We start from the raw sequence: 288,358 nt of genomic DNA, 5'->3' as shown, positions 1-288,358 counted from the left end.
TGATCCTGGTGGCCGGCGGTGAGCTGGTGGTAACACCGCCAACAGGCTGGCGTTGTTACGCCAGCTATTATGACCGTGGCGCAATAGCCACAGCCATACCGCCGGCCCCTTCACGATACCGCCAGGCTTCCGCCTGGCGGTCATAATCCCCAGAGCGCTGGGGATTATGAGTCCCCGACCACCAGCCTGGCCACGGCGGTAAACACCTCCATGGAAAGGCTGGTGGTAAGGGGGGCTTGGGGTGCCCCTTGGCTTGGGCAGTGCAGGGTCCCCCAGGCATAGCCCCGTCGTGCATTTCACTGCCCGAATTTCGGGCAGTGAAATGCACAAAGGGTGCTACTGCACCCGCTGCACAACAGCATTGCCGCCGGCTCTATTACGAGCCGGCAGCAATGTTGATGTGACTTTTCCACTGGGCCAGGGGACGGTAACACTGTTACCGTCCGCTTGCCCCGTGGAAAAGTCATAATAGGGAGCCAGAAAAACGCCACCACTGGCGGTATTCTGGCTCCCGCAGCCTCGGCGGTCTTTTGAAAAGACCGCCGAGGTTGTAATGAGGGCCCAAGTGTGCTGTGATTCACATACAGCTGAGTTACTCTTCCATATGTTTATGTTACCAGGCTAACAATTTCTAGGTCTTCGTCAGCATGAAATGAGTGTAGCATTTTCCATTGAGAAAACCCATACATTTCCCAAAATCCTGGAAAGAACACAAACATAAAATCTACAAATAGCTTGAACCTGGGGTATCATGATTGTATTCTTTGCCAATGACATTGGCAGGACCATGGTCCAGCATAAGGGCCTGATTACAGTCTTGGCTGATGGAATATTCTGTCACATAAGTGGCGGGTATTCCGTCTGCCATATTAGGATTTCCATAGGATATAATGGAATTGTAATACGGTGGACAGGATATCAATTACGTTTTGATGGAGAAACCCCGTCCGCCAAGATCGTAACCAGGCCCACAGTCAGATGGGGGACACTTCCCAGTGTTTGGTTTTATACATTGCACCAACCTAATTGTGCAAGACTTTCTCAAAGATAAAAAAAAAACATTCCATGACAAATTGGTTGACTGTGTAGAATATGCAAGCATTTGCTTAAAGCACCAAAGTATATTAGGGCCATATGTACGAACACATTTTCCCATTGACACAGAATGGGAAAAACCCTTTGCTACATCTGGCCCTTAGTGTCATATTGTCCTTCTACAGTCCTCATACAAGAGCTTCCAAGCCACTGGAAAGCCACCTACATGCTACAATGTCTGTAGTCTTTCGATTACTTCATGTTGTAAAAGAAATATGATGCATCAACCAAAGTCACACCTTTGAATATTGAACAATGGGGGTTAATATAGTGCATCATCAAGATGCCTGCACCGTTAAAGGTTTTGACTCAGGCCCCAGTGACGATTAAACCATGAAACCATGAGCTAAGCCATCCCATTGCAGAACTTACTGCAGACTGAGTTGTGTAAGGTTTTAAGAGTACTTACAAAACTCAGACAATGTGGTTGCTGGTTTTGTTGATATCTCATGCCACCATCAGGATCTAAATAGGCTGCAATATGCAATAACATCGTCCCAAGAGTACATCTGTGCCACTGTTCAGGAACAGTGGTACAAAGGTACACCATCTTAATTTATTACCTTTTCAGGAAAGGATGTCTCTAAGCATAGGTGCTGGATCATCACAGTGATGACACCACCACCTGTGGATCTAACCATCAACAAATCAACTTTCCAAGTTCCGTCTCCTCAGCAAAATCAACAACACCAGAGTGTTGAAACGCCCACTCTTGTGGGTTGGTATTAGGTTGCTACAGGACTGAAATCAAACTCATAGTTGAAGAAAACTCTACACGATAAATGGCCAACTATGACAATAGATAAGATGTACAATACTTGGCTGACCAAAACAAATTCCAATAAATCATGAACCAATAAGGTATTATGATGGGAAAATTGAACCATTGAAGTATTATGATGGGAAAATCGAACAGCGAGCAAACCTCAGTAAGCTGTTAATAAAATGTGTTTCTGCAGCACGAGTAATCTCTGAATGCGTTATTAGTGCAGCAAAGATACAAGTCAGAATGACTAGTCTCTCATCTCAAATTGCGGAAAAACTGTCCAAGATCAGTATGTGCAAAAATCTACGACTAAAGATTATGAGGGTCACCAGAAACATCAGAGCCACAAGAGGGGATTCTTCTTAAGGCACCATCAAGACTGATCCTTCAGAAGCAGCCTCTGACGAAGATGAAACCCATATTGCACACTAACACAAAAGCTCCTGAAAAAATGTAAAACATTGTTTTTTTAAAGAGATCCATTAAACTACAACAAAGTCTTGTATTGAACAGTGTGTAAATATTTCATCCTTGTAAATATAAAAAAAGGTCCTGTATGCTCCTTGTTTAACACATACAGGCAGTTAAATAAGGATGTAGTTGTTTCAGCTTGGGGACAAAGAGCTAATACAGGCGAACCACATACTATTCCATGAACAATGACCTCTGCAATGGATGCTTACACTCCCTGAGGGGAACAGAGGGCAGATGGCTATGGATTCCTTTTACAAAAATAGTTGCAAATTGTTCACTGACTTTTGGGGATGGAATCTGATTTCTAGACCCCATCGCTGTACTAATCGGTCTCTTCTCAAAAAAGGAATGGCTTGAGGGTCGCAGAGAACTGCCTGTAACTGGCTGCAAAGACAGGGATGCTGGCTTGCAAAGGACAGCTCGCCACCATACCTATCTTTGCATTCCAAATGAAAGGAAGGATGCTGATTGACAAAAAAGATTTGTCTTTTAAAAAACTCTGAGGGGAACGGTGCAGTGGAAACCCCTTCCCCTTTGGGAATCAGTTCCCCCCCAACCTGAGAGCGAATAACTGATCAATGGTCTGTGACCAGAACTGCTGTTGCAATTCATTGACACATTCCATACCAATTCACAATTTAGAAGGAAGACTCTTTCAGGCCCCTTGCAAATCGTGAATTGGTATGGGCTTACCTCCATTTTGCAATTCAGAAGGCTTCACTAAATTGTATGATGAGATGAGTATATATGAAATACGAGTTTTGTGGTTGTAAACCCTGTAATTTTTGTGAAAGTCAGGGTTTGCACCACACAATCCTTTCATTAACCTGGACCTAGATTCATGTTCAGCTGTAATCACTGAATATTGCCATGACTACAATGCTTGCGTGGCTACAACGCAGAGGAACCTGACTCTGGATTGCAAACGAGATTTGAAATATGACTGTTGGCTCGAGCGGCAATGCAAAGTAATTAGCATTTGTGACATCAGGGGTTTTCCCAGTTTTGTAGTCAAGCTTCCCTTTTCAATGTTTCAGTCATCAGTGCATATCACATACTGGGAGTGGTAAGGATTAGCCATAATTAAAAACCAGTGTTTGATGAATCTCTCCTTAGTTTTGATTTATCTGAAACCTCCCTGTGGATCTCAACTTTTTATTCTTCTTGTCCAACACGCCTGTTACAAGTAAATGGGCTCCATAATTCTGCTCTGTGGTTCGGTTCTGCTCCCATTATGATGGGCATTTAAAGAATGCACAATTTGTGTATTATCCTGAACTGTTACCTCTCTGTTTTACACTTTGTATATTAGGAACCTCTTTGCTGTTAAAAACAGAAAGAGTTGTGGATGACTATGAGAGACTAAGATGTCCCAATTGTCTTACCTTTTATCTTCCTTCCATGACAGTGGTGCTGACGACTGAGCCCTTGTGGGTAATATCCATGTCTGTAACTCAACCTTTTCTCTAATTTACCTTTCCCATCCATGTAATCTGCCTACCCATCTTCCTTCAAATGTGAGATATATTGTGTTGTAATCCATTTCTATGATTAATAGGTCTCCCAATTGGGGTGTAAGTATGGGGAAAGCAATAGTAGACACTAAGGGCCAGATGTAGGAAGCGTTTTGCATGGCGCAAACAGCGAAAATTGCAGTTTGTGCCATGCAAAACGCACATCGCGATGCACATTCCCATTTTGCGAGTCGGTACCGACTCGCAAAATGGGAATGCGACTCGCAAATAGGAAGGAGTGTTCCCTTCCTATTTGTGACTCGCACCCCAATGCAGAATTGCTTTGTGACCGCGAACGCGGTCGCAAAGCAATTCGCATTTACCACCAGTGTCACACTGGTGGTAACCCACTCGCAAAAGGGAAGAGGTCCCCAGGGGACCCCTTCCCCTTTGTGAATGTCGCCATTAATGTTTTTTCAGAGCAGGCAGTGGTCCAATGGACCACTGCCTACTCTGAAAAACCGAAAACAAATGGTTTCGTTATTTTTCCTTTAACCCCTTCGCTGCCAGGCCTTTTCCCCCTCCTGTGCTGAGCCTTTTTTTGGCTATTTGGGGCAGTTCACGCTTAGGCCCTCATAACTTTTTGTTCACATAAGCTACCCATGCAAAATTTGCGTCCTTTTTTTCCAACATCCTAGGGATTCTAGAGGTACCCAGACTTTGTGGATTCCCCAGAAGGAGGCCAAGAAATTAGCCAAAATACAGTGAAAATTTCTGTTTTTTCAAAACAATTGGAAAAAGGGGCTGCAGAAGAAGGCTTGTGGTTTTTTCCCTGAAAATGGCATCAACAAAGGGTTTGCGGTGCTAAAATCGCCAGCTTCCCAGCTTCCAGGAACAGGCAGACTTGAATCAGAAAACCCAATTATTCAACACAATTTTGCCATTTTACTGGGACATACCCCATTTTTACGATTTTTTGTGCTTTCAGCCTCCTTCCAGTCAGTGACAGAAATGGGCATGAAACCAATGCTGGATCCCAGAAACCGAAACATTTCTGAAAAGTAGACAAAATTCGGAATTCAGCAAGGGGTAATTTGTGTAGATCCTGCAAGGGTTTCCTACAGAAAATAACAACTGAAAAACAAAATATTGAAATTGAGGTGAAAAAATCTGCAATTTTTCTCTACGTTTTACTCTGTTACTTTTTACTGCAACGTCAGATTGTTTAAAGCAATATACCCGTTACGTCTGCTGGACTCTTCTGGTTGTGGGGATATATAGGGCTTGTAGGTTCATCAAGAACTCTTAAGTACCCAGAGCCAATAAATGACCTGCACCCTGCCATGGGTTTTCATTCTATACCGGGTATACAGCATTTCATTTGCTGAAATATAAAGAGTAAAAAATAGCTATCAAGAAAACCTTTGTATTTCCAAAATGGGCACAAGATAAGGTGTTGAGGAGCAGTGGTTATTTGCACATCTCTGAATTCCGGGTTGCCCATACTAGCATGTGAATTACAGGGCATTTCTCAAATAGACGTCTTTTTTACACACTCTCTTATATTTGGAAGGAAAAAATGTAGAGAAAGACAAGGGGCAATAACACTTGTTTTGCTATTCTATGTTCCCCCAAGTCTCCTGATAAAAATGATACCTCACTTGTGTGGGTAGGCCTAGCGCCCGCAACAGGAAATGCCCCAAAACACAACGTGGACACATTCTATTTTTTGACAGAAAACAGAGGTGTTTTTTGCAAAGTGCCTACCTGTAGATTTTGGCCTCTAGCTCAGCCGGCACCTAGGGAAACCTACCAAACCTGTGCATTTTTTAAAACTAGAGACCTAGGGGAATCCAAGATGGGGTGACTTGTGGGGCTCGGACCAGGTTCTGTTACCCAGAATCCTTTGCAAACCTCAAAATTTGGCTAAAAAAACACATTTTCCTCACATTTCGGTGACAGAAAGTTCTGGAATCTGAGAGGAGCCACAAATTTCCTTCCACCCAGCGTTCCCCCAAGTCTCCCGATAAAAATGGTACCTCACTTGTGTGGGTAGGCCTAGCGCCAACGAAAGGAAATGGCCCAAAACACAACGTGGACACATCCCATTTTTTTTTACAGAAAACAGAGGTGTTTTTTGCAAAGTGCCTACCTGTAGATTTTGGCCCCTAGCTCAGCCGGCACCTAGGGAAACCTACCAAACCAGCACATTTTTGAAAACTAGAGACCTAGGGGAATCCAAGATGGGGTGACATGTGGGGCTCTGACCAGGTTCTGTTACCCAGAATCCTTTGCAAACCTCAAAATGTGGCTAAAAAAACACATTTTCCTCACATTTCGGTGACAGAAAGTTCTTGAATCTGAGAGGAGCCACAAATTTCCTTCCACCCAGCGTTCCCCCAAGTCTCCCGATAAAAATGGTACTTCACTTGTGTGGGTAGGCCTAGCGCCCACGAAAGGAAATGGCCCAAAACACAACATGGACACATCACATTTTTTCACAGAAAACAGTGCCTACCTGTGGATTTTGGCCTCTAGCTCAGCCGGCACCTGGGGAAACCTAGCAAACCAGCACATTTCTGAAAACTAGACACCTAGGGGAAACCAAGATGGGGTGACTTGTGGGGCTCTGACCAGGTTCTGTTACCCAGAATCCTTTGCAAACCTCAAAATTTGTCCAAAAAACACTTTTTCCTCTCATTTCGGTGACAGAAAGTTCTGGAATCTGAGAGGAGCCACAAATGTCCTTCCACCCAGCGTTCCCCCAAGTCTCCCGATAAAAATGGTACCTCACTTGTGTGGGTGGGCCTAGCGCCCACGAAAGGAAATGGCCCAAAACCCAACGTGGACACATCACATTTTTTCACAGAAAACAGAGGTGTTTTTTGCAAAGTGCCTACCTGTGGATTTTGGCCTCTAGCTCAGCCGGCCCCAGGGGGGCAGAAATGGCATAAAATAAATTTGCCCCCCCCCGGGGAGCGACCCTTGCCTACGGGGTCGCTCCCCTTGCGTGACGGTGCAAAAAAAAAGATCCCCAGTGCCTAGTGGTTTCTGCCCCCCTTGGGGGCAGATTCACCTAAAATCGGCCGATTTGCCCCCAAGGGGGGCAGAAATGGTCTAAATACAATTTGCCCCTCCAGGGGAGCGACCCTTGCCTAAGGGGTCGCTCCCCATCTAAAAAAAAAAAAAAAAAAATGCCCTGGCGCCTAGAGGTTTCTGCCCCCCCTGGGGGCAGATCGGCCTAATACCAATAGGCCGATCTGCCCCAAGGGGGGGCTGAAATGGCCTAAAATAAATTTGCCCCCCACCCCCCCCATGGAGCGACCCTTGCCTACAAGGTCGCTCCCCTTGCGTGACGGCGCAAAAAAAAAGATCCCTGGTGCCTTAGTGGTTTCGACCTAAAATCAGCCGATCTGCCCCCAAAGCGGGCAGAAATGGCCTAAATACAATTTGCCCCTCCAGGGGAGCGACCCTTGCCTAAGGGGTCGCTCCCCATCTCTAAAAAAAGAAACAAAAAAAACACAAACAAAAAATTAGTCCTGGCGCCTAGAGGTTTTTGCCCCCCCGGGGGCAGATTGGCCTAATAACAATAGGCCGATCTACCCCGGGGGGGGGCAGAAATGGCCTAAAATATATGTGCCCCCCCCCCAGGGAGCGACCCTTGCCTACGGGGTCGCTCCCCTTGCCTGATGGCGCAAAAAAAAAGATCCCTGGTGCCTAGTGGTTTCTGACCTAAAATCGGCCGATCTGCCACCAAAGCGGGCAGAAATGGCCTAAATACAATTTGCCCCTCCAAGGGAGCGACCCTTGCCTAAGGGGTCGCTCCCCATCTGTAAAACAACAACAAAAAATAAATCCCCGGTGCCTAGTGGTTTTAAAATAGGCTGATCTGCCCCCTGGGGGGCAGAAATGGCCTAAAATAAATTTGCCCCCCAGGGGAACAACCCTTGCCTTAGGGGTCGCTCCCCTTACGTGAAATTCACGAACAAAAAAAAACCTCCCTGGTGTCTAGTGGTTTTTACCCCCCTTGGGGGCAGACTGGCCTCATAAAAATAGGCCAATCTGTCCCCAAGGGGGGCAGAAATGGCCTAAATATAATTTGCTTCCTATGGGAGCGACCCTTGCCTAAGCGGTCGCTCCCCACACCTAAAAAAATAAAATAAACAAAAACAAAACAAAAAAAAAAAAATAGCCCTGGTGCCTAGAGGTTTCTGGGCAGATCGGCCTAATAACAGGCCGATCTGCCACCAGGAGGGGCAGAAAAGGCCTTAAAAAAAAATGCCCCCCCTGGGAGCGACCCTTGCCCAAGGGGTTCGCTCCCTCATGTCAGTTTCAAAAAATAAAAAAGACATCCCTGGTGTCTAGTGGGCGTTTTGACAGCCGGATTGCTTTCAATCCGGCTGCCAAAATGCAGAGAGAGACTTCAAAGGGAAGGAAATACATTTCCTTCCCTTTGAAGCCTCTCTCGGCCTCCCCCACGTGATCGGAAGAGAAATGCAAAGCATTTCTCTTCCGATCGCGCTGGAAGCTTCCAGCGCGATGGGGGAGGCTCTGTGATTGTCAGCGCGCGCTGACGTCACAGGGGGGGTGGGGGAGGGTCAGGGGTGGAAGGGGGAGGGCTTCCCCTTCCATCCCTGACTAGGGGGGTACCCCACAGAGGGAGCGCTAGCGCTCCCTCCGGGCTGTGTGCCCAGGACGTAATGGTTACGTCCTGGGCACAGCAGCACTGTGCCGCAGGACGTAACCATTATGTCCGTGGCACAGAACGGGTTAAGGAAAACGGGGTGCAATACAAAAAAAAAACTGCTTTATTTAAAAAGCAGTCACAGACATGAGGTCTGCTGTCTCCAGCAGGCCACCATCCCTGTGAGTGCAGGGAATCTCAATGAGGTCGCAGATTTTCCTACATCTGGCCCTAGGAGGATGCAAACTTACTCTCATCATCCTGTGCTTTATATCAATTGCCCCATACATGTGTCATTGTGGAGCTATAGATCATCAGTGATAGATAGGATATGTAGTCTGTACTCTTCATGTGCTACATGTAATAGAAAATGTGATGGAGTTTAACATTTTTGCCTGACCGAAGGAGCACTGAAATGTCCTAACTTCACCCACATTGTACATGTGTGTAATAAGTATTTTGACTATTTATTGACCATGACTTGTTTTGTATTTGGAAAACATGGGACGTTTAATAACACTTAAGTCCCCTTTTCCCATGAATATCATTATTTCTTATGTGTGAGGCCTGCATGACTTCCGACCTATGAAGTATAAATTAGTTTCTAAAGCATGGCTTCTTCTCCACTTGATACTGTATTACCAGGCTTATGTTCCGTATTATTATTATTCCTATTTGTGATAGTGTGCCTGTAATCCATGCCTACATAATATTCATTGAAAAAAACAAAGGTTAAACCTTTCTTCTAGTTCAGACAACTTTATTTATTCTTTCTAAACAAACCAAACTTAAAATAAGCTTTATAATTAACATTAGAAATTCTTAAGTTATAGTTAAAACTTCGATCAATAAACTACGCACTACCTTCAACTTTATTTATTCTTTATCTACAAAAAAGTTAAAGTACACAAACATTAAAATTTCTAAACTTTAACCATTTATTTATAATTTACGCAACACCTTCAAATTATTAAGACTCGTGCACAGCAATATACAGTGAGTTGAACTCGTAGCCACACTACATTAACTGTAACTCACACCTTCTCCATGCACTGCTTATACCGTTTTATATTATCTCACTCCTACCATGTAAAATAATTATAATTGTATTTATATAGTGCTTACTACCTCTGATGAGGCGCTGAAGTGACATGCGGATAGTAGCATGCATCTCCGGAACTAAAAGGATTAGTGGTGGATTAGTATAGGGAAATATTAGTTATTGTTTTGAGTGTTGGCCATGTGTGTCGGTTATATTGATTGAATACGATAAAGGAGGTATAGAGGAGGAAAGCGTCTAGATAGTGTTAATTTTGGAGATCATATTAGAGGAGGTTTGGGATGAGTTAAAAGAGGGATGAAGGAGGGAAGAGTCTAGAAAGGGTTTTTAGGGTGATCATAGTAAAACGAGGTTTGGGATGAGTGAGGAGGAATATAGGAGAGAAGAGTCTAGGAAGTGTTATTTTTGAGATTATAGTAGTAAAATGAGGTTTGGGGTGAATCAAGGAGGGGTAGAGGAGGGAAGGGTCTAGAGAGGGTTATATGTGAGATCATAGCAGTAAAGTAAGATGTGGGGTGAGCAATGGAGGAACAGAGGAGAGAAGAGTCAAGAAAGAGTCTTAGGGAGATCATAGTAGTAGAATGAGGTTTGGGATGAGTCAGAGAGTCGAGTTAGAGGATATATTGAGAGAGGCATAGGATGAGACACACAGTAGTACATCAGATGGAGTTGAAAGCTTTTTTTCTTCTGTTCTTTCTTTCTACAGTAGGAGTAATAAATATATTGATATATCACTACATTGAAAGGGTATACATATATAAGGAAAATAATAAAGAGATGTAAAATTGTATTGCATAAACTTTCACATGTGCAAGTATTGATAGTTAGAAATTCAGACTTTCAGGTGTTGATATACGTAAAAGCGAATTTATTTGGTAGATTTTTTTGTAATATTTATTTTAGTTTTATGTTTTCCTCAATATTTCAATAGTGCAACACTTATAGATATGATTGTTATGATCATATTTACCTATTGTGATAGATAAATAAAATACAGAGTCCCATAAGCATCTAATCAAATAACTTGTATGAAACCTATGCAGTGACCTATATGAATGTTATGCATACAATAATGTATAAATACATATATATTACCATATATTACCTACTGGCGATTGCCAGTAGGTAGTTATAGTTAGGACCATGTTGCCATAGAAAAATTTTTTTTTGACTTGCCTATATCTTTGGCACCGTTTGATGAATCTTCACAAAATTTTCCTACAAAATCTGTAGGTGATTTTTGTTGCGCACAGAAAGTTTTGGGGTGATCCGTCAAGCTGGAGCCGACAAAAAGGAGGGGGGGGGGGGGTGTAAAAAAATGTGTGTTACCCATGTTAATTCCCATAGGAGTTTTGAACACGACTACAGCCTGAACCACTGGACGGAATTACACCAAATATGTCAGGAAGGTAGCTTTCAGTAAGCAGATTATGCTTTGTGTCATAGGTTTAAATCTGTTCAGTAATTGTTGACAAATTTAAGGAAATCTACATTTGTATACCTGTGGCCACTATGACTTCGCAAATAATAACAAGCTTGTGCAGAGGCCTGCAGAACTCTGAATGGCTGCTAACACTTAAACCAGAAAGTGTTGGCAGCCATCTTGGGACTCGGCTTCAGCCGAGTCCCAGAAAAAAAGTGAAGGCCGTGCGTGGCGGTTGTTAGATTAATGTATAGTAATTACAATTACTTTACATTAAAAAAACAGAAACATTCACTGAAAAAAGCAAAGGTTACAGGTACATTATAGTTAGGAAATAGAACTTAAAAAAACAGCTACGCTATAGTTATGTTCTGAATTTACTCGCACAAAACCACAGAAATTCAGCAATTATAGTTTGAGGTATTTCAAGTAACTTTAACTCGCGCCCTAAGGTAACTTAACTCGCGCCCTCGCCATGCAGCGCTAATTACCCTACAAATTACAGCACTCATGGCATCTTTGATAACATCATTGATAATGTCACTGTAACATCTGTAGTAAAATTATTGATCAGATAGCTGTGCATGGCTGGGGCTTCATTGAACTCGTTTGGTGAAGAGGTTGAGCGGACCCCTGGGCCACAGGAACCACCACCTCCCCAGGGCTTGTCATTTAGATAAAAGGGGGGGCGCATGGACCCCACTCACTGCCATTTCAGGGCCCCGAGGAACACCACCTCCCTGGGGCCATAAAAATACTAAAAAGGGTGAGGGGCCAAATATGGCCGCAGGGACCACCACCTCCCTGGGCCATGGCTAATTTTTATAAAGGGAGGGGGACCATGCGGCCCCCTTCCTGGAGCCAGTAATGACTCTGGAGACTGCCACCCCCAAGGGCCGGCTCCTGCTATCACCTAAGGTGCTCACCCTCGGGAGCTAGCAGTTTGCTTTAGCTTCTTGGGAGCTTTGACAGCTCCCGCCAAGTGAGAGCAGACAGTAACTCCGCTCACAGCAAGTGGGAGCAGGAAAACTGCTTCCGCTCACTGGGAGCAGAGTTTTCATTTTTTTCCTTGCCCACTGTCAAGGGGTGATACAAAGCAGCTTGAATGTGGATCTTATGGCAACCAGTAACCAATGTTGGGCCCTCAAGGCATGGGAGATGTGGCCTTGTGGCCTGCAAGCAGAGTTCTGAGTAGCCTGGAAGCAGAGATCTGAATTTGTTGTAGTTATTTCATAGTTGATAAAGATGATCCGTGGTAGAGGCCATTGGCATCATCAAGTTTAACAGTACAAGAGAGATAGTAACTTGGACCTTGAGTGAAAATCCTAGGATGGGGAAGATGCGTTGCAGAGTTTTCATAAAATAATAATAGTATTTACAAAAACTCACTAATCAAATCTTTTGTCCGAACCCAGTGCATAATAGAGTGGCAGGTTATAGTTAATGTAGTGGGGCTACCGATTTGTATGCCCTGTGTATGAAGGTGTGCGACTTATAAGAATTTGAAGGTGTTATGTAAAATATAAATTAAAGGTATACGCTTAGAAATCTGAATTTCTGTAGATAAAGAAGAACATTATATGAATGTTAAGTTGGTGCATAGATTATTGATTTAAGGTTTAACTATAATGTAAGGATTTCTAATATTTGTATATTTTAAGTGTGGTATATATAGAAAGAATAAATAACGTTTTCCTAACTATAAGAAAGGTTTAACTTGTGCTTTTTTCATTGAATTCCAAAGGCTTTTTTATTTTCAATATTTTTTCTTGAAATCCTAGCATTTACTGTCATCCAGTGGAGTGTCATTAAGTGGTGAGTGGTACAGTAGGAGAGTATCGAAAAGTATACTGTAGAGGAACATAGTGTTGTAGAGGGGAGTGGAGTGGATTAGAGTGGAATGTGGTGCACTGAAGTGGCGTACACTGGGAGAGTGTACAATGAAGTAGGGTACAGTGGAATGGGTTAGAGTGGAATGTAGTAAGGTGTAGAATCATATAGTGGAGTAGAGTAGAGGGGAGTGGAGTGGAGTGACATAGTGTAGAGTGGAATACATTGTTATTTTGCAGAGTGGCATGTTGTGTAGTATAGTGGCGTGGAGTGCACTAGATAGGACAGGTATAGTGTAGAGGTGACTAAATTCTAAATTGGAGTGGCGTCTTGTAGAGTGGAGTGGTGTGTCGTAGAGTGTCGCAAAGTGTTGTAGAGTGGAAAAGAGTGTTGCATTCTGGGGATTGGGGGAAGTAGAGGGTTGTGCAGTGTAGCCTAGAGGCATAGAATAGACTACAAAGTTGTATAGTGGCACAGAGTGTAGTAGAGTCTTGCAGAGAGCAGCTGCATAGAGTGGCATATGGTGTGGTACAATGAGGTGGTGTAAAAGTGAGTGTTGTACTGTGCCATAGAGTGGGGTAAAGTGTCATGCAGTGGAGTAGAGTGTAGGGTAGTCCAGTGAGTGGCATAGCATTCAGTGGAGTAGCATGTTCCAGAGTACAGTGACATGGAACCGAGTAGCATGAAGTGGATTAGTATACAATGGAGTAAAGTGCTGTAGAGTAGTGTGGTGTGTGGTACAGTGGACTGGGCTGCAGTGTTGTACAATAGAGTGGTGTGGAGTACACTACAGCGCAGCACAGTATGGTAGAGTGGAGTGGGATACACTGTCATACAGTTGAGGGGCATAGGGTAGCTTACAGTATAGAGCCGTAGAGTGCAATATTGGAGTACAGTGGAGTAGTGTTTGAGAGAATAGAGTATATTAATTGGAGGAAATACCATACAGGGAGTTGTGTAGAATGCAGTAGAGTGTCATAAAGTGCTATAGAGTAAAGTACAGTGCTGTACAGTGGCACTGAGAGCAGTACATTGTTGTATAGTGTAGAATTATGCAGTGGAGTATAATGTAGTATAGTGGAGGGGCGTTGTTGAGTGGAAGACAGTGATGTTGATCAGAGCATAGGGGCGTGGCGTGGAGTGGAATTGGGTAGAGTGGAGTAGCAATAGAATAGAGTAGCGTACATTGGAGTAGTGTGGCGTAGAGTACACTGCAGTAGTCTAGGGTGGAGGGTATAGAGTGAAGTGTCATAGAGTGGACTAGCATACAGTGGAATGGGGTAGAATGGAGTTACGTACAGTGGAACAGCATAGAGTACAGTGTCGTAGAGAGGAGTAGCATACAGTGGAGTGTTGTTGACTGCATTGGTGTAGAGCTTAGTGGCACACAGTGGAATAGTCTACATTGGAGTACTGTACTGTGATAGGGCATCAAGTGTAATGCGGTGGAATGGAATGGGGTACACTGTAATAGGATAAAGTCGAGTGGCATTGAGTGGATTGGGGTAAAGTGGAGTGGCACAGTGGAACAGCATAAAGTTGCGTGGTGTAGAGGAGAATGGCGTAGAGCGGAGAGGAATAGCGTAAACTATAGTATCATACACTGAAATAACGTACAGTGCAGTAGCGTAGAGTAGATTGCCGTACACTGGAGTGCCGTAGAGTGGAGTGGCATAGATTGGAATAACATAAAATAGAGTGGTGTACAGTGGAATGGCCTAGGCTGCAGTGGGATACCGTGGAGTAGCGTACTGTGTAATGGCATACAGTGGAGTGGCATAGAGTCCAATAGAGTAGAGATGAGAGGTGTAGAGTGTACTTGCATACAGTGGAATAGCACATAGTTGAGTAGTGTAAAGTGAAGAGGGGTACAGTGGGGGATCCTAGAGTGCAGTGGTATATAGTGGAGTGGAATAGCGTAGAATACCTTACAGTGGTGTGGTGAAGAGTGTACTGGCATAGAGTGTAGTGTAATAGTGTACGCTGGAGTAGCATAGAGTCCAGTGGCATAAAGTGGAGCAGAGTACAGGTCAGTGAGGTACAGTGTAGTGGCCTACAGTACAACAGTGTAGAGTAGACTGTTGTAGAGTGGAGTGGGATAGAGTGGAATAGCGCATACTGGATGGCATAGTGGGGAATAGCGTAGAGAATAGTGATAGGAGTTGAGTTGCGTACAGTGATATAGAGTAGAGTGGAGTGGAGTTGTGTAGTGTAGAGTGGACTACTGTAAGTGCAGTGGTGTAGACTAGAGTGGCTTAGAGTGGGGTGAAGTAGAGTAGAGTGAGGTAGGGTACAGTGGAGAAAAAGGCAGTGGCATAGAGTTGAGTGATGTAAAGTGGAGTGGTGTAGGGTGGAGTGGATTAGACCACAATACCAAAGAGTGGAGTGTCATACAGTGGAGTTGTGTACAGTGTAATAGTGTAGAGTAGATTTACAGTGGCATACTGTGGAGTGTCTTAGAGTGGAGTGGTATATAGTGGAAAAGCATAGAGTGGAGTGGCACACAGTGAAGTGGCATAGAATGGAGTGGCGTACACTGGGGTGTTCTAGAGTGGGCTAGCATGGAGCGGGGTGAGGTACAGTGTAGTGGCGTACAGTGGAGTAGCATAGAGTGGAATGGCTTACACTGGAGTGACATACAGTGAAATACTGTACACTGGAGTGGGTTAAGGTGGAATGGTGTAGAGTGGAATAGCATAGAATGTAGTGGTGTGGAGTGGAATTCCATAGAGTAGAATGTGTAGAGTAGAGTGGGTAGAGTGTAGTGGGGTAGAATGTAGTGGCTTACAGTGTAATAGCGTACTGTGGAGTGGCATAGAGTAAAGTGGCATACAGTGGAATAATGCAGAGTAGAGTGGCGTACAGTGGAGTGACAAACTGGAGTGTTGTAGAGTGGACTAGCATAGAGTGGAGAGAGGTACAGTGTAGTGGGGTACATTGGAAAAGCATAGAGTAGAGTAGAGTAGAGTGGAGTGGTGTATACTGTAGTGGCAAGCAGTGGAGTAGCACACATTGGAATGGGGTAGAGTGGAGAGGCATTGAGTGGAATAGCGTAGAGTGGAGTAGAGTGGAGTGGCATAGAGTGTAGTGGCATAGAGTGTAGTGGCATAGGAGGATGTGTTAAAGAGTGGAATACTGTAGAGTGGAGTGTTGTATAGTAGAGCAGGGTGGAGTGGAGTGGGGTAGACTGTAGTGGCATACAGTGCAATAGCATACTGAGGAGTGACAAATAGTAGAGTGGGGTACAGTGGAATAGCAGAATGGAGTGGCATACAGTGGAGTGGCATACAGTGGAGTGGTATAGAGTGTAATAACATTGAGTGTTACTAAAGTACAGTGTAGTGATGTGGAGTGGCAATAGCATTGAATAGGGTGGCGTGGAGTGGTGTACAGTGGAAAAGTGTAGAATGCAGTACAGAAGAGTGGATTGGTGTAGAGTGGAGTGGCATAGATATTAGGGCCATAGAATGTATTAATGTAGAGTTTATTAGCATACAGTTGATTGTCGTAGAGTGGAGTCGCATATAGTGGTGTGGTGTAAAGTGCAGTGTCGTGCAGAGGTGTAGACTACAGTGCAGTGGTGTACACTGAAGTGGCGTATAGTGGAGTAGCATTAAGTAGAATAGTGTGGAGTGGAGTGGCACACAGTGGAATAGCAAACAGTTGAGTAGTTAAGAATGGAGGGGTGTCATACACACCTGGGTGAGGGGGCAACATGGTGTCGGCGTAGTGAGGCCCATTAGCCACACCCACCGGAACCAAGCGCCACGGCGACGGTAGTCAGCGTGAAGTCAGCGCGAAGAGGAAATCGACCGCGGAGACGCCGCACGGTCACAGTACCGGCCGCTGCACCGGCCGCTCTTGGCCGCGCTCGTATTGAGCCGCTGCCGCCCTTTCGCGCACGGCCGGCAGCCGCCTCAGTAGGCTTTGTGCTTCAGAAGTGGATTTTGTGTTCCTCGCGGGATCGCGAGGCGCGGCAGCCACCGCGGCTGGAGGACAGCGGCCCAACCACAACAAGGACCCCCTCCCCCCTCGCAGCAAAGAGCGGTAACTTTGGGGTAAGGGGGAGGAGGAGGCTTTACAATCAACTATTAATAACTGCAAGGGGGAAAAAAAGAAAAACTTTGTTTGCTTGGCACAAGGACGCTATCCTGATTTAGCGAACTGTAGCCCTTGTGGCTGTACAGGAAGCAAGGAAATAAGATTTACTCTGACTTCTTATCCGGGAATCAAGGAGTTGAGGGACCTGGGGCTAAAAATGCAGGCATCATATCCAGATTAAAACCCCCCGAAATGAAAAGAGGGTCTTATTGGCTTTAAAAAGGCGAGATTGGCAGTAGCAGCAGAGGCGTCTAGCAGATGGTGGCCGCATTATTTTGAAGTGGTTTAATCCGGATGAAGGGCGAGTATCATTGAACTCTATAGCCGGCCAGGACCAATAATGATTAAAATGAAGTAGCAACGTGATATGACTTGCTTACTGCTAATGGGGGAAAGCACAGACCGATAGTTTTTTGCAGTGTGTCTATACATGACTTTTGTACTACGTCTGGATACCTTAGAAGTCTGCGCTAAGCCGCAGTAACTATAAAGTTAGCTAGCTACAGCCGCATGGATTGACGCTCTATACACTATGTTCCGCAGTAATAACTGCGCAATACGGATGTAATCATAAAGAGGATTCCCCTTAGGATATCAATATTTCCTGACAGTTCTCCGCGCATCCTACATGAGTTTGGGCTGTCACTTTTGTTACAACAAAAAAATAGAAGGTGCGGTAGGAAGAGAGAGGAGAAACAATTCGGAACAGGGGGTAGAAAAAGACCCTATCTTCCTAGGAAGGAAGGTGTAGTATCTTAGGAAGCGTCAAATGCTCGTAGCCACATACAGAAATGCACTATGGCATATGCCTACTCCTGCACGGTCATTAAGGAGCGTGATTAAGCAAACAATAATAGAGGTACTTGTGGCAGCAGTGGGCATAACGAGAGCCATTAGATCACTATCTCAGGCCATTATAATAAATATGGCACCTAAAGCTAATCGGCATCTGGGAGATAAAAACGAAGGTGCCAAGACTGTGCGCTCTGGCAGAGGAAAAGGAGAACCACTGGGCTCTAATAAACGTCTAGCGTCTACAACCGGAAAAGCGGTTGGGGAGAATGCCTCTATCTTAGGACAGATGACAGACGCAAAGATGAGTATTTAGGCAAGTGATAGTACAACCCCCCTGCTGGAGGACAAAGTGAAAGGTAAAAACCAATCTACTATAACTGCCTTTCTGGCTGGAGGGATGCAAAGAACCTCTGTTGTCATGGCAACCTCTTCCTCTGAAACTGACTGTCTAGTAAAAGGATCCTCTTCACTAGACTCAAGTACTAGAAACCCAGACCACGGTGATAATCCTACAGCAAACATGTCAGAAAATCAAGATATCAGTCGGGAAGCAACTAGAAAAGTGCTCAGTCTTTGCGAAAATGGGCAGTTACAAACCCAACAGGTGGAGCAATGCGAACAGGCGGACCTCCAAAATAAGGGGAAACCTGGCGGCCTATCAGGATACACAGCAGAGGAGAATGAACCTGCCAATCCTCCCGGCAGTCCTAAGATACGGGACCAAATTATGGGGGAGGGGAAAAATCTCCAACTAATCGACTGGGGCAGAGAAAGTAGTGATAAGTTTTATTCCTTGACAGAGGAGTCCGACCTTGGTAGCGCTGATTGTAGTTTTAGTGAAACTGACGAGAGCGAGATATCTGAAACAGGCAACAAATCTGCAAGTGGGGAGTGCACAGTACGTAAGGCTCGCCAAAGGAAATCTGTTAAATCACGCTCTGGTTTACAAGAGGGCTCTGAAAGTATGGCATCTAGGAATGGTAGGTCCTTAAGGTGGGACTATACAGGGATTAACTTGGCTGACACTTCTACAGGTGGCAACCAAAGCTCCGCTAAAGATAAAAATGGAAGTGATCCGGGACCTGCAGCCGGAGAGATAGGTGCCACTGGTAGAAACTATGAGATAGGCACCGATGTGGGGATCCTGCAATCAATTTATAGCTCAATGAAAGAGCTTCAAATGGAAACGCGGATCGATAGCCATCGGGCAAGGGTTGCCACAAAGAGACTGCAAGGATCAGTCCGCAAGGTAGCTAAATCTTGCAAGGAAATCGAAGCGAAGCTATGCTCCATGGAAGATCGGATAGTGGCAGTCGAGGATGACATGGACGCTCTCAAAGAACAGAATGCCACCCGAGATGGACAGCTAACGGATGTGATGTGGAAGCTAGAAGATTTGGAAAACAGACAAAGAAGGAACAATCTTCGTTTTCTGGGTATACCAGAAGGACTAGAAGGGGACAATATGCAGACATACATGGTTACTCTTCGCGGGGCTTTTCCAGAATTAGGGAATCGGGACTGGGACAATGAGGTACAGAGGGCTCACAGGTTCCCGCTAAATACACGGGAGGGTAGCCAACGGGCAGACGCTAAATACCCAAGAGCGGTCCTGGTATATCTAGGGAGCTATCTGGTACGTCAAGAAATTGCTGATAAAACCCCTCCCAGAAATCCGCGTACTTATAATGGGGTTACATTTTTTACCCGCCCAGATTTCTGCCATGCTACAGTTGAGCGGAGATGGCGGCTGCGGCAGCTTATCAAGCCATTTTTTGAGAAAGGAGGTGAGGCCTATCTGCTGGCTCCCGCTAGGCTAAAAACTATAATGAGTGGGAAAATAAGAGTTTTCATGTCAGAAATCAAAGCAAAAGAATATCTGACGGGGGTAAGTGTATAGAGTATAAAGGGGGGGGGAAATAGGGAAGACATAGGCGCTTGGGGTACCGGTGGGCTGGGACAGGCTGACATACGCACGACATCAACATTCAGGCCATTAGGGGTCTGATTGCTCTACAGAATGGGGAGCCAGTGTCAGTGGGGGGGTGGGGGGCAGGGGTGGGGTAGGGGGCGACTGGCCTGGGGGGAGGGCAAAGGAGAGGGGAAAGGGAAGGGGATGGGGAAAGGGAAAGTAAGAAGGGTGGAGGGAGGATCCATAATGGTAAAACTGGGGAAAAATGTGGAAAGGGAACAGTTAATGGAGACGAGAGATATCGGGGAAAGAAATGGAAAAGGAAGGAAAGGAAACCTAAGGGATGGTGTAGCTAGATATGGAAATTTGAGTGACCCCAAAAAAAAGAGATCCGAAATTATAAAAAAAAAAAAAAAAAAAGGGGCTATGGTTAGATTCAGAATTGCATCAATTAATACATGTGGTCTGAACGATTCTCATAAAAGAAGGAGAGTTGCTGAAGAATTGAAAACCTTTAAGGCAGATATTTTCTGCCTGCAAGAAACGCACATAGAATATAAAAACTCCGGGATTTTTGGCTCACTGGGCCTAAAGGCAATTGTTTGGTCCAAACAAGAAGCTAGAACTAAAGGAGTGGCGATTCTAGACCGGACCAGCAAATTACAATTTACTCGGCAAAAGGCTGATGCTGGTGGAAGATGGGCAATCTTAGAATGTAGATATGGCCATAGCAGCTTCACTTTATGTTCCATATATGGGGCGGTCACGGACGATCCGATAGTAATTGATACCTTAGCCATTGAGCTCACAGGATGGGTACCTCCCTATATCATATGTGGTGATTTTACCTTTAATGGCTCGTGGGAGGGATTACAGGATGTGTTAGCACTCGCAACTAAAAAGTATCAAGGGCGCAAACCTCGGGTGTATAAGGCCATGGGTGCTTTGCAACAAGAATTAGGGCTAGTGGATGCTTGGGTGAAGCTGCGCAAACCTGATCCCGGTTATACCTATTACTCGGCTCCGCATAAGAAATTAGCACGTCTTGACTATTTTTTAATCTCCCCGGTTTTCTTAAAGCAGGCTAGGATCGAATTATATCCCCGGATGGTTTCAGATCATAACCCTATAGTGCTAGATTTGGAGTTGGAGGGGCTAGAACTAAAGAGTAGTAGATGGACCTTTGAAAGAGGTCTATTAAAAAATCCAGAATACCGTGAACATATGACCAAATGGATAACCGAATTTTTGGGGTTCAATAGGGGATCCGCTTCAGTAGAAATGGTTTGGGATACTCTGAAAGCTGGTATTCGTGGAGAAACATTAAGTTTTAGTATTAATAGGCAAAAGGAGGTTCAAGGGAGAATAATAGAGTTTCAATTAAAGTTGCAGTGGGCAGAGAGACAGCTAGCCATGGCTATAGAAGCTGGAGCAGATATAACGAAAGTACAGGAAGAGGTTGCCATAATCAAAGCAGCAGCAAATGAGACTACAGCTCAAAAAATAGCGGAGAAATATTTAGCGCAGCGGGCACAAAGGCTTGAGTTTGGGGAAAAAGCCGGGCGGCTATTAGCGGCTCGGGCAGTACAGAAAACAGCAGCTGGGGTAATCAGGGAGATCATAGATCGACAAGGACAGCTAATATCAGAGGTGGATAAAATAAGAAAGGTGTTTCATGGGTATTATCAGGAACTATATGATGATACAGCGGCTTATTCGGATGAAGAAGCCTTAGAGTTTTTGTATCCTATCACGACAGGAAAACTAGATAAGAGCGACCAGCTACTCCTTGGAGAACAGATAGACATTACAGCAATAGAAATGGCAATGAACAATCTGCTCACAGGGAAGGCTACTGGCCCTGATGCTATCCCCTTAGAATTTTATAAAGTTTTTAAGTCACCCTTGCTTCCGGTAATGTTGGAGTTGTATGTTCAGGTACAAAAAGGAGGGAAAATCCCCCCGTCTTGGGACCTAGCTAACATAGTCATATTCCAGAAGAAGGGCAAATCCCCGTTAAATCCTGCCTCATATCGCTCGATCACATTAATAAATAGTGATGCCAAGATATATTCAAAGATCTTGGCCGCCCGATTGTCATTGGTGATCAAAAAGCTGGTTTCTCCGTGGCAGCACGGGTTTATTCCAGGGAGAGACACGACTAATCATATTCAGAGAGTCCTAGCACTCTTCGACTCCACGGAAGCTGTTAAAGAGCCTATGGCGGCTATCTTTCTGGATGCAGAGAAAGCTTTTGATCGGGTAAAGTGGAAGTACTTGTGGTTTGTAATGGAACAGCTTGGGCTAGGGAGGCAATTCATTATAGCAATTAGGGCCTTATACAGATCCCCAGCGGCGAAAATACAACTAATGGGAGGACAATCTGAGACTATATTGATTAGGAGAGGAACCAGGCAGGGGTGCCCCTGCTCTCCTCTTCTCTTTGCTCTGTATATAGACCCTTTGCTGAGACAATTGGAAGCGAATAATAAGATACCACCAATTCACAGGCAGGGATGGGATACCAAAGTTCTAGCATACGCAGATGATATAGCCATACTAACCCCATCCCCTGATTCAGCACTAAAAGAAATAGAAGTGGTGGCGAAAAAATTTGGTCGGTTTTCTGGATATTTGTTAAATGGAGCCAAGACACAACTGCTGGCTAATCAATATACAAATATTAAAGATACACGGAGGGTGGATCATGCAGTATACCTAGGTATTAATATCACACCGAATGTAGATAAAGTAGTAAATTTAAATATAGATCCTATACTTGCTAAATTTAGAGAAGATGCACGTAGATGGGATAATCTACATTTAACTATTGTAGGACGATGCAATATGATAAAGATGATTTTCCTTCCGAAGCTGTTGTATTTATTTCGCACTATCCCATTGTATTTCTCCAATCTAAAATTTAAAGAGATCGACAGAATGATCATGAGGTTTATATGGGCATATGGAAAGTGCAGGAGAGCGAGTAAATATATGTCTCTTCCACGGGAAAGGGGTGGATGGTCCTTACCGAATATAAAATTATATCAATTGGCAGCAGCCTTTCAATACATGCGTCCACTATTCGGATTTGATATGGAAGGTACTACAATTGTTGACAGCCCCAACATATATGAGCTGCAGATAGGAGAAGCTGCCAATGGGTGTCTAGTAACATACCATGAGCCTGGATATTACAAAAAAACTAGGTATAAAGTGTTAGAAGCCGCTCACAAGTGGTGGCGATTTTGGTGTAAAAAAAAGGACTAGGTAGATATAATTATTATACTATGATCAAGAAGAATCCATTACTCCCAGAAATATTTCACGATAAATATATGGCGAAGTGGTGTACATTAGGTGTAACTCGGTTAGGAAATTTTTTTGATAACTCGGGGGTCAAGACATTTCGAGACCTACAGGAACAGTATGGGCTACAGAAAAGGGATTTTTTCAAATACTTACAGATAAGGGATTTTTTAGGGAAAAAAACAGGGGGGGCTCAGGGATTTAAAAGTATCCAATTGTTGGACGACATGTTGGCAAAACCCAGCTTAGCCATTAGGTCAACCTACCCTATCTTTTTAGTAGAACAAGCTGACGATTTAGAAAAACACAAGGAGAGGTGGAGTAAGAAAATGGCAGAGGGTAGTAGCAATTTCCTGAGTTCATTGGAGTTGGGATGCACTACTTTATTATCATCTTCCCTACAAGCGCAGCATTATAAGACTATATTTGATTTGTATTATTCACCAGCCCATCTTGTCAAATGGGGATGTACGACAGGAACAAGCTGTCCGAGATGTGGGATGTACGGAACAGATATTATCCATATGATGGCTACCTGTGGGGAATTAAAAGCTTTAAGGGAAGGGATCCAATCTGTTTTGAAGGAAGTAGTGGGCTATGATATAGACCTTACACCTGAAATTATGGTCTTTGGGACAGATGGCGAAATCGCTGGACCTTGTAGGGCATTTATATTCATAGCCATGGCGGTGGCTCGAATTTGTATAGCAACGGCATGGCTGGATCCACGACCCCCGTCCTGGCAACAATGGTTGGCTAGGTTGCTTTCCTCTTACTACTTGGAAAAATCATTGTATGAACGGAAGGGGAGACAGGCCAGGAGGAAGGGGAAGACAATATGGGGTCTGTTTCAGGCCTGGGTACAGGCCCATACCGGCTGGGGTCACCCATCTTCGAATTAAGGGGTACCATTCCCAAGTTAGTATTTGTGGGGTGGTTAGGCTTTGTATTTGATATGAATGATTTAATTTGGTGATGTTTTTTTTTTTTTTTTTTTTTTTATTCTGTACTTTATCTTTTATCCCTTTTTCGTTTATCTTTTCTCTTTACCCCCATAGATTATCTTACTGTAAGTTTTCAGTCTATAATGATTTAAAGATGTATATGTAATATGTTTTCTTCCACCAATAAAAAAAAAATACAAAAAAAAAAGAATGGAGGGGTGTACAGTGTAGTGGTGTACAGTGAAGTATTGTAAAATGGAGTAGCGTAGAGTGTAACAGCAAACAGTGTAGTCATGTAGAGTGGAGTGGTGTAGAGTGGGGTAGTGTATAGCAGAGTAGAGTGGAGTGACATACAGTGCAATAGTGTACACTGGATTAGTACAGAGTGGAGTGGCGGATAGTGGAGTGACGTAGAGTGGAGTGGCGCAGAGTGTAATAACATGGTAAAGTGGTAAAAAGTAGGGGAAAATATCAAACCTTATACTTACCTACACCTAGGGGTGAAATGAGGAACACAGGCAAAGTCTACCTAAAAACAACATGGCTGCCTTTAACTCTTGTAAAGGCAGTCATTAGTCAATAACATAATGCCATGTCATCGCTATGTACTGAGGTACTTCTGTGAAATACTGCAAAATTTCACTTAAATGCGACAACAGATATCGCTAAAATGCCTTATAACTTAAAAATACTTACTCTACTAACCTGTAGTACCCAAAAGGATCATCTGCAGCCCATAATGCCAAATCTTGTCAAATTTCATGCATATCCGTACCGCATTTTTGTGCTACATGAGATACAAAAGTCTATGAAAAATGCATTGGTGGAAAAACGCATTTTGGGGCCCTCCTTTTGTCTTTGTACCCTCTTGAACAATCTCCATGAAATTGTCCATCCTACGCTAATGCAGAAAAAGCAATAGCTCTGGAAAGTTTTGTGGAGATTAGTCAAATGGGGGCAAAGTTGTTAGTCACCAAAATTCTAAGGAATTCCTAATCCTGGGAATCTTAACTATAACTACAGAGTGGCTACCGCCACTCTAATAAATTTGGGGTCTGATCAGTTATTAATTGAAGGAATAAAACACTTTAAGATCCTATTTTTCAAAAAAACATTAAACAATCTACAGATAAATGAGCTTTAGGAAACTGCTGTAAGCTTTGTGGTTTAAAAAACAATTATAAACAAAAGCTCTCACTGCCTTTCTCATTTTCAAGATAAAAATGACTTCTGCAAACAATCTCATGGCTGGATGAATATTCAGAGCTGCTGGCAGGGTTATCTCTGCAAACCCTTTGCAAAACACCTAAAATATAAATTGATTAGGTATAGATTTGGGAAATTTCCAAAATACAACTCAGATCTTCTTTGGATAATAACAGCAGCATGCTGTGTAAATATAAGCTTGAACAGTCCTGCACATCCTGTGTGTATCTCCTAGGGTAGCAGAAGATCCGAGATCCCTGCTTCGATGCCTTTTTAATCGGATGGGAATCCGCACCAGTCGACAGGTATTAATACAAAGGTTAAATGGAGAAAACATACAGTAAATATGTTTTTTCTTTACACCTTTATTTTTCAGTTTTGTAAAACAATAAAAATAAAAAGTAGCAGGCAATAGTGTGTATGGGAAACAGAAGGGTACACAGAGCTCCATTATCTCTATACAGTATACATTACCAACATTACTGAGAACATCATATCCTACAGTGTCAACCCAGAGACCTTTCACACCCTAGCTGTAGCTCGACTTAGACATGGTTCTGCCACTAATGTTTCATCTCTCACTTTCGTCATTACTATCGTCAGCCATTGAGGTGGTTTCTGAATCCGGGTTGAAGAGTATGTCACACAGGTCTCTCGATTCTAAGAGATCGTCAGTCAGTTTATCGTCTCCTCTACTGAGTTTCATGTGCTTCCTCTGCAAGAGACCATTCGAGTATATCTTTCTGCGATTGCATTATTACAGGTGCCCGCCGACCCATCTACATAATAGCAACCCTATGCCTGGGCAACACCAGCATTAGGTGTAAAAATTCATAGTGCACCTTCCTACATTTTGTTTTTTGATATTGCCCAAAAGGCAACACTGAGGAGAAAGGACCACGTGTAGGTGTGTGGTTCATGTTATGTCATCAATGACCTGCTTCCGGAAGTCATGAACCTGATGGCAGTGCCATGCCAAGTGCAAAAAATCAGCACCACTGACTCCACAATGGGGTCACTCATCCATTCAATTTCAGGTTATGCGCCTCATGCTCTTGGGAGTGTGGTAAGTCCTATGGAGGAAGTTGTAATGCTTAAAACAGGCATTACATGAGACAGAGGGCCTCATTACGACTTTGGCGGTCCGTTCACAGGACCGCCGAAGCCTCTGCAGGCAAAAGACGGCCAGTAATGGAGGTCTTTTGTCCGCAATATTAGGAGTGTTCTGCTAGGCCAGTAAGCGAAAACAGCGTTTTTGTCTGCTGGCCTACTGGAACACTGACCACAATGTTGACGCCGGCTCGTAATTGAGCTTGGCAAGGATGTGGTGCATCGGGTGTGATAGCACCCATCGTGCATTTCACATAATTCGGGCAGTGAAATGCGCGATTGGGCTGTGCATGGAGGTCCCTGCACTACCCATGCCAAGTGCATGTGCAGTACAAGGGCCCAAGGGCCGCCCCATTGTCCCCATTCCGTCAGCCTTTCCATGGCGGTGTTTATCGCCATGGAAAGGCTAGCGGATGGGGAGCCGTAATCCCCAGGGCAGCGCTGCTTGCCACGTTTCACTGGCGGAATACAACCGCCAGGACCACCAGGCTGCAGGCTGGCTGCAGCCTGGTGGTGTCGGCGGTTTGACAGTGGTGGCTCCACCATGGTCATAATAGGACAGTCAGACCGCCCTGTCTGCGGCGGTCCGACCACCATCGCGAGTGTGGCAGTCTTGAGACCACCACACTCATAATGAGGGCCAGAGTGTGTTAATCCGCTGGCTCGCCTCCAGTCACCGTCCTCTAGGGAAGTGTCTAAGTCCCATGTCATGTGTGCCCGAGGGGGTTATCCAGCTGCTTCATCATGCGTGACACTGAGCCGCAAGTTTGTAAAATCCCAAGCGTCTGTAGGGGTGGGCGCTGCAGGGTATGTTGGCCCAGTAGATTTGGCTATTTCAGCAAATCCAGAGTAATCCAGGAAATGGCCAGGACCGAGAGTGAATTCTTGCCATGCCTCCTCCAAGGAGCTAAAATTCTCCCCTGGGTAAATGTCCCCGAGCTGGGTGCATTCACCCTCCTGCCACGCCTGAAAGGATATATTATCCATGAATTGCCTGACCGATTTCAGTACCCATAGTCCAAGTTCCCTGTGAAATCATTGCGAAATATGGGCCATTTGTTGAACTATATATGGCATGTCTCTTGAGATCCCTATGGCCTCCATTAATAATTCTGGTAGATGTTCCACTACTACCGTACTCGTCAGTAGTCTTTTCTCTCAGTTCTCACCTGGGTTTAGCCATTTAGCTGCATGTTGGAGATGTGTGGGGTAATAGTAAAGGTCAGGACGTGGAACCTCCTGCCCCCCCCGTTCAAGTCTTTTAGTCAATGTAGTTTGGGCCACTCTGCTGTGTTGACCCACCCCTGGAGTGAAATAAGAATGGTATCTAGTTGCTTAAATATTTGGGGTGAAAAGGGACAGAGGGAATTTTTACAGTACATACAGGCATCTTGGAAGCAATACCATTTTAGCTATTGCCATCCTACCCATTAAGGAGAGGGGCAATGTGTTTCATAAAGCCGCAAATGATTCCAAGGCCTTTAAGACCCTGTGCACATTGAGCTGTTGTTGCAGTAATCTGATGTGTGCCACTTGAATCCCTAGATACCACAAGTGTGCTAATCCCTAATGCAGGCCCAGGTCTGCTGGTTTACCCATCAGAGAGGCTAGAGGGAATACTAAGGATTTATTATGATTCATTTGGAGACCCGATATGTTGCCAAACTCATCAAGCAACTGCAATAGTCGTGGCAATGCGATCCTGGGTAAGGAGAGATAAAATAGGGCGCCATCGGCATATAGCAAGATGACATGTCGTGCCTCACCTATTTGTATGCCCCAGTCCCGAATTTCATCACGTACCCATACAGGGAGTGACTCTATTGAAAGTACAAACCAGAGAGGGGACAGCGGGCATCCTTGCCGTGTTCCTTGACTCAGTGTTCACACCTCTGAGTGGCTGCATCACACCTTTACTCTTGTGGTTACTGCCGTGTAGAGGAACTTGGCCCATCCACAGAAGCGAGGGACAAATCTCATAACCTGTAGTACAAGAATTCGGTAGCACCAGTCCATGATGTTGAACGCCTTTTCCAGGTCGATCAAAACGAGTGCCACTTCTTCATTACGGTGTCCAGTTTCATGTAGCACATTTGTCAAATGCCTCAAGTTCATAGTGGTACTTCTCCCCGGGATGAAGCCACATTGGTCTTCATGTACCAGTTGTGACATGTAAGGCAAAAGTCGAATAGCTAAAGATGTGCTGAACACTTTGATGTCTGTATTTATCATTGTAAGGGATCTATATGTTGCAGGACCGTCAGCCTCTCCCCCCCCCCTGGTTTAAGGAGCATGCATATCTCACGTTCATGCATGGTCGGAGGTAATATACCCATTTCTGATGCCTCTAGGAAGACTTTGAGGAGTCTCTGTGTTCTGTGGCTGAAAATGTTTGATAAAATTCAGGTGGGAAACCATCCTTCCCGGGTGTCTTGGCTCACTGAAGTATCCGCAATGCTGTTCTAAGTTCCTCCAAACCTAACAAGTCATCTAGTGCCTCTAAGGCCGTTGGCGCTAGTTTGGGGATGTCCAATCTCTCTAAGAAGGGAGAGTATGTGGATATACTTATGTGTGTATCTGCTGCATATATGTGTTGCAAGTGTATGCAGAATATATCTACGATCTCAGTCCTGGAAGTGACTCTAGTACAGTCTGGGGCAGTCAGGTACATTGTGATAGGGGAGAATGCTCCCTGTGCAAAATCTAAGATAAAAGGCACCCAGATTTATTACCCTCTCGATGCAGAGTGTATTTATCTAGGCGATCCTAAATGTCCGTAATTCGCTCACATATGGTGTGCTCTATCCTAAGTGAGGGTACACAAGCCAGATTTATCTCTTAGACGTTTGTGAGTAACTGATCCTCCCTTTTTAGTCCAGCCTGTGGTTGCCTACGAACCCCGCAAGCCAGTCCCATGCAGGTGGCGCTTAGCACCACTTTGAGTGCCTCCCATTCCGTAAGCCCACTCCCAGTGGAGCCCCAGTTAGTTTCAAAGTAACCCGTGAGGGACAGCGACAGTGCCTACTGTCCTAAACGGTCATCTAGTGTGTCTGCCGGCATTCGCCATGTCTGTGATCTAAGTGCTGCATCACCCAGCGTCACTGTACAACACACAGGTGAATGATTGAATGAGAAACGTGCCATGTGTGATATTTGGATGTCATCCAATCTAGGGAACCCCGCCACCAGAACCCTGTCCAGCCTATTGTTAGTGTTGTGCGTGGTGGAGTGGCAAAAATATATACTCTGCTCTGTTTTTTTTAGCTGCCATACATTTATGCTCCTATGTTAGTCATGAGCTCCAGGAGCGCAGTCGTCATATTGGGTTTTGTGCCCGCCCTAGCTGGGGTCCTGTCCAAGCGTGGGTCCAAGATACTGTTAAAGTCACCCAGCCACTGCAAGGTCAAGTCTATCTCCTAAGTGACCAGATCCTGTGCTTTAAAGAAGAAAGCAGGGTCATCAGTGTGAAGGGCATAGGTGTCGAGTATGATTACACCTTGACTGTCAAGATTGCCCTGCAGGAGGACGTATCTGCCTTCTACATCTGCTTCCATATATGTGAGGGAGAACGCAATTCCTGTTGCCAGCCATATCATTGCGCCCCTCGAGTAGGTAGAATAGAACAAATTATATATCTGCCCCTCAATTTTTTGGTCAGTTTCATCGCATTCATCCAGGTGGGTCTCCTCCAGGCACACAGTGTCAATTTTGTGGCACTTGCGGGAGGTGAGTTCCCTGAGTCTTTTCATATGTACCCAGTCCCCAGACACTCCAAGTTAGAACCCCCATCCCTGATCTGCGCTACTCTTGCCCTCTCCACCTCTCCACCCTATGGAACAGCTGCTGAAAAACTGGAACTTTATACAGACAGTGCAAACTAACCCTCCCCTTCACCCATGGACAAATATAGTACAACCACATCACTTTTAATGTCCACCCATTGCGTGTGCCAGGACTCGCACTTCATCCCTGCCTGTCCAACAGAGACTGGCCAGAGCTCGTTGTCTGAACTGCATCCCGGACAGTCTAATAGTGCTGATCTCCCAGAACTTGTGTCGCTTGTGCCCACTCTCGCTTCCAATGGGACTTAGCACACGAGTCTGCTCCCAAAGGGACAATCAATCTTCGGAGCCGCGACGCCTAGGTTTTTTGATTTTTCTATTCAACCCCCATAGCGTCAAAACAGGTATAAATGTCTTTGCAGTTGCCTCACTAAGTACGTTAACAATCACGTACACACCAGGTGCACATAGTTAATCGACAAGGTCTCCTTTTCTCATTTAGTCACCATCATTCATACCATTCAGTTGCACCAAGCCCCCCCTCCGGGGCAATCACTGTGCCTGGCACAAAGTAAGGCACCAAGCTGGAGTTGTCTTCAGACTGCATTTATGGGTCTGTATTTTGTTTGAGGATTGGTGAGTCAATGGTGCCTAGCTGCGTGGTGCGGTCATCGCTTATTATCACTTTGCCGGGTCACCAGAGGGTGTGAATTCGGGCTCGAGGCTCCTGCTTGGTTCCAGTTAGAAGGTCTACAAGGGGATGTGTCCCCTATGTCTGGGAGCGGCTAGTACCCTGTAGGAAATCTGTAGGTTCACTCCTGATCTCGAGCCATTCCCAGACATCTTCAGGTCGTTCAGTGAAGTAGGCTCTCTCCTGCTGCATTACTTTGAGTTTTGCTGGGTACCAGAGCATGTACCTAAGGTTGAGAGTTCACAATTTCTGTTTAACACTGAGAAAAGATTTACGTTGTTCTTGGACTTGCTTCGTATAGTCTGGGTAAATGGTGATTTTGGTGTTGCCAGATAGAAGGACCGGGCTTTCCACTGCTGCATGGAGAATACAATCTCTATCACGATAATTTAAGATCTTGGCGCTAATGGCCCGTGGGGACACCCCTGGGCATGGAGGAGGCACGAGGGCTCTATGTACTCTCTCCACTACGAACAGTTTGGATAGGCCCTTTGGCTTACGGTCAGTATGTACCCAGTTCTCCAGGAATAGCTCAGTGGATTTTCCTTCCATTCTCTCCAGGAATCCCAGGATTTTAATATTTATGGGATGGGAGCAGCATTCTGCGGCTTAGGCCCATAGCTCCAAATCTGCTGTGATTGTGGACGACAGATAAATCAGATTACCAAGCCCATCATATGAACACACTCTCGCAGCAAACTCAGACTACTCTTCTGTAGGAAAGTACCATCTTGCCTGGCATGTTACCCCCATTTTTCACTGTATATATGTTGTTTTAGTTGTATGTGTCACTGGGACCCTGTTCACCAGGGCCCCAGTGCTCATAAGTGTGCCTGAATGTGTTACCTGTGTAGTGACTAACTGTCTCACGGAGGCTCTGCTAATCAGAACCTCAGTGGTTATGCTCTCTCATTTCTTTCTAAATTGTCACTAACAGGCTAGTGACCAATTTTACCAATTTACATTGGCTTACTGGAACACCCTTATAATTCCCTAGTATATGGTACTGAGGTACCCAGGGTATTGGGGTTCCAGGAGATCCCTATGGGCTGCAGCATTTCTTTTGCCACCCATAGGGAGCTCTGACAATTCTTACACAGGCCTGCCACTGCAGCCTGAGTGAAATAACGTCCACATTATTTCACAGCCATTTTACACTCCACTTAAGTAACTTATAAGTCACCTATATGTCTAACCTTTACCTGGTAAAGGTTAGGTGCAAAGTTACTTAGTGTGAGGGCACCCTGGCACTAGCCAAGGTGCCCCCACATTGTTCAGGGCCAATTCCCCGGACTTTGTGAGTGCGGGGACACCATTACACGTGTGCACTACATATAGGTCACTACCTATATGTAGCTTCACAATGGTAACTCCGAATATGGCCATGTAACATGTCTATGATCATGGAATTGCCCCCTCTATGCCATCCTGGCATAGTTGGCACAATCCCATGATCCCAGTGGTCTGTAGCACAGACCCTGGTACTGCCAAACTGCCTTTCCTGGGGTTTCACTGCAGCTGCTGCTGCTGCCAACCCCTCAGACAGGTTTCTGCCCCCCTGGGGTCAAGCCAGGCTTGTCCCAGGATGGCAGAACAAAGGACTTCCTCTGAGAGAGGGTGTTACAACCTCTCCCTTTGGAAAATGGTGTGAAGGCAGGGGAGGAGTAGCCTCCGCCAGCCTCTGGAAATGCTTTCTTGGGCACAGATGTGCCCAATTCTGCATAAGCCAGTCTACACCGGTTCAGGGGACCCCTTAGCCCTGCTCTGGCGCAAAACTGGACAAAGGAAAGGGGAGTGACCACTCCCCTGACCTGCACCTCCCCTGGGAGGTGTCCAGAGCTCCTCCAGTGTGCTCCAGACCTCTGCCATCTTGGAAACAGAGGTGCTGCTGGCACACTGGACTGCTCTGAGTGGCCAGTGCCACCAGGTGACGTCAGAGACTCCTTCTGATAGGCTCCTTCACGTGTTAGTAGCCTATCCTCTCTCCTAGGTAGCCAAACCCTCTTTTCTGGCTATTTAGGGTCTCTGTCTCTGGGGAAACTATAGATAACGAATGCAAGAGCTCATCCGAGTTCCTCTGCATCTCTCTCTTCACCTTCTGCCAAGGAATCGACTGCTGACCGCGCTGGAAGCCTGCAAAACTGCAACAAAGTAGCTAAGACGACTACTGCAACTCTGTAACGCTGATCCTGCCGCCTTCTCGACTGTTTTCCTGGTGGTGCATGCTGTGGGGGTAGTCTGCCTCCTCTCTGCACTAGAAGCTCTGAAGAAATCTCCAGTGGGTCGACAGAATCTTCCCCCTGCAACCGCAGGCACCAAAAAGCTGCATTACCGGTCCCTTGGGTCTCCTCTCAGCACGACGAGCGAGGTCCCTCGAATCCAGCAACTCTGTCCAAGTGACTCCCACAGTCCAGTGACTCTTCAGTCCAAGTTTGGTGGAGGTAAGTCCTTGCCTCACCTCGCTAGACTGCATTGCTGGGAACCGCGACTTTTGCAGCTACTCCGGCCCCTGTGCACTTCCGGCGGAAATCCTTTGTGCACAGCCAAGCCTGGGTCCACGGCACTCTAACCTGCATTGCACGACTTTCTAAGTTGGTCTCCGGCGACGTGAGACTCCTTTGTGTAACTTCGGGTGAGCACCGTTTCACGCATCCTCGTAGTGCCTGTTTCTGGCACTTCTCCGGGTGCTACCTGCTGCTAAGAGGGCTCCTTGTCTTGCTCGACGTCCCCTCTACCTCCTGGTCCAATTTGCGACCTCCTGGTCCCTCCTGGGCCACAGCAGCGTCCAAAAACGCTAACCGCACGATTTGCAGCTAGCAAGGCTCGTTGGCGTTCTTTCAGCGGGAAAACACTTCTGCACGACTCTCCACGGCGAGAGGGATCCGTCCACCAAAGGGGAAGTCTCTAGCCCTTTTCGTTCCTGCAGAAACCTCGGCTTCTTCTGTCCAGTAGAAGCTTCTTTGCACCCACAGCTGGCATTTCCTGGGCATATTCCCATCTCCGACTTGCTTGTGACTTTTGGACTTGGTCCCCTTGTTCCACAGGTACTCTAGATTGGAAATCCATCGTTGTTGCATTGTTGGTTTGTGTCTTTCCTGCATTATTCCTCTAACACGACTTCTTTGTCCTTAGGGGAACTTTAGTGCACTTTGCACTCACTTTTCAGGGTCTTGGGGAGGGTTATTTTTCTAACTCTCACTATTTTCTAATAGTCCCAGCGACCCTCTACAAGGTCACATAGGTTTGGGGTCCATTCGTGGTTCGCATTCCACTTTTGGAGTATATGGTTTGTGTTGCCCCTATCCCTATGTGTCCCCATTGCATCCTATTGTAACTATACATTGTTTGCACTGTTTTCTAAGACTATACTTCATATTTTGCTATTGTGTATATATATCTTGTGTATATTTCCTATCCTCTCACTGAGGGTACACTCTAAGATACTTTGGCATATTGTCATAAAAATAAAGTACCTTTATTTTAATATAACTGTGTATTGTGTTTTCTTATGATATTGTGCAAGTGACACTTGTGGTACTGTAGTAGCTTCACACGTCTCCTAGTTCAGCCTAAGCTGCTCTGCTAAGCTACCATTATCTATCAGCCTAAGCTGCTAGACACCCTATACACTAATAAGGGATAACTGGGCCTAGTGCAAGGTGCAAGTACCCCTTGGTACTCACTACAAGCCAGTCCAGCCTCCTACATTGGTTGTGCAGCGGTGGGATAAGTGCTTTGAGACTACTTACCACTCTTGTCATTGTACTTTTCATAAGAGAAAAATATACAAAACAAGTTCAGTGTATATACACATAGCCAAAAAGTTTTTCATTTCCTCTTTTCACTCTTTTCTAAGTGCTGAAAAGTACTTCTACACTTTCTAAAAGTTCTAAAAAGTTTCAAAAGTTTTTTCTGTCTTTCCAAAAAGTTCTGAAAACTTTTTTCTCTTTTTCTATCACTTTAACTCTCTCTAAAAATGTCTGGCACAGGCCAAAATGTTGACCTGTCTAAGATTGCATATGATCACCTTAGCTGGAAAGGAGCAAGGAGTCTCTGCATAGAGAGAGGCTTGAGTGTAGGGAAGAATCCTTCCTTGGAATTGTTACTAAATATGCTTAGAGAACAAGATAAGGCTAAAGGTGCCCCATCTGTTGAAAAAGTAGCTAATGGTTCTCAATCTGATCCAGGGACTCCCCCAGGTAAAGGTTCAGGAAATAAACCTCTTAGCCTTCCCATTACAAGACAGTCTAGCACAGTTGGTACTGAGGTGGAGTCACATCATACAGATGATGTGCTCTCACATTACACTATCAGCCAAGCTGTTAGGGTGCCCTCTGTAAGGGACAGGTCTCCTTCTGTTCATTCCCATCATACCTCTGTATCTAGAAATGTCCCTCCCACCAACCCTGATGACAGATTGTTAGAAAGGGAACTCAATAAGTTGAGGGTGGAACAAACCAGACTGAAGCTTAAAAAGCAACAGCTGGATTTGGATAGACAGTCTTTAGAATTAGAGAAGGAAAGACAGAAGTTGGGTTTAGAAACCCGTGGTGGCAGCAGCAGTATTCCCCATAGTCATCCTGCAAAAGAGCATGATTCCAGGAATCTGCACAAGATAGTTCCCCCTTATAAGGAGGGGGATGACATTAACAAGTGGTTTGCTGCACTTGAGAGGGCCTGTGTTGTACAGGATGTCCCTCAAAGGCAGTGGGCTGCTATCCTATGGCTATCATTTAGTGGAAAAGGTAGGGATAGGCTCCTTACTGTGAAAGAAAGTGATGCCAATAATTTTACAGTACTTAAGAATGCACTCCTGGATGGTTATGGCTTAACCACTGAACAGTACAGGATAAAGTTCAGAGAGACCAAAAAGGAGTCTTCACAAGACTGGGTTGATTTCATTGACCATTCAGTGAAGGCCTTGGAGGGGTGGTTACATGGCAGTAAAGTTACTGATTATGACAGGCTGTATAACTTGATCCTGAGAGAGCAGATTCTTAATAATTGTGTGTCTGATTTGTTGCACCAGTACTTGGTGGACTCTGATCTGACCTCTCCCCAAGAATTGGGAAAGAAGGCAGACAAATGGGTCAGAACAAGAGTGAACAGAAAAGTTCATACAGGGGGTGACAAAGATGGCAACAAAAAGAAGGATGGTAAGTCTTCTGACAAGGGTGGGGACAAATCTAAAAATTAGTCTTCATCAGGCCCACAAAAACACTCTGGTGGGGGTGGTGGGTCCAAATCTTCCTTTAATCAAAACAAAGAAAAGAAACCATGGTGCTATTTATGTAAAGTAAAAGGCCATTGGACAACAGATCCCAGTTGTCCAAAGAAAAGCACCAAGCCTCCTACCACTACAACCCCTACTGCTACCCCTAGTGTCCCTACTAATAGCAGTGGTGGTGGGAGCAAACCTACTAATAGCCAATCCAAGGGAGTAGCTGGGCTCACTATTGGTAACTTAGTTGGGGTTGGCCTTGTTAGGGAGGCCACAGAGGCTGTGTTAGTCTCTGAGGGGGCTATTGATTTAGCCACCTTAGTTGCTTGTCCCCTTAATATGGATAAGTACAAGCAGCTACCCCTAATAAATGGTGTTGAGGTTCAGGCCTACAGGGACACTGGTGCCAGTGTGACTATGGTCATAGAGAAACTGGTCCACCCTGAACAACACCTACTTGGTCACCAGTACCAAGTAACCGATGCTCACAACAACACACTTAGCCACCCCATGGCTGTTGTTAATCTCAACTGGGGGGGGTTACTGGTCCAAAGAAAGTTGTGGTAGCCACAGATTTACCTGTAGACTGTCTACTAGGAAATGATTTGGAGACATCAGCTTGGTCAGATGTGGAGTTGGAGGCCCATGCAGCAATGCTGGGCATCCCAGGGCATATTTTTGCTTTAACCAGGGCTCAGGCCAAAAAGCAAAAAGGACAGGGAAGCTTGGATCCCGGAACAATGGACCAAGTGCTCCCTAAAGCTAGGGCTAGTAGAAGCAAACCACTTCCTACTATCCCTCCCTCTACAGTGGATTCTACTTCTGAGGAAGAAGAATTCCCTCCATGTGCAGAACCTACACCAGAGGAGCTGGAAGCAGATACTGCTGAGCTTTTGGGTGAAGGGGGGCTTGCCAGGGAGGAGCTGAGTGTGGCACAGCAAACCTGTCCCACATTAGAGGGTCTAAGACAGCAAGCTGTCAAACAGGATAATGGGGATGTCAGTGACTCTCACAGAGTTTACTGGGAGGGCAACCTCTTGTACACTGAGCATAGGGATCCTAAACCTGGAGCTGCCAGGAGATTAGTGATTCCTCAGGAGTACAGAAAGTTCCTCCTAACTCTTGCCCACAACATTCCCCTAGCTGGGCATCTGGGACAAATGAAAACTTGGGACAGACTTGTTCCCTTGTTTCATTGGCCTAGGATGTCTGAGGACACAAAAGATTTTTGTAAGTCCTGTGAAACCTGTCAAGCCAGTGGCAAGACAGGTGGCACCCCAAAGGCACCCCTTATTCCACTGCCTGTGGTTGGGGTTCCCTTTGAAAGGGTAGGGGTTGACATAGTTGGCCCCCTTGACCCTCCTACTGCTTCAGGCAATAGATTCATCTTGGTGGTAGTGGACCATGCCACAAGATATCCTGAAGCTATTCCTTTAAGGACCACTACAGCTCCTGCAGTGGCAAAGGCCCTCCTAGGAATATTTTCCAGGGTGGGCTTCCCAAAGGAAGTAGTATCAGACAGGGGAAGCAATTTCATGTCTGCATACTTAAAGGCCATGTGGAAGGAGTGTGGTGTAACTTACAAGTTCACTACACCCTATCATCCACAAACAAATGGACTGGTGGAGAGATTTAACAAAACTCTCAAAGGCATGATTATGGGTCTCCCTGAAAAACTCCGCAGGAGATGGGATATCCTACTACCATGCCTCCTTTTTGCCTACAGGGAGGTACCCCAGAAAGGAGTGGGCTTCAGCCCCTTTGAACTTCTTTTTGGACACCCTGTTAGGGGTCCACTCACACTTGTAAAGGAGGGTTGGGAACAACCTTTAAAAGCTCCTAAGCAGGATATTGTGGACTATGTACTTGGCCTCAGATCAAGGATGGCTGAGTATATGAAAAAGGCCAGTAAAAACCTTCAGGCCAGCCAAGAGCTACAGAAGCAATGGCATGATCAGAAGGCTGTTTTGGTTCAATACCAATCAGGGCAGAAAGTGTGGGTCTTGGAGCCTGTGGCCCCAAGAGCACTCCAAGATAAATGGAGTGGTCCCCACTCAATTGTTGAGAAAAAGGGTGAAGTCACCTATTTAGTCGACTTAGGCACTGCAAGGAGTCCCCTTAGGGGACTCCATGTAAACCGCCTGAAACCCTACTATGACAGGGCTGATCTCACCCTGCTCATGGCAACTGATGAGGGACAGGAAGAAGACAGTGATCCTCTACCTGATCTCTTCTCGTCCACAGAACAAGATGCTCTTGTGGAAGGTGTAGTTTTGGCTGATTGTCTTACTGCTGAGCAGAAAGACCATTGCATAAATCTCCTAGATCAATTCTCTGAACTCTTCTCTACTGTGCCAGGTACCACTTCTTGGTGTGAGCACACTATAGATACTGGAGACAGTTTACCTGTCAAAAGTAAGATCTATAGGCAGCCTGACCATGTCAGGGACTGCATAAAGCAAGAGGTGCAGAAAATGTTAGAACTAGGAGTGGTTGAGCACTCTGAAAGTCCATGGGCTTCTCCTGTGGTACTGGTACCAAAACCCCATTCCAAAGATGGAAAGAAGGAAATGCGGTTTTGTGTAGACTATAGAGGTCTCAACCTGGTAACCAAAACTGATGCTCACCCTATACCCAGGGCAGATGAGCTCATAGATACACTGGCATCTGCCAAGTATCTAAGCACTTTTGATTTGACTGCAGGGTATTGGCAGATCAAATTGTCAGAAGATGCTAAACCTAAAACTGCATTTTCAACTATTGGAGGCCATTACCAGTTTACTGTAATGCCTTTTGGTTTGAAAAATGCACCTGCCACTTTTCAGAGGTTGGTGAATACAGTCCTGCAAGGGCTGGAAGCTTTCAGTGCAGCATATTTGGACGATATAGCTGTCTTTAGCTCCAGCTGGGATGATCACCTGGTCCACCTATGGAAAGTTTTGGAGGCCCTGCAAAAGGCAGGCCTCACTATCAAGGCTTCAAAGTGCCAGATAGGGCAGGGTAAGGTGGTTTATCTGGGACACCTTGTTGGTGGGCAACAGATTGCACCACTTCAGGGGAAAATCCAAACAATTATTGATTGGGTTCCCCCTACCACTCAGACTCAGGTGAGAGCCTTCCTAGGCCTCACTGGGTATTACAGGAGGTTCATTAAGAACTATGGCTCCATTGCAGCCCCTCTTAATGACCTCACATCCAATAAAATGCCTAAAAAGGTATTATGGACAGCAAACTGTCAGAAAGCTTTTGAGGAGCTGAAGCAGGCCATGTGCTCTGCACCTGTCCTGAAAAGCCCTTGTTACTCTAAAAAATTCTATGTCCCAACTGATGCATCTGAATTAGGAGTAGGGGCAGTCCTATCACAACTTAATTCTGAGGGCCAGGATCAACCTGTTGCTTTTATTAGTAGGAGGTTGACCCCTAGAGAAAAGCGTTGGTCTGCCATAAAGAGGGAGGCCTTTGCTGTGGTCTGGGCTCTGAAGAAGTTGAGGCCATACCTGTTTGGCACTCACTTCATTGTTCAGACAGACCACAAACCTCTACTTTGGCTAAAACAAATGAAAGGTGAAAATCCTAAATTGTTGAGGTGGTCCATATCCCTACAGGGAATGGACTATACAGTGGAACATAGACCTGGGAGTAGCCACTCCAATGCAGATGGACTCTCCAGATATTTCCACTTAGACAATGAAGACTCATCAGGTCATGGCTAGTCTTATTGTCCTTCGTTTGGGGGGGGGGGTTGTGTAGGAAAGTACCATCTTGCCTGGCATGTTACCCCCATTTTTCACTGTATATATGTTGTTTTAGTTGTATGTGTCACTGGGACCCTGTTCACCAGGGCCCCAGTGCTCATAAGTGTGCCTGAATGTGTTACCTGTGTAGTGACTAACTGTCTCACTGAGGCTCTGCTAATCAGAACCTCAGTGGTTATGCTCTCTCATTTCTTTCTAAATTGTCACTAACAGGCTAGTGACCAATTTTACCAATTTACATTGGCTTACTGGAACACCCTTATAATTCCCTAGTATATGGTACTGAGGTACCCAGGGCATTGGGGTTCCAGGAGATCCCTATGGGCTGCAGCATTTCTTTTGCCACCCATAGGGAGCTCTGACAATTCTTACACAGGCCTGCCACTGCAGCCTGAGTGAAATAATGTCCACGTTATTTCACAGCCATTTTACACTGCACTTAAGTAACTTATAAGTCACCTATATGTCTATCCTTTACCTGGTAAAGGTTAGGTGCAAAGTTACTTAGTGTGAGGGCACCCTGGCACTAGCCAAGGTGCCCCCACATTGTTCAGGGCCAATTCCCCGGACTTTGTGAGTGCGGGGACACCATTACACGCGTGCACTACATTTAGGTCACTACCTATATGTAGCTTCACAATGGTAACTCCGAATATGGCCATGTAACATGTCTATGATCATGGAATTGCCCCCTCTATGCCATCCTGGCATAGTTGGCACAATCCCATGATCCCAGTGGTCTGTAGCACAGACCCTGGTACTGCCAAACTGCCTTTCCTGGGGTTTCACTGCAGCTGCTGCTGCTGCCAACCCCTCAGACAGGTTTCTGCCCCCCTGGGGTCAAGCCAGGCTTGTCCCAGGATGGCAGAACAAAGGACTTCCTCTGAGAGAGGGTGTTACACCCTCTCCCTTTGGAAAATGGTGTGAAGGCAGGGGAGGAGTAGCCTTCCCCAGCCTCTGGAAATGCTTTCTTGGGCACAGATGTGCCCACTTCTGCATAAGCCAGTCTACACCGGTTCAGGGGACCCCTTAGCCCTGCTCTGGCGCGAAACTGGACAAAGGAAAGGGGAGTGATCACTCCCCTGACCTGCACCTCCCCTGGGAGGTGTCCAGAGCTCCTCCAGTGTGCTCCAGACCTCTGCCATCTTGGAAACAGAGGTGCTACTGGCACACTGGACTGCTCTGAGTGGCCAGTGCCACCAGGTGACGTCAGAGACTCCTTCTGATAGGCTCCTTCAGGTGTTAGTAGCCTATCCTCTCTCCTAGGTAGCCAAACCCTCTTTTCTGGCTATTTAGGGTCTCTGTCTCTGGGGAAACTATAGATAACGAATGCAAGAGCTCATCCGAGTTCCTCTGCATCTCTCTCTTCACCTTCTGCCAAGGAATCGACTGCTGACCGCGCTGGAAGCCTGCAAAACTGCAACAAAGTAGCTAAGACGACTACTGCAACTCTGTAACGCTGATCCTGCCGCCTTCTCGACTGTTTTCCTGGTGGTGCATGCTGTGGGGGTAGTCTGCCTCCTCTATGCACTAGAAGCTCCGAAGAAATCTCCCGTGGGTCGACGGAATCTTCCCCCTGCAACCGCAGGCACCAAAAAGCTGCATTACCGGTCCCTTGGGTCTCCTCTCAGCACGACGAGCGAGGTCCCTCGAATCCAGCAACTCTGTCCAAGTGACTCCCACAGTCCAGTGACTCTTCAGTCCAAGTTTGGTGGAGGTAAGTCCTTGCCTCACCTCGCTAGACTGCATTGCTGGGAACCGCGACTTTTGCAGCTACTCCGGCCCCTGTGCACTTCCGGCGGAAATCCTTTGTGCACAGCCAAGCCTGGGTCCACGGCACTCTAACCTGCATTGCACGACTTTCTAAGTTGGTCTCCGGCGACGTGAGACTCCTTTGTGCAACTTCGGGTGAGCACCGTTTCACACATCCTCGTAGTGCCTGTTTCTGGCACTTCTCCGGGTGCTACCTGCTGCTAAGAGGGCTCCTTGTCTTGCTCGACGTCCCCTCTACCTCCTGGTCTAATTTGCGACCTCCTGGGCCACAGCAGCATCCAAAAACGCTAACCGCACGATTTGCAGCTAGCAAGGCTCGTTGGCGTTCTTTCGGCGGGAAAACACTTCTGCACGACTCTCCACGGCGAGAGGGATCCGTCCACCAAAGGGGAAGTCTCTAACCCTTTTCGTTCCTGCAGAAACCTCGGCTTCTTCTGTCCAGTAGAAGCTTCTTTGCACCCACAGCTGGCATTTCCTGGGCATATGCCCATCTCCGACTTGCTTGTGACTTTTGGACCTGGTCCCCTTGTTCCACAGGTACCCTAGATTAGAAATCCATCGTTGTTGCATTGTTGGTTTGTGTCTTTCCTGCATTATTCCTCTAACACGACTTCTTTGTCCTTAGGGGAACTTTAGTGCACTTTGCACTCACTTTTCAGGGTCTTGGGGAGGGTTATTTTTCTAACTCTCACTATTTTCTAATAGTCCCAGCGACCCTCTACAAGGTCACATAGGTTTGGGGTCCATTCGTGGTTCGCATTCCACTTTTGGAGTATATGGTTTGTGTTGCCCCTATCCCTATGTGTCCCCATTGCATCCTATTGTAACTATACATTGTTTGCACTGTTTTCTAAGACTATACTGCATATTTTTGCTATTGTGTATATATATCTTGTGTATATTTCCTATCCTCTCACTGAGGGTACACTCTAAGATACTTTGGCATATTGTCATAAAAATAAAGTACCTTTATTTTTAGTATAACTGTGTATTGTGTTTTCTTATGATATTGTGCAAGTGACACTTGTGGTACTGTAGTAGCTTCACACGTCTCCTAGTTCAGCCTAAGCTGCTCTGCTAAGCTACCATTATCTATCAGCCTAAGCTGCTAGACACCCTATACACTAATAAGGGATAACTGGGCCTGGTGCAAGGTGCAAGTACCCCTTGGTACTCACTACAAGCCAGTCCAGCCTCCTACATCTTCTCACTTCACATTACTACATTCAAGAACACATTCTTACACTTTCCATGAAAAATCATTGTCAATGTCTGGACGCTGGGAAGGTCTCTTTAGTTTCTTTCTTGATTAGGGTGATGCCTTGCAGTAGCCACATTGCCATCCTTCAGGTATATATGCGCATGAAAGGTGTCAAGTACCTCCGTAAGAGGGTCCCTCTTAAAGAAACACCAGGATTAAAACCTTTGTGGCATTTTTATAGTTCTTGACTGAAGTGGATAAGCTAGGCATCAAGCTCATCTGGACATCCAGGTAGAAAAAAGAGCCAAAGCCAAATAAGCAATCCAGAAGTAAATCCGATGGGAAAACCAGCTGGAAAGGAGCAACACTCCGAGGCAAAAATAATATCAGGCGTGAAACAAATGGACTGAAAATCAAGGCAATGAATGCATTGTCTTTTATGTATGTTTCAAACAGAAATGAGAACACTGAAAAAGACTCAAGTTAATTTTGGATTGAGAATCTCAGACGAAATTCTTTGATCACTCGAGGAAAGGGCAATTCATAAAATGCGACCATGCCCCTTTCTATTAATTTATGGTGTTGCCTTACTATGTGAAGAAGTGTAAATTTGACAGCATTTGCCATATGCAAACCTCTGCTGTCTGAGGTCTGTCCTTTCTTTGCAGTCAGTCATGGAGCACCCCTCTGTGCTTGTGGAAACATCAGGGCTGCTGAGGCCACCAGAATAGCGAACTATGGGCCAGATGTAGCAAGGTCAGAATTTGCGATTCTGCAATCCTGATGCAGAACAGTGTCTCAGACACCGTCTGCGACTCGCTATGGGGTTGCAAAGACCCACCTCATAAATATTAATGAGGTGAGTCGCATTTTGCTACCCCATAGCGAGTCCCTGCACTCACAGGGATGGTGGCCTGCTGAAGTCAGCAAACCTCCATGTCTGTGACTGCTTTTTCAATAAAGCAGTTTTTTAAATTTATTTTGCAGCCTGTTTTCCTTAAAGGAAAACGAGTTGCAAAATAAAAAAAATAACGAAACCATTTGGTTTAGTTTTTTCAGAGTAGGCAGTGGTCCATTGGACTACTGCCTGCTCTGAAAAAACCTCTTGGGCAACATTCACAAAGGGTGACACTGGTGGTAACTGCGAATTGCTTTGCGACCACATTCGCAGTCACAAAGCAATTCTGCACTGCGATGCGAGTCGCAAATAGGAAGGGAACACCCCTTCCTATTTGTGAGTCGCATTCACAATTTGCGAGTCGGTACTGACTCGTAAATTGTGAATGTGCATCGAAGAAGGCTGTTTGCAAGGCGCAAACTGTGATTTTCGCAGTTTGCACCATGCAAACGGCTTACTACATCTGGCCCTACATGCCGACTGCGGCATTCTGCTGCACTTTTGTTATTGGATGTGACCTTCTCCTGAAGCTCTAGGTTTATCAGGATGCGACTGAAATAATTGAAGAACTATCAGGGGAGCGTATACAAAAGAAGCATCTTGCCAATAACATTTACTAGGTGTGTAATGTTTCCAGTGATTCAAAAACTGAAAATGACCTGGAAACGTCCAAGAGTCACATAGTTCTTGAACCTCATTTTTTAGTTGTACAGGTACATTGACTGGGAAAGGTTCAGATGGAAGCTGGTGATAAGGATCAGGAACATACGCCTTCAATTGCGAAGCATGAAGATAGGATGAATCTGCCAGAGCAAATTCAGCCAAAAAAACACCATAATTACACTGGGAAGAGATGACAAGTGGACCAAACAATCATGGTCACCATTTGAATAGTAATGTATGATCAAGAAGGAATTAAGAAGACAGCAAAACTTAAACTTCAGGTGAAAAAGAAGAGGAATTTGTTCTTCATTTGTCAGCATGTGCCTTCATCTTGGTTGTGGAGATATGTAAGATTTTGTAAGCAAGTTGTCTATGTTTCTTTTATTAAGTAAAATAACCAGTAAGAGGATTAATACAAGAGGAAGAAGAAACCTAATTTCCTTGTGCTTTGTTAAGGTAGCATCATAGGCATTGCACCAAATGTTTATTTGTTGCTCTGTTTACCTATTAAATGAGTGATTATAATCAGAAGAAAGAGCATTTTCAATTCCCAATCCCAGGGTCCGCTCCAAATACATGATAGGTATTGAGTACCTCTATCATAATTAATGGTATGAGGTAATTCACGAAAACTTAAAAATATCTGTAAAAAACGTTGGGTTACTTTGTCAGCTGTAGACAAAGTAGATAGAGGACAAACATGGGCATCATGAAAAGGTGTCTACCATAAATATTATGAATCGCCATACTTCTGAATGCAGAAGATCTATTCTAAATATCTGTGGAAACCATATGCCAAGGTTTCTGGAGGCACAGGAAAATGCTGTAAATATCCAAAAAGACTTGAAATGTAAATATTTAATTTGGGCACAAATAAGATAATGAAGAACAAATTTATGAATATCAGATTGAACAGCTGGCCACCGAAAATACTGCAAAACTAAATCCAAATTAGTTTTAGCTCCTCTGTGACCAGACATTACTGGGTCATGACACATTTTCATTACATCTAAGTGTAATTCTTTTGTCAGAACCGGAGTGTGGCAAAATTCCCTCTTTTGCATGGTCACACACACTGAATTTATAGCTGAGTTCAGACCCTCCACATTGGAGCACTGATGTTCAGTGCCCAGTGTATGAACTATAACCCCTAAAACATGAAGAAATTGGTGAATCCTTGACTGGCATATTTAACTCTCCTGTAAGGCCATATTACATAGTACATGGTGTAAAAACTACAACCTAGCATTGAAAGCTTAATTACGGTCTGTGGAATAATTGTGCCATTCACTAATGTGTCAAGGAAAACATGGTGTCAGGCTTACCCATGTAGAATGATTGCAGCAGTTTAAATCTGCAATCTTACCTGTAAAAAAATAACCGTTTTCAAAGAGGAAAAACCTTAATTTTCAAATATGAATAAGTCACACCTATGTAGCGATTGCAGGCCACAAAGTAGAGTAGATGGTATTTAAAGATAGGACACATAGAAATGTTATGTTTCCGTGTCCTTACAGTGACACCCCCCAAAAACTATATTCACTGTGGAAGGCTTTGGCTGTCCTATGAGAAGGATTTGAGTACAGATTAAAATATTAATTCTGCTATCTAGAGGCTGGAACAAGCTGGAGAAATAGTTCAACGGCTATTTTTATTTTTTGTTAAAAGTCTAATTCAATGCTGAAATTAAATCTTTAATAAATATTTAGGAAAAGTAACTTTTAGAAAGTTACCGTTACCCTGTCTGAAGCTCCTGGAGCTGAATTAGCCTTACAGCAGCTGCCACTCCAGTGGTTGATCTTAATAACATTTGAAAACCTCTGTCAACATGATGGAGCCTTGCACCAAACTGTTTCTTTTTTATTTTCAAAACAAAAATCCCAAAGCAGAATTTTCTTTTTGAAAATAAAAAAGATAATGTCCCACTTGCCATGGGAGTCATCTCTCGTGGCAAGGGGGCATTCTTTTTACTTCCCGTACTGCCAGGGTTTGCATGGTGGTGAGGGAGAGTAACAGCTATATGCCCACCTATCCTAATTGGGCGGACAGACAAACAGCCAATTCTCAACAGCCCTTATTCCATTGGGCCACCAGAGAGGTTTGGTTATTGGAATAACAGAATAGTCACTGCCGTAGCCAAACCTATTGTCTTCCCATATTTAAAACGGGTGGGTGGACCACTGTGTTGCAGGGAGGGAACTCTGTCACCATTGCAACGGAGTTTCCTCTCCACCAACATCTAAATCAGGCCCGAAGTCAGAAGGTAAACTTTTTGTCTTGAACAAATCTGCTTGCTCTAGCAACGCACACTCCACCATGGTTGGCCTGTGTTGGAAATTTTGCCCTTTCAAGAGAGTCACCCCAATTTTTTTGGCATTTTGCTAAAACCTATTTTTGCTGTCTATAGATAAACTGCTTGTGTTCCTCCTTCCAACATGGTAAAATGTATATACTCCTAATTTGCATATTTAACTAACCTCTGAGTTCCTAGAAAATGGTGCCCAAAGTGTACCCAGGGTCTGTAAGTTAAATGTCACCAGTGGCTGCAGCACTGATTGTGCCTCCCAATGCAGCGACAATGCAAATAAACTGCTGGCCTTCCACCTGGAGCATAGCTGTGCATGTTTAAACCACAAGTTCAGCTTGTCAAAATAAACCGTTTTGACAAGCAGAAAACCCTCCTGTTAAATATTTATGTCACCCCTAAATAAGCCTCACTATCCCTTAGAACAGAGACATGGTATTTAAAAGTAGAACATGTAAAGATTAATGGTAAACATGTCTTTGCAGTGACTAGCACCTCATTTTCACGCTAGAAGGGTTGCCTGTTCTGTACGAGAACATTGGGATACAATATTAACTTTAATGCAGGTTCATTTCCACCTTTGAAACAGCTACAAATTAACTTTTTAGACTTTTTAAATATTCATTACAAGCCTAATTTAGTCATGAAGTTGAATTTGTAATAAATATTTTGGAAAGATGACTGTTAAAAAGTCACCTGTGCCCTGCCTGATGTCTTTGGAAGTTAAAGCTGCAACTTGGTCTCTCCCTTCTGCCAGCCAGTAATTTGCATTTCAATGGATGTGAATGAGGTGTGAACCTGCTTCCCCTACAGGTATAAAGGGCCATATTTATACTTTTAGACACAAAACTGCGCTAACGCAGTTTTGCGTCAAAAAAATTAGCGCCGGCTAACGCCATTCTGAAGCACCATGCGGGCGCCGTATTTAATCAATGACGTTAGCCGGCGCTGCCTGGTGTGCGTGGAAAAAAACGACGTACACCAGGCAGCGCCGGCGTAGGGGGATATGGGGCTTGGGCGTCAAAAAATGGGGCAAGTCAGGTTGAGGCAAATTTTTCGCCTCAACCCGATTTGCGCCATTTGTTTCGACTCCCAACCCCCATGGAAATGACTCCTGTCTTAGCAAAGACAGGAGTCATGCCCCCATGCCCAATGGCCATGCCCAGGGGACTTCTGTCCCCTGGGCATGGTAATTGGGCATAGTGGCATGTAGGGGGGCACAAATCAGGCCCCCCTATGCCACAAAAAAAAAAAAAAAAAAAATTACTTACCTGAACTCACCTTAATGTCCCTGGGATGGGTCCCTCCAGCCTTGGGTGTCCTCCTGGGGTGGGCAAGGGTGACAGGGGGTGTCCCTGGGGGCATGGGAGGGCACCTCTGGGCTCCTTCAGAGCCCACAGGTCCCTTAACGCCTGCCTTTTGCAGGCGTTAAAAATCGGCGCAAAAGCGGGAGTACGTCATTTTTTTTGACCCGCCCACTCCCGGGCGTGAATTTTGCCCGGGAGTATAAATACGACGCACATGCCTCGGAGTCAATTTTTTAGACGGGAACGCCTACCTTGCATCTCATTAACGCAAAGTAGGTGTCCACGCTAAAAAATGACGCAAACTCCATGGACTTTGGCGCTAGACGCGTCTAACGCCAAAGTATAAATATGGAGTTAGTTTTGCGTCGGAATTGCGTCAAAAAAAACGACGCAATTCCGGCGCAAACAGAGTATAATTATGCCCCAAAATGTCTTAGCTGTGGGGAGATGTTGATGTGCCCTTGACAGGATGGGTGGAGCCAAGTAGTTGATTACTTTCAAAGAGGCCTTATGCAGCTTTAACACCCCGGCCTCCACCTGACTATTTTCCCTCCTGATAGGCCGACCTCCATCATAGTGGACCTCTTGTTGACATTGCAGTGTCAGATCTTGCTGGCCTCTCAAGACCTGCTTGACAGGTCTGTTGGAGTTTTTCATATGCAATTGGGGGCACACTTCAAAGGAGGAAAACAGAATGCTGAAACAACTTGGGTATATTCACTGTAAGGTTGCTGAAAGCTCAACTTTGTCCTACTAAACCTCTTTTTTTCAGTTTGTTGAGGGTACAAGACTGCCTAAAACTGGATATTAGTGTTAGATGTGGGCGTACACTGGGACTACCATAGCACACTCCTCACACACTCGTCCCAGCCTCAGTCTCCAGGTTTAGCTTGGCTAAAGACTTCAGGAATGCCCAATGTGGATAGGGTTAGCCCCAGAAACCTTTAATCCATTGCTTAGGACATCGCCAAGGGTTATTCCCATCCACTAGCTCATAGCAGGCATAAATGTGATATCTCGAGGCACCATCCTCAGAACACTACTGGACCTGTGGATGTTCAGAAGAGGTGCTGGCTGAGACATGAGAAGAGCCTAGAAGACTTGAACTGTTCCCCCTTTTGTACCCAGGACAAAGAAGTGGACTCCACGGGTCATACGACTGACCGCCTGTTAAAGCCAGAAGGACTCATCAAGCTACAAGAGGACCCTCTGTTTTGCCTCTGCCGGCCACCCTGTGAGTCTCTAAGGTTCTCCCCGGAGGTCTTCGGGTCGTATCACTCATATGGCGCATTTTCCTTGTTTGCGCCGGGCACACCTTTTAGAAGGAATATGCGCCATACTACCATGAATGCATTGCTCCCAGGGCGGCAGCGATCTTGCGTGCATTCTTGTGAAAAACAAAGCTGCTGCTTTAAAGCCACACTGTTTTCTGCTGCCTGCACTGCAGAGGGCTGCCATCAGGGGGGTAAGGACAGTGCGCCTCCTGACAGCTTCTTTGCCTCTGTGCCTGCTTCTATAATATGGCGTGGGCACAGAGCGAAAGGGATTTCCCTCATTGGCATGGGGCCACATCCCCATGCAAATGAGGGAACGCTCTCTAGTGATGGTGCTGGCACTATATGTGTGCCAGAACTATCGGAATCACGGAAGGGGTCGCACAAGCGTTCCCTTCTGTAATACCAAAGTGCCCTGGGGTGCGCAAAGTGGGTGCGCATGCCCATTGCAGCCCCGGGTACTTCTGTAATACGGTCTTTGGTGGACTTTAGGTGTACTTCTGAGGTGGATTGGGACTTAAGGAACTAAAGTAAGAAGATAAAATCTTTGACTAGGACATAACTGGTCAGTATGTCGCATGGGCTCTCATTATCCTAAATGGGACTACTGGATTTCTAGGTAGCAGGATCGTTCCTGGTGTGGGGGACTGAGTCTGACCCACTTGGAAGGACCTCTGTCACCCTCAATCCGGTTTTGCTCCGGCTATATAGCAGTGCCTCATCTCTCCCAAGGGGGAGAGATGATTGGGCAGCCGAGCGCATGACATCTTTGGAACTTCTCAGGGAAGTCGTGGTCACTCAGATCCAAACCAGCTCTCTCATTTACAGTATGATCTCATATACAAATGACTAAGGCAGTTTGAGTTTTATATATTGCTTTTAATAAAACGACTGCATTTTAGATATTAAGGCATGAGCTGCAATAACCAGAACCATACAACACAGTAGGACTTAAATAGTTACGATGAGAGTGAAACATAAAAACAACGCTATCATGGTGTTAATGGATTCTATTCTCTCTCTCAGTTAGTTATATTTCGAGCACAGCATGTTAAGCTACTAACTTGCCTTTCAGATTCCCCGGGAAGACATCAACCCTCAAACCTGAATTAAAGGCCTGTGATCTGGTTCAGCATCTGCAACGAGGCAGTCAGCGTCTAGTTGTGGTTCCCTAGTCGGAATCTCCCTCTTGCGTGTATTAGGACAAGGAAGTGTTTTTATAACTAACATGTCAGTGTGATCACAAAATGTCCGTACGCAAGAATGTATATCTGCAATCCAAAGACTAAACTCCTACCACGTCTATCGGCAATGTACCAGACTGTTTCCTTGACTAAAGCACAGAGTGAGCAAGAATGTGTTATTGAAACTCCAGTGCTGAAGCAGGCTAAACAGTGTGATATAGAAAATAAAACAAGACAGTAGAACTGGCTATTTGAAAAATAACAGTACGAAGCTGAATAAAATGCATTTAGAGCAAAGTGCACAGAGGCTCTATGCTGCGAGCAAAGGAATAAAATACATCCAGGGGAAAGTGCACAAAGGCCTAACGCCTGAAGCTAACGCATAACTACATAAAATTGACCACACTACACCCTCCCCTTGTCGGTAGTAAGTGGTTCTAACCAAAACGAAAATAAAAATATGCCCCAGATACAAAAAATACATTTCGACAAGTCCAGAGGACACCAAAGCATAAAACTAAATTTAAATTTGTAAGCATGTGACAGAAAAGCCAAATCGTTACAATGTCAATTTAAAAGAAACCCAATTTCAAATGGAAGCCACGGAAAGCAGGAGATCCTCCACTTCGGCAGATGTCAACACTGGAAAATCCACGCCAAATACTATCATGGAGCAGGTGTGTTCCAAAGCCCCAGGACCATCCAAGGCGGCACCCCGTGTAGGGCCTATGAATGAGACAATACCATCTTCCTCCAGGAAGGGAATCTCGTAAACTGCCTCACGAAGCAAACGCAACCGTAGTGCACATGTCTGGGAATGAGCCCTAATCGGGAACATCAATAGATCAGCATCAACCACTGTGGAGCGCTGCAGTAAGAGACAGAGAGCCAGTGCATGTTCAAACAAGCACCAAAGGCACCGAAACACGGGTTGCACACAATCCAAAACTGGTCGGAATGACAGAGACCAGTCACACTCCAAATGTCCCAGGATTGTCGCTCTAAAATGCTGCATCATGTGGTCACGACACAGCTGCGCTGACGGGAGCGCCAACATTGGATCTCGTTGCGGTGGGACAGCCATTGCGGAAGAACAACAGCAGCAGCAAAACACCAGCCAATAAAGCCAAAGTAATCGGAAATCCCCCCAAAATGCTTCCGAAAATAGAATGAATAGCCGAAGGTATCAAACCGAATATGGAAGAGAAGGTATGAGCAAAACCAACACCAACGGCTTTGAAAAAATGTGCAATTCCAGCAGTGCTGGACGCATTAAATATACGTCCCACGAGTTCACCAAAGTGGCTCGGAAAGTTAGTATTTAACAGGGACTGTATTTCTGCTGATGACCTCGCCACCTGAAGTGCATAGGTCTCGTGTGCAGATGTAAGGGCCACATGTTTTTGAAACAATAGAGCCTTTAGTCGACTCAACTTGTCGAAATTCACCTTGGAAGTAGCAATGTGAGGCCAGATGTCCGCTACCTCCCTAAATTGATTGGGGGGAAACAACACATTCCCACAGCACTTAATGGCCTTGGTGACAACAACCACGTAAACTATCCCGGCACGCATGCCACAACAGGCTTCACTGTTAAGAAGGACGTAGCTGCCGTTTGAAAGCACCTGGAATGTGTTTTTAATCACAGGGACTGGAACTCCCTTTAGATGGCAAGCCAAGTTCGCAACCGAGGCATTACACGCCCCATGCAAGGACAGCTGCTTACAAACCATTGAATGGCTGACAGAAGTTTCGCATTCACTACCACTAAGAAAAACCTTCCTCATACCATTAAGATATCTGTATAAAAAGGGAAGCTCCCACACCTCATGTATGTAACTGTCTCCCAATTTCTCATATCTGCCCACCGGAATATGCTTCAAACAAAAAGTGAATTGCAGAGTGGAAATAGGCAAATTTATAACCCCGTGTATCAACCACTCAGCTGACGGAATCTCAGCCACAGTAAAAGGGAACTTCTCCAACTTTTCAATATTTAACATAACATATGTCGCTTCCTTTTTAGCCATCAGCTGTTGTTGACGTGTCAAATTAAAGGAAAAAAATATCTCCCTGGCCCGGATGTGCTGCCACGGAACGCGACCTGCCTTTAATGTCTGTAGAGTCCAACCCAACTGCATAATGGACCGCGTTTGACTCTGCCCATGATATAAAGAAGACATATCTGATTTAATAATGTCTATTGCAGAGGAAACAATGTTATCAATCGTATATACACGGTCGGATAGGGTATGCATTCCATTATCCACAACAGACAATGCGTGTTTCAAATTCTCCTGATCTATCTGCCTCAACCGGGCCGCTGCCTCCTGTTGTGAAAGTTTCCATATCTCATTGTACACTTCATACAAAAAACGTTTCTTCCGGGGCACTCTTGGACCTGACAAACAAATCTTGCAAGTCAGTATAATTAGACAGTAACGTGAGATGTGTCTTAACTGCATCCAGCGTGGACGACTTTAACCACTGTTGACAAAGTTTCCCCACGCTATATGTAGTAATGATATCAGCATGTTCTGGTGATATGTAGCGAGGGTCTGCCCTACTAGTCCTGAACCCCCCGAAGAGGTGACAAAACGCTGATGACACCCATTAGTGTCTATGGGCCACAATAACCACCCGCCTGGACGTGTCAATGAAGTGTTAAGCGTACCATTCTGGACCCAGTCTGTAAGCTCACTAAACGTGGCATTAATATATTGCTGCCAATTTTTCATTTTGGAAGGGACAGGTATTCTAGGCAAATTTAAGTCTCTAATTGTTGCTAAGCCCAAACAGCTAGTCTGTTGTACAGTGTCATTTAAGAAAATCATTTGGACAGGAATAATACATGCCCTAAACAATGTGTCCCTACCCCCGCATTTGCCAATTTTTCGTTCCCCAAACACTTTTCAAATCAACAGTTTTGGACCAGTATTCATACCCCTCAACCGATAGTTTGGAGACAAACAAATTTGAATACAGTAATTTAGTATCAGTCAATAACATTTGCTTATTAGCATGCGGAGTAACCTTAAAATAGTATGACTTAGCACTCTGTTGATGATGCCCAGAAAAATATGCAAATTTATCAGAATAAGTTTTAGAACTCCCCTTTGGAGGAGTCGGGCAATGTTCCCATTGCATATACTCAAATATTGATTTAGGGCTACTAGCTTTATGAATAAAGTGGTGTCCATAATAATTGTAGCAAAACATGTCACCATAATTATCTCTAAATTGGTAAGCATCTTCATTTTCATAGACAGTATAATATTGAAATTCTGTCAACATAGAATCAACTGTCTTTACACCCCAATCATCAGATACAATGCCTGGTATAACAATATCATTCATTGATAATTTGAGAACATACGGTATTTGAATTATTTCAGTGGGACCATATATATCAAACATTACTCTATCCCATACAATCCCATCCGGAATTGGTACAGCAGAAATGTTCACAGAGGATAAGTCTCTTCGAACCATATGTGATGAAAAATGCAGTTTCAACACCTTCTACACCTGCTCAATCTCAGATCGTTCAGGAAGAAAATGACCATGTATCACCAGAAAGAAGGTAACAACAAACCCCAACCATAGGAAAAAAGTCATCACAGTCATGTAAAGCCACAGATAGTTCCAAGGAACAACAAAATATGTGTTTTTGAACCGATACAGCAGCTTACGTGGACCCAGGGCTGGTGTTGAAGAGGACGAGGAGTCCGACACGGTATCATCATTGTTATTAAAGCAGCCGGAGGCAGTTCTCGCAAAAGGTGCAACCGTAAACAAAGGAGCAGATTGTGTCTCTCGCCGTGGTACGCTGTAGATAACACCTTCAGCAACATCAGTAGTCACAGCAACTTGATCAAAAGATTCTAAATAAGTCGCCGTCAGTGGAACAATCGCAAGATCAGCTTCCACCCTCCCCAAGGTCGGAGAGGAAACAGCGTCGGTGCAAACCACCTGCAGCGGAACATCGTCCCCAGTAGTGAGAGGGATTCGGGAACTACTGGGCGTTCCCATGTTGTAACTTGACATTGTCGATTGATACTAAGCGATTTCCTTTGGTCCTTTGCAGCGGTGGCAAAATCACAGTTCTTGTGCCGTGGATCCCTAGTACAGGGACTGGCACTCGATATGAAGGGCCAAATTCTTTTTTCACTGCAACCTTTTCATGTACAAGATCCCTGATTCTGGGAATCCAACCAGTAGGCGTTACTGGCTCATCCTTAATTCCTGTGGCAGCAGGACTGGCAGAAGAGTTATCTTTACGGAATTGTTATAAATCCTGTAAAACAGTGACACGATCATTTATGTCAAAGGGTGTATCTGCCGCCTCTACACCAGGACCATCTAGATCAGGAACATACATTTGTGTTCCAAACAGGCACTCATATGAAGTACGACCCCCCCAGGGACCTTCTAGGGAAGTTATTCAGTGCTCTCTGTACTCCATATTGGTGGGCTAGCCAACTACGACCCGTACCTATAACTCTGGCCGTTAAGGATTGCTTTAAATCACGATTTAAACGCTCCACAACAGAATTTCCCTCGGGATGAAATGGAGACGAGAACTGGAGCTGGACCCCCAACGAAGCCATGGTGTCCCTGAAGGCCTTAGAGGCAAAAGCAGGGCCCTGGTCCGAATGAAAAGCCGCAACTGCATATGTATCAACAAAGATGCGCAAATCTTTAATAACAGTTCGAGCGTCAGCCGAGCGCTGTGGCCAGACCCGCACAAATCTGGGGCACGAATCTACAGCTACCAATATATATTTGTATGCACTATCTGGTGTCAGCGGACCACAATGATCCAAGTACACACACTGTAAAGGTTTATTCGAAATCAGAAGGGGCGTCTGCTGCGGGTGTCTAGCCGTGGAAACTTTAATTTGTTGACAGATGTTACAACAAAGGACATACTGCTTCATCTCCTTATAGAGACCAGGCCACCAGTAACGGGCCTGTAAGAGTGAAATTGTGGCAACCACGCCAGCATGTGCAGATGCCGCCCCCTCGTGTGCTGCAGTAATCAATTGAGGTCGCACTATTCTATTGGGCACTTCGCGTACACCAACACCGGTATTTTAACTACAGCGTTCAGCATACCACCCGTGCAGAAATCATATTTAGAAGGTAATCCTTTAGGATAAGGCGTGCCATCAGCTGTAGCCTTTATGGCAGCCAAGATCTCCGTGTCTGGTTTGGAACTCGAACGAGTTACTGCAGCCACAGTAGCAACTGCCACTGCTGATTTTGCGGCTTCATCAGCCAAAGTGTTTCCAGCAACGTGTATTCCAACGCGCTGGTGTCCAAGTGTATGCACAACATGGACTTTAGGAAGCATCTCCTTCAGATCTGCAACCTTCCCCCACAGCAACCTGTGTTTTATGGTGTTACCCTTGGAATCTCTGAACCCATTCAATCTCCAGTAATGTAAATATTCATTGAAAGACTGAACACAGTAATAGGAATCACAAACCACCAGTGTGAATTGTGTCGGATCCGCATGTTCCAAGGCTAACAACAGAGCTTTCAGCTCAGCCAACTGTGCCGTACAGTCTCCCAATGTTTGTGTATAAGTATGTTGGGGGCAGAACTTCTCCCCCTCCATATAGCCACTCACCACCGCACATGCAGCAGAATACTGTTGTTTAGTCCCAACCGCTGGTTGCGCAGAGCCATCGGTGTACATGACCACTTGATATTGATCAATAGGCAATGTGCCAGCGGGAACTGGGTACTCCATTTCATATTGAAGAAATTCCTGAGTCTGCAGTTTAGGGTCAAATACGTAATCTACATCAGTGGCTGTCAAAGACGTTGCCCATTGTATCCATTGCGGGTGTAAAGCTTTCGAATTTGGAACACTCGCTTTTGTAACAGCCTCTAAAGCTGGAATCGGGGAAACGACACTGATGCGTTGGCCCTGGGCAAGAGGTCGTTCTTTAATCACAGCCATCTGTACAGTAGTGAGAATTTTCTCAGTTTGTGCAAAACATTGTTCTGCAGCAGAATACAAGTGGGACTTATATGCTATCGGGACTGTCTCACCCTCATTAAAGGTGACATATGTAAACCCAACGGCCCCAGCTATAACCCTGATGACCAAATGTGTCTTATTGTCCCATGTGTGTAAATGCTTTACCGCTAAGAGATCAGTTTGCAAATCTCAAAGAATATGTGTATGTTCAATCGTCCAAAATCTACTCGAAAAATTTGGGTGAATCAACTTGTACAATAGCTTTATACGTGTAGCATATTCAGGAATGTAAGTTCTGCCAAAATTTAGAAATCCCAATAACGACTGGAGTTTTCTAATCGTATTAGGAGGTTTCAACTGTGCACATTTTTCCAAAAAGTGTGGCGCCAAGCTCTTGCCCTCATTCGACAGCTCATATCCCAGGAAAATGACACTGAGGAAGGCAATTTTTGATTTTTTAAAGTTAAATTTGTAGCCAATTTCGGCAAATCCCACAACAATGCGGGCTACCTGCCTTAAATGTTGTAGTAACTTGTCATCTGTCAGATATATATCATCGACATATGACAAAGCTTCAGGGTCCAACTCGTGCAAAATCTCAGTTACACGAGCCGAAAACAGTCCTGGGCTATTCTTATACCCCTGAGGCAAACGACAATTTTTTTTCTGAAAGCCAACGCACTAAAGCTAGTCATATCCCTACTTTCGGGCGCTATGTTCTGGCAGAAGAAACCATTCGAGATATCCAAAGTTGTTTTGTATTTCTTACGCACAATATTATTCATAAGCAGCGCTGTGTGAATTTTGTATTGCATATGTGCGTGTATGTCCATTTAAATGTCTGTAATCCACCACTATCCTATAAGAATGGTCCGGTTTAGCTACAGGAAATAAGGGATTATTCATCAGCGAGACACAGGGTACAATAACCCCCTGGTACTCCAACTGTGTAAGTATTTTCCTTACCAATGCCCTTGCTTCAAATTTTATAGGATATTGTGGTTGCTGCTGAGGTTCGCACTCAATCGGAATTACATGATAAGGTGAATCCCTATCCCACCCAACATGATTTCTATATAAGGCGGGTGCCTGTACCAGAGCCCATGTAATGCTATAGGACTCTGCAAGTTCTCCCGGAACAAGTGGTGAGAACGAAGGTGTAATAACCTCCTCCCCAACTGGACAGTCGCGAACAAAGCCTGGGGGCCAATCCTGTTTGGCCAGCAGAATGTCATACAATTTGACTACACGATCCCAAAAGATGGAGTTTATAGTGCGCTCAATGTCCCCTTCCAATTGCAAAGTTACTGTATAAACTCTATTGGGATCAGAGACACGCATATCTGCTGTTTCGACTTGTATGAAGTCATCAGTTGCTTTCACCTCCAGATGCTCTAGAAGACTCCGGCGAACTATTGTGACCTCTGCCGCGCTGTCTAACAGTGCTAACGCCCATGTCTTGTTCTTCAAGAGAACTCTCTTCTTGTGTGGCATGTCTAACTGAGACTGCCACCACTTTCTTCTTTTTAAACTGCTGTTTTTGTTGGGTCGGTTTCTCTTCTTTCTTGACAGAAACCTCAGTTGAGCGTTGTGATTCCTGTCTCGGTTTCACGTACTCTGTTTTCCGCTCTGACCGCCCACCTCTCTCATTTCTCTTTTCCAATGAGTCCTGAAAGGAACGAGATTGGCGTGTATGAGTATATTGATATCTATCAGGCGTCTTCAAATTATCCCTATTTCTGAGATTATACCTAGTCTGCGGGGTCTCCGGTCGCAGAGATTCTCCCCTTTCTTTTTTAGGTGTTTGTTGTTTTTTCTCCCAGCGCTTTTTCGTACCCTCAGGTTGCTGTTGTTTAGTAGCATCTTTACTACCCTTGCCCTGAAACTGTGGTTTCTGTGGTCTAGCCCCTAGGCTATCACGACCAATACTGGAATATGTTTCTGCTATTATTCTCGGCAGCTCCTGCTCCTGATCGAGTTGCGGGACGTCACGAAGACGCATACGCACCACTAGTGCCACTGTCTCCCCTTTTAGATTACTCAGTATGATGGAAGAAACCGTGGCAAAATTGCCAATCAGTTGCATCCCTAGATCTAAGGCTGGGGCAGCCCCATATTCATCTTGAATTTGTTTAAGCACTTCCGGTAAATTAGCCAATTGTTTAAGCACTTCCGGTAAATTAGCCAATGTCGGTGTACCGTGTGCTGTAGTGTAGAGTGCGGCAAACACCGTGCCCCAAGTATTACAATGGTCCACAGTAGGAACCATACCAAACGGCAAACACATTATCAATATTCTATGTTTATCCTGAGGTCCCGTATGGGGAAATACTGCTTCCAGCGTATTAATTTTTTGCCCCAGCCAAAATGGAGTCTCCTCTCGTTTAGCCGGCACCTTACCCATAACTGAGTGCACAGTGGCCGGATTGATACCCGGAACTATTGCATGTGGTGGTGCTGGAGCAGCACGAGCTGCGTTTGTGTTTAGTGTTTGCATCACAAATTGAACTAAGCGTCTATATGTAGCCGTTAATTCCGTATATAAAGGACGAACTTCAGCCACCGTTAAGTTAGCAACCGCTGGATGTGGTGTATATGTAGCCAATAAAGGCCAGGTAGGACCATTGTTACTTAGTGGACCTAACCTTACTGATGCTATCGTGTGGGGTAGGGCGCCATCAAGCCAATTATTATGTTCTTGAAAAGAGAGTAGTATTTCTAAATATGCATATGCCCTGTTTTGTCCAGGGACATTTGCAACCGTGTAATCGTGAAACGTGTGTGAATTCCCATCAACTGCTGGAAATATGACCCAGGAATAAAAAAGTTCTGTTCAATAGGCTGCATGGGCGTCCACCACAAATGTGACCGGACCCCCCTGGTTAGTTAGACCATGTGCTAACAGATGTACCGTGAGCGGGTGTCGCATATTAACGGCTATGTTCATTACGTTGGGATTCGCCATTATGAAAACAGCGCTAGTTCAGAGAAGGCACACAAATATCGGGGTTTTCCTTTCAGAGTTCAATCTTGAACAACCAACCACAAAAAAATAGGATCTACCTATATTGCGGTGGAGGAAATCCTCAGTGCCACGGACATCTCCGTTAACGGAACCGAGGAGTCAATATATATATGAGACCGAGAGAGTCAGTCGGACCCAAAAATTAGAGCCAGACCAATCGTTGGCGGCGCCATGTCACGTGGGCTCTCATTATCCTAAATGAGACTACTGGATTTCTAGGTAGCAGGATCGTTCCTGGTGTGGGGGACTGAGTCTGTCCCACTTGGAAGGACCTCTGTCACCCTCAATCCGGTTTTGCTCCGGCTAACTAGCAGTGCCTCATCTCTCCCAAGGGGGAGAGATGATTGGGCAGCCGAGCGCATGACATCTTTGGAACTTCTCAGGGAAGTCGTGGTCACTCAGATCCAAACCAGCTCTCTCATTTACAGTATGATCTCATATACAAATGACTAAGGCAGTTTGAGTTTTATATATTGCTTTTAATAAACAACTGCATTTTAGATAATAAGGCATGAGCCGCAATAACCAGAACCATACAACACAGTAGGATTGAAATAGTCACGATGAGAGTGAAACATAAAAACAACGCTATCATGGTGTTAATGGATTCTATTCTCTCTCTCTCTCAGTTAGTTATATTTTGAGCACAGCATGTTAAGCTGCTAACTTGCCTTTCAGAAGCCATCAACCCTCATACCTGAGCAAAGGCCTGTGATATGGTTCAGCATCTGCAACGAGGCAGTCAGCGTCCAGTTGTGGTTCCCTGGTCGGAATCTCCCTCTTGCGTGTATTAGGACAAGGAAGTGTTTTTATAACTAACATGTCAGTGTGATCACAAAATGTCCCTATGCAAGAATGTATATCTGCAATCCAAAGACTAAACTCCTACCACGTCTATCGGCAATGTACCAGACTGTATCCTTGACTAAAGCACAGAGTGAGCAAGAATGTGTTATTGAAACTCCAGTGCTGAAGTAGGCTAAACAGTGTGATATAGAAAATAAAACAAGACCGTAGAACTGGCTATTTGAAAAATAACAGTACGAAGCTGAATAAAATGCATTTAGAGCAAAGTGCACAGAGGCTCTATGCTGCGAGCAAAGGAATAAAATACATCCAGGGAAAAGTGCACAAAGGCCTAACGCCTGAAGCTAACGCGCAAAGGATACATAAAATTGACCACACTACAAGTAAATCTGACCCATGTTTCAATTGCAGTAGGTATCAAATTGCACCTAGGTCCTGTTCTACCGAACCATTGAATATCATTGGCACTTTATGCTGCTTGGCACTATTTCTATGTTAAACTTTAAAATTTCTTGTCTGTGATTACCCTGTTTATATTTTTGTCCTTTTTGGTTTCAATTTGTTTATTACAATTTGTTTCTGATTCCTTTTGGGATTTTTATTGTTTTGCATTTTGACTTTATTATTGTTCTGGTACTGCAGAAATACTTTACAAATTGTCTCTAAATGAATCCTTTCTGTTCCTTGCCATAGCTACCAGGGGCTTGAGCTTAGGTTTATTTAGTGATTTAAGTGGTTTACCTTGTTAAGGATTGTAATTATTACTTGAGGTGGGTACTTGCCACCCTCAACTAATAAGCCAATTTCTTACAGCCTGAAATCATGCCTAGGTCTTCACCGGTGTTAACAGGTTAGACCTTCGCTACAGTATGATACAGCAATAATAACGCACATTAAATGCAATGTCCAGTTGCAGCTTATATACATGGCCACCGAAATTGCATGCTTTTGCATCTGTGGCATTTTCTGCATTAGAATGGATTTGTTGCAGTTGCCACATAATCCATTACCCGCCAAATAATATGTAGGGGCCGGTAGAATGTTGAATTCTGCCTGCAGAATTGGCAGAATTTGATGACTTCACATTACTCTTGTAACAAGGATTTCCGGCGAAATTCCGCCAACTGCTGTATGGCACATTTTTTCCTGTGAAGCATCAGAAATGTGAACATGAGCAAGATTTGCTATTCCCTAGCTTCATTTTCTAACATGGGCGTTGTGGGCAGCCGCGAGGAGCCAAGGAAGGAGGGCTGCTTCTTGTGTAGTTGTGCTGTTGCTCGAGTAATTTTCTATTAGAGCAGTATCAAAATCAACTTGAATGGCTGTGCCCTGTTGTGCACCGCGCGGTGCCGTTTGTGCTGATTTTTCAGCACAGCTAGTGCTACTAGCGCTAAATAGTAGCACAACATGCATATTTTCTGCCTGTTGTCAGAATTCTGTGGAATCTCGCAGTGTTTTTATGTAACTCTGCAGAATTCCGCAAGTGACACTCCGCAAATTCCGCCCACCCCTACTACTCTGCAGATTTTAACAAAGAGTTGTTGCTAGCTCAAACCCATGATAAGCTACTACAAATGTAGCAACACGTGCGGATATGCAGTGGAGGGGCTTTCATAAAGGCTGACTAGTCATCTTTCTGTTGTTTATTGTTGTATTTGGGTGTCAGGCTGGTCAGACTAGTAGTAATGAGGTAACACATTTGCTTAGATAGTGTTAATGTCGAAAAATGACAAAATAATGATGTAATATAAACACAAAATGTTCTGTATTGTGGTGCATAATTTGCCTTTTCTTGTCACAAAATTTAGAAAAAGCCTGCTGCATAAGTTAGTCTTCCCTTGCCGCGTATTTCCAGCATCACTTGCTATATCTTTTAGAAGGAATAGATCTTTATTGGCAGAAGCAAAATGCAGGGTAGTTGGAACAACGAAACTAGTAGATACTAGCACCTCTAGCAGTCAAGATATGACCCAGTTCACTTTTTGGCACCTACGTGGCATGACATTACAAATAATATAGTCATGTAAAGACGGTGCAATACTCGTTTCCGACTTCCTCTGCTTTCTTAAAATGGCTTTGGTGCAGTCCCCAGACAATGGGAGAAAAGAGGCCAGGCAGGATGTTACAGTGTATCCAGACAGTTACAAAAAGTCTGCCTTTTGTTCATGTTTTTCAGGAGGCCTCAGCCAGATGAAAGTAAGAATCTGTCAAAAATACTATAAAGAGCAAACAAATGTTAAACACAAAACCCCTCCACCCCCAAAACTGAGTTATTACACTAAGTTGCTGACAAAGTGCAAATTTTTTAAACCAGAAGCATGTGGAGCTGTCGCTGAAAGGAAAGGCACCAGACACCGCTCACGAGGAGACTTCTTGCCACTAACGATTTCAGTTTCAAAGTCCGAAAAGGGGGTCTACTGAGGTTAAGAATGGGCTGGAACTGTAAGTCTCCCGAGGTCCCCAAACATAGCTGTCTGTATCTTGTGAATTTGTGGTCACGGATAAGCTACTTAACTGGTGTGCACCCTCGAAAGATCTGTCACCTGCTGTGAAAGCTGTTTCTCAGCAGGGCCTGACAACCTGGGACTGAAGGCTGAACTTAAGGACCTTCAAATTATGACAAACAATGAGTCATAGGCCATGAGGGACGCTTCACGAGTTTCTGCAATCAGAATAACTAGCCTCAGTCAACCATGCAGTACATTAAGACCCAAGGTAAAATAAAATAAAACTCCTTGTGTGGAATTGGGGTGGTAGGGGCTCTCATTTAGAAGTCAGTGATGCTACGAGGCAGGTCAAAGGGATCAAGCTTGGCTCGGCTGTAGAACTGTGATGGCTTCTGCAGGGCCTCAACTCCCCCTGCAATGCAGATGTTTTAATTTGATTCATGCCAACTGGGCTGCCGGGTCCTCCTGGCTTATAGGCAGCTGCTGCTCCTTGTTTCCTCTCCTCCAGGTCTAGACTCAGCTCCCCTCCACATATCCACATAGCAGATGGTCCATCTTCCTTTTCTACCAGGACAGGCCGCTACAGCAGGGTTTCTACTGAAGTTCTGCCATGTCCCTAGGCTTGGAGAAAACAGCACCTTCTAGAGTCCTGTTCCTGGTCACGAGTCACACCATTTGATGGAAGTTAATATGAAAACTATTAGCTCAAAGGAGTGAGTATTGATCCAATAGTGGAGGACTGGTGTGAGGCTAAACCCGATCAAGTTGTGGTGTCAGACTAAACAATCATAACCACCCTACCAAACTGGGGAACATCTTTGCAGGGCTTCACGTAGGAGGAAAAGGACAGGCACCGGATGGTCAAGGAAATGCGGCCACCCCAGGGAAACAGTCTAGACCCTCTGAGGGGGGTCTCAGCTTCATCTATGCAGTTCTCAGCAGAGCACAAGGGTAGGACACAGATGGTCACAAGGTGGGCAGTGGGCCTGTATGTATGTAAGGTATTGATGTAGGATGAGTCTAGCTTTAGAACTGGATTGGAGGGTACAGGATTCATTCTGTACAGAGTGAGGTTAATGAGAAATGCGGAAGAATAGATGGAACCGTCTTGGAGAGATGTCAACAGATGACATTGGTGATGGGGGGGGATCTGGAACTGCTGTGTCGTTTAGTAATTTAGGGGATCTGGCAGGACTTAACATTCTCTAGATACTCCCAGACGTTCTGTAACATTGGATTGATGATGGCTAGAGGGAAATTGTGAAATTATGGGAAAGTCAATCTATCCCGTCTCCGGATCAATGATGAGACAATATGGATGGGTGCATAAAGGCAGAGGTGGTGATTTACAAGGCAAGGGAGCACCCACACAAACTTCAGATAATATTGACTCCTTGGGAAGAATTCCACAACAAACTGTGTAAGCCAAAGCCTGAGAGGATGTGATTATACTGACTGAACCCCAAATATTACGAAACACTAAATGCATGACAAACCTTCTGTTAATGCAAACTGATAATTATTTTTCCCTTTACTTTCTTCTGGTTCCTTGATGTGATTCCCAATCGCTTTTGATGGTGTAAAAATATAATGCCTTTAAAAAAAATAAAAAAAAAGGACAGTTTGAGGTTCCAGGAGGCAGGTGAGTCACTTCAGTGCAAGTCTGGTCAACAAGATTACAAAAAGTTGAGGTGTTACTTTAAGCAACGGGTCTTCAATATTTCATGAACTTAAGGTGAGATGGAGCTCGAAGGATTTGGGTGGGGCTGGAGTTCCAAATATTACGTTCGTAACAGACACCCCCTTAGTTTGTATTCTCTTTCATTGCTGCATTCTGGTGATGATGCTGCTACCAGGTGTTAAAGGTCCCATAAAATATCTTATTCTCAGTCCTATGTAAGGCAGTCTACATGAAGGAAATGCATTGAAAATGGCACAGCAAATATTGAAAGAGATGTCGGCAGAAAAAGGGGCCTAAAATGGGCTCTTTGTGTGTGAAGAATTCTCTTTAGTGTGACGTCACCTCCAATATTTGCTGCATTTTGCTGCTGTTTTTTACTCTGTGTGCTGGGACACTGCTACCTGGGCCCCAGTGCATGTGCTTCAACTTCTCAAACAGGTTGAATTGGCTAACACGTGATTGTCATATTTAACTTTCCTATAAGTCCATAGTATATAGTGCTCAAAACATACCCATGGCACAGAAAGTTAAATGTCACCTAAGGACTAAAGTAATACTGTACCATCTACTAGTGTGTCCAAGCAAACATGACTTCAGGCCTGCCACTGCAGACTGCCAACTGCAGTTCAAAACTGCAAACCGGCCTGTCAAAATAAACCCTTTTGGCAAAAGAAAAGACCCTGTTTTAAATATTAATGAGTCACCCCTTTTTAGGCCCTGTAGCCTACAAGGCAGGGTCATGGTATTTAAAAGTAGGACCCAAGGAAATGTCAAGTAATGTGTCTATACATTTACTAGCACCCAAAAGCTATTTTCACTGTTGGAAGGCTGTGGTGCCCCATAGAGAAACATTGGGAAGCAATAATAAATATTAATGTTGCTATTTCAGCGTGGGGACCAGCAAGAAATATAACTCTAGGACTGTTTTTACTGGTTATTAAAAGCCTAACTCAACAACTCAATGGTGAAGTTAGAGTTTTAATAAATCATATAAATAATAAGGAAAGGGACTTTTAGAAAATTACATTTTCTCTCACTTAAGCTCAATGAGGATGATTTGTATTACACTCCACCTGTAACTCAGCTGATGAATATCTCTCATAAGTTGTGAAAACTATTCCCAGAGCAGATACAAAGGCCTGCATGTTGGGAGGTGTTACGTTTTCGGACAGGAAGGCCACTTGGGCAGTACCCAGGAGTTTAATGTACTTCAAAACCCCTCCCCTGTTACACACAGATATAGCTCACACCTCCACATAGACCCTCTCTTTTGTCCTTCCAGTCAGGCATACACCAGCTGCCCCAAAACTGGGTTGGAGTGACCAAGAAGGAGGGGGCTGCTCATTGCCATTGCTGCACATGGCACACAGTCTCTGCACAAGGAGAGAAGAGTTCTTCCATTTTGGATTTAGTCAGTGAGGGGCACTGTGAGATTGTCTCCAGTAGGGTGCACAGCAAATGCTGCAAATGTGTCCAGGGTTACCCTTTGAAAACATTTCCCTATTGCTTAGTGGGTACTCACCTCCACCCAAAAGCTAGTGCGAGTCATAAATGTGGCATCCCCTCACACCTTCCTTAGAACACTGCTGGACCTGTAGAAGAGCAGACAATGAACTGCACCTATTGTTTCAGACCTGTGTAGAGACCTGAGGGGTTGGACCTGCTCTCACGTGTCCCAGGACAAAGAAGTGAACTCCAAGGGTAAGTTGGCTGCATAAGGTACAGGGCGACAACAAGCTTCAGTTGGCCAGAACCAACTGGATGTGTCCTTGACCCTGCTGGTGACCTCTGGTGGAGTGACTATTGGCCCCCAAGTGCTGTTCCTGAGACCCTTGACTGTGTCTAACCGGACGTCTCCTAACATCCATGGAAAACTGCACCTTGGGTAATGTTTGGTCTTCAAGACCTCCTTAGAACTGGTACAAACATGACAATCCGATTTCCCAAGTTTCATTGCTGCGGGCTGAAGAAATAGGTTTCTCCTGCTTGAAGCTTCTTCTTCACAGCAAATCTGTTTCAGTTGGACCTCATTGAGAAGGTATCTGTCCTCGCAGAGCAGACTTCAGATATAGGCAGCAGCCTTGCCTCGCTGAAGAATTCAGAGCTCTATAAAAGAGACTAAGGGTCTGAATTAGATCTTGGCAGTAAAACGAGTCAGCCGCCTTGGCAGTCCGGACCCCTGATTTAGATGTGGGTGGGACCATAGGTGAGAGACCACCAGAGTCCTGCCGAATCTCCAGCTTCCTCGACAGCTGCCTTGAGAATTGGGGCTGATGGAGGGACTCTAGCCATCTTTACTGCCAACCAGATTTGAATGTGCCTTACCGCCAAGCCAACTGTGGCAGTCGGACCTCCACACCTGAGTTGGTTGATTGGGGGGGGAATGAGGTACAAACCTACCTTTTTCCCCCAATCCACTTCCATTTTCGACTGGACACAACTGGACAACACCTTCTGTTGCTGCTGCCACTTTACCACAGAGAAAACACAACACCCCCCCATCACCGGACTGATCGTTGGTAGCTCTCATTAGCTCAGCTGTGTACGTTGTGGGGCCACTGCATATGGGCACAGGACCACTGCAGTCATATACGTCACAGTAATTTTTGAACTACTGTGACATGCATGCGTTGGGAACACATTTGTGTGGGACATGGATACGGACACACTGCAACATGACACATATCGCAAACATACTGTCATTGTGGTGTCAGTGTACATACAGTGACATTAGAATCACACTTGTCAACTATGTCCATATTTGCACATTGCAAGGGGACCTGTACCTGTGATATTGTGCTACCAGTGTGTATGTGAGTCAGTACATGTATGTGCGATGCGATTGGCTGGTTGAGGCAGAGAAAGCTGGAGTGGGTGATGTGGTTGTCTCTGTATGTATGCCACTTGCATGTGGGTTTGATGTTGTTGTGTATTTTTCACTGTTGTGATATATGTAGTTGTGCTTGTGTGTGTTTGTGTAGATAAGTGTGTAGTTGTGTTGATTGTCGTGGTTTGTGTCATGTGTGGGTGCTGTGTCAACAATGTGTGTGTGTGTTGTGTCATGAATGTATGGCAATGTGTGTTTCTGCCATGTTCGTGTTGTGTTGCGGTGGGATGGTCATGGATGTAAGTGTGTATTTGGTGTGTTGTGTAGTGTGTATTGCAGGGAGACACATATGGCTAAGTTACAGCGTGTGTGTGTGTGTGTGACTTACCTCTATTCCATTGCCAGTGCCATTGTCCGATGTCCATTCGGTTCAATGACCGTCTCCCTCCGTCAGCAATCCGCCGCCAGTACACCGTCTGCAGGACTATAACATGTAAATATGGTCAGTGGGAGCCTTCCAGCCTGACAGCTAGGAGGAGCACTCCGTTGTGGCTGCCTTCAGCTCAGCTCATCTGCAATAGTTCTGAGTATGGCGGGTGGAACACCGTTGGGTCTGCCGCTGCCGCGGATTGGCAGTAACACGGCCAAGATCTAAATCAGGTCCTAAGTCAGAAGGTAGAAGGTTTGAGCGAATGAACGCACTAACAATATCTGGCCGGCGAGAGAACTTTCTTGGTTGTAAAATTGAAATTTGTTCAGCTCTGAGTTTTTCCTACCAAAACCAACGACTTCACCAGGATCTCGTCTAACACCTATCCAATGTGGTGGCACTTTATTCAAATACAGTCTGCTGCCTTACCAATCTGACTTTGTTGACTTTCACAAAAAAGACTAAGGGAAAGATGTACAAAGCTTTTTTCTGTGCGCAAACGGTCCCATTCGCAGAATGGGGCCGTTTGCGCACAGAAAAAAAGCATTTTGATATGTACAAATGCTATTTTGCGATTCGGTAATCTATTTACCGAATCGCAAAATAGGCTTGAGAGTCACAAATAAGAAGGGGCTTGCCAAGGCCGGCCCGTCCTAATTGCGAGTCACAGTGGTATGTATGATTGTTTTCTGACAATCGCAAAACAATTGCAGTAACACCAATTTTAGATTGGTGTTAACCCATTCGCTAACGGCAAGGGGTCTTCAAGGGACCTCTTCCCCTTTGTAAATGGCAGCTAAAGCATTTTTTAAGAGCAGACAGTGGTCCCACGGACCACTGCCTACTCTTAAAAAATGAAACTGAAACGTTTCATTTTTTTTTGCTTTTTAAACGCAGCCCTTTTTCCTTTAAGGAAAATGGTCCTGCTTTTAGAAAAATGATTGGTTTATTGAAAAGCAATAACAGACATGGAGATCTGCTGACTCCAGCAGGCCACCATCCCGGTGATTTTTGTGATTCCCAGTGGGTCGCAAATTGGGATCTACCTCAATAATTAGGATTATTTGCGACCCACTGGGAATCACAAAAGAAACTCAATGGAGTTTTGCACATTTGGAATTGCAATCTCCTAATTGCGATTCACATGGAATCGCAATTAGGAAATCGCAATTCCAAATGTTCGTACATGTGGCCCCAGGTCCCAAGATAAAACCCCCAGCCAGGTTGAACCTGGTTGGTGTATCCGACCCATGTTTCATTATGAGCTGCCTGAAATCATGTCTAGGTCCTAGTCTAGTGCAACTATAGGCCACCATTGGCGTTTTTTGGTTTCTGGAGCAATATTTATTTTAAACTTTAAAAAATTATATCTCCAGGTGTAATTTTTTGTTTTTTTGTTTTGGTGTCATATTATTTTTTAATTATTCTCTACTTTTAGAAATTGGATGGGGGTCTATTGTGTTATGTTTTCAACTTTTTACCTATTTTGGTATTTCTAAATAGTTTACACAGTTCCTTAAGTTAAGTCTGTCTGCTCTGTGCCATAGCTATCAGGGTTTGAACTCAAGTTCTGAAAGCTTTAATTGCACCTAAAAAGATGGCGACTTTATAACTTGTGGTGGACTAATATCCACCCAAATTATTAATGAACTTTCTCACACAGTCTATGGAGCTTTTCCTTTGAAGAAGGTGCAGCGTGAAGATCTGTAGAAGTAACATGACCAGTGCTTGTATGTCAGTTTTGATGCCTGGCACCAGAAGACAAGCCCTCCCTTTGCAAAGCAGTACAAGTTAGTTTAACAGAGTTTTCTTATTTGTTGTAATGTAAGTTTTGAAGCTGACAGTTGCCTCAATGTAAAATGTAAGTGATTTGTCACTGCTGGTGAGTTGTGGTGACGAGCCACTGAGGTTCATAGCAGTGAGTTGGTCTTGCATTAGGGCTTGCTTGTTGTGTGTGTAAAAAAGCACATACTCTGACTTCAAAAAGATGAGCTTGAAGTAAGCCACTGACATTCAAGTTTGGATTGTAGTGGGGAACTCTTTCAGACAATCAATGTTAAATCCATATGAAATGTTATTAGCATACATAGTTAACCAGTCAACCTGAAGGACTATAAGGGTTTCCATGTACCGTCTCCAAATGTAGCTAAAGGTGTGCAACTGGATTTTAGTTGAAGTTCAGGGTTGAATTTCCTTGAGCAGAAGCAGAATTTTACTGGCTTTGTGACAAACTGCAAACATGTTAGGAAAAGGATGCATTGGTGATGCTCAGTTGCAGTCTGGCAGATTCAGTGTTGTTGCCCGGTTGGTGTGATTCTCTTGGGAAGAGATAGTGAGGAAATTGAGGGGTCCCAAATACACGAGAGTCATTAGTGTCAAAGTGAGTCTACCGAAGCACATTGTAGGTGGTCTTTTGATAGTGGTGTTGGGATTTTTCTGTCAACAAATGTGTTGTAGCATTTTGTCAATCGTGTGCTTAAGAAAGATGCTGATGCCAAAGCATTTTCAAGAGATGAGTAAAGCATGGGCTGACACTCCTAAAAGATTTAGAAGCGTGCTCCAGTTCATTCCAGGCATACCTGGGTGGAAATCTATCCGGGTTGTAAAAGTGGTTTAGGCCAGTCTTTTGTGTCCAAATGGGCTCTTTCTGCATATGTACTGCAGCCAGAAATCCAACAAATGAGGGATTGGTCTGGGGCCTCTGAGACACAACCACAGCACTGTTGTGAAAACAGGTAACTGTGTTTCAGGCAATAAGTCATTGCAGAGTTTCAGTGGGGACCTCCTGTAAACCCAGACATACAACATGCAGCTATGACAAAAGTCCGATGAAATTCTTGCGCTAGAATCTCGTTGAATTTCTCTGAATACCTGTATCATTTTCTAGGATTTCTGATCCTGACTCTGTATTTCCAAAGAATCAGTCAAGGGCCACAATGACGTTACTGGTTAAGGTTTATGGTTTGGTGGTTTTGACTTGTGGGACTCATCTGCCATTTGCTTACCAAGACTGTGATCCTTGTTCACCCTCCTTCGGGTAGGCCTGTCTACTTGCTTTCGTAGGAAATCCATTGTTCCTGTGTGGACATCACCATTTTTTGACGTTTGCTGAACTCTATTTTATTGCTGGTTTTTAGACTCTTCACACTGGGACACTACTACCCAGTATATGTGCTGTAACCCCTAAAATATGAAGAGATTGCCTAACTTTTCTTTACAGCCATAGTATAAGGTGCAGAAATACGCCCATGGCATAAAAGGTTAACTGTCACCTGTGGAGTAAAGCATTTATCTTGCCATCTACTAGTGTGACAAAAGAAAACACAGCTTCAGGTCCACCATTGTAACCTGACTGCTCAGTGTAAAACCTGCAGTATGACATGTTAAAATAACTCTTTTTTAGAAGTAAAAACCTAATTTTTAAATATTAGTAAGTTACCAATATCTAAGTCTTCTAGCCCAAAAGTACAGTATTTAAAAGTGGGAAAGGTAGTAAATTAATGTTACCAGGTCCCTACAAGACAATAAAAGCTATTTTACTGTGGCAGGCTCAAATGTCCTATTTAGAAAACCAGAGTACAGATTAAAATCATATTACTGTATCTCAGAATTAGGACTAGCTAGAAAAATAATTAAACCACAATGTTTGATAATTATTTAAATCTAATTCAATGATGAAGCCAGATTTTTAATATACACTAAGGAAAAGTAACTTTTACACAATTAACCTTTGCCTGCCTGAACTAAAGAAAGCTAATTAGCATAAGCATCTTCCAGCTCTCAGCCTGAGCTCAGCCTTGAATAGGTGTAAACAAGGCATGAAATGCCTTCCAGGAGCTGAAAACAGGCTGACCGGAAAGGGCAGAGATAACTCGACTGAACTCCTCAGAAATCACAGGGTGGAGCTTTGGGCATTTTGTGACTCCACACTGTCGTCCTGCTTGACAGGTCTGTGGAGCCACAAGTAATGTTTGGGGTGCATATGAAAGGGAGAGAACAGGATAATAAAATAATTCTTGTGCATCTCCTTTCTGGTTGCTGAAAGGCCATGAATATCACTTACCAGACTTCTGACTCTGGGTTTGTTGTGTGTATTGTGCCTGCTTCAAACAGGATTTTTGTGTTTGATGTGGGAGGACACTGGTGATTTCTCTATTGTACCCAGGAGTCATCTCCAGTCACTAACTGTTGCAAGGCATAAATGTGGCACACCAAGAAGACAGAACACTTTCTAAACCTCTTTAAGATCAGAAGGGGGCTGGACCTGCTGTCTGTGACCTGAGAGGAGCCCTGAAGGACTAGGCCTTTTCTTGGAAGTACCCAGCTGACTAGTGCAACTGAACATGGAATGGACCCTGCAGTTGGCCACTGCATGGCACCCTATGAGTCTTACAGTGCACCTCTGTATTCCTGGAAGGCTTTACAAGTGTACTTCTGAGGTTGTCTGGGTCTTAAAAGACAAAGGGCCTGATTTAGACTTGGCGGATGGGTTACTCCTTCACAATGGCGACGGATAACCTGTCTGCCGAAATCTAAATCCTATTGTAGTCTATGGGATTCCCGTCCGCCAAGTTCTAAATCAGGCCCTATGTCAGAAGGTAAAATATTTGACGTGGATGAACCTGCTTTGTGTATGTGACGCCCACTCCATGGACTATCATTGGCACCTAGCACTTCTCCTTCTTGAATTTTTGTAATTTGGTGTCATTTTGTTTATTAAATTTCACTCAATTTTTCTAATTTGGCTTGGGATTTTTATTGCTTGGCATTTTTAATTTATTTATTTATTACTGTTTTGGTACTTCATAACCACTTTATACATTGCCTAAGTCAAGACTACCTGCTCTGTGCCATATCTACTGGGGGGGAGCTCATATTAATTTAGTGACCTGGAGGGTTCACCCTGACAAGGGTGGTGATTCTTTCTTGTCAGGGTAGAGAGTCGCCCAGCCCCAAAAAATAATCCAATTTCATACATTCTTCCTGTGATCAAGACTATCCACTTGTTTTGCTATCTACTTGCTACCCATATTGTTAAGTCTGTCTACTTTCTTTTCATGTGGGTGGCTAGTTCCATACAAACATTCATACTCTTCCTCTGTTCTGAGATCAGAGCTGCTGCATGCCAATATGGTGAACTTTGGGAATTTGGTTACTTTTAAAGGGGCTTCTCCCTAGCAAAGACAGCACAGGCACAAGGTCACAGATGTGTTATTGGCTGAAGTTGGAGCTGTGAAAAGGGAAAAGATCCTCGGTAGTCAGCCAGGCTCTCTTATTTTTTGTGGGCAATCTGATTCTGTGTCACTAGAAACAGAACATTCAATTCACACTTTTCTAATTCTGCATCAGAACTGGTGAGGGGTATTTACCTTTGTTGCTCCTATTGTATTGTCACATTCGATTAAGGGCTGCCAGCTTGCCTGGTGTTGGACTGATGTAAGTGCCAAGGAAATGTAATTCTCATGTCTTTGGTATGATAAATCTAGGACAGTCAATAGGTTTGGAGAAGACTGAGCTATACAAATACTGCCTCCCACCATACAATGTGCCAGGAGTGCAGGAGGTAGTCTTTCTTCATCGTGGGTGATTATTACATCCCTTAATCTCAGCAGTGCTGAACATAACAATGTGTCAATGCCTTCTTAGGACATCCCTTGGGCATGCTTTAGTACCTTCTGGGGAGTTGGTTTAGCAGAGCTCTACCACTCTACAGTGAGTCAGGGATAGCAGAGTGTATTTTTGGCATGTGTTCTCCGCAGAAGGTTGGATTTGAGGCCAATGTTGTAGGTTTGAGCAAAGCAGGTACATCTGGAGTATGCAGCTTTAATCTGGGTCCTGGGTACTTGTGAGCAAACTCTAAGCATCATTTTAATACCTGATCTGGTGACTGGAACAAATAATTATTTTCTCTAATCAAAAACAACAACAAATATGTTTATCAAAAATAGCATTTATTGATTCTTCTGTAGGGTGGAACTGGGTTAAATGCCCACGTGGGCAACATTTTTGACACATATACACAATGAACTCTGGGCTATGGCACAACCATACAAACTGTCTCACAGAGGATACTCTGTAACTATTTTTACTAAAGGTGCAGGCATATTATTCTGTTAATTTAAGTTTGGTGCTAGATATGTTACGGCCCTCTATAGTGTGGTTGGGCTTGATAAAGGACCCTGCAGCAGAACAAAGGCTCAAGCTTTGACACAGAAGCCTGTATCCTCAAAGTGCTGTAGGATGACAGCATCATGCCTGATAAATTGGGGTCCTTCTGGACAGTGCAGACTTCCCGCCCAGAGAGTTTCCTGACGGGTTCACCCTGTTCTACTGAAGCAGGTTGATAAGTGTCTGACTACAGTAAAACAAAATCAAAGATAATTTCTACAATAAGGAGTCAACAATGTTGGCGCTTTTCACTAAATATTGTTATAGTGTCAGCTGAAAACAACACACCTTGTGTTGCAATGTCTCTGATGTAATCAGTCCTTGATGCCCTGGGCCCTCTGTGCAGGCTGCAGTTACATTGTCTGTCTCTTAACTAACAGATGGAATACTTCAGTGAGCTAATAATAATCACCTTTGAAAACAGAACCAAAGTTGAGAATTTTGACTAACTGGTCTCTCCTACTTTGTAAGATTTGTAATTTCCAACTTAGAGCAAAGCCAGGGACCTCTGTCATCTGTGAAGGCTCAGGGTGGTATCTGTGACTGGTACCACGCTCTCCCTTACATGTATTCATGCTAAAATATGATCTTACCTCTGAACTGCGGATTGCAGTCAAGGGTCTGCTTTTCATTACAGTGCGATATTTGAATCTGTCTCTAATACAAGTCCTGCACTCCTGTTCTTTCTTGTCCTGTAGATTTCCCCCTCTCGGGTTCTCTCTGTCTTTCTGGCTAAGATACCTTCCCTTATTCACAAATTTCTGGCCTGTCCATGTTGAGAGCCCTTAGACGATCAGGAATGAGTAATGGCTTATGGGCTTTTTGAGGTCCACACTGGGATACACTAGCATACAGCATCACAGCATCATGTGATTTGGGTACCCCAATTCAATTCCCAGCTGTTTGGAGTCCAAGCATCTCTTTCTAAAGTATTTCAATGTATAGAAACTTTCAACAAAGGTACAACCAATTTCTTGTCCCAGGGGTTTGTACCTTGTTTTCTGACATTAGTTGACTTTGTGGATGTTTTCCACAATTGAACTAAATTGTGCATTAATATTAGTTTTTCTGCATTTGAATTTACACATGAGTATTAACATGAGCTATTGCAATGGAAAACAAGGGCCGGATTTAGAACTTGGCAGAGGGGAATACTCCATCACAAACGTAAATGATACCTTGTCCGCTGTATTATGACTGCATTTTATCCTATGGGGATTGTAACACAGCAGACAGGATCTCCGTCTAATTTGTGATGGAGTATTCCATCCACCAAATTCTAAATCAGGCCCTAAATCATTATGTAGGTATTGTAATACGTTGTTTTCTGGCTTACACAACTAGGCCTCAGTTAACCCTCTTCCCCATCGTTGTTAAAATGGCTGCCATGTTCATCCAGTGTTTATATTTCTCACTTGACAACACATGCAAAAAGGTGTGCTCTTTATCTTTAGTATGACATAATATTCTCAAAGCCCTTGCTGGGGGAAGGCGTACGACTTTCCAAGGCTCTTTCTGCTAGCACCCTATTGCATTAATTCACACCTGTTTTCTGTTGTTTATGTAACTACTTTGTTCTGGTCCTTCTAGATGACCTTACATCAGAAGCAGTGAATCAATTTTCATGTAGCGGGTTAGTGCTAAGATGGCAGGGTTATGTGACCTTTAAAAAAAATTGAATATTGTTTGTTGTAAAAATTCTCACACCATAATGGCTTTGCAGTATTCAGTATTTCTATATTGAAAATGACCATAGAAACCCTTGAATTTGGGGTTGAGCCAGTCTCTCTCCCGAGTCTTTACAGATGCTCCCAGATTTTCTATTGATTTGCTGCACATATGAGACTTAGGGCCCAATTAATGTGTTGGTGGAAAGGGAACTCCATCGCAACAGTGATGGTGTTCCCTCCCAACAAACATAAAGGTCCGCATCCTCCATTTAGTGTTGGACGGACCATAGCTTAATGACAGCGGAGGCTACTCCATCTCTGCCATTGTCAAAATTCTCTGATGGTGCAAGGGTTGTCGGAGAATTTGCTCTGTGTCTGCCTCTCCAATTTACATGAGCAGATATATAGTCATTTTTCAATGTCCTTCACCGCCAGGAAAAACATTGTGGTAAGAGGCACCGCAAACTGATCAATGCCACCCTTGTCACTTGAGGAAACTCCCATGGCAATGAGGGCATTCTTTTTTTTTGCAAAAATAAAATGCCTCTTTGGAATTTTCTTTTTGAAAATAAAAAAAAATTGTAACTTTGCTGTACCTCCCTGTTGTGGTTTTGATAGAGCCATGAGGCAAAGTTTCAATGCATTGACAAACACCGTCTTAACAGCAGTTCCTGTCAATGCTTGAAATGCCTCCCAACCCAATGGACGTTTGGCAGTCAAGACCTCAACCAAGGCAATGGAGTAAAATACTCCCCCGTCCTAGCAGAGGACAGCTGACCGTGAAAATCTATTTACCTGATTTTGCTCATTATTGCATTATTCTTGTAACTGAGAGCCTTTATGGCAATATACTTTATGTCCTTTGACTGATTCAACACTAAGGCCCTCATTGCAACATTAGCGGTATTGACCGCCTACCGCCACGGCGACGGCAGCCAACATACCTTCGCCATGGCTACCAGCTCCCCACTCGCATTATGACCGTAGACGGAATTCCGCCAGAAGGCTGGCGGAATACCGTTGACGGTCATGGTGGCGGACGGCGGTAAGGTGGAACTGCAGTCACCAGCAGCACCACACCAGCAAAACACTGCCGACCGTATCATGAGCAATGATATGGCCTGGCGGTGTTTTGCTGACGGACGCTGCTGCTGGTAGCAGCGCCGCGTCCCGTCTCCAGCCCAGCGGCCGTTACCACCCTGGCAGACGGATTAGTACATTGGCGGTTTAGCTCAAGCCAAAACGCCAATGTCATAATTTGGGAAAAGGTACCGCCAGCCTGTTGGCAGTACCTTTCCCCAAATTACCGCCGACCGCCAGGGTCGTAATGAGGGCCTAAATTTGCAGTTTCCCAATTTCTAAATTGCACTTTAAAACTATAATTGACCTTCATGGTTTTCTCTAAAGTTACAATCTCAAGGTCTCTTTTTTAATCAGTCCTTTCTTATTGACTGTATTTTGAAATGGTGTTTGATTCTTGTCTCTAGGGACACATTAACTCATAGACCTGGAGGTTAACACAGTCCCCAACCCCTGCAAACCAGAGGCAACACAGTCATGCAGTTTATCTAAGAGATAGCACACCCACAAAATCACTCGGCTCTGCTGTGAAAATGATTATGTCCTCAGCTCACTCTGCCACATCCTTTCTTTTACTTTGGATTCTGGGGTATAACCCCTCCAGTAAGATGGTCCCTTATTTATGACCATCTCTGCACCCTTGACTAGACAGGATAGGGAGTTCAGCATTTCCCTGCTATATTTGCGACGTAGTTTTAAATACAAGTACTGAAACTGTGATTACCAGTGGCTGAGATTAATTGATGTACTCTGTTGACCGCATTGGATCTGCAGCTTGTTGAGACACGATCAAATATTTACACTTTATACAGAGCTATCGACCACAAAGAACACAAAATAAATTAGATATGATTGCCTTACCAGCCGCCTTAAGAAAACCGCAGTTCCGCAAAATACATGTTGGCTGTTAGCTTTTCATGAGACCTGGTTCAACATTTGAACCACTACCATTGTCTAATCTGAAATAAAAGCAGCACTTTTCAACTAGTATTTGGATCTATGAGTTTCCATACGGAGCAAGACCAAGGATATAAATGAACTAGATTTGTCCTCTAGTCTTCTGCAATTCCTGTGCCCCAGTGGGAAAAGGGTATTCTCACATCTCCCAGGAATATTAGAAATCTTATCCCATAATAAGGATTTTTTGACTCTTGGGGCAAAACCCCTATCTTTTTAAAACTGAGATTAATTGAAGCATTCCACCCAACACTTTTTATATACTTAAGTGAGTTGCCCTAAGTGAGACGCGTATGCCCAGACAGGGGTGGCATGCACACTTTGTCACTGGAGCCAAGCTATACTTGGCTGGTGAGCCCTAACTAGGGTGAAAGCAGTTAAGGGTTGCTTGAGTCCTGGTGCAGGGAGGCAGTTGGAGCTGGAATGTTCCTATTGGAGCAGGGTCAAGACTGATTTCCATGTAGCTGGGTCCAAACTGAGTTGTCATGGTGTGCAAAATAACAATGGATTGGGATGTGGCCCAAGTGATTACCAGTGACTAAGATTAATTCAAGCAACCCATTTATCACTTTTTTCTAGTCTTGGTGTCACTGTGGCACATGATTCCTTTGATGCAAGGGACTTTAAATATCAAGATTCATTTAGTACGTGGCAAACAATATACTCTGTCAAAATGTGACAAATATCCATTCTGCTGTATTACAAATGTCTAGACTATAAAACACTTATAATATGATGGCCAGGGCATCCACCGCCTTTGTGTCAGTGTGGAATACATTCTGCGTATTCTAAATAAGACCCTCTGTTGGATCTGATGGAAGATTCATATTTTGAGCCAACAACATGTGAGCTCTTTGAAGGTGGTAGGCTAGTGGGCCACAAGTAGCTGAATGCACTGCTCCGAACAGCCTGTGGGGCTCACTGACAGAGAATATTATTGTTCCTGTCAAGTAAGTTGTTGATAGATATGACTCTGAATAATCCTTTGATACATTCAGACACAAATAATTCAATTGCAAGACCCTGCTGGACCCCCACAGAAACAGGTCTTTAGATCTATTAAACCCCAGCTTTTTGATTAGGCTTACTGATATTAGCCCTGACTGACTGACAACTGAATAAGTCTTGTGATCAGCTTGAATGCCTGGAAGAGGAGTCCATTGAAAAATACCAAATTCCGAAGACCTTGTTTGAGTCTCTAAAAGTTGAGTTTCACTCAATGATCTTTGAGTCAATCTAGGTATTTACTCCACTTTGTGCCAGGTTCTGAATTAGATTTTCACTCACTGAGTCATTTGGTGACTTCGACCCATTGGCTCTTAGTTCATTTGACCAGCTCTGTCTAAGTCCTATTGTGCTGCATCCTCCAATCCACGTGACAACCGTGGCTCTTCTTCTAGAATCCCCAAAGGCACTGCAGTGAGTTCCTTGGCATGCCACATTTTCTGGGTCTCTTGAGGGAGGCCTCAAAGTAATGCAGTGGATTTCTTGGTGGCCCATTGTTTCTGGGTCCTTTTGCAAAAGTCCTCAGGGTGCTACAGTGGGTTCCTCCGAGTTCATTGTTTGTGGCTCCCCTTCTAGAAGTCATCAAGGTAATGCAGTGGGTTCCTTGGTGTGCACTGTTTCTTGGTCCCTTTGAGAGAGACCTCAATGAGCTGCAGAATCTCTTGTTTCTAGCTCTTCTTCTGGAAGTCCTCAAGGTGATAAAGTGTGTTCTTCATAGCCCATCGTTTTAGGCTTCACTTCTGAAATTCCTCTGGGCCTACAGTGGGTTCCTGAGATCCCATTGTTTCAGGCTTCCTTGGTGAGAGTCCTCAAGGGGCTGCATCAGGTTCCTCAGAGCTCCACTAGTCCTATATGCTGGCCCGTGAGCAGTTCAGGGTGCGGAAGCCATGGAGAGTCACCTTGCCATGTAGGATGATGTCCAGGTCGGAGCCCTGGTTCATACGTTTCACCAGGTTCTTCTCAAAGAGCAACGGGTGGTAGGCGCCCAGAGTGCAGGCTGCATCATGGAACTTCTCATAGTAGTGACAGAGATCTGTCTGACGTCGCGAAGGAAGGTACTCGTACACATGTACCAGGTCACAAAGAGAGAGCATCAGGAAAGTTCCTGAAAAATGAAAGAGCGCTGTTAGAGATGTGCATAGAGTATGTTACAGCATGTTATGGAATGTGGGAGCATTCATTAAAAGTGGCAAAATTGCGTCTTGATGCTAAAGAGAACACAGTATATTAAATACCATTCTACTTTGGTTCAATAAAATGCAGGTCACGACTAAAAGAGAAGAAAGAAAAGGAATGGGTCTGTCTAACTATTTCTTAAATGTTCTCTCTTTTCATCGGTATAATAGGTCAACTATTCCATAGTTTAAACACCCTTTGCAGGAAGGTAAGTCTTTGGCATGGATTGAGTGGGTGGGGAGGGGGGTAGGAAGGGAGAGAGGGAGGGAGAAAGAGAGAGAGAGAGAAAGAATACATGTGAAATCAGCTTCCTGTGGAGGACTGACAGCAGGGCTTTTACATGGAGGAACAGAGGGGCCTTATGCCCCCACCCCATGCTTTCCAGGGTCCTGTGCTCTCCAGGCTCCATTAGTGAAATGTACTTTTAGATTTGTATATGAAACAAAACCTGCTGCCTTCATTAGTAATGAGGAAAATGAGGGAGTCAAACCACCAGATACCTCCAGATGCCATGTTTTCGCTTCTTTGGACTCGTTTTTATCTTAATACTTAGAAACAGGTTTGTATTGCAACCAGCAAAAACAGAAGGAGCCTCAAAAGGCAGTGGTGTAACAAAACCTGAGGGGGTCCCCCTGCACAGTACATGAAGGGAACCCCTTCTGGAATAACTCAGGAGCTCTCATGCCAGCGTACTGTGCTGAAGGGGCATCCTAGAGCTCAGGCCCCGCCTGCACAGCAGGGGCCTTTCTTACACCACAGTTAAAAGGACCTTTATGGGCCCCACCTTAAGGGCCTGATTTCAATCTTGGCAGGGGAGAATACTCTGTCACAAACATGACAGATATCCCGTCCGCCATATTATGATCCCATTGTATCCTATTCGAGATCGTAATATGGTGGACGAGATATCTCTCAAGTTTGTGACAGAGTATTCCATCCGCTGAGATCTAAATCAGGCCCTTAGGTTTTTTCCTTATGCCTCGCAAAAACATCTGACACAACTGAAAAGGGGAAAGAAAGTCAGAAAATAGTGGCAAAAGGAGTAAGCAGTGATTAAAAATAAAAAAGAATACGAAAGACTGAAATAAAGGGGCAGGGTGTGTTCGGTGGTGAATGGAATGGGTTTATTTATTCTGGACATATTCACTGTTAGAAATTGGGTCTCTAGACCCAATCCTAGTCAGGGTAAGTCACAACGCAACCTGAATTATCCTTGGGTAGCTTAGCACAAAGCAGGCAGACTTAGAAGGAAATGTGTAAAGTATTTGTGAAATAACTCATACAGCAACTCAGTGAAACCGCCACAAAAAGCACTCCGCACCAGTTTAGAAAAATAAATAATATTTATCTGAATAAAACAAGACCAAAACAACCAAAATCCAATATGCACAAATCAAGATACCACTTTTTGGGGTTTAAGTAAGTCTTAATCCATAGGAATCAATGGATGTATCATTTTAGCACCAAGTATCTGGGATGCATCAAAAATAAGGTGCTGTGTGCCACAGAGGAGATGGGGTGTCAAAAAGTAAATCCATGCATTGATTTTTCTGGCGTTGTGGAGGTGATGTGTCGATTCTTTCCTCACACACAAGGTGATGAGTCGACTTCCAGGCACACAGCCTTGGTTCCTTACTGTGGTGCGGGGCTTGATGATAAGTTGATGCCCAGGGATGATGCAAGGAAAATCTAAATGCGCTGTGATGATGAAACAAGTGCTGCATCAAGTCTGCAGGCCCCTGTGTCGGTTCTTCAACCACAAGACAGGCGCAGTGTCAATTCTGCAGGAATTGTGTCAATTTTTCCGGTGTGTTGGATTTTCTCTCTTAGGTAAAGTCTTTGATGGCCCTGAGACTTCTTAACAGGAGGCAAGCTGACCAGCCCTTGGAGATCACTTGTGGTGGGAAGGCAAAGTCCTTCCAGCAGGATGAGGGAGCAGCTGGACAACAAGCAAGAGAACAGTCCTTCTAGAAATGCAGTCCAGAGCAGTCCTTTGGGCAGCACTGCAGTCCTTCTAACAGAGTACAGTTGTAGGTCCAGAAGTGTCTGATTTTAGGGGGTAACAGACTCAGTATATATATATATATATATATATATATATATATATATATATGGAAAATATCACTTACCCAGTGTACATCTGTTCGTGGTATTCTGCGCTGCAGATTCACATGCTGTGCACTGTTCCTGCCATCTGGTGTTGTGCTCTGAGTGTTACAAGTTGTTTTTCTTCGAAGAAGTCTTTTCGAGTCACGGGACCGAGTGACGCCTCGCTTTCGGCTCCATTGCGCATGGGCGTTGACTCCATCTTAGATTATTTTCTCCGCAGAGGGTGAGGTAGGAGTTGTTAAAGTAAGGATACTAACGGTGCCCATGCAATGGAGTACATGTGTATGTACACATAGTATTAAAGTCAAAATTATTTACATATATACACTTTCAATGCAACTAAAACGGCTACAGGCTCCCGGGGAGGTGGGAGGGCGCATGTGAATCTGTAGCGTAACATGCCACGAACAGATGTACACTGGGTAATTGAAATTTTCCATTCCATGGCATGTGTAGCTGCAGATACACATGCTGTGCATATCTTACAAAGCAGTAATCTCCCCAAAAGCGGTGGTTAGCCTGTAGGAGTTGAAATTGTCTGAAATAATGTTCTTAGTACAGCCTGTCCTACTGTGGCTTGTTGTGCTGCTAACACATCTACACAGTAATGCTTAGTAAATGTATGAGGTGTAGACCAAGTGGCTGCTTTACAAATTTCTGTCATTGGTATATTACCAAGAAAATCCATTGTGGCGCCTTTCTTTCTAGTGCAGTGTGCCCTTGGAGTAATGGGTAATTCTCTTTGAGCTTTTAGGTAACAGGTTTGTATGCATTTGACAATCCATCTGGCAATGCCCTGTTTGTATATGGGGTTACCTGCATGTGGTTTTTGGAAAGCTACGAACAATTGTTTTGTTTTCCAAAATTGTTTTGTTCTGTCAATGTAATACATTAGCGCTCTTTTTATGTCTAACGTATGTAATGCCCTTTCTGCTACTGAGTCTGGCTGTGGGAAGAAGACTGGGAGTTCTACCCTTTGAATTAGATGAAACGGTGAGATGACTTTTGGTAAGAATTGTGGATTTGTACGAAGAACCACCGTATGTTTATGTATTTATATAAAGGGTTCTTGAATAGTAAATGCCTGTATTTCACTAACTCTTCTAAGTGAAGTGATGGCTATTAGAAAGGCTACTTTCCAAGTTAAAAATTGGATTTGACAAAAATACATCGGTTCAAATGGTGGGCCCATGAGTCGTGTTAACACAATATTAAGATTCCACGAAGGCACTGGTGGTGTCCTTGGGGGTATGATTCTTTTTAGTCCTTCCATAAAAGCTTTAATAACTGTGATTCTAAAAAGCTATTTTGTATGTTTAATCTGCAGATAAGCAGATATTGCAGTGAGATGTATTTTAATGGAAGAGAAGGCTAGATTGGACTTTTGTAAGTGTAGTAAGTAACTTACAATGTTTTGTGTGGAGGTGTCTAGTGGCGTAATTTTATTAGCCTGACAGTAACAAATAATCTTTTCCATTTGTTAGCGTAACAATGTCTGGTTGTGGGTTTTCTTGCTTGTTTAATGACCTCCATACATTCTTTAGAAAGGTTAAGATATCCAAATTCTAAGACTTCAGGAGCCAGATTGCTAGGTTGAGCGATGCTGGATTTGGGTGTCTGATCTGTTGTTTGTGTTGTGTTAACAGATCTGGTCTGTTTGGTAGTTTGATGTGGGGTACCACAGATAGGTCCAACAGTGTGGTGTACCACGGTTGGCGAGCCCACGTTGGTGCTATAAGTATTAGTTTGAGTTTGTTTTGACTCCGTTTGTTGACCAGATAAGGAATGAGCGGGAGAGGGGGAAAAGCGTAAGCAAATATCCCTGACCAGCTGATCCATAGAGCATAGCCCTTGGACTGAGGGTGTGGGTACCTGGACGCGAAGTTTTGGCATTCTGCATTTTCTTTTGTTGCAAGTAGATCTATGTTTGGTGTCCCCCAGTGATCGAAGTGATCCTGTAGAATCTGGGGATGTATTTACCATTTGTGAGTTTGCTGTTGATCTCGACTGAGATTGTCGGCTAACTGAATTTGAATGCCTGGTATGTATTGTGCTATCAGGCGAATGTTGTTGTGAATTGCCCAATGCCAATTTTTTGTGCGAAGAGACACAGCTGTGACGAGTGTGTCCCCCCCTGTTTGTTTAGATAATACATTGTTGTCACATTGTCTGTCTTGACAAGAATGTGTTTGTGGGCTAGAAGTGGCTGAAACGCTTTTAATGCTAGAAATACCGCTAGCAGTTCCAAGTGATTTATGTGTAGTAGTTTTTGTTGATTGTCCCATTGACCTTGTATGCTGTGATTGTTGAGGTGTGCTCCCCACCCAACCATGGAAGCGTCTGTTGTGATAATGGCGTGAGGCACTGGGTCTTGAAAAGGCCGCCCTTTGTTTAAATTTATAGGGTTCCACCATTGAAGCGAAGAGTGTGTTTGGCGGTCTATCAACACTAGATCTTGTAGTTGACCCTGTGTCTGCATCCATTGTTTTGCTAGACACTGTTGTAAGGGTCGCATGTGTAGTGTTGCGTCTGGGACAATAACTATGCATGAGGACATCATGCCTAGTAGTTTCATCACAAACCTTACAGTGTATTGTTGGTTTGGTTGCATGCTTGATCTTACATTTTGGAACGACTGAACTCTTTGTGGACTTGAGTGGCAATTGCTCTTTGTGTGTTGAGTGTTGCTCCCAAGGATTGTTGTATTTGGGATGGTTGTAGATGTGATTTTTGGTAATTTATAGAAAACCCTAGTTTGTGTAGAGTATCTATGACGCATTGCGTGTGAAATTGGCATTGTTGCTGAGTGTTGGCTTTTATTAGCCAATGGCCTAAATATGGGAATACGTGCATGTGCTGTCTCCTTATATGAGCTGCTACTACGGCTAGGCATTTTGTAAATACTCTGGGGGATGTTGTTATTCCGAACTGTAGCACTTTGAATTGATAATGTTTGCCTTGTATTACAAACCTGAGGTATTTTCTGTGAGACGGATGGATGGGTATGTGAAAATACGCATCCTTGAGATCCAGTGTTGTCATGTATTCCCCTCTTTTTAATAAGGGAACTACATCCTGAAGTGTTACCATGTGGAAATGATCTGATTTGATGAAGAGATTCAGTGTTCTGAGATCTAAGATAGGCCTTAATGTTTTGTCCTTTTTTGGAATAAGGAAATACAGGGAGTAAACGCCTGTTCCTTTCTGGTGATAGGGTACTAGCTCTATGGCTTGTTTTTGTAGCAGTGCTTGGACCTCTATATGTAATAGGTCTAAGTGTTGTGGAGACAATCTGTGCGGTTTTGGAGGAACATCTGGAGGGAATGTTGTGAATTCTATGCAATAACCATGTTGGATAATTGATAGGACCCACGTGTCTGTTGTAATGTGTGTCCAATTGTGGTAGTATTTGGTTAGCCTCCCCCCACTGCTGACAAGTTTTGGGGTAGTGTGACATTGAAGTCACTGCTTGCTAGGGCTTGGTTTGGTGGGCTGGAATTTCCCTCTTCCTCTTTGGAACTGTCCTCAATAGGAACCACGAAACCCCCCTCTTTGGTATTGTGACTGGTAGATGGGTTTTGTTTGGGGGGTGGATGGTTCAGATGTTTGTTGTCAAATCCCCCCCCACTAACCTGTGGTTTCCTAAATGAGCCTCTGTACTGTGGGGAGTAGAGCGCGCCCATGGCTTTGGCCGTGTCTGTGTCTTTTTTCATCTTCTCGATCGCGGTATCCACTTCCGGCCCAAACAACTGATGTTGGTTAAACGGCATGTTTAGTACCGTCTGTTGTATTTCTGGTTTAAAACCAGAACTTCGCAGCCATGCATGCCTTTGAATCGTCACAGCCGTGATGACAGTCCGTGCTGCTGTATCTGCAGAGTCTAATGCAGACCGTATTTGATTGTTTGATATGGCCTGTCCCTCTTCAACTACTTGTTGGACACGTTTTTGGTGTTCCTTGGGCAAATGCTGGATGATGTCTTGCATTTCGTCCCAGTGTGCCCTGTCCGTGCGTGCAAGTAGGGCTTGCGAATTTGCAATTCGCCATTGATTGGCTGCTTGAGATTCCACTCTTTTGCCCGCTGCGTCAAACTTTCGACTCTCTTTATCAGGTGGTGGGGCATCCCCTGATGATTGTGAGTTCGCCCTTTTTCTAGCAGCCCCCACTACCACTGAGTCCGGAGGGAGCTGTTGCGTTATAAACACTGGGTCTGACGGTGGTGGTTTATATTTCTTTTCGACCCTCTGCGTGATAGCTCTCCCCTTTACAGGCTCTTGGAAGACCTGTTGTGCGTGCTTGAGCATGCCCGGGAGCATTGGCAGGCTTTGATAGGATGCGTGAGTGGATGCCAGAGTGTTGAAAAGGAAGTCATCCTCCACTGGTTCCGAGTGCATTGTTACGTTGTGGAACGCAGCTGCCCTGGCAAGTACTTGCGTATATGCTGTACTGTCCTCTGGTGGTGAAGGCTTGGTTGGATAACACTCTGGGCTGTTGTCTGATATAGGTGTATCGTACAGATCCCAGGCATCCGCATCATCTTGGGTCATCCCAGTATGTGTGGGTGACTGCATGATCGGTGTACCCACTGGTGACAGGTGTGGTGATTGCAGTGGGGATGGTTGTGGTGAGACCTGTGGTGGTGGTGACTTGTCTCTAATCACTTTGGCTTTCGTTTGCAATTCTGTTTATTGAAAGGCTAATTTTCTTTTTGATTTGAGAGGAGGGATGGTCTGTATCTTCCTTGTATCCTTCTGGATTTGTAACCTTTGTTGCGTTTGGTCAGGTTCTTCTACATCCAGATCTTGCTCAAATCTATGCCTTTCTTTGAGCTGCATAGAAAGCCCTTGCTCCTCAGTGTATGATGAGCGTTTCGGCTCCGAAGCTGTTTTTTCCGGTACCTAAATTCCTAATGTAATTGTATTTTTCGGTTCCGAGGAGCTTTTTCGAGGCTTGCTTGATTCGACAACTCGATGCCGAATTTTTGCGGTGCCGGAATCTTGACCGGAGTCGGAAGTCTTCAGCAAATCTTTGGCCTTTTTCAGTGCCGATGTTTGGTCACCTTCCTTTCTGTGGGTTGAGCCATGGCCTGCTGCCGGTGGCATCCCCGTGGCCTTGAATTTTTTGGTGTGAACCTGGGTGTGGGACGGGGCAGGTTTACTCACAGTTTGTTGCACCGTCGAGGGTCGTTCACCGTCGAATTCACCCGAGTCTGTTTCTTGGATGGAAATTCTTTCTTCCTCCTCGACGTCGAAATCTTGTCTCGGTTTCGACACCATTTGTAGTCTTCTTGCGCGTTGATCTCTCAAGGTTTTCTTCTATCGAAACGCTCGGCAAGCTTCACAAGTATCCTCTCTGTGTTCGGGTGACAAACACAGGTTACAGACCCGGTGCTGGTCTGTATAAGGATACTTGGCGTGACACTTAGGACAGAAACGGAAGGGGGTCCAGTCCATTAGTCTTGGACGACGGGTGTGGTCGGGCCGACCAGGCCTTGATGAAGAGCGAAAGCCCCGAAGGGCCGCCGAAGCGGTCTTGATGTTGGTGCCGATACACTAAAACTAAACCGGTACTGAACGAGAACAATACCAACGAATTTTCGATACTTAGCTAACTTTCCCGATTCAAAATACGGAGCGAAGAGGAACACGTCCGAACCTGATGGCGGAAAGAAAAAAATCTAAGATGGAGTCGATGCCCATGCGCAATGGAGCCGAAAGGGAGGAGTCACTTGGTCCTGTGACTCGAAAAGACTTCTTCGAAGAAAAACAACTTGAAACACTCCGAGCCTAACACTAGATGGCAGGAACAGTGCACAGAATGTGTATCTGCAGCTACACATACCATCGAACATATATACATATAAATATATATATATATACACGCAAATGTGTCTTTGAAGTGGAGGAGACTTCAAAGAGTGGTTTTGAAGTGCACAGTTCTCCTTTCAACCCAGTCTTGTCTGCCAGGATATCTGTGGGGGCTATCAGTCCTTTTTGTGGGGACAGGCCACAAGCCTTTGAAGTGTAAGCACAAGAGCCCCTCCATCCTTCCTGCCCATGAAGACCCACCGGTATGCAGATGAATGCAGATTCAACTGAGTGTACTGTGTTTATGGCTGTCTAGGTGGAAAGTACAAGGGGAGCTGTTAACCAGCACAGACTAGATGTGGATTGGAGACAGACTGTAAGGCACAGTACATTTCCTGCCTTTTACTCACATAGCACCCTCCTCTGTGGGCTAACTAGGGCCTACCTTGGGGGTTATTTATATGGAATAAAAGGGGAGTTTAAGGCCTGGCAAGTAGTTTTAAATGCCAAGTCGAAGTGGCAGTGAAACTGCACACACAGGCCTTGCAGAGGAAGGCCTGGACATGGTTAAGGGGCTGCTTATATGGGTGGCAAATCAGTACTGCAGGGCCACTAGTAGCGTTTAATTTACAGGCCCTGGGCATATGTAGTGCACTTTACTAGGGACTTACAAGTAAATTAAATATGCCAATTGGGTATGATCCAATATTACAATGTTTTAGGGAGAGAACACATGAACTTTAGCACTGGTAAGCAGTGGTAAAGTGTCCAGAGCCCTAAAGCCAACAAAAACGAGGTCAGAAAAAGAGGAGGAGGAAGACAAAATGTTTGGGGTGACCTTTCAGAGAGGGCCATTTTCCAACATTTACTGACAGCGATGGGCGTGAGAAACCAGAGTATCAGCCATCGGTATTAAATGCAGCGCAAGTGGACCAGGCCTGGTAGGACACAGCAAGTACTGCAATGTACTCAGCTAAACAAAACCACATCCCAAAAAACCGGACTACCATTCTGAGTCCTAGCCTTGAAATAAAGTGTCTCAAGTCCTTGACTGCACTTCAGTAAATCATGGCCGGATCACCATCTAGTGGGGAAATTTTAAAGTGCACATAGGATAACATGTCAGTCGTAACAGCACATGAGGGGACCTTACTTCATAGACAGGAAAAAGTTGCACAACAGACATCAACAACTCAAACATTCCTCAATCAGACACAGGGCCAGATTTACTAACCTGTAATGCAACGCAGTGTAGCAAGGCAACCTGAAAGGGAGAGAGCACAAATGTGCCACACCTACTTAGATATGGTGCACTTCTGCCCTCTCATAGCGCACTTTAGGCAGCCTAGCACCAATGCAGGCACCCACTGCACCAAGGTGGAAATGAGTGGCGTAACAAAACGTGAGGGGCTCCCCTGCAAGATATACTGAAGTGGCCCCCCACACTCACATTAGTAGAGGCTGAGGGGGCAACCTCCAGTATGGGTAAGCCTGCCCTGCCCCACACCTCACCACCACCCCCCCCAGAGGCTGCAAAGGCCTCTGTTACACCTCTGGTGCAAATCTGCCTCCATTACATGGAGAATTGTCTTGTTCAGGGAGCATACATGCCAACAGTTTAGAAGAAGAAAGTGGGAGATTTTTAAACAATAATCAGGAGAATGTATTTCTCCTGTTTACTTCTCTTGAGGCAAAGGCAGTTTCAGATGGGAGACAGTCAAAATAAAGATTAAATTAATACATGGGGAATCTCAGGTGTGATCTGCTGGCATGTATGAGGACGGGATACCTTTCTGCACAAAAACAATCCTCTCTCAATGAGTGCTGCAGAAATCAGCACACACAGAAAGAGGAAATAAAGAGGAGGAGAAAAGATTTGTGTCTTTATGCCATCCGCAGAAGGCTTGCAATCCATAGGTGGATGCACTGGAACACCCACGCTCCACCCATGGAACGCCTTCCAGAATGAAATGTAACGCAACACAATCTACACCTGCTAATCCACCCAAATCTAAGGATGCTGCGTTGCATTACATTTCTTTACAAAGCTATGCACATTGGCCCTTGCATGGCTTCATAAATATCTACTAGCATTTTGTGTCATGGCTGTGTCACAAAACCGATACAGCCACGACGCAAAAATGTAAGAATATCTGGCCCCAAATGCACAGGACAAGCAACCGTTCTTCCCCCTCAAACTCAGTCATTACAGCCAAAATTACCATCTTTGTTTTAAGTAACATCCATAAAAATATACACATAACACATCAGAATTATGTTACAATAATTCTATTAAATCAGTTCAAAATGTTCTAAAACTGAAATAAAAGTAATGTTAGTTGTTCAGCTTCACCTTCCATTCTCGGAACAGTAATGCCAACTACATCTGCAGGCTCCTTTTTGTCCAGTGCCCATGCCAGCCCAATGCCACTTCAAGTAGTGGAGCAAGTACTACGGGCGAATAACATACAGAAAGCACTGAAAAAGCTAAGAGGTCTGGCTTAAAAAAAAAGATTTTCTAGTTTGTTTATGTGAATGTGTGAATGAGTGATGGAATTAATGCATGGATAGGTGAGTGCAAAGATGGATGATTGGGCCAGTGACCAACGCATGAATCTGTGATTGAGTGCCTGGCGGGATTGATGAATGGGTGAACGTATGGCTTGTGCAAACCACAGAGTGCAAGGGTCACATAGGTAATGGAAGTGCAAGCTTCCTTTAGCCATCAGTGGAAGCTACTTTCCCAAACCACCTAGATCAACATTAAACAGCCACCAAGATCAGAGTAAGTAGCTGTCACATCAAAGAGAAACAGCTACTCAAATCTGTTGCAAACGCTCAGCCCAGAGTCAGACACCAACATGCAGCAAGAAGAAGCCGCAACCACCCACAGCAGAGTCACGACCAGCGGCTGCTCTTGAAATCTGAAAACTAAATACAGAAGCAAAGAGGAGAGAAGAGCTTCGGTATTTGTCAATCCCAAACATTGTCTAGCGCCAGCCATGGGCTTCTAGGCAAAGCTTTGGACTCTGGCACGTGTTCTTATATAAATGAAGCAAGCCTCATGTTATACAACTAGTCAGTTAGTCCAGGTGGCGGCAGCCCTTGCCAGTGAGATCTGTGTGTGACCGGTTTTAAGAGCCACAGTACCGCTCCATAGGCTAATGAGCCCGCTGCAGAGCACTGATCTAGCTGCGGTTTACAGGTCTGGATTCTAGTTAGATAACTCGGTGCATTCACACGTGAGTTACAGAAATGAGTTTGTAATCTGAAAGCATCAAGCTCCAGTCCTGGGGAAACAACTCAATAGGTCACGCACCTGCTGCAAAGATTGCTTTCCTGCATTAAACTGCGGGAGGTGGTAAAGCTGTTCGCACCCTGGACAAGATGGGGAAAGGACAAGTGGGACATAGGGATGGAAACCTAGTAACCACATCATGCACTGTGAAGATGGATGGAGAAAGAGTGAGCGGTCAGGGTCCGAATGGCCTATAAGGCAACCAGGGTGTGCCCGATGGGTTGGTCTGACAGGTTAGTGCCTGGGCCGCTTTTTGGTTTGTTTTATGGTATACTGAGCTGGTATTTAATGTTGATTTCCCTGATATTAAAACAAACATTGCCTGCAGCAAGCTCGAATTCATCCAGTCTTCCCTACCCTGAAAAACACTTATACAGCATGTCCTACAAATTCAAAACTGTCCCAATGTGCAAACATGGGCCACTTTTTTAGTTTTATAATTCACTGACGGGGACCATTTTTATTTTGTGCCCAGGTCTTTTATTTGTCCCAGCCTGACCCTGTGAGAGGTAACTGGTCCCAAAGTCCCATGAGTTGGGTGTGCAGCCTGTGGGAATGGGGAAAGCACGAAGTAACAGGCCGGCATGCAAAGTAAGCCAGGGACTACAACATTCAGATGGATGGCGAGGGGATACTGTCATTGCTGGGATCCTTCTGTCTCCTGTGTTAAAATAATATGTGGCCTCATCCCTCGTTTCCATTCATCTGCACCTCCTGTTACTGCAGCCCACACTGCATTTCTTCCTTTCTTTATCTTGCCCTTAGCCCTTTCACACCCCTTGTACTCCTTAACTAAGTCCTTCCTGACCTTCTTATTCTCAAGGTTGTAACCCCCGTTCCTTTATCTTTCTGCTCCAGCCTGTCTCCATCCTTGCTTTCCCTCTGCCTTTTCTCACTCAAACCATCTCCTCCTCTAATCTGCTCCTCCTCCATATCACCCTGCTGTAAGCTGCCACTTAGGTTGCACACTCCCTTCTGGCATCTGTGTGCTACCAGCATTGTATCAACCTGAATCCCGGCTTCACCGACTCAGCCCTTCATCCTATTGTGGTTGATAAACAATGAAATTGGTGGTAATAGTAACAACTGGCGTTTGTGAGAAAATGGGCTGTTGGTTGACTGGGGTGTGAGCCTTGGGCAAGCAGCAACCACAGTCCTTGTCGGGGTAAGGCACAAGCCCCAAATTAACCTGTGCTCAACCTCGTGGTTGCTTGGCGCAGAGCAGTCAGGCTTAACTTAGAGGCAATGTGTAAAGTATTTCTGCAACACTTCAAACAGTAATACAGAGAAAACATCATCTAGAGCATGATGTGTGATCTCTTTGATCTTTCCAGCTAGCTCTGGTTTTTCTTTGTAGGCATGGGATTTTTTCACATTTAGCCGTGGAGGGCCCAGTTCCATGATGTATTCCATCCTCACCATGGTATGGGTGCATCTTTGACTTCAAGGTGATGGTTTACGTGACGTGAACCATTCACTGCTGGTGGCGGGCAGCAAACCTTTGAATAGCTTGAGATGGTGCAGGGACAGTATGTCCCCACAGTCGCATGAGTTAATTTAGCAGTCACACGGTTGGGCCACAGGTGGTGGACATTTCTCTTCTGGACGAGTGGTGGCCATTATGATTCTTCGCATCATTCTTGCCCTTTCACTCTTGTTGAGGCAGGTCGCCCACGGGCATTTTATTGTATGGTAGCTCTTACCAGTCACTGTTTTGTATCTATTGAGCTATGCCTATGTTGGTAGAGAGACGAAAAAGGTGTTTTTCCTCTCCATATACAGGCGCATTGACTTCCTTATTCCTGATGAGGCCCTACCTTAAAGAGGCCGAATCAAGTCGACTTTTGAACGGAAGGATTCCTACCAAGAAGAAATGGATTAGATTAGATATAGGAGGAGCAGGAGGTATGAGGACCTACACCCCTCACAGCTAAGGACTACTTTCTGGTGGATGGGGCTCTGGGAGTGTTTGTGGGTAACCACCATAATCTAAAATAGAGGAAGGAAGAATTACTTTGTGGAAAACGATATGAACAATTATTGCCACCGTTGTTTTCTTTTGTGGTTTTGGTTTTAAGGTGGATACACAACCAAATGCACTGGTTGTTAGATATATAAGAATACTTTTTCATGAATAAAATAATGCCTAACCAGTGACAGTTAACTGTGTCATTTACAGTATAATCATTCTACTTCTTTCCTACTTCGTCCCAATGTATAATATTATATATCTGAAGCCCAGGGCATGCAGGATTACTTGGGCAAACCCTGAATGGTCTGAGGATTAAAGAATAAAGTGCCATCCGCAGCTCTCTGGCCGCGCTGGACCGGGTCGAAGTCAAAAGTTTAGGTCAAACACGATGGAGAGCACGTTGGATCCAGTGCCAGATTAGTCGGCTGGACTTTTACCTTCTCAAATTTTTGCCAAAAGTCCTGTTTGCAATGGAAGAGGGTATGAGGAGCAAGGAGAACAACGGGGGAGGCTGTCAGCGTGGCGCAATGAGCAGGCAGGCATCACAAATGAGTGGGCTGGAGCTTCGTCCTTGAATTCCCCCACGATCAGTCGATGGTGCAGTGTGAAGGGAATGGGCTGCTGGCACTTTGTGCTGATTTTTGGTGGGAACGGCGCGGTCTTAGCATGAACTGGCCCGTTTGAGATCACAAAGAGCCCAAAAGCATGGTTTCAGCACCCATTATTCACCAAGGGTCCAGGACCTGAGAGGCACAATTTAGGGATCAGGAAGATGCTGCAACTGGGTCCAGAAGCTGTTTGGAGAGCCTTTTATGTCTGTCCCTAATTCTCTGACCAGCAAACTAGCCATCTAGCCCTTGGAGTCACTCTGGAGTCCTGAGTTCAAGATGAAGTTACAGGCCCAGTTTTCCTTCACCAGGCAAGAGGGCAACAGGCAGCAGGTCTGCACAGTAAGGCAGCATTTCTTTAGAGCAGCAGCCAGGCAAAGTGTCAGGAATTTCAGCAGGATAGGAGTACTTCTTCCTGGCAGAGTATCCAAAGGACCAGAAGTGTTCTCAAGAGTTGGTGTCTGAGGTCCAGAATGTATACACAGTTGTGCCTTTGAGGTGTGAGGATGCTTCTAGAGGCATGACTTCGAAGTGCACAGATTCCCTGCTTACCTAGCTCCAGATTAACTACAAGGAGTTTGCAGCCCTTTGTGTGAAGACAGGACACAGCCTGTTCAAGTGCTAGCTCCTCCTGCCTACCCTGCCAGTGAAGGCCCATCCAGTCACACCTAAGCTCCCCACTGTGGCGGTCAGGAGGAAAACACAAAGCCCAACTGTCACACACACCCAGTCATGTGACCCAGAGACAGGCTAAAGGCACCAAACGGCTAAGGCAAGAAAATGCAGAATTTCTAGAACTTGGCATTTTCATAACTGAAATTTAAAATTTAACTTCACCATAAGTTAGGATTTTAAATTGTGATTCCAAAAACACCAAACATTGAACTGACTACATATTCCCATTTGGAAATTACACGTGTAAACTGTAATAAGGTCATTCCAATGTTATCCTATGGAAGCTGTAGTCTTTGCAGTTGTGAAAAACAAATTGATGAGTTTTTCACTACCAGGACAAGTAAAATCTAAGAGCACATGTCCACCTTTTTAAATACACTGCACCCTGCCCTTGGGGCTGTCCAGGGCCAACTTTAGGGGTGACATGTATTAAAAATGAAGGTTTGGGCCTGGAAAAATGTTTATTTTCCCAGGTCCAAAAGGCAGTTACAAAACAACCCAATTTGGCTGCAATGCAGGCCTGAAACATGGTTAAAGGCCTACTTAAATGGGTGACACAATCAGTGTTGTAGATCCACTAATAGTGATTAATTTATAGGCCCTGGGCACATGTAGTGCCACTTTACTAGGGACTTATATGTAAATCAAATCTGACAATTGGGTATAAGCCAATGTTACCATGTTTAGAGGAGAGAGCACAAGCACTTTAGCTCTGGTTAGCAGTAGTAAAGTGCACAGAGTCCTAAGGCCAGCAAAAACCAGGTCAGTAAAAATGACACGGAGTGAAGGCAAAATATCTGGGGATGAGCCTGCAGAAAGGGCAAAATCCAACTTCATGAAATAGTAAAACTGTGATACTGTAAGAGCACGTACAATAAAGGAAACACATATTTAACATGATCAACCCCCCCCCCCACCAGTCATGGTCCTTGTATTACTCCCCCCCCCCACCCTACCCCTAAGGTCTTCCTCTGCCAATCTAATTTTTCCCCTAGCCTTTAGTGGGATGCTGTCATAGGAGCCAGTGTTTGAATGTGCTGTGAGAGTGAGGATGCTGAGTTGTGTTGCACATCTAAGGCGGTCTGTAGGGACTGGAGATTCTGTAAGGGGGTTCCAGCAGTTGCCAGCACTCTCTAGTAACCACCGGCATACCTCAAAATTGGGTCACTCTTTCCCTGCATGACACAACAGCTTTATTCCATCTCCCTCCCTCAGCCAATTCAACTCTTCATCTTCCTTGAGCTCTTCCCCTCTCCACTATCCCTTCGGTTCTTTCTTCTCTGCCCGCTTTCTACTAAACTCCTTCCATTGTCTTCTCTTATCTCTTCTCCCTTCTCCCTTCTTTCTTCATCAGCCCTTTCCCTTCTTCACCCTCCCATTTGCTCTTCTTACTTTATTCCCTCCCTTTACACTGTCTCCCTCCTTTTTCTTCACTCAGTTTTCTTTCTTCCCTTTCTACACACAACCCTCTTTTCCTCCCCTTCTTCCTCCCTTATCACCCCGCAACCCAGCTCTCTCCTCTTTCTTCCCTCAGCCGGTCTACTTCCTTTTCATCCCTTTACACAAGCTCTTCATTTTGGCAATCTTCAGCTTCCATGCAACTGAAACCTAGATAGTTACCTGAGCAGGCCCGCTGGGAATTCTGGCTTTCGACTATGTTTGCATATTGCAGCAGCGACAGGCCTGAGGGCGGTTTGGAGGTGAAAAAGATTCAGGAGAAGTTACAATTGTTACTCCTGGATTTTTTACAGAGGCAAGATGGTGACAACACATGCAGGCTGTTTGAAAGAGGAAACATGCTCAGCAGAAATGAGCAGACTGCTTGCAATTTTGGTAATCACCCAATTCAGTGGTCTTGTGGACACTGATATAAACCATTTTCTTTGAAAGATAGTTAATCAAACCCCTGCAGGGAATCAGCATTTTTCACAGGGTGAAATAAACTTACAACTCACCACAATTCCTACAATGAGTATAACAGCACCATGGTAAATATTGTGACTAAAATATCTTATCACTCCTCCCCACCCTTGTTTTATGACCCTCAAATAATATTCACTATAATGCATATTTAACAGGACAAAACATAATCGACTCTTATCACCAACAAAAAAACACAACAAATGTTTCCTGTAACTTTCTGGCTAAATAGTACCATGAAAAACACATCACCTGAGAAACAATCTTGTGAATTTTATCCCACATTTTAAGGTTCTGATTTACAACAGTGAAATTGTCTATTAATTCCTTGACTCAACCCCAGTCAATAAGGACCTGGAAGTGCCAAGCCCTTTGGATAACATTGCTTAAGCATAAGAGCTACTGGCACATCACTAGTGAGCGACTAATGCCCGTTCTGTTATATGGTAGTTTATCCAGAGCAGTTTGAGAAGAAGAAGTCCTGCAGGCTGGCATCAGAGGCCTCTACTACTGCCATGTCACAAAGGTATGGTGTCTTGCAAGTGTTATGATGGAAGTTTTTTGGCTCCAAACGGACTCTGTAGCAGTGTGACGTAATCGCTAGAATAGAATGTAATGAATGCTTGGTTTAGAATTTGCAAGTTCACAAGTACATGCAGAAGAATAAAGACGTGTGATTTACAGCTCAGTGTGTAGAGTAGTCATTGGCACGTACTCTGGATGGGGTATCTTACATAGAGTGCATGGCCATGCTGACGGTGGCTGTAAACATGAAACAGAGGGGTCAACGTACCGGCTCTGAGCGACTGCTGTCAAAGGTAAACAGTTATAGACGTCCACACAGCAAGAACTGCAAGACGCGTATCTGATGACTAATCACAGTAAACTGGAGGAACTACCTGTATGATCATGACAGATGTGGGGCAGTAAGAGCAAATGTGACAATGGAGCATTGTGTGAAGAGGACAATTGGAGACATGATACTCCACAGCCATGTACGACCACCTCTAACATAAAACAGAGAATTAATTGCCCAAGTCCTGAGCTGCAGATGATGAACTTGGGTTAAGTTAATTCCTAAAATGAATAAAAGCCTGCAATATTAAAAGCCATATTCTGATTTATAAATGGAAGATACAGAGCCGTCTTATAACCCATGTAATTTCCTAATACCACGATTTACGTAAGATACAGAAGAAAGCATACATTGGTCACGCCACAGTAAATCTGCTAAGGGACCTACGGCATCTTTCTAGTGTCCACCATGCAAAGCTGCAAAGTCACAAAAAGAGAATAATGAGAATTGCAAGGTTTGCCCGGTGTAATAAAGCAATTAATACTATAGGTAATCTGGGTGAATGTGAATCATTGATATTAAGAGGCACAATATGCACCACTGTATTAAATTAACTTTCAGGGTCACAGAAGGAAGTGCGGCTAAAAGGTGTTTCTACATTTTCACACTCTGTTGAGTGACAAATAATGTAATATTTAACAGACTGAGAATGAGTTAGATACTGTACTAAAAAATGTTAAAGGTTTGTGAGCAGTTACTTTGGGATGCCTGAATCACCACAGGCAGGAGCAGACGAGGCAGCAAAGATATTATTTAGTTTTTCAAAATTGGGCCTAGATCAGTGGCAGACGGCAGTTTTAGGAGGGAGGGGTGGGCGGGAAGCACACTCACACTTATTCTTTCACACACACACGCACGCACATCTATTAACAACACTCATCAACATTCAAACATACACGCATGGACCAAACATTCATTTAAAAATATTACTCACACACACACTTACCTTCAGTCTCGGAGGTCTCAGGAGGGTTGGGACTGCTGCCTTCCCTAACTGGCTGACATTAGGTCAGCCAGTGAGGGAAGGCAGCAGTCCCAACTCCGTCACGGAGTGGGATGGGGTCAGTGAGACTGCTGACCCCACCCCACTCTGTGATGAGGTGTCACTGATTGACACTCGCCCTGGGCACTTCAGGGCTTAAACCTGAAGCGCCCAGGTCGAAGTCAATGGGTGATGCTTCCCTTGTCACCCGGGGAAGGGCCTCGAGGCACCTTTGCTGAGCCGAGGCGGTCACGCCCACAGGAGCTGTGACCGATTCAGCCCAGCAAAGTTCAGCTCAGACAGCCAGGAGTCTGCGCAAATCACGCATGTCTCGCTGCTGGCTACCTGACCTGAACATGAAGAGTGTCTGTCAGGCTGACCTTTGTTCAGCCTGACAGACACTCTTCATGAGGGGCAAAAGGTGGGGGGCGTGGCCCCTCCGCCATAAAGGACGGGCACGCCTGACCTAGACTGCTGTCTCAAGAACCAATGAGTCTTGAAACTTCAGTAAAAAAAAAAAAATATTTACAGAACGTGAAATGTTTCTGCCTCTCAGAAGGTATGCCTGATAATAGCAGTTCATGAATGCGTTTGATAGAGAGGCTGTAGTGTGGGGTCTGCTGCTTTGCAGGTCTCTGTTGGTGGGCTTGCTTCATGATTCCTTATCCTCGTCCCACATACACACATTTTGGGTTTGTAGCGCCCTGATGGGTGCCAAAAACGTAATCCGCACAAATTGGCTGTTTAGTCATCCTTAGTTGTCTAAAAGGTTAAAAAAAAACTATTGTTGCTCTCTAGAAATGAAAACATATGTTATGTTATGCTGTTATGTTATATTATAAGTTAATGTATAAAGCGCACATACACCGTTGTTTCGTGACGTTAAAATAACCAGTTTTAGGCGTAGCCTGGTATAAGCAGGAAATGCTTTAAGAAGGCATCTGGGGTGACTTCAGTAATTTATAATCCCAGCATTTGTCCTGCATGCTTGTACTGAATACAGAGTGTACAAATGCAGGCACTTTTTGTTGTGGCATGTGGTTTGTTTATAGAGCTGTCGGTAGGGCATGGTTGGGTACCAGATGATCTTTTCTATCTGTGTTAATCATGTCTTCTCATCTACTCCATTTAATAAATAATATATTAAATAAATGTTCTTCTGAGCAATCCACACATTTACCAGAGAACCTGGGAGAGTAAGAGAGAGTGCAGGAGAGAGAAAGAGAGACAGCGAGACAGAGACAGAGAAGGTGTGAAAGAAAACAACAGTAAAAAAAAGCGAGAGCATATGAGAGATGGAAAGGAAAGAGTGATAAAGGGTGAGGGAGAAAGAAAGAAAAGAAGGAAGAGCATGAGAGAGAGCACAAGGGAGTAATAGAGAAAGCGCAAGAGAGAAAGGCTGTGAGAGGGAAAGAGCATGTGAGAGGAGAGGCCACAAGGGGGAAGAGAATGAGAAAGAGACAGAAAGTTTGCGGGCCGGTCGGCACAGCACATCAGTTTGGGGCCCACGACAAACGCCTCCCGAGAGTGGGGATCAACGACCAAGGGAAGCCCAAGCCCGCGAAAGAAAGGTGCGCGGATTGGCTGTCATTGTTCAAACTGGCCAATCAGATGCAAAGGCAACTGGTACCGTGGGGTTTAAAGAGGGTGCAGGACGGACCCCCAAAAACAAGCGACCTCCCCACCCCCCTCTGAAATAGTCAGGGGTGGCAGGTGCAGAGTCAGGGGTGGCAGGTGCAGAGTCAGGGGTGGCAGGTGCAGAGTCAGGGGTGGCAGGTGCATCTGACAAGGAGGAGCATGAACCTGGGGACGAACAGGACAAGGCTAAAGGAGGCAGCAAGAAAGGGGCACAAGCGGCTCAGGATGATCCTACCCACAAAGGGGACCGACCCCACAAAGGTCAGGATAGAAGGGCAACCCAAGGGACGCCAGCAAGTGAATATATCAGACCATCTCCTGGGGACCCACCCTTAATGGCCAGGGAAACAGGCCTTGATAGACTAATCCCACTGGCCAAGAAGGAAACAATATGGAGAAAAGGGTTTATAGATATATTCTCCCTCCTCGAGGTGCAGCAGGCTAGGTTGGACTCGACCACGCATGACACAAAAGATGAGGATAAAGGGAGAGGCGCTGGCCAAGGGTGGAGAGATCTACAGAAAACTGGCTACGAGCATTCTGCACCCTAGCCTCCGTGTTTGTAAAAAAAAATCCCTGAGAGTGCGACAGGTCTGTTTCTTCACGAACAGAGAGCGCATGCAGCTCAGTTGAAATATCAAGGTGCATGGCTGCGCTGTGATGAAGGGTTCCGTGAAAAAATGCAAATGTGGCCTGTCATTGAGTGGGACCAGAGGGATGTGGAGGGTTTCACTAATCACATGGTGGCAGCTAGAGAAACTTGTGAGCGCACAGGTGTATAATTCTCTCCCATTTAGGGGAAAAAGCAAGCAGGAAGGGTTCACACATGGCAGCAGAGCAAGGAACCACTCAGGGAGCAAGCAAGGCAAGCCCCGCTCAACAGTTTGCTGGAAATAAGACAAAGAAGAATGCAAGTGGGGACATAGCTGCAGCAATTGGGGGGCCCACCCAGCAGTAAAGTGTAGGAAAGCCAAAATAGCCAGTGAAGGAAAGGACAGCGGCAACAAGAAGTAGATCACTCGAGATGGGGAGCCGACCTCCATCCACATCGGGCAGGTGTTATACTTACTCAGTGGGTACCCAAGAAGGAAGGAAGGGTAGCTATTGGCTGAGGGTTTTACAGTAGGATTCATCATCCGATATAAGGACCCTCAGGGTCACCAAATGTGCAAGAACCTGAAATCAGTCAGAGACAGCCAACAGTAGCTAGGCAGATGGTGGCGAAGGTGCTGTCTTTGGGAAGGGTGACAATTTTTCAACCCCCCTCGACAACTATATAAGGGTCCCCCTTAGGGGTGGTTCCTATCAAAAGATGAGGGGGAAATTCAGACTAATTCATCACCAGTCATCCCCCCCGGAAGTTTCAGTGAAAAATGGCTTTGACCCAGGTAGCTGCGCGGTTTGCTATGCTACAGTGGATCAGATTAAAGCATTAGGAAAGGGTGCTTTGCTACCAAAGACTGACATCGAATCTGCCTTCCGCCTCCTCCCAGTGCACCCAGATAGTTATCATCTGTTGGATTTTCACCTAGACGGCTGCTGTTATTACAACAAATGCCTGCCAATGGGTTGCGCCATCTCATGCACGTACTTTGAAATTTTAGTTACTAGGGATAATTATACCAGGTGAATTTCAGTGTTTTATTTACTTTAAAATGGTACACTGGTAATGAAATATTCACCTAACTATAATGTCACTTTAACCTTTGATTTTTTTCAGTAAATTTCAAGTTTTTTTTTTAAAGTAAAGTAATAATTATTACCATAAGTACATGGTAGGATTGGCCACAAGGCCTGGCCTGCTACCAGGCACTGCACCCAAACCCCCCACCCCCAGGCAGACACTTACTTGCCGGGGAGGGCATCCCATGGCCCCCCTTCCCGAACCACTATTGGCCCAGAGGATCCAATCTCCTGAGGCCTTTTGTTTTAAAAAATGGGAGGCCGAGTGCAGGGCCCCGCTCCCCGAGCCGCAAGTGGCCAGGGGGACCCCATGCTTCGGCCTTTTTCAATAAGGGGTAGGGAGGCACATGACCACCCCTCTCCAAGAAACTATTGGGCCTGGGAACACATCTCCTGGAGCCAAAAAAATTATTTTTAGGGGAGGGAATGTGCAGCTTCCCTCCCCGAGCCTGTAGGGGTCCTGGGACCCCATCCCACGGAGCCAGTAACATTCATATTGGGGGAGAGGAGCATGCAGATCTTCTTCCTGAGCCCAAATGGACCCTCAGGACCCATATCTACCAGGGCCATATACTAATTATAGGGGAGGGGGACATGTGACACCCCTCTCCAAGCCTTAGGGGGCCCCAGGGACCCAATCACCTGGGCCTTAAACATTTATTTTAGGGGACGGGGCTTATTGCTCCCCTTCCTAAGCCTAAATGGGCTCTGGAGACCTCCATTCCCTGGGGCCAAACACTAACATTAGGGGAGAAAGGCAAGCAGACCCTCTCCCTGAGCCTTAAGAGGTTCTGGGGACCCCATCTCACTGGGCCTTTTTAATGTAAGTGGGTACCTAACCGGGGCACCCACAAAACATATCAACAAGAGTTGTGGAGGGCAGCCCAGGGGCCCTGTGACCCCAGCCGGCTCCTGCAAGGGAGCAAGCATTGCTCACACCTGGCGGGAGCAGCTATTTCCGTTTGCTCCTGCCAGGTGGTAGGATTCACAGTTTCCCTAACGACAAGAGTGTGGACAGGAAAACAGAATTGTGCTCCCACCCAGCAGAGGCAGTTTCAAAGCTCCCGCCAGGAGGGAGCACAGTTCTTTCCCTGCCCGGTCCTGTGAGCAGGGAAAAATACTGTGTCCTGGGGTTGACTCCCCAGGTCATAGTTTAAGAGCCGGCCCAGAGGATGGGGTCCCCAGGTCATTCTAAGGCTCAGAGACGAGGATCGTGCACACCCCTCTCCCTGAAGTTATTGTTTGGCCCCGAGAAGGCCGCTGCCAGCATGTTTTCTTTTTTTTTAAAGATTTGCAAGCCTGTAATTCAAAAAGATCTAGTGAAATAATTATGCGTGTGTCCTACCGAAGGACCGGCACCACCGTGAATTGAAAGCGCGACATTCAGGACAATATTTTCTTCACACACATATATATATATATATATATATTAAACATAGACTATTGTGAAAACACAAAATACTAAATTCTAAATACAATGTATTATGAGATACAGAATTTAATGTGTCATGATTCAGTTTACTGTTGAAATGGAAATAGTACCTCGTGCATTAATTACAACACAAGTACTCCATAGGAAGAAGAATGATCCACAAACAAAAAAATTACCAAATGGCCTGAGATGTGAGAGAAACACTTCCCTAGGTACAGCCACAGCCATTGTCAAACAACTGGATCTGAGGGTCAAACCCGATCTAAAAGTGATCCTGGCGTTCTAAGCATTGGTGGAGTGTTATGCTTGAGGAATGCAAACATCACAGACAGACACACTGCTAACCTAGAAATGTACCAGAAATGCATATTAAAACATGCCATCTACCGAAGAGTACAGCCATTCTCCCCACACACAGCAGGTACAGCATCAGAAGGAACAATTCTGCCTTCCCTCCTACACGCAAAGTAGGTACATCACCCATAGGCAGTTCAGCTATTCTCCACACACACACAGCAGGTACAGCACCAGAAGGAATAATTCAGCCATCCCTCAAACACACAAAGTAGGCACATCACCTGTAGGCAGTTCCACCATTCTTCACACACATACACAGAAGGTGCAGCATCAGGAGGAACATTTCAGCCATCCCCCATACACACAAAGTAGGTAAATCACCCATAGGCAGTTCAGCCATTCTCCACACACACAGAGCAGGAACAGCATCAGTGCAGCAGTTCAAGGATGATCCTCTACACAGGCCAAAAGCTGCTTTGGAGTGGTCAGTACAGCAGACTACCACACACACACACACAGCAGCATCAAATGTGGTAAAACATACTTGTGTGAAAGTCTGTCCCTGTGCCCTTCTCATCCATAGGCCAGAAATTACATCAGATGCCAACCTCAACTAAATGTCTTTAATGTCCCACTTCTCTCTTGCTTTTGGCTGCAACATGCCCAAACTTATGTGGGTAAATTCTCCCTGTCCCCATAAGCCTAAGATGCCCTACCACCTCATAGGTTTAAGAGGCAGAGCTCTGCACATAGACTGTCATATGACTCACCATGCCGCCTTCCCCAGAGGATGCTACATACTCATCTTACCCGTTTATCATGGGGTTCCCACTTGCGTACAAAAGTGGCCGCATTGGTCTGAAGTGCTGTAGGACCCAACTCCTACCCGCCCATAGAAAGCTGACATTGAACTCTAATAGAGTGGAACAAAGCGAACTCCCCCATAGGTTTGAGATGCTGAACTTCATTTCGTAATCCTTGGAGACCAATTCCCCCACCACCTGCCTGAGGCTGCATCAAGGCCAACTCACAAATAGGTCTAAAATGCTGATCTCAACTCATAGTCCCAAGATGTAAAATTGCCCCCACTGGTCCTGCAGTCCTAAGATGCTAAACTCCTCCCCTTGGTCTGAGATATCATCTGCACACATAAGCTGTCCAACTCATACAAGATGTCCATCTCTACTCATAGGCTTGAGACACAACTGTCCCGGAGAAAGATCCCTCTTCATATGAAAGGACAGCCATAATGCCCTTCCCATTCCCAAGATTTCTCATTTCCACCACAGATTAGTGATGACCTGCATTGTTCTATCCAGTCTCACCCAAGAATCCTGATGAAGGTGGGTTCCGTTGGATACGCTCCTCTGTGTTCTCCTGGATGATATCCCACAGCCGCCACTGGACCTGGGGGTGTAGGATGTAGAACGGTTGGTTCGGATGCCTCTGCCTGTATTCCTTGTATCGTTTGAAGATTGGGTAATCTGGCTTCTTAAACCACTGATGGGCAAAAAGGACAAGAAAGGGTCTGAGGCATCTTATCATCCACCTCACCCACCACAGTTGACAGCTAATTGCGCTGTATTGTACCTGCAGGCTACAAATGCAGCTCTTTTGACTGTGGGACCTGGAATCCACTCCATGCTCCTCTCAGCACCTCTAGCTGAGTGCTAGTTTTCAATCCTTAAACAGGCACTGCAGTGTAGGTGGCAAAAACGTCTGCACAACCCACTCACTACTGTTCTAGTGCTGGGACTCAACGCTATTCCAGTTCCGATATCCCTGCATATCCCTCCCAGTGCATATGAGGCCTGATAGTCAATGCTCTTTCCTACTGCAGTAACACAGCTTGGCAAAACAGTGAATAGGATTAATTCAAGCACTTCCATTTACCTCTTTCTGTTATTTTCTGTGATTACTCTAAGTCATTGCTTAATTTGTAAAAATGAAGTGCCAGGGCCATCGTCAGTAGGCCACTGCAGCTTGCACGACGCATTTCCCCAGCTTCGCTGTCAATGACAGTACAAACACACTTACTAGCTGTAGGAAAGTACCATCTTGCCTGGCATGTTACCCCCATTTTTACTTATATGTATGTTTGTTTTTGCCTGTGTCACTGGGATCCTGCTAGCCAGGACCCCAGTGCTCATAAGTTGTGCCCTGTATGTGTTCCCAGTGTGGTGCCTAACTGTATCACTGAGGCTCTGCTAACCAGAAACTCAGTGTTTATGCTCTCTCTGCTTTTAAAATTGTCACTGCAGGCTAGTGACTCATTTTAACAATTTTGATTGGCACACTGGAACACCCTTATAATTCCCTAGTATATGGTACCTAGGTACCCATGTTATTGGGGTTCCAGGAGATCCCTATGGGCTGCAGCATTTCTTTTGCCACCCATAGGGAGCTCAGACAATTCTTACACAGGAATGCCACTGCAGCCTGAGTGAAATAACGTCCACAGTATTTCACAGCCATTTTACACTGCACTTAAGTAACTTATAAGTCACCAATATGTCTAACCCTCACTTAGTGAAGGTTAGGTGCAAAGTTACTAAGTGTGAAGGCACCCTGGCACTAGCCAAGGTGCCCCTACATTGTTCAGGGCAATTTCCCCGGACTTTGTGAGTGCGGGGACACCATTACACATGTGAACTACATATAGGTCAATACCTATGTGTAGCTTAACAATGGCAACTCCGAACATGGCCATGTAACATGTCTGGGATCATGGAATTGTCACCTCAATGCCATTCTGGTATTGGGGGGACAACCCATGCAGCCCCTGGGCTCCAGCATGGACCCTGGGTACTGCCAAACTAGCTCTCTGGGGTTTTCTCTGCAGCTACCACTGCTGCCAACCCTCAGACAGGTGTCTGCCCCACTGGGGCCTGGGCAGCCCAGTCCCAGGAAGGCAGAACAAAGGATTACCTCTGAGAGAGGGTGTTACACCCTCTCCCTTTGGAAATATGTGTTAAGGGCCTGAGAGGAGTAGCCTCTCCTGGCCTCTGGAAATGCTTTGAAGGGCACAGATGGTGCCCTCCTTGCATAAACCAGTCTACACCAGTTCAGGGATCCCCCAGCCCCTGCTCTGGTGTGAAACCGGACAAAGGAAAGGGGAGTGACCACTCCCCTGTCCATCACCACCCCAGGAGCTCCTCCAGTGTGTCCCAGACCTCTGCCATCTTGAATGCAGAGGTCTGAGGGCACAATAGAGACCTCTGAGTGGCCAGTGCCAGCAGGTGATGTCAGAGACCCCTCCTGATAGGGTCTTAGCTGGTTAGGTAGCCAATCCTCCTCTGGGGGCTATTTAGGGTTTCCTGTGGGTTTCTCTTCAGATAACGAATGCAAGAGCTCACCAGAGTTCTTCTACACTTCTCTCTTCAACTTCTGCCAAGGATCGACCGCTGACTACTCCAGGATGCCTGCAAAACCGCAACAAAGTAACAAGAAGACTACCAGCAACATTGTAGCACCTAATCCTGCCGGCTTTCTCAACTGTTTCCTGGTGGTGCATGCTCTGAGGGCTGTCTGCCTTCACACTGCATTGGAAGCCAAGAAGAAATCTCCCGTGGGTCGATGGAATCTTCCCCCTGCTAACGCAGGCACCAAACTTCTGCATCACCAGTCCTTTGGGTCCCCTCTCATCTTGACGAGCATGGTCCCTGGAACACAGGAGCTGGATCCAAGTGACCCTGACAGTCCAGTGGTCCTTCTGTCGAAATTTGGTGGAGGTAAGTCCTTGCCTCCCCACGCCAGACAGTAATCCTGTGTACTGCGTGATCTGCAGCTGCTAGGGCTTCTGTGCCCTTTAGCAAGACTTCCTTCGTGCACAGCACAGCCCAGGTGCCCAGCACTCCGTCCTGCATTGCCCAACTAGCTGAGTTGACCTACGGATTCGTGGGACCCTCTTTAGTTGTGCTGAGACGACCGCCGTGCTCATATTTCCTGAACGCCTGTTCAGGTGCTTCTGCGGGTGCTGCCTGTTTCAGCGTGGGCTGTCTCTGTTACTGGGCGCCCCTTCTGTCTCCTCCACCAAGGGTCGACCTCCTGGTCCTTCCTGGGCCTTGGCAGCACCCAAAACCTTCAACCGCACCTCTTGCAGCTAGCAAGGATTGTTTGCGTCTTTCTGCGTGGAACTAACTCTGCATCCTCCAGCACGCCGTGGGACATCTTCTGACAAAAGGAGAAGTTCCTGGCCCCTTCCGTTGTTGCAGAATCTTCGGCTTCTTCCACCCGGAGGCAGTCCTTTTGCACATTCATCTGGGGTTTAGTGGGCTCCTGCCCCCCCGTACACTTGCATGACTCTTGGACTTGGTCCCCTTCCTTTGCAGGCCCTCAGGTCCAGGAATCCGTCTTCAGTGCTTTGCAGTCAATTGTTGTCTTTGCAGAATCTCCTACCTCAACTTTACTGTTTTTCTGGGGTAGTAGGGTATCTTTACTCCTACTTTTCAGGGTCTTGGGGCAGGGTATCTTGGACACCCTTAGTGTTTTCTTACACTCCCAGCGACCCTCTACACACTACACTAGGCCTGGGGTCCATTCGTGGTTCTCATTCCACTTCTGGAGTATATGGTTTGTGTTGCCCCTAGGCCTATTGTCTCCTATTGCATTCTGTTGTGTTCTACAGTGTTTGCAAGTGTTTTACTTACCTGATTTTGGTTTATGTGTATATTTTGTGTATTTTACTTACCTCCTAAGGGAGTATATCCTCTGAGACACTTTTGGCATATTGTCACTGTTGGACTTTTGCTTATGCAGGGTCATCCTGAATCTTTTTTTGCCTCCTGCCTCCTATTTTTTCTGACCTGTCGCTGTTGGCTTTTGAACTCTGAGCACTTTCCCACTGCTAACCAGTGCTAAAGTGCATATGCTCTCCATGTAAAGTGTATGTTATTGATTATCCATGATTAGCCTATTTGATTTACTAGTAAGTCCCTAGTAAGGTGCACTAGAGGTGCCAGGGCCTGTAAATCAAATGCTACTAGTGGTCCTGCAGCACTAGTTGTGCCACCCACATAAGTAGCTCTGTAATCATGTCTCAGACCTGCCACTGCAGTGTCTGTGTGTGTATTTTTACACAGTAAATTCGACTTGGCAAGTGTACCCACTTGCCAGGCCTAAACCTTCCCTTTTCTTACATGTAAGGCACCCCTAAGGTAGGCCCTAGGTAGCCCCAAGGGCAGGGTGCAGTGTATGGATAAGGTAGGACATATAGTAATGTGGTTTATATGTCCTGACAGTGAAATACTGCCAATTTCGTTTTTCACTGTTGCAAGGCCTGTCTCTCTCATAGGATAATATGGGGGCTACCTTTAAATATGATTAAAGTGTAGATTCCCCTAGAGAGTAGATGGACATGTGGAGTTTGGGGTCCCTGAACTCACAATTAAAAAATACATCTTTTAGTAAAGTTGATTTTAAGATTGTGCGTTTGAAAATGCCACTTTTAGAAAGTGAGCATTTTCTTGCTTAAACCATTCTGTGACTGTGCCTTGTTTGTGGATTCCCTGTCTGGGTCAGTTTGACAGTTGGGTTGTTTTTCACCTCGCACTAGACAGTGACACAAAGGGGGCTGGGGTGTAACCTGCATTTCCTGATTAGCCATCTCTGCTAGGAGGAAGGGGTGGAGTGGTCACTCTCATCTGAAAGGACTGTGCCTGCCTCTGACAATGCCGGCTCTGACCCCCTGGTGTGTGTCTGAGGCCTTGCCTGGGCAAGGCAGGATTTCACAAGTAGGTGTGAGTCCCCTTTGAAGAAAGGTGACTTCAAAGACTAAAATGGGTATAAGAAGGGCACCCAAATCTACAGACTTTAGAAACACTTCTGGAACCAAGAGGAACCTCTGCCTGGAGAAGAGCTGATAGCTGAGGAAGAAGTGCTGCCCTGCCTGTGACTGTGCTTTGTGGAGCTTTCCTGCAGTGCTGCTTCTGCCAGAGTAAGAGGGCAAAGACTGGACTTTGTGTGCCTTCCATCTTGTGAAGAAATCTCCAAAGGCTTGAGTTAGAGCTTGCCTCCTGTTGTTTGAAGTCTCAGGGACAGCAAAGACTTCTCTCTGCCAGCACCTGGAGTCTCTGGAGAGACTCCTGCCCCGACAAGTGGTGCCCTATCCAGTCCCTGGGCCCTTGAAAGGAAAGCTGGTGGAATCCAAGGAAATCGACTTCGGATGACTTCGGACCGATGCCGCTGCTGAATTCGGTAACGCCGCCTGCACCTGACGCCGTGACCTTCGCTGGAACGCGACGCTCTTCGTAGGCCCGACGCCGCAGCAGCTCCGCTGAAGTCCGCGACTCCGTGGAAGTCGCCGCACCACGTCATGACCGACGCTGCTTGAAGTGCACGGATTCAACGTTGCGCACTGACGCCGCGATCCTCGACTTCGCGCATCGGCTTGTTTTCACTCTTCACCAAAGCTACTGTACTTGGGGGTCTACACGACTCCGTGTCCGGCGCCGCTGGTGTTGGCTTGTTGGGAACGACTCCGTCACGACGCCGTGTTTACATCTCATCGAAGCATTTTTGTTTCTAAGCGCTATTTTTGAGTTTAATCTCTAAAAATTCATAACTTGGCTTGTGTATGTCGGATTTTTGTTGTTTTGGTCTTGTTCTGTTTAGATAAATATTTCCTATTTTTCTAAACCTGTGTTGTGTCATTTTGTAGTGTTTTCATTAAGTTACTGTGTGTGGTGGTACAAATACTTTACACCTAGCGCTCTGAAGTTAAGCCTACTGCTCTGCCAAGCTACCAAGGGGGTAAGCAGGGGTTAGCTCAGGGTGATTCTCTTTTACCCTGACTAGAGTGAGGGTCCTTGCTTGAACAGGGGGTAACCTGACTGTCAACCAAAGACCCCATTTCTAACATTGGTGATCAGCGGTTGGGATTTGGACTTGTATTTGTACTTGACATAAAGTAATGAAGTGTACACTACTGTTTGAGTTCGGACCACTACGTGACCACATACTACTTGTTTGGTGATCTGTTGCTTTTTCTCTTAAGGGCTCCTTTTTGTTCTACTTCCATTATTTTGATGATCCCTTGACGGATTCTTTTTACTTCATTGGGAACTTATTTTCTGCCTTTGGAACTTTGCACTTGTGACCACCATGTCTCAATCTGGAGATGCAACAGCTGGAGCTGTGTTTGAAATAGAGAAACTGAAGGAGTACTCAGTTGCTCAATTGAAACAGTTCCTTAAAGATCTTGACTGTCCCACTGAGAGCTCCACCAGGGAGGGGGAGCTGCAAAAGGCACAGAGGGCCTGGGTGACAATCAAGAAGGCTGGAGGGCACACAGGGGAGGAGAATGTGGGTGGGGAAGTGCAGAGGATACACAGTAGTGTAGTTGAGGTACCTGTTACGCCTGGGGGGAGGGTCCCCAGGAGGGGTAGCAGGGTGTCATCCAAGGGTCTGACTCCTGAAGAGTTACAGGACAGACAGGCAGAGAGGGCTCGCCGGTTCAAGGAGTTGAGGATGCAAAGGGAGAAGGAGTTGGAAGAAAGGAGGAGGGACTTAGAGATCAAAAAGAGGATTTGGGCTTATGAGCTCAAAATGAAGGAGCTGGAAGTCATGAGGGCTGAATCCAGCTGGAATGGTGGCAGCAACAATTTTATATCTAGTGCTGCTGAAGAAGTGCACATGCCCAGAGATGTGGTGCCCTACTTGAAGGAGGGAGTTAACACACACCAGGAGGTTCAGGGGTATGAGGTAGTTCCAGTGATGCACAGGGTCCCTGAGGTGGATTGGGGAACTGGCATGGGGAGTCATATTCCTACTGGTGGGAGGGACACTCTACTGACTCTAGGTGAGAGTGACAGAGAGAGGGGTTCCCCCCAGGTAGAAGTCCTGGTTATGGAGTGTGAAGACATCCCAGAAGAGTGTGGGTTGAGTGTCAGGGACAGTCAGGTACTGTTTCAACAGTCTCAGGAGGGTGATGTGGGGTGCTTTTTCAAAGCAGAGTCACTGGATGGTTGGGTGAAGGGTACTTTGGTTAATTCATGTAAGGGGCTGAGTGATGTAATTGCTGGAGAGCATATGTCTAGTCCTTATTTTCCAGAGCTACGCCAACACCAGGTGGAGTGTGAGTTCTCTGACCCCAGGGAGCTTACAATGGAGGCAGACCTCTTGGTGAGTACCAGTGAGTCTGAAGAGGCATTTGGAGGGGGCTCCTGAGAGGAGTGGTCTAGGTATTTCCCAACCAGGTGAGGTAGGGAAGGATTGTAGTGTCCCAGGTAGGTCCCAGTGTAGTGGGATGCATGAGGGACCCCATGTCCAGTCTCTGAGGAGAGGGAATGGGGATGGGCTGAGGTCTAAGGTGTCCGAGATCCGGTCCCAGGTCCTGGAGGGTTCCATTGGGGAACACCAGGAGGGGAGCCTAGCCTGTACCATAGGGCCATCTGTTGAGGGAGATCCCACAGTGTCAGGAGAACTTGGGGGGGGCGGCTGTAGCCAGCGTCCCACCAGTTCTGGTGTCTGGCAGTACCACTCCTAGTGAGGGGGTACAGAAGTCCAGACAGAGGGTTGAGAGGGGGTTGCGGATCCCAGTGGAGAACCTGAAGGGTCAGGGGTCAGCTCTGAGAGCAGAGCCCCCCAGTAATGACCTTGGTGAGACCATTTCTGGGTTGGGGGGAATCCAGACTCTGTCAGATGGGCAGAGGTCAGGAGACCTGTGCCAGCCAGACTCTTGTGTGGCCCTTGGGAACAGTGTGTCCCTTGAGGGGGGCAAGTGTGCCCCCTGGAAGTCCTGGTGTGCCAGGCAGTGGTTCAACCGCAGGGTGGTGACTCTGGGTTGAATGATCAGGTTCAGGAGGTAAACTCTGACCTGGTGGGGGGTAAGTGTGCTCCCAAGGAAGTCCTGGTGCGCCAGGCAGTGGTTCTACCGCAGGCTGGTGACCCTGGGTTGGATGACCAGGTTCAGAGGGTAAACTCTGACCTGGTGGGGGGTAGGTATGCTCCCCAGGAATTCCTGGGTTGCCAGGCAGTGGTCCAGTCTGTCGGTACAGACCCTGGACTGGAGGATCAGGTGCAGGGGATAAACCCTGACCTGAAAGGGGGGGCGGTTTGCCCAATCACCCCCCCGGTGTGATTTCAAGGGGTACTCTCCCTGAGGGGTGGGTGCAGAACCCTGAAAGTAGGGGAAGGGGAGAGAAAGACTCACCCCTGACCCTAGAGCAATCTAAGGGTACAGACCCTGGATTGGAAGGCCAGGTTCAGGGTGTCCCCCTGACCTGGAGGAAGGGGCTACTGCTAACAGTACCCCTACCTTGTTGTCTTCTGGGGGGGGCACTTCTAGTTGGGTGGTTCAGGACCCCAGAAGAGAGGGCAGGGGGAGGGAAGCCTCACCCCTGGTCCTGGTCCAACCTGAAGGTACAGACCCCAGGTTGGAGGATCAGTTGCAGGTTAACATCCCTGCACTGGTGGAAGAATTGTGCAGGACTGCTTCTACAAGCACCCTGACAATTTTTTTTCTCTGGGGGTGGCGCTCCTGGAAGGAGGGTACAGAGCCCCAAAGGGGAGGACTAGGGTCAGGTTATCTTCTCTGACCTGGTGGAAGGTAGAGTGGTCAAAGGGTGTCAGGCACCTGAGGCTACCGCCCCCCACTCTCCACAGTCACAGTGGTTGGAGAGGCCTGAGGTCAGGCTCTCTCATCCCTGACAGTTGTCAGGGGTTACTGTGGCTTGCTGTCCTGGTGGACAGAGCTGCCCCTGGGGGTGGAACGAGAGTCACACCCCAGGGGTGGAGTGGGCAACACCACTGTGTTGGCCCTGGTGGTACTATCTGCCCATTGTAATACAACTGTGAGCAAAGTAAAGTTAGGCGCTGCACAGATGGTGTCTGCAGATGTGGAGAAGGGTTCCCCATGGGTTAGCTTAGTGGGCCCTGAGAGGATGGACAGAGGGATCCAACTGGAGTCAGGAAGGCGTAGAACTGGAACATGCCCCTGCTGTTGTGGGCCTGGGTCCTTGTTCTATCGCCCCAATCAGGGAAGTACGTCAAGGTATTGATTGTTCTCCCCTGACTTTAGGCTGGTAGGGGGTCGTGTTGGACTTTTGCTTATGCAGGGTCATCCTGAATCTTTTTTTGCATCCTGCCTCCTATTTTTTTCTGACCTGTCGCTGTTGGCTTTTGAACTCTGAGCACTTTCCCACTGCTAACCAGTGCTAAAGTGCATATGCTCTCCATGTAAAGTGTATGCAATTGATTATCCATGATTGGCCTATTTGATTTACTAGTAAGTCCCTAGTAAGGTGCACTAGAGGTGCCAGGGCCTGTAAATCAAATGCTACTAGTGGTCCTGCAGCACTAGTTGTGCCACCCACATAAGTAGCTCTGTAATCATGTCTCAGACCTGCCACTGCAGTGTCTGTGTGTGTATTTTTACACAGTAAATTCGACTTGGCAAGTGTACCCACTTGCCAGGCCTAAACCTTCCCTTTTCTTACATGTAAGGCACCCCTAAGGTAGGCCCTAGGTAGCCCCAAGGGCAGGGTGCAGTGTATGGATAAGGTAGGACATACAGTAATGTGGTTTATATGTCCTGACAGTGAAATACTGCCAATTTCGTTTTTCACTGTTGCAAGGCCTGTCTCTCTCAAAGGATAATATGGGGGCTACCTTTAAATATGATTAAAGTGTAGATTCCCCTAGAGAGTAGATGGACATGTGGAGTTTGGGATCCCTGAACTCACAATTAAAAAATACATCTTAGTAAAGTTGATTTTAAGATTGTGCGTTTGAAAATGCCACTTTTAGAAAGTGAGCATTTACTTGCTTAAACCATTCTGTGACTGTGCCTTGTTTGTGGATTCCCTGTCTGGGTCAGTTTGACAGTTGGGTTGTTTTTCACCTCGCACTAGACAGTGACACAAAGGGGGCTGGGGTGTAACCTGCATTTCCTGATTAGCCATCTCTGCTAGGAGGAAGGGGTGGAGTGGTCACTCTCATCTGAAACGACTGTGCCTGCCTCTGACAATGCCGGCTCCGACCCCCAGGTGTGTGTCTGAGGCCTTGCCTGGGCAAGGCAGGATTTCACAAGTAGGTGTGAGTCCCCTTTGAAGAAAGGTGACTTCAAAGACTAAAATGGGTATAAGAAGGGCACCCAAATCTACAGACTTCAGAAATACTTTTGGAACCAAGAGGAACCTCTGCCTGGAGAAGAGCTGATAGCTGAGGAAGAAGTGCTGCCCTGCCTGTGACTGTGCTTTGTGGAGCTTTACTGCAGTGCTGCTTCTGCCAGAGTAAGAGGGCAAAGACTGGACTTTGTGTGCCTTCCATCTTGTGAAGAAATCTCCAAGGGCTTGAGTTAGAGCTTGCCTCCTGTTGTTTGAAGTCTCAGGGACAGCAAAGACTTCTCTCTGCCAGCACCTGGAGTCTCGGGAGAGACTCCTGCCCCGACAAGTTGTGCCCTATCCAGTCCCTGGGCCCTTGAAAGGAAAGCTGGTGGAATCCAAGGAAATCGACTTCGGATGACTTTGGACCGACGCCACTGCTGAATCCGGTAACGCCGCCTGCACCTGACGCCGTGACCTTCGCTGGAACGCGACGCTCTTCGTAGGCCCGACGCCGCAGCAGCTCCGCTGAAGTCCGCGACTCCGTGGAAGTCGCCGCACCACGTCGTGACCGACACTGCTCAAAGTGCACGGATTCAACGTTGCGCACAGACGCCACGATCCCCGACTTCGCGCATCGGCTTGTTTTCACTCTTCACCAAAGGTACTGTACTTGGGGGTCTACACGACTCCGTGTCCGGCGCCGCTGGTGTTGGCTTGTTGGAAACGACTCTGTCACGACGCTCTGTTAACATCTCATCGAAGCATTTTTGTTTCTAAGCGCTATTTTTGAGTTTAATCTCTAAAAATTCATAACTTGACTTGTGTATGTTGGATTTTTGTCGTTTTGGTCTTGTTCTGTTTAGATAAATATTTCCTATTTTTCTAAACCTGTGTTGTGTCATTTTGTAGTGTTTTCATTAAGCTACTGTGTGTGGTGGTACAAATACTTTACACCTAGCGCTCTGAAGTTAAGCCTACTGCTCTGCCAAGCTACCAAGGGGGTAAGCAGGGGTTAGCTGAGGGTGATTCTCTTTTACCCTGACTAGAGTGAGGGTCCTTGCTTGAACAGGGGGTAACCTGACTGTCAACCAAAGACCCCATTTCTAACAGTCACTAAAATAAAGTCCCTTTATTTTTAGTAACTCTGAGTATTGTGTTTCTTATGATATATTGCTATATGATATAAGTGGTATAGAAGGAGCTTTGCATGTCTCCTAGTTCAGCCTAAGCTGCTCTGCTATAGCTACCTCTATCAGCCTAAGCTGCTAGAACACTACTAATCTACTAATAAGGGATAACTGGACCTGGCACAAGGTGTAAGTACCACAAGGTACCCACAATAAGCCAGGCCAGCCTCCTACACTAGCCATTGCTCTTCTAGAAGTGTGACAATTCCGGCTATTCCAGGCCTTAAATCTATAAGAATGGTTTGGGTGGCAGGTATTAGTATTTTTTAATGTATATTGAATTGAAAAAACAACTGTTGTTGTTCTCATCCTTAAATAAGGCAAGCAGCTGCACCATGTGGGAGACTGTCATGTACTGGTGTTGGTAATTAAGTGCCGGACCTGAGCACCGGAAAACTCCGGCTCAAATTAAGCTTTGCTCTAAGTTCATTTGGTATGCCTAGACATGAGCCCCATGGTTCACTGTGCCATAGGACTCAAACTGCTCTTCACTGCGGACCATCCTGAAACCTGTCTAGGGTTGCTTGCATTTCTTTTCTAACGGGCCATGGCCCAGCAGTTCAAGCAGTACTTCCATTTTGTGGTAGGGCTAAGACTATTTTGCATATGGCTGGGCCTTGTCTCTAGTGGCACAAGTGAGCAATGCAATTGTCTAAAAGGTGGCCCAGAGTAGTTACAAGATGCTGAGATTAATTCAAGCATTTTATCTATCTTGTTTAGTTTTTTCCCAATTTGGTTATTCCAGCTACCTACAAGAAAACAAAAGTAAAGAGTGGCACACAGCATTTGTTTGCAGCAAGAAAGTTCTAGACTTGTTTCAAGCAGCAGGTTAGCGCAGGCCACTCACCTCGCTGAGCAAGAAACACAGTTCTAGACTTGTTCAAGCAGCAGGTTAGCGCAGGTCACTCACCTCACTGAGCAAGAAACACAGTTCTAGACTTGTTTCAAGCAGCAGGTTAGCGCAGGCCACTCACCTCGCTGAGCAAGAAACACAGTTCTAGATTTGTTTCAAGCAGCAGGTTAGCGCAGGCCACTCACCTCGCTGAGCAAGCAACACAGTATTAGACTTGTTTCACTCTGCACGCTAGTGCAGGCCACTCACCTCGCTGAGCAAGCAGCACAGTTCTAGACTTGTTCAAGCAGCAGGTTAGCGCAGGCCACTCACCTCGCTGAGCAAGCAGCACAGTTCTAGACTTGTTTCAAGCAGCAGGCTAGCGCAGGCCACTCATCTCGTGAGCAAGCAACACAGTACTAGACTTGTTTCAATCTGCATGCTAGCGCAGGTCACTTACCTCGCTGAGCAAGCAGCACAGTTCTGGACTTGTATCAAGCAGCAGGCTAGCACAGGCCACTCACCTCGCTGAGGTTCGCATAGTACGGTGCAGGATCCCAGGCCACCAGAATACCAGAAGTATAGAGAGGGTTGTCCAGGAACTTGTGGTTCTCAGACGCCATCACCTGCCAATGAATTGCACAGAACATCAGGGTCCATATTTATGGGACTTGAAGTCTAATCAACTAGAGTGTGCAGCTGCAGATATTCATAGGACAGCAGCATGGGTCAACTACAGGGCGAGTGGGCTATTGTCTGAAACACGGATCTGTCTGTGTGTCTGCATACCTGAACATTTCTATGTAGGTGCATGTGTGTGAAAATACACTCTTGAATGTGCTAGACAATCCCAGCAGATGGACACAGACAACACACGATGCATAAGCTCATACTTTCTACTAATTTAAATTACCGTCCCATACTGGGAATTAGTATTCTGTCATTCTCCTATTCTCTCTATTAGTGCTATTCTGAGCCCCGGAAACTCCTATCTTTAGCCAATTTCACTAGAAACAGTATATTTACAAGGCTCTTGTCTTTGTAGAAACCAACAAAATACTAACATGGAAATCAAGTGCAGGTGAAGTGGAACAGAACAGAACTTTACTGCATATATTTTAGGAGTCTAGTAATTGTTGTTCAGATCAATTTAGCAGGATCTTGTACGAGCAGGCGAGGGTGACACCTGCTTCTCTTCAAGGCTCTGTCACTTGGATCCCATGAAAAATGAGGCTTTGCCTCTCCAGCAGAACTGGTGCCACAGCTGAGCACAGAAAGAGCATTGTGTGATGATGATACATCTTGCCTTGACTTGAATCGGCCACGGCTTGTTGTTAAGGGCGGAGGGGCCCTGCCCCTCCACGTTCTTTCAATGCACAAAGAGTGTCTGTCAGGCTGAGCAAAGGTCAGTCTGACAGACACTCTTCATGTTCTGGTCAGGCAGCCAGGCTCTGTACATGGGGCTAAATGAGTGAGCGCCCGGTTGCCTGAGCTGAAATTTGCCAGGCTAACAATCTCATAGCTCAGAGGGCCTGACCTCCTCAGCCCAACAAAGGCTTCAGTGAGCCTCCCCCGCAAAACAAGGGGGAGCATCACTGATAGACTCGGATCCGGTCTCTTCAGTATTAAGTCTTGAAGTGTCCAGGGTCGACGGTCCATCAGTGACAGTCGTCACAGAATGTAGTGGGGTCAGCAGCTCTCACTGACCCCATCACACTCTGCGAGGAGATAAGGAAGGTCCTCCTGGCCCATGACAATGTCAGCCAATCAACAGAGGCAGCGGGATCTTCCTTCCATTCCTTACTCACCTGAAGCCTCCAGGAAACAACAAAGGCTTCTGCTTCTCCCTCCCACCACCTGATGTCACCCGCGGCAGGTGAGTATTTAATGAATGTTGAAGGCATGTGTGTATTTATGAATGTATCTGTATATGCACATGTGTGCTGTAAATGGGTGGGTGTATGTGCTTGTGAATGGTGGGTGTATGCGTACGCTTGTGACTCGATGTGAGTGTGCATGTCGATGAATGTGCACGCGTGTGTGTAGAAGAGTGTGCATGTGTGTGCCCGCCCCACCACTGCTGCACATTAGAAGCCACCACTAACTTGAAAAGCAACTTGTATCATCCATGACTACAATAAGTCTTTCCGTGGGATAGATGTGGCTGTGTGAATACTGGGGATTAAAAGGGCAGTGACAGAAGAGGAAGAGACACATTGAAAAATAAGCTGGAGAGGCTGGAGAGTCAGGTGAAGGGAAATCAGGGACATCATTAGTCAGGAGGTCATTGTCCATTGCACATCCTAACGGTGTGCGTCCTCATCATCAGATGGCATTGCGCAGGTCTCACCATTCAGACTGCAGAAGTACAGCGAGTTCTAAGTCATGGTGTTGCCATTTTTCCCCATGGTGAGCAGCCAGACATAAGTAATGAGATGTGGATGGTGATCAAATAGGGGATTGCCAGTGCTTATTAGGAGCCCCTGGTTGCAGGTGTGGCCTACCGGTACTCATATTTGGGAAATGGCACTCATTTTTCCTCGTCATTTTTTGACCCAGTGCAAGAGGGAAAAAAGCCACAAAATTGGGAAAGGAGGGGGAAGAAAAAGACGCAAAACAGTTGCAAAGAAAGAAAGTAGCCATGAAAAAGAATCTAAAAGAGAGAGAAGTGGGCAGGGAGAGTTTGGTGATAGATGAAAGATGTGTGAGGTGGATTCAAGACTGTGCAGCACTGGTGTTCGGCACTGCGGCATCCAACAGCGTCGGCTACTGTTTCTGTGTTAAACTTTGGGCACCAGTGCTTATTCTTTTACAAATGAATCACCCTTATAAGATCTTTCAGAGTCATGTTACCCTGACAGAGATGAAATGAACTTGCTCTTCTTCTTTTATCAGCAAAGTCCTGTATGATTTCTGAGCAAATACTTTGGTTGCCCTTTTGAGGAGCTTCAAAGAGTTGATGACAAGGATTGTAGAATCCATGCCCTTGCGTTTCTCCCGAACAGCAGTTCAGCTGGTGCCAGTAATACTGTGAGGCGTGTCCCAAAAGCCTCCTTGAGTATGGCATAACACACTAGATCTGGGATTCCAAGTAGGTTTACCAATACTTCCATGTGGCCATGAAACACTCAACCAAACCATTGCTTGAGATTACTTTACCATGCAAGAAGGCCATGAACTTAGCAAAAGCACATAAAGTTTTCCAACTGAAGGGAAGACAGTTTTCTGATTTCATACCCTCTTGAGTATTGTTTGTTGACAATGTGTGATTCAGAGCTGGTATCACAACATCCACACCAGTACTGGGAAGCAACACAACCTCTGGGACCCTGGAATACTCATACATGATCACCAGAAGATATTGGTCTGAGGGGGTCATGCAAAGGAATCCAACAGCAACCTATTTTTTACCTCAAGCCAGTAGGGAGCTGAGACATCCAGAAAGATTACGAAGCATTACCTTAACTGAGGTATTCTGGCAAGTGTGACAATTGCCAAGCATGTACTCCACCAGTTGATCAAGAAAAGGGAACAAGACTTGTTGATGAATCAGACTCTTTGTAGCTACAATTCTGCTTTGACCTTCAGGTGTGAGCTTCACCACCTGTTCTCTCATGATTTGGGAATGACCAAATTGCAGCAGAAAGCCAGATCGAGGCTGAGCAAACTTGCCATGCACTTTTGAGAAAGACTTCCGTTTCTGGAAGTCACACTGCCTGTATATTCATTTCACCCTTTGCAGTTTCAAAGAAAAAATTCTTCAGAGACCGAGAAAGCTGGAGGACATTGTGACCATGACGTGTGCCTCCCACTCAGTGTGTTCAGGCTCAAGCAGTGGATCACAGTGGATGATCCTGGCGAGCATCTATGCAGCATCAAAGACTCAGAACCTGCTATGGATTCTGTCTTCCCCTCTTCCGAGACTGTCTGGCCCTTTAAAGGATTTGCAAAGCATCTGGCAGAAACCATTTACCCACACTTTGCTGATTATTTCAATATCCTTGAGCAATCCAGGGAGCCTGCAAGAAAAAAAGCAGATTGACTCTTTGCAAACATTACAATGCCATATAAGACATAGAATGAATAAGAGAGGATCCATTAGCATCTCCCCTGCATGATCTTCCGAAGTCATGAAGATATTCTCTAATGGCAATAGTCGTGTACCTAAAGATGACTATATCACAAGATTAGTACTGGTCTTTGATAGCACTGGCACAAACTTTCATCTCTTGGTTGACACTGGAACCATCATCAAAGTAGTGATGCTGAGGTTGCCAAGCTGCAAAGTAATGTTATGACTTGTGTTGCTGAGTCTGGTCCTTTTCAATTTAGTGGAAGATTGTGGGAATTTGATCCCATACCTGCCGAAGAGCAGAGTACTTTTCTGCCTACCGGATATCTGGAACACCTTCTGATCCTTGTACCCACAGAAAAGGTACAGCTGAGTACTTTACTAGCTACTGACTACCACAAATACTAGCTCTAGCCAACGATCTCACTTCTGGAAATTTGCAATACATCTTTCGGGGAGGCAGAAGTTCCCATCACTTGGAAGCATGCTTTCATAATTACCCTTTCCAAGAAAACCTCAATAGGCCCAAATAATCTCTTTAATTTTAGATCTATCTCATTATGTATTGCCATTTCAGGCCAGTTTAATAGGAAGATGTGTAAGTTCTTAGCTAACAGCATTCCTGGAAGGCAATCTGGTGTTTGTTCTTTTCATAGTACTGAGACCGTGCTCTAAGCCGTAGTTGAGGACTTCAAAATCATCTTGGACCACAGTGGGTCAGACTCCCTGGTTCTTCTTGACCTCTCTGCGGCATTTGACATGGTCTCACACTCAGTACTCATTAAGTGAATTATAGATTTTGGGGTCCCTGGTCTGATGTTGGGATGTATTAATCTTTTGTGAGTGATCCAATTGTCTTTTCTTGCCCCCCTGTCTTTAACTGGGGTAAATTTAATTTCCCTTGAGGTGTTCCTCAGGGATTATCCTTCAGTCCCGCTCGGTTTCACATGTATATAGCTCTCCTTGTTGCTTTGATTAGATGTTATGGATTCTGTAGTATCATATGCTGAAGATACTCAGATTATCATCTCCATGTCTGCCAACTTGGAAGAAACTCAGAGCCATTTCACCACCTGTGTGAGGGCGGTAACTGAGTGGATGAATGACAGGTTTTCGAAACAGAACTCTGATCCAAGACAAAGATTCTCCTTTTTGGAACCAAATGTCCTAACTGGTGCCCTAACTGGAAGCCCAACAAAATGGGACCTTTACCTACTCCTGCTGCTGGTGCATCGCAAAATAATGGGGCCACCCCACAGAATGTGAAGAGAGCCCCTGAGTCTCCCATATCTCACAGATATTCATTAGCCTTTGGGACAGAAGGGGGTTCCCTGAAGGATCTGGGGCCTGCATCATCCCCTGACCCCTCCTACTTGCACTAAAAAACTGGGAGCGTTGTTTGAGTCTAGTCTCACGTTCACCCCGCAGCGTACAGCCCTGGCCTTCCAAAGCCTTGGTCTTTTATGGTCTAACCCCAAAGGCCTCCCTTTCCCTCAGGGATCTTACATGAAACAGCTGTTCAGGACCTGATCGCCATCCGTCTCGACTCCGCTAGTTCCTTGGGGTTTATCTGGGTCTACGGCTTTCCTTCTGGAGAGGCTGCAGATGCTTCCGCGCCCTGCAGTGATGCTGCATCTCTCACAGAGGATGTGGGTCGGGCACCTCCTTCCCAGCTGAGGCTAGCAGCCGGTCCTGCAGAGGTGCTTAAAGAAAGTACTATGCCTGGTGGGCGAAAGTGTCTACCCTGTCTCAGAAGGAAGGTGCTCTGGTACGGGCCTGCACTCGGCCTGCCTCACTCGTCCTCTTTCAAGTGCCTAGAACTGGGAAGAGTTGCGTCAGTGGCGCGCCTCGCACTACAGTAGCGCTGAGCGCTGGAATTCTCTTCCCCTCTCTCTTAGGCTCGCACCTACGACCTGTCTTTCAGGAAAAAAGTCTGAAAACTTGGTTGTTTCAACACTCTTAATAATGTTCTGCTCACTGTTGTATTTCCAGCTCCAGGACGCTCCGTTTTACTAGGGGAGCAGCTTGTGTTTTATGTCATTCATTCATTCACCTGCACAAAGCAGAATTTTTAGATCTTCTGTATGGTCTTCATATCATTAAAAAGGAAATGTTCTGCTAGTAGTCATTCCCTCCAGCATGGTTCACCTTCGTGTCTAGAGTGCTACTATCTGCTCTCCAAAAGGTGGTCTTTACTGTCATTCCGTATGACGTCATGTAGTTGATGGAATTTCTGATTCCATGGGCATGTATTTACTAATGAACTATAATCAGGGCCACCGGATATATGCGATTGTGAAGCCGCAACGACTTTCGTATAATTATAGGTATGCTGCATTTGCCACATAATCCCTCATCTACCGCATAATCTGCAGATTTTAACGAAAAAAATGTTGTTTCTGGTTTAAACGGTTGAAAAATTACTAAAAATGCAGCAACGCGTGCTGCCGCGCAGCGGAAGGCCCTTTGCAAAGCTGAACTTGTCACGTTTCTGCTTAACTGGTGTTAAACTGGTACTATTGCGGTGTACCAATGCCCAGGCAGTGCTGGCAATTTTTAAAATGATGAAATAATTAAGTAAAACTTTTGCAAAATGTGCCGCATTATGCCACATAATGTGCCTTTTACTGACGCATAATACTCAACCCTGCCGCATAATTTGGCCCTCTACAGCTGCATAATTCCAGTGGCCCTGACTATAATCTGTAGTTCTCACATCTAAGAGTTGCCTCATTTTCTCCTAAAACTTAATTTAATAGGCGATGACCTATTGTTTTCACCTTTCCGTGTATGTGGCCACGCCACACCATACTTGTACCTGTAGTTCAAGACTATCCCATTAATGAACCCTATTAGCCTCCTCATACTCCCGAACATGTACCTGCGTGTGACGTCAGCACAGTATTCAATCTTCCTCGGACCGGCCATATTAGTCTGTTAGTTTGCAGATTTTCGACAAGTAACAAGACAGCTTAAAATGTGCAAACGGAAGTATTTCCCTGAAAGTTGACTCGGGCACTGCGTCGCTAGCGTTGCGTAAAATGTGCTGGCATGGCGTAACACCGAGGCTCTGAGAATCTTCGCAGAGGGGCCTCAATGGGGCAACCACGCTCCCAGGATTCCGTGCAAGGTCAGGTCTACTGTAGACACGCACGCTAGTGTGGCCTCGCTTTGCACACAATCCTTGTGACACGCGAAGCAGGTGCAAAGAAAGGGCAAGAGGCATATCGGGATATCTCCGCGCAGAGCCTGTCATTTCCATAAAATGACCCCTTTGTGGTTTACCTCAGGCGGGTGCCTGCCTGACACTCCCGTGCTGGGGGTTGGCCTCGAGTACTAAGACCGCACCCCGATCGCTCACGCGTGCAATGCTAAGTACTGTTCAGCATCGTGCAAACGCAGCATTTATAGGGCGAACACACCCTAATACATCGTCATTAAGCAACACTAAGTAACCCAGTACTGAGCGACTGGAAGTCTGGATGTGCATTTGTTCTTTCTAATGTCATCTTTATCATTTCACTGTTCTAATCACTTCAGACTGTTGAAGCTCGGTGTTTCGCTGTGCATTATTTCTCACATATTTATGCATTCTGGAATTTGGTTTTCTTCATTTTTCCTCTAAAAACTTAAAAGTATTAATTCCCTAATCTAAAAATATTTTGCAATTTACTTTATGCAATAGTGTAAGAAAGCTGTTAATTTCTCTGTTATATTCATACCACGTGGGAATAGGTAATTTATTTACATCAAATGTTATCTTATATTACCTTAAAGTCCTAAGAGATTTAATTTTTTATGTTTCTTAAAAGACAATGAATATCACAGAATTAAAAAAATACTTCTACTACAGTATAGATTATTGACATGTTGAGTCATTTAATTTGTTTTACCAGTATAGTACAAGAATATAGTTTTCAGAATATCATCTAACATATGTAATGTGAACAGAAATAGCGTCCTGTTGGAGTTAATTATAGAAAATTTGCACCCAATAGGACTTTCTGTCTTTTTACACTATATTTTGAATACAACATTTATGCAGCGTAGTATTTCGGGCATACCACTGTTGTCGTACCATTCCATATAGCTCTCTCGTTGACAAGAACTGTTTGTTTGAGCTTTCATACCCCAAAACCTACATATTGCAGCCCATGTAGGCATTCCAGAACGTAAATAGTCCTTTTAAGGTCGAGCGTCAAATAGCACATGCGTGGTCAAATGTGAGGCATATTGTGGTTTACCAACAACAAAGAGCATCTTAGAGCTCACCCACTGCTTACCATGTGTTGGCTATCCCCATCACTCTCACTTGGCTGCTTCTTATTGGTGTCCCAGCTTGTCAGTCTTGTGTTTGTCCCTCCCATGGAGCATTGCCTCTCTATGTCCCTCTGCTTGGCTGGCATAGCTGTTTCTACTGCGTGTTGATCTCTCTGTGTTGTTGTCTGTTGCCTGGTGCTTCTCCCCACCACCAGGCGCTGCTCCTCCGTATGGGTGGAGGAGCGTTGCCCCCCACCAGCAGCAACCACTGCAAAACCTTTTACATGGAAAGGCTAATAAACTATGTTTACTATCCTTTCTGTGTAAAAGGGGTGGGGCATTGGGGGTGACGAGCCGAGGGGAGTGCTCTGTGCAATCCCCCCAGAGCACATGTGTGTTTGGCTGGCTGTCTCGGTCCGGCAAAAAACACACATGCGCTGTAGGCTCTCTCCAGCCCAGCAACATGGTTGCTGGAGAGAGCCTGCGCAGGCTCCTAGTCTGCGTGGGAATGGCTTGGTTTGAGTCAGGCAGACCATCATCTTTTTGACAGTGATGCCCCTCTGGCTCTGCCTCGGAAAGCTTGCTCCGATTAGTTGATGGAGTAGGGCTTTCAGAGGATGGGCATCAGACCATTCACCCTATTGAGAGTGGATAGTCTGGTATATTTTATCATTGTCAGTCACCACCTGGAAAATTGTGGCAGTACCGGGTAGAAAAAGAGAATACTGACCCCATATCCTGGCACAAAAACTTCCAGGGTAGAGGGCGCATCAGTTTTCTGTTTTTTCAGTAACAAACTTGGTGGTGACCTCTAAATAAGGACACAAGCAAAGTTATGCTCCAGGAGAGAGACAAAACATGATGCACAAGGCAAGTCGCTGAATAACAAGCAAGCAAATGTGAGTGATCATGCCAACCAAGGGGAAACAATGTGTTGTCTTTAAGCCCACTATAAGATCTGCTGAACTAGCAATATGCCTTTCTCACCAGGCAGTGTGTGCTATCTGGTGGGCTTCTCCTGAAAACTGCTGAAAAAAGTTTAGCAGATTTCCTTGCCACATTCGGTATGCCTTCTTCCTTCAGTGCCCTTTGATTTGATTCTGATAATCCATTAACCAGTTTTCTAACTATTTAACATTAATAATGATGTAAATCAAATAGACAAAGAGAACAAAATGTGAATTAGCTGCCTGCACTTATCATTTTAAACACGAGACAAGACAAAATAAAGGTAATTTCTTACAACGACTGAATGTTAATTCAGGTAGCAGGGGGTATGGTCCAAAACACTAAAACGCAACACAATCCTCCAATAAAAATACAGAACAAGCTTTAAGCCTCCTCTGGATACCACCACACTTACAGCCAATGGCCGCCATCTCTGTATAGGACCGCTCTAGAGGAGTTCATATTGCAAAAGCACCATACTTAAAGCACTTCTCAGAAAGCATCTTTTGGTATTCAATTTGCACAAAGAACAGCAGTTTCAAACCCCGTAATCCACAGAAATAAGATTAAACGTGAATATTTTCTCGTAATTCACAGTATTTCAAACATTCATGTAAAGTACAGAGTCCAACCAAGGGAAAACTCATTTTTTATTCTTTACATTTGATGTCAAAAGTACATAACATATAACATGTCTAACGGGCCAATAATGCAATTGTGGTTAATGATGACATCGCACAAACGGCTCCTCATTATGTATTATTTTACCAGGAACATAAATGGCATTATAGAACCATACCGCCATACTGGCCTTAAAGCCAGCTATTAAAAGATCATTCGGAGTCTCGCAAGTTTGCAAAGTAGAAATTGGGAATACAGTGCAGTTGTGGTTTCACAGCGCGTTAAAACCATTTGTTACCCTCTTTGCGACCTGATTTCGGAGGGATCTGCACAGGGCAATGCCAGGGGATGTAGTGTTGACACCGGAACCCGCCAACACCACCAGGAGAGACACGGAAGTGGGGAAGAGGGAAATACCCCCTCGCGGGAGGTGCAAGATGGATTGCACCGTGACGACAGGAGGGAGGATATAAAAGACAGGAGGAGGCGGGAAATCAGGAGTTACGAGCGGAGTTTAAATAAAGGAGCTGTACAACCCACCCTGACTCCACGTCGTTATTCAAGGCCGCGCTTGCCCACCGCGCGACTTTACATTTGGTGACGAAGGTGGAGCTACCATACAAGGTAGCGACGCCACCCATCAATACACTGTGCATCAGGCCGAGACCTGCGACACCAGCCAGCCATTTCCGGGGCCCGGGACCGTCGACTGCATCTCAGCGTGGCCTCAGGAGCAACCGTCCGACGTCGTCTCCAGCCGCGTCCCTGCAGCCGAAGACCCAACCCAGAGGTCACGCCGGGCAGGGCTCTGCGCGCACCTGCACCCGCCTCCAGCTTCGACCTCGGCGCTCCAGCGCGGCTCCAGCAACGCCGCGGAACCAGGCGGCGGTCGCGCTCAGAAGGATCCCCGGGGCCCGGACAGCACGTGTCAGGTGAGGGAATCCCCTGACACAACCTGGTGCCGATTATACGCGAGCTCCGCTGCGCAGCTCTGCATATCATTTACTCAGGAAAAAAAAAAAAACTGAAAGCTGCAGAATCTGAGGAGCACCCCACGCTCCTGCGCAAACAAAGAAAAGCAATATATAAGGCAACAGAACACACGTGCTGCCTCCCAAGAAAAAAAAATAAGCCATTTAGAGGTTTTTCTTTTTTTCATTCTCTCTCTTTCATAAAAAAAAAAGAGAACAGACTCAAAGGAAAAGAGAGGAGAAAGGACTCCAAAAAAAATATCAAAGATAGTATCCCAGGCCGCATAAACTGAAACACCACTATAAATACCAGGCCCACCCTCACTTCGTCACCCATACCGGGTCAACTTCATGATGGCTGGCATACTACCACTGGAACCTTTCACTTCACAGGCGCACCCCCCACCCAGGCAGCGAGGTGGAAAGTCTGGGTAGAGCACCTCGAAACATATTTTGAAGCGCTGGATGTCCAACCAGAAAGGCGGAGACCCCTTCTTCTCCACATTGGGGGAGCAGACATCCACAAAATATTCAAGTCGGTCACAGAAGCGAGGCCACGGACCTACAAAACTCTAAAAGGGGCAATCACAGCACATTTCGAGCCCTATGCAAACCCGGACTATGAGAGGTTCCTCCTGCGCCAGGCCCGGTAAATAACCGACGAATCCGTTGATGTTTTCTATGCCAGTCTAAAGGAACTAGCCAGCACCTGCACACTGCCAGACGAAGAGGATGAAATTAGGGCACAATTCATTCAGGGATGCTCGTCATCAAAACTTCGAGAACACGTCCTGCAGAAACCAAACATGCCCATGAAAGACATCCTCACACTAGGACGATCTCAGGAACTGTCACGGGCTCGAGCGGCGCACATGGAACAAGCACCCGCAACCCAGATGAAAACAGAGGCAGCCAATGCGGTGACAACCAACACGTCGCGACAGAAAGGAGGCAACTACAAGGGGAGGCAAAAAGGCAGGCCATGCAAGTGGTGCGGCGGCGCAGCACCACACCCAACCACCTGCCCGGCGTGGGACAAAACGTGCAGCGCATGTGGAAAAGCCAACCATTTCGCGAAAGTCTGCAGATGAACACCAAAACCGACAACCATCAACACGAAGAAGGCCATCAAAATGGTCGAAACCATGCTGGACCCAGACTCAGATAGTGATATGGACAATGACACACACGCAGTCCACATAATACACGCTGTTGGGACCCGACACCTACCCACATGCCAAGTCATGATCCAAGGATCCCCCATATCAGCACTGGTAGACACTGGGACCTCCATAAATCTGATGGCCATGGACATATACAGCAATCTACCCAAACCACTGCCGCCACTACGACCCACTAACGTACAGGTGTTTGCCTTCGGAAACAGCCGCCCTCTAGAGACAGCAGGAGCGTTCACCACAGAAATCTCCCATGAAGACACCGGAAAAGCCACAAAAATCTATGTCTCCAAGGATGGTGCAGGATTCGTACTAGGTTGCCAAACAGCCCAAGATCTTGACCTGGTACATTTCGCCTTTAGCATTCATGTGCAAGCACTCAGCAACCTCACGCAAGAATTCAAGACTCTGTTCGAGGGCATCGGTTGCCTGAACAAACTGTTTTTTTTTAGAACTCTAGACCTTTTGAGTCTGAAAGCTTAATATCGTGACCCATAAAAAGGTGGGAGCCCTGAGCCAGAGTCCACTTTTTCCGTGCCCTAAAACGTCTCTGCTGACACTTCCACTTGTTTTTTTTCCCGCAGCCACATAAAGGTTTGTGATAAAGTAGAAATTACCAGAACATGGCATGAAATGATTTTTTAGTTCTACTTCTGATACTTCAGTGGCCGTGCCACCTTACCTGGGAGTTGATTAAGCGGAGAGTCGTCTTCTTTCCCACATCATCTGCATATCGGAGCACCGGGGCGCCGTTAAACCTCAAAACTGCATCATGGGAATCTGGAATGGTAGGTGGGATTGAAAGGAAAGACGGATGGTAACAGGGGAAATGTGATTCAGAATTTTGTGAAAAGTGCACTTTTAAAATCACTCGTCATATCCAAGGGAGAGGAAAGAGTGTTCAAAGTAGGGACCCCGGGAATGTGCTGGTAAATAATGATGACAGTGATGATAATAACAATGATAATTGTAATATCGTATTGTTATTATCATTGTTGCTGTTATTATTATTATTGTGCTTCATACTGCAGTTCTGCGGCTATTACTAAGCACTACACATATGACATATATAGGAAAGTATAGGGTTCCTAATCTTTACATCTTCTTGTCTTGGCAATATGTTGGTAGTCAATACTGCAGAGGTGATAAAAGTACAGTCCAATACTAAGGTCCTGATTACGATCTTGGTGGATGGTGTTACTCAGTCACAAACATGATGAATATCCTGTCCACCGTATTATGGTTCCATTATATCCTATATCCTTAGTACAGGCCAATACTAAGGTCCAGATTATGATCTTGAAGGATGGGGTTACTTAGTCACAAACATGACGAATATACTGTCCACCATATCTTGTCCATTATATCCTGTCCATAACCTGTCCATTATTTCCTATGGAGTTCATAATACGGCACACGGAATATACATCACGTTTGTGACAGAGTATTCCATCTGCCAAGATTGTACTCGGGCCCTAAATCTTCTATATTGTAGTAGACCACCTTTTTTCCCTTTCAGTGTGCTATCCCTTGGCATTGAGGGCTCTATTTATAATGGATTTGTTTCCCAGCAGCTCTATAACCCGGAGATCCTTATAATAGCTGGGATTTACTGCGAGAACATGGGTAATAATAATAACTTTATTCGGTATGAAAAAATTCATCCATTACAATAAATATTCTCCAATACATTTGTTAAAAATAGCAAAAAAAACATAAATAATAAGAACACCCATCAGGAATAAAAAACATATATAACCACATACATAGAAGCAATAAAATAGAAAATTCATTCTAAAAACTCCACATTATTACGCCAAGTAATAGCTCCCTTCAGGAATGATCCCAGCCCCTTCCACACCAATACATCTGAGGCCATCTGCAACCATATAAAAGCAGGACGATATTGCACAAAACCCTTGGGCCTTAGAGAGAACATGGGTAGTAAAGATGTACCTGCTGGAAATTCTACATATTTAACCCAGCAAAAAAGGCATCGGACCGGAATCACACTCTTACTATGTAGGTAATCCTAGATAAAAAATTTTGGCTGCATGCAGCTGCTGTCCTAGAAATGTTCTCACAGCGGGGAGCATTCATGGGAGATTCCAGTACTCAGCTGCACATCTTACCTATTTCCTTGCCCAGACTGGACCTCTGGATGGACCCAGCTGATGAGACCACAGCACAGTTCTTCAAGGGCCCCAACTCTTCTGAGAGATTTTGGACAGGTAGGTATTTTGCCCAATCCACTACGTCGAGAGGTCCTTGGTGTGACTGGAGTGTCTCCACATTTGTTCTTTCTTTTAGCATGCACAGCAGCTCATGCCCAGCAAGCTGGGCTCTGTTACTTCCCCACCCGCGATCCCTCTGCACTACATTGTACTTGTTCATGGCCCTGTAGTTGAGGAAGACTTTCTGCAAACGTTTGTTCAGTTGGGTGGATGACATCTTCTCGTTCCACACTGCCCAGTGGGAGGACCTCTTGGGGGCATTGTGCGAGTAGCTGACCCTTACTGGTTCCTGTTGTGACCCTGACATAACACTGGCTAGTGCATGGACAAAATGAGTTACTCCATGAAACCAGCCACCCCACCAACTTGGAGAAGGTTTACTTGTCTTTTTCTCAGACTCTGGAGGGTAGTGATGATCAGGTGAAGAGGTCACATTTGAAAGGACATGAATGGATCCACTTGCAGAAGCAACACTTATGTTGTGTCCAGATGTAGTCTGGATGTTGCGGAGGATCTTCATGATGGGGGCTGCCACAGGCTTGATCTGGTGCCGCTGGTGGGCTTTCCTCATCACACTATCCTGGAGCATGAGTCCCGTCTCCAAGCACACCAGGTACAGGACGGCCAAGCACAAACAGGAGAATGTCACACAGACACACCCACGGCTGGCCCGCCGAGGAGCACTCATGAACCATTTTAGGAGATCCATTGCTGGACAAGATGAAAGTCAGAGGCCCATGAGATACCTGTTGGCAAAAGAAGAAATGATCAGTAGTGGACCTCATAGGCTCTGCCCAACAGGGCTTAGCATCAAAGGGCTCAACTGTAAGAGACTGCAAGAAGTCACCCAAGAGTAAGGCACTTAACACTACAATAGCGACTTTCCCAAACAATAAGAAACCTCGAAGCTCACTCAGCACAACTTATTTACATTTATCTGGCATCATACACTACAACAGGCTGCAAGCGTGTGCAAGGTCTGGAGGTTAAGTTCGGAGGAAGAGGTCTTTGTGACTGCAGTCATATTCTTTTGCATAGAAGGTGGAGTAAGGACTGGTAAAATGGTGTGGGGTTTTAATGATAGATATGTTTGATGTCAGAAGGTTTTGACGTCTGTAGAGGTAATTTTACTATGGATATGAGCAAGATCAGGGGTACAAGTTTTGGATTGCAGGGAACTCAATTACTAACATGGGAATAAGACATCAAGAGCTCTTTTTCAAACAAAACTATTAGAAGGGTTTCTTCTTGCATAGAAAGGACCTCAAGTGCTCATCCCAAGATACCACCAGACAATGATGTCATACAAAATGATGGCCCCCCACCCAATGTGATGAGGGGCACAAGTCTCCCATATCTCACAAATATTCATTAGCCTTGGACTGAATGGGGTCCCCCTTTAAAATGTGGGGCCTCCTGGAAAGGTGTGACCCCGTCTAACCCACATGGGCAGCTGGGACCTAAACTGTGCCCCTTGCGCCAGGAATCATACTGGAGAACAAATGTGGCCTGTAAATATAAGGGACATCAAGATGCCATAATGAAGTGTAAGAGCTTTCAGACTCCCTAGTAGTAAGTGACATTGATGGCTCACAAAAATGAGAAGAAAAAAACACACACACACTCGTAGCATGGATGAGGAGGAATGCAAGTTTAACTCCCACAGAAAAGAGTTACAGCACAGTGAAGAACTTTTGACAGACAAATACATGAGGTGAATAAAAAAGCTACTGAAATCTGTGCACAAAGCAACCTACTCTCCGTCTTTTTTTCCAAGAGAAATAATCAGAAACAAGCATTGACAAAGCCAATAGGGTTTGACTGCCAACCTTGTTGCTTTGCAAGTGCTTAATTTGGTTGTGAAAGATTTTTCTATAAAGTTATGCACCACACAAGACTGACTCTTAGTTAAACAAATGTTATAGTTAGGTAAATATGTTAGTTAACCATTTTAAAGAAACAAAACATCTGAAATTCACCAGTTATGATCTCAAGTAACTATAACGTGCCCCATCATTTACAGTGTTATCATCAATTATGTCATTTTAGATATTGCAGTGATGTCATCAATGATGTCATAGAATATGCCATGAGCAATGTAATATGTGAGGTAATTAGCAGTGTATTGTGAGGGCACAAGTTATTTTTACTTTCGGACATGAATATGGCACTGGGGAATGGGGTCCCAGGGGACGTTAAAAGATTCATGATGGGAGCTGCGCTCCTCTCCTTCCCCAGTAATGAATGCTTCCCCTGAAGTTTCTGGAGCCTCTACAAGGCTTGGGGAAGGGAGACACAGGGCACCAAAGGTACAAACTAAAAACTGATTTTCCTATGGAAACTTGGTCCTAACTTTAACTACTCAGTGGAGACTGAAAAGATTGATAGATTGATAGATAGATAGATAGATAGATAGATAGATAGATAGATAGATAGATAGATAGATAGATAGACAGATAGCTAGATAGATATCAGCTCCTTTGTATGGAGCACCCTACAACACCACAAACACTCTTTTGCCTTTTTACAGCAAAGTCTTTAAGCACAGGATTGGCAAGTGCCATCCACAACAAGCTGAAAAATGACAAAAGCCTTTTACAAGTCCGGGCAAAGTATTACAGTTTTGGATTGATAAAATTACACTGAAGCAAAGTTGGAATGAATAAAACGAATCCCTGACTTATGTTTCACTCTAGTTAAAGCTCATCAGATGTATAGCTTTGTCCAGACACAAAGGAGCATAGAGTATAGGTCAAGACAATACCCTTTCAGGCTTAAAGTGCTGCATAAATTATGCAAACAAAAGAAGCAGGGAACTCTGGGTAGAACCCAAGTTTAGATAGAAAGCAGCTCCTTTCTATGGGGCACCCTACAACACCACCAGCACACTGAATCTGCTCACCTCAAATGTCTGTTTTTATTGCAGAGTTTTTTAGCATAGGATTAGTACAATGCTTCCCAAGCCAAGTCAGAAAGTGACAACGGTTTATGCCATTTTTACAGCAAAGTATTTAAGCATAGGATTAGCAAGTGACATCCACGCTGAGCTGCAAAGTGCCAATAGCCTTTTAACACTCTGGGAACAGTATTACAACTTTGGATTGGTAAAATACCTCCCATGAAAGCCTGGAGTGAATACAAGAAACCCATGACACATGTTTTGCTCTGGGTAGAGCTCATCAGAGAGGTATAGCTTTATTCAGACACAAGGGAGCACCCAGTTTGTCAGGACTATACCCTTGCAAGCTTAGAGTGCCACATAAATTATGCAAACATGGAATCAGGGAACTAGAAGCAGGGAGCTCTGGATAGTTTCTACGTTTAGGTGGGGGCAGTTTCTTCATAATGGAGCACCCCACAACACATTTTCTGCTCTAGTTGGAGCTCATCAGAGAGCACCCAGTATAAGCCAAGAAAATACTGTTGAGGCTTAGAGTGCAACATAAATTATTCAAAAATCAAAAAAGAGAACTCTGGGTAATTCCTAGGTTTAGGTGGAGAGAAGCTCCTTTATATGGAGTACCCTACAACACCACCGGCATGGATGGCACATGCTAATCCTATGCTATGATGTTGTAAAATTCGTTTTTGATCTGACATTGGACACACTGACAATGGGAGGCAACAAACTACTGATACTTCTATTCACAAATGATGCAGTACTTCTTACCATGATGTTGAGGTATCACCAGTTGAGGAGGTTTGAACAATAGAGTCATTCTAAAAAGCTTAACATCGGTGTCACAAAACTAAGTTTATGATCATGAATCAAAAAAACTGAAAATTAACGGGATATCCTCACAAGACATGGACACTTTTGATTATTTGGGTATACGCATTGACCGTTACCTGTCTTGGTTTAGACAAAGGGAAAACAGGGCCCTTTGTATGAGCCAGTGCAGTCCTTTGCTCTACATCTAATACCGGAGGAGCCCCACTTAAAATAGTCTTAGGGATTTGTAAAATAAAAACAGGTACTTCAACTACACACTGGGATGAACTATGGAGCCATATACAGGTCCCCAAACTTCAGATCAAAATCGCTTCCTCTGTTGCACCTAGTCTCAGATATTCCATTGGAAGCTTTACGATCCGAATTTGACTTACATAGCACTGAGTTTATAATCATCCTTAAGCATCTTCTCTACTGGGGTACACTATGGACTAATCCAGCAGCAGAAATATACTTGAAATCTTTTGTTGATGGTATAATTTGTATAGTTTGTTTAAACATATAATGGCAGCAAGACTTTACACACTCTTTGAAAGCAATATGATGCATGGACTACTGCAACATATCTAACCTAATTAACTAGTCCAGTCTCATAACTATTAAGGACAACTATTGGAGAAGTTTAGTGATTTCTTGCCAAAGCTCCACCATGAATGATTGCTGGCTATAGTTATATTTCAAGGTGAAAGCTTCAAAGATCTTTGAACTGTATTTGGATTTAGTACAATTTGAGTCCAAGAGAGCCCCTTACACTGGGACTATTACTCGTTATTGATTATATAAAATATTGTGATACCGCCAAGGACACTTCTGGCTTTCGTACCTGTGATTTTGGTAAATTAGAAACACTGAACCATTTTATGTTACTTTGCACAAAAATTCCGATGTTAAGAAAGCAGCTGCTTCAGCTTTTATTCTAGAAATATAACATAAGGAAGTACAATGAGGCAATAGCCCTGGACTTATGTTTAAATAGTTTTCTGCTAGTGGTTTCTCATATTGCTTCTGGAGACTCACAAGACGTACCTTGTTTTTTCCGCTTTTTTATTAATATAACATTTTTGCAAGATATTATGCACAATTATATTTTACAATACTATATTGTAAACATCAATATTATTCAGAAATATAAAAGATTGATGTACGTACCCTCTTTATTCTGACCCACAATATTTTAGCAGCAATGATATTTTGACCGTGATACTAACATCAACCAAATTTTGGAGATAATACTCGGGAGCCATATCTAAGAGAGAAAAGAGGTTATAAATCAGTAATACTGATAGATACAAACTAGGCACAATATTAAAAAAAGAATTAGTCAAACAGTAAATTATGATAATATGATCCATATGATACAGGAATTTATTGCAAATCTCCCATATCTCTTGAAATGGTTATCAGCCGTAACTTTCTGGCAGTGCTATATCCAAGGCTAACAAACATAAATGTGGTCATTAGAACCCTGGCTGACCCGCCAGGGCAAAGGTGGCGGTTTCACCACCAACAGGCTTGCGGTGAAGACCGCCACATTATGAGTGGATCCTGCCAACCCGCCACACCTCCACTCATACCACCATGGTGGTCGGATCCACGGGGCCGGAGATGAGCATCTCCGACCCGGCGGTCCACAGAAGACTGCCGGCAGTATTAGGAGCTGCCTTTCTGCCAGGGTTTCTGCAGCGGTAGCACCGCCACAAAAACCCTGGCGGAAAGGCTACTGGTGACAGGGAATTTCTTCCCTGTCACCGGTAGACAACTCCCCAACCCCCCCAGCAAGCACAACACCCCCACTCCCCTCCAGGTACAGAGCTCCCCTCCCCCCATACATGCACCCAGACACCCACACTCATTCACCTACATTTACATACACGCATTCACTCACACACATTCATACTCGCATTCACCTCAGCACTCATACATGCATTCAACCACACATGCACATACCCATCCAACCACGCATACACACACCCATCCAAACATGCATACACACACCCATCCAAACACGCATACACACACCCATACATACACGCATACACAGACCCATGCATACATGCATGCACACACAGAAAAACGCATACACACACGCAAACACCCACTCACATATGCACACACAACACCCGCCACCCAACCACCCCCTTCCCCTGTCAGACAATCAACCTACCTGGTCCGGGGAGGAGGTCGTCCAGCAGGGAACGGGCGCTTCCACTTCTGGAAGCGCCCCACCATCAGGACACTGCCACACCATATTATTACACATAATACGGTGGGCAGTGTCCTTCTGGCAGGGCGGGGCTGGTGGTGGAACTGCTCATGTGTCCCCGCCCGCCAGCACGACTACTGATTGATTTCCGCCCAAAGTGTGGCAGAAATCCAGCAGTACCCGTAGTATGGTGGGTGGAAGACGGTCTTCTGGCACCCGCGGCCTTGGCGGTCCTAAAGGAAGACCGCCAAAGTCATAAATACCTCCAAAGTGTAGTAATGGGCTAGTGGGCACTGCCCAAATTCCACATTTTGGGTAAATATCTGGATTAATGGCATCACATTTATATAGTTAGACTCATATTTCACTCATACAAAACCATTGAAATCCAGCAGTTATAGTCAGAGATATTTCAAGTAGCTGTACCTCGTGGCCTAAGGTAACTATAACTCGTGCCCTCCCCATGCACTGCTAATTATCCTAATTATTATAGCACTCATGACAACTTTCATAACATTAAAAAAATATCAATTAACCACATTAGAAGTCAAATTATTGAAGAAAAATACTCTGCAAGGCGGGGGCGCGAGTTACAGTTACTTTAGGCCACGAGTTATAGTTACTTGAAATCACTCTAAAAATAACTGCTGGATTTCAGTGGTTTTGTACGAGTAAAATATGATCTTAACTATAACGTCCCTGTAACCTTTGTTTTTCTCTGTGAATTTCTAAGGTTTTTATTAATTTAATTTCCTAACTATAACGTCCCTGTAACCTTTATTTTTGTCTGTGAATTCCTACGATTTTTAATGCTATTTCCTCACTATAATGTCCCTGCAATCTGGGTGTGTGGGTGTGTTAGTGGTTGTGTGGGCGTGCAAGTGGGTGTGTGAGTGTGTGGTATGTGTGTGTGTGTGTGACTGGCCTTGTGGGTCTGTAAGTGGGTGTGGGAGTGGCTGTGTGGGTATGTGAGTAGGTGTGTGAATGGCTGTGGGTGTCATTTTGTGGGTCTAGGAGTGGCAAGAGACAGCCAGCTAAAACTGAACTCGGACAAAACAGAGGTTCTCATCCTTGGGCGCACCCCCTCCGCCTGGGACAACTCATGGTGGCCATCCACGCTGGGTCCCACACCGACACCCACCGACAGCGCACAAAACCTCGGCTTCACCCTCGACGCCTCTCTCTCCATGTCAAAGCAGGTCAGCGCCATCTCTTCCTCCTGCTACAACACCCTCCGCATGCTTCGCAGAATTTACAAATGGATCCCAACAGAAACAAGAAAAACAGCAACCCAGGCCCTCATCAGCAACAGACTCGACTACGGCAACGCCTTCTACACCGGTATCTCATCCAAACTCCTCCAACGCATCCAAAACGCCTCCGCCCGACTCATCCTCAACATTCCTTGCCACTGCCACATCACCCCCCCACCTAAGAGACCTTCACTGGCTCCCCGTCAACAAGAGGATCACCATCAAGCTCCTCACCCACGCACACAAGGCACTCCACAACACCGGACCATCATACCTGAACAACAGACTCAGCTTCTATACCCCCACCCGGCATCTCTGCTCCGCTAACCTCGCCCTCGCCTCCGTCCCCTGCATCCGATGCAAATCTTCTGACGGCAGATCATTCTCTTACCTCACTGCCAAGACCTGGAACACCCTCCTGCCGGATCTACGACAGACCCAGGACCTTCTTTCCTTCAGAAAACTACTCAAGACTTGGCTCTTCGAGCAGTAGCAGCACCCACCCCACCCCCAGCGCCTTGAAACCCTCACGGGTATGTATCGCGCTTTACAAATTAATTGATTGATTGATTGATATGTGAGTGGCAGTATGGGTATGTGAGTGGCTGTGTGGGTATATAAGTAGGTGTGTGAAAGCTGTGTGGCTCTGTGAGTGGGTGTGTGAGTGGTTTAGAAGGTCTGAGAGTGGGTGTGTGTGGCTGCATGGGTGTGTGAGTGGGTGTGTGGCTGCGTGAGTCTGTGAGTAGATGTGTGAGTGGTTTTTTGGGTCTGTGAGTAGGTGTGTGAGTGGCTATATGGGTATGTGAATGGTTGTGAGCGGATATGTGAGTGGTGTGGGATCTGTGAGTGGGTATGTGAGTGTGTGAGTGAGTCTGTGAGTAGGTGTGTGGATCTCTGAGTGAGTGTATGTTTTATTTTAAATTGGGGTCTAGATCCCCGAATCTTCACTGAATCCACGCAAATCTATCCCAATCCTGGAGGATCCGGATAGGATCTGCGGTTCCCTGTGCTTTAAAAAAAAAGAAGATTTGGACAATGTCCTGCCCATGAGGGGTCCCTCACAAACCCCTTTGTTAGTTCCATGGTGTCAGGGTACCTCTACCCTGATCCCTTCTATCACTTTTTATCTTAGCACTGCCCCCTCCCCAAGCCTCTTTGGGCACTGGAGACTCCACCCCCCAGGACCATTTCAAATTTAAAAGGGGAGGGAAGCCATGCCACTCCACTTCCCAAGCCTTCTCGGGCATGGGGACCCCATTCCCGAGCCGAGAATGAACCTTTCTACATTCATTTTTTAAAACTATAACTTTTGAAAAATATTTCTCATGGCACATGTATAATATGATGTACTAAGGTGAAATGCGTCTGCATATTCATGAAATACTTTTTGGGGGATTTTTGTAAAGAGTTAATCATATTTTTACACATTTGTTGCAATATTCCTTTAAAAATGAATGTGCTCCTAAATTAAGTGGTGCAGGGCACTTTATTTGCTCCTTTTCCTGTACTTCATCTAGCTGTAAGTAAATGTGTTCCTGTTTATTTAACATCTTTCTGAATGCTAGTGCTCTCTCAAGTAAACAAGTAGCCAGTGCAGGTCAGGAGGGTCGCAAGTGCCCACTGGGATGTATTTTGAGTATAACTGTGTTAGAGTAACCCACCAAAAATTCATCCACTATGCGAAATCCAAGGTAATCAAATGTTTTGACACACTGTAGGAGGCTAGCCTGGTTTGTAGTGGGTACCTTGGGTACTTACACCTTATACCAGGTCCAGTTATCCCTTATTAGTGAAATGCAGTAGTGTTCTACCAGCTTAGGTGGATAGAGGTAGCTGCAGCAGAGCAGCTTAGGCTAAACTAGGAGACATGCAGAGCTCCTGTAATACCACTATAGTTAACCCAGTACGTATACACAAGTAAAGACAATACTCAGTGTTACCAAAAATAAAGGTCGTTTATTTGGGTAACACAAGGCCAAAAATATCTTAGAGGCAATACTCCTTCTGGAGGTAAGTATTATACACAATATATACGCTAGACGCCAAAATAAGGTAAGTAATTAGACATAGGATAGTGCAAACAATAGGAAATGCTATAGAATGCCATAGGATAAAATAGGTCTAGGGGCAACACAAACCATATACTAAGAAAGTGGAATGCAGATCACAAATTCCCCCCTGGACAAGTGTAGTGTGTAGAGAATCGCTGGGAGAGTAGGAAAACCACAAAGGTGAGTAAAATACTCCACCCCAGAGCCCTGGAAAGTAGGAGTAAAGTACTGCAAGTTTCCTTAGGACACACTACAAGTCGTGATTAGAGTTATTCCAAGAACCAAGCAAGACTGCAAGGAACAAATGGGGGATTCCTGGACCTGAAGACCTGTAAAGAGAGGAGTCCAAGTCCTGAAGTCGCAGAAGATTCCAGGAAGGACAGGAGACCCTGCCAACCTAGAAGAGGGTGCAACAGAGCAGTCTCTGGTTGGATGAAGACTGCAGAAATGCACCAAGGGAAGATGGCTGCGGGTTCCTGCGTGATTCAATGGATGTCCCACGTGGAGATGTTGGATGCAGGCGAGTTTCGGCGCTGGATTAGTCCAACAAGCCTTGGTTCAAGCAATGTGGCGGATTGCGTCAAAGTGGCGCTGCCTGGACCCAAGAGGGACCTGGGGGCCTCAACTCAGACTGAGGAGGCAGAGGGAGCTCCCAACACTGGAGGGAACCCACAGATGACTAGGCAGCACCCACGGAGGTCCCAGGACACGGGGGAAAAGAAGGTGCAAATTGCAGTTGTTGCAGCACTACAAAGGAAGGTCCCACGCCGCCTGAGAACAACTCAGCGAGTTGAGCGTCTCAGGATAGAGTGCTGGGGACGTGTGCGGGGTGTGCATGAAGGATTCTTGCAAATATTGTACAGAGGCCTCAGGAGGTGAAGATGGCGCGGTGCACAGGCGTACAGTCGCAAACGGGGAAGGCAAGCTCTTACCGCCTCCAAATTTGGACAGCAGGACCTTCGGACAGTCTGTGTCGAAGGGGTCCACTGCCTGTGTTCCAAGGAGCACGCTCGTCGCCAGGAGAGGAGTCCAAGAGAACCGGTCGTAGTCTTAGAAGGTGCCTGCTTGAGGAGGTTTCTTTGGTCCTTCTGGTGCAGGGTGAAGACAGGGAGTCCCCAGAGCGTGTACACCGTGGAAACTGTTGCAGTTGCTGGCTAGAGCTGAAGTTGCAGAGGAAAAGTAGCCCTTCTGGAAACTTTGTTGCTATTACAGCGGTTCCCGGAGCAGTCTGCGGTCGATCCGAGGTCAGAGGATGAAGTAGTAGTTGCAGAGGATTCCTGATGGAAACTTGCAAACAGAATCTGAAGTGAAACCCACAGAAGAGACCCTAACTAGCCCTGAGAGGGGAATTGGCTACCTTATCAGGTATGGACCTATCAAGAGGGGACTCTGACGTCACCTGCTGGCACTGGCCACAGAGGCCTCCAGAGTGTCCCCACACCTTGGAAAACAAGATGGCTGAAGTCTGGGACACACTGGAGGGGCTCTGGGCACCAACCCTGGGGTGGTGATGGACAGGGGAGTGGTCACTCCCCTTTCCTTTGTCCAGTTTTGTGCTAGAGCAGGGACTGGCTAATGCAAGGAGGGCACCATATGTGCCCTTCAAAGCATTTCCAGAGGCTCTGGGAGGTTACCCCTCCCAAGCCTGTAACACCTATTTCCAAAGGGTAACACCCTCCCCCCAAAGGAAATGCTTTGTTCTGCATTCCTGGGACTGAGCTGCTGAGACCCCAGGAGGGCAGAACCCTGTCTGTGAGGTGACAGCAGCTGTAGCTGCATTGCAAGCCTCAGAGAGCTGATTTGGCAGTACTGGGGGTCCATGGTGGAGCCCCCAGGATGCATGGAATTGGCTCCCCAATACCAGATTTGGACTGGGGGGACAATTCCATGACCTTAGACACCTTACATGACCATATATGGGGTTACCAATGTGAAACTACATATAAATCGGGACCTATATATGTAGTGCACGTGTGTAATGGCGTCCCCGCACTCACAAAGTCCGGGGAATTGGCCCTGGACTGTGTGGGGGCACCTTTGCTAGTGCAAGGGTGCCCTCACACTTAGTAACTTGGCACCTAGCCTTCAGTAAATGAAGGTTAGACACATAGGTGACTTATAAGTTACTTAGGTGCAGTGAAAATGGATGTGAAATAGTGTGTGCTCTATTTCATGCAGGATGCAGTGGCAGTCCTGTGAAAGGGTTTGTCTGAGCTCCTTCTGGGTGGCAAAAGAAATGCTGCTGCCCATAAAGATCTCCTGGAACCCCAATGCCCTGGGTACCTAGGTACCATATACTGGAGACTTATAAGGGGGGGGGGACCAGTGTGCCAACTGGAATTGGTAAATGAAGTCACTAGCCTATAGTGACACATTTTGAAGTAGAGAGAGTTAAGCACTACTGACAACACACACATTAGGCTACAAACTATGAGCACTGGGGTCCTGGCTAGCAGGATCCCAGTGAGACAGGCAAAAAACACTGATGTATAGGGTTTTCAATATGAGCACTGGTGTCCTGGCTAGCAGGATCCCAGTGACACAGTAAAAACACACTAACACACACTCACAAACAGGCCAAAAGTGGGGGTAACCATGCTAGAAAGAGGCTACTTTCTCACACACACTCAGGTACATACCTCTCTATACAGGTAGGTGATCTTAGGGAATGTCACCTCTGTTTTGATTTGCTACTCACCAGCTTTTTGTTTGTGTAACATTCAGCAAATATTTAGGTCAAAAATTTGACTTACTTTTCTGTGCAAACAAGTAGCATAGCATCATCTCCAAATAAGAGCGTAAATATTAGGCGACCATTTACCTTTGCAACATTAGCTCTCAATGTTGCTAGGATTTACCCTATTTCTTAGATAAAAAGATTAAATCAGTATGCACTCTACTCCTACTGAGTACAAGTCAACAAGTCCTTCAGTTCTTCTTCTGAATCACTCTCCATCTCGGCCAGGGTGAACCTTTGCCAAGTTACTATAGTGTAGCACTTCCAACTGTTTCCCCATAGTGGGAAAGTGCTTCATTAATTGGGGTGATTTTGTCTCGACCACCAGTATTAAAGTCATTATCTTGTAAGATCAATTAAAAGTTTAAGTAATTTAAATCTGTGCTAAGTTCCTTGTAGCTCTGGCTTAGAGCAGACAGGGTAAACTTAATGAAAATGTGTAAAGCATTTAGAAGTACCAAAGCAGTTTAATGAGTCAAAACCAGAACACAATAAAAATCCCATTCCTATTTATAAAAAGAGAGAATGTTTTCATAAGCGAAATGGTACAAAAATAAAATTCTTATGTGGGAAACCGAAGATATGACTTTTTTTCTGAATTTAAATGGAGAATCCATAAAGACAAGGTAAAGTGTCAATGATAATAAATGGTTGAAGTATCTCGAAATAAGATTCAATTTCAGGCCAGACAAGACAGAATAGATCCAGCCCTTCAGGTCTTCTCACTGGCCTCAAACAATTGGTGCAGTCTTTCTTCTGTTCTTTCCCAGGTCTAGAAAGTAATCTAAGAAGGTGCCTGGGGGTGACACATTTATTCCTGGCACCAGCTAGTGGATAGGGTTGGCTCCTGGGCAATCCCTAACCAACTAAATAAAAGATCCTGGGGACTACCCTAGCTACTTTTTTGGTAGTTCATGTTTACTTTTTGGTAAACACACCCAAAATGCAGTGTGTCTAGGCAAGTTGAAGATGGCCAAAGTCATTATCCTCTCTAAACTTGGGTTCAAATGGCTGGGGGTATATATGGGAGTGGACTATGGAAATCTCCAGTGTTCATCCACAACTAACACTAGAGTCCAGTTTGAAGCAGGCCCTGTACCCACAACAAACCAGGTTAAGACTTCTGCAAGAGCAAATGTAAGGTCCTTTGGAAACCACACGTGGGATACACAAACATTGTCCTGACCATTTGTTCTGCTTTACTTCAGGCTGAGAGAGAACTAAGTGAAAGGAATGCAGCACTCTTAGTCTGAGTAATGAATTTATCTGATAGAGACTTTTAGTTGCAGATCCCTTACCTTTGATTCCTTACCTTAGAATTTTCCCCCAGGCGTCAGACTGGATCCAGAGATTTTTTCACCATGATGACGTCTGGTGTAGTACATAGACGCCGCCCTCGCGCTGTGACGTCAGTTCTTTTCTTTCCGCGCCACACGGTGATCCGAGAGAGAGCTACCCTCGGCTATTTTTTGGGCAAATTTGACCGTTTTGTTTACTTTTTTAGTGTGAACTTGGTACGTCGAGGATGTCCCCGAAGTCTGGGTTCAAGCCCTGCGAGGACTGTCACTGCATAATGTCGGTGACAGACCCTCATCGTGTCTGTCTCGAGCGCGACCACGACCCGAAGTCATGCTCCGAGTGCCGGGCGATGCATCCGAAGGCTTTGAGGGAGCGGTCCCTAAAGCTGAAGGCGGCCCAGCACTCGACTCTGCGTAAGTCCTGATCTCGCTCGAGCGGAAGGCCTCGAGATCGGTCGCGGAGCCACCACCACTCGTCGTCATCGAAATTGTTGGGTCACAGTAAGAAAAAGAAGAAGTCGAAGAAGTCCCATCGCTCTCTGACTTCACCCCGTCGCTCAGCCGACGCGACGCGGGACTAGCATCAACAAATTAGGCGTTCGTCCTAGGAGCCTACTCCTGGGTCGGCTCCGCGCTTTCCTGAGTATCCCGGAGCCAGAGTGACCCCCACCCAACTCAAAGAGTTTTACGAGGCCATGCGCCTCATCTTTGGGCGTGCTGACCCCCAAGGGGCTTGGCCGAGGGGCCTTCAGGTTCCGCGCCGGTAGCTTCAGCCCGGGCCACTGAGGTCGTCTCCGGACCTGTGCGCGGATCTGCCCCGATGCCGGTCTCACAGTCAAGACCTTCCCCAGTGCCGGGTCGTTTAGCGATGCTCTAGACGTCGGTTGTGCCCACTATCGACGTCAACCCCATTCTCATCCCCAACGACTCGGAGTCGGAGCAGCGTCGGCCGCCGCCGCCATCATCTGACCCATTTTCCTATGGGTACGAATATGGGGAGGAATTTGAGGTGTCCCTGGACCCTTATGAATACCAGGAAGACCCTACTATGGACTGGGCACAGGACTTGGGCGAAGCCAGTGGTCTTGATACTTCTCCTGACTCTGGTATGCTGTCTCCTCCTACCGTGGCTGCGGCGGTGGGAGCTACCTATGGTATGGTGGTTAGTAGGGTGGCTGAGTTCCTTGGCCTTGAGCTACCTACTGTCAAAGTCAGATCTAACCTCCTGACGGAGGTCCTTCAGCCTGGGGCTTCTACTTCTGAACCCCTTCTTCCATTTAATGAAGCCCTCACTGACGTCCTTTTGGGTACGTGGTCCAAACCCAACACAGGGGCTCCTGTGAACAGGACGATCGCTCGCTGCCATCGGCCTGCGCCGAACGACCCGAAGTTCCTGTCCCAACATCCTATGCCTGAGAGTCTTGTTATCCAGGAGTCCTCTTCTTCTGGAGCGTTCCCTTCCGCACTCCCGGATAGGGAATCCAAAAGGCTGGAACAGTTTGGTAAGAAGTTGTTTTTTTTGCCTCCAGCCTTGCACTGCAGTCCGTGTACACTGCATGCCTTTTGGGCCATTATTCCCACTCCCTGTTGGATACGGTTGCGCAAGTCCTGCCGCAGATACCGGAGGAGGCCCGTGCTATCGTCTCCCAAGCAGTCAAAGATGGGAGAGACGCGGCAAAGTTCACCATCCGTTGTGGGCTGGATACGACCGACTCTCTGGGCAGATCGCTTGCTATGACAGTGGCGTTGAGGTGCTATGCCTGATTACGTACTTCTGGTTTTTCGGGAGATGTCCAACAGTCACTCATGGACATGCCCTTTGATGGCACCCGTCTCTTCGGAGACAAAGCGGACTCGGCCTTGGAGAGGTTCAAGGAGTCCAGGGCTACGGCTCGGTCCTTTGGTCTTTCTGCCGCAACACGCCCCCCACAGTCCATTTTTCGTCCCTTTCTTGGCCATGGAAGGGGCGCCCTGTTGATCCCTCAACCCAGCCACCGGGCCATGCACGCTGGACAGCCTATGCGTGGCTGGGGGCGCGGAATCCCACGTGGCCGTGGGTCAGGGAACCAGAGGTCTGTCCAGTCCACCCCTGCCCCCGCAGCAGCCTCCAAACCTTCCTAGTCAGTCCCCTCACTCCCGCCCAGTAGGTGGCAGAATCCGTCATCAGCTGCCCCACTGGGAACATATCACCACGGATGGGTGGGTTTTGCAAATAATTCGGAAGGGCTATATCTCCCGAATCCGCACCACCACACATGCCACCATCCTTCCATCCCCTTTCAGAGGATCATTTGGTGCTTCTCCGCCTAGAAGTCGCGGCTCTCTTGGCCAAGGGAGCTATAGGAAGGGTCCCTGTGCCAGAAGTAGGTCATGGTTGTTAGTCCCACTACTTTCTGATACCAAAGAAGGACAAAGGCTTGCGCCCTATCCTAGATCCTAGACCTGAACTACTTCCTCAAGAAGGAAAAGTTCAAAATGCTCACCCTGGCTCAGGTTCTGTCTGCCTTAGGCCCAGAAGACTGGATGGTAGTGTTGGACTTGCAGGATGCTTATTTCCACATCCCTATTGTTAGACCTGACAGCCTTAGGGTAGTCACCCCTAACTTTTTGCCTGCCTCCCTCCACTTTTTGGACACTGTTTTTGCTGGTTTATAGACTCTGCGCACTTTACCTCTGCTAACCAGGGCTAAAGTTCATATGCTCTCTCCCCTAAAAACATGGTAACCTGGAATCATACCTGATTGGACTATTAATTTACTTATAAGACCCTAGTAAGGTGCACTCTATGTGCATAGGGCTGGTAAATTAAATGCTACTAGTGGGTCAGCAGCACTGGTTGTGCCACCCACTTAAGTAGCCCCTTCTCCTTGTCTCAGGCCTGCCATTGCAAGGCCTGTGTGTGCAGTTTCACTGCCACATCGACTTGGCATTTAAAAGTTCTTGCCAAGCATAGAACACCCCTTTTTCTACATATAAGTCACCCTTAATGTGTGCCCTAGGTAACCCCTAGGGCAGGGTGCTGTGTAAGTAAAAGGCAGGACATGTACCTATGTAGTTATATGTCCTGGTAGTGTAAAACTCCTAAATTCGTTTTCACACTACTGTGAGGCCTGCTCCCTTCATAGGTTAACATTGGGGCTGCCCTCATACACTGTTGAAGTGGCAGCTGCTGATCTGAAAGGAGCAGGAAGGTCATATTTAGTATGGCCAGAATGGTAATACAAAGTCCTACTGACTGGTGAAGTCGGATTTAATATTACTATTCTAGAAATGCCACTTTTAGAAAGTGAGCATTTCTTTGCACTTAAATCCTTCTGTGCCTTACAATCCACGTCTGGCTGGGCTTGGTTGACAGCTCCTTGTGCATTCACTCAGACACACCCCAAACACAGGGTACTCAGCCTCACTTGCATACATCTGCATTTTGAATGGGTCTTCCTGGGCTGGGAGGGTGGAGGGCCTGCTCTCACACAAAGGACTGCCACACCCCCTACTGGGACCCTGGCAGACAGGATTGAACTGAAAGGGGACCTGGTGCACTTCTTAGCCACTCTTTGAAGTCTCCCCCACTTCAAAGGCACATTTGGGTATAAAACAGGGCCTCTGCCCTACCTCATCAGACACTTGCTGGAGAAGAAACCTGAACCAGAAACTACATCCTGCCAAGAAGAACTGCCTGGCTGCTCAAAGGACTCACCTGTCTGCTTTCTACAAAGGACTGCTGCCTTGCTGTTGCCCTGCTGCCTTGCTGAACTCTTGTCTGGCTGTGAAAGTGCTCTCCAAGGCCTTGGATAGAGCTTGCCTCCTGTTCCTTGAAGTCTCAGGACCAAAAAGACTTCTCTCTTTTACTTGGACGCTCCGTGCGCCGAAAATTTCGACGCACAGCTTGTCTTGCGGCGAGAAAAACGCCACACTCCGACGCAACGCTCTTGGGACGATCGAAGATCCGACGCACGGCCTCGCAAGGACAACGCCGCCCGACCTCTAGAGGAGAAATCGACGCGACGCCTGCCGTGAGATCGTAATTTCAACGCGCAGCCCCGCAGATCGAAGTCTAGAGGAGAAATCGACGCGACGCCTGCCGTGAGATCGTAATTTCGACGCGCAGCCCCGCAGACCGACGCGCAGCCGGAGAACAAGCAGGAAAATCCACGCACAGACCCGGGACATCTGGTAATCCCCGCGATCCACAGAAAGAGACTGTCTATGCGCCGGAAAACGACGCCGACTTCCCCGCGTGGAAAATAACGACGCAAGTCCGTGTGTGCTGGGGAGAAATCGACGCACACACCCTTTTTCCACGCACCTCTTCTCTTGTGGCCCTCTGAGGAGATTTTTCCACTCCCAACCAGGTACTTGTGCTTGAAAGAGACTTTGTTTATATTCTAAAGACTTAAGACACTTTATATCACTGTCCTGTGATATTTCTACAATTTTCCATTGCAACTTTATTCTTTTTGACCTACAATTATCCTGATAAATATTATATATTTTTCTAAACACTGTGTGGTGTATTTCTGTGGTGCTATATGGTGGTATTGTATGATTTATTGCACAAATACTTTACACATTGCCTTCTAAGTTAAGCCTGACTGCTCGTGCCAAGCTACCAGAGGGTGGGCACAGGATAATCTTGGATTGTGTGTGACTTACCCTGACTAGAGTGAGGGCTTTTGCTTGGACAGGGGGTAGCCTAACTGCCAACCAAAAACCCCATTTCTAACATTGGTGATCAGCGGTGAGGATAGGACTTGTATTTGTGCAGTGACATACAGTAGCTAAGTATTTCACTACCTACCCACAGTTGAAGGTCAACTTGGTTTTTAACTCTTTTTGAAAACCCGATTTTTTTCCTGACAATTTTCAAAAACTAAATCCTCACTCAACATGTCTCTGACTGGGTCTCAGACAGGGGAATTTGACCTAGTCCAGTTGGATGCATATACGGTCAAACAACTAAGAGGATTCTGCAGGGCATTAAGGGTACCCACCCAAGGGGCCTCCAGAAAGGAAGACTTTCAAGTGGCACTGAGGGCCTGGGCAGAAGCCCATTTAGAGGATGATGAGGAAGAGGAGCCAGAACATGGATTTTCACTATCTGTGGATGGTGTTACCACTGCAATTGTGCCCCCTTCCAGACCAGGGAGCAGTGTCTCTATGCAAAGCCTGACCGCAGAGGAAAGGAGAGAGGAAAGGGAGTTCCAATTGCAAATGGCAAAACTGAAAATTGAGGCTCAACAGGAAGAGAGGAGGGCAGAGAGAGAAGCCAAACAAAGTGAAGCTGAAAGAACAGCCAAACAGATTCAAGCAGAAGCTGAAAGGGCAGCCAAACAAGCGGAAGCTGAAAGAGCAGCCAAACAAGTGGAAGCTGAAAGAGCTTTGGCTGAAAAGAAACTATTGTTGGCTCATGAACTGAGTCTCAAGGAGCTGGAGATCAAGGCGAGGCAGTCTGAATCCAACAATAATGGTGGCAGCATACAGACAGGACCTGCTGGAGAAAAGAAGGTTCGTATACCCAAAAATGTGGTGCCCAGTTTTGTGGTGGGAGATGACATAGATAAATGGTTAGCTGCTTATGAAGTTGCACTAAGGGCTCATGAGGTTCCTGAAGGGCAATGGGGGGTAGCTATGTGGGGTTATGTGCCGCCATTGTGGAGGGACACACTTCTCACATTGGATCAACCTGATCAAAACAAATACCCACTTCAGAAAGCCACTTTACTTGCCAAGTTTGGGCTGACCCCTGAGGGATACCGTCAGAGGTTCAGGGACAGCACCAAACAAAACACACAAACATGGGTAGATTTCTTTGATTTCTCCAGTAAGGCACTGAATGGATGGGTGCGGGACAACAAAGTAGCAGATTATAAAGGTTTATATGACTTGATTCTGAGAGAGCATATGCTTAATACTACTTATACAGAGTTGCGCCAGCACCTAGTGGATAGTAAGCTGACTGATCCCAGGAAGCTTGCTGAAGAGGCGGACCTCTGGGTTAGCACCAGAGTGTCCAAGAAGGTACCTGGGGGGGACTCCCACAAAGGTGGTCAGGGTTCCCAACAGAAGAAAGAGGGGGGAGATAAACTTGTGGACAAGGAACTTTCCAAAGGCCCCCAAAAGAATTCCCAGGGAGGGGGTGGCAACCCTTCCTTTTCCAAATTTGGGAAAAAGCCAGGGACATATGACAAGTCAGGGAAATTTAGCCCCAAATGCATGGAGTGTTACCAATATGGTCACTACAAAGGCGATCCACAGTGCCCTAAGAGGGCACCGTCCACTACCGGACAGGCACCTGGGTTGACTAGTGTAGCGCTCGGGGGGAGATGGACCCAAGTAGCTTTGGGGAGCAGGTAGAGATTTCCCTAGTGTCCCTGGGAGAAGGAGAAATGGTGCCCAAGGCCCACATGCCCAAAAATACTTCCAAGTACCGGCAGTGGGTCACCATTGATGGGCAGAAGGTGGAGGCTCTGCGTGACACAGGAGCCAGTATGACTACTATCAAGAGTCAGCTGGTGTCAACAGAGCAGATAGTACCTGATACATTCCACCAGGTCAGAGTCGCTGACAATCGCGAGAGTCACCTACCGGTGGCTCTGGTTCCCTTTGAGTGGGGGGGGGTCTCTGGTACTCTGAAAGTAGCTGTGAGTCCTGCCATGCCTGTAGATTGTCTGTTAGGCAATGATCTTGAGCACACTGCTTGGAAAGAAGTGGAGCTCAGGTCTCATCTGGAGATGTTAGGGTTACCTGAGTGGGTCTGCATGACCACACGGTCCATGGCTGACCGAGAGGGAAGTCAAGGGCATCTGGAGCCTGGAACGATGGCCCAGAAAGCTGCCAGGAGGAGGGACCAGGGGCGCGGGAAACCGGCCCCAGAAGTTCCCACAGTGGCTGACGGGGCTCCTAAGGAGGAGGCTCCCGAGCCAACTGGGGAAGACATTGCCGCCCTAGGTGACTTACCTGAGCTTGCTGGCTGGCAAGTTGAGGGTGGACCCACCAGGGAGGAATTCTGCAAGGCGCAGAAAGAATGTCCCACTCTGGAAGGTTTGAGGAAACAAGCCTCAAACCAGGCAGCAGGCGACGCCTCTGGCGATCACCACCTATATTGGGAGAATGATCTCCTCTACAGTGAGCCTAAGGTTCCGGCCTTTGGGGCAGCACATATGCTGGTGGTCCCCCAATGTTACAGAACCTTCCTACTGGGTCTGGCTCACGACATTCCCCTGGCAGGACATTTGGGGCAGGGCAAGACCTTTAACAGGCTTGTCACCCACTTTTATTGGCCCAAAATGAGGACACACTCAGATAAGTTCTGCAGATCTTGTCCTACCTGCCAGGCCAGTGGTAAAGCAGGAAAAAGGGTTAAAACCCCCCTGATTCCACTTCCTGTCATTGGCACCCCCTTTGAAAGGGTGGGCATCGACATTGTTGGTCCCTTGGACCCCAAAACTGCCTTAGGCAACAGGTTCATCCTGGTTTTGGTGGACCATGCCACCCGTTACCCAGAGGCAATCCCTCTGAGGATCGTAACTGCACCGGTGGTGGCCAGAACCCTGATGGGGATATTTACCCGTGTGGGATTCCCCAAGGAAATAGTGTCTGACAGAGGCACTAACTTCATGTCTGCATACATGAAGTCTCTGTGGGATGCGTGTGGTGTAACTTACAAGTTCACCACCCCCTATCACCCCTAGTCTAACGGTCTTGTGGAGAGATTCAACAAGACCCTGAAAGGCATGATTGGTGGCCTCCCTGAGGCCATGAGGCGTAAGTGGGACGTCCTCTTACCATGCCTTCTCTTTGTTTACAGAGAGGTCCCCCAGAGGGGAGCAGGGTTCAGTCCCTTTGAGCTTCTCTACGGGTACCCTGTCAGGGGACCCTTAAGCATTGTCCAGGAGGGATTGGAGAAAGCTCCAAAGACACCCCCTCAGGATGTGGTCAGCTATATGTTGGCCCTCCACAACCAGATGACCCGCTTCTGGAAAGAGGCCCAAAGTAACCTTGAGGCCAGTCAAGAGGTAATGAAACACTGGTATGACCAGAAGGCCACCCTGGTAGAGTTTCAACCTGGAGACAAAGTGTGGGTAATGGAGCCAGTAGAGCCCAGAGCTCTCCAGGACCGCTGGTCTGGCCCATTTGAAATAAAGGAGCGGAAAGGGGAGGCCACTTACCTAGTGGACCTCCAAACCCCTAGGAATCCCCTAAGGGTGCTCCATGTGAACCGACTAAAAGCTCATTTTGAGAGGTCGGAGATCAACATGCTTCTGGTCACAGATGAAGGAACGGAAGAGGAGAGTGAACCTCTCCCCGACCTCCTCTCTGCCCAAGAAGGTGATGGGTCAGTAAGCGGGGTCATTCTGTCTGACTCCCTGACTCTAAACCAGAAAGGAGACTGCTATGAGCTGTTGGAGCAGTTCTCCCCCCTGTTCTCCCTTACTCCTGGACTTACCCACCTCTGTGTTCATGATATTGACACTGGTGACAGTCTCCCTGTGAAGAACAAAATTTACAGGTTGTCGGATAAGGTGAAGGCCAGCATCAAGGAGGAGGTCTCCAAGATGTTGACTCTAGGGGTTATCGAGAAATCCAGTAGTCCCTGGGCCAGCCCAGTGGTGTTGGTCCCTAAGGCTACTACCCCAGGTGCGAAGCCGGAACTCCGGTTCTGTGTGGACTACCGGGGTCTCAACTCAGTCACACGGACTGATGCTCACCCCATCCCCCGAGCTGATGAGCTCGTGGACAGGCTAGGCGCTGCCAAGTTCCTGAGTACGTTTGATCTTACTTCAGGGTACTGGCAGATCGCCCTGACTGAGGGGGCCAAGGAAAGATCCGCATTCTCAACCCCTGATGGCCATTACCAGTTCCGGGTGATGCCGTTTGGGTTGAAAAATGCCCCCGCTACCTTCCAACGGTTGGTTAACGGGGTCCTAGCTGGCAAGGATGCCTTCTGTGCAGCCTACCTGGATGACATAGCTGTCTACAGTTCCAGCTGGGAGGAACACCTGCTTCACCTCAAGGAGGTGCTTCAGGCCCTGCAACAGGCAGGCCTGACCATCAAGGCCAGTAAGTGCCAGATTGGGCAGGGTTCCGTGGTGTACTTGGGACACCTAGTGGGTGGTGGCAAGGTGCAGCCACTCCAGGCCAAGATTGAAACTATCAAGGCCTGGCAACCACCGCGAACGCAGACTGAGGTGAGAGCCTTTCTAGGCCTCACAGGATACTACCGCAGATTTGTCAAGGACTATGGTACCATTGTAACACCCTTGACAGAACTCACTTCCAAGAAACAACCTAGGTTGGTGAATTGGACAGAGGCTTGTCAGAAAGCCTTTGACGCCCTGAAGGAAGCCATGTGCACGGCCCCCGTACTCATGGCCCCTGACTACTCCCAGGAATTTATCGTGCAGACAGACGCTTCAGAGCATGGCATAGGGGCAGTCCTAGCACAGCTGAATGAGGAGGGCAGAGATCAACCGGTAGTCTTTATTAGCAGAAGGCTATTACCACGGGAACAGAGGTGGAGTGCTATTGAGAGAGAAGCTTTTGCTGTGGTCTGGGCACTGAAGAAGCTAAGACCCTACCTGTTTGGGACTCACTTCCGGGTTCAGACAGACCACAGGCCCCTCAGATGGCTCATGCAGATGAGGGGTGAGAATCCAAAACTCTTGAGGTGGTACATTTCCCTACAGGGGATGGACTTTACGGTGGAACATCGCCCAGGGGTTGACCACGCCAATGCTGATGGTCTCTCCAGGTACTTCCGCCTTAGCGATGAGAGCTCCCAGGAGGTCGGGTAGCTCTCCCCACTTTCAGCTGGGGGGGACACATGTTAGACCTGACACCCTTAGGGTAGTCACCCCTAACTTTTTGCCTGCCTCCCTCCACTTTTTGGACACTGTTTTTGCTGGTTTATAGACTCTGCTCACTTTACCTCTGCTAACCAGGGCTAAAGTGCATATGCTCTCTCCCCTAAACATGGTAACCTGGAATCATACCTGATTGGACTATTAATTTACTTATAAGACCCTAGTAAGGTGCACTCTATGTGCATAGGGCTGGTAAATTAAATGCTACTAGTGGGCCAGCAGCACTGGTTGTGCCACCCACTTAAGTAGCCCCTTCTCCTTGTCTCAGGCCTGCCATTGCAAGGCCTGTGTGTGCAGTTTCACTGCCACATCGACTTGGCATTTAAAAGTTCTTGCCAAGCATAGAACTCCCCTTTTTCTACATATAAGTCACCCTTAATGTGTGCCCTAGGTAACCTCTAGGGCAGGGTGCTGTGTAAGTAAAAGGCAGGACATGTACCTATGTAGTTATATGTCCTGGTAGTGTAAAACTCCTAAATTCGTTTTCACACTACTGTGAGGCCTGCTCCCTTCGTAGGCTAACATTGGGGCTGCCCTCATACACTGTTGAAGTGGCAGCTGCTGATCTGAAAGGAGCAGGAAGGTCATATTTAGTATGGCCAGAATGGTAATACAAAGTCCTACTGACTGGTGAAGTCGGATTTAATATTACTATTCTAGAAATGCCACTTTTAGAAAGTGAGCATTTCTTTGCACTTAAATCCTTCTGTGCCTTACAATCCACGTCTGGCTGGGCTTGGTTGACAGCTCCTTGTGCATTCACTCAGACACACCCCAAACACAGGGTACTCAGCCTCACTTGCATACATCTGCATTTTGAATGGGTCTTCCTGGGCTGGGAGGGTGGAGGGCCTGCTCTCACACAAAGGACTGCCACACCCCCTACTGGGACCCTGGCAGACAGGATTGAACTGAAAGGGGACCTGGTGCACTTCTTAGCCACTCTTTGAAGTCTCCCCCACTTCAAAGGCACATTTGGGTATAAAACAGGGCCTCTGCCCTACCTCATCAGACACTTGCTGGAGAAGAAACCTGAACCAGAAACTACATCCTGCCAAGAAGAACTGCCTGGATGCTCAAAGGACTCACCTGTCTGCTTTCTACAAAGGACTGCTGCCTTGCTGTTGCCCTGCTGCCTTGCTGAACTCTTGTCTGGCTGTGAAAGTGCTCTCCAAGGGCCTGGATAGAGCTTGCCTCCTGTTCCTTAAAGTCTCAGGAACAAAAAGACTTCTCTCTTTTACTTGGACGCTCCGTGCGCCGAAAATTTCGACGCACAGCTTGTCTCGCGGCGAGAAAAACGCTGCACTCCGACGCTGATCGACGCGACGCTCTTGGGACGATCGAAGATCCGACGCACGGCCTCGCAAGGACAACGCCGCCCGACCTCTAGAGAAATCGACGCGACGCCTGCGGTGAGATCGTAATTTCAACGCGCAGCCCCGCAGATCGAAGTCTAGAGGAGAAATCGACGCGACGCCTGCCGTGAGATCGTAATTTCGACGCGCAGCCCCGCAGACCGACGCGCAGCCGGAGAACAAGCAGGAAAACCCACGCACAGACCCGGGACATCTGGTAATCCCCGCGATCCACAGAAAGAGACTGTCTACGCGCCGGAAAACGACGCCGACTTCCCCACGTGGAAAATAACGACGCAAGTCCGTGTGTGCTGGGGAGAAATCGACGCACACACCCTTTTTCCACGCACCTCTTCTCTTGTGGCCCTCTGAGGAGATTTTTCCACTCCCAACCAGGTACTTGTGCTTGAAAGAGACTTTGTTTATATTCTAAAGACTTAAGACACTTTATATCACTGTCCTGTGATATTTCTACAAGTTTCCATTGCAACTTTATTCTTTTTGACCTACAATTATCCTGATAAATATTATATATTTTTCTAAACACTGTGTGGTGTATTTCTGTGGTGCTATATGGTGGTATTGTATGATTTATTGCACAAATACTTTACACATTGCCTTCTAAGTTAAGCCTGACTGCTCGTGCCAAGCTACCAGAGGGTGGGCACAGGATAATCTTGGATTGTGTGTGACTTACCCTGACTAGAGTGAGGGCTTTTGCTTGGACAGGGGGTAACCTGACTGCCAACCAAAAACCCCATTTCTAACACCTATCCTGCCTGCCCACAGACGTTACCTACGATTCGTGGTACGTCACAAGCACTTTCAGTTTACAGTGCTCCCTTTCGGCCTTACCAGTGCCCCTTGGGTGTTCACGAACGTGATGGCGGTGGTTGCAGCTCATCTGCGCAGGTTAGGGGTCTCGGTCTTCCCCTACCTAGATGACTGGCTGTTGAAGGAGCCTTCGCCCCAGACAGTGGTCTCACACCTCCAGACTACGGCAAACCTCCTGCACCAGCCTGGGTTCACTATCAACGTTCCGAAGTCACACCTGACTCCCTCTCAGACGCTCCCTTTCATCTGGGCAGTTCTGAACACAGTGCGATTTCGGACTTATCCTCCCCAAAAGCGAGTCCAAGACATTCAGGCTATGATTCCGATCTTTCAGCCTTGGTCTTGGGTTTCGGTGAGACAGACTCTGAGGCTGCTGGGCCTCTTGGCCTCCTTCATCCTGCTAGTAACACATGCCAGGTGGCATATGCGGGCTCTGCAGTGGGACTTGAAGTTCCAGTGGGCGCAGCATCAGGGGAATCTCTCTGACTTGGTCCAGATCTCGGAGGGGACAGCGAAAGACCTGCAGTGGTGGCTTTCAAATCCCAATTGGGTCAATGGCAGATCCCTCTCCCTTCCCCAACCAGATCTCTCAATAGTGACAGATGCGTTGCTTCTGGGTTGGGGCGGCTACATGGGAGAGGCGGGGATCAGAGGCCTCTGGTCTCCGGCGGAGTCGGGACTCCACATCAACATGCTGGAGCTCCGAGCAATCAGATTTGCGTTGAAAGCATTCCTTCCCTCTCTCAAAGGGAAAGTGGTGCAGGTGTTCACGGACAACGCTCCCGCCATGTGGTGCTCCAACAAACAAGGCGGGGTAGGGTCCTGGACCCTATGTCAGGAGGCACTACGCCTCTGGACATGGCTGGAACATCAGGGCATTACCCTGATGTTTCAACATCTGGCGGGCTCTCTCAATGCCAGAGCAGACGATTTCAGCCGCCGACGCACTGTCGATCACGAATGGCGTTTCCATCCGGAGGTGGCGCAAGGTCTCTTTCTTAAGTGGGGAGAGCCTTGGTTAGATCTGTTCGCCTCCGCAGAGAACGCGCAATGTCAGCTATTTTGCGTGTTGGCGTTTCCAAGGTGGCACTCGCTCGGAGACGCTTTTCGTCTCAAGTGGAACTCCGGCCTCCTATATGCCTTCCTGCCTATCCCTCTTCTGCCCAGAGTTCTCAAGAAGATCAAGACCGACCGGGCCCAAGTTATCTTGGTGGCTCCGGACTGGGCTCGAAGAGTGTGGTATCCCGAGCTACTGAGCATGTCCATCGATCCTCCACTCAGACTGCCTCTTCGGGCAGATCTTCTGTTTCAGCAGCAGGGGACGGTCCTCCACGCGAACCTGTCCAACCTCCGCCTTCATGCATGGAGATTGAGCATCAACAGTTGACGGCATTTGCCCTTCCACCCAAAGTCTGCAATGTTATCTTGGCAGCCAGGCGTCCCTCGACTAAAACTGTATACGCCTGTCGTTGGAATACATTTGTGGCATGGTGCACTGACAAATCTGTTGACCCCCTATCTGCCCCTCTTTCAGAGGTTCTTCTATTCATTCTTTCCTTAGCCTAGCAGGGCTCTGCATTGGGCACCCTTAAGGGGTATCTGTCTGCCATTTCTGCCTTTCTTAGGCTTCCTGATCAGCCCTCACTCTTTAAATCTCCTCTTGTGAGTAGATTCATGAAGGGGCTCCCCCCCTTATTTCCTCCCACTCCCTTTATTATGCCTCAGTGGGATCTTAATCTTGTACTTACTTTCTTGATGTGTACTCCTTTTGAGCCTAGGCATAATTGTCTCTTACGGCTCCTCACATTCAAAACTGTCTTTCTTATCACCATCACCTCTGCTCGCAGGGTGAGTGAGCTTCAGGCCTTATCTTCAAAACCTCCGTACTTGTCCGTACACCCCGACAAAGTGATGTTACGCACTAGAGCTTCCTTTCTTCCTAAGGTGGTTACACCGTTCCATGTCGGCCAGTCCATCACTTTGCCTACCTTCTACACACCCCCACATCCTTCCCGTGAGGAGGAGAGACTCCACCGCCTGGACCCAAAAAGAGCGTTGGCGTTCTATCTCAATCGTACTAAAGACTTCCGGGTGGACGATCAACTCTTTGTTGGCTATGTGGGTGTGAAGAAAGGGAAGGTGGTGCAGAAACGTACCATCTCTCGATGGGTGCTTCTTTGCATCAAAATATGCTACGCTTTGGCGAAAAAGCAACCTCCTGAAGGCTTGCGGGCTCATTCTACCAGGGCCACTGCTGCATCCATTGCGTTAGCACGCGTAGTTCCTGTCCTCGATATCTGTCAGGCAGCTACATGGGCATCCCTGCACACGTTTTCTAAACATTACTGCATGGACAGTCAAGTCCGTCGTGACGGCTACTTTGGCCGTTCGGTCCTGCAGGACTTTCTAGTATGATCTTAGTTCACAGCCCACCACCGAAGATGGCATTGCTTGGGTATCTATTCTAAGGTAAGGAATCTGCAACTAGAAGTCTCTATCAGATGTACAAGTTACTTACCTTCGGTAACGAAATATCTGGTAGAGACATATTCTAGTTGCAGATTCCTTACCGCCCACCCATCCTCCCCACTTGCGAACTGATTTCTAGGGACAGGGATTCCCCCTTTCAGGTCCTTAGCTCTGGCGCACCAATATCAGTTTTCTAAGCGGCTCTGCGCTCTGGCGTGGAAAGTCGTTAAAATAAACTAACGTCACTGCGCGTGGGCGGCGTCTATGTACTACTCCCAACGTCATCACAGCGACCACGACGCCTGCAGAGTTGACCAATGCCACCTACCGACGCGCAAGGATATTGCACGAAGAAAAAATCTCCGGATCCAGTCTGACGCCTGGGGGAAAATTCTAAGGTAAGGAATCTAACGTAAGGAATCTGCAACTAGAATATGTCTCTACCAGATATTTTGTTACCGAAGATAAGTAACTTGTACATTAAGGCACATCAAAAACAACAAGTGATGGACGGAATGCTGAACATTGTCAAACACTCACCCCCAGTCACAGATCTGGGTTTAATCCATCATTCTTTTGCTCACCATGCCACCCCAGTTTGGACCCAGCCATATACAAATCAGTCTTGACCCTGTTCCTCATGGGAACAGTCCAGCCCGAACTGCCAAGCCAGGTCCTCACTGGACCGGAAACAAGCATCCTGGGACCGGTTTCGGGGTTTCACCCCTCATCAGCCAGGCTAGCTTGAATCCAGTGGCATGGGAAGCACGGGACCCACGTCCTTTTGTGTTGCATTAAGGCACATCCCCAGTTACACTAAGATAATAACGTAAGCAACACACATGCACCTCTTAAAATAATTACAGGAGTAGAATAATAATGATCAAAGAAAATGCAATATACCAACATTGAATATAATATATATATATATATATATACAATGACTACGTATTCATGCATGCAAACAGCAAAGCTAGATATAGGAACTAAAAATGCATCACGATATAGGGCTTAACTCCAACATCATCCTCTGTCTGCCAGCTTAAGTTTGTGGAACCCTTGACAACCGAGAAAACAAGAGAACAACCCTGATGGGATTACTCTCTGGGCAATGCATCTATTCTCAAATGTGAGTTCCTTCTCATTAGTCATTCCTCACTACAACCATACCTATTGCTCTGCTTTACAGACAAGCTGTGAGGTGTGGGAAGCTACACTGGTAGAACAAGGGCAAATATATGGTGGAGGAAAGCAGCATCCCCAGGAGAGAGCCAGAAAACACATGCACGATCACAAAGTGCTGCATGAAAAAGAAAAAGGTAGTTCTCTGAATGTGAACAGTGGAAGGATACAAGTCTTCCAGACAAAAGAATAGTAAATAAGCTAAGCTCCTGGGAAGGGACAAGCTCAAGACACGAAGGTAAGCCACTGAATATCAAGCAGGCAAATTAGAGTGACAAGAAAGTCAACCAATGGTAATTAATAGGCGGATTCTAAACCTACTGTAAGAGTTTGGTATGGTCTAAGCGAGGGCTTTTGACAACAGGCAGCTAAACGCTGCCTGTAGCTGAGACCTAAAAAGTGAAGTTGATATTCAAAAGAAAATGGTTGTATTCCATAATATATTTAAGGTTGTTGTTTGAGTCATAGGTCATGCAGAGGTGAATGCATTTAAGTTGCTCATGAGAGGTACTTGGTGCCGAAGGGCGTGTGCTGTTACAATCATTATTTCATGATGCATGCAGAAGCATTTCACCTTGGATGTGATATAAAGTTTTATAATTTCTGATTTCTGGGGCCGGATCATCTATGATTGCTGTAACCTGAATGAAATACCTGTTCCTAAACATATAGGGTATTAGTAACCTAAGTTGAGCGTCTGAGCCTGTGTGATTTGTTTATCCTGTGGGACAAGTCTGATGTCTACAGCCTGAGATTTTGAGATCCATGTTGTATCATTTTCCCACCCATCTCCTTCCAAATTGATTCTTAGGGCTTGATTTAGTTATTGACGGACAAGTTACTGCATCAAAATAGTGACGGATATCTCGTCCGCCGAAATTGAAAGCCCATTATATCCTATTGGATTTAGATTTCGGCAGACGGGATATCCGTCACCGTTGTGACAGAGTAACTTGTCTGCTAATATCTAAATCAGGCCCTTAGTCAGAATATACAGCTTAGAATCTACATAAAAGATAAAACTGAAGGAAGATGCTATATGCATTTTGCAAAAAAATTATAGGCATGCATAGCATATTAAATTGCCTACCCCTGATTATTTGAGCTGGCTATAAAAACTATGCTTTTTAGCCATAATTTGGGAACACTGCTCTTAAAAAATGCATTATATGGCCACCCTGTTTAGAAAGATTTCTAGGGAAATGAACCCCCTCAAGAGTTGGGTGTAAGTTTGAACTCTCCTAGCACAAAATAAAAGAGCCAGTTTATTTGAAAACTGTGCTGTTAAATACACCGCTGGTGCAATAATTTTCCATTTTATTCTCCTGGTGATTCCCACAAGACTAATTGGAGAAGAAGGGCTCTTTTCTCATTCACATCCTCAGTGCAAATCGGGGATGCTAGTTACGCCCTTGCACTTTCAAAGTTAATTGTCTTATACACAAAACATGCAAAAGACAGGAGCACTGCACACCTCCCTCACAAAAAGAATAAATACAGGTCGGGAGGCCGAAGTGCTCTATTTTTTTATACAAGGAAAAAAAGCTCATGCGCAGTCAGCAACAGTGCAATTTGTTTCACACAGGAAATGTGTACTGCATGAGTGGCAGAAGTGAGTGTTACCTTCGTAGCTGAGAAGGTACAAGACACGCATCAGCAGTGCAAGCTTCCCCCACACATGCAGCAGGTACATTATGGACAGCAGCAAAGCAGTCACCCTCACAAACATGTCCAAAGCAAGAATCAGCAACACAGGCTTCCCCCACACATGCAGCAAGTACAGTATGGAGAGCTGCAAAGCCTTCTTCCCTCGAAAACATACCCAACACAAGCATCAGCAGTACAAGCTTCTCCCACACATGCAGCAAGTACAATACGGACAGCAGCAAAGCTCTCCCTCACAAGCATACACAACCTAAGCATCAGCTGTGCAAGCATCCCCCACATATGCAGCAGGTACAGTATAGGAACCAGCAAAGTAGTCTTCGCTCACAAACATACCCAACCTACGCATCAGCAGTGCAAGCTTCCCCCACACTTGCTTCCATCAAACACACAGCACTGGTAAAGCATGGATGCAGTAATGCAAGCTTCCCTAAAAACACACAGAACAGGTACAGCATGGCTGCAGCAATGCAAGATTCTGTCAAACACTGAACCAGTGCAGCTTGGTTGCAGCAACCCAGGCTTTTGTCAAACACACAGAAGAGGTACAGAATGGCTGCAGCAACGCAAGCTTCCATCAAAAACACCCAACAGGTACAGCATGACTGCAGCAATGCAAGCTTCTGTCAAACAGACAGAAGAGGTACAGCATGTCTTCAGCAGTGAAGCTTTCCTTAAAACACACAGAACATGTGCAGCATGGCTGCAGCACTGCAGGTTTCCATCAAATACACAAAACAGATACAGCATGGATGCAGCAATGCAAGCTCCTGTAAAGCACAGAGAACAGGTACATAACGCTGCAGCAATGCATGCTTCCCTTGAAACACACAGAACATGTCCAGAATGGCTGCCGCAATGAAAGATTCTGTAAACCACAGAGAACAGGTACGGCAAGGCTGCAGAAATGCAGGTTTCTGCCAGGAACAGAAACAGGTACAGCAGGCTGCAGCAATGCAATCTTCCCTTAAAACACACAAAACAGGTACAGCATGCTGCAGCAATGCAAGAATTCCTCAAACACAGAGTACAGGTACCTCACGCTACAGCAAAGCAAGTTTCCCTTAAAACTGACAGAACAGGTACCGCATGGCTGCAGCAATGCAAGATTCCCTTAAAACACACAGAACAGGTACAGCATGGCTGCAACAATGCAAGATCCTGCCAAACACACAGAACAGGTACAGCGTGGCCGCAGCAATGCAAGCTCCTGTCAAGCATAAAGAACAGGTACAGTATGCTGCAGCAGTGCACGCTTCCCTTAAAACACACAGAACAGGTACAGCACGGCTGCAGCAACACGAGATTCCTTTACAATGCAGAGAACGTGTACAGCATGCTACAGCAATGCAAGATTCCTTTAAAATGCAGAGAACATGTACAACATGTCTGCAGCAGTGTAATCTTTCCTCAATACAGAGAACAGGTACAGCATATCTGCAGCAAAGCAAAATGTCCTTAAATCACACATGAGAGGTACAGCATGGCCGCAGCAATACAAGCTTCCATCAAACACAGAATAGGTGCAGCATAGCTGCAACAATGCAATATTCTGTCAAACAGAGAGAACAGGTACAGCATGCTGCAGCAATGCAAGATTCCATCAAACACAGAGAACAGGTACAACATGGCTGTAACAATGCAAGATTATATAAACCACAGAGAACAGGTACAGCATGGCTGTAACAATGCAAGATTCTGTAAACCACAGAGAACAGGTACTGCATGGCTGCAGCAATGCAAGATTCCCTCAAACACAGAGAACAGGTACCACACGTTGCAGCATGGCAAGCTTCCATCAAACACACAGAATAGGTACAGCATGGCTGCAGCAATGCAAGATTCCTTCAAACATAGAGAACAGGTACAGCACACTGCAGAAATGCAAGATTCCTTCAAACACAGAGAACAGGTACAGCACGCTGCAGCAATGCAAGATTCCTTCAAACATAGAGAACAGGTACAGCACGCTGCAGCAATGCAAGATTCCATCAAACACAGAGAACAGGTACAGAATTGCTGCAGCAATGCAAGATTCTGTAAACCACAGAGAACAGGTACAGCACGCAGCAGCAATGCAAGATTCCATCAAACACAGAGAACAGGTACAGCATGCTACAGCAATGCAAGATTCCATCAAACACAGAGAACAGGTACAACATGGCTGTAACAATGCAAGATTCCATCAAACACAGAGAACAGGTACAGAATTGCTGCAGCAATGCAAGATTCTGTAAACCACAGAGAACAAGTACAGCACGCTGCAGCAATGCAAGATTCCATCAAACACAGAGAACAGGTACAGAATTGCTGCAGCAATGCAAGATTCTGTAAACCACAGAGAACAGGTACAGCACGCAGCAGCAATGCAAGATTCCATCAAACACAGAGAACAGGTACAGCATGCTACAGCAATGCAAGATTCCATCAAACACAGAGAACAGGTACAACATGGCTGTAACAATGCAAGATTCCATCAAACACAGAGAACAGGTACAGAATTGCTGCAGCAATGCAAGATTCTGTAAACCACAGAGAACAGGTACAGCACGCTGCAGCAATGCAAGATTCCATCAAACACAGAGAACAGGTACAGAATTGCTGCAGCAATGCAAGATTCTGTAAGCCACAGAGAACAGGTACAGCACGCAGCAGCAATGCAAGATTCCATCAAACATAGAGAACAGGTACAGCATGCTACAGCAATGCAAGATTCCATCAAACACAGAGAACAGGTACAACATGGCTGTAACAATGCAAGATTCCATCAAACACAGAGAACAGGTACAGCATGCTACAGCAATGCAAGATTCCATCAAACACAGAGAACAGGTACAACATGGCTGTAACAATGCAAGATTCCATCAAACACAGAGAACAGGTTCAGAATTGCTGCAGCAATGCAAGATTCTGTAAACCACAGAGAACAGGTACAGCATGCTCCAGCAATGCAAGATTCATTTAAAACACAAATAACGGGCAGTGCACCGCTGCAGCAGTGCCACTTCCTTCACACAATAGAGAGGCTGTGCTCTGCGTGGAGCGCGAGACGAAATGTGCAGAGATGAAGGACAGAGGAAGGTGAAATCGCTGTCTGGTGAAGAGAGGGGAGAGATGGAGAAAGGGATGAGGGACCCAGGAGCGAGCACGGATGAGGGGCCAGGGAAGAGCAGTGCCTCGCGCCTGTACTCACCTCCTCCTGGGCTCGACTCCCGTAATCCTTGCAAGTGATTCCTGAGGGGGAGATGCTAGCGAGTGAGTGACGCAGACGAGGTCCTCAGGGAAACACAAGGCAGTAGCAGCAGCGAATGGGGGCTGTGGGCGGGGAGACAGAGCTATGCATACGGGGCAGCGAGAGAGGCTGTGGAGGAGAGACGGATACAGGGAGTGAGAGAGATGGTTGTGGAATGCTACACAGGAGGAAGGACCGAGAATTAGAAACATGGGATACTGGGACGGGCAGGAAGCAGCAAGTGGAGCATCATCACGTGATCAGCAGCATCAATGCAGAGAGGACTGGGGGACCAAAGACAGAGGGAGTGTATGTGATGTGGTAGAGACTCCATCACAGTGGCGGCGCGTGCCGTGGGGATCGTGAGAGGTGGTGCAGGTGGGAGGGGACAGGGGGACTGCTGTAACAGTCCGGGCAGGTGTGGCGCGGTGAGCAGGCGAGTGATGGAGAGGGAAATCGTGAGAATCCTTTATCCGCGAGAATCTGTTACTAGCGGGAAGGAGGCGAGAGGGAAGGGAGGCGGCTGTAACGTCGTGGAGGTCTCAGAAGGGGAGATGAGGAGGGGGAGAGGAGAGGAAGATAGTATCTTAGGTTACTCTGAGGACACAGACACAGAGGGGCGGGCGGACAGACACACCAAAACACAGACAGTCAAACAGCGAAATAGGCAGGGACTCAGACAGCAGCAAAGGAGCTCAAACGAACGGACGGACGGATGGCTAGATAGATAGATAGATAGGCAGACAGACAGACAGACACGGACAGGCTAAGAGTGAGACTCCTACAGAGAGAGAAGATAGAATCCACATTTTAGGTCGAAGTCAGAAGGAAAATATTCCATCAGAGCAGCAGATGATGGAGGGAATGAGGAGAGCAAGAAGGATAAAATGTAAACCACAGAGTGATGTAGAAAGAGAGGGAGGAGACGGTGTTGATGCTTTAAGAAATGAAAGGGTCATTAGGCAGTAATGGGACTTTCTTAGGCTCTCATTGACTCAGATCAACGCTATCAATAAAATCTGCACATTACAAGATACTGAAGTTAATAATCGGGTGGCTTCTTGAACAAATGTAGTATCATTACAGAAAGCAAATGTAGGTAGTTAATCAAACAAGTTAATTATCGAGCAGACTGACATAAGGCCTGCCACAAAAAAGGCTCCAAAGATATAAGATCACTGCTCTGTACCTAAAAGTAAAATGAACAAAAATGTGTCTGTTCCTCAAAAAGCACTTCTTTTATAATGTTTCAGGAGCGGAAGGTACACATAATCATTGCATGACATTACATAGAAGGGTTAGATTAAAATGATAAATTCAAGACAACAAATAAAGTGTTTAGTTGGTGCAAAACCACTAGAAACTCTTACTTCCTATAGCATCCTATTGGGTAAAGCTGTACTTATTCACTTAAAATTAAATCATATATTATGAAACATAAGAATACAATATCTTGTTTAACTACCAGCGGAGCTTGAATATAAACAGAAACATTCTTCCTTTCTTTGGAGTGCAGAATATAATATACATTTATTTTAATCAGAGACCATGGCTGTTGCTGTTGCTTTTATGAAAGAGAGAAAGACACATGCTTGTGGAAAGCTCATGCACCTAAAATAAACATGCACTTTTCTGCAGCATTTCATGAAGGATTGTCAGTGCAGCCTGGTATGAAGTAGTTATGGTAATTTAAGCATGGTAAATTAATACTTATTTCCTAAGAAATTAAACTCACCTAAAACAGGGATGTATCTATCATTGGTGCAGCAGGTACAATGGCAATAGGGCCCAGTGGCCTCCGGGGTCCAATGATCCACAATCATGACTGTTTTTTATGTAGCCAGTGAAGAGGAGGCCCACTTTCCTTCCTGCATCCTGGCCCATGGCACCCTTGCTACGCCAGTGGACACAGAATAAAGAAGATAGAACGAATGAGAGTGAGAGCGGGCAGAGAGGCAATGCAGAATAGAGATATAGTAAAAGAGACAGTGACAGAGGGGGGAGACAGAGAAATGCTGGGAGATAGTGAGAGTTGTCTGAGTGTGAGAAAGAGAGTGAGAAGAAGCAAGAAGGAGAATCAGACAACAGAAAAGTGACAGAGAGAACTAAAAAGAGCGGACAAGTAATGGAGCCAGGGATAAAGCAAATGCAGGAAGGAGAAAGCAAGAGAAGCGGAAAGTAGGGACAAGCGGCTGAAGGAAAGGTTGGTTCTATCTATTTCATAAAGCACTCAATGAGGGAGAATGTATTTTTCTAGATCAGGTTCTGAATGACTTCACAGACCCAAATGATTCAGAAAATTAAGAGAGGAGATACAAAAGGCAGAACTGAGTAAGAACAATGCATTGCTATATGGCAGAATAATGAGAACAAAAATATTGTGCTGTCATAATTGTGGCAAACATATCAATATCTCAAATATGAAGTAGGTTGGTAAATAAGGATAAGTATTCTTAACTCTACATCTATATACCTTGAGGATATACATGTTTCATACATTTTCATATATTTTTGGTATTTTTCTATATATATAATTACGTTCATGATATTCTGCAGAGGCTGCTCTTCCGCAATGGCAAAGTAGCGTCACCCCGCTAGCTAAGAGCCTGCAGCTGAAAAATAAAACAATATTTTATTTAATATTGTTTTATTTTTCAGCTGCTGGCTCAGCCAGCATGTGTAGGGAGAGGCGGCGCTGGGCCATGGGAGGAGGGAGGAGGAGTGTGGTGAAGTTCATTTAAGCGTGCATGTCAGTTTGGCCGGCCATCTTAGGCCGGCCAAACTGACGTGCACACTTAGGTTTTTCCAACCCGGCTATGTTGCACATATGGGTTGGAGAAACAGCACTGACTCCAGTGCACTGTCTGAGCAGCAGACCAAGCCACTGAGACCGATCCTGATGCTATTCTCATGCGAGGTAAAGCATGAGAGCAGTACCATGATTGTGTGGGGGAGCCTGTGCTGGTGTCTCAGGGGCTGCTGGGACACCAGGAGAGAAGAGGAGTGAGGTGGCCAGTGGCAGGGCAGGAACGTTTTTTAAATTATTATTTTATTATTTCCCATGTCCTCGTCACCTTCCCCCCCTCCCTTGAGATTTGCAGTGGCCGTCGCTGATACCCTGGAGTATTGATATTATAACTTCTATAAACCAAACAAACAAGTCAAAACTGATAGAAAAAGTAGAAAAAGAAAAATCAAATGCACTAATATACATAAGGAGAAGACAGCAGAAAATAATAGAACATAATGATATGAAAGAAGGTGGACCAAATCACTGAAAGTATAACAGGAGGTTGAGGGGGAGATGAAATAGTAAGATGCAACTACCACTCAGAGAAGGGCAGGTTATGAAAATGGACAGTGAAATTCCTATTAGTGGGGATGCCAGAAGGTAAGGAGGGCAGTGAAACTGTAGGGAGCATGCCCAGAAATGACAGCAGTATTTAGGATTGGCAGGAGCTGAAGGCTCACTGTACATCAGCCCATTGGAAGCTCCTCAGTGTAGACCCACACTGCCCCACCCCTGCACCCCATGCACACCAGTGGAACACCTGAATACAGTACTAGGCAACTAACGGGAGACCAGTTAAACCCTGCAAAGGTCTTGTCCCTGAACGGGACCAAGCGTGATGCTTCCTTTAGTGACCTATGATCTGTGTGACCAAGAAATACATTTTTGCTGAAATCTGCGAATCATGCAGCAGGTGGTGATTTTTGTGTTCAGTGCACTATAATCATATTAAAGCAGAAATTGCTGAGCAGGCATTGGTCCTCTGATGAGCACCTTCCAGTAAAGAGGTATTTTGTGTATTTGTTTAAGGAGATGACCTGGACAGCCTGGCTTTAACTGATAAATGTCACGTACGGCAATTGCAACCTGATGTGTTTCTTCACCAGCAGTCAGGAAACTCAGGGAGATGAGCCAAGAGGTACTAATTTGTCTCATAAAGCAGCACCCAAATGTGTTGCACTGCACTGCATAAAGCAAAACACAGTGCAGTGCAGGGCAACAAGCACTGGCCTGCTTCGGGTGTCATCCCCTGTGCTGGTGCTCAAGCAAGGATGCATTGCACTATGCAGTTTTGCACCATAGTAGAGAGGTGACTGTGTGCTGCCTAGCATAGGATCTGCACTGGAGGCAAATCCTTTCAGTGTGCAAACTCAGAATGCTTCCACGGACTAGATGTACGCTGGGCACTGCACCACACATGCAGGGCCTGATTTAAACTTTTTTAGCGCTGCATTAGCGTAATTGTTTTACGCAAAAGCGCTGCAAACTTAAAAAGTATAATTGAATTTTGTAAGTTTGCGCCACTTTTGCATCAAAAAAGGACGCAAATGCAGCGCTAAAAAAAGTATAAATCAGTCCGCAGTGCCTCGTTTGCCTTTACTTGGGTAGGCACTTACTCCCATATTTATACTTTTTTTGTGCCACATTTGGGCCATTTTTTTACGCGAAAGCAGCACAAACGTACAAAATATAATTGGGCCGTATTTAAAGGCCCCTAGCGCCACAGGAGCATCACTTTTAGTGATGCTGATGAGGCGCTAAGCACAGTGCTGTATTTATAAGGTGGCGTTAAGCCACTTTTTGTGGCTTAACGCCACCTTGTAAATATGGCCCCTTCCCACCCAGAATTGTGCGTGGGAGGAGCGTGCAATGGGTGTTGCTGTGGGTGTGCCACAGCAACAATCATTGCATTTTGACGCTGCTTCAGATTTATGAAATCTCGTAAACCTGAGGCAGTGCCAAAATCTAACGCCACCCCCAGGGGTGGCGTTAGCAGGGCGCAACGAGGAGGAATACTTTTATTCCTCTTTTTTTTTGCTTTTTCTATGTGTGCTGCATTCTGCAGTACGCATAGAAAGAGCAAAATGCCAGAAATGATTGTTTATGTGCGGAAAGGTGGCCCTTCCTGCACATAAACAATAATTTGAAATGCATTGTGCAGGAAACACAGAAGTGCCAAAGCGCCATTAGTTTCTAAAGTGACGCAGCGCAGCGCTGGCAATTTTGGCGCAGCCTGCGTTGTGCCACTTTTCTTTAAATCTGGCCCAATTGTATTTTGTAAGTCTGCGCCGCTTTTGCGTTAAAAAATGCTGCAAATGCGGCGCAAAAAAAGTATAAATATTGGCCTTAATTTTGTATGCTAAGCTGGATCTGAGGTGGGGCCTTGCATAAAAACATATGGGTGTTTGCGCTGAGCCAACCAGTAATGCCCCTTGACGCAAAGACTCTGCAAAGCAGTTTTGCACTGTGAAAAGGACATGTTTCCAGTGCAAACACCTTCACTGGATAGTAAAAAGCATGTGCTGCGATGCACTACTTTGTGTTGCGCTAGTGCCCGCACAAAACCATCATAAATCTGGCCTGTGTCTTGTGTTTTTTAAGCACAGCGGCACTACAAATGCTGCAGCTTCCATACTTGAGGGAGAAGTGAGATTTCATTTGTTATAAAGTTTTAGAGGCTGTTTTAGAGCTGCTGATGATGGAAATCTGGATGAAAATCGACAAGAAGTTTTCCAGCACCATTGGGTTAATAAGGGACTGTATGTCAGAATATGGAGTTTTCAATATTGTACCTTTACCATATATATATATACACTGTCTGCATGCAGGAGGTAGAGTTATGTATAGTAAATCTATAATTACCTATATATACTTGCATTGGCGATATTTTGGTCGTTTATATATCTGGTACGGTATTACGGTAGCACAATATTAATGATGCAGCATCTGGTGTGTGCCTCACTAAGGGATCCAGTCACGAGCCTGCAGTGCTGTTTCAGGATGAAGACAGCACCATTCTAGAGTGTCCTACTGCGTGTTCTAATACTGGGTGTTACGCGTAAATCGTCCACCTTCTGGAGGAAGCACCCACAAGAGGAGTTCTCACCAGCATGGGGATAGTATCGAGAAGGACATTTTTTTGGTGTGACTTTTCCTCCATATTTCACTCTTCAGTCAGAAATTTTAGGATTTTCAATTTACCAACACTCTTTAACTTAGTACCCCAGTCCCCACAGGGAGTTTTTGAGGTCTCCCATGACTCCACCCAAGTCTCCTGGGTCTTCATGCAAATCTCCCGGAGCCACATGCGAGGTTTCTGGGTCTCCTTACCGCCTGCATCGCCCTTTTCCGCTGCAAGAGCGACGAGCGAAGATGAGGCCTATCGCTGGATGCTGCGGGCCTCGCTCGGAGGGGTCTCTACAAGGGGCAGACACTAACAGCACTGCCTACATCCGCCAGTGAGAAGTCGGCATGGCATGTCCGGAAGTCGGACAATGACTCTCCCAGACATCCGCTTTGCTTCCAGTGATTCTAAGCTTAACACAACATAAACAGGAAGAAACCACATCTAAAATATTTTAAAATATTCTAGAGCTGTCTAATGTATTCCTAAACGATTGTTAAAGTAATTAGAAGCTGCCTTACCATGCTGAAAAGTGAATACAGTGCGTTTTACACAAAATCTTATTCAAGTACCAGCCCCTGGCGCCTTTGAAATCTGAAAACATACACAAGTGCAGAGAAGGTGGAAGCTCTAGGTGCCCATGGCTGAAGAGGGACATGACTGAATCTTCCTATTCAGTTAACAAATTATGATCAAATTCCTGTTTCGCCTGCTTGGCCAGAACTGGCCTACTGAGGGGAAAATGGCCAATGTGCCCCCCCCAACTCCTTTAAGCCTTTCCATCCTTTTGTATTCCAATGCAGCGGCTGCAGAAGTAGCAAAGTCCAGATGTGTGGGAGACCCACACTGCCTCCACCACTCCTTCGTCCTCCTCTCTCGGGGAGTGCATCCACCACCATTTGCCCTACTGATGCCTTTTTAGGTTGAAGCCTAACCAGACAGTGCAGCTTTCTGGTTTTCTAACACCATCTTGGGGACATTCAGAAAGATTCCCTGTGAAAATCTTCAACCCATTGATTTGGCTTTGTTGTTTGTAACTCACATGTGCTTGCTTAATATTTGCTGTCTCTATTTGTTTTAGGCTGTTCACCTTGAGTTTGTCCCTTCTGTTGCCCAGTCCCTATTTACTGTATTCTTCTACCAGTACATGATTTCTGTAAACAGGCCTTTAATTCTAGTTCTTATCTTGTCACATTTGCTCTGGAGGTCATTAGGAATTTGGCAGACAGAAACATCTGTCTGCCAAAATCCCAACGAGGAGACTGCCATGGAGCTGACAGTCTCCCTACTGGCCCCATTACAACTTTCCCACTGGGCTGACCGGCGGAAAGATGCAGCAGCATTGTTCACAGCTCATAATTGAGCCGTCTGCAATGCTGCCGCAAGCAGGATGCACAAGTACCCTTGAAATGCGCACGGTCTGCACAGCAGACAGTGTGCATTTCAAGGGTGCTGGGCAGAGGGACCCCTGCACTGCCCATGCCATGCTCATAATTGAGCCAGCGGCAATGCTGCCACACGCAGGGTGCAGCAGCACCCTTGAAATGCACACTTTCTGCACATCAGACAGTGTGCATTTCAAGGGTGCCATGGCTTGGGCAGTGCAGGGGCCCCACCCTTGGCCCCCTGCACTTGTTCTCCACCAGCTTTTTCATGGCGGTCAGACTGCCATGAAAAAGCTGGTGGAGAACAAGGTTGTAATCAGCACAGTGGGCTGACTTCAGCTCCGCTTTGGCTGATTACAACCATGACCCCCTGTCGGCAACACTGATCCTGACAGAGACAGTGGTATTTTGGTGGTTCGACGGGCAAACTATTAATTTGACGGTCAGCCCATCAAAGCCGCGGCGGTCCAGACCACCTCTGCAAGTCTGGCGGTCTAGTGACCGTCAGACTCGTAATTACGCCCTCTGTCTTCCAGAGAGCTTGATGTTTACTTTTCTTTCTCTGACTTCAAAGAGAGAGGATTTATGTGACAATCATGCTGGGTACCGTGGGAGTGATTGAGGAAGGCTGTACAATGTTATTTTTTTGTAGCACACAAAAAAAAAAAATGTCTGTAAAATAACTGTGCAGATATCTTCAGAATATATAAAAATTAGAAAAGCACAAAAGAAGCACATTTTTCGGTAATTCTGAAGTGTGGTGGAAACAAATATTTTAATAATATGATCAAAACAAATCAATACACTAGGTGATAACATTTCCACATTTTATTGCTTGTATGTTGTATACTTTTATAAGTAAAACTGTCTGTCTCTGCAAGTGTAATAGTCATTTCAATTGAAGATGTGTTGTGATGTTAACAGCACTGCTTACATCTGCCAGTGAAAGACAGCATGGCATGTCCACCATACCCAGTGTACTCTGTACTATTGTACTCTACATCACTGGACTCTATTCCACTCTGTTCTACTCTGCACCACTGTACTCTGCGCCTCTGCCCTCTATGCCATTCTACTCTGCACCACTCTACACCACTGCACTTCACGGCAATGCACTCTTCACCATTCTAGTATACACCACTGCACTCTATCAGACTTCTCTGAAACTCTGCACTCTCTGCCACTGACCTCTATGCTACTCTACTATTTGTCACTGCATTCTTCACCACTGCACTCTATGCCAGAGTACCCTACTCTGCACCACTCTAGTCCATACCAATACACTCAACACCACTCCACTCTACGCCACTGCACTATATGCCACTCCACTCTGCATCACTCCACTCTGCATCATTGTACTCTACCTTGCACCACTCCACTCTACTCTGCACCACTCCACTCTACACCACTCTATTCTGCAACACTGCACTTTCTGCCACTGAACTTTAGGCTGCTCTCCTCTGCACCACTACCATCTATATGACTGTACTCTGTACCACTGCATCACTCTATTCTACACCAATCTACTGCACTCTACACCAATTCACTGCATGTCACAACACCCTATACCATTCTGCTCTGCATCGTTCCACTCTATGTCACTGCACTCTGTGGCAATCCACTCTACACCACTCTAATATATTCTGACCCACTGCACTCTACGACACTGCACCTTATTCCACTGCACTCTAGTCTGAAACAATCTACTCTTTGCCACTCTATTCCACTCTGCACCATTCCACGCTATGCCAGTCCACTCTAAGCTACTGCAATCTATCCTGCGCCAATCCACGCCACTCTATTTTAAGCTGCTGCACTCAATGTCATTGCACTCAATGTTAATGCACTCCACACCACTTTACTCAAAACCCATACACTCTATGCCACTGCACTTTACGCCAATCTACTCTGACCTATTGCACTGTATGCCACTGTACTCTACTCTGCAACACTCTACCCCAATGCAGTCTATGCCTTTCTACTCTACACCATTGCACTCTATATCATTTTACTCTGTACCACTCTTCACCACTGCACTTTACACCAATTTACTCAACACCATTTTACTCTGCACCACTGCACTCCACAACACTGTACTCTGTAACAATGCACTCTCCAGCACTGAACTCTATGCCACTGTGCTCTGACTCACTGCATTCTACTCTACACAGCTCTACTCTATGCCACTTTACTGCACTGTACGGCAATGCCCTCTAAGCCAATGCACTCTACTCCACTACACTTTACGCCACTACACTCTACACCACTCCAATCTACTGTGCACCACTGCACTCTATGCCACTGCATTCTATGCCACCTTACTCTACAATCCTGTGCACCACGCTACTCTATGCCAGTGCACTCTACCACACTCTACTATGCACCACTTCACTCTTTCCCACTGCACTCTACACCACTCCATTCTAAGCCACGCCACTCTTCTCTGCACCGCTTCACTCTATGCCACTCCACGCCAATATACTCGCCAACCCTGCGCTCTATGCCACTGTGCTCTACACCAATCCACTCTACGCTACTAAGCTATGCCACTGCACTCTACCCTGCACTACTCCACTCTACTCTGAAACAATCTACTCTATGTCACTGTACTCCATTCTGCACCCTATGCTCTATGTCACTGCACCACTCCACTCTACGGTGCACTACTTCACTCTATGCCAAGGCACTCTGTGCCATTCTACTCGGCTTGTTCTGCCTTGCATTACACCAGGGTGGCCACGCGTGGCTTTCTAAATATGTTTCTAGGTTTTGCGTCACCCTACATTACCTTGCAGGGTGCATGGGCTACGTGAAAAAATGATAAGTCTGCCCCTCAGTAGCAAACAGATTCTTCCTGAAGGTGGAATGTTTTAACAATTGCCGTAAAATTATAACAACAGTACTAACTTTGCCACTGCTAGACTAATTAGAGTCAGGACCTTTTACTGCCCTTCACTATCAGAATCCCCGTCCTCATCAAGTATTTGTAAAGTGTTAAAAGCCCCAACGGGCATCCAAATGGCAATCTTTTTTTATTTCTAAACTCACATTATTAGAGCATAACGCAACACAGAGCCAAAATATTCCAAATGCACCACTCAAAAGCACATATCCAGTGGCAACGCCAGACTCTACTCAGCAATAAATAGAATATTTTACAATAATAAGAGTGCACTGTATAGTGACTAAAACATCTCAGTCTCCGAGGTCTGGAAGCAGGCCAAACAAGGAGAAGGGCAGAGAAGGCAACAAAAATAGAATGAAGCCCCCCTACGGGTGTTGCGAAGGAGCCAGGACCCTATGTTGCTGCCCCATCTCTCTCAGGAAGGTATGATCCCTGAGGCCGAGCGTCCAGGATCGCTTGACCTGATACTCATGATCATTCCCAGTAGGAGGAGGAGCAGCATCACCACGATCACCTCTGACATCAGACAAAAATGGCTCCAGCTGCTTCCACTCGAATAAAGGAGAATTTCTTCCCTTGCTGAGCCTCAGAGGGAAACCCAGTGATGCTGATATGGTAAACCCAGTGATGCAGTTATGGTAAACCCAGTGATGCTGATATGGGAAACAAAGTGATTCTGATATGGTAAACCTAGTGATGCTGATATGGGAAACCAAGTGATGCTGATATGGGAAACCCAGTGATGCTGATATGGGAAACCAAGTGATGCTGATATGGGAAACCAAGTGATGCTAATATGTGCAAGTTTTTCAAATGCTTTTGGATTTTCGAAAGGGCTCTCTCTTGCCAAAGTCGATTTGTCCAAAAACATATCTCTCATTTAGCAATAAAACAACAAGCCACACTATCTGTCAGTTCAGAGGATCTCAGTATGGCTAGCGTGTTCCTCCTCTCTGGTCAGCAGGGTTCAGTCACGTGTGGCTCCTACAGGCTCTGCAGACCAAACGAAACCAAGACTTAAAGTCAGATTCATATAGACATCGTTGTGTTGGGGCACATGACTGATCAGTGGCCCGTGAGGGGTAGTAAACACTATATAAGTACAATTACAATTACCATGACTCCGCCTCCAGCGACAGGATGCAACCTTATATGTGTGATGTCACCATGTGGGTGACATGACCTACTACAAAATCCCCCAAAAGCTTCCTTTTTTCCATGGTTAACAAACATCAAACATAACAAACTGCTCTCCCACTCAGAGTATCATATTCTTTAACAAATATAATTTTCCAATCTCCATGGTTGTCAAATGTGTGGTCTCAGATGCTATGGATAAACTGTCCTGGCCTCTTTGGTTCTCCCAGGCTTGTGCCACCACAGCCTTCCTGCTTCTGATGCTTCTGTTACTTCTCAGTGGATCACCCCTACACTTTCTAAAGTTCATGCCTTTCTGAGGACCTCCTCCCTACTTCTTGCATCACTTATCACTGTCTCTTGTCACTGCATCACCACCCAGGGGCATTCCTTCAATGGTAGACAGGATTCGCCCTCACTCAGTCTATTGCGCACTAGAACTAATTCACCAACAGTCCGATTCTCGTGACTGCTGAGGTCGACTTGCTTTCATGTTGCTGCTTGTTCTCTGTTGGTGGCTGGTGCCTAAGTCTAGGGGTGCAGGAGTCCAGGATGTCTCATGTGGTATCATGTCCTGTGTAGCCCGCCCTCAGATGATGTTGGCGCTTGAACATCGTATGGTGCCATGCACTGTCCGCATATAGGCTTCCTGGAACCTGTTGAGTACCATCTCCATGACTTCTTGTTCCTTTCCTATGCGGATGGCTTAGTTCAAAGTCCTCTGAAGTTTTTCGACTTCACCATTGGTCTTGGGACACTGAGGCGTGAGTTTATGGTGGGTGACATTCAGAGAGTCTGGGTAATATTTGAAGTCACAAACCTGAAATGCTGGGCCATTATCAGTTTTTAGTGTTTCTAGTAAGCCAAAAATGGCTAACATCTTCTTCAGCCAGCTATGGGTATTTTCAAAGTTTGTGCTGGTGAGTATCTGTAAAACAGGAAACGTGGAGGACAAGTCCGACAACACCAAGATGTGGCGTCTGTCTGGGACGGATCCAAAATCTGCACTGATGTCCTGCCACAGATCATCACTGGGATTCTCTGTGATCACTAATGCTGGTCCATCAAGAGCATCGGCGGCATGGCACCACTGGCTGCTCGCTACAAGTTTATCCACGCACGTGTCCATGGCAGGAAGCCACACTTTATTTTTGTTTTTCCTGGGTGTTCGGCTTGAGTGCGGGACATGACCCACTTTCAGACAGTGCGAGGGATAGCTAGCTGCGGTCCTCGAAGTATGATACCACGCTCCACGTTGCTGAGCTGCCTTTATGTCTCAAGCACTCTCTTCAGCACGGTCACTAGCATCACATAGAAACATTTTCCCACCAGTTTAGCCTTTGCAGCTCGAAGAGCCCGCTGGAGGTAGGAGCCTTCGTCCGCATCTTCTGCCACTTTACTCAGTTCAATGGTTTTTGGGACAGTTTATTTTGACAATCCACCCAGCATATTCATATGCCCAAGTATTGGCATCCATCCGCATGGCTTTGTTTCTCCTGGGGTGCCCCGATAAGTAATCAGCTGGGTTTATGCGCCCAGGCTTATATCCGAGTGTCAATTGATACTTTTGGAGTGGAGTTGGAGTGTGACTACTCACTTTTCTATTTGGAGGGTCTTGGGGTCGCATGCCAGCGAATAGTGGGATACGGAGCTTATGGTCCATTGTTGCTTTGAAGGGCTACCTGTATGGTCAAAGGTGAAAATGGGGGCAACCTCATTTGATGGCAAGTGCCTCTTTATCGATGTGCGCAGTTTCTTTTAGTGCCAGAGAGCATCCTACTCATGAAGGCGATCAGCTTCCATTCATCAATTCTTGGGTATTGCATCAGAGTCTTTGACAGGGCCGAAATATGTCACAGTGGCGTTGTGCAGTAAGGCCTCTATAATGCGGCAACATGCCTCGTCATCTGTCTTTACCTATGTCAAGGAAGCCATCGTTTTGTTTTATTTCTCTCAGTGGGCCAGATAATGTTTTAAAATTCAGTATGAATTGCCCACAGTATTTAGCTAGGCCTGGAAATCTGTAAACTTTGGATATGGATTGTGGGGTTGCAGCCTCCCTTTGCCCATTCTGATTCAACCTTTATCCATTCTCCTGAGAAGATTTAGTCAGAAAATTCAACCTTCTGTTGTAGGAATCACCATTTGCTCGGGCTGAGGGACAGTCTCGTGTCTACAATTCTCTTTGTGACTGCCTTCAGTCTATTTTGGTTTTCAGGGATTGTAGGAGAAAATATCATCAAAGATGTTTATGACACCTACTAGCCCTGACAGAACGTTTCTGATTACATTCTGAAATACTTGCACTGCTGAGAATATGCTGAAGTTGAGACAACAGTAACATCATCAGGCCTACGCCAGCAGAAAATGTTGTTATGTATCGGCACTCTTCACTAAGTTTCAGCTAATGGTGTCTGGAGTTTAGATCTAACTTCGAGAACCAATGAGCCTCATTGAGTCTGTTGATGAGGTCATCAATTGCTAGGGTGATGTGCAGCTCACTTTTTATGGCTTTGTTTGGTAGCCTCATGTTAAAACAGATTCTGATGCTTTCAGATTGCTTGGGTTTACTTGCCACTAACATGGGAAAGACTCAGGGAGTGAGGACTGAAACTTTCTCAATGATCCCCAAGTCTTCAAGTTTTTGTAATTCAGCCTCTAAACCCTTGAGACCGTGGAAGGGAATATGGTGATGGTGTAGCACTACCCGCTTCTCTGTTGTGCCTGTGTGCAGCGACACTAGTGTTGCTTGGACCTTCCTACCCCTTGAAGAGACTTTGACACTCAGGGGGTGATTCTCACCCTGACGGGCGGCGGAGGCCGCCCGCCAGAGTTCCCCCCTCCAGAACACCGCTCCGCGGTCGTAAGACCGCTGCTGTGATTCTGGGTTTTCCACTGGGCTGGCGGACGACCGCCAAAAAGGCCGCCCGCCAGCCCAGTGGAAAACAACCTTCCCACGAGGATGCCGGCTCCAAATGGAGCCGGCGGAGTGGGAAGGTGCGACGGGTGCAGTTGCACCCGTCGCGAATTTCACTGTCTGCAATGCAGACAGTTAAATTCTTTGTGGGGCCCTCTTACGGGGGCCCCTGCAGTGCCCATGCCATTGGCATGGGCACTGCAGGGGCCCCCAGGGGCCCCACGACACCCCATACCGCCATCCTGTTCCTGGCGGGCGAACCGCCAGGAACAGGATGGCGGTATGGGGTGTCAGAATCCACATGGCGGCGCAGCTTGCTGCGCCGCCATGGAGGATTCAAATGGGCAGCGGAAAACCGGCGGGAGACCGCCGGTTTTCCACTTCTGACCGCGGCCAAACCGCCGCGGTCAGAATGCCCTGCGAGGCACCGCCAGCCTGTTGGCGGTGCTCCCGCCGACCCTGGCCCCGGCGGTCTATGACCGCCGGGGTCAGAATGACCCCCTCAGTCAGTACTTCCTCTGTGCATTGTGGTTGGATGACTGGTGAACTGTATCAGTTTATGCTCCTCTGCCGGGGATCACCCTGAGCAGGGTCTCCACTCCCTGTGGTACAACAAACACCCTGTCATAAAATGACACTTTGTGCTAACATGTGAGACAGATATTTTGAACACCCCTTTTAAGAGAAGGAGGGTCACATACCCTGTATGTGAATATATTGTAATTTTCTTGGTTGCAGTGTCGGTTGTGGTCTCAGTTCATCTAAGTGCCTTTTGTTCATTTGACTGATGCTCCAGTGTCAATGAGGAAGGTTATGAGTGTTCAGGATTTGTGGATTCAACACATCGGTCATAGTTTTCTGAGTATTTCTTGACTCCCCACCATACAGAAGATGAGGAATAGTTCATCCTAGCATAGGGCTGTGTAGGAAGCTGGCCTGGTGTGTGGTGGGTACCCACTGTACTTACATCTTATACCAGGTCCAGGTATCCCGTATTGGTGTAGTGTAGGCAGTGTCTGGAAGTAGAGTAGGAGTCCTGCTGGAATCCTGCAAGCCGAATCTGAGGACCCACCCAAGAAAAAGAACCTAAATAGCCCTGAAAGGAAGATGGGTCACCTACCCAGGTGACCACCTATCGGGAGGGGGCTTTGATGTCACCTGCCTGTCCTGGCCACTCAGATGGTCCCAGAGGTCCCTGTCAACCTTGGATTCAAGATGGCAGAACCTAGAGACCCTCTGGAGGAGCTCTGGGCACCACCCCTGGGGTGGTGATGGTCAGGGGAGTGGCCACTCTCATTTCCATTATCCAGTTTCGTGCCAGAACAGGGACTGGAGGTCCATGAATCAGTGTAGACTGGTTTATGCATGGGAGGTACCAAATGCGCCCTTCAAAGCATACCTGTGGCTTGGGGAAGCCACCCTCCCCAAGCTAGGTAACACTTATTTCCAAAGGGCAAGGTGTTACCCCCTCTCCCAAAAGTAACCCTTTGTTCTGCCTTCCTGGGCTTGAGCTCTTCAAGCAGCAGGAGGGCAGAAACCTGTCTGAGGGGTGGCAGCACCTTGGGCTGCCCGGAAAACCCCAGATGGATGGTAGGAGTAATGCTGGGGGTCCTCTAAGGAGCCTCCAGAGTGCATGGAATCATACTTCCAATACTGGCAACAGTATTGGGGTATGATTCTGACATGTTTGATACCAAACATACCTAGGTTCGGAGTTACTATTATGTAGCGGGACATAGGTATTGACCTATGTCCAGTACACGCATAAAATGGCATTCCCGCACTCACAAAGTCCAGGAAAATGGAGTTGGAGTTCGTGGGGGCACCTCTGCTAGTGCAGGGGTGCCCTCACACACAGGTACTTGCATCCTGCCCTCTGGGCCAGGAAGGCCTGCCGTAGGGGTGACTTACAGTGACCTAATGAAGTGACCTGTAGTGAAAAGGGTGCATGCACCCTTTCACGAAGGCTGCAATGGCAGGCCTGCAGATACACTTTGTATGGGCTGCCCATGGGGATCACCTTATACCCCAATGCCTTGGGTACCTGGGTACCATATACTAGGGACTTGCATGGGGGCACTAGTATGCCAAATGTGGGGTGTATGTGGTTTAAGTAACCAAGTTTAAAGGGAGAGAGTATAGTCACTTGGGTCCTGGTTAGCAGGAGCCCAGGGAACACAGTCAAATACACTGACAAACAGGCAAAAAGTGGGGGTAACCATGCTAAAACGAGGCTACTTTCCTACAGGCTAACACCATTCCCAGAGAGCAAGACCAGCCATCGGACATGATTCTTAAGTAGAGCTGTTAGAAAGTGGGTCTCTAGTTGGCAGAAGTATGCACCAATGTCCAAGAAGGGACTGCAATCCTAATCACGGTAAGTCAGATACACATCCTACATTAACCTGTTCTCACCCTCTGGTAGCTTGGCACAGAGTAGGAAGGCTTAATTTAGGAGGAAATGTGTAAAGTATTTGTGCAACACTTAAAACAATAAAACAGTGAAAACACCACACAATAATAATCCACACCAGGTTAGACAAATAGAGCACAATTCAATGAAAAAAAAGACCAAAATGACAAAAAAACAATAAGTAGAAGTTGAGATATGATTTTTTAAAATATTATCTGCAAATATAATGTTTAAAAGCATAAAGCACTAACAGGGGCAATCTAGTCGTGCTACACAGGGTGAAATAATAAAAGTCAGACCAGCTGCTATGGAGTGTGTATTGGATACAAAGACCAACCCTGTCCCACAAAAAAAGTACCATGGTGGGCTGTCGATGGGGCCCAATGCATGGAGCAGAGGAGGTGAGGCGCAGTTGTTGATCCATCTGGATGTAGGCAATGCGTTGGTTCCAAGCAGTGCAACCCGAGATGCATTGTTGCCATGTCCTTAGCAATGTAGGCGATGCATTGTCCATGAGTCGTGCAGCCAGCGATGCGATGTCTGTGAAGAAGGTGCTGCGTCTGCATTACAGGCAATGCACCTGTTCTGATCGGCGCAACAGGGTCAATAACCCCATTCTGGCAGTTGCAGCACTTTATACCCACTTTGAAGGGCCCAGGGCTGGATTGGCCCCACTTGGCACGGCAAGACATGCAGCAAGCAAAGTCCAGGTGCTTTTGTGGGATGGAGTCTTTGATGTCCCTGAGACTTCTGATCAGGAGGTAAGCCAGCAAGCCCTTGGAGTCACTTTGGTTCTGGGGATGTAGAGATGCAGGTCCTGTCCTTCTCGGTCCCACGCAAGGAGGGCAGAAGGGCAGGCACAGTAGAGCAGGAGTCCAGCAAAGTCCAGCAGAGTGGCAGTCCCTTCATCAGCACAGCAGTCCTTCTCCCTGGCAGAATGTCCTCATGTCCAGAATTGTACTGAGTTAGCAGGGTTTGGGGTCCATTTCTTATACTCAGTGGTGCCTTGACAAGGGCAAGACTTTAAAGAGAGGCCTTTGAAGTGCACAGAGTCCTTGCCCTTCCTACAGGGAGTTATGCAGCCCTTTTTGTAGGCTCAGGACACATTCAGATATGTGTCAGCTCCTCCATCTCATCCTGCCTAGGGTGGGCCATCGGGATGTTATTGGTCCATCATTCACACCTAAGCTCCCTTTTTGTGTGGCTGTCTAGAGGGAATGCACAAGAGCTGTTCTGTCAACCACCCAGATGGGTATTCAGAGACAGACAGAAGGTGCTAGATGATTTAAAGTAAGAAAATTGCGTGGGAGTCTGTTAAGAGACATTTTGCAGAGAAATATTTGGTTTTCAACACCATGCAACATTCATAAAAAAGTTCCTTTTAGATCAACACAGGACCTCACATAGTGCAAATGGCTGTCAGTGCAGAACTTAATTCCAATTATATTAGTGAACTGCTGTTAAATTACAATGCTTAAAACACATCACTATCCCTGAATATTAGTTGGAAACATGTTAAAATTTGGACCAGTGTGCCGATGCAGTGTCAGTGACCAGGCCACCAGGCCACAAGGACAAAGCTGAAATGTAATCTTAAATTCAAAGCTGTTCCAAAAAGGACCCCCCAAAATATGTGAGGCCCAGGGTCCCCAAAATCCTTAAGATGTCCCTGCCCCCCCAGTCAGTCACAGAGCGCCTTAGTGGGGACCCAACTGAGGCTGTCATGGGGGGACTCACTGAGACAGACTAGCGAGAGCAGTCTAGTGCTGTGCGGTGCCAGTGAGTGGCAATGCATCAACAAGGCATGCCAGCCAATCCTCTCTCAGCAGCACCTCTGGCAACCACGTACAGCTCCGCCTGCAGCTCACTGCATGACTCCTGGCCACAAGCACTCTGTGGCTCAGCCTGCAGTGGGGACAACAGCTGGTGGCACAGGTAAAAGTCCAACAGAGCACTGAAGAAATGTGATGAGGTTGGTGTCTGTCAGAGTGTGGAAGCGGGCTCAAAGACATGGATTAAAGGACAAAATATTTTGGACTTTCATGTTCAGGTAACCACATATAAATAAGCATACACTTTAAATAAAAGAAAAATCTTGCAAGTCACAGACATTGATGGGGAAATGCACCCTTTCTTTGATGTTTGCCTCACGAAAACTCAATTGTTTACTGCAATCACAGCAAATGTGTGTGTGCTGTGACCAGAGAGACAAACTTGAACACTGGTTTGCACACTGATGAACAGTGGCACAGTATTGAATAGTGACTTGGTATAGTTGTACAAGGCCCCAGGCTGCAACTGGAAGCACTGTGAATACAAAGTCATTATTATAAAATTGTATTACCCAAGCTAGGCTGCTACAAAATGTGCAGAGATTTCGAGTTTGCTGTGCGGGAAAGCCTGTCAGCCAAACTCACCTTCCTTCGCAGCGATCTCCCTACCGGGGATATTACGAGTTTCCCGCTAGGTCGGTGGGCAGATACCTCGGTTTCTACCATGCGGCCTAGCGGGAAACAGGCTACAGCATTGTCTCTGGCTCGTAATTGAGCCGGCGGCAATGTTGTAATCAGCAGGGTGCACCAGCACCCTTGCAATGTTCACTGTCTGCAGACAGTGAACATTGCGATGGTGCTGGGCAGGGAGGCCCCTGCACTGCTAATGCCACGTGCCTCCCCTGTGGCCCCCTGAACTTGTTCACCTCTATCCTTTTAATGGCATCGTAACTGTTTGAAATCTGCAGGGCAGCACTGCATGCAGGGCTGCCCTGGCGGATTACGATCTCTGTCAATGCCAGGCCGCCGGGATCATGGATCCCGGCAGAGCTGGATGTCTGACTGCCAGGGTTGTAATGTGGCAGTCGGACCACTGCAACAGCGACGGTCCTGACCGCCACCACGTGTGGTAGTCTGTGGACCGCCTCACTCGTAATAAGGCCCATAGTGTTTATTACAAACAAGTTTTTTCAAACTGTATATTTTCAGTAATACGCAGTCAGACAGAAGTGCAAACCTTTATTGTGCTCAATAACTCCAGAGCTTAGCATGCAACACCTTCACATAATTTATCAAAAAGAACGTAGGTCTGTCATCATGAAACTTCATGTGACTACAAAGACAAGCACAGCTTATCGTGGCAGCCAGATTTGCCATATCTCTGAATCAAGCACACCGGCTCATGGTTAGAGGTTCTGGAAGGGGTAGGAGATAAGTGACCTTTCATATCAGGTGCAATGCAACACTTTCAAGATCTTTTTAGATATTCTGGTTGCTCAGCAGAGTGTAATACCTGATATTCATTCTTTAATTGTAAGGAAAGTGTTACTGTAAGTGTCACACATTCGGTCATTGGATGTCACTCATATCTACACTGAAACCATGGAAATGTCACACATTCTGAAAATGTAGCTGATACTTGATCCCTTTGAAGCCATGGTAGGGAAACAGCTTTTGAGAGGGCGAGAAAATTGTGCTGGGTGAGTCCTGTAAAGTATTTTAAAAATGTTTGGCTTAGAGAGTGAAAAAGGCTGTCAGAGGAGGAGAGGATGGCACACGTGGAATCACAAAGCTTTTGTCACTTACACACAAGTGCCCGTGCCCTGTTTTATGAATGCAGGTGCAAATCCAGCTGAAGTATTATATGTTTAACAAAGTTAAAGGCTGCTTGGGAGACACATGTCTGCACTTCTTGTCACACCCCACTCTTAATAAGCATTAGCAAAAAAACATGATTACTTTAAAAAACCTTGCATGACATTCGATTCACTTGAGATGAAAGTATGGGATGCATACAATATTACCATCTTTTATTTTATTTTTATTTATTTAGTTGCATGATTAATTAAAATCTTAGGAAAATAGTCAACTAATTACATAATTACTACAGCTAGACATTAAAAAAAAAAACCTGCCCTTAAGTTGCCGGCCTAACAACATATGGGGGATACCAAATATTTGATAAAACTAAACACAATTAAGATTCAGGCACTCATTATGAACATGCAGTCTGGGCTGCCATGCCGGCAGTGGCGGTAATTACCGCCACCGGCATGGCAGCCCAGACCACCATATAATATACGTGGCAGAACCGCCACTGGAGTAACTCCGCCACTGCCAGGCTTCCGCCGCCAGGCAGCCTGGCGATGGCGGAGTTACATATCTGACAGGGTAGTACTGCAAGCAGCGCTGCTACCTGCCGGATAATGTACCTGATTCCACCATTTTTTTCCTGGTGGTTTACCCCGCCAGGGAAAGGCTGGCGGAATAGGTGCCTTGGGCCCCCCTGGGGGCCCATGCACTGCCCATGCACTTGGCATGGGCAGTGGAGGGGCGCCGTGCACAGCACCGTCGCACATGTCACTGCCCGATATACGGGCAGTGATATGCAAGATGGGTGCTACTGCACCCGCTGCACTGCTACATTGCCGCCGGCTACATGTGGAGCCGGCATCAATGTACAGGCCCTGCATTCAGCTGGGCTGGCTAGCAGAAACACTGTTTCCGCCTGCCGGCCAAGCTGAATGATCATGATGTGGCCGCTGTGTCTTCTACGTGCTGGCGGCCTTTTGTTGACCGCCAGCCCCGAACTCGCGGTTTTTCCCGCCGAGTTCAAAATGAGGGCCTCAATGTCCACTATAAAATTCTTGAATTTATGCTAAAACAATAATAAGAGTGACTAAACAATTATTAAAAAAACGCAAACTTTTCAATGCACCTGGTTCTGCAGTTTTCAAGGGCAAGAACTAAATCTTTATGGTATACTAACAGTCACAGGCTGCAAGTTTAGGCATTTATCCTGGGCAGATACAGATCAGATGGACCATGTCCTCCCTGGCAGCATTGCATAGCCTGCATGACGTCTCTCCCCCATTCTTCCACAGTGGTTGGTCCGCTCTTGATGGGAGGAATCCTAGCAGTATTGCGAGCAGGTGGAGTTTGACGCATACTGAAAATGTTGAAATCAGATATTGCGATGGTGCCAAGGTGGTGTAAGTATGCATGAGAAGCCAGGCATGCAAACGTTGTGCAAATTTGCGTTTATCATCTAGCAAAGATTGCAAACCTATTTCCTTTTTTAACTCACAGCACAGAAGGGGATATGACATATTAGAGTCCCATAGGTATGTAATTTGTGTCTCTTGCAGCGAGTAATGCAAGTACCTGTTATATACTGACTTTGAGTCATTGCTTACTGAATTCCATAAAGCCATGACTAAAGGGCTGGTGTTGTTTCCTCTTATTTTGTACCAGGTCTCTATCGTATGTACTCTCCTGTCCAGCTGTTGTTGTTTATGGCAAAATTCAAGCATAAATCGGGCAGTGGAAGCAGTACGTGAAAGATTGAAAACCTGTTTGTAGATTTTTATTGGTTGCTGATCCAGGAGAACAGCGTCTTTCCCCTATAGTATTTATTTGTTGCTGATCCAGGAGCAAAGCGTCTTTCCCCTATAGTGCTGCACTTCCATATGTAGTGGCTGGAAGGAATTTGGCCAACATGACGGACAGTAAAGGTTTGTACGAAGTCTATTTTTACTTTTTGGCTGGGGTGCAAAAAGCAAATGTCAGCACTTTACATTTCTGAGCAATTCGCTGTTTTTGCGGCGCAAGGTTAGCCTTGTTTTCTATAGTAAAGCCCAGATATTTATAGCAGCGAGTCTTTTCAAGGCTAATGCTGCGCAACTTATTTTTATTTACAGAGTTAGAGAGGTATCCTGTAGACATGGTTTTTGTCTTCATAGTATTGATTTCTAATTTGTTTAACGTGGCAAAATCGCCCAGAGTGCTAACTAGCCGCTGTAGACCTATTTTCCTGTGGCTCAATAAAACAATGTCATCAGCATATGCGAGGTGTGATATGAGCAGGTTCCCCATCCTCTGAGAGTGTGAGTTGGTCGTGTCTAGCTTTGGGGCGAGGTCAGCCATAAAAAGGTTAAAAAGGTGTGGGCCAGAACGCATCATTGTTTTAAGCCTATATTTGTTGGAATCCTCCTTGAAACTTTCATACCATCTGCTACCTTGATCTGCACCCAGGTTTTGTCATATAGCATTTCAGTGCTATGGAGAAGCCGTTCCTGCAGGCCCCAGCTTCGCAATTTGTGCCAAAGAATTGCTCTGTCCACCCGATAAAGGCGATTTTGATGTCTACAAAGCATAAATGTAGCTTTTTCTTTAGGCGTTTTGCTTTGTCGGCAATGTCACTTAGTGCTAGAATATTGATCATTGTGCTGTAACCCTTCCGGAAGCTGGTTTGGTTCAGGGGGAGGAGGTTGTTTGAATTGGACCAGTGAAGCAGATCATCTGAGATCAGCGAGGCAAAGTATTTGGCCTCACTGTCAATTAAAGCAATCAGTCTGTAGTTGGCCGGATTTGTTCTGTTACCCTCTTTAAATATCAGATTGATAATAGATCCTCTCCAGCTGTCAGGGATGATTATGTTGTGCTGTACTTCAGTGTAAAGGATTGCCAGTGAGGTTGACCAGTACTCCGGATCAGCCTTAAATATTGTCTGCTGGAGGCCATTGGGGATGGGGACACCATCCCTATGCCCTGTCCTAATTACTTGGGAGATTGCCTTAGCGCTGTACCCAACGTTGATCTGACAAAGGTCCGTAGGACTTGCAGGGTCCTTCAGGTGTGGATTTACTTAGGGGTAAATCTTGTTTATAAAAGATGTTGGCCAGGTAATCCGCCCATTTATTTTCGGGAATTGATGAACAATTAATTACTCTTGACTGATGGTCAATGTCCTTAACTGTTGCCCAAAAGGCCCTGGAATTTGTGGAATTTGCCATTTTTTTGTTATAGAGCAGTTTAAGCCAGATGTTGTTCTCCATCATAATGCGCTCACACCATACCTGACTTTTATAGTTTTTTGGAAGGGCCTTTATTTGGACACATGTAGATTCTGTGAAAGGACCTTTTTTTATTACTCTGAGTTTGTGCCTCAATTCCTTTCATAATTTTAAAGTTTTCTCTGATAGACTTGAGGACACCAACAGATTTTGGTGGTCATTCCAACCCTGGCGGTCCATGACCGCCGGGTTGGAGGACCGCGGGAGCACCGCCGACAGGCCGGCGGTGCTCCAATGGGCATTCCGACCGCGGCGGTAAAGCCGCGGTCGGACCGGCAACACTGGCGGTCTCCCGCCAGTGTACCGCCGCCCATTGGAATCCTCCAAGGCGGCGCAGCTAGCTGCGCCGCCGAGGGGATTCCGACCCCCCCTACCGCCATCCAGTTCCCGGCGGTCCGCCCGCCGGGAACCGGATGGCGGTAGGGGGGGTCGCGGGGCCCCTGGGGGCCCCTGCAGTGCCCATGCCACTGGCATGGGCACTGCAGGGGCCCCCGTAAGAGGGCCCCTAAATGTATTTCACTGTCTGCTGTGCAGACAGTGAAATACGCGACGGGTGCAACTGCACCCGTCGCACAGCTTCCACTCCGCCGGCTCGATTCCGAGCCGGCTTCATTGTGGAAGCCTCTTTCCCGCTGGGCTGGCGGGCGGCCTGAAGGCGGCCGCCCGCCAGCCCAGCGGGAATGTCAGAATTACCGCCGCGGTCTTTCGACCGCGGAACGGTAACCTGGCGGCGGGACTTTGGCGGGCGGCCTCCGCCGCCCGCCAAGGTCAGAATGAGGGCCTTTGTGTTGGTGATTGGCACATTGCAGAGCTGAGTGAAGAGAACAAAATTAAAAAGGTGGCCCACACTTCCACTGCAGGTGAGTCCTGGAGTGTTGCAGACTGAAACAGGGTTTTTATCTTTTCACACAGCCACGGTAATGAAGACTCTGACCAAATCAGACGGTTTAAGTTGGTAGATGCAATACTTCCTAGTTCAGAAGGCAAGAAATATGGGGCATTCAAGTCCAGTTCTATATGTTGGTATGAGTGATCACTGTGGAGAGTACAGGGAGTGCAGAATTATTAGGCAAGTTGTATTTTTGAGGATTAATTTTATTATTGAACAACAACCATGTTCTCAATGAACCCAAAAAACTCATTAATATCAAAACTGAATATTTTTGGAAGTAGTTTTTAGTTTGTTTTTAGTTTTAGCTATGTTAGGGGGATATCTGTGTGTGCAGGTGACTATCACTGTGCATAATTATTAGGCAACTTAACAAAAACAAATATATACCCATTTCAATTATTTATCATTACCAGTGAAACCAATATAACATCTCAACATTCACAAATATACATTTCTGACATTCAAAAACAAAACAAAAACAAATCAGTGACCAATATAGCCACCTTTCTTTGCAAGGACACTCAAAAGCCTGCCATCCATGGATTCTGTCAGTGTTTTGATCTGTTCACCATCAACATTGCGTGCAGCAGCAACCACAGCCTCCCAGACACTGTTCAGAGAGGTGTACTGTTTTCCCTCCTTGTAAATCTCACATTTGATGATGGACCACAGGTTCTCAATGGAGTTCAGATCAGGTGAACAAGGAGGCCATGTCATTAGATTTCCTTCTTTTATACCCTTTCTTGCCAGCCACGCTGTGGAGTACTTGGACGCGTGTGATGGAGCATTGTCCTGCATGAAAATCATGTTTTTCTTGAAGGATGCAGACTTCTTCCTGTACCACTGCTTGAAGAAGGTGTCTTCCAGGAACTGGCAGTAGGACTGGGAGTTGAGCTTGACTCCATCCTCAACCCGAAAAGGCCCCACAAGCTCATCTTTGATGATACCAGCCCAAACCAGTACTCCACCTCCACCTTGCTGGCGTCTGAGTCGGACTGGAGCTCTCTGCCCTTTACCAATCCAGCCACGGGCCCATCCATCTGGCCCATCAAGACTCACTCTCATTTCATCAGTCCATAAAACCTTAGAAAAATCAGTCTTGAGATATTTCTTGGCCCAGTCTTGACGTTTCAGCTTGTGTGTCTTGTTCAGTGGTGGTCGTCTTTCAGCCTTTCTTACCTTGGCCATGTCTCTGAGTATTGCACACCTTGTGCTTTTGGGCACTCCAGTGATGTTGCAGCTCTGAAATATGGCCAAACTGGTGGCAAGTGGCATTGTGGCAGCTGCACGCTTGACTTTTCTCAGTTCATGGGCAGTTATTTTGCGCCTTGGTTTTTCCACACGCTTCTTGCGACCCTGTTGACTATTTTGAATGAAACGCTTGATTGTTCGATGATCACGCTTCAGAAGCTTTGCAATTTTAAGAGTGCTGCATCCCTCTGCAAGATATCTCACTATTTTTGACTTTTCTGAGCCTGTCAAGTCCTTCTTTTGACCCATTTTGCCAAAGGAAAGGAAGTTGCCTAATAATTATGCACACCTGATATAGGGTGTTGATGTCATTAGACCACACCCCTTCTCATTACAGAGATGCACATCACCTAATATGCTTAATTGGTAGTAGGCTTTCGAGCCTATACAGCTTGGAGTAAGACAACATGCATAAAGAGGATGATGTGGTCAAAATACTCATTTGCCTAATAATTCTGCACTCCCTGTAGTTTTGAATTTAAATTTCCTCACGGTTGATAGCGTGGTTGCAGCCTTTGTGCTATAGTGGATGCAACTAGGCGGCATATCATCTTTGGTCCTGCCATTTAAAACCCTCATGCTCAAATGTTCTAGTGCCTCGACCATTTGCTTGCTCATTGCGTCCGATCTCTTCCGTATTGGTGGAAGTTTAGGCAAAACCGACCATAGAGTGTTTTCAGCTGCTAATTGCTCATCGGGCTCAGAAGTGTGAATTTTCAATGGGTATTGAAGTCACCCGTCACTAGAATGTTCCATGTTGGGTGAGTGCATCTTATCTCTTCTGCTTTATTCAGTAATTTCTCAAAAAGCAGGTTTTTCTGACGTTTCTGCAGATGACAGTAAACATTAAAAATGACAAGAGGAATTTGTCGGATGTCACTGAAGATGAGTTTGACGGCCTGCAGATCTTTTTTGATAATGCCAGTTGCTCTGTTGTGGCGTGTAGCGCCGTAGAGATATACGTGGCTAGACCTCCACTTGGCCTGCCCAATTTATTTATCTTTTCGGCACTGACGTGGTGTAGTGTGTAACCTCCTAAGTGGACCGGGTCTAATAGCCATGTTTCTTGCAATATAATTATAGTGTAGTTGCAACTGTTTAATATTGCAAATCCATCTGTAATAATGGTTATTGCTCCAGCGATATTCTAGGACAGGATGTTAACAAAAGACCCCTGTTTCATATTTCCTGCGTTGTAATTGTTAAGTCAGTTGCTCCTTCTTGAGTTTAAGATGTGAGCCATCCACCTCCGTTCCTCCTGAGCATCATTCTGTGGTCGTAGGGGTATCGGCATGTTGCTTCTAGCAATTGGGGGGCCATGCAAAGTGTTTTGGTTGACTTCCGCCCTACTGAGCTGTTTTTTCTCAGACTCCCTTATATTCATCTCCAGTGCGTATACGTTCTCCTTTAAGTCTGATTGATGATTCGATTTTTCCATAGAACTGGACAGCAAGGGGAGAAGGTAGCATGGTCTGGACGGTTCTGACAGCAATATTCCCCATGCTTCAAATAGCATTTTTTCATCCATGATCGATGTAACGGTTTCCCTTGTTTTCCAAGTAGTGGATGTTTGCTCTGGCCTGGACTGGTCGCTGCTGGAGAGGAATTTCACAGACGTTAAGTTTGTAGATATAATCTTCTGAGTTGATGGCAACTCAGCCAGCCGCCTCAAGATGTTACCCCTTTTTCAAGCAGTCTTGTTGGCCCCATGATGTATATTGTGGAGTTAGAATGATCTGCTTTGATTCCCAGCCATTATCTACGTAATGGCTGTGCTGAGGATGGAGGGAGTAATCCGTGATTCCGTGTGACGTTGGTTTTCTCGGGTGATCACCCTCTCGCGGTTTGCTTTTTGGGCCTGTCATAGGCATGTCCACTTGACTGGTTAAGGAAGTCCTATTTTGTACTTCGGTCGTAAGTGTTTGTGTATTCTGAAACATAACTTTTGTGGTTGTTAGACCCTGTTCATTACTAATTTTTACCACCCTGGAAGGGTTGTTCAGATTTAGGCTTGTTTCCAAAATATTTTCCCAACAAGCGATCTTAGTGCTGGACTGCAGATGATTTGCTACGAGGGATGGTTTGCTGGACAGACGAATAGGCTGTATTTGTTCTGCATCGCTGATGTTCCGTGAATGTGACTTGGCTCTCAGCGAACTGCCCATTGTAGCAGCTGAACAGATCGCTGTGAGCTACAAGAAGTCACCTTGTGTGGGTGGCCTTGAATGCACCGACTGCCCTGGATTACCGAGAGACAGATTGGCCCCCAATGCCACTGTCTACGAAGAATCCTTTAACTTAGGTAATAATGCCACTGGCATCCCTGGAAGGTCCCGCGCAGATAGTTGGATAACTGGTTGAACCTCAGGTTTTTCACTACCTATATGTGCTAACATATTTTCTGGTGCTGACATTGTACACCCCTGACCTGAAGTAAGATCCATGAGCTCCACATCCCTCAGGTCCAGGCGGTGTAAATTAATCTGAAGTTGTTCCGTCACCCGGTGCACTTTGTGCTTTGCAGATAGTGGAGAGGCAGCAGATTGTATGTCGTTGGAGATTAACTGAACTGAACCATTATTTACCCCTGCCCTTGTAATTTTCGCATAATTTGAAATCTGGCGATTGCTTGAGGAACCAGAGATCCATGTTTGTGGATTTGATTGTGCCGAAAATATGGGGTAACAGTTGCCACTACTGTCTTTACTATATGTTTTTTCCCTCACCTGTCTGGCTCAGTTTTTGTTGCCTTTTAGATGGACATTTGGGTATTGGTGCTGTAGGTTCATCTGTACAATTTGGATTTGTCAAAGCTGTTTTTCCCATCTGTGTAAATTCATCTATACAATTTGAGTTTGTCTACGTTGACGTTGATTTTTCCATCTGTTTCTGCATTGCATTGGCATGAACAACATCTGGAGTGCCTGAGGCTATAGGTGGCGTACTTTGTGCTTTTGGGTTCTCATTTGCACAGAAGGTTGTGCCCTGAGCATTTGCCCCATTTTTTACTGGACAGCTTGAGCGGTAATCTTTCATTGGTACTGCTCCTAGTTTCTTTTGCAGAATCGCTGAGTGGGATAGTCCTTGTTTAGGATTTTTGGGAGTAAAAAAATTTAGTCTTATTTATTTTTAATTTTTCTAACATGTCTGTTAAAATATTTGGTAGAGTACTCAATTTGTCAATGATCGGTCAACATTTGCAAGGATCTTGCTGTTGATCTACATTAGCCTTTGGAACAGGTGGCCAGACGGCCAACATATCCACTTTTCGATTAATATCTGCAATGTGAGTGGCCATAACATTCATTAGGTCAATTTGTAAATCTAATTTGTCTGATTGCATGTTGAGGACTGTCGTTGAAGTGTGGAGGGCGTTTAGAAGAGAGGTGTGTGGCCAGACGAGATCCCCCAACTTGCAGCTGGAAAATTCAGCTGGAAGATAGCTTCTAGGGAGAGTTTTGCTGTTTCTATTGCTGCCGTATGGTGGGCTGTTGTTAGTGGCTGGAGTATCCAAGTTGCTAAGTTTCATTGCACCTACATCTTCTTGTAATTCGCTCATGTCACTTGAGACTTCAATGATCTAGTTGGAAACTCTTTCTTGTTGCAGTACGGCTGGACTTTGATTAGCCTTCTCCGACAGTTGTGGTGGGCTCAGGTAGTGTTCTTTAGTGTTTGCAAGTCAAAGGTTTTCAGGTCCAATGCCTCGACTAGGGCTTTGTCATTTGTTATGGAGAGTGACTGCAACCAAGTGTCTTCAGTTTTTCCTGTAGATGCATCAATGCAGATGTCCAACCTCTCTTTAGCCCCTTGTGTGGTAGGGCTTGACTGTAACATGGGAGTCGACTGTTGACAAGATCTGGCAAACACGGGATCATTGAATGCCTCCGCCAGGTTTCCGAGAGTGATTGGAGACTGAGTGCTGCATAGATTGCCGGTCGCCTTGAGGACTTTTTTGCGCCGGAGCATGAACCTGAGCCGTGAGTCTACACACCTGAAACTTCTTATGCGCTGTTGCATTACCCATATCCTGGGGAATGTGCGGCTGCTCACGGACTAAGTTTACGTTGTGTACTACAGCGGTTTGCTCCTCTGGAGCCTCCTGGAGGGGGGGTTCCGGCTCCAAATGCTGAATCGAGGTTGTCGGGAAATTAAAAGTTCTTGGTCAGTTTTTATTGCCTGATGCATCCTACCACATCTGTACTGAAACCAATATTTGCCGGATCAGTTGGGTTGTAAGGCCCTCAGTGTTGTCAGGATTTAAAAAAATGGCAGCAATTTGATCTTTTAATAATGCAAACTTATTTATGCTTCCTTGCTTCTTAAGGTAGACCTGAAGAGGAGTAAAAGGCAGTGCCAGTTGGTCATGTCCGCTGTTTTGTGGTCCCGGTGCGGAACATTTTTGTTTCCTTTGCGCCCTCCTTTGGGTTCTTTGGTTCTTAGTTTTGCCCTCCGTAAGAAGCCTGACTCGACCAGATCTCATGATGACTTGGGGAATTGGTCTCAGGTTTCTCTGGTAACTCAAACTCCACTTGTGCCTCGTATCTTATGGTTGTTGGAGGCAAAAGACATAGAGATCTTTAGCTCAGGGACAGGCGGTGAGCGGGGCACTCAAGTCACTCACAAGCCGCTTCCAGACCTAGCTGGGCTGCTTCTGTGGGGACCTGGTGCACTCGCTCAGCAGCTGTTACCTGGAACAACAATGCTCACCCTTGATGGACAGGCCAGTCGAGAGATCCCCTGTCACAAGGTCTCCTGCTGAATTAGCCTGCTTCCGGGGAAGCGAGCAATGCAATGATGATGCGATAACTGGGGATGGAGTGTGCAGCTCAGGTCTCCTAAACTGCCAGGAACTACCCCAAGTAGTGCAGCAGCGAAACGGGGGACCAGAAGGCAGGGAAGTGGAAAGGATGGACACTGACATGGAGAGGGAAGATGGGGAGGAAAGGGGTGGAGTACAGGAAAGAGCAAGACAGGGCAGGACAGGACAGACAGCGAAGCAGGGGGAGAGTGGGTGCGTGGCTCGAGGTGTGTGGCGTGTGACGAGTGGCACGTGGCGGGCAGTGCGAGAGCGCCAGGTGGGGGTCAAAGACGAAGCAAAGCAAAAGTAAAGCAGAGGATAAATCAGAGAGTGAGGCCATTAGAAGAGAGGCACAGGGAGCAAGGGCTACAGTGTGGGAAATGCGCTACCCAGGCGAGAGCCTGAGCGCAGAGCACTGGATGTGTAGCGGATATGGTGGAATACCCACACAACCTGCTCCAACGTGCTCCAAAAGCACGCTTGAGACCCACTAAATCCACCAACCCTGCGCCGCTCCACACAGCTCCGTGTAACTGAAAAATGGGCCCTCCACTGACCTCTGCTGACTTCCACCACCCCACTCACCTCACCGTACCACACTTTTCCCTCACCACCACACAACATCGCCACCGGACAGATCGCTCAGCCAAGCCAGATGCTGACACCCAAATCCCCAACCGCTTGTCACCCTCAGGAGCCCATCACCCTCCTGATCCCGCGCCCCAACCCCCCAAATTCACCCACTCTCCCCACTCACTGTGACAGCTGCCACCGCCTGTCCCCCTCGCGGCCCGTCCCGCGTCCTCCTTGCTCCCTCCGACCCAGCGTCCAACTCCTCCTCCGTCTCTGCCGGCGTCTCCTATGTCTCCTACGTCCTACGTTTTGGCTTTCCTTGCCACATCCACCGAGCTAGGTTTATCAGATCTTTTCTTATTGCCAGTTCTCACACTTCTAAAACCTGTGCATTCTCAACACACTAACGGTCTTTACCTGGATAGACACTTGATGAAAACCAGACTTGTTTTCCAGTACCCAAGGCTACTCCGGTTGCCTGCACACACATACTTCTTGATCGTCTTCATCTTCACACTGACCTGTGCACAGGCTTCTCCATTTTTTGCCTGCACACACCTGTTTCTCTTTGTTGTCTGTGCCACCCTGTTCACCTGCACCAACTGCGTTCCTTTCATATCCTGGAGGCCCACCTGTCCTTTGGTGGTCTGTACTTACTTGGAGACACAGAACTCCTTCGGTTGTCTTTCCCCTGCCTCATGTACTTGCACGCAGCCTCTGCCGTGACCTGCAGCCACAGCTCTCCCTCTCTGCAGGTGCACTGACCCATGTCCACCTACAGACAGCTCCGTCTTCAAGGCCTGTAGCCACAGTTCTCCCCCTTTGCTGGTGCACCGACCTGAGTCTACCTACAGTCAGGTCTGTCTTCAGGGCCTGTAGCCACAGCTCTCCCCCTTTGCAGGTGCACCGTGCTACCGACCCGTGACTACCTACAGACAGCTCTGTCTTCAAGGCCTGTAGCCACAGCTCTCCCCCTTTGGTGGTGCACCGACCTGAGTCTACCTACAGTCAGCTCTGTCTTCAGGGCCTGTAGCCACAGCTCTCCCCCTTTGCAGGTGCACCGTGCCACCGACCCGTGACTACCTACAGACAGCTCTGTCTTCACACCCTGTATCCACAGCTCTCTCTTGGTAGGTGCACCGACCCGTGTCTACCTACAGACAGCTCTGTCTTCGGGGCCTGTAGCCACAGCTCTCCCTTGGTAAGTGCACTGACTTGTGTCTACCTACAGACCGCTCTGTCCTGATGGCCTGTAACGACAGCTCTCACCTTTCAAGGTGCACCGACCCGTGCCTACCTACAGACAGCTCTCCCCCGGCAACCTGTGGCCACAGCTCTCCCTTGGTAGGTGCACCGACCCGGGTCTACCTACAGACAGCTCTGTCCTGATGGCCTGTAACGACAGCTCTCACCTTTGCAGGTGCACCAACCCGTGCCTACCTGCAGCCAGCTCTCCGCCGGCAACCTGTGGCTACATCTCTCCCTTGGTAGGTGCACTGACCCGGGTCTACCTACAGACAGCTCTATTTTGACGGCCCGTGGCCACAGCTCCCCTTTGGATGGTTGCGCTGTGCTCTCTGTGAGCTTACACCTGTGGTGTCACTGTCTGCACTGCCTCCTAATTAACAGAATGTACAAAGGGCGCTCATGCTTCAGCTGCTTGCACACATCCCCGGTTTGCTTGTGCACTGATCTCAATCTCATATCAATTCACGCCGCTGTAGTGTTTGCTACAAGGATGATGCCACCTGACTGGCCATTGGGCCAGATGCCCAGGTGAGGTTAGGCCTGCTTGCTCTTTCGCCCCACAGAGGGCTGTAATGCTAGTAGAAGCCAGCCCAGTTTTCTATTAGTAGACCAGTGTTACCCGGGTGTGGAACCACAATGTTGAAGGTTTCCCTGGCACAGCGGGCAGAAGGAAGGGTTAGCAATCAGTGTAGGAATGTATGAGAGATTAAATGAACACACAAACGATTGGATGCATGTATAGCTCAAAGAATTGTTAAACACATATATAAACAAATGCTTGAAAAAAAGAATGCATGAAGGGATGCATGAATGGCTTCATTTATGAATGAAACCATGAACCAATGGAGAAATGATTGAATGCATGGATACAGAAATGAAAGTGTGACTGCAAAAATGGATGAGTATATGATTGACTGCATGGATGTCCTACTATTTTAATGCATCACAGAGTATTTAATCAAAAAGAGCTCAGGAATGGATGCGTAAATGAAGGAATTATATGAGCAAACAAATGAATGCTCAAACACAATTATGAATGCATAGATAGATGTGTATAGCACAGATGTGCAAAGCCAGTCACCTCAAGGCACGGCTGGCTTGAATGGTTGGTTGCTATAAAATAGTGAGTCATAATCTTATGGTTTCCAGCTGGTGAGGTGCTATGTAGAAGCAGCAGCCAGGGGGTAGCAGGGTGCAGTTTGCATCCTGCACCGGAAGTCACAGGGAGTGCCCGTCAGGGAAGAAGGGCAGTAGAGGAGACTGCCATGCACAGAAGTGGGAGACACTGCTGTTAAGTGAGTGAATTTCAGTCTGGCTGAGAGGAGTCAGTCTGGGGAGGAAGGGGTTGTTACTGTTAGTCTGAAGATTGGGTATGTTTTTTTTTGTACCAATCTAGAGAAGACAGTGATTTTCTGGAGGGATGCCAGTCTGGGTGAGTGAGTGCCAGCCTGGGGATGGTGCCAGTGAGTACTAGTTTCGTTTGCTCCTAAGATCACTTGCACCACACTCACTCTTGCCGATTTGAGCTGTGACTGCATCTTTCTTGAGTTAGACATGGGTGTGGAAGTTATTGAAGATGGCGACATGTATGGTTTGTGACATCAGAGCCACGTGGTAATTCCCCCTGGAGACGAGTAAGTGCAGTCACCGGAGAGAAAGAAGTTACGACGAAGCAGGTGCAGACACAGGATGCCGTGAGCGGACGCCGGGAGCGAGTGAGCTCAGAGGGGGCGGAGTCACAGAGTGCTGTGGCTGCAGCAGACGAGCTGCTGCAGGCCGTGGTGTTCAGGCGAGTGAGTGAGGGGCTTTGGGTTTGGTCCTCCGACCCCTGGCCCCCTAAGCAGGCTCTGAACTGTTTCTGCTCATTTTTTTTTTACTCCGGGCAGTTTGGTGTTCAGGTGAGCGAGCAGGTGACGGCCTTGGAATCTGGTCCTCCGGCCCCTGGTCCTCTGGCCCCCTGGACAGGCTTTGGACTGTTTCTGCTCGCTTTCTGGTCCTGGTGGTCTGTAGAATGGGAGTGAATAACTTCAAAATGAATCTTCTGACAACTGATTTATATTAGGAAGTTGTCATCTTTAATATGGATCCACGACAGGCTCCAGAGACGACCGTCCACTCTGAAGATCATCCACCGAACCGTCACCACAAGAATCTAGAACCCAACAGTAGGTTCGAGTATAACGGTATGAAACTTACAACACTTAAAAGCAAACCCCAAATAATGAAATAAATAAACGAGTATAAAAGAATAATAAATAAAATGAAATACTACTACTGTACATCATCTTCCTCCTTTACAATAAATAAAATAGATAAATATAAATATATATATATATCTATATATATATATTTAATGATAATATAATACGAACAGGAATTCAACCTAAAATGTAATCATTAAACTTTGACGGAATTATAACCAGTCTGTGACTGCGCGTATGCACAGGATCAACTACAGGATACAAAGAATTATTGAGTTCATGTTCATTACACGGATTATCCATCTGGAGATGATTGTTTCCATTTTCGTGACTTGAGCTCCTGTCCTTGTTTCCATTTTCGTGACTTGAGCTCCTGTCCTCTGTCCTCATCTGTGCAAGATCCCCGATAAAAGTGCTACTTGAACTAGCATCATCCTCTCGCCCAGCGTATACACTTTTGAATATTTCTGCTTGTGACGAGGATATAGGAACAACACAGTTTCTGTTCCACCAACCTTTACCTTCCAGCAAAACAGAATATTTTGTAACTTTAATCACTTTAACTGGTAGAGAAAATTTCGATGTACCCTTGGACACCTTGTACGGTTTCTTAATTAAAACCCAGTCATTCACATTGATTTGAACATCATTCACACATTTCCGTGAGTCATAGTTATGTTTCTGCACCATCTGTTTATCGCAAACTCTCTGTCTCAACTCATCCAAATCCACCTTAGTAGTTTTATTACAAAAAGAAGTAATCCATTTTGGACATAGTCGAGATCTAGATTCCCTACCTCTGAGTAGCACGAAGGGAGAAATACCAGTAGTAGAATGCGGTGTGTTCAAATATGCCCATATTTTCTCATTCAAAAACTCGACTACATTACAATTAGTCGCGATAGCTGACTGAATACCTTCCTTCAAAATACGATTAGCCCTTTCCACTAGTCCATTGGAAGCTGGACTATATAAAGCTACACATGAATGTTTAATGTCAAACTTAGTCATGAAATTTTCTATCTTGGCGGAGGTAAATTGTACTCCATTATCAGTGATAATGACAGAAGGGGAACCTTCTAAATAGAACAAGTACGATAAGAATGATATGACTGATTCAGTGTCAGCATGTTCGACAAAAGTAAAGTAAATCCATTTCGAAAAATAGTCAATGGCAACTATCATGTGTCTCATGTTTTTGGGTAGCATGTGGAAAGGACCTGAAAAATCAATAGCAACACTTTCCCAAGCAACACTAGGAAAAGGAATAGTGTGTAAAGGTTTTGTATGACATTTCCAATGTTTGTCAGACACCACGCATGAAGGGCACTGTCCTATAAAATCTGATACTTGTTTATCAATGCCCGGCCACCAGTACTTCTCCTTAAGTCTTCTGCAGGTGGCTGATATACCTAGATGACCTTCATGTGCAGCTTTTATCAAAAGAGGTTTCAATTCATACGGTGGAATGCAAACTGAACCCCTCATGCAGACTCCGTTTACACATAACAGCTCTGAAGCCAACTGACAAAAGGTATTAAGATCACCACTATATTTCCTGTTATTAGGCCAACCATGCTTGATGTGATACATCACTTCAGACAATAAAGAATCTCTGGACATGCTCGAAATCCAATCCTGCTCGGAAAATAGACCTTCCGAAGCAGAAACTATATCCAGGACTCCAACTACACATTCTATGTCATCATCCTCAGTATCTGACCGAGATAAAGGCAGAGGCAAACGAGAAAGGCAGTCCGCCCTTACATTTTTCCCACCAGGAAGATACTTAACATCCAGGTTATATTCCTGTAGTTTTGAAAGCAACCTAACTAATCTCGAGGATGCTTTTCCTAGTCCATTTCCATCCATAAGAAATACTAGAGGTTTATGATCTGTGTATAGAATACAACTTGTGCCCCAGATATAAGTTTTGAATTTGTGAACTGCCCAAACGCAAGCTAATGCTTCTCTCTCAATAGTACTATAATTGCTTTCAGCTTCTGATAGCGATCTGGAAGCAAAAGCAATGGTATGTTCTTGATTCCTGAACCATTGGCCAAACACCGCACCAAGACCTTTAAGACTAGCATCAACAGTAATATAAGATTTAGCAGAAGGTATGAAAGATTTCAAGGCTGGAGCTGACACAACAACTCTTTTGATAGCAGTAAATGCATCAAGTGCTTGCTCACACCAATCAAATTTGCTACCTTTCTTCAACAATGATCTGAGCGGTTGTACAATCATGGCATAGCCTTCAACAAACCTAGCATAATATTCACACAAGCCCAAGAATGAGCGAAGCTCATCTTTATTGGTAGGACAAGGCGCATTAGTAATAGCTTCCAAATTTCCTTGTTTGGGTTTGATTCCTTCTTCAGAAATAGTGTGGCCTAAGTATTCCACACTCTTTACAAGAAACTTAAATTTTTCAATTTTAATAGTCATGCCACAACCACTGAGAATAGAAAACACTTTATCCAAAAGAATTCTATGTTCTGCCATGTTCTCAGTGTGTATCAGAATGTCATCCTGGAAAGCACATACGTTAGGAATATTACCAAATAGAGAGTCCATCATTTTCTGGAAAACACTGGCCGCGGATGCTAGACCAAAAGGTAATCTAAGATACTTAAAAGCACCATATGGGGTAACAAACGTCGTGAGATCTTGTGAACATTCGCTGAGAACAATCTGATGATAGGCAGAATGTAAATCTATAGTGGAAAAAACTTTTGAAGTACCCAAACTAGAAATCATTTCTTGAATGCGAGGAAGGGGATGAAAGTCTACCAGTATGTTCTTGTTAAGAGATCTTAAATCCACACATAATCTCAGATCCCCATTCCTTTTTTTCGTGAGTACAACTGGTGAAACCCATTCCGACGAATCTGTGGGAATTATTATGCCTTCTTTAACAAGTTTCTCTAGAAGATTTTTAAGTTGTCCCCTCACAGAAATGGGAACTGGCCTTACTTTGTGAGAAATAGGAATGGCTCCATCCTTCAACTTAATGCAATGTTCAAAACCCCTGACCATGCCAACTTGATTAGTAAATACTTGAGGAAACTTAGACACAAAAGATTCAGGAAGAATGTTTCCTGATTCTGTTACAATATCATCATTAAGATTAGTCAACGTAAGCTCTGATACTTCCACAGGTAAATCTCCTAGAGATACAGGGTTGTCACATCCAGGACGGAGCACAATTCCCAATTTCGCTAAATCTTTCCACCCCACAATGTCTCTACCATTTACAGCCACATAAATTTTCGTTACAGTACTTCTACCTAAAATATTTAGAGTGGCCAAAAAATAACCTAATAAGTCAATGTCATGGTCCCCGAAAGCTTTAGGACTGATGTCAGCGTTTTGTAAAATCTTTGTAGATTGCCAAAACTTGCGGAATGTTACCTCTGCAAGTATTGTGATAGGTGAACCAGAATCTGCCATGACAAATATCTCTATTGAGTCAATTCTTGCCTGACAAATAGGTCCTTTGATTTTCTTAGAAGTAAAAATATCTACTGTCAAAACAACATTGGATAACTTATCCATGCAGTCCTTCATCATACAATTTTTATCTGGCTGTTCATCGGGGTTATAGACATTGTTCACTTTCATTCGCGTACTATTGCTCGAAAGCTTAAACGTACGATTCGGTTGTCTGCAAACCAGTTGAAAATGACCAACTTTATGGCATTTCAAGCATTTCTTGCCCAATGCTGGACAGACTTGACTATTACCAAAATGACTGCGTGAACCACAACGAAAACATAAAGAAAAATTTCTATTTTGTTTCACGTTTCTATCCTTAATATAACAGACTTCAGAATCCTCAGTCACTTGATTTACATTTGCGTTTTCAGGCTGTCCACCCATCACTCTGGATGTAACAATAGACCTCTCAACAGCCTTGGCTATATCAACTGTCTCATCCAAAGAAGGATTGCGACAAGCCAACAAACGTTCCTGAATTTTCTTAGAATAGCAATGAAATACAAACTGGTCTCTAATGTGCATATCTACATTGCTACCAAAATCACATCTTGCAGCAAGCACACGTAGATTGGCCACATATTCATCTACAGATTCATCCACAGATTGCTTACACATTGCAAAATTAAATCTCTCAAGTAATACATTGGACTCATCTGAAAATTGTTTCCTAATCCTTTCCTTCCCTTCTATATATACATTCCATGCTACATTATCACCACTACTCCCACTAAATGGAGCAATAGTAGGTAGGTTATCAAACACACGCTGCCCCGCTACACCAAGGTGATTGAAAAGTAGAGCTAGTTTCCTAGTAGGAGAGAAATCATTAGCATCAATGGCAACTAAGTAATTTTCAAAGATTCTTATCCACTCACTCCACTTAATATCTGGTTTACCACTCCTAGGTAAAAAAGGTGGTGGTTGAACCACTAAATGATTGGAAGCCATACTATATAATTACCAGCACCTAAAATATATATACTTATTATAGATCAGAGTACAACAAATATTATAACTAACATTCAATTAAACTGAGGCAAATAGTGCAAGTAGTGCAATTATTAAACTGTAAACAACAACAATTGCAATCATCCAAGAGAAGCGTAATCATGGCTTTGCTGGAAAGTAGAAAACTCCAGTAATCGTGGCTTTGCTGGAAAGTAGAAAAACTCCAGGAGTCATTAGGTATCTTGCCCAAAAGTTCGAACACACTTGTTTTTCTGTGGTTTTTTTTTTTTTATTTATTTCTTTTCCGAAGCGACGAACATTGTCAGGTTGAAGTACTAGATTTGTGTGTGTGCAGCTTAAATCCTCGCTACTTGGAGAGCGTCACGTCTCTAAGCAACTAGAGACTCGTGACGAACGCACCACGCGCACAACCGGTAACCTGGCAACCTTTGTACACAACTTCCTGGATACCGGAAAATCCCCAAAGCGACGTCACTGAAGACCATCTGTTCACGCGATTTCCGACTCGCGCCGCATCTATAGTTAGGCACTGAATTTTACGAATTCGAACAGACAGCTCACACGCGATCAAAACGACTCGCGGCCTGCAACGCTCGACCACAAAACAACAAGCATAGCTGTAATATTAATACAAATTTGAGCGCTGCGCAAATTACGTCTCCACGAAATTGCAGCTCTGTATAAAGTTATAAACCTCTCCGGTGAATTGGTCAGTTGGTCGTTAAGTGCTGGTCGGTGGACCCTTCACAATCGATGACTCTTGACTCCAGACTCTCAGCATTCCTTCAACACCCCACTCCTGGTACCAAATGTAGAATGGGAGTGAATAACTTCAAAATGAATCTTCTGACAACTGATTTATATTAGGAAGTTGTCATCTTTAATATGGATCCACGACAGGCTCCAGAGACGACCGTCCACTCTGAAGATCATCCACCGAACCGTCACCACAAGAATCTAGAACCCAACAGTAGGTTCGAGTATAACGGTATGAAACTTACAACACTTAAAAGCAAACCCCAAATAATGAAATAAATAAACGAGTATAAAAGAATAATAAATAAAATGAAATACTACTACTGTACATGGTCCTTGGCAGTCTCTGGTGGTTCTGGCCATTCCAACGATGGAGGGCCCCTGGAGGGGCCGTGTGAGCATTGCTCCTGGTTGGTCCCATGTTTGGCGTAGTCGAGAGCTTGGACTCACTCCCTGTACTAAAGATTACAGACACTGAGCACTCTGGCTTGGCACTAGATGATTCTCTCAGGACTGGATTAGCGCGACGAGCGGAAGCCCTAATTTGGGCCTAAGGCAAGTGATCAGCGGCACTGCAAGCAGGGTGATGGTGGATGGAAGCTTAGGCTGCAGGTAACCAGTCTCTGTTGGAGGCAGCTGGTGTTAGGCTAGTGGGGATTGTCATGGCTGTGCTGCCTTGGATCATCCTGTCGCACTCACTTTAAACTTGGTCTCTACTGCTCTCCTCTTTCCAAGTTTTCACGCAGCGTTCTGACATAATTATACAAGAACCACAATGCATCATCTTAAGGAATCTACCTCGTTGATTTATATTACTTTCTGGCCTAAATCTCCTCAAATTTGAAGGAAGGACCATGGTAATTGTTTACGCTATGAGGTCTGGCAAAGTAAGAAAGGAGCATCTTAATCCTCAAAAAAGTAAGAAATGCCGCTGCGGTGATGTTGTGTGCAACGTCACTTTGCATTTGTCACCGGCTTCCAAAAAGTGGACTGACTCTCTTTCCCCTAATTTAATCACAGTGGTTCTTCTTCGTTGGTTGTTGATCCGCTCAACTCTGCAGTTTTTAACTCTCACCTCCCTGCCGCTAATCCATCGCAGTTACACTCTTTGAAATCTCATGAGTCCTCTCTTTTGGCCTACCTTAAGAAGAAACCTAAGCTGGAATCTAAGTCATATGGTGGGGATATCAAGCTAGCGTCAGGTCTGGGTGAAACCTCTGAGTCTGTAGTTACGGATGCCTCATCTGCAGCGTTTGGCTCTCTGACAAGAGCTGCACTAATTAATCATCCTGCTTCACCAGGTATCTTTGTGAACTCTCAGTGCTCACCAATCTCCCCTGAGGCTGGGGTCTTTGCCTTTCCTCAGTAAGCTTCTCAAGATGAAATGAGCCATTTAGCGTCACAGGAGGGCCAGCCGACTGCAATTCCGTCGAAGCATGAGCTCTCTCCAAGCATTATCTCAAGTAACCATTCCTTTGATGCCAGAGAGTGGGTGACTTCTTTAGCTGCTTCTCCAGCAGCTTCTTATCGGCAGGATGGGCAGGTCACCAGTTGTCAAGATCGCCTACAGGATTGCAGTATTGCCTCCTTAACCAGTCCCCCAGCAGCACAATGGACCTGGAGTCCAACTGGCATCATTCGTCCGATGCTACCTACGAGGTCATCCAGTGGGGCTGGTGACACCAGCTCTCAAATTGAGTTCAATAAGGGCGAGTTCAATGATTAATCGCTTCTTGATCTTTCCTGCCTTCAATCTGAAATTACGGGTGGCGCTGAGGTGGAACCCAATTCTGTGCTTATCTCCAAGACCACTGTAAGTGGCTCCGCTTGGCCACAGCTTTTGGAAACCCTCTAATTCACTGTGCTGGCTTTGAACTACCACTCTGATAAGCTGGATATCCAAGTTGATTTGATTAATAGATTGGCCACCTCTGTAGCTGGGATTGACCACAAAATAGAAAATTTAAACCAGCTAATTACTAGAGCACAAACAAGCTCCAATTTTGTTCAAGCAACATGCTGCTGTTCCACAATTATTTAAAGTTTATCATCTCTGCCTACCTTTCTGAGTTTGGTTCTATCTGAAATTAAGAGGTTTTCTGCAGCTCCATTACCTGCGGTGCCACTGCCAAATCCAAGGTCCCATTCTATTTCGGCTCGGAAACCAACTAAACTAAAACATTGGATGACTATTTTTTCCAGCAAAGAGTGTAACAATCATCAACTCCCACGGCCGTTGTCAATGACGTCTCGGAGCATGACATTTCGGCTGAATGTGTTCATAAGAACTCCCTTCTGCCTGGACTCGATCTTATGGAGCCTGTTCTCTCACATTATTCTTACATTGCACCGCAACCTGATTAAATACATCCATCGGCTCCGGGAGCTGATCGTGTAGTTCAGCACCTGTTGAGTAAGAGGGAAAAAAAGGTTCCGGAAAAAACGGAACAAAAGGCGGAGCCTACTTCCCCAAGGGTCCCCAAATAATACTCAACTGTCGGTTCAACTTGAGGCACAGCAGCCGAGGCAATCGCAGGAGGTCCCCGATGCGACTTCACTGACTAACCCTCTGACGGTCATACAGGGTGGTTCTTTACCATCCAGTGAGTGAATGTAGGGCCCTTTGCACAGCACTATTCTGCAGGAAACTGAATTTACCACCAATGAGCCTTCGATTCCTGCGGAGAAATGCAAAATTGGCAGTATGTGTGATCCTACTGTCTCACGCGGGGGTGGAGTGTCTGTCCATACTGCAGTTACTCTGTTAAACCCCAAAGCAGCCCATGGAATTACAGATGGCGAGGTTTCGGGCTCTGGTCCCTCTATTTCTCATAAGTTGCCTCCTGATAGTAACTGTAGCCAGTCTTTAATCCTGCCACCAAGCCACCAAACGTCTCCTGTTGACACCCCAGCCACGGGGCTAGGGGTCCCTCTGGGCACATTCAACACAGTGGGACAGTTACAGCCCAGGTCTTTTTTGTGTCCCTCAATGGCCTTATTGGAGTTTACAACCACTAAACTTGTGTTTTTACCAGAATATCATGCAAGGGGCCCTCATGATATTTTGAACAGGAGGAACATCTTACGACTCTTCAAGGCCATCTCGGAACTGAGCAAAATTAGTTCTCCGGACCTTGCCTCTATTGAATTTCTTGATTCAAGGGGGCTAAAGCTGGGGAATCTAGCCTGGTCTCATTAATCTCGGCCTCAATAGCTCAGTCCATTCTTGCCAAGAAAGACATATTCCACTCTTGGGGTATTATAATGATTCTTTACAAGGAGTCGGGCTATCCCGTGCTGTTATCTGAATCCCAAAGTTTAATGGCTCCTATAGCACCGAAGCCTTTTTCAATTTTGAAAAGTGCTCTGGGCAGCACCTCTGCCATCAATGGAACCAGCAGCACGGCCCTGGCTCCCAGCAGGTAACCATTTGGGATTGGTTGCCCTGTATTCTTTTGTATGGGCGCCCCAAGTGACCCCTACGGGTGGGGGGATTAGTGCCAATGTTTGGATGTTTGTCCCTATGGTCGTGGAATATTAATGGGGTTGTTCATAAGTTTGACTCTGCTGATTTAATATCTTTTTTAAACAGCTATGATGTAATCACCCTTTAGGAAACCTGGGCTGAGATCAGTTGCCTGTGCGGGGTATTTAGAAATATGGAAACCTGCTCATAGAAAGATTAAGAATGGCCGTGCTAAGGGAGGGTTGGCCACCTATGTCACTGTTAAACTAAAAGGGTGTATTTTGCCATTGGCTTGGGATGACAATTGGATTCAGGGGATTGTGATTAGGAACGGGAGCTCGCAGCAAATCCTCATAGTAATTAATGTTTACATTGCTCCTGGGACAAAGGTAAAAAGGGGGAGGCTGTCTCGACTGATGCAGATTCTGGGTGATTTAGCTGGGGAATATCCATGTGCTGATTACCTTATAACTGGTAATTTTGATATGGACCTGTTTCAGGACACTGTAGAAGCTCTTGAAGGTCCTGATCTTTGTAATCGCCAGTTAGTCCCTGAACAACTGGACAAGATCGGACGGGCGATCCCACTCCTACTCAGACTATACTATTTGCAACAAAGAATTGTTTCCTCTTATTGAAAAGTTTTTGATTTCCTTCCAGAGTGAGAGTGATCACCGTCCCCAAATTGTAACTATAAAATCTAATTTTCATATTCATGATGTCATGCGGGTTGTGGGCGGCAGTGTTTGTTCCGAGTCACTAAAGCGTATAAAATGGAACTCTTCTATTGGTGGCATAGTATTGGTTGAATGTGTTCATTTTTTCAACTCTAAAGGATCTGGTTGTATGTCCCCAATTAAGTTATGTGATAAATGTTCTTCCTTCCTATGGTCTAGGTTTCATCAACCCGCTCGTAATTACACCTCATTCTGGCCCTCTGCTCTAGGGAAACTAGAAGTTTAAAGAAAGCGCATAACAGATTAGCAATGGCAATTAGGAAGTGCCCTGATTCTGAGTGTCTATTAATTAGATATAAGGAGCTCAGGAAAGACTATAGGAAGGCTATTTATGATGGCCATCAGAATCATCCCAATCAGTTTTGGGCTAAACTTTTAAGTGCGAGTAAGGATGCAAATTCTAAAAAAATGTCATCCCTTATTAATAACCTACAAAGTAATCAAAGGGGTATTGGCACTGCTAATGTTTCTGAAGGAGTTTGGACGTCCTATTTGATTAGTCATTTCTCTGCAAGTGAACAGGATGGGAAATTGTTGAATGAGGGGGCTTATTGCACCACTGCTGCTCTGGTCAAGTCTTGCTTCCTGACCGCTGGGTTTGCATTTCCCCCTCATGGAGAGAAGTCTTCTTTTCAATTACGTCTCACTCGTATCATCTGAAGAGCAAAGCGAGATGGAGCCCCAGGTCCCAATGACCTTCCACATATGCTGTTCAAACAGGATTCTTCCTTTTGGGCAGTTCATCTTGCGCATCTGTTTGAGTACTGCCTACTGACCTCAAGAATTCCCGAGTCCAGGCATGGTGCCATTCTTCATCCACTATATAAAAGAGGTTCAAGGTCGGACCCTGACAATTTTAGGATGACAGCCCTGCTTGACAATGAGGCCAAGTTTTATGCCAGTCTTCTGCTGCAAGATCTGTGTGCCTGGGCTGAAACGAAGGGACTAATCCCTATTGTTTAAACAGGGCTCTTTGCTGCTTCCGGCACATCGATGAACCTATTAGCCCTTTCTATTATGATCAACAGGACGATTCTATCAGGCTTTACGCTGCATTGCTGTTTTGTTGATTTCAAGGCAGCATTTGACCGGATCCCTAGGAGTACCCTGTGGGCCAAACTACAAAACGGGGGTATTCCTTCAGTTCTCCTGCATGCCATTATGGAACTACATACGGATACTTGGGTCCGTATTAAATTAGGTGATGGGTGCTTTCTTTCCAGAATTTTTTTTACTGGTCGTGGTGTGAACCAGGGTTGCGTGCTTGCACCCCTACTTTTTAATCTGTTTATTGCAGTTTTGTCATTGTCTCTTGACGCTGCTAATTCTCATCTCCCCAAAATTGGTGGTGTTAGGCTTAGCCACTTGCTTTATGCTGATGATCTTGTATTGTTCAGTAATACTAGGATTGGCCTTCAATGACTGCTTAACCAACTTGCATTTTATACTCCTGTGGATTAATTAGCAATTTGCTCAAAACTAAAGTGGTCTCCTTCAGAAGAAAAAAAGCATTTGGGACCCAGTTGTTATTACAAGAGTAGTAAACTTGTTTCAGACCAGTCTTATAAATATTTATGGGTGCATTTCGACTCTAGGGGTAGCTTTGTCAAGCATAAGAAGGAGTTTGAACTTAAAGCTGTGGCATTGCATGTGGCCTTTTCTAAATTATTCAAAGTTCTGAAGGGGCCGAACCTTCTCCCTCCAATGGAAGTTATGAGACCAAAGATTATCCCCTCATTGTCTTATGGTCAGGAAATGTTGTTTGGTAAAGGCTCTTGTTTATTAAATAGGCTGGTTAATAAGATCTATAAGAGAGTTTTCCATGTATTGCATCTTGCTTCACCCACGCAGGTGTGGTTGAAATGCAGGCTTCTGGATCAGCTGGCAGTCGGTGCCGGCACCTTCCTGAATCTTTGTCATAAGCTGCGTCGGACAAAGGAAGGTAGCTTGGAGGCAGTTCTGTGGCAAGAAATCAGTGCGTCGAATACGAAGGTGTCCCATTTCCATTTTTTGGTTGAATATAAACGGCGATTGGAAGCCGATGACCTCTGTGTAAGCAACCCCCCCATTCCTTGTTTAAAGTGGGGGTTAAAAAGATCATACAGTTACACTCGTACCATTCAGATCGCTCCCTCCTTGCTAAACGCAAGCATGCCTGGTGGGTATTCAATTCTTTTAAGCCAGGCACTCCATCTAGTTATTTCTCTTGTTCTTACGGGTTTCGTTTGAAAGAGACCTTTACAGCCTTAAAGATGGGCGACTGGGGTTTTTTGAAACACTTACCGTTATGGCGGTTAACTCTTGGAGAGGGGGTGATGTGCAGGGGTTGTGGTAACATGGAAGATATAATTGAACATGTGGTCTGTTTGTGTCCTGCTGTACTTAAGGAACTTAGATCTCTGCTTTGGAGAAAGTGGAAGGAACTGTTGACAGGCCATTATTAAGTCCCTGGATCCTGCAAATTTAATGCTAAACATGTTGCTGACTAAATTTATTAAAATCGCCCAAACCAAATTTTGGGGCACCGCGAGCTGTGGATAATTATGTTTGAAACTTTCTCCCGCTCTTGCCTCGTTTGCTTGTAGTAATTCGCCAGGTTGTTGACCTTCAACGTTGCACCTTGTGCTGCGATTCTCATTGGTATCTAACTTAACTTCAACGCACTAAAGCACTTTGAGTATGGTGAGCCCCTCTGTTTATCATGCATCATGTGGGGTTCTGGGCTCTGGTGGTCCTGCCTTATTTTTATTGATGGTTTTATATTATTATGTAGGAATGTTTTTTATTGTGGTATGTGCATTTAAATTATGGAGTGCTTTTAGTATGTATTTAACATTTGATTGTAAATGTATTACTGATTGTTTTCACTTTTTGTTTTAATTGTATTGGATTTTATTATCTGTACAATAAATTATTCATTCATTCACACAATGGGGAGCGAGTGTGTCCCCTGCATGGGTGTAGCGTCAAATAGTGCAGCAGGTGTGCCAGGCCCAGGGCACTACAGCACCCAGAACTAGGGCCATATTTTACCTCTGAACTAAGGGACAGGTCTGAGATCCCACCTTTCCTTGTATCTTCCCTACGCCAATAGGTTAGTTCACCATAACTATTAATGTAATCATCACTTCTTTGTTATTGGCTTTCAGAGATTACTTAGGACATGTCACTTCCGATGCAAATGAGCGTTCCCCCTTCTTGGGATCATATGGGTGCAAAATATGTGCATCTCTAATCTATATAGCTAAAAGGCTGTCCAAGTGTCTGGGATCCCTTCTGTGATACCATAATGTGCATAACAAAAGGGCATGAACACCCATTGCTCCTCTGACACACTTTCGTTAATAAGACCCTCCTAGTCAACTAGTCAATTACATTACTTCTGTGCCAATGCTGTTCCATCACAACCATAATCTGGATGTTTCTTTAGCCAGGTGAGCAAGAAAGACATATGGGAAACAGAGAAAAACATCTCAAATGCAGCAGAGAGCGTCAGCATGTGCTGCCTTCTAACTGTGGGGGCGCTGTTTACTGTCTCTCCATGAATTAACAACCAGCAGTCAGTCTCAGCAGGGCAAATAGCTCAGGAGGCCAATGGGGACTGAATAAACAGCCTCATCTCCAAATATTCGATCACTGAGAAGCTGGGGTTGTTAGCGGGAGCAGAAAATTGCAAAACTTCTCTCATCACCCTAGCCATCTGTACACACGTCCTGGTGCATCCTTCCTGGAAAAAAGCCGCGCTTGTAAAATGCACTCGGAGAAGTGCCTGGATTCCCAGCTGGGGCCTGGCTTCTTTCAATAAAAAGATTCTGCATGCAGTCTTACTCTGACACCATTCACCCGCAGCCATCACTGGCATCTGATCCTCTCAGACGGATGATGGCACTGCCCTGCATATGGCAATGCCAGCTTATTCAGAATGCTGCAACCTGTCTTCTGATTTAAAAAAATGCATGTTTTAGCAAAGCACCAAGCTATCCGATGGATTCACGTGAAACTATCCACTTTTTTTTATAATCAATATCCTTCTCCACTTAAGGAGATACCACCATTCTTTGTGTTCCAGCATTAAGGTCTGAGAGTTGTTCTGCCCGCATCCCTATGGAATTTCATTCCTCCGTCATTCAATTCACTGGAAAATCGTTACATCTTCAGAAAGATCCTGAAGAATTGGCTGTTACCTAACTTGTTCAATCAATAATTTAGGACTCTTGCCTTGCAGAGGTCTACAACAAAGAGGCAGATGAGCTCCTGCCTTACTCGTCAAGTGGTGAAGTGCCATCTTTAAATATAATGGGCCTCATTTACAAGAACCTGACGCATCAGCTCCAATGCATCAGGTTTCTTGCACTGCCCTGCTCCCCCCGTAATGATGCCATGGTAGTGCTAAATTTACTAAACAGAGCTCCATGGCACACATTTTCCACAGATGTGTCAGAACTTCTGACGCATCAGTGACGCTAAAATGGACAATGGCTGGACAAGCGTAAAACAAATTACGCTACTCCAGTAATGCATGGAAGGCTCCCATTTTAAAAAGTCTGGCATCAGTTTAGCGCCTGCTCTGACACGGCGTTGAATTTTTTATGCAGTGAAGTTGCAGAACGATGCAGTGAAATAAGATTTCACTGCACCAGCTCTGCATGGCTTTTAACGGGGAACGCCTACCTTGCATACATTAGACCTGGCTCAAGTATATTGTGGCACAAGGCTTTACAAACTAGCGTAATGGTTCTATTGCACCAGTTTGTAAATGTGGCACACTGTAGGGGACTGCTTTGCAATACCGCTGCATCAAAAGAAATGATGCAACTGTGGCTCAAGGGGCTTGTAAATAAGCCCTCATGTTTGTTGACAGAAGGAGGCCAAGCACGACCCTCAAAGTAGCTGCCCAGCCTCACGTTGACTTTGGTGCAACAGGACTGCACTCCTAGTCCTTCTGCAAGAGTGTACAATTCCAACCCATGTTCTCACCTGTACTAGATGGTACTTTCTCTATGGTAGAGAATCTTTACTCAACTTTTGCCCCACCCATAGTAACAAATCCCTGCAGACTCCAAGCCCTCACTGAAACAAGCATAAAGATGAGATGATAGACTGTCTGCCAAGCATACACCACTGAGAAGCAAGAGGTAATGACTGATACCTAGACTACAGAATCCTACAAGGGGTAGTATTGGGAATGAAATTTGTTAGAATTGGGGTCTTTGGTTGGCAGTCAGGTTATCCCCTGTCCAAGCAAGGACCCTCACTCTAGTCAGGGCAAAGGAGAAACACACCTGCTTAACCCCCACTTAACCCCTTAGTAGCTTGGCACAAGCAGGCAGGCTTAACTCAGAAGCAAAGTGTAAAGTATTTGTACTAACACACACAGTAATGCAGTGAATACACTACAAAATGGACACCACACCAGTTTAGGAAAATAGGCAATATTTATCTAAATTAAACAAGACCAAAACGACAAAAATCCAACATACACAAGTTAAAATATGAATTTTCCAAAGAATAAGAGTCTTACTCCCTAGAAAACAATGTAAACGGTGATTTTGAACAAAGTACCTGGTTTGCGTCAAAAATAAAGCCGCACGGGCGAGCGTGCAATGGAAAAGTCAGCGATGCATTGATTGCTTCCTCACAAGGGAGGCCGTGTGTTGTTTCTTCTCCGGTTGGGTTTGCGATGCATTGTTTTTCTCCCTCTCAAGAGAGCGGTGCGTCGATTTCCAGACGTGACACCTCAGATCCGTGCAGAGTCTGGGTGACTTTGACGCCCAGGGATGATGCGTGGAAAATCCGGTTGCATGGTGTTAGAAAACCATGCTCCGTGGGGTTTGCGTCATTATGAGCAGCCATAAGCAGCTGTTGTGGTTGTTTCTCCAGCTGCAAGGCATCGATCTCCCAGCTGCGATGCAGGTGGAGCTTCTATTTCAGCCGCAAAGCTGGTGGCGCATCGTTTATCAGCCACGTTGCAGATGGTGTGTCAAACATTTCCCCACACTATGTTCTGTGTGTGGATTTTTAGCACTTGTTCTGCCAACTTCACCTTTCAAGGGCCCAGGGACTGGATGGGGCACCACTTGCCAGAGCAGAAGTCTCAGCAGGGAGTCCAGGTGCTGGCAGAGGAAGTCTTTGATGGCCCTGAGACTTCAAAACAGGAGGCAAGCTCAGTTCAAGCCATTGGAGATTCTTCTCAAGGAGGAATGCACAACAAAATCCAGGCTTTGTCCCCTTTCACAGGCAGAAGCTGCAACTGCAGGATAGCCCAACAAAGTGCAGTCACAGTCAGGGGCAGCACTTCTCCTCAGCTCTTCAGCACTTCTCCTTGGCAGAGGTTCCTCTTGGATCCAGAAGTGATCTAATTTTCAGGGCTTTTGGGTCCAATACTTAAACCCCTTTCTGCCTTTGAAGTTGGTGAACTTCAAAGGGAAACCTCTCTTGTTTACAAGATCCTGCCTTGCCCAGTCTGGGCCCCAGACACACACCAGGTGGTTGGAGACTGCATTGTGAGAGGACAGGCACAGCGCATTCAGGTGTAAGTGACCACTCCTCCCTCCACTCTAGCACAGATGACCCATCGGGATATGCAGGCTACACCCCAGCTCCCATTGTCTCACTGTCTAGAGGGGATTCACAAACAGCACAATTGTCAAACTGACCCAGACAGGAACAAGCAGTCACAGAATGGTTTAAACAACAAAACTACTTTCTAAAAGTGCCATTTCCAAACTAACAATCTAAAAAACAACTTCACTAAAAGATGTATTTTTAAATTGTGAGTTCAGAGACCCCAAACTCCAAATTTCTATCTGCTCTCAAAGGGAATCTGCACCTTAATAATATTCAAAGGCAGCCCCTATGTTGACCTATGAGAGAGATAGTCCTTGCAACCGTAAAAACAGAATTTAGCAGTGTTTCACTGTTAGTACATGTAAAACACATCAGTACGTCTCGCCTTTAACATACACTGCATCCTGCCCATGGGGCTACCTAGGGCCTACCATAGGGGTGCCTGACTTGTATAAAAAGGGAAGGTTTGGGCCTGGCAAGTGGATCCATTTGCAAAGTCGAATTGGCAGTTTAAAACTGCACACACACGCACACTGCAGTGGCAGGTCTGAGCCATGTTTACAGGGCTACTGATGTGGGTGGGACAATCAGTGCTGCAGGCCCACTAGTAGATTTCGATGTACAAGCCCTGAGCACCTCTAGTGCACTTTAGTAGGGACTTACTAGTAAATCAGATATGCCAGTCATGGAAAAGCCAATTACACATACATTTTACACAGAAACACTTACACTTTAGCACTGGTTAGCAGTGGTAAAGTTCCCAGAGTATCAAAAACAGCAAAAACAGAGTCCAGCAAACATAAACAACCTGGGAAGCAGAGGCAAAAAGTTAGGGGAGACCACGCCAAGGATGCCAGGTCTAACAATGTTTTTACAATGTGGTACATTTGAAGGCAGGTAGACCAGGGCATCGTTTTATCACCAGCCTTAAAAATGTAGGTAGCAGTAGCAGATTAGAAGTGGCTGGCATCTACGGTCTGTGCATCTTTTACCTCCCTTTTCGCCCCTAGTAGCCCGAGACAGGGTCCCACCCTCTGCATCTCCTGATTCCTAAAGCCTTGTGATATCATAGGTTCCCTAGAGGGAGGCTCTGCCATTTATATTGTCTATGGTTTTCATGTGGGCTACCTGAGTGCCTATCTCCCTTCAATTTCATTTGACTTTTCATTGTCACTGGATAAGGTCAGGCGTCTCCCTGCTTGGTGATCACACAAGGTCTCAGCAGACCGGTTGCTGGAGTGAGCTTCTCAGAAGCATCCTTTGTTTGCCCTGCCCTCATTTGTGGTCCATCTCGTAAATGAGAGCAACAGTTGGCTCCCGGGAACACAGAGTCTGTGGCACAAAAGCCTCCTCCTCTGTCAAACACTTTTATTGGTGCGGATGTCTGATGCCCTTTAGCTCGCCCAGCTTCCCATATTTGCCTTGGCTTACATCCTCCAGCGATGTCCTGTGGTAAGTTCTCACCTCTTTATTCTCCACCAGTCAGTCTTCTGCGTTGATCAGTCAGTGATTATTGGATCCAGGACGCCACAGTTATTTCTAAACGAAAAAAAAACAGGTAAAAAAAAGCACCCACAGAGACTAGGCTGGACTCGTCTCGGTGGTCGGCCTTATTGTATCTTGCCCACGGTGGGCATGTCTAGGGCATTCATTGATGTAAATAGCCCGGATACGGGGCATGTTGGTGTCTTCATCTTTGATTCAGTACCTCGTGCTTCCTGGGAGATTATGGTCATTTTTTAGTACTTCCATTTTACCTCAAGCTCCAGTCTCCGGTTTCTGACCACCTACAGGCAAACCCACAATGGATGTGATGGATGTATCTCCTCCAGCTCACTCCCCCAAAGGCGAGGTAATGCATCAACCAGAATCACCCTCACATGACGCCACGTGTGCTCCTGTTCTCCCTCACCCTGGCTCGAACCTCTTCACACCAAAACTTTGTTATTGGCGAACGAATGTCAAAAAATTTCACGTGGGGCCCTTCAGGATGTTTCTTCCTACCATACTAGCCAGGTGAAAAAGAAAGTCATTTGAGGAACCGATTAAAAACATTTCAAATGGAGCAGGCAGCCACAGCATGTGCTTCCATCTAACTGTGGGGGCGCTGTCAACTGTCTCCCCATGAATTACCAACCAGCAGTCAGTCCCAGCAGGGCACAAGTCGGGGGTGGACGCGGGGTACAGAGTACCCCCACTTTTATTAGAGTAGGGTCACCGTTTCCCCGTACCCGAGGAGTCTGGGAGATCCCTTGTACGCCAGCATTACAACTGCTCGCATTTAGAAACACACACACACACACACTCTGTTAGTACCACTTCTATGTGAGCAAGAGGCCCAGTTAACGAAAACCCAGAACGTCTTGAAAGGGGTAAATACTTCTTTAGAACAGTGTCCCGTTCAGCTACTTCTGAGGTATACTCAGTGCCACTGGAATTACATGATTCTGTGGCCGAGGTGTTTTCCGCGTAAATACTGGTTTGCCGGATTTGCCACATAATCCTTTATCTGCTAAATAATCTTCAGATTTAACAAAAAATATAAAGGACGCGTGGTGACACATTCCTGCGCAGCGGGACACCCTTCTGATGAAAAGTTGTCTGGTCATCTTTCAATCGCTTTTTGCTGTATTTGGGTGTTAATCTGGTACTACAGTGAAAGAGACAGTGCCACCAGGAGTAACAAGCATTTGCAATGCAACGGGTCTCGCGTTTGCTCATGTTAGAGCTGATAGCGTTATAAACTCTTAACCCGACTTTTCACCTATCGGGCAAAAGTGCATTTATGTGCGTAACCGAAAAAGTGCAATTAACTATGTAGAGCGCTCGACTTCTGCCAAGCGAAATCGCGCTAGTAAATTAGAGAAATAGTAGCCACGAGCCGACAGAAAACAGCGAGCCTCGCATGTTTTCTGTACTTGGTCGCTGCGCTGGAGGAGGGCTCGCCACGGAAAAGCATGAGGCATGCGTGCCCTCGACTAATGAAAGCAAGCAGGTTTTATTAGGCAAGCCCACGAACCAATGAAAAACACTGAGGTGAGGTCGACAGGGCTCTGAGCCCTTTTCTAAACACGAAAGCGTCTCGCTGCGGTAGGCATGCGCGAGCGCATGTAACGCAGGCTCAACCCTAAAAATGACAAACTAATGAAGTAATAATATCACAAAATGACACATTAAACCCCACAATTTGCCTTTTCTTGCCACATAATTTAGTCGACCATTCTGCATAATTTGGTCCGCCCCTGCTGCACAATTCTATTGGTCCTGAGCAGACGACCAATTGATATGTGAAATACCTATACATGATTTATAAAATCGTAAAACAAACCAAATATGTACTTTTAAAATTGTCTGTGTTTATGCTAAATAGTTGCTTTTGTAAAACACGCTGGTTCATTCATAAATGGGAATTAATATAAGGGTTTAATAGTAAATCTTGGGATGTCACTAACACAATTTAATATGTTAATCACTCCCCTTACTAAGTTCTCCATGACTTGTCTTCAGCAGCTGCCCCTCTCTTAACACTGCTCTGCAGCCGTCAGTGTACCCCAGGATGAAAGAGCCCCCAACTCTCACCTTTTCTTTCAGCAGGGCCGGACTGGGGAACCAAAAGGGGCCCTAGCAGGAATCTTCAAACTAGCCCTCGTCTCCCCTCTCATCCTCTCTCCTCCACTCCCCTTCCCTCTTCTCCTGCCCTCCCCTCTCTCCTCTCCCCTCCCCTCCTCGTCCTCTCCTTCTCCCCTCTCCTACTCTCCTCTCCTCGACCTCTCCTCCCGTCCTCTCCTCAACTCCTCTCCTCCACTCCTCTCCTCACCTCCTGTCCTCCTCTCAGCTTCTCTCCTCCTCCTCTCTCCCCCTCTCCTCCCGACCTGTCCTCCCCTCTCCCCCTTCTCTCCTCGTCCTCTCCTCCTCTCCTCCCCTATTCTACTCTTCTCCACTCCTCTCCTCCTCTCCGCTTCTCTCCTCTACTCCCGTCCTCTCCTCCCCTCTTCTCCTCTCCTCCGCTCCTCTCTTCTCCTCCACTCCTCTCCTTCTCTCCTCTCTTCTCCACTCCTCATCTCCACCCCTACTCTCCTCTCCTATCCTCCTCTCGGCTTCTCTCCTCTCTTCCTCTCCTATCCTCCTCTCCGCTCCTCCTCTCCTCTTCTCCTCCCCTCTCCTGCTCTCCTCCCCCTCTCCTCCTCTCATCTCCTCTCCCCTCCTCTCCACTAATCTCCGCTTCTCTCCTCTCCTCCCCTCCTCTTCTCCTCCCCTACTCTCCTCTCCTCCCCTACTCTCCTCTCCTCGTCCTCTCCCCCTCCCCTCCTCTCCTCCACTCCTCCCCTCGTCCTTTCCCCTCCTCCGCTTCTCTCCTCCGCTCCTCCTCTCCTGCTCTCCTCTTCTCTCCTTTCCTCTCCTCCCGTCCCCTCCTCTCATCGTCTCCTCTTCTCCTCTCCTCTCCGTGCCCTTCCCCCGCTCTACTCTATCCTCACCTCCCTCCTCATGCCCTCCTGTCCCTCCAGCTCTCCTGCCACCCCTTCACCCCTTTCCAGATGCACACTGATGTTCTTAAGGGTTTTTTAAGTGGTTGAGAAATCGATCAATCTTTTTGCCTATAAAGTTTAGGACATGAATGTGGGCCCATCAGGGACCCATTTCAAAGTCTGTTTTCAATTACTGGTGGGAGTAAGACATGGCCGGACCCTCCCCCACACCTGAAGTCCTGAAGATGGTGTCTCTACCACACGGGGCACTCTACAAATGTGTCCGTCTGGGTCAAGCTCTAAGGTGGGGTAGCAAGAGTGAACGGTCAGTCTGGAGGTAGGCCCAGGCAAAATTTAGATCACGCCAGCATATGTTGCATAATTTCTGGAATTTCGAGTCACGCTTGTCACACAAAATTCCCGAAACTCCGCCAATAATTAATGCTTCATAATTATGCCACAGTTATGGCAAAAAAAATTCACGGGAACAACATAAACAACCAGAACACACGCAGACGTCTTTTGTATTTTTCAAGCTGTTTTGGTACCACGAAATGCGTCCTCACATCACAAATTGATGCGAGGACACATTTGACATAAAAGTGTAGCGCTAATAGACAGATTTGCATTTCACTATGCTGTGCCCATTTTATATGCCCAGTAGACTACGCCCACTCTACATGCCCGATGCGCTATTACCATTCTACACGGCCGATAGGCTATGCCTAATCAAGAAGCCTGGTGCGCTTTGTCCATTCTAGATCCCAATGTGCTATCCCCATTCCACATGCATAAGCTATGCCTATTGTATATGCCCAGTGTGCTGGGCCTGTTCTAGATTCCCAGTACATTGTGCCCACCCTACATGCCCGGTAGGCTATGATCACTATGGATGCCTGATAGCCTTTACCCACTCTACATGCCCAATAGGCTACGACCATTCTACATGTCAGTTCACTGTGCCCATTCTACATGCCCATCGCTCTGACTTTCTTTCACATGCCAAGGATGGTTTACCCATTCTACAAACCAAGAACGCTATGCCCATTTTACATGCCTAGTAGGCTATGCCCAATCCACATTAGCAGTACACTTTACCTATTCAGCATCCCCAGTAGGCTTTGCCCATTCTACATTAGCAGTCGGCTATTCCTTTTATACAAGCCTAGGGCTATGCTCAATCTAGATGCCCAGTATGCTTTACCTATTCAACTTTCCTAATAGGCTTCGCCCATTCTACATGCCCAGTAGACTATCTATTTTATAAATGGCCAGTAGGCTGTGCCCATTATACATTACTAGATGGCTATCCCTTTTATGCATGCCCAGTAGGCAGTGCCTATTATATATCACCAGTAGGCTGTGCCCATTCTGCATTCCCAGTAGGCTATGCCCACTCTCCATGCCCAGTAGGCTATGCCTATTATATATCACCAGTAGGCTATGCCCAGTCTGCATTCCCAGTAGGCTATGCCCATTCCGCATTACCAGTAACCTATGCCCATTCTCCAATCCCAGTAGGCATACCCATTATACATTACCTGTAGGCTATGCCCATTCTTCATTCCCAGTAGGCTATGCCCATCATGCACTACCAGTGGGCTATGCCCATGCTCCATTCCAGTAGGCTATGCCCATTCTCCATTCCCAGTATGCTATGCCCATCATAAATTACCAGTAGACCATGTCCATTCTCCATTCCCAGTAGGCTATGCCCATCATAAATTACCAGTAGTCCATGTCCATTCTCCATTCCCAGTAGGCTATGCCAATCATACATTACCAGTAGACTATGGCCATTCTGCATTCCCAGTAGGCTATGCCCATTATACATTACCAGCTGGCTATGTCCATCATACATTGTCAGTAGGCTATGCCCACCAATCCACGGTGCGGCTGTAAGGAGACCTGGAAAGGGTTGCACAGCTGACCAGGCCCCCCGGGCCGCCCCTCTGGCAGCTGGCACCAGGAGCTCCCTTGCATCACCAGCTGCTCGAAGAACACACACTCCTAATCAGAAAGGCAATCTCCAGGAGTTTGAACTAATCCTCGCGCTGGGCTGGCTGCCTGTCCGGCTGGGAGCAGAGATCTGCGGGGCTGGGCGCACATTTATATCAGCTCTTTATTTGCTGTGGATAATATGTCCACCGGGGCACTTTCAAGATGCTGAACGACTTTAACAGTCCAGTTCTCCTCAAAACAGCCTGTAAAACGTGAATAAACGTTTGCTATAAATCATTTAATTTTCCTGATTAAAAAAAAAAAAAATCTTGAAGGAGATTCACTCTCTGGTGCAGATTAGCGTTCACAAGCCCCAGTGGCAACAGGCCACGGTGTCCAGATTTTCAGCAAAAAAAACCGGGACGGGCACAGACATAGAAACAGGACTAAGGGGGTTATTCCAACTTTGGAGGAGGTGGTAATCCGTCACAAATATGACGGATTTACCACCAGCCGTATTACGAGTTCCATAGGATATAATGGACTCGTAATATGGCTGGTGGTATATCCGTCACTTTACAGTCACTTTTGGGACGGATTACCACTTCCTCCAAAGTTGGAATAACCCCCTAAATGTCCTATTAGGTCACAAGGCATCATATATATATATATATATATATATATATTTTTTTTTTCATTCCCTCCCTTATCTATGTAGAGCTCCAGGGTCAGGCTGGTTGCCCGGGCCTTGAGGTATGCTGGCTCTGATTCACACCTCGTGAATTCCTGCTGTGCTCCTTGAAGGAGGCGAGGCAGCACAGCAGGAGAGTTTCAACCAGTGAACTTCTGTCCCCGGTTTCTGAGAGGGCTGATTGAAATGTGAGCCTGCACAAAATGTGATTAATGTGCACGTTCACCCGACCCTCCCTTAAAAACCACCGGGACACTCCTTCAAAGACCGGGACTGTCACCCAACCACAGGCTCATTCCACAGGTGCAGAATCGTATCCGGCCTGTCAGTGACGTCACAGATTTCTGGTGCTTGCTTGAGGAATAGGTGTCACATTCTTACCTACCTGGGGGAGGAGAGGAGACCCTGATGATGGAGGGGTCGGGTTGCTTTTCATAAGCCTGTAAAAACTCCAGAATTCTCGTAAAATATCTGCAGGTTGAGGAACGGGTGTTAACTAGTGGCAGCTACCACTGAAAAGGGGTGGCGGGGCGGGACAGGGCGTCAAAGGACAGGGGAATGTTTAAAAAAAAAAAATTCTAAAAAAAAAATAATTAAAAAAAAAACCACTTACCTTCGAGGGGAGACACATTTGTCTCCCCTCCGTCCTCTTCCTCTCCTTCCCTGCTGCACAGGCTCCCAGCCAGACAGCAGCGTCGTGATTGGTCCGAGTGGCCTCCTTTGCCGCTCAGACTGGGAATGGGAGCCTAGGCATGTTCTCTATCCGGCTGGGCTATAAAGCCAGGTAGAGGAGCAAAGTGCGCATGTCTTTGTCACCGGCCCAACTTGGCCGGCCAAGCAGACATGCACACGTTGTGTGCACAGAGCCCTCCTCCGGCCGCATCCCTCCAGCCCAGTCCCAACTACATAAGGGCAGGAGGCCAAGACTTTCTTAGCGCTATCAACAGTAACGGTTGCCAAACACCAAGGCTGCCTGTTTTATTCCTTTGGTAATGTTTCCCCCTCTTCCTTTTTTCTGCCTTTCTCTTTAGTACTCTGGGTCAAAATCTAAGTAACAGTCCCCAAAACGAGTGTCAGTGCCTACACCTGAAACCACAGCACAAATTAACGACTGCGCACTCCTGTTTTCTCTCACAGTCTCTCGAACTGCTTTGCACCCCCTTGTGACTCTGTGTAAGTTTCCACCTATTGTAAAACATCCGTGTATCTGCTGCAAACTTACAACCAGGCAGCAGTCAGAAAACAAGCTTTTGCAATGCACTCGATCTCACATTTGCAAGAGTTAGAGCTACTGGCGTTGTAAATGACTACAGGCCTGGTTAGGAGTTCGGCAGATGGTCTCAACTGTCCGCTGAACTTCCGACTGGAAGGTTGCCGCCACACTAGCTACCTCCCTGCCGGACCCATTAAGAGTTTCCTGCTGGGCTAGCGGGCGGAAAGCAAGGTTTCTGCCCACCAGGCTAGTGAGAAACAGGCACCGCATTGTCGCCGGCTCGTAGTCGGGGCGGCTGCAGTGCTGCCTCAGCAGGGTGCACCGGCACCTTCGCAGTGTTCACTGTTTGCACAGCAGACAGTGATCATTGCCATGGTGATGTGTGGGAGGGGCCTGCACTACCCATGCCAAGTGCATGGGCAGTGCAGGGCCCCCCATGTGGCCCCCTGCACCTGTTCTCCACCAGCCTTTTCAATGCTGGTAAAACCGCGGAGAACAAGGTCGTTATCAGCAGGGCGGTGCAGATTGCAATCTCCGCCACCGCCAGCCCTTCGGTATCATGGATCCTGGCGGTGTTGGCGGTACACTGGCAGTCTAACCACCAGGGGTTAAATGTGGTGTTCGAACCGCCATAGCAGAGGCGGTCCTGACCGCCACTGCGAGGCTGGCGGTCTCAAGACTGCCAGCCTTGTAATGAAGCCCTATGTCTTTTACCCATGTGTTCTGGATTGGAGTGGAGTACATGTATGTGGTGTGGAGTGGAATTATGTGGGTTGTGTTGGAGTTGTGTGGGGTGGAATTGTGTGGTGTGGAGTTTATTTGTGTAGTGGAATTATATGGCATGGTGAACAGATGAGGTGAGAACTGCACAGAATAGATAGAAAGGGAGATGGAGAGTGATAGGTAGTTTATTTAGGAAGTGGTGAGTGAGCTTAAGACAGAAAAGCAGAACGAGTGTGTTTAGCCAGAGCTATTGGCTTTACTAGTGTCTTTAAGCTATGTTGTAGAGCATTGTGGCTGCATTTCCAGAATATATGTAAAGCTGATATTTGAGTATAAAATCATGTGGCACTGGGGAGGCTTTCTACGAATGATGTTATCTTGATACCAGTATATGTATAACAGCACTCTGGCAATTATGTTTTAGAAAATGCTGCAGTATTTATATCCATGTAGCTGCAAACTTCAGCACTTGAAAAAGATGAAACCTCAAAAAGTTTGAAACACATAAGTTAATTAGTTTAAAAAAATGTCATACAGAGATTAAATCAATCTCAGCATTGCATGTGTCATGATGTGGGTTGTACTGAAATGTGTCTGATATGATTATTGAGGGCAACTTAAGGTATTTGTATCCATCTCTGAAAAAAAGGCTTGCAGTCTGTTAAATAAGTGAGGGTGGAGGTCTTTGTCACACTTAGATCGCAAGAGGCTTAGGGCGCACCCCATTTGTGATATGTGTCGTCACGTGACACACTGTGGACCGAGAAATACAGGTGAGGGTGGGAGGTTCTTGTCACACATAGATACGCCCCCTGCGTGATATACACACTGTTGCACCTGGCCCCTTTTTGCAGGGTCATCCCCAGTATTTTTGCCTTCTAATTTTTCTGACCAGTTTTTGTTGGCTTTAGGACTCTGGGCACTTTACCACTGCTAAAACAGTGCTAAAGTGCATATGCTCTCTGTGTAAATTGTACGGTTGGTTGGTTTATCCATGATTGGCATATTTGATTTACTGGTAAGTCCCTAGTAAAGTGCACTAGTGGTGCTCAGGTCCTGTAAATCAAATGCTACTAGTGGGCCTGCAGCACTGGTTGTGCCACCCACATAAGTAGCCCCGTAAACATGGCTCAGACCTGACTCTGCAATGTCTGTGTGTGCATGTTTTAAACTGCCAATTCAACTTGGCAAGTGTACTCACTTGCCAGGCCTAAACCTTCCCTTTTACTACATGTAAGGCACCCTACGGTAGGCCCTAGGTAGCCCCAGAGGCAGGCTGCAGTGTATGTTTAAGGTAGGACATGTACTATTTGTGTTTTACATGTCCTAACAGTGAAATACTGCCAATTTCGGTTTGCAATGTGCAAGGCCTATCGCTCTCATAGGTTATCATGGGGGCTGCCTTTAAATATCCTTAAAGCCCAGATTCCCTTTGAGAGCAGATACAAATTTGAAGTTTAGGGTCTCCAAACTCACAATTTAAAAATTACTGAAGTTGTTTTTTAAATTGTCTGTTTGAAAATGGCACTTTTTGAATGTAGGCATTTTCTTGCTTATACCATTCTGTGACTCTGCCTGTTTGTGGATTGTATGTCTGGGTCAGTTTGACAGTTGGGCTGTTTAGCACCTCTCTAGACAGTGACACAAAAAGGGGGTGGGGTGTAGCCTGCATATCTTGATGAGCCATCTGAGCTAGAGGGGAGGGGAGAGTGGTAGTTTACACCTGAAAGGACTGTGCCGGCCCTCACACAATGCCGTCTCTGACCCCCTGGTGTGTGTCTGGGGCGTGGCCTGGACAAGGAAGGATCTTGTAAACACTTGAGACTTTGCTTTGAAGTTTGCCAACTTCAAAGGCAGAACAGGGTATAAGAAGAAGACACCAAACCCCAGACTTTTAGAATCTTTCTGGAATCAACAGGAACCTCTGCCAAAGAGAAGAGCTGAAGAGCTGTAGGAGGAGTACCGTCCCTTTGCTGTGCTGCTTTGCTGGACTGGTCTGCAGTTGCTGCTTCTGCCTGAAAAGAGTGCAAAGGGTGAACTTTGCTGTGTGTCCTGCTCGAGAACGTTCTCCAAGGGCTTGAAATAGAGCTTGCCTCCTGTTGGAAGTCTCAGGGACACCAAAGACTTCAGTTTCCTCGACCTGCAGCACTGGGAACTGTGTGTTCTGTCAAGTGGAGAAACCACTGCGACGCCGCAAACGACGCCGCTGGCCTGTACTGTGACCTGCCGATGCCGCACAGAGTCGCATTGCCCTGCTTTGCACAGTGACCCTGGTCTCACCGACGCCATCATCAGACGACTTCACCGAACTGCTGCTCGCACCGCAACCTGTAGGCCCTGAACTCCGGCATCACGTGCTCACACCTCAGCCTGGGCCTCTCTGATGACGACGCTCCTGCTAACACCGGCGTCGCTGCCTGCACTGTGGCCCATGGACACCACTTGTGAGGAGCATAAAGCACCATCCCATCCCGCACTGCAGTCCACCGACACCAGCGCTATCGACTCCAGTGTCGTCACCAGGCATCCCTGCCTGCATCGTGGCCTGTGGACAGCACTCGTGAGGGTCACAAAGCACCATCCCGCACCGCTGGCTTGGGCCTACTGACGACAGCGCTTCTGCAATGATGATGCTGCTGCCTGCACCGTGACCTGTGGACACGGCATGTTGCACTGCCCTGCTTCGCACCGCAGCCCTGGTCTCACCGATGCCGCTGGACGCCGTCACCGAGCCGCTGCCTGCACCGTGACCTGTGAGCACCGCCTGTCGCATCGTCCAGAGTTCGATCTGCAACATGTGTGACTTCAAGGGCCTGACAACTCCTGCAACAACTCTGGAAACGACACCGCGACGTAAGCGGAGCTCACCGCAGGGATCACAACACCCTTCAAATCCAAGGTACTGTTTGCGTGTCTTCCCGACACCGTAGCTGGCCCGCGACGCTGCAGCCGGCCTGAACTGTTGGTTTTGTTGATCACGACACCGTGATAGCCCCAGGTGGAGCTATTGACTTCAAGGAACTGTATTTTTGAGTAAATCTTGCAGAATTCATATTTTTATTACTGTATGTTGGATTTTTATCATATTTGGTCTTGTTTTAAATAAATCAATATTGGCTATTTTTCTAAAACTGATGCGGTGTCTTTTTGTAGTGTTTTCACTGTGTTACTGTGTGTTATGTGCAAATGCTTTACACATTGCTTCTGAGATAAGCCTAACTGCTCATGCCAAGCTACCAAGGGGGTGAACAGGGGTTATCTGAGCGGGTATCTCCCTTATCCTAATAAATGCTTGTATACCTCTATTTAAATAATATAAAATGCACATGTTTATTTCAAGTTTCCCGTTGATTCTTGTGCACGGTGCCGCACCCCAGTGCTAGTGAGCAAAATATAGAAAATATAATACTAATAAAAAGGGATTGATAAACCCCAACATGTATTTGGCTCCAGTCGAAATTCTTTTATGTTAAGTCTAGAACTGTTTCTACTAATACTTTATTACTGTTACCATGGTTGTTGCCTAATGTAACTCTATGCCCATTTAATGGTAAACATGCACCTTATGTAATATTCCTATGTTCTAAGGTACTAAGTAATAAAAACATGCAGTTTATGTAATATTCCTTTAATATTGTAAAGCGCTCTAACACCTTTGGGTAATGTCTGCGCTATATATAAACATGCCTTAAATAATTAATTATTTATTTAATAATAGTAAACTATTTGGGAGAGCGACAAGAAGGGATTTTTGCATATTATTGTAGCTGGTTCTAGCTTGTATAGTTGATACTGGCCCGACCGGTGGGGGGTGGACACTGGAGTCATCTTGGAGATGACCTTTGAAGAGAGAACTTCAGAGCAATTGTCCTCATCCTCATCGCTGAGTTCAATATCTTCTGCAGCCCGGCTGTATCCCTTATGGAGGGGTGTGTGCTGCGTAAATGACACCAACAATGCTAAACTCATCTCTCGAAATATTGATGAAATGCCTTTGCGATAAAGGTTGGTTTAAAACAGTGTGCAACTTGAAATTCCAAATTTGGGTACTGTGAAACAAAATGTCTCAAATTATCTCGGAATATGAACGATACACAACGGCCACTGTGATCTGTCATAGACAGTCTCTCTTGCATCAGACGACATTAATAAAAGTTTCTCAGTATTTATCCACCGCACAGCACACACATAGACGCATACGCACAAACCATCCATAAATGCAGAGCAGCACATACAGAAAAATACAAACACAAGTGTGCATAGAAGGGACACCGGCAGAAAGAGAGACGCACATGTGCATACCAGGAAGTACCTAGACTTCCGTGCGCGCGCGCTCACAAACACGCAAACACACACCACGTGCGCACACATGCACACACACTTTACTTAGTAAGATATATATATATATTAGCTCACAGATGCCAGACACCCGAGGCTGCTATAGCAGTGGCGGTCCGAGCGTGGATCTGGCTCTCCACAATATTTCAGCAGTTTCTCCAAATAATGTATCTTAGAACGCTCGGACAACAAGATGAAGTCCAAAAAATTATATACTTTAATAGCAAATGCCTCCTCACATACAACGCGTTTCAGCCGTAGCCTTGTTCACGTGCCACGAAAGCCAACAAATGGTGAGCGACCGGCGGGCTCCAAGCCCTTTTCTAACTATAACAGCATATCACAAGTGATACACATGTGCTAGCACATGCTATTGCAGGTTCAACACTAAAATGTTAATTCATGCGCCTCTGAGTGAAGATTTCCCTCCCTTGTTTATTTTCTGTGCAAAGATCAGGAAAGGAATTAGGAAAAGATACCTGCACTAATGGGGCATTTTCGATGACCCTCGAGTATCACATATTATCCTAACCAGCAGGTGGTGTGTAAAAAAGGTATGGGAACCGTGACACTAAGTGCAATGGGAGCAGGGTCAGTGACTGTGGGTGCAGGGTCAAAGACGTGGCTAAAATAGATAAAGTATTCCCTCACAATTTGTTGGTTTCACTTTTCAGGTAACTGCATATAAAATAATGCATGCACCATACATGAATGAATTCCGAAAACCTACATGCATGGAAGGAAGTCATCCCGCTACTCAAGATTTCACAAACAAACTGGCAACTCATTCCACAACCAAGGCAGAAAATTAGACTCCTATTTAAAACAGAAGAAAACCATCAGCACCAACCCCTTTTCTAAAATACCCTCTAAGAATAAACCAACCCAGCCTCTACAGTCCTTCAAATAAATATCCCAAGGTGAATTTATGGATTTAGTCAAAGCAAGCAGACCTTCCGGTTGGCCTTCTGACCCTTGTCCACCATACATCTTCAAGAACATCCTTTTATCTACTTTTGCTGCCACACCTGTAAGAAGAATCATCAACAACTTTTTACCTACAGGAACCTTTCCTGTAGACCTGAAAAAGGCATACATACGACCGTTATTAAAGAAAACAAACCTAGACCCGCAGGACCCCAACAACTACAGACCAATCACAAATGGACATTTCCTGGGCAAACTGATAGAACGAGCAGCATTCGCCCAGATGTCACAATTCATTGAAGACAATTCTATACTTTCAGACATCCAAACTGGATTCCACCCAGGAAGAGGCACTGAATCAGCACTCATAGCAATCTGGGATGATCTTAAAAACACAGTCGACCGCAATGGAGTTGCTGCACTACTTCTCTTGGACCTCTCTGCTGCCTTTGATACAGTTGACCATGACACCCTAATTCAAAGACTCCACAAAGCCGGCATAGAAGGGACTGCTCTCGACTGGATTACATCCTATCTTCAAAAAAGATCTAATATCATCTATTTCCCCCCCTTCTCGTCCAAACCCTACCTCACAAAAGCAGGGGTCCCCCAAGGATCAATCATCTCACCTTTGCTTTTCAACAACCACATGATATCATTACCAAATCTGATCAATGATTTTCATCTCACATGCTACAACTATGCAGATGACACACAAATACTACTTAAATTAGAATGCCCCAAAAACATTGAAAATTCAGAAATCTTCAGTTGCCTCAGAGCCATTGATCAGTGGATGACCTGGAGCCATCTCAAACTAAATGCCTCCAAAACAGAAATACTCATATGTGGTGACTGGAGAAATGATGACCCACTGTGCACCTGGCTTGACGATCTCGGACCACCTCCTCAGTTATCCAAAGAAGTTAAAAACCTTGGAATCACTATGGACTTCAAGTTAACTATGAATGCCCAAGTGGACAAATTGGCACAAACAAGCTTCATCACCTTGAAGACTCTACAACGCATCTTCCCACACCTTGGATTTACACACAAGTTGCAAACTACAATCTTGCTTGTGCTATCCAAACTGGATTATGCCAATGGCCTCTACCATGGATCATCTCTATCTATTATGAAAAAACTACAACGTATCCAGAACTCCACAGGCAGGCTACTATTACATGTAAAGCCACAAGCCCACAGCTCCCCTGCCTTGAGAGCACTACACTGGTTACCCGTTGATAGAAGATGCACTTTCAAGCTGCTTTGTATCACCCACAAAGCTATACATGGAACAGGACCGCTTTTTATCAGAAACAAAATAACCAAATACATTCAACAAAGAAACCTCCGCTCAAAATTGGTGCCCCGCCTTAGAACACCACCATACGAGAAAAAGACTATAGGTGGTACATCCTTCTCCGTTCAAGCAGCCAAACTATGGAATTCATTAACCCCAACTATAAGAGCCACAGAAAACTATCTTGTCTTCAGAGTCTTGTCTTGAGTTGGCTTTCCTTCATAACCATCATATTCAAACTATGGACTGCATATGCCTATGTTGATGAATATTTTTCTCTGATTATGTGTATATTCTAGTTATTTATAGTTCTTTAGAAAATATGTATTGCTACTATGTCATAAAAATAAACTACACACACCCTCTTTAAACCTGTTTAACTAAGTGTATTTACTCATGGTTTAAATATGTATATATATGTACATATATGTGCTTATGTGTGTGTATTCATGTTTGTATGTATGTGTGTATGTTATTCTATGCTTAACATGTTCATAGGTCATTGCATAACGCCTAGATAAGTTGTTATACTAGATACTTATGAATCTCTGCTCTCAGCTTTTATCACACTTATCTACCCATCACCATAAGTCATGTCTCTATCAATCTATCCTTCATTCCCACTCACTCATCCGAAGTCCATTCTACTACTTTCATCTCCTAAATAACCCTGCCAAAGCTCTTCCCTTCTCTTCCACATCTAACTCACCCAAACTTCACTTTACTACCATGCCCTCCCAAACAACCCTACTATGTTCTCCCTCATTTATCTCACCCTGCTACTATGATCTCCCTAACCCCTTCCACAGACTGTTCCCTCCTCCACCCTTCCTTTACTCATCCCAAGCCCAAAATCCTATTACTATAAACTCCCAATTAACACTTCTGGATTCTTTCCTCCTCCACCCCTCCATTACTCCAGTCAATCTAACAAACTCTCAAATCCAAGGCTCATATTAACTCATAATAATACTAGAACTGTAATCATATTTCCCTATACTAATCCACCACTAATTCTTGTTGGGTTCCGGAGTAGAGTACTATTCGCCGAAAAGTGATTTGACGCCTCGTCAGGGGTAGTAAGCGCTATATAAATACTATTACAATACAAGACAATACATGAAAAGTATATGGTACTTAACTAATAGGTGTAAAAATTCACTCTTTCATTTTATTAAAAAAACAATTAGTTAATGTGATCACTGCAAATGTCTGTGTGTGTAACCAGACAGGCACTGAACTGAGTACTGGTAGGGTCAGTGGGGAAAAGTAACTTGTGCATTTATAGTGCTACAAAGTCCCAGCCAGTGACATAATGCACTGTTGTAAGGAAATGCCTCCTTCGCATGGTTACCCCCTGACTTTTTGCCCTTGCTGATGGCAAGTTATGATTTGAAAGTGTGCTGAGGCCTGCTAACCAGCCCCCAGCACCAGTGTTCTTTCCCTAAACTATACCATTGTCTACACAATTGGCACAAACCTGGCACCCAGGTAAGTCCCTTGTAACTGGTACCCCTGGTACCAAGGGCCCTGATGCCAGGGAAGTCTCTAAGGGCTGCAGCATGTCTTATGCCACCCTGGGGACCCCTCACTCAGCACAAACACACTGCTTGCCAGCTTGTGTGTGCTGGTGGGGAGAAAATGACTAAGTCGACATGGCACTCCCCTCAGGGTGCCATGCCAACCTCACACTGCCTATGGCATAGATAAGTCACCCCTCTAGCAGGCCTTACAGCCCTAAGGCAGGGTGCACTATACCACAGGTGAGGGCATAGGTGCATGAGCACTATGCCCCTACAGTGTCTAAGCAAAACCCTAGACATTGTAAGTGCAGGGTAGCCATAAGAGTATATTGTCTGGGAGTCTGTCAAACACAAACTCCACAGCACCATAATGGCTGCACTGAAAACTGGGAAGTTTGGTATCAAACTTCTCAGCACAATAAATGCACACTGATGCCAGTGTACATTTTATTGTGAAATACACCCAGAGGGCATCTTTGAGATGCCCCCTGAAAACACACCCGACTTCCAGTGTGGGCTGACTAGTATTACCAGCCTGCCACACACCAGACATGTTGCTGGCCACATGGGGAGAGTTGTCACTCTGTGGCCAGGAACAAAGCCTGTACTGGCTGGAGGTGCTTCTCACCTCCCCCTGAGGAAATGTAACACCTGGTGGTGAGCCTCAAAGGCTCACCCCCTTTGTTACAGTGCCACAGGGCATCCCAGCTAGTGGAGATGCCCACCCCTCCGGCCACAGCCCCCACTTTTGGCGGCAAGGCCGACGGAGATAATGAGAAAAACAAGGAGGAGTCACTGGCCAGTCAGGACAACCCCTAAGGTGTCCTGAGCTGAGGTGGCTCTGACTTTTAGAAATCCTCCATCTTGCAGATGGAGGATTCCCCCAATAGGATTAGGGATGTGACCCCCTCCCCACCGGGAGGAGGCACAAAGAGGGTGTAGCCACCCTCAGGGCTAATAGCCATTGGCTACTAACCTCCCAGACCTAAACACACCCCTAAATTGAGTATTTAGGGCCCCCAGAACCTAGGAAGATAGATTCCTGCAACCTGAAGACGAAGAAGGACTGCTGACCTGAAGCCCTGCAGAGAAGACGGAGACACCAACTGCTTTGGCCCCAGCCCTACCGGCCTGTCTCCCCACTTCAAGAAAAACTGCAACAGCGACACGTCCCCCAGGGTCCAGCGACCTCTGAAGCCTCAGAGGACTACCCTGCATCTAAAAGGACCAAGAAACTCCAGAGGACAGCAGCCCTGTTCCACAAAGACTGCAATTTGCAACAAAGAAGCAACTTTTAAAGACCACACGTTTCCCGCCGGAAGCGTGAGTCTTTCCACTCTGCACCCGACGCCCCCGGCTCGACCTGTGGAAAACCAACACTACAGGGAGGATTACCTGGCGACTGCGAGCCCGTGAGTAGCCAGAGTTAACCCCCTGAGCCCCCACAGCGACGCCTGCAGAGGGAATCCAGAGTCTCCCCCTGACCGCGACTGCCTGTTTCAAAGAACCCGATGCCTGGGAAACACACTGCACCCGCAGCCCCCAGGACCTGAAGGATCCGAACTCCAGTGCAGGAGTGACCCCCAGGCGGCCCTCTTCCCAGCCCAGGTGGTGGCTACCCCGAGGAGCCCCCCCCTTGCCTGCCTGCATCACTGGAGAGGCCCCTGGGTCTCCAATTGAATCCTATTGCGAACCTGACGCCTGTTTGCACTCTGCACCCGGCCGCCCCTGTGCCGCTGAGGGTGTACTTTCTGTGCCTACTTGTGTGTCCCCCAGTGCCCTTCAAAACCCCCCTGGTCTGCCCTCCGAAGTCGCGGGTACTTACCTGCTGGCAGACTGGAACCGGGGCACACCTATTTCCATTGAAGCCTATGTGTTTTGGGCACCACTTTGACCTCTGCACCTGACCGGCCCTGAGCTGCTGGTGTGGTAACTTTGGGGTTGCCTTGAACCCCCAACGGTGGGCTACCTTGGACCCAACTTTGAACCCTGTAAGTGCTTTACTTACCTGTGAAACTAACAAATACTTACCTCCCCCAGGAACTGTTGATTTTTGCACTGTTTCCAATTTCAAATTAGCTTATTGCCATTTTTGCCAAAACTGTACATGCTATTGTGATGATTCAAAGTTCCTAAGATACCTGAGTGAAATACCTTTCATTTAAAGTATTGTTGGTAAATCTTGAACCTGTGGTTCTTAACATGAATTAAGAAAATATATTTTTCTATATAAAAACCTATTGGCCTGGAATAGTCTTTGAGTGTGTGTTCCTCATTTATTGCCTGTGTGTGTACAACAAATGCTTAACACTACCCTCTGATAAGCCTACTGCTCGACCACACTACCACAAAATAGAGCATTAGAATTATCTCTTTTTGCCACTATCTTACCTCTAAGGAGAACCCTTGGACTCTGTACATTCTATTTCTTACTTTGAAATAGTACATACAGAGCCAACTTCCTACAACTGTGAATTTGCAAGTCATTATATTAAAACTGTATTGCCCCAGTAAAGGCAGTCTTCTGCAAACATGCAAAAAAGATGTAGGGCCTGATTATGAGGCCCTCCATACTTGGAGTAGAAGTCTGACCGCTGCATCCTTGGCAGTCCGACCTCCAGATTAGGATGCTGGCAGTTAGACCACCACAAGACCACCACCTCCACCAGGACCATGGATCTCGACACGTTGGCGGTGGTGCAAGTCGTGGTCAAGCATGGCTGTGCCGATGTCGGCACCACAGTGCTGATCACGACTTGCCTTTCCGAAAGCCATGCCATGAAAAGGCAGGCAGAAAGGCAGAGAAGGGGCCACTGCACTGCCCATGCCCATGTCGTGGGCAGTGCAGGGCCCCCCCCCTCAGCACACAAGGAATGTGCACTGTCTGCCACGGCAACAGTACGCATTCTGAGTGTGCTGGCGGCACCGACAGTGCAGTGGCATTGGCCTCCGCTCTCCCTGATAACCTAAACCAATGCAGACACAGGGCCTCATTACGACCCTGGCGGCCGGCGGTAAACTGGCGGTAACAGCGCCAACAGGCTGGCGGTGTTCAGCCAGCTATTATGACCGTGGCGCAATAGCCACAGCCATACCGTCGCCCCCTTCAACATACCACCAGGCTTCCTCCTGGCGGTCATAATCCCGCACCGCTGCCCTGGGGATTATGAGCCCCCAACCGCCAGCCTGGCCACGGCGGTAAACACCGCCATGGAAAGGCTGGCGGTAAGGGGGACTTGGGGTGCCCCTCGGGCCCCTGCACTGCCCATGCACTTGGCATGGGCAGTGCAGGGGCCCCCAGGCATAGCCCTGTCGCGCATTTCACTGCCCGAATTTCGGGCAGTGAAATGCGCAACGGGAGCTACTGTACCCGCTGCACATCAGCATTGCCGCCGGCTCTATTACGAGCCGGCAGCAATGTTGATGTGACTTTTCCGCTGGGCCAGCTGACGGTTACCATCCGCTGGCCCAGTGGAAAAGTCATAATAGGGAGCCAGGAATACCGCCGGCACTGGTGGTATTCTGGCTCCCACAGCCTCGGCCCACCGAGGTTGTATTGAGGGCCTAAATGTTTCTGCCAGCCGGCTCGGTGGAGAGATCATAATACGGCAGTGGGGAGGCCGCTGGCTTGGCAGCTTCCTCCCAATCCCTCTACTGGCGGTCCAGCAGTCCGACCGTCTAAATCATAACCGGGACGTTAGTGTTTAAGATAAAACAAGTGCTTTCAAATATATATTTTAGTAATGCACAATCAGACTGTACCAAGTGCAAACATTTCTTGTGTCAATTTAAAAAAAACACTCTTCAGAACTGAGCTGGCAACACTCCTACGTCACCTCTATCCCAGAGTAAATCTTTGCCACTATGAAGGTACAAGTGCCTCCATCAATTAAAGCCTATATTGGCTCTCAAGCAGCCTTTACATTTACTGATTAACCAATGATACACATTTAGATTTCTTTGGATTTACTGGCACCCTGATAAGGCTTCCTTGTTTAGATCTCTGACTCTTTCTCTTTCCGCTTCACAGCACAGGAGAAAGACCCTTCCCTCCCCCCCTCACGCGCACACGCACCCCCCCCCCCCCCTTCCTTTTCAGCTGAAGGCCCCATGGAAAGCCGTTTTTAACAAAAAAACTTAGGAAATGTTTTTCTAAAATAAAAAAAAAGCCTGGGGCTCCCCATAAATCCTGCCCACTTCAACCTCTTGTCATTACACACACAATGCCAACACTGTTCCAAGAGGTTAACCTTGGCCTTTTCTGCCCAGCAGGGCGTGGGCACCTGACTGGACAGTAGAGAGGTAACAGGAGGTCTCACTCACGCCCCCTGCTGGTGGTGACGGACAGAGCAGGGCTTAAGCAACCGGGGTCGGGGGAGCAGACATAATCGGGGTGGTAAGTGCCTGGAGCAGAGTTGTACAGAGCTCCACGCCTCGGTGATGTGTGTGTGAGGGGTGTGTGCTTTGGGTCGAAACCTTGAAGGGCGTACGGCGACTAGGCCTGGCACCTCCACAGGGAAATACATGGGAGGGACCCTGCAAATGCCCAATGACTTCGCACCTTTCCTCTGTACTATATCAACAGTACGAAAAATGAAACACAAACACGTGTCTTTTATTCCCCGTACCTAGGGAGAGGGGAACAAAGGCAAAGTGAGCAGAGACAATCTATGCAGGGCAGGACTGGCGAGAGAGAAGCAGCGAGAGAGACAGCGAGAGGGAGACAGCGAGAGGGAGAGAGAGAGAGAGGCAGCGAGAGCGAGACAGCCAGAGACAGAGGTAGCGAGAGGGAGACAGCCAGAGAGAGACAGCGAAAAGGGAGACAGCCAGAGAGACAGCGACGAAGAGAGGCAGCGAGAGAGAGAGGCAGACAGAGAGACAGCGAGAGATAGAGCCAGAGGAAGAAGCAGCGAGAGAGAGAGAGAGAGACAGCCAGAGAGAGAAGCAGCGAGAGAGACAGGCAGCAAGCGAGAGAGAGAGAGACAGCCAGAGAGAGAGGCAGCGAGAGAGAGACAGCCAGAGAGAGGCAGGCAGCAAGAGAGAGAAACAGGCAGCAAGAGAGAGAGACAGCCAGAGAGAGAGGCAGCGAGAGAGGCAGGCAGCAAGAGAGAGAGAGAGACAGCCAGAGAGAGAGAGAGGCAGCGAGAAACAGCAAGATAGAGAGAGACACGGGGGAAGGGGGAAGAGGTTGTGTCAAGGTGTAATCCAAGGCTGCCTTTGGTTTCCAGCCCGGCAGCCCACCCTTGGCAGGTGAAAGGGGGACCGGACGCACAGCGCCTGCAGGCAACCTTGTCTGCAGCTTCAAGAAAGATGGCGGGGTGGGGGGGCTAGCAGGGTGCCGACGATCACAGGGTGAACATAATTCACTATCCTCTGGGCCCCCGCATAAGAAGTCGATTCATCAGAGTAGTGAAGCGTAGCGCCCTTTTAATTGATGCGCGGGTTAAAACAACAGCTGAAGGTCAGCAGTCGCTGGGATCGGGACACCCTGCCGAGGGCAGGAGCCGGTCCCCGGCAGGTGAGAATATGCGCAGCTCCCCTGGGCCCCCCGTGGCACTGAAGTAGGGGTGGGGGGAGGTTGTATTTTGTGATAAATAGTTGGTGCTTTCATTTGGATATTGTGAGGCTTCTGTAGGATTTCACGTGGGATTTATTTTTTAAAACACACAGACAAAAACGCACACACACCGTCTCCACGCTCTGATTGGAAATACTTCATAAATGTTTATTATTCCACAAAATAAAGCCCATTCTCTCACCTAGTCCACCTACCAATCCACGCTCCTCTCCCTTTCCACTGCCACTTAAGCCCCTCTCGTGCGTCCAGCTTGTCTGTAATGTATTTCAACATCACGCGCCAACGTGTTTTCGGGAAATCTGAAGGTCACACCCCTTCAATCACACTGACCTAGCTACGACCCAGCACTGGATATGCAAATAAGAAAGTTATTTCAGTCCCGAGATGGTCGACAACCGGATGCAGGCCACATTTGCAATATACAGCAGCATGGTGGCAAATCCGGTGGGCTTCAGGCAGCAAGGGGGCGCTGCAGTATCAGCAATGTCTTGCGCTGCACGGACACCCTTCAGTCTTATGGGTACAAGCAAGTGAGACCAAGAAGCACACAGAGGATCAGAACAGGAGCACAGCTGTCCACCAGGAGGACTCCGGGCAGCCATGCCATTGTCTGCAGCAGCACTGGAAATGGAAAAATATTACTCTGGGAGGCAATACATTGAGCGTCAGGGTGTGGCAGCAGGAAGGTGTTGCCATGACAAGGCGCAGAGTAATTAAAAAGGGACAACTTATACCTTTTTGTATTTTACAACCCTGAGGCAACAAGAATAAGTGTTGCAGTAAATCAGGACCACATAATTGGTAAAAAATAGGCTGCGTTATAAAATGTTCTCGGGGTAAAGGCGTCTGCTTCAGCTACATCTGTGTGCCAAGGAGATTTTAGGAGAGTAGGAAACTGGATTACAGGTTGAGGGGTGGGGGTAAAACCCACCCAGACTGCAAACAGACTAACCATAATACCTACCAGTATGCACTACTACAACTTGTAACTCTCACTGTCTTCTGTAACGTTTCCAGTACATTCTGTATAATATGTGTTTGTTAGGTAAAGTGCTCTGACACCCTACATTGGGATGAATAGCACTTCAAAAGAACCTTCTAAAAATAGTTATAAATAGATATTTTAATCGTCATTAATGTAATTACTAATGCAGACAGAGACACTGGACATTCTCACAGTGCATGCATATCTCTTATATAAAGGGGTTAAACAATATATATATATTTTTTAAACTGGTTCCAAATCATAGTTTCTCTTAAGCACTGATGAAGTGTGACCACGCTGAGTGCCTTTGTCTCCTTCCATTTCACTGGCGCCTAGGTGTTAGGCTCCCGACTGCTCCCAGCAGGGATAAGACTCCAACAGAAGGAGAGTTAATGGGCTCAAGTGATGCCTTTGTGTGTGCCCAGCTGGTAGGGAAAATCTCGCCACTTGCAGGTTGCTACTCTGAACATAGAGTTCCTTAATTAAAGATATAATTAAAAATGAATTTAATAGTATTTTTATTTTGTTCTACGTGTAAAGTGAATATATACAATGACGTTACATTAATATTTAGCATAAACATATTTGTAATATTTATTTTTGAGTTCAATAAAAAATTTAAAAATGTCCCTATACATTGCAATGGTAAAAAAACTTGTAATATTTATTTTTCAGTGAAATATTTTTTTGTAATTTTCTCTACACTTTACCATTATGAAGTATAGGGAAAATAAAAACACATTTAACTTCAAAATAAATGTTATAAATATGTTGAAGTATAGGAAAAATTAAAAAAAATGTATTTTACTCAAAAATAAATAATAAAATGTTTATGTTAAGTATTAATGTAAATTCATTGTACATATGTATTGTAAATGTAGACCAAGACAAAAAATGCTGCAACACTATTAAATTAATTTTGAATTAAAACTTTAATTAATGGAAATATATTAAATTAAATTACGTTAAAATTGTTTTCTCAAATTTAAATCAAAATATACATTTCTACCTAAAGAAAAAAAATAATGTGCATTAATAAATATTAAAAGTGATAATAGAACTAATTAAAACTAATTAGGTTACTTTTTATAAAAAATAGTATTGCATTCTTTAAAATTCAAAATAGGTTTTTAATATATTTCATAATTAAATAATAAACATGCAGTGTTTTAAAAAAAATGTTAATTCATATATATTTATATTTTTAACTATTTAAAATATTTTATTGTACTATAACATTTTATATGGTGTTATATTTTAAGTCTGTACCTCCAGTATTTTCTATGGGAGGTTGTTGCAGTATCAGTGGTTGGCCATTTGTAGTACTGGACTTACTACTGTTTTTAAGTAGTAACTTACTTTCAGAGGACCTGATTCAAAAAAGTATCTTACACGTTTGAGCAGGTTTACACTTTGGAGTAAGTTTACAACTTTGAGTATTCACAAACACTGAGTGTAAGCTTACAACAAATGTGTATGTTACATGTCTCCACCACCAGATTAAAGCAGTTGATTTACTATTGTGTGATTATGTCCCTCTCTAAACCCCTCTTATTTCTCTCCAATCTCATCCTGTTTAGCAGTAAGTCTGACCCTTTTCCCCTTCCACTCCCCTTTGTCCCTCCCACATTTACTACTAAAACCTATAGTTATGTGTGTTGAGACTCTGCAGTCGGGTCAGAGAACTCCGCAAACATAAGTATAGATAAAACTTATATTTTGTAGGATGTTGTGTAATACACTTTTGTAGTACTACATAAGTGTAATTTGTGAATCAGGCCCAGAGTTTGTAAATGTCAAAAAGAAGCAAACTTACTCAAATGTGTAAACTTACTCAAAAATGTAAGTTACCTTATTGAATTAGGCCTGGAATGTCTGTAACTTTTGCTGCAATCTCCACCAATATTCCATGGGTACTCTTAGAGTTTATTTTCTTCAGACTACATCCACACTCCTGCTTCTTTCTTGTAAGTATGACTGATTCTGGTATTTAATATACATATTAATTTTTCATCTTAGAAAGTTTCAATTTGGATGGTGCATTTGCCACTGAAAGAGTAAGAGCTTTTATTATGTGTCTTTCAACAAATGCTTCCAAAGACGATTAATAACTTCTTAACAGCCATAACAACACTCCCAAACTTCAGGAATGCTAAAAAAACCAGCCCTTTCTCCCAGCAAATTCCCAACACCGACGTGGGCTACAGCCCAGGAGCATTGTGTGGCCATGTAGAGCAGAACATTACTATTGGGCCTCTGCTTCTCAGTCAAGTTGCCCATTTAAAATTGGCAGCAATGGCGTTAATGGGCCAATGCAGGGCAAAAGCTCAATTCTATCATCTCCTTCTCTCATGAGATATAAAAAGTGTTGATGAGGCTCAGTTTGTAGCTTAGTCCCCAGTACCCCTCTTCCTGTGGGTCTGAAACAGGCTGGGTTTCCTTAGGCGCTGATTGATGCTGTTTGTATCTGTCGTCTGTGGGTCAATGGGGTCTACGCCCAGAGACAAAAGAAGAAGCTTTGTTGAACTTCTGGAGACCCGCAGGAATGTCTCCAGATCTTAGAGGTTCCCTCCTCCCTGCTTGGATGCCACACTATTGTCCTTCCTCTTCGCCTCATAGTCAAAATATAACATTTTGGTTAAAAAGTTGACATGTGTGTGTCTACCTCTTCTCCATAAAATCAATGTGTAGCAATTGATTGCTGTATATTGTCATGATATCTATTGTTTTAGGAAGAAAGCTACATCCAGCATTCAACAAAGATAAAAAACTGTGCTCAAGGAGAGCTGAGTCAACAGTGACTATGAATGATGAAAAAGATGACGCTTACCCAAGTATATCACAAATCCCATTACCATAGACACGTCTGTGGCATCATCACTGAAGGCAGTAGGTACCAGTCCTTCAGTGCTCTTCACCTCTGAGCCTCTGAAGGTGATGGAGTGCGGAAGGAGCTCCCTCTCAATCCTTTAGCGAGCACCTAAGGACAAGAGGCCTGTGTAGCTGGACCAGGGCAGCATATCCAAAAGGTCACCCCCACATTGCAGATAGGTTTGTCACCTGAGCCAGGGTCCGCCCCTACTTTCCATTCTGTGGGATCAGATCAAGGAACAGTGTTAACACCTGGCTTCAGTAGCTTTTGACATTTTCATAGAGTGCGCTAGCGATGTATTATGGTGGTCATTATTTTTTTTTATATTGAACGTTTTCAGTTGTAATCAATTCCATACTGACCACAGGCTGTGGCAGCGAGTGGTGACATATTTGCCCTGTTACTGGCATTGGCATTTTGCAGGCGCTATGGCAAACAGGACACAAAACACCACAGTGCTACTTCTCAGGTGCTACCCACCCTTGTCAGACCTGCCAGTCACTCGATGCCACAGAGTGTCACATGTGGGAGAGAAACAGCTGGAAACCACTGCACAATAGTGGGTTTTCAGCTGATTTTGGAGGCACTGAGAAGCCGATGTCAATAAAGAAGAGAGAATACACATCAGGACATCGGCGGCGGTAGCTCCAACCAACTATTATTATTCCTGTTTGTTTGTTTGGAGTAGGGGGCTATCAAGGACGGAGGGAGTAAAAGTGCCTCTTACAGAAGCAGTTCTCGGGGTGAGCCCCTGCCCCTTTCACAGCTACGCCCCCTTCTCTCACGGTGAAATGCTTTATTAGATTGGCAGGTCAACCGTGTACTGGCACAATGGGGATAATTATGTTTATATCGGGGGGGGGTTCTTGTAGTCACAACAATTAATTATCCACGAATTGAGTCAGTCATCTGTTTAACCACACACTCCTTCTTTCATTACACCATTGACTATCTCTCACATTCATCCATTCACCTAGCCAGGAAACCACACATATAAATTCTACAAAAATACATAAGCATTTTCTCTTATAAAATAGCCAGACTTACTGGCTTTGCCCATGTATCTTTACATTAGAAATAGAAGGGCAATAGCAGGAAATCTGCCAATTCACTAAGTAAACATGTGTCACATTATATTGTTTCTCTTCACCCATAAAATAGTCTTTAACACACTTGGAGCTGAAAACCTATGGCAGAGAGTAGATTTCCGGCAATGTGTGCCGGCTGTGTGCAGCAAACGTCCACCAGAGGCAGCCGTAGCCACAAAAAACCTTTGTTGTTCTTTTGGGGGTGAAGTCTGGGCAGTGCCAGGTTCTGAGCCCTGCACCCTCTCTATTTGGTGCCAGGTTCTGAGCCCTGACCCCTGCACCCTCTCTATTTGACATCAATCTCTCCATGGTTAGAAGGGGAATGAAAGCCTCAAAGTTCCACCACCAGTACAGGCCCCGCCCATTGGAAGCCCCGCCCCTCTCACTTAGTAAGGAGAGTGGTTAGTGTCAGCAAGGTTGATTTTTGGTGGCAGTGGGCAACTTGCTGGACGGTGGTGACAGTACCAACCTGTCACCGACTGCACAAATGAATAGATGGAGATAAGTTGTACCAGTGTTATCCACAGAGATGTTTTAATCAGGTTCCTGTGAGAGGTGGTACCTGACACCATATGTAAGCAGATCATTCAGCAAAAGGCAGTGTAAATGTAATCCCCTCATCAATCGTCACTGACTTCCGTTCCTTTTGACCACTATTGCAGTTGCATTGTAGTTGCATGGCTGTCCTTGGCATCTCCTCTTCCAATATTGCCTTATTATTATTAATTATTGGTGTCATTCAACCTATTTGATTTACTATTTCATTTGGTAACCTTTACCCGGTTGCAGCCTACTAACTCCAGATATATTTTCTGTCCATAATCTCAACATGAGTTTAAACGTGGCAGGATTTTGTTGTGTTGGGACATTGGGATGGTCCAAGTCCCGAGTAAATAAAAGGGGTAGAAAGGTAATAACCCTGCCACGCCTTGGCCGAATGGTACAGGCCATGATGAGGGATAAGAAACAATAAAAGGAACCTGAGGCCCACGCCCCAGGGTCAGAAAATCACCACCATGAAAGCGTCCATGTGATAATCATTGATGCATAAAGCGCCGCAACTCCTACGACCTCCCAACACAACAAAGTGGCGATGAAGGAAAAGTTCGCCCTCCAGTGCACATGGACCCCGCACTGCGCCCCACTGCCGACAGCAGTGCAACGCATGCCACCCGTGTTCGTGCCCGAGAGCACCCTCATCTGCCCTCAGGCCTTCATTCCCACTATGGTCTGCAGCTGCTCATGCCAAATGAGGCAGGCTGCAGAGATTGTTGTGCTTAGACCGCGACAGGATCATTCTTGATTCCTGGCTGGGCCCACCTGCAAAACTCTCCGCGTCCTCGATGGCTCCATCTTCAGGAGTGTGTGCCTGCTGCTTATAGCCTCTACATGGAGCATCCAGCAGAGCGAGCCCAGCTGCCTTCCACCCACACGTGGCTCGCACGAGGCAAGTCCAGGTGGCTATATTCTGGCCTAGTTGAGGCTACCTGCATCGCTGCTTACACACTCAAGAGGGTGAATTCCGGCCTGTCTAAAAGCCTGCTGCTGCTTTTTTGCTGTTTCAATTCCATTAAAGGATATGACTCTTGGCCAGGGTATATCTGCAACCTCAACGTAACCACACCACATGACTCTCAACTGGTGGTACTGTCTCACATTACCAGAGGCACAGTGCATAGGCAGTGCTACATTTTCTCCACACTGAACGCAGTTCCCTAGTTGTCCCAGGATGGCATCTGTGACCGCCAAACCCTTTGTCATAGAAGGTCCCCATTTGCCCAAGTAACATGATGGAAAGAGTGGATATAGAGACTGGAAACCTACTTTGCCGCAATAGCATTGGCAAATGTGCGCCACCGCCCTCATGCTCCTGCACCTTGGGGTGCCACCATTCATAAGCTAGGGAAGTCAGTAGTAGAAAAATGCCCGCCGTTTACGTATGCTGCACTGAAATGAGCACTTATCACACATTTTGAGCCTCTTGCAAATCCTGACTATGAACAATTCCTCCTGCACCAAGCCAGGCAGCTTCTATAGAAATAAGTGGACACGTTTTATGCAAGACTAAAAGAACTAGCCAGCACCTGCACACTACCTAACACTGTTGATGAAATCCAGGCGTAGCTCATACTGGGCTGTACACCAGTCAAACTAACATAAAATATCCTACAGGTCCTGGGAATGCCCATGGCAGACATACTTACGATGGGGCGGTCAAAAGAACTTTCAAAAGTGCATGTTGCGCATATGGAAGCAGCTCTCCAACGGCACATCAAAGCTGAACCTGCTAACGTGGTGATGACCGCAGGAACCGAGAAAAAGAAGTCACACCCCAAGGTGACGAGCCCCAAAGGCTGTTATACCTGCAGGGGTCCCTACCTTCACCAGGGACCATGCCCTGCTCAAGGCAAGAAATGCACCGCCTGCAACAAATTAAATCATTTTGTCAAGGTGTATCACTCCTCTGCGCCACCAAAGGCAAGAAAGCCCAAGGCAGTTATTGCCATGCAGACCCCGGAGGCACTCATGGACGAAGAAGATATGGATGATGATGAGGACATAAAGGGAGCCGTTCATGGCTCCTACATACCATAGAGGCAGAAGATTCTCTCCGAAGGCATATTCTGAAGTGTGCAGATTGAGTATCAGGTCACGAAGTCCCATCCCTGATTGATACAGGGGCTTCAATAAACATTCTTGCACAGCCTCTACTGAAAACTCCTCCTCTGCAATCTATCCTGCACCCCACCACCATGTGTTTGCTTATGGCTTGTTAACCCCACTTCCACTGGCAGGCGTTTTCACCACATAGATTTCCCAAGTATCTCACTCCACTCGATCCAAAGTATATGTCACCAAGAACAGCTCAGGAATGATACTGAGCTGTCACCCAGTGGAGCGGCTCCACTTTGTCATTTTTGTGTTTAGCATACACGTGAGGAGTATAGAAGACGTGCTGACTAAATTCGCACAGCTGTTCCAAAGTACTGGCTGCCTCAAAAACCACCACAAACACCTCCTTGTAGATGAATCCATTCAACCTGTTGCATTGAAACACCGCCGGGTAGCATTCCATCTGCATACAAAGGTGGAGGACTACGTGAGGAAGTTAGAACAGATGGACATCATTGAAAAAGTAGAAAGTCCTACCCCTTGGGTCTGCCCTATTATTGTTGCCTTAAAAATCCAAGCTGCCAGGGGAGGTCAGGATATGTGTCGACATGCGGCTTCCCAGCCTGGCCACTCAGCATGAACATCAACCGTGGATATCGTGGTGGAAATGAGAGGTTCAAGATGGTTCTCAAAGATGTATCTCTGAGTATGTTATCATCAACTGCTGTTAGCGTCAAAATCCTGAGCCATCACTACATTCTCCATGCATGTTGGCCCAAAAAGATACAAATGCCTCAGTTTTGGGGTGTCCAGTGTGGCAGAGGTCTTCCAAGACACCATCCTGAGTGTGCTGGCTGGTCATGAAGGTGTCATCGATGTCAGTGATGACATCCTAATACAAGCCCCAACCACTAAACAGCATCTTGACCATTTGAGGACAACATTCAAACTGCACGATAGAAGACTCATGCTACACTGGGAGGAGTGAGCTTTTCTCCAAAAGAAAATTTCCTTTTTCGGTTACTGATTCTCTGAACAGGGAGTCATGCCTGATCCTGCCAAAGTTCTGGGCATTTAGTCGGCACCTGCACCAAACAGCATTACAGGTGTGCGCAGTTTCTTGGGAATGGTCACAAACTGTGGCTGATTCATTCAAAATCTACCACCCTCAGAGCCCCACTATGAGAACTGACAAAAGCAAATAGTGTCTGGGAAGCATTTCAAGCAACCAAGCGGGCATATGCTGCACAAACCAGGCTGGTGTATTTTGACCCTCACCGTGAATCTGAGCTATCTGTGGACGTGAGCCCCATGGGTTTGGGAGCCATGCTCTCTCAAAAACAGGCAAATGGTGAATGGGCTCCTATAGCATACACCAGTCGTGCTCTCACAGACACAGAACAACGTTACTCCTACATTGAGAAGAAAACCATGGCCATACACTGGGGGTGTTGTCATTTCCACTTTTATCTGCGAGGACAACCATTCACTGTTCACAGCGACCACAAACCGCTGATACCTCTGTTTACAGAATCGTCATGGAAACCACCTCCCAGGATAGAGAAGTAGATTCTTCAATTACAGGAATACAGCTTCATGGTAATATATAGTCCAGGGTCTGTAGAACCAAGGGCCACTATAGGGGCCTTTGGCAGTGCAGGGGCCACCCTAAGTCTACGGGTCGCAGTAGCCAAGAAGGAGAGACCACACCAATCTGGAGAAGAAGAAAACACACGTTTATTAGATCTAACAATATCACAATCTCTAGAGAGGAAAGATTGTCCTAGAACCACATTCTGTGTGAACCAGGAGACTGTTCCCCCTCTTAGGGGCACAAAGCATCCTTTATAGAATGTGGACACTCCCCTATTGTGCGGAGTAACAATGGAAAGCCTTGATTGTTACGAAATGGAATGCATAGCGCCAGTTATTCCAACCCGCAGGGTTTAGAACCGGTTTGATGTTGCCTCTGTTCCCATGGTTACAGAGCAGAGAGGGCGAGTCTGTTTGCTGTCTGCTCAGCTTCCTGGAACATTGCGTAGGCACAGAACAAAGGCAGCCAAAAGGCTTGTTGTAGGTCACGTAGGCAAAGGCTGAAGAAACAAAATGGATGACAGGAGCAAAATGGTGGTGCACATGGCAATTTAACATATTCATGGTTCACAGTCCCTCCTTTTGCCACTGGCAAAACCCTAAGCAGTATCTATTTGCATTAGTTCATCCAGAGTTTGTTGGTACATAATTTTATTGTTCTCAATGAGTTGAGGCATAGGCGGCCGCTTGCAACTGTTGATGCAGAGGGAGCAGAGGGCCGGTCCACAATGGACACAGAGACAGCAAGCAAAAATGATTGATAAGGGGATAAGCAGGGACATGAACATCTTCCATCCCCATTTTGAGAACACTTCCCAGAACCACCCAGACCAAGTCCATGAACCTGGTTCTTGATGTATTTCTGCTGCTATTTTATGTAATTTTGCAATAGCCGCATAGATATTTGGTGTATTGTCCGGTATATATATGCAGCAGCTGGTCCCAATGATGTGGCATGCACCACCACGGTCTGGCAGAATGACGTCTAAAACAAGTCGGTTCTGCAGAGCAAAAGTTCGTATAGCAGATTGTTCTAATGTCAAATTTCCAAGGGCCGCTGCCGTTTGGTTTATTACGGCTTCCACTGTGCGGGTAAGGCGGCGGATCAGTTTACTGTTCTGTACGGGACCAATGAAAAATAAAAAAACGTTGTTGAAATCGGTATATTGTTCCCAACTTGTTTTCTTTTGCTCGACCACAGGCATCTCCCTTTTACTTCTTCTCATGGCAGAAACATGCAGGAGGTACATATCTTCATGATACATGGCAGGAGCGACAAACACAGGTGGAAGAATGAATGCTACATAGCAAGTACCTGACCTACCTACAGGTAGGAGGAAATATCCTTTTGCTCCACAAATGAAGAAGGTATGTCTGGAGGCATGAAAAGTACTGTTCACCTTTTTTTAAATGTTTAGAATGATATCACAATAATTTTTGCCCAGAAATGTAGTACCCTGGCTGTGGATGCACAAGGGTGCGCGGGCAGGTGTGATGCTAATAATGGGCATTTCACCTTCCCCTTCCTGTCGTCTTCTGGCGAAAATAAATCCAGTGGTGTTATTTCTATATGAATATTCTTCCTCCTCCCGAGGTGTTCCGCGTGCTTGGGGGACTCCGTTATCATTTGGATAACAGACAGTATTCAATTGTTTTTGGAGTGGCGGATCATCGTTGTCGAAGGTAACTCCATGCATATATGTTGATACAAGGAGTAGAGCAAACCAAGCACTACAGGAACCATTGTGTGAAAATGGCAAAGGAACAAACAATGTCCCTCCTGTGCCTTAATGAGTAGGCACCTTTCCACAGACCCAACATCATGTAATATTAATAGTGTCATGGGCGTGATGTAACACCTGAATGAAGGTGTAATTTTGAAATGCAGACCAATGCTTTTCTTCTTAATAAGGCACAGTGAAATGATAGTGTTCCTGCAGCACTGGGGCAGAAGTTACCGTTGTTAGTACTGCTTTCTTTGCTGAGAGTGTTTCCTCGATGATCCATTTGAGTATGCTGAGTAGGATAGCTACCACTGTAAGCACGAATAGTATTATTGTCTTGTTGCCAAGGGCTTTCTTTAGTGATTTCTGAAAAGGAACAGCGGTGCCTTGGGCTTGTACTAGGACTGAGTCAGCCCATTTAGATGGTGTGATTTGTGTTGTTCCAGCTTGTGCGTGTTAGATGGCCTCCGCAAAGGAACGGGATGATAGGTATCCTTTACTGTGGGGCATGACTTGCTGTAATCCCCAGAGGGTAATACTGCAACATAAGCAGGAATTGTGATTGCTGAACCGGCATCGTCGTATCCCTCCTCCATGATAGCTCGACAAGTGTCCCGAAAGTACTGCAATGCCCCTAATAGCCGCCGGTAGTTGTTGGTGTCTTCACTGACTGATATCTGTCCTAGCAAACCACTACTAGGTAATACCCAGGACCCCCAGTCAGACTTTATTACCACCCTGCAGCAATGGGCGACTGGAGTACTGACGGCCCTCAGAGTCACATTCTTTTTCCTTTTCTAGCTTTCGATCGGAGGTAGTATCCGTCAGACCCTTTGTTGCAGAGTTCCAGTTCAGGTTCAGATTCTGGGTCACAGACTATTGGTCTCTCGTGAATCAAAACTTCTTAGTGGGTGATCAGGTCTTCTTCAGTCAATGGCTGGACCTTCCAGCAGTGAGAGGCATATACCCAGGATTTCCTTCCCTCCACTCGCACAGCTGTCCATGTGACCAGCAAAACCAGTAGAGGTCCTTTCCAGCGGGGTTGCAGGGACTGGGTGCGTGCAAAGTTCTTCACAAGGACAAAATCCCTGGGTTGGATGTGATGACCAGAACCTTGGAATCTGTCAGTCACTGATGCTCTGACCTGTTCGTGAAGTAAAGACATTGTTTTATTCAACTCATACAAATACTTCCCGGGGAAGATCGGAAAGGGACTTGGGAGATGGAGCATTCCAGATATTCATAGGTCTACCAAAAACTGTCTCACTAGGTGTAAGGTGTGATTTGGAATGGGGGACAGACTGGATGGATAATAAAGCCAGAGGCAGAGCGTTTACCTAGTTTAGTCCAGTCTCTGCTGTTATCTTAGCCAATTTCTCCTTTAATATGCCATTGTAGCGTTCCACCAACCCTGCCGCCTGAGGGTGGAATGCTGCATGGAATTTTTCTTAACCCCCCCAACCCTTCCAGAATGTGTCTTATAGTTTCACATATGAAGTGTGAGCCTCGATCACTTTGCATCAGCCTATAGAGACCATACCGAGGAAAGAACTCCTTCAGGAGTATTTGAGCTGTCGTGATAGCTGTATTATCCTTTGTTGGATATGCTTCAACCCATTTACTGAATGCGCAGACCACCACTAGAGCATATTTGTATGTGTTGACCCTGTTCATTTGTATATAATCCATTTGAAGGACTTAAAAAGGGGGCAGAGGGTAGGGTGAATCCTGTCATTGGTACTTTAGTTCCCTTTTCCACATTGTACCTCAAGCAGGTCAGGCAATGCTTAACAAATCTTTAAACCATTTGTCTCAGTCTGGGGTGGCCCCACACTCCCTTCAACATTGTGTACATGGCCTAAAACCCGATATGAGCAGGTAAATGAGTCATTTTTAATAAAGGAATGATATATGCTTCTGGCAATTTCCATGTAAGGGTATCCTGTGCTCTCCAACAACCCTCCTCGTCCAATATACCATTTCGTTTCCATTGGTCTATTTCCTGGCTAGTGGCAGATTCTTGTATATCTCTAATCTGTTTCCTAGCATCCTGCCATTTTTCAGACTGTGATCTTTGGACATACATGGGTGCTTACTGAAAACCTAGTGCTGTGTTCCTCGCCGTTACATCTGCTAGTGCATTTCCATGGCCCACTTCATCAACAATTTTCTTATGAGCAGGACACTTGATCACTGCTCATTTGGTAGTGAGGGTGATAGCCTCTAGTAGAGCACTAAATAATTCACCATGTTGTATAGGTGCACCGTGGGAAGTGAGAAAGCCCCTCTCCTTCCAAAGTTGTGCAAAATTGTGAACCAGCCCGAAGGCATACTGGCTGTCAGTGTAAATATTTACAATCATATGTGTGCTAAGGATACAGGCACGCGTAAGTGCTGTTATCTCAGCCGCTTGGGCAGATTCCTGCAGTATTCTAGCAGTTTCTACCACTGTGGTCGCTGTTGTAACAGCATAGGCAGCAGATGTTGTGCAGTCTGGGAGTTTCAAACAGGAGCCATCTACCCACAAGTGGCCTTCCGCATCTGGTAACACTGTGTCCTTAAGATCCACCCTCCACTTTGTTTCTGCCTCTGTCCGAAATACACAATCATGATGAGGCTGTTGGGTAAGGGGGTCATTATTTGGTAGTGGTAGAAGTGTGGCTGAATTCAGAGTAGTGCAGTGCTGTATGATAATGTGTGGATTTAACAATTCATAGCCATGTAACAGGGCGCTTGTAAGGTGTTGTGTGTTTGTTCTATTCAGCAAAATGTCAACAGCATGTGGTACCAACACAGTCAATGGGGAACCCAGAACTATGCCCTCCGTCTGATGCACTGCTACTGCCGCTGCAGCTACTGGGCGCAAGCAGGTGGGCAATGCCCTGGCACCTGGGTCCAGGATGGCAGAGAAATAAGCGCAGGGTCGTTTGTGTGTACCATACATCTGGCAAAGAAGTGATAGGGCACAGCCTGATCACTCATGTACGAAAAGAAAAAATGTTTTTTTATAATCTGGGGTGCCTAACACAGGAGCGGAACATAATGCCTGGCGTAATGTAGTAAAAGCTTCAGAATGTGCATCTGTCCAGGATATAGGTTCAACAACATCCTTAGTAAGAAGAGATAGAAGTGGTTTGATAATAAGTGAAAAATTGGGTACCCTCTGTCTGCAGAAAGAGGTAAGTCCTATGAGTGCTCTCACATCTTTTTTTGTGGTAGGAACCAGGAGATTCAGGATTGTCTGGATCCTGTCAGGTGTGAGGGCACGTCCCCCCTTGGACAACAGGTGACCTAAGTAAGTCACCTGTTGTCTACAGTACTGTAATTTGTCTTTGGATACCTTGTGACCAAGTTCGGCAAGAAATCTCAGTGTGGATATTGAAGCTTGTTGACATAGGTCTGTAGTATCTGCAGCTAAAAAAATATCACCAACATATTGAATGAGTGTTACTCTGTCTGGGAGGGCAATCTGATCAAGCTGTTTCTTCAGGGCTTGGCTGTATATACTTGGACTCTCCGTAAACCCTTAAGGAGCGTGACAAAACCTGTAGGATGGATTCATTACTAGTATGTAACTGCTCCTCAAGACAGGTTAATCTCTGTTGCTCAAATGAGCCATACTCTGGCCACTGAAGTTCTTTATTATTTTTTGTGTATTTCCGCCACAAACTAGAATAGATTATGGTGGAAAGGCCGTATTTTATATACATTTCCTTATTAGGCATCCCTTCTGGGGGGGGCGGTTGACTTACTTCTAAAATAGCCAGTGGTTGTGAGCAACAACAACCACACCACTTTCAAAATGTACTTAATGCAGTCATGTTTGAATCAGAATGCAAAACCAGTTTACACATTACCTGCCCTTCGATCCTTGCAAGGAGCGAATCAGAAAAGCAAATATTTATTCAGACATAATCATATAAAAAGCTGTCGCAAAAGCGAACCTACCAAATTTCGGCGTGTTCCTCTTCTCCAGTGGGTGCTCCCAATAATCAGAATAGGGCCCCAGTCAGGACCAGGGGTCGTCAATTGCAGTTGGTATCCGTCAAAGGGAGAGAACGAGGGTAACGTAGGCTACAGGTACTCGAGTCCAGTAATCCGTAGGTGCACCCCTCTGTGACCGGTCCCCTTCCACCTTTCTGGTCTGTCGGGCATAGACCCCTGTGTCTCTGAAGGGGCCCCACATTGGGTGCCAATTGTAGAACCAAGGACCACAATAGTGGCCTTTGGCGGTGCAGGGGCCACCTAAGTCTACGGGTTGCAGTCGCCAAGAAGGAAAGACCACACCAGTCTGGAGAAGAAGAAAACACACGTTCCCTAGAGAGGGAAGAGTGTCCTAGAACCATATTCTGTCTGAACCAAGAGACTTTTCCCCCTCTTAGGGGCACGCAGCATCCTTTATAGGACGTGGACACTCCCCATTCGTGCGGAGTAACAATGGAAAGCCTTGGTTGTTACGAAATTGAATGCAAAGCGTCAGTTATTCCAACCTGCAGGGTTTAGAACCGGTTCGATCTTGCCTCTGTTTCCGTGGTTACAGAGCTGAGAGGGTGAGTCTGTTTGCTGTCTGCTCAGCTTCCTGGAACATTGCGTCGGCACAGAACAAAAACAGCCAAAATGCTTGTTGTAGGTCATGTAGGTAAAGGCTGAAGAAACAAAATGGATGACAGGAGCAAAATGGTGGTGCACATGGCAATTTAACATTTTCATGTTTCACAGGTCTCAAAACCCTGCTGAATACTTTTCAAGACACACCTGACCAGTCATCATCTGGGAAGAACTGGATGCTGAAGACGTCGAGAGGAATGTGCATTTGGTGGTTGAGCAATAGAGGCCTCGGCCTATATCTCTGGATAACATCATTGCTGCCACTCAGTTGGATGACTGCCTTCAGCTAGCAATAGCAGCAGTAGTCTCAGCGAACTGGCAGACTCTTACTCACAACGCTGCACATAGAACAGATGAGGCCTGGTCGACGCTGTCATCACTACACAATGTCCGGCACAAACTAGTGGTCTCACCTGAAGGGTGTCTGCTAAGAGGGCCTGACTGGAAATCCCCACATTGCTACACAGACAGGTAGTAGACTAAGCTCACTCACGCATCAAGGAGTAGTAAACATGAACTCAAGATTTAGATGCAAAGTTTGGTTTCCTGGCCTGGATGACCCAGAAGAATGCAGCATAAGACAATGCTCCATGAGTGAAACTGCTGGCTCGGCAGATCCGCCGGCGCCTCTAATCACAGAGCCAATTCCTTCCATTCCATGGCAACAAGCGAGCGCTGACTTTGGGAGTCTACCGGATGGCTGACATATGCTGTGATCATAGACAACTTCTCAAAACACCTGGAAGTTGATATTCTAGAGTCAATAACAGCAGCTCAGGCCATACCCTGGGCAAATAAAGCCATGGCCACACATGGCCTATTGAACAAACTCAGAACTGATAACGGTCCTCCCTTTTCAATCCAAGAATTTTCAGAGTAACTTGCATCCAGGGGAGTTCATCACAGGAAGATAACCCCTCGCTGGCCCCGAACAAATGGTGAGGCAGAACGGTTTATGAGTACATTAAATAAAGTCTTAAGAATTGCATTAGCCAATCGCCAGAATATAGAGTGTTTACTATATCCGGGAATACCACCTCACTCCACTTGCCACCACTAGAGTTTTCCCGAGCACTTTGTATATCAAGCAAATGGTTAGAAATACCATTCCACATGTGATGGAAATGTCCGAAACCACAGAGAAGGTTGCAAAGCATTGCATCAACACCATGAAGAGAACAAGAGCATGTCAAAGAAATGGCAGGCCAAGCCGCACCAGTTTCAAAGAGGTGATCTAGTACTTGTCAAGAATTGACGTCCTGGAAACAAGTTTCTTCTCCCTCTTGAAATTGAACCCTGGAGAGTGAGTGCGGTGAAAGGAACCATAATAACTGCAGAAAGACAAAGAGAACGAATAAAGAGGAATCCGTCATTCTTCAAACAATATCGAAAACCTGAGTCTGACTCGGAGAGCAATAGTGACATACATCCCACGACAGAGCCCGTCGTGAGTGAGGACAACAGGAGCAGTCTGCGAGATGGCAGTTATTCTTTCCTTCCATCACCACTGAGAGATCCGGATACCTCCCACAAATTAAATGAACATGTAGAAGCTTCACAGACTCAGAGGAGGGACACCAGAGGTGCAGGTCCCAGGGCAAATATCTTTCACCCTGTAGAAGAGTGCGGAGGGAAGGAGCCTGGTCCCAGTCTGCAAAGTATGGAGCGATATGACTTACGTCATTGACCAACGATCTCCAAGAACCTGAAAGACTTTGTGTTAACCTGAAAGCTGTTTCATTATCCTGGGTCAGGGTGCTCACTGTTGATTTTTCCAAACTATATTGGTTATTCAAATGCTTGTGTCAATGCTAATACTTGTGTATTTGGCAACTGACATCATTCTTGACCTTTTGACAAGCTATACATGTTTTTGGTATTTTGATTTGATACAAGTTGTTGTGCCCCTGGTTTTAATTTTCTTTTTGGTTCTGTTTGGGTTAAATGAGGAATGTTGTGTTTGGGACATTAGGATGGTCCTAGTCCTGAGTAAATAAAAGGGCTAAAAAGGTAATAACCCGCCATCGCCGAATGGTACAGGCCATGATGTGGGATAGGAAACAATACAAGGGATCCGATGCCCGTGCCTCAGAAAATCACCACCACAAAAGTGTCTGTGTGATTATCATTGCAACATACAGAGGCACAGCTCCTGTGGCCTCCCGACATAACAGATGTAACATCCGAGGGCGGCCTGCCGGAAGGAGGACCTGAGGATCTAAATGGAAATTTGTGCAAACTCAAATTTCAGAAATAGAATGGAAAAACATATAAAAAGAATAATACATTTGTAATCATATTTAAATAACATTTTATAAAGAGTGCTAATATGTTAGAACATTCAATAATTCCAGTAAAATCAGCATGATCAGATAAAAAAGCTGCAAGCACGGTGGTCCTAATGCTGTATGGTGCAATACAGCCAAATAAAATATGCTCCCAGTCCTGCCTAATTAACCAAATTTCTCCAAGTATCTTTTGGGACGGGAATGTCCCCTACGTGGCGTGGATAGTTTCCAAGGTCTCGGCTATGACGACGAGGTAGTTTCCGCCATACTACAGGCCCCTTCTATTCTTACTAGCGATGGCTCGGGTCCGTCAAGCAGCCTGAATGAGGATTGGGATAAACTGTCCTCTTTAAAGCGCGAATTGATCATAACCATAATGCATGGTACGATCATGATGGAATACCTAAGAGCTAACATTGCCCCGAATGGCCTACTGGTCTCGAATGTGCTCAGGATTTTCCTACAGGACTTGGCCTTTAGGAAAGACTGGGCACAAATTGCATGGAAATGCACCCGCGATTGGCTCGTTCTAATTATAAATACTTCTAAGCATCTAGCTGAATCCATCGCCATACAGATCAGCTGTGTGGAGAGCACAATCAAAACAACGGTCACCCTAGCGGCATTCAAGAGCCGCCTTCTTGAGATCAATGTGGAACTCAATGAGACCAAAGAGTTCCTTACCCAGCAAAAAATTTCTAAATTACAAAAGGACATTAACAAATTTAAGCGGGAGAAGGTCTATCCCTATATTAAGGACGACTTTGAGGTCGATGCACAATCCCGCTCATCAGATGAGTCCATGGTATCCAATAAGAAGGCACGGAATTACAGCACCAGCTCCTCATCTGATGGCTGGAGTACTGATGATAGCATGCCTCAACCTTTTTACAACCTCCTGCAATGTCCCATGAATCAAACTGTTTTCTGGCAACCTCCATATCCTTACTTCCTGCCTTGCCCAATGTTACCTTATGGGCCTTTTTTAGGCCGCGGCCAGGGCAGAGGAAGAGGCAGAAGGAGAGGAAGAGGCAGAAGAATTCATTGGGACAGAGAGGAACCTCATATGGTCACTCGGAGCCAGGGCAAGATGCCCCCTCCGAGGACCTAATAGTCAAATTATCTAACCGACAACTATCTGTACATGAATCGGACGTCCTCAATCGAGGCCTAGGTTTTGTACCCACACCACCTGAGGATTTTTTTTGCTTACATTGTGAGCTTTCTCAATTTTTTAGAAAGGTTTGCCTTCACTTCTTTTTCACGGACAAGCCAGTATCTCCTCCTGTTGAGGATACAGGTTTAAAAAAGCCTTCCACTTTTGTACCCCCCTCACATTCCCTTCCCTGTGAAGTCCTGGCCTTTGAAAAAGCTGTCCTATCCGACATTGACCAGGTCAACCTGAAACATCCATTTATTAATCTACCCACTCTCGAAAGAGACGCCCTCAAGACTCTATCCTCTGATCACTCTATAGCAGTGGTTCCCAAACTGTGCGCCGCGGCTCCTTGGTGCGCCGTCAAAATTAGCCAGGGGCGCCGCACACAGTCTGGAAACCACTCGGAGGTGCTTTTAATCGGTAGCTTTTCACCGTGGTTTTGGAAACAAAACCCCCTGCATTAATTATTGTGACCAGCGGAGGGCGCCAGAGTACCATTAATAATATCCCTATGACAAAAGAAAAGAAATAATTTAAAATAAATGGTTTTCAGGAACCTGAACGAGAGAATTAAGAAGTCAAACTGTAAATAGTGTAGGTACAGGTACAGGCTGGGATTACGTTCCCCCACCCGCCAAAAAAAAGTAACATAATGGGGAGCCGTGGCCAACACGGCCAATAGGTCAAAGGAGCCGGGGATCGAAAAAGTTTGGGAACCACTGCTCTATAGTGATAAAGGAGGGGCTATAGTCGTTATGAACACCTCCGACTACAGACAGGAACGTCTTCGCCTCCTCAGTGATACCACATACTATGCACCTTTAACCTGAGACCCCACTACTCTTCTACAGACTCAAATCAAGAGTATGATTGAAGAAGCACACGGATCTCCTCTAAAGAGGCTGAATTTTTGGAGACCACACATCTGCAAACTCCATATTTCTACTGCCTTCCAAAGATCCATAAGGGTATCCTTCCCCCTCCTGGTTGTCCCATTGTATCGGATATTGGCTCAGTGTTGGAACCATTATCCACTTTCTGCGATTACTTCTTGCAACCCTTGGTGAGAGATTCCAGCACTTATCTCAAAGATACAAAAGATGTTCTAAATTTAATTGAGAATGTGAACTCCACTATGCAAATTCAGGTCTTGATCACTTTAGATGTAGAGGCCTTATATACGAACATCCCTCAGGAAGCCACCCTACGAGTTGTAGAATCTGCTCTCCTTCAGAGTACTTGGTCTTCCTCCACTCCTGTACATTTTGTGATGCAATGTGCTACACTAGCCATGACGCAGAACTTTTTTCAATTTGAGGATGCCCTTTTTCATCAGATTCGGGGGACCTCTATGGGCAGTACGTTCGCTCCAAGTTTGGCATGCTTGTACATGTATCATTTTGAAAAACTGTTCATTCTACCTTCATCCAATCCTTTCTTTGAGAACATCAAGTTGTGGCGTTGATATATAGATGACATTCTCATCATTTGCAAGGCTCTCTACAGGAGGTTGATCTTTTCACCAACTGGGTCAACACTCTAGACCCCTGCCTGAGATTCACTACGCATACTTCTACTACGCAAATTCCCTTCCTGGATCTAATGTTTATGATTGTTGAAGGCAAACTCGTGACTGATACTTATCACAAGAGTACTGACCGGAACAGTCTGCTTTCATACGACAGCCATCATCCAAAGGCCCTGCGTGATGATCTCCCTGTGGGCCAATTTTTGAGGTTACGCCGTAATTGCAGTTCTGTACAATCTTTTGACAATCAGGCTCTTGAGTTGAAACATAAACTATACAACCATCACTATCCTAAGAAGTTTATCAATCCAGCCTATAGGAGGGCTCGTAACAACCATAGGGAGGCCTTGTTAGCATCTGTGGCGAGAGAAACTGAGGCCCGGATAACCTGTGTATCCACATATACCCCTCTGTCCAATACTGTTAAAAAACTCATCCACAAACGTTGGAGCATTTTACAGAGTGGGGGTACACAGATTATGAGACCACTTTTTGCATTCAATAGATCTCCCAACATCAAAGACTTAGTTGTACATACACGCCCACGTATACAGCAGGACACGTCACATCAGACGACTTTATGGAATTTACCTCTGGTTACTGGACATTACCCATGTGGTTCCTGTAATGTTTGCAGTTTGACCAAACGAGTTGATCAACTAGATTTGAACTATGTCGGTACCTGGCATCTGAATAGACATACAAACTGCAATACTCAACAATGTATTTACTTGATTACTTGCCCCTGCAACTTGCAGTACGTTGGCATGACAACCAGACCTGTTAAACAGAGAATGAATGAACACCGAAGCAACATCAGGTGCTCTCGCATCACCACCAAATTAAGTTCCCATTTCCTGGAAGCACACCATGGGCCCATGACTTATGGTGGATAGTTTTACAGGTACCTAGATACAATGACAATGATCCCAAATATCTATTTCGAATTGAACAACGTTGGATTTTCAGACTCAAAACATCCAGTGAGGGCCTGAGTGATGATATCCCGTGGTGCACCCTACCATCATAAAATCACATTATTGACCTGTGACGGAACCAACACTTTTTTACCGTGGTAACAGTAACCATTGCCATTTTTGTATTTACATCTACTTTTTTGTCTGTCCGAAGAATATCTGCAGGGTTACCCTATGGGGCTCAATCAGTGGGCTATGAGTGACATTTTTCTCCGATACCAATGCATACCACTCTGTTAATTTTATGAACCACGTCAGTTATGAGTGGTTCTAATCCCGTTTTTCTTTATGTTACTATCAATTGATAGCATTCTATACTTAATCTTGTTATTCGTCCTACTATTCACATTTTTACATGTGATTGTGGTCCCTTTCAGTTACTTGCACTACCAAAATGGCCGCCACCACTACCACTGGTAGTCCTTTCTCTATTTTTATGATGCACTCTCGACCACGGGTGCTCGCGTTTCACTCGAGTATTTAATGACCACCGGGACGCTGTGCCAATGTTTGCAGGCACACGACCCTAGGTAGGTTAATTGCCGTATCGGGAGAACACAAACTAAGTGCGATTTTGGTCACGTTTTTTGTTTATTGTCTGGGAAACTCTCTGAACATCTTCAGTCTACACGTATATTTGGGGGCGGTTTAAACCTGTCTTCTCTTTGGTCTTTTAATAGCTTCACGTAGGCTTACCCTCCAAGTGGACAATAAGATTATCCACAATTGGTCTTGGGAATACCTGTACACAACGCTATGCTAGGCATTTTCAGCACATACTGCTGCTTAGCAGAGTTTATAACGGAGACTTCCCCCTTTACCTAGGGACATGACTTTTGTTTTTATACTTACTGCCAGACATATACCAACAGTTTTTCTTTAAAAACCTGTTTTGAAGTGTAATTTGGAGAATCTCTGTTTGAGTTTTCTCCATTAATGTTTGTGAAATGTTTATTTTACATATACCAATTGTTTACATTATTACTGTGTTTTGTCATATCCAGTATTTTCCCTTTGACTTGAGGTTCGCGCATGCCTAGGATGCCTTTTCTCTATTATGGGATGGTAAGCCTCATGTGTCATATTTGTTTGATATCACAGTCTAATTTGGGGCAATCACATTTCTTTCATGTTGCATCTATTTGGCAGACACCAATGTATGTCTATTCCTTAAAAAAATTTTTTATCTTGCATGCAGGGCGACCTATCGACTGTGTGACGAGGACAAAAGTGTCTTCCTTCTGTAAGTGACTATTTAGCACTTATTTCACTTGTTTTATATAATTAGGAGAAGTAGTTATTTTGGTCCTGATGAAGCGCCATAGGATCATTTTTGTGACCAATGCGGCGCGAAACATGTTGACCACTTTTTGTTAGGACTAGGTACACTTCCTTTTTCCTTTCCCTGGAGTGCTGTGGGACATTACTCCCCGTTCCCACTCCCATTGTTTCTTTTTAATCTTGGCCTGAACTTTGTCCTGATTCATTAAATTATGATGCTTATGGGTCAGAGTCAATTTTAACTGTATTCTTTTTTCTCTCCTTTTGTCAGTATCTCTCGCAGACCTCACTTTCTCTGCTACATTACCTTCGGCTGAGTGCCACCACCATGTGTGGTTGGTCCGCCAGACATTGCAGTGCCGGTCTGACGAAGGAGATAGCCCAATGATGATGCTCAGCATCCTAGTGGATGCGTGAGGGTTCTCCTGCCAATACTGACCCCCTCTCGCTCCCTGCATACACATTTATTGGAACAGTGTACTATTTTCATTTATATACGTAGACTGTGGGAGACTGTACACTGGACCATAACTCTCCTAGTCCCGCTCATTTTTTTGTAACATGATGTTCACCTGCTGTGAAAGCCTGACTGCGTGTATCTGGTATGCTGTTTTAATGATTTTGGTATTGACCTCACACTAATTTAGTGTGCTCGCAGAGGCTTAGGCCTACCCATTGACATAAGAGAGGTCCTGGACCTGTCCTGAGATCCAGAGGAGTGCACCAAATGTGCTCTCATTGCACTGAAAGTGGACTACCGTCTTTGTCATGAGTTAGTGCATAAAGTGGTGTTGGCAGGTCTATAGATGTGACCAACCCTTTGTATGTGTTACTAGAGTCGAGACCTACTGGTCCACTTTTGTAAAGATCTACTTCAATGCGCTTACCCAGATCTTAGTGCTAACATCCCAAGAATATATGTTCTCTTTTGTTACAAACTTTTTATTAGTTCCAAACAGAGAGCAAGAGCTAGTACAACATGTCTCCTCAGGTTGTATCCAAGCCGTTATTCAGGTAGTGTAAGACCTAGTCAATACAAGTCTAGCTACCTGAACCCCAACTAAATTGCCATTCCCCCAACAAGCAAACAATCCCCACTCCCATATCCCCAATAACACCCTTTAAAACAAAGAAGTGCCGTACATCTCCAAGCCTGTACTTTTGCCATGAAGTCCTGACTTAAAGAAAGTCCAGTGTGCAGGGCTAGCTACTCTACTCTGCTAGTGCCTCCTTACTCTTTTATGGCCACACGTCTCAGGGAGCTTGTCATGGTGACCCGGTCTCGCTCATTCACACAGTCCACCAAACTCTGCCATGCACTTGCCATATCAATAGAGTTGTGCCACCTTTATGCCTCTCTGAGCAGCACACCACTTTCGCAACCAGCCCACTTAACAAGTTCACCACGCCACTTATCCACACTGGGACCCCGACTGACTTCCAATGCATCATAATTTCCAGTTCAGCAAGCACCATAGCCAAATCAATAAATCTATTAACATCCTTACATTTGGCTGGGCTCAGGATCCACCCCATTTATTTGGAGAGCAGGGTACATTACGATGGCTAATGTCATTGACACATTATGTCACCGCATCCCAGAATCCCAAAAGGGTTGGACAGACCCAAATCACATGAAACATCTCTGCTGTCAGCTCGCCACATATAGGGCATGTTGCACCTGTAGCCTGGTTATGTCTGCTAATCCTGTCAGGCTAAAATAATCCCTGTTGAGGAAATAAAAGTTGATTAACTTGAACAAGGCATTCCTAGACACCTTTGGGACATGCTTTCGAATTTTCGACCAGTCCGCTTCTGGAATCAGAGCCTCCAAATCCAGCTCCCATTCCTCTTGAGAGTCTGCCAGGAGGGTAACAATGTCTGATCAAAGACACCAAAAGGGAGGTACAAATAAAATGACTGCTCTGATGAGTAATGGGTTCAGCCATCCCTGCCCCCAATGTCTTTTGACTGCTGCCACCACAGCACTCTGCAACAAGAACTGACCCCCTGGAAGTCCAAACTCTAGTTGCAGGTCATCAAACAGAAGCAGCATCCTACACGAAAGAGGCCACCCACCCAGGTAATACCAGTAGCTGCCCACTCGGAGAGCCCCCGCCATTCGCCACTATGCAGCACCAACCTCAGGCATTGTAAAGGTGTCTGGAGAGTATGGGGAGCAAGTATGCGTTTTTTGCAAGCACCGGCGCCAACAATGTCACATAACCATCAGCCCTTGGGGAAGCCTCCAGGGATTCAAAAGCAGTTGAAATAACTCTTAGGACACAGGGACAACCGCTCCCTGGAGTTCATCAACAACATACTCACTGGGTAAATCACTGCATTAGTGCCACCAAATACTAAGACTCAAAATCTGGGGCCACTAATCCACCCTCTGTCACCAGGCATTGTAGCTTAGTCATCACCACCCACCACCTGTCAGACCCCCATATAAAATCAATCATCAGCAATTCAAGGTCTCAGGATTCACTCCGAAGGACTAGCTGCTGCAGAACCGAAAAGAAGTACAGCAGTTGGGGGAGGGCCACCATCTTAACAATAGCTACCCGGCCAACCACCAATAGCAGCAATGATTTCCAAAAGTCCACACTGGAGCACAGAGCATGAACAACTGCCCCTATGTTACCCTCCAGGAGTTCCTACTGGTCACGATAAAATGTAACCCCCAAATACTCCAAGCAAGTAGCTTCCCGTAGCAATCCCCCTAGATCCAGCGGTGTACATCACAAGTGTATGTTGTACACGTGTATGTATGTTGCTGCATGGCACCAGCATTGTGTGTGTTATTGAAGCAGAGTGATGCTGGTCCGTGGGTCAGCTGTGAGACTCTCCCAGGCTAAACTTGTGCACAAAATGGAGGTGAGGCTGTTTTCCCAGAGAGGGGAAGTGTATTTCTGGCATTCCTGAAGCTGGAGGGAGGAGACCTAGACACTGAAAGGAGTACACAGGAGACTAGGGTCCTTTAGAAATGAAATCAAGCCTTTTGTTGAGAAGGGGTGTTGATTGGTTTTCCTGTAGATCTGCTGTTTAGTAGATGATGAGGGTGAAGAGGGGGACTGCAGTCTCTGTCGTTCAAGATGAAAGGAAACCATGAGGCCACCCTTTTTATCATTCACCTGATACCTCTTCACTGTGGCTGCTGACAGCCAGGTGCAGGACGCTCACACCTCTTTGTGCCTCTGTGATGGGTGTTCCCTGCTGGAGGCCACCCTGCTGTGAGGAGCATCACTACACAAAGACTATCTGGAGAGCAGTCTGGAGCGGACACTTGAAAGGAGAACCATCCTAAACTGGTTCTGAAAATGCACAGTGACTGTACATTTCCTGCCTGTTTTATCTGTATACAAGAGGGATCCACTGACCCACTTGTTTTTCTAGTTCCAAGTTCTAAGGAAGACAGTGGTTCATAGAGTACTCAGGGGACTGCTGTGCAACCAGAGCTGTTGTCTGTCTCACAGCAGACTCCGAGAGATGATAGGCGCATCTCCTGAGTCAGTTCCTAGCTGGAAGAATCTTTTCACCTGACCTGAAGTGCTCAGAAACCAACCTGCCTGCTGAGAGAGTTAAAGAGCTTGCCAACCCTATAGGAAGAATGACTGTTCAGAAAGACAAGAATGAAGGAGGGCAAGTGTTTTAGGGGTTTGCCAGACAAAAAAAAAGGAGAAGACCAATCTGTGTAGCCTGGTTGTTGGCAGGTATTGGACTCCTCATGCGTGGTTCCAGCTGGGAAACATTCACGGTGGGAAACATTCACGGTTCCAGGTGGGTAACTTGAAAAAAACTGATTGACCTGAACCACTGTGGCCAGAAGATGGTTGGGGCTAAACTGCGCTAATGTGCCCAAGAGAAAAGCACAGCCCGGCCTGGGCCTCCTCACCTGAATGACAGACTTAAGGATGCATTTCTATTTAGGAGCTTTAAGAAAGTCTTCTCAAGGGCTCTTGCTAATTAAACGAAATACCAAAAGAGTACACAGAGATTTAGACCAGCAGGAAGTTGGATCCGATTCCCTACCAACAATTTCTTCTGAAGTAGATTTGCAAATGTGCAAAGTCAGAGGGTTCACTTGAGTATGTTATAAATGGCAGCCATATTAGGGGGGCATGCCAACGAAATAGTATAACCTGCCCACTATAGGCCTTCAAATGAGGTATGCCCATAAAGGTATAAATGAGCACTAACTCCACCAAATGACTTTTTTTGTGTAGCTTGGATACCCTCTGGGGCTGCAGTTATGCACCAATCACCATAATGTGTATAGTAGAACATGGGCTCACAGAACTAGAGCACCTACCCTGACAAAACCACGAGAATCCCCGACCAAGTAGGCTTGAAAAATCCGAGCTCGCATTTGTCTTGCAAGCAGGTTACTGGAGGGGGACAAAGTATAAAATATTTATTGGGTCCTGGAGGTCTTTGTCTCTGGCAAGACACACCATTATAATTCTTTCATAAAATGCTTTCTTGTCAGGTCTTAGTCCTCCTGAGAAGGAAGAAGCGAGACTTCCCCAGGGCGGGAGCTAGATTTAATGATACAGCCTCTTGAAATTGGGAGTCACATTAGCACTTCTTGAATTCCAGATATACGTTGTATTTGCATTTAGGGAGGAAAAAAGCGACAAGAAGCCTGTGTATTCACATATATTGCAGGAAGGTGCAATATATGGCCCTCAGGAGTATCGAACTGGGATATAAGGCAATCTAGGGGTGCCCGAAGGGCTGGTCTGTCAGTTTCGTGTATGAGCTGTGTTTTTTTGGCTGTTTATGGGTTTGTTTTATAGTCTGGTGGGCCGGATTTCCTGACATTACCGCAAACGTTGCTTGCAGTGACATGAACGCATCCAGTCCCCACACTCAGTGAAACACGAGTCTTTACAACTTCAAAACTGCCACCATTTGCAGAATGTGGGCAACAATTTTTTTAACGAATGAAGTCACTAATGGAGGGCACGTTTATTTTTCTGCCTGGGCCTATTTCCTGTGCCAGTCCGACCGTGGCCTCTAGCGTTTGAGAATATGGAGTAATTTTAGAAGAGAATTTTAACAAAAAGAAGGCTGACTTTTCCCTTCAGGAAGAGGGGGATTTGGCAGAGAAAACTGGAATAGGGCTGAATAGTCTTGGCTCAGTGAGCACGCTAAAGATTAATGGATAAACACAATGAAACAGAGTCCGTCTGCTGCAGGCAAAGGCACACATATCTTATTTAGTCCCTGCAAGGTCTTGTCCCCTGGTCAAAGATGGGCTGGAACAAGCAGCTACGGTCAGAGGTGGCTCCTCTGCTATGGCGGAGGAGCATCATCCCCCCCCCACCCGCTAGCAGCTACATAACTTGAAAAATAAAATTATGTTTATTATTGATTTCAAGGTGGCGGGCCATGGGGGATGACAGGCAGAGAGAGGGAGTGGTGTGCACTTCCCTCAGTGCGCATGTGTGTTTGGCCAGCCGTCTCAGGACGGCCGAACTTACAGGCGCACTGAGCGCTCTCCCACCCAAGGTGCGTTGCCGGGTTGGAGACAGCAGGCACAGGCTCCCAGTCTGCCTGGGAGCCCGAAGCCAGGGCACTTAGGCCAATCCTAATGCTGTTCTCATGCGGGCTGCAGCTTGAGAGCAGCGTTAGAATTGGCAACAGGGCAGGCTGGTAGCCTGTGCCTGTCATGAGCAAGCCAGAAGACAGGTGCGGTGGTGGCGATGCGTCGTCAGGTACGTTTTAAAAAATATATATATTTCTGTTTTTATTGTCTTTATTTTGTGCCCCCCGCCCTGTCGCTTTGCCGACAGCAGCCACCCCTGTGCATAATGGCAAGGGCCTAATGCTGGACTGACAACATTAGACCTGTATAAGGTAAGCCTTGTCCTGACAGCTTGTGCTATTTAGTGTAGCCAAAATATATGAAACAGGATTCACTCATAGACCCAAAAGCACATGGGTTGTGTAATGTTATGTTATGTACATTTATAGAGCACACGCACACCAAGTGGTTTCATGGTGCTAAATGGTTCTGAGTAACAGAGGCATAGCCCACCATACGTGCCGTTAATCAAATGCCTATTTAAATAACCAAGTCTTCAGATATAAACTTATATACACAACAATGTCCAAAAGGGAATGATTTATAAACAAACTGTAATATGTGATAAATCAATAAGCAGAGGTAAGACTAGGGAAAATTAAGGATAAATCTTTGTATTCATCATATAACCATAGGCAGCACAATTATATACTGAAAGGTAAGTGCTCAATGTGCAAGGTGAACATACAGTGCTCGGAAAGCTTGGGTAAACGGTGCAAGGTGGTAGGCAAAAAGGAAAACAAACATGGTGAAGAAAAAGTAATCATTTAACAATGTACACAAGGAAATATAGGGAATAACAATTCATAATTGTTCCGTTGCACAATAAATCGGTAATAATCAGCATCTTTTTTCACTGAAATATTGCCAACTGCATTTCGACCTTCCATGATTCAACAGGTCATCATCAGGACAAAACCAAGAGTGAGCACATACAAAGAGGTTCCTGCAAGATGAGTTCCTGGCTAAGGAATTAATCTTGAGGTGGCCTTGTCAATTAGTAGTGGAAACGTGGGGAACTGTGGTCCAAAATTCACAGGACCAAAACTAAGAAGTCACTTTTTGAGAGGGAAATTCTGTGGGGAAACTGATCCTCTATAGTAATGACAGCGCCACAGTGAAACGAGCATTTGCAATGCAATGGGTCTCGCATTTGCTCGAGTTAGAGATGTTAACGCTGTCAATTCCTAACTGGACTTTTCTTGCCACTTAAATTGAAAAGTAAAACAGTTGACATAAGCGAGCCAATTTAAAGCACCATGGCCTCCATGAGCATGAGCATGAAGGGGAGACACAAAAGGAAAAAGAGCTTTGCTCACAGTCAAACGTATCAGCAATTGTGCAATTATCCATGTAACAGGATTGATGTTCAAGGCGATAACCAAACCACCCCAAGGAGGAACAAAAGAAAAACATTTACCAATGATAATAACAGATTGTTAAAGGGCAGACCACCAACGAGTGATGGTAATGGGCGTGCGGTGGGCATGGTTAAAAGCTCACAGATAGATTACAACAGGTCAGAGCTCTTGCGCACTTGTCCTTAAAATGAATGTATCAAGTTTTAGGATAGCCGAGCCATGCAGGAAGTGGACAGAAGGAGAACTTGTTCCAATCTTTAAACAGGTCAGAGGTCAGGTCTTTGTAGCCACTGGATGCATACTCTAAGTTACATGTGGTTCAGGAGTACATGCAGGAGGTGGGACCATGTCAATTTCACTGGGTGTGTTTGGACATGGGATAGACATTATGGGGCACTGGTTCTATTGCAAATGGCCGCCACTTAAAATAACCAACTTAAGTGAGTCTTTATACCTTCCATTGATTTAAAACAAATATTTGATTTTGTTGTAATGTCAACCAATAGCAGTCAATAGCAGCCATCGGTGTTGACAAATCTCGTCTCCATGCCTACTGGAGACTTGGTGGTGCCTGGTGCAACAAACTTTTTGGTGTCCACCACCACCCCCACCCATTACCCCATGACCTCCATCTTCACGGATTCCTTCACTTTTACACTCCAGTGGCGCCCCTCATCTCTCTTTAGCCCCTCTCTCACATTAACTTACTTTTAAGCGCTACTCATCCGAACGTAGTGCATCAGAGCTCTTTACAACAGAAACATATTATACAGAGACAAGGAGTCATACTAGCGTGTAAGTCAATGTATAGAAAATGTTACTAAAGAGAACGAGGACAACAGGGTGTAGGAGAGACACTTCATCTAAATTGGAATGCATTATATTTTAAGGGTGAGTTCTCTGGAGAAAAAAAGGGAAAGATTTGCTCTGTTTACACTCAGCGCAGTAACCAAAGTTGCTGAGCTGTGCTGCGTGAAAAGGAGAAAGCACAACAGCACCATTTCTAATAGGGTGAGGTGCTGTTGCTCTCTCATCTAGTGCTGATGAACGTTAGGCTGCCTTGCACCAATGCGTATACCCTTGCACCATAGTGCAAGCATTGTATAAGTGATGCCAAGCATAGGATTTATAGTTGACTGTTGGAAAGGATTGGAGCAAAGAAATCTTTTCTCCAACTTTACGTCTGCCCTGAGGAGGCATAGGTTTTTGATGTAAATCCCTTTCTACCATAGTTTGTAGATAGGTATTAGCGTCAAGATCCATGAGTGGGTGCATGGGAATGTCCATGTACAACCCACCATACGCCTCCTTGGCACAAAGTAGCGCATAGTGATACTGTTACTTTAGGTCAAATATTGTGCTACTTTAGGTCTACTTTCCAATGAAATTCAGGATTTCCACTGGAAAGTAAAACCCATAAAAACACTTTTCACCAGGTTTGCATCTCTTTAGGGATGAAAACCAGATGCAAACTGTTAGTAAATTTACACAGTAAACTCAAGATTGGAATGGTAACATCATAATTGGTGATGTCATACTAATTAAATTTGTATTACTATCCAAAGAAATCCTGTTAGCAACCTTACAATAAGGAAAGACTTAGAAAAAAAACAATACATTTCTAAACCTATGCCTTGCAATTTGCGTGCAACACTTTGATGCCAGTTGATAGATCACTGTGCTAAACTAGAAGGATTGTAACCTATGAACTCTAAGCAACAAAAGGATCCCTGTGACAATGCAGCAACCCACTGAGCTATCTACATAAAATACAAATCTAAGTTCTGTTTGTTACACACTGTGCTTTATAGCGGGAACATTAACCCTCTATTTTACTTTCTCCGGAATCAAAGCTGGTACTAGACAAATCACAGATCTCTCCATTAAGTGCACTAGCCGGCAGAGCAATCATGCTGTTCCTATTATACCCTGAAGAAATGCCAGGCACAGAAAGATCTCTGCAGGGTGCTCCTACTTCGCCTCGCCCTCTCATGCAAAAGGCGCCCCCTTGAGCTTGGCGCCTGGTGCTGTGGCATTGCTCACACCACCCTAAAGCCAGCACTGACCTGTTTACTGCAAGTTGGGGAGGGGTATTCCAGCTTCCATGAGGCCCAGAGGTCCTAGTTCCTTTGCTGAACAAGTTGCATCGGTACAACTTATTTCTACATCTAAGACAAAGAGAACAGGATGTGCTGTGCTTCTGTGTCACTTCCTGACCCTGTTCATTTATTCTGACATAGCAGACCGGCAGGAAAGTGGCCTAATCACTTACCAATAAACTTCATCAGTTCGAATGCAAGGCTTCCTCATTGCAGTCATTACTGCATGAGGTGAGTCTTCATGAAGTAAGGACTGTGACAAGGATGGATGTGTAAATCTTTCCTTCTAACTTGAGGTTTTCTAGAGATGGAAGCACCCTACCAATACTCAGAAGTTGCATTGCACTCTTGACTCTGACTGGTGCTGCAAACCGTGGAATGGTACCCAAGACACAGAGGGTGGGCCGTGTCATTCACTGTGAAGGCTGCTGAAATGTAGTGACCTGAAAGCCCACATTGTCTCATTTCCAAAGGATTGTTTCTGCTTTAAAATCATCGTAATATTGTCTCGAGCCAAGGAGGCTGGGTTTGTCTGCATTTAAGACTGTCTTTCCTGGGTCACGATAGCTTTAAGACTATCAGAAATGATTTCTAAATATTTTTCCCCGGCCTATTACTGTCTTAGGACTTTCTGTTTAGGCTTAACAGACATATAAGGCAATGAGGCCTGAATTATGAAGGTTATTCTTTGTCTTTTCTTGATTACAATATTTGTCGAGCTATCAGACTTTGTTTATTATGCTTTTTCCTGTTTTGAAATCACCTTAACACTGTCTTTCCAGGTGTAAAACAGTCTAAGCTCTGGCAGAAATTATTTATGAAGGCATTTCCTACCATAATACAGTATTAACCTTATCTTAAGATACGGAAAGCCCTTCATAGATTAGGCCTACCTTCTCTAATACTGTCTTAAAACTGTCTTGTGTTAGACAGTGGTAGCACAGGTTGTGGGGGCCATTGTAGGACTCGGGGACAAGTTGCTGGATGTAGCTACCTCTATTGGATTACTGGTGATAGGCATGGTAGACCCCAAGGTTTATCAGTCCAAGTTTAGCCTTAACCATCACGGGGCAAATTCTGTGGCTGCATCCTCATGCAGCTGTTGATTGCTTGGTCCTTCTCCATGGTTAAGATGCAGAAGAAGCTTCTTGAGTCACAGCTAGCCCAAGCCAAGAACAGTATAGACTGGCTGCCCTCCTCATCTATGTGCGCATGCCCAGATGCCAGCAAAAACACCTACATCTGAATCCAATTATACTCCTAAACCACACTGGATTCATAGGGCGGCAAGCTCGTAAACAAATCATACTTTCAGGCACACTGCTCACCTGCACTGATACAGGCACACCGCTCACCATGCACACCGCTCACCCTGCACTGATGCAGGCACACCGCTCACTCTGCACTGATACAGGCACACCGCTCACCATGCACACCGCTCACCCTGCACTGATACAGGCACACCGCTCACCCTGCACTGATACAGGCGCACCGCTCACCTTGAAATTGTTCACCCTGCACTGATAAAGGCACACCGCTCACCATGCACACCGCTCACCCTGCACTGATACAGGCACACCGCTCACACTGCACACTGCTCACTCTGCATTGATCCAGGCACACCGCTTACCATGCACACTGCTCACCATGCACTGATACAGGCACGCCGCTCCCCCTGCACTGATACAGGCACACTGCTCACCCTGCACACCACTCACCCTGCACTGATACAGGCACACCGCTCACCCTGCACACTGCTCACTCTGCATTGATCCAGGCACACCGCTTACCATGCACACTTCTCACCATGCACTGATACAGGCACGCCGCTCCCCCTGCACTGATACAGGCACACCGCTCACCCTGCACACCACTCATCCTGCACTCATACAGGCCCACCGCTCACCCTGCACTGATAAAGGCACACCGCTCACTCTGCACTGATACAGGCACACCGCTCACCATGCACTGATACAGGCACACCGCTCACCCTGTACTGATCCAGGCATGACGCTCACCCTGCACTGATACAGGCACACCACTCACTCTGCACACCGCTCACCCTGCACAGATACAGGCCCACAGCTCACCATGCACACGGCTCACCCTGCACTGATATAGGCCCGCTGCTTACCCTGCACTGATACAGACTCACAGCTCACCCTGCACTGATACAGACACACCGTTCACCCTGCACTCATACAAGCACACCGCTCACCCTGCACCCATACAGGCACATCGCTCACCCTGCACTTATACAGGCACACCGCTCAGCCTGCACTCATACAAGCATACCGCTCACCCTGCACTCATACAAGCACACCGCTCACCTTGCACTCATAAAGGGACACCACTCGCCCTGCACTCATACAAGCATACCACTCGCCCTGCACTCATACAAGCACATCGCTCACCCTGCACTGACACAAGCACACCGCTCACCGTGCACTCATACAGGCACAACACTCACCCTGCACAACACTCACCCTGCACTGATACAAGCACACTACTCACCCTGCAATTATACAGGAACACCACTCACCCTGCACTCATACAGGCACACTGTTCACCCTGCACTCATACAAGCACACCGCTCACCCTGCACTCATACAGGCACACCACTCACCCTGCACTCATACAGGTACACCGCTCACCCTGCACTCATGCAGGCACACCACTTACCCTGTACTCATACAGGTACACCGCTCACCCTACACTCATGCAGGCACACCGCTCACCCTGCACTCATACAAGCACACCACTCACCCTGCACTCATACAAGCACACCACTCATCCTGCACTCATACAGGCCCACCGCTCACCCTGCACTCATAAAGGCACACCACTCACCCTGCACTCATAAAGGCACACTGCTCACTCTGCACTGATACAGGCACACCACTCACCCTGCACTGATACAGGCACACCGCTCACCATGCACACCGCTCACCCTGTACTGATCCAGGCATGATGCTCACCCTGCACTGATACAGGCACACCACTCTTTCTGCACACCGCTCACCCTGCACAGATACAGGCCCACAGCTCACCATGCTCACGGCTCACCCTGCACTGATATAGGCCCGCTGCTTACCCTGCACTGATACAGACTCACCGCTCACCCTGCACTGATACAGACACACCGTTCACCCCGCACTCATACAGGCACACCGCTCACCCTGCACTCATACAAGCACACCGCTCACCCTGCACCCATACAGGCACATCGCTCACCCTGCACTTATACAGGCATATCGCTCACCCTGCACTCATACCGCTCACCCTGCACTCATACCACTCGCCCTGCACTCATAAAAGCACATCGCTCACCCTGCACTGACACAAGCACACCGCTCACCATGCACTCATACAGGCACAACACTCACCCTGCACAACACTCACCCTGAACTGATACAAGCACACCACTCACCCTGCAATTATACAGGAACACCACTCACCCTGCACTCATACAGGCACACCGCTCACCCTGCACTCATAAAGGCACACTGTTCACCCTGCACTCATACAAGCACACCGCTCACCCTGCACTCATACAGGCACAATACTCACCCTGCACTCATACAAGCACATCGCTCACCCTGCACTCATACAGGTACACTGCTAACCCCACACTCATGCAGGCACACCGCTCACCCTGCACTCAGACAGGCACACCAGTCACCAAGAGGACTTTCATAACTCGCTCTGCACTCATGCAGGCACGTCACCCTGCATTCTTACAAGGACACCGCTCACCCTGCACTCATACAAGCACAGCACTTTTTTTTCGCTCACCCTGCACTAACACAAGCACACCACTCACCCTGCACTGATACAGGCACACTGCTCACCCTGCACAATGCTCACCCTGCACTTATACAAGCACACCACTCACCCTGCACTCATACAAGCACACCGCTCACCCTGCACTCATTCAAGCACACTGCTCACCCTGCACTCATAAAGGCAGACCGCTCACCCTGCACTCATACAGGCACACCGCTCACCCTGCACTCATACAGACACACTGCTCAGCCTGCACTCATACAAGCACACTGCTCACCCTGCACTCATACAAGCACACCGCTCACCCTGCACTCATACAAGCACATCGCTCACCTGCACTGACACAAGCACACCGCTCACCCGCACTGACACAAGCACACCGCTCACCCTGCACTCATAAAGGCACACCGCTCACCCTGCACTCATACAAGCACACCACTCACCCTGCACTCATCCAAGAACATCGCTCACCCTGCACTGACACAAGCACACCGCTCACCCTGTTCTCATACAGGCACACTGCTCACCCTGCACTCATAAAGGCACACCGCTCACCCTGCACTCATACAAGAACATCGCTCACCCTGCACTGACACAAGCACACCGCTCACCCTGCACTCATACAGGCACACCGCTCACCCTGCACTCATACAAACACACCACTCACCCTGCACTGATACAGGCACACCGCTCGCCCTGCACTCATACAGGCACACCGCTCACCCTGCACTCATACAAACACACCACTCACCCTGCACTGATACAGGCACACCGCTCGCCCTGCACTCATACAGGCACACCGCTCACCCTGCACTCATACAAACACACCACTCACCCTGCACTGATACAGGCACACCGCTCGCCCTGCACTCATAGAAGCACACCGCTCACCCTGCACTCAGACAGGTACACCACTCACCCTGCACTCATACAAGAACACCGCTCACCCTGCAATTATACAGGAACACTGCTCACCCTGCACTCATAGAGGCACACCAGTCACCAAGTAGACTTTCATAACTCACCCTGCACTTATACAGGCATATCGCACACCCTGCATTCATGCAAGTACGCCACTCAACCTGCACTCACACAGGCACACTGCTCACCCTGCACTCATACAGGCACACTGATCATCCTACACTCATACAAACACACCACTCACCCTGCACTGATACAGGCACACCGCTCGCCCTGCATTCATAGAAGCACACCGCTCACCCTGCACTCAGACAGGCACACCACTCACCCTGCACTCATACAAGCACACCGCTCACCGTGCAATTATACAGGAACACTGCTCACCCTGCACTCATAGAGGCACACCAGTCACCAAGTAGACTTTCATAACTCACCCTGCACCTATACAGGCATATCGCTCACCCTGCATTCATGCAAGTACGCCACTCAACCTGCACTCACACAGGCACACTGCTCACCCTGCACTGACACAAGCACACCGCTCACCCTGCACTCATACAGGCACACTGATCATCCTGCACTGACACAAGCACACCGCTCACCCTGCACTCATACAGGCATACCGCTCACCCTGCACTCATACAAGCACACCGCTCACCTTGCACTCATAAAGGGACACCACTCGCCCTGCACTCATACAAGCATACCACTCGCCCTGCACTCATACAAGCACATCGCTCACCCTGCACTGACACAAGCACACCGCTCACCGTGCACTCATACAGGCACAACACTCACCCTGCACAACACTCACCCTGCACTGATACAAGCACACTACTCACCCTGCAATTATACAGGAACACCACTCACCCTGCACTCATACAGGCACACTGTTCACCCTGCACTCATACAAGCACACCGCTCACCCTGCACTCATACAGGCACACCACTCACCCTGCACTCATACAGGTACACCGCTCACCCTGCACTCATGCAGGCACACCACTTACCCTGCACTCATACAAGCACACCACTCACCCTGCACTCATACAGGCACACCGCTCACCCTGCACTCATAAAGGCACACCGCTCACCCTGCACTCATACAGGCACACCGCTCACCCTGCACTCATAAAGGCACACCGCTCACCCTGCACTCATAAAGGCACACCACTCACCCTGCACTCATAAAGGCACACTGCTCACTCTGCACTGATACAGGCACACCGCTCACCCTGCACTGATACAGGCACACCGCTCACCATGCACACCGCTCACCCTGTACTGATCCAGGCATGATGCTCACCCTGCACTGATACAGGCACACCACTCACTCTGCACACCGCTCACCCTGCACAGATACAGGCCCACAGCTCACCATGCTCACGGCTCACCCTGCACTGATATAGGCCCGCTGCTTACCCTGCACTGATAGACTCACCGCTCACCCTGCACTGATACAGACACACCGTTCACCCCGCACTCATACAAGCACACCACTCACCCTGCGCTCATACAGGCACACCGCTCACCCTGCACCCATACAGGCACATCGCTCACCCTGCACTTATACAGGCATATCGCTCACCCTGCACTCATACCGCTCACCCTGCACTCATACCACTCGCCCTGCACTCATAAAAGCATATCGCTCACCCTGCACTGACACAAGCACACCGCTCACCATGCACTCATACAGGCACAACACTCACCCTGCACAACACTCACCCTGAACTGATACAAGCACACCACTCACCCTGCAATTATACAGGAACACCACTCACCCTGCACTCATACAGGCACACCGCTCACCCTGCACTCATAAAGGCACACTGTTCACCCTGCACTCATACAAGCACACCGCTCACCCTGCACTCATACAGGCACAATACTCACCCTGCACTCATACAAGCACATCGCTCACCCTGCACTCATACAGGTACACTGCTAACCCCACACTCATGCAGGCACACCGCTCACCCTGCACTCAGACAGGCACACCAGTCACCAAGAGGACTTTCATAACTCGCTCTGCACTCATGCAGGCACGTCACCCTGCATTCTTACAAGGACACCGCTCACCCTGCACTCATACAAGCACAGCACTTTTTTTTCGCTCACCCTGCACTAACACAAGCACACCACTCACCCTGCACTGATACAGGCACACTGCTCACCCTGCACAATGCTCACCCTGCACTTATACAAGCACACCACTCACCCTGCACTCATACAAGCACACCGCTCACCCTGCACTCATACAAGCACACCGCTCACCCTGCACTCATAAAGGCAGACCGCTCACCCTGCACTCATACAGGCACACCGCTCACCCTGCACTCATACAGACACACTGCTCAGCCTGCACTCATACAAGCACACTGCTCACCCTGCACTCATACAAGCACACCGCTCACCCTGCACTCATACAAGCACATCGCTCACCTGCACTGACACAAGCACACCGCTCACCCTGCACTCATAAAGGCACACCGCTCACCCTGCACTCATACAAGCACACCACTCACCCTGCACTCATCCAAGAACATCGCTCACCCTGCACTGACACAAGCACACCGCTCACCCTGTTCTCATACAGGCACACTGCTCACCCTGCACTCATAAAGGCACACCGCTCACCCTGCACTCATACAAGAACATCGCTCACCCTGCACTGACACAAGCACACCGCTCACCCTGCACTCATACAGGCACACCGCTCACCCTGCACTCATACAAACACACCACTCACCCTGCACTGATACAGGCACACCGCTCGCCCTGCACTCATACAGGCACACCGCTCACCCTGCACTCATACAAACACACCACTCACCCTGCACTGATACAGGCACACCGCTCGCCCTGCACTCATACAGGCACACCGCTCACCCTGCACTCATACAAACACACCACTCACCCTGCACTGATACAGGCACACCGCTCGCCCTGCACTCATAGAAGCACACCGCTCACCCTGCACTCAGACAGGTACACCACTCACCCTGCACTCATACAAGCACACCGCTCACCCTGCAATTATACAGGAACACTGCTCACCCTGCACTCATAGAGGCACACCAGTCACCAAGTAGACTTTCATAACTCACCCTGCACTTATACAGGCATATCGCACACCCTGCATTCATGCAAGTACGCCACTCAACCTGCACTCACACAGGCACACTGCTCACCCTGCACTCATACAGGCACACTGATCATCCTACACTCATACAAACACACCACTCACCCTGCACTGATACAGGCACACCGCTCGCCCTGCATTCATAGAAGCACACCGCTCACCCTGCACTCAGACAGGCACACCACTCACCCTGCACTCATACAAGCACACCGCTCACCGTGCAATTATACAGGAACACTGCTCACCCTGCACTCATAGAGGCACACCAGTCACCAAGTAGACTTTCATAACTCACCCTGCACCTATACAGGCATATCGCTCACCCTGCATTCATGCAAGTACGCCACTCAACCTGCACTCACACAGGCACACTGCTCACCCTGCACTGACACAAGCACACCGCTCACCCTGCACTCATACAGGCACACTGATCATCCTGCACTGACACAAGCACACCGCTCACCCTGCACTCATACAGGCACACTGCCCACCCTGCACTTATAAAAGCACACCACTCACCCTGCGCTCATATAAGCACACTGCTCACCCTGCACTCATACAAGCATACCGTTCACCCTGCACTCATACCGCTCACCCTGCACTCATACAAGCACACCGCTCACCCTGCACTCATACTGCTCACCCTGCACTCATACAAGCACACCGCTCACCCTGCACTCATAAAGGCACACCACTTGCCCTGCACTCCTACAAGCACACCACTCACCCTGCACTCATACAAGCACACCACTCACCCTGCACTCATACAAGCACACCACTCACCCTGCACTCATACAAGCACACCACTCACCCTGCACTCATACAGGCACACCGCTCACCCTGCACTCATAAAGGCACACCGCTCACCCTGCACTCATACAGGCACACCGCTCACCCTTCACTCATAAAGGCACACCGCTCACCCTGCACTCATAAAGGCACACCACTCATACAAGCACACCACTCACCCTGCACTCATACAAGCACACCACTCACCCTGCACTCAGACAGGCACACCAGTCACCAAGAGGACTTTCATAACGCGCTCTGCACTCATGCTGGCACGTCAACCTGCATTCTTACAAGGACACCACTCACCCTGTACTCATACAGGCACACTGCTCACCCTGCACTCATGCAGGCACACCACTCACCCTGTACTCATACAGGTACACTGCTCACCCTACACTCATGCAGGCACGCCGCTCACCCTCTACTCATACAAGCACACCACTCACCCTGCGCTCATACAGGCACACCGCTCACCCTGCATTCATACAGCACACCAGTCACCAGGTGGACTCTCATAACTCACCCAGCACTGATATAGACACACCACTCGCCCTGCAGTCATACAGGGGCCTATTTTTGTAATACATGATTTATAAAGCACGTGGCTACCTAAAGAAGGTCTCCAGCACTAGGTGGCTCGTGGTAACTTGTCAGATCAATTTGCTGTCTGAGAGTTTAGCACAGCCATGTTTTTAGGAATTTAGGAAAGGCTGGCAGTAAAAGACATGCTCTTAAGGTCCTGGCAGGGCATTTCAAAGCTTAGCGCCAAGTTACCAAAACGCGTGACCTTGGTGAGATTTCCTCACTGTGGGACCAGGGCTAACATGAAATTGTTTGAACCAGAGAGACACTAAAGATCTCGGATAAAAAGGCCCAGAGTCGGATTCGCACGTATGCGTGTAGCAGAAAGCTTTGAATGGTCCCTGGCGTTCACCAGGCAGTCAGTGCAGCTCATGACGACGGCTGGCTGTGGAAGTGAATTTCGATGGGTGACATAAGGGGCGTGCGCCGGCGTTTTGCACTATTTTGAGCCGCATAATCAAAGATTTCGAGAGGCCTAGGTAGAGGGTGTTACCATAGTCCAGCCTGGAAATACCCGAGACCTGGACTAGGGTTCTCTGGGCTGAGAGAGGAAGACGGATAAACATTTTCCTGAGCCATTTAAGAATGCCAACGCACATCACAGAGCAGTGTGAGGAAACTATGAGTAGCGCTATAAAAAAAATTAAATGTATGCCAGGGAGGGGCTATGGAGAGATGGGGGGGGGGGCTGTTGGAGAGTTGTAGTGAGGAGTGTGTGGAGAAGCTATTGGGGGGGTTGCCAAAAAAGACTTGCCACACGTGGCACCATTTGCGCTAAAGCCAGCCCTGATCATAAATATAGATTATCAGGCACCAGAGCAAGTTGGAAACCACCAAATCCAACTGAAAACCTTTAGAGGAATTCCCTCTTTCTGGAGAGCAGAACTGTTAAAGTTTAAGTCAGTTAATGCAACACGCCCGTGCTCCTCTTCCCAGCATCTGCGCCTCATCTGCCCGGTCTCCCCTCACTGCAGCGGGCAATGAGGGCAGGAAGGAGGCCGGGACACTTCTAGGGGTCCTTGCTGTCTTTGGAGCTCTGGCCAGGATACAGGGTAATTATGCAGATGAAATATGAGCACCCCAACAGGAGCTGGCATTTTTATTAACTGCAAATGGGTGGCTTGTGTGACTTCCCTCCTGACTGTAAGTTTCATATGCCTAATTGTTGTACAAGCTTCTCCTTCAGGGTCTTGGTGTGGCTGCAGGAAGGCCGGGAGCATTGTTAGACCCACTTCGGATGACAGCCACGTCCCATACTCACAAACGGCAACAGCCCGTGTGCAGCATTAATGCTGATGCGCTCGCAGGTATTCTTACCTACCCAGTGCAGGTGCCCGGCTCTCCCACGGGACAGCGGCAGGTCACTGGAGATGGACGGGCTGGGGCTGCAGCCCGGCTCCCACGCACAGGGGCGGGCACCGGGCAGCACTGATACCCCTGCAGTCCTGCGGCTCGAGGCAACCCTGGTGCCAGCACCAAAGCGCCGCCTTGTGTTAGGAGGGCTTCCAGCTGCACCTGTTACTTGTCCCCTCACTTGTGCAACTGCCACATACCCTGCAGGCCCCTCCCCCAGCCCGTCCTCGCGCATCGGAGGAGGGGCTCGCACGTGCCCACAGCCAATCTGCCGCTCATGTCTGCTGCGGAGGGGACCGCACCCCGGGCCGCAGCACTGACCGCGTGTTACGCAGCACGCGCACTGGCTGGCATTGCAAGCACTGCCTCGTGCACTCTGGGCAAGTAAACTCTCGCCCAGCCTGGCGCGTGCACCGCGCATCCACTTCCACACCGCCTACAAAATGAGATTTTTTAAGAGCGTAAATTAAGCACCATGGAGCCTTTCATGAAACCAACTCAGTGGGTGTTTCTCCGGTTTATTTTTAGTACTTCGCCCCTTAGTGCCAGCCTACAACTAGGGTAGAGCAGGTGCTGCAGCATTTTAGAAAGAAACTTAACACCAGGCAGGCATTTCAGTTTTCTTCTCGCAGAGCACTAGACCCTTCAGATTCAGTGGAAGTATACGAACATTAAAATGTATTGGTAAAACAAAATGTGTCTTACCTATTAGACTTATTGGGTATTGACAATCATTATTCGCCATGTCGTATAGAAAAGCTGCTTCTGTGCCTCATGGGTGAAAATAATGTAAAACAAGCATTGGCAAAAGTCACTAGGTCTCACCTATGTAAGAGCTATTGGTTTTGGCAAAGTGTTTTAGCCATCTTATACAACAATGTGGGCGCTGTTCACATGGCTAAAAGTTAGTGGAGTGGGTTGGCAGGGAGTAGGGTAGATTGGGGTAGAGCAGAGTGGGGTAGAGTGGGGTAGAGTGGTAGATTGGGGTAGATTGTACTGGAGTGGGGTCGATTGGAGTGGGTAGCAGAATGATCATCAGCTTTCCATTTAAAAATGCCTACATTTGAAAAGTGGACCAAGCGAAGCTATATTTGTATGCTGCATATGCAAAGGACCTCTTTGTTCAGTCAGTGTACCCTTAATTTTTGCACTCTGGAATTGTTAGACGCAGTTATTAACTCTTTGAGTGCGTCGGACAGCCAGGAGCTGCCCAACGCCGCATTGCGCATGTGCATCAGACATCTCCTGGCCATCCACGAACATGGCACTGGAAAATACCTCTATTGTGGGTACCAGAGGGATTTATCTTTGTTACGCCCCTGTCCTCAGGAGGGCAGACCCCAAGCAGGGGTCCACTCTGCTAGACCACCTGTGAGGGGAGAGCGACCCTTTAAGACAAGAGCTTTTGCTCCACCTTAATTTTTTTAATGATTTCAGTCTTTCTGCTCACACCCCCTCCCACCCCCGGCTTGGGGATGGGGGCAATAGCTCCTAATCTGCCCAACCCCCGCAGTGGCAGAAAGCCCACTTGCCACCAGGGACTATTATTTTTTATTTAGGAAAGTTTGAGGGATGCCAAGAATGGGCAAGGTAATGACCCCACCCGCTCAAATAGGTACAGTCTTTCTGCCCCCTTTCCCCAGCAGGCAGATAGGGTTTATTAACCCCAGTCTACCCCTCTGGAGGCAGAAAGCCCACTACTTATCATGTTTTTTTTTGTTATAAAAGAGTGGTGGAGGCTGCCCAGAATGGGCAAGGCAATGTCCACCCCGAAAAATAGCCATAGTCTTTCAGCTTCCCGGGAGGCTGATGAGGTTTTTTACCCCCACCTGCCCTCCCCAGGGAGGGTAGGAAGCCCCCTAGGCACTAGGGATTTTCTTTATAAAAGAGGTGTGAGGTCTGCCCACCATGGGTACGGCCACACCCTCACCACACAGAAATGGGGACCAAAGTCTTTTTGCTCCTGTGAGAGGCAGATAGGGTAATTACCCTGGATCTCCCTCACCCCTGGTGGGGAGAAAGGCCACTAGATGGCAAGGAATATTTTTTAAAAACAAAGAGGGATTGGGTCTGTCCACCATGGGCATGGCCATTCTCCCACCCCCAAATAAATGGGGACACAGTGTTTCTGCCCCCCTTCTGTGGGGCAGATGGAGGTAATTACCCCTGATCAACTCCCAGGGGGTGGGGCTGACATCCCGCTAGATGCCAGAAAATAAAAAAAACATAGAGGGGTGGGGGCTGCCCACCACCATGGTTATGTCCCCACCCCAACTGAAGGGGTCAACAGTCTTACTGCCCCATGCTCTAAAACATCTCATCCCAATGGCAAGCAAGAAGACGTTGGACTCTTTTGATTGTTGATTTTACATATGCAGCAGGAAAGCTTGGCTAACTCCCAATATCGCCCTACTTGCAATGGTGAGAGGCTGCAACTTTTAGACTTAGGTATGCCGCTGCCTGAAAAAACCTACCAGGCACAGACATTTCTGAAAACTAAACATCTGGGTGAGTCCAAGGTAGTGTGCTTCACATGCACCCCATACCTTTTTCGTACCCACAATGCCCTGCAAACCTTAAACTTTGATTGAAATCACTGATTTTCCCTGCATTTCTGTGATGGAAACTTTGGAATCTGCAGGAATCCACAAAATTCCTACCTCCCAGCATTGCCCCATCTGTACTGATAAAAACTCTGCCCCTCTTGTGTGGGCACCTAAAGCAAAGTCAGCCTAAACTGTATTGAAAAAACCTGCCCTTTTGGACCGTCTTTGGGTCCCTCTCAATTTCCACATGTTTTTGGCCCTTCCCTGTCCCAGGCACCTGACCCACCTACACAATTGAGGTATCATTTTTATCGATAGACTGAGGGGAATGCTGGGTGGTAGGAAATGTGTGTCTTCCCTCAGATTCCAGAACTTTCCATCATAGAAATATCAGGAAAATGTGTTTTTAGACAAATGTTGAGGTTTGCTAGAGATTGTGGGTAACAGAACCTGGTGAGAGCCACACAAGTCACATTGTCTTGGCTTTCCCTGGATGTCCACCTTTTGAAAATGTAAAGGTTTGCTAGGTTTCCCTGTGTGCTAGCAGACCTAGGGCCCAAAATCCACAGCTAGGTACATTGCACAAAAAGGGTCAGTTTTGGGTGGAAAAATGTGATGTGTCCACATTGCGTTTTGGGCCATTTCCTGTTGTGGGCACGAGGCCTACCCACACAAGTGAGGTACCATTTCTATCAGGAGACATGGAGGAATGCTGGGTGGAAGGATGTTGGTGGCTCCCCTCAGATTCCAGAGCTTCCCATCACAGCAATGTGAGGACAATGTATTTGTTTTAGACAAATTGTGAGGTTTGAAAAGGATTCTGGGTAACAGAACCTGGTGAGAGCCACATAAGTCACCCCATTTTGCATTTCCCTGGGAGTCTAGTTTTCAGATATGTACAGGTTTGCTAGGTTTCCCCAGGTGCTGGCTGAGCTAGGTTCCAAAATTCACAACTAGGCACATTGCAAATAGAGGGTCAGTTTTCAGTGGAAAAAATGTGATGTGTCCACATTGCATTTTGGGCCATTTCCTGTTGCAAGCAAAAGGTCTATCCACACAAGTGAGGTACCATTTTTATTGGAAGACTTAGTGGAACACAGAATAGTAGAACAAGTGTATTAACTATTGTCTATCTCAGCATTTGTGCCTTCCAAATGTAAGACAGTGTGTACAAAATAAATCATTTTGAGAAATGCCCTCTAATTCACTTTAGTATGGGAATCCACAAATTCATAGATAACCACTGCTTCTAAACTCCATGTCTTCTGCCTATTTCAGAAATACATAGGATACCGATTTTTTACTCTTTATATTTCACCAAATTATTTACTGTATACACAGTACACAATGAAAAACCATTGCAAGTTGCAGCTCATTTATTGTCTCTGGGTATCTAGGGTTCTTGGTGAACCTACAAGCCCTATATATCCCGCAATCAGAAGGGTCCGTTAGATGTAACGCTATATTGCCTTTGAAAATCTGCCATAGTTAGAAGAAGTTACAGATGAAAACGTAGGCACAAATGGCTGTTTTTTCACTTAAATTTCATTTTTTTTATTTCAACTGTTACTTTCTATAGGAAAATCTTGAAGGATCTATACAAATGACCCCTTGCTGAGTTAGAATTGTGTCTACTTTTCAGAAATGTAGAGTTTTACAGGATCTACTATTGGTTTCATACCAATTCCTACCACTAACTGAAAGGAGGTTGAAAGTACAAAAACTAGGAAAATGGGCTATGTCCCAGTAAAATGCCAAAACTGTGTTGAAAAATTTGAGGTTCTGGTTCAAGTCTGCCTGTTCCTGAAAGCTTGGAAAATTGTGAATTTAGGATCGCAAACCCTTCATAGATGCCATTTGCAGGAAAAAACTAAACACTTTCTTCTGCATCACTTTTCCTCTTATTTTTCCAAAAAAACAAGAACAAAATTTAGCTGTATTTTGGCTAATTTCTCAGACGCTTCCAAGGGAATCCACAGACCCTGGGTACCTTTAGAACCACCAAGATGTTGGAAAAAAAGAATGCAAACTTGGCATAGATAAATTATGTGGACAAAACGTTACGGGGACCTAAGCGTGAACTACCCCAAATATAAAAAAAAACAGGTTAGCACTCAGGGCGGGGCTAGCAGCGAAACGGTTAAAATAAAATACACTTCTAAATACAATAAAGAGTACAACAGGAATACTGTCATTTTTCTTTTGTAATTTTGTGGTGGTGTTAGCAATTGTCCAATGATCTTATTTGAACACTGAAAAAAAATTGTATCTCTTGTTAGCCACAAAGTTGACAAGCCTGGGGATGAGAGGTTAACCCCTTAGCTGCTGGGCCTTTTCCCCCCCAGTGCTGAGCCCTTTTTTGGCTATTTGGGGTAGTTCGCGCTTAGGGCTTCATAACTTTTTGTCCACATAAGCTAACCACGCCAAATTTGCGTCTTTTTTTTCCAACATCCTAGGGATTCTAATGGTACCCAGAGTTGGTGGTTTCCCCTGGAGGAGACCAAGAAAATAGCCAAAAAACAGTGAAAATTTGGTTTTTTAAAAAAAAAATGGAAAAAAGGGCTGCCGAAGAAGGCTTGTGGTTTTTTCCCTGAAAATGCCATCAACACAGGGTTTCTGGTGCTGAAATCACTATCTTCCCACCTTTCAGGAACGGACAGACTTGAATCAGAAAACCAAATTTTTCAACACAAATTTGGCATTTTACTGGGACATACCCCATTTCTACTATATTTGGTGCTTTCAGCCTCCTTCCAGTTAGTGACAGGAATGGGTTTGAAACCAATGCTGGATCCCGGAATGCTAAACATTTCTGAAAACTAGACAAAATTCTGAGTTCAGCAAGGGGTCATTTGTGTAGATCCTACAAGGTTTTCCTACAGAAAATAACAGCTGAAATAAAAAAATATTGAAATTGAGCTGAAAACAACAGCCATTTTTCTTTATGTTTTACTCTGTAACTTTTTCCTGCGATGTCAGATTTCTGAAAGCAATATACCGTTTTGTCTGCTGGACTCTTCTGGTTGCGGGGATATAAAGGGCTTGTAGGTTCATCAAGAACCCTAGGTACCCAGAGCCAATAAATGAGCTGCACTCTGCAGTTGGTTTTCATTCTATACTGGGTATACAGCAATTCATTTGCTGAAATATGAAGAGTGAAAAAGAGGTATCAAGAAAACCTTTGCATTTCCAAAATGGGATCAAGATAAGGTTTTGAGGAGCAGTGGTTATTTGCACATCGCTGAATTCCGAGGTGCCCATACTAGCATGTGAATTGCAGGGCATTTCTCAAATAGACGTCTTTTTTACACACTCTCTTATATTTGGAAGGAAAAAATGTAGAGAAAGATAAGGGGCAATAACACTTGTTTTGCTACTCTATGTTCCCCCAAGTCTCCCGATAAAAATGATACCTCACTTGTGTGGGTAGGCCTAGTGCCCGCGACAGGAAATGCCCCAAAACACAACATGGACACATCCTATTTTTTTTATAGAAAACACAGCTGTTTTTTCCAAAGTGCCTACCTGTAGATTTTGGCCTCTAGCTCAGCCGGCACATAGGGAAACCTACCAAACCTGTGCATTTCTGAAAACTAGAGACCTAGGGGAATCCAAGGAGGGGTGACTTGCGGGGCTCGGACCAGGTTCTGTTACCCAGAATCCTTTGCAAACATCAAAAAGTGGCTAAAAAAACAAGTTTTCCTCACATTTCGGTGACAGAAAGTTCTGGAATCTGAGAGGAGCCTCAAATTTCCTTCCACCCAGCGTTCCCCCAAGTCTCCCGATAAAAATGATACATCACTTGTGTGGGTAGGCCTAGCGCCTGCGACAGGAAACGCCCCAAAGCGCAACGTGGACACATCCAAATTTTTGGAAGAAAACAGAGGTGTTTTTTGAGAAGTGCCTACCTGTAGATTTTGGCCTCTAGCTCAGCCGGCACCTAGGGAAACCTACCAAACCTGTGCATTTCTGAAAACTAGAGACCTAGGGGAATCCAAGGAGGGGTGACTTGCGGGGCTCGGACCAGGTTCTGTTACCCAGAATCCTTTGCAAACCTCAAAAAGTGGCTAAAAAAACAAGTTTTCCTAACATTTCGGTGACAGAAAGTTCTTGAATCTGAGAGGAGCCTCAAATTTCCTTCGACCCAGCGTTCCCCCAAGTCTCCCGATAAAAATGATACCTCACTTGTGTGGGTAGGCCTAGCGCCCGCGACAGGAAACGCCCCAAAGCGCAACGTGGACACATCCAAATTTTTGGAAGAAAACAGAGGTGTTTTTTGAGAAGTGCCTACCTGTAGATTTTGGCCTCTAGCTCAGCCGGCACCTAGGGAAACCTACCAAACCTGTGCATTTCTGAAAACTAGAGACCCAGGGGAATCCAAGGAGGGGTGACTTGCGGGGCTCGGACCAGGTTCTGTTACCCAGAATCCTTTGCAAACCTCAAAAAGTGGCTAAAAAAACAAGTTTTCCTAACATTTCAGTGACAGAAAGTTCTGGAATCTGAGAGGAGCCTCCAAATTTCCTTCCACCCAGCGTTCCCCCAAGTCTCCCGATAAAAATGATACCTCACTTGTGTGGGTAGGCCTAGCGCCTGCGACAGGAAACGCCCCAAAGCGCAACGTGGACACATCCAAATTTTTGGAAGAAAACAGAGGTGTTTTTTGAGAAGTGCCTACCTGTAGATTTTGGCCTCTAGCACAGCCGGCACCTAGGGAAACCTACCAAACCTGTGCATTTCTGAAAACTAGAGGCCTAGGGGAATCCAAGGAGGGGTGACTTGCGGGGCTCGGACCAGGTTCTGTTACCCAGAATCCTTTGCAAACCTCAAAAAGTGGCTAAAAAAACAAGTTTTACTAACATTTCGGTGACAGAAAGTTCTGGAATCTGAGAGGAGCCTCAAATTTCCTTCCACCCAGCGTTCCCCCAAGTCTCCCGATAAAAATGATACCTCACTTGTGTGGGTAGGCCTAGCGCCCGCGACAGGAAACGCCCCAAAGCGCAACGTGGACACATCCAAATTTTTGGAAGAAAACAGAGGTGTTTTTTGAGAAGTGCCTACCTGTAGATTTTGGCCTCTAGCACAGCCGGCACCTAGGGAAACCTACCAAACCTGTGTATTTCTGAAAACTAGAGCCCTAGGGGAATCCAAGGAGGGGTGACTTGCGGGGCTCGGACCAGGTTCTGTTACCCAGAATCCTTTGCAAACCTCAAAGTGGCTAAAAAAACAAGTTTTACTAACATTTCGGTGACAGAAAGTTCTGGAATCTGAGAGGAGCCTCAAATTTCCTTCCACCCAGCGTTCCCCCAAGTCTCCAGATAAAAATGATACCTCACTTGTGTGGGTAGGCCTAGCGCCTGCGACAGGAAACGCCCCAAAGCGCAACGTGGACACATCCAAATTTTTGGAAGAAAACAGAGGTGTTTTTTGAGAAGTGCCTACCTGTAGATTTTGGCCTCTAGCACAGCCGGCACCTAGGGAAACCTACCAAACCTGTGCATTTCTGAAAACTAGAGCCCTAGGGGAATCCAAGGAGGGGTGACTTGCGGGGCTCGGACCAGGTTCTGTTACCCAGAATCCTTTGCAAACCTCAAAGTGGCTAAAAAAACAAGTTTTACTAACATTTCGGTGACAGAAAGTTCTGGAATCTGAGAGGAGCCTCAAATTTCCTTCCACCCAGCGTTCCCCCAAGTCTCCCGATAAAAATGATACCTCACTTGTGTGGGTAGGCCTAGCGCCTGCGACAGGAAACGCCCCAAAGCGCAACGTGGACACATCCAAATTTTTGGAAGAAAACAGAGGTGTTTTTTGAGAAGTGCCTACCTGTAGATTTTGGCCTCTAGCTCAGCCGGCACCTAAGGGAAACCTACCATACCTGTGCATTTCTGAAAACTAGAGGCCTAGGGGAATCCAAGGAGGGGTGACTTGCGGGGCTCGGACCAGGTTCTGTTACCCATAATCCTTTGCAAACCTCAAAAAGTGGCTAAAAAAACAAGTTTTACTAACATTTCGGTGACAGAAAGTTCTAGAATCTGAGAGGAGCCTCAAATTTCCTTCCACCCAGCGTTCCCCCAAGTCTCCCGATAAAAATGATACCTCACTTGTGTGGGTAGGCCTAGCACCCGCAACAGGAAACTCCCCAAAGCGCAACGTGGACACATCCAAATTTTTGGAAGAAAACAGAGGTGTTTTTTGAGAAGTGCCTACCTGTAGATTTTGGCCTCTAGCTCAGCCGGCACCTAGGGAAACCTACCAAACCTGTGCATTTCTGAAAACTAGAGACCTAGGGGAATCCAAGGAG

General features: G+C 46.2%; 2 protein-coding genes across 9 annotated transcripts; one reads left to right on the top strand and one right to left on the bottom strand.

Moving 5' to 3' along the window:
- Positions 1-73,358: 73,358 nt before the first annotated feature.
- LOC138267723 (beta-galactoside alpha-2,6-sialyltransferase 1-like) lies at positions 73,359-279,644 on the bottom strand. Of its 8 annotated transcripts, none has more exons than XM_069216893.1 (8): positions 279,483-279,644; positions 240,982-241,241; positions 134,990-135,086; positions 130,006-130,853; positions 128,556-128,653; positions 116,348-116,449; positions 104,085-104,259; positions 73,359-79,411 (listed from the first exon to the last, which is right to left on the bottom strand). In XM_069216893.1, exons 4-8 carry the CDS (start codon positions 130,814-130,816, stop codon positions 79,155-79,157), a joined length of 1,443 nt encoding a protein of 480 aa, XP_069072994.1. In that variant the 5' UTR covers positions 130,817-130,853; positions 134,990-135,086; positions 240,982-241,241; positions 279,483-279,644; the 3' UTR covers positions 73,359-79,154. The 8 variants fall into 8 exon arrangements, with proteins under 8 accessions (XP_069072994.1, XP_069072993.1, XP_069072989.1 ...); XM_069216892.1 differs by lacking the exon at positions 279,483-279,644 and adding an exon at positions 268,903-268,992; XM_069216888.1 differs by lacking the exons at positions 240,982-241,241; positions 279,483-279,644 and adding exons at positions 165,718-165,876; positions 237,348-237,431.
- Positions 235,453-236,748, top strand: LOC138267073 (octapeptide-repeat protein T2-like). Its single transcript, XM_069215921.1, has 2 exons — positions 235,453-235,458; positions 236,221-236,748. The coding sequence occupies exons 1-2, from the start codon at positions 235,453-235,455 to the stop codon at positions 236,746-236,748; spliced, it is 534 nt and encodes a 177-aa protein (XP_069072022.1).
- Positions 279,645-288,358: the final 8,714 nt, after the last annotated feature.

This window comes from Pleurodeles waltl, chromosome 12 (assembly GCF_031143425.1).
Source record: "Pleurodeles waltl isolate 20211129_DDA chromosome 12, aPleWal1.hap1.20221129, whole genome shotgun sequence".
Taxonomy (NCBI): domain Eukaryota; kingdom Metazoa; phylum Chordata; class Amphibia; order Caudata; family Salamandridae; genus Pleurodeles; species Pleurodeles waltl.
This window is presented reverse-complemented; position numbering and strand designations above follow the sequence as displayed.

Coding starts and splice junctions, on each gene's coding strand:
- LOC138267723 (XM_069216893.1), bottom strand. CDS start 130,816: ATGGATCTCCTAAAATGGTTCATGAGTGCTCCTCGGCGGGCCAGCCGT. Junction 128,654..130,005: donor CAGTCTGGGCAAGGAAATAG/GTAAGATGTGCA, acceptor CTACCATTCCAG/ATTCCCATGATGCAGTTTTG. Junction 104,260..116,347: donor ACTATGCGAACCTCAGCGAG/GTGAGTGGCCTG, acceptor TTTGCCCATCAG/TGGTTTAAGAAGCCAGATTA.